At 46.3% G+C, this 210,100-nt stretch overlaps 3 protein-coding genes across 3 annotated transcripts; 2 read left to right on the top strand and 1 right to left on the bottom strand.

The window, feature by feature from the left end:
• Positions 1-234: 234 nt before the first annotated feature.
• Positions 235-93,117, bottom strand: IGHMBP2 (immunoglobulin mu DNA binding protein 2). Its single transcript, XM_045014104.1, has 15 exons — positions 92,919-93,117; positions 86,361-86,530; positions 81,262-81,454; positions 80,209-80,306; positions 67,223-67,386; positions 65,375-65,575; positions 57,539-57,686; positions 51,225-51,399; positions 27,802-27,984; positions 16,795-16,913; positions 12,433-12,527; positions 11,792-11,915; positions 7,909-8,748; positions 6,294-6,478; positions 235-795 (listed from the first exon to the last, which is right to left on the bottom strand). The coding sequence occupies exons 1-15, from the start codon at positions 92,993-92,995 to the stop codon at positions 598-600; spliced, it is 2,970 nt and encodes a 989-aa protein (XP_044870039.1). The 5' UTR covers positions 92,996-93,117; the 3' UTR covers positions 235-597.
• On the top strand, positions 92,994-121,986 carry MRPL21 (mitochondrial ribosomal protein L21). The gene is made up of 7 exons (XM_045014105.1): positions 92,994-93,186; positions 98,579-98,639; positions 108,229-108,314; positions 111,931-112,094; positions 114,294-114,346; positions 120,449-120,552; positions 121,842-121,986. Exons 1-7 carry the CDS (start codon positions 92,994-92,996, stop codon positions 121,904-121,906), a joined length of 726 nt encoding a protein of 241 aa, XP_044870040.1. The 3' UTR covers positions 121,907-121,986.
• Positions 121,987-139,768: 17,782 nt separating this feature from the next.
• On the top strand, positions 139,769-163,363 carry LOC123370217 (ras-related and estrogen-regulated growth inhibitor-like). The gene is made up of 4 exons (XM_045016556.1): positions 139,769-140,060; positions 153,706-153,762; positions 157,067-157,140; positions 158,939-163,363. Exons 1-4 carry the CDS (start codon positions 139,964-139,966, stop codon positions 159,422-159,424), a joined length of 714 nt encoding a protein of 237 aa, XP_044872491.1. The 5' UTR covers positions 139,769-139,963; the 3' UTR covers positions 159,425-163,363.
• The last annotated feature ends 46,737 nt before the right edge of the window (positions 163,364-210,100 follow it).

Here is a 210,100-nt window from a genome sequence, read left to right as displayed (position 1 = left end):
TCATTCTGACTCAAAAATCTTGTTTGTTCTTCAGTACACAAGTGAGATTTCTGGGCTGGAGAAACTGAATTGGTTATATTATTTTTATTCTGTTGTTTCCTTAATGCATAGTCACCTGAGGCTGTTAAGTTGTTCCCACCCCATTGGTTATGAGGTTCTCATTTCATACCCCCTGGACATTTAACTTATTATTATAGTATCACAATGAAATGTCACATTGACAGCTTACTGCTTAAGGTGTTTCATACCATTCTTTATTGTAATTCTGTGCATCCTCTCCGTATACATTACCATGCGCCAAACAAAGCAAATCGCCTCCCCTCCTCCCCTACCCCACCCTTACCAGCAGTGCATTTTAGATTGGTCTTGACTGATCTTTATTTTGTAGCACATCATACAGTCACAGAGCAGCTCTAAGCTTTACACACTTCCAAACTAAAAGGTCCTTTTTCTGTCTTCAGCATAATAAGAACCCAGTTTACAAAGGCCATAGATTTAAGATCTCCATTGGCTTTTCACATCCCTGTGTGTTCAACCTGAATATCAGTCCCCAAAGGGAAACATAATGGGATTCAGACTTTAGTGAGAGCAAATCCCTCATTTTTCTTTGTCTTTCTTTTTGCTCTTTCTCTGGCTGGTCAATTCATTAAGTTTTTTATCCAGGCGCCTCTGGAGATGAGCTCTTTTTGCTGGGTCCAGTGACTTGTCTTTTGATCCACTCCCAGCGTAGAGAATTCCTTCTCTGCTAATTCTCTGCCGAGCTTGTACTTTGGCCTTCTCCCCACACCCATGAATCTGTAGGAGACACAACAATAATTTTGGTGGCAGACCTGAAACTGCTCTGAGATGTTACCCATAAGATGCCTTATGAATGAGTTAGAGCCTGAAGTTCCTCATGCAGAATCCTAAGCTTGAACATACTTCACAGTCCATAAAAATGTCCACCAGTTATTTATAGCTCTTTTAATTCAGAAACAAAATACAAAAATCATTTGCCCGATAGAATACACACAGTAATTAAATCATCCCTTTAGACAGCTTAAGTATTTCGCTCACAAAGTCTAAACATTTTGGGAGATCACTGCTCCATCATCTGAGTCACCAGATTTTTTAAACTTCTCTCATACCATCTGGTGAAATATTAACTCTGTTTTCTAACCTGTGGTGTTAATGTCTGCTATTTCTTTTCTCTTTCACTGAGGGAACATATCTAAAATAGGTCTTATCAAGCAGGTATTGCACTTAAAGTCAGAAAAGTGACTTTGGGAAAAAAAAAAGGCACCTTTTATTCAAATATCTGCCCCTTCTGTGTGTTTGGGCCTATTTATACTGGGAAAATTTTCTAACTGGTTTTAAAATCAGGTCAGCTAAACCAGTTTCAAAACTGGACAGAACTGTAGTGAAGACTCTCTTTAAGGTGGCCTGATTCACTCAACTCGTTTTAAGATCATTACTGGTTCTGTAAGACAGAGTCAGGCCACCTTAAACCATTTAAAACCAGGCTGAAACTAAAGCTGTTACCAGTTTACCCAATCAGTTTAGTTCAACCTATTTTAAAACCAGTTTGACATTTTCCCAGTGTAGACAGATCTTTAGAGTCATATTACCTGATTCTTTTATTGACGTGACAAACATTTTTACTAGTTAGCACTACAGGGCCAGGTGGTAAACTCTTTGGGGGAAGGACTATCTTTTTATTCGGTGTTTGAAGAGTGTCTAGCACAGTGAAGTCATGGTCTATGACTGAGGCACTCCTAGGCACTACAATAATATAAATAATATATGTTAAGAAATAAAGAACTGGATTCTGATCAGCCATATGCAACATAAACATTACTGTCACCTAAATTCTTATTCTGGAGTCTTTGTTACCACTGCTTATGTAGCCAGAGAGAGAGAGAGAGAAAACACTGCTGGGTTTTCAGATCCCAGAGACAGCTTGCAGTGCTGACAGTTAGAAAAATCTTCACACAGATGATGTATATATGATCTAAAGATCAGTGAGGGAGATTAAATATGGAATCCCACAAAGTAATTTTAATAGGAATTTTGGGACTTTGGGGGCCCTATCTGGTACCGTTTGAAATCAGTGGGAGTTTTTTTCACTGACTTTGGCCCTGGTTCAGCCAGGTACTTAAGCATGTACCTAAACTATGAATAATCTCAATCCTATTCAGCAAAATTCTTAAAAATACATGAAATGGGATTTAACAAGGGCTTTGCTGAATAGGAATGGATTTACACGTGTTTACAGATAGGCATACTCTTAAGTGCTTTGTTGAGTTGGGGTCTTTATTAGGAAAAAAAACTGGACCCTTTTATGAAGACTGTTCAGTTCCCACCGGCACATCAATCCCAATAGGAGCTAAGAGGTTTGGTTTGAATGTTAATGGCGAGCCTGACCCCATAGTAGATAAGGCCAAAGTCTGACCTGCTGAACCCAAATAAACAAGCAACAAAAAAAGTAGTGAAGCAGGTTTTATCCTTACAATTAATTCCCATTTAATTCTTCATTACAATTCATCAAGGAAAGGATCCCAATCAGATTCTGAATGAACATAAACACAAATATTCTTTGTCATGGAAATAGATCTTGTTTTTTCAGTAGAATAATCTACACTGATAGTTTACAGAACGAGCGAGGTTTTTAGAAGCATACAGGATACTTTGATGGGTGATGTAACGGCCTGTGTTATGCAGGTCAGACTAGATGATCATAACAGTCCCTTATCCATTCTGGCCTTAAAATCTCTGAATATCTGACAGGGTGGCACAGACAGTTCAGATATACTCGCTTTTCATCTCTGCACAGCTGGGTGCAGATTCTGGGTGTGGCACATGCAAAAATCAATTTGGTGGTCACCTCATATTTCATATAACTGGATCAAGCTGCCATGGAATCTGGCCCAGCAGGAAGTCTGCTCAGGAGAAGTCCAGTCTAGGAATACAGAGACTCGGGTGCATTGGAAGAGTAGCATGGAGGAAGTTTACAGAGAGACTGCTGGGTAACTGGTTCAGCCAAACATGTGGACACAACTTTTGGAATCAGAAATCAAAATCTCCAAACAAGGAGAAGCTTCCTCAGATCTACTTACTGAAAGGGAGGAACTGATGAGGTGTATGAAAACAGGGGAGTTTAGAACCAGTGACCATCAGCTACTTGAGTTTTACTCAATTCAGAAACCTATCTGTGCGGCCTAGGTGTATGGCCCTAGCCTCCAGTTTCAAAGGTCCTGGGTTCAAATCCCAGCTGTGCCCTGTCAGCAATGGGTACATGTGTGGCTGCTTTAATCTATCCCAAATTGTTATAATTAATAACAACAAAAATTCTGAAGGGATATTAAGCCTCATACTTTAGCTTTTAAGCCAATTGTTAGTTATTGGAGACATAATGGGAGGGGGGCAATTATACAACATCTGCCTACTACAGGATTTCTCACGGATGAATTCTAGAAGGGAGGATAATTAGCGAGCAAAGGCCTATAGCTGGGATTTTCAGAGGTGTGGCACCTGACTCCTGGGTGACTTTGAATGGGACTTGGGTGCCTAAATCCCTTCAGACTCTGACAATTCCAATCTGCAACTGTTCTGGAAAAGAATTCAAGAAAGAAGAAGTGGCCATTGCAGCTCCCTGCTCAAAGATCTGAGGTTAAAGAGAACCTGCCTTGGATACAGAAAGAGAAGAGGCTGTCCAAGAACACTCAGCCTGTAAGGGTTGGAAAGGAAAAGGCGAAAGCATCAATAAAAGACGGATGAGCTGATTCTAGCCACCTGCGTAAATGGGAATGAAAAAGGCTTTTTACAAACATACCAGGGAGGAAAAAGTTCCTAGAGAGAAAGCAAGTCCACTGGATAGAGCACTGGACTGGGAGACCTGAGTTCTATTATCGGCTCTGTCACTGGCCTCCTGGATGACCTTGGGTAAATCATGTCTCTGCATGGTGCCTCAGTTTCCCCATCTGTAAAATGGGGAGAATAAAACTACAGTGGAGTGAAAAATTGATTTTTCAGTTCTGAGCTCACACTGAAAAACACAAAACCTAGTTCCGTTCAAACCAAAACACAGTATTTTGGGGTTCTCTCACCAAACCTAAAAACTGGGGGAAAAAAATTAAATGTCAATTAAAATTGCCTTTTTTGAAATGACATTTTCAAAATGAATCATTCTGACATTTCTGATAATTTTGTTTTTGGGGGGGTGGTTTGAGCTGAAACTATTTGCCAAATTCTACCCAAATTCACAAATACGTTCCATGTCTGAATAATATATTTTTCAGCAAATTGCTGGAGAAAAAAAGTCACCCAGCTCTAAATGATACTGACCTCCTTTGTAACGTTACATGAAATCTACTGATGAAATGGGCTATAGAAGACCTAGGTATTATTATTATTTTTATTAATAACTGAGGAGGGAGATGGGATCAACAGTACTGCTCACATGCTTAAAATTAGGCATATACTTAAATACCTTGCTAAATTGGGGGGCCTCATCTTGCACCTATCATGATGGCACATTAGCAGCTACCTGTCCTATGCCTGGCTCTAGCCAGTGCTATTAGCTTAGCATCACATTTACATAAGCATTTTTAAAAAAATCTGTCATCTAAAAAATGAATAAGCTAGAAGTCACTTATGCAACTGCCATGTGATTCATCTCAACATGCTCATCTAGAGAGTTAGTTACATGCACATAAAGCAAACGGTTTTTTTTTTTTTAGATCAGAGCATATTTCAAATAGTGTATTATCCCCTAACACTTCTGATTGGATTTTCCTTGCTGATACTAGGACAAACCGATGGGCCTTATCCTGTACCAAGGACTTTGTGTATGAGATTGTCACAGTGGATATTACTAGAGATAGGGGGTTTTAAGGAGCATTTTCTACATCAAGATGCCATGGAGAGCAAGAACACTGAGGGGGGATTGATGCACAGCAATCGATGCATCGGCGGTTGATTTATCAGGTCTAGTGAAGATGCTCGTCAACATCACATAGTGTGGACCCCACAGTAAATCGGTAAATAGATCTAAGTAGGTTGACTTCAGCTACATTATTTAAGTAGCTGAAGTTGCATAACTCAGATTGATCTCCCCCCACAGTGTAGACAAGGCCGGAGTGTTCACTGTGAGCTGAAGAGGAAAGAAAGGTTTTGAGGTGAGATCTGCAGAGAGGAAGTGACTCAGACTCCGTGGGAGGGAAAGGACTCCAAAGAGCTGCATTATTTCAGCACTAACACATTCCCATGCTTGGAAACAAAAAACATGCTGGACCTGAACCTTGACAGCAAGTAAAACCTTTCTCAAGTCTGTGCTGGAGAAAAAGGTGAAAGGAGTTGTTTTTTTTAACCATCAATAGAAAACAATTCAAATCAGTCCAAACAACTAATGCACAAAACAAAGCCCTGTGTAAAAAACCAACAGGAGCAAATGCTCCATTTTTCCATCTCTGGGGGCTAACCATCACCTCTAGACTTGATTCTATTTCTCACTCACATTCTAGCAGGGTGCGTGTTGGTTTCATTATAGTTATTATCTGTACAATATTGCAGTAGTGGTTAGGCTCCGCAGCGGAGATCGGGGCTCCAGTGTATTAGATACTGTACTACTTACACAGTGCCAAGGATAGGAGACAGAAGTGCTATTATCTCCATATTATCCCCATTTCAGATGAGGATCTGAAGCAGAGAGAATTTAAGGGCTGATCCTGCAAGGTGCTGAGCACTCTGGTCCCAATCCAGCAAAGCACTTAAGCACATGCCTAAATGCTTTCCTTTACTGGGGCCAGAGTGCTCAGCAGCTCTGCAGGATCAAGCCCTAATTGACTTAGGAATTAAAACCACCTTTTCAGATCACCAATACTGTGCCAAGATCATCCTTTCTTCTTTTCTATTTTCTAGAAATGTAAATGTCAGAGATCAGTAACAGAGAGAAGCAGCTATCACCAGGAGGACTTTGTAGCCTGTGTACTGCTAACAAAACCTGTATGCTCTTTGCATTCACTTTTTACAAATGCTCCTGATTTAGAGGGTTTCCTCCAGAACAAAATGGTGCTCAGATTCAGGAGCAGAGCCTTCATTTTAAACTTTGCTGAGAAGCCAAGAGCAATGCTAAGGAAATCAGCCTCAGAACATTCAGTAGGAAAAGTCAATTTCACAATCCCAGGTTATAAAAATTCAGCTTGTGTCAAGCTTGGTCAAGAGAATAAACAGATGGCAAACTCCCGGCAATGCTCAGCCCCCTGCACTCAAACAGCTCCTCAGGGCTGTCTGAGGTGGACACACACAGCTCATACCTCTGGGATGTGATGGCTAAGGCAGTAGCGCTTTTTGCAATGCAGACAGAGCTGTCCCAAGGTCGTAACGCTGGCTTTACACCTGGGGAAACCACATATATTGTCAGCTTGCACTGCTGCAGAAATCAGGGCATCAATATCTTCTTCAGCTTGGCTGTCCGCTCCGGTTTTAACCATAGTCTTTCCTAGAAGTCCAGGGAAAAACCCAACTGTTTAATTGGTTACCTGACCATTATCAAATGAACCCAACAGACAACGGGCTACATTCTTTGCTGGTATTACGGGTGCAGCTCTATAGATTTCAGAGAGCTTCGCCCATTTATGCCAGCAGAGGATTTGGCCTCAAAACACCACCAACCAGCCATGATCAGCAAGAACAGTTGCTGAGAGCCAGATACTACAGTGAGATGTACCAAATGGCATATGCCACTGACACACATGCATGGCAGTGGATATGTAACAGTACATAGCACACATCTCAGATTGTAACCTCTTCTAATTGTTCCTATAATCAGTTTTTCTTCACCACCCTGGTGTTTATCTGCCTTCCACTGACTGGGCAGTGTTAGGACACTCACTGGTAATGCTGAAACAGATTGGTGCAGGCTACTTATGCTACAAGAGCTTGGCCATTGGGTTAAAGACTCATGTGGCCTTAAGCCTCAAACAGTTCTAGCTCCTTCTCGTCATCCCCGGCACGCCAATGTTTGCCCCACGTGTCTCTCATGAACCCCGACACGCCATAGTTTGCCCCATGTGTCTCTCGTCATCCCCGACATGCCAATGTTTGCCCCATGTGTCAATAAGCCTAATTCTAAGCATGTGAGTGCAGCTTCCAATCCATTCTACACAACAAACAGATCCAGGCCCCAGCCATCTCCTGTGATCATCTAGGAGCTATTTCTTTGGAGATGAGCATCAGTGACGTTTCTGAAAGTCAAGTCAGGTGCTCTGTGGACACATACAAAGCTCATCCCCTGAGGGGAAACGTAGGGAATTAATGAGAGCCCGGCATGGCCTCGATTTAAGCATGGTCAATAATTCTGTTGAATCCCTCATCTCATGGAAACTGTCAAAGACTACGTCTCGCTGGCGGGTCAGCTGACTTGGGCTTGCCGGGCTCAGGCTTTGGGGCTGAAAAACTGCTGCGTAATGTTCAATGTCTACACAGCAATTTTTTGCCCCACAGCCCAAGCCCCTTGAGCCAGTGGACCCAGGCCAACCCCAGCCATGCCACGGTGCTTTTCTCCTCATGCAGGCCTTCCCAAAGGGGGCACTATTCAGAAAGGGCCTGTTCTATCCATGGCAGAGGCAGAGAAACAGGCTGTAGCTGGGAGTACATTACTAAAGCAGTGCAGTGTTCAGAGGTCTGACATAGCTACAGCCTTAGGCTGGGATTTTCAAAGCAGCCTAAGGGAGTTAGGCACCCACTGAATTTCAGCAGGAGCTGGGCACCTTAATTTTCTTAGGCTCTTCTCAGAAGAGCCCAGGGAACAGTGACAATGAGAAGCCTGCAGTGTGACTGGCTTTTGCTATGGAAATAGCGAATCTTCCTAAAGGCGGGGAAAGTGTTAAAGAGGAAAAGCCCTGGAAATCCCTGGAAGGAGGGGCCTACCTTTGGCTTCATTTTTGTGTTTCTTTCCAGCTATTTCCTGCAAATTGATGCTCAGCTCCTGATTCTTTCTGACCCTCTCTTCCTGTTTGGCTTTTTCCCGTTGCATTCTCTCCAGGTGCAGCGTTTTCAGATCCACTTTCCCTGAGCTCATGCTGCTTCCTCCCTTCTTGACAGGCGCTAGCGCCTCTTTTGCAGGGCTTTGAGATTCGGCAGGCGGGATTTGCTCACTGCCACCCGTATTCACTGGAGAGGAGCTTACGGTGGTGGTTCTCTTGCTGATGCTGATGTACCTCTCTCGCCCCTCCCCGGTGCTTACATGCTGCAACCCATATTCTTCGGCCATTTGGTGCACCAGCATCCTGTCGTGAGAGTTTAAGGAGGAAGGGAAATCCAACTGCATCTCACTGCTCTCCAGAAACTCTACCATCATGGCTCTGAACTTGCCTGAATTGTCATTCATCTCTGGTCTTTCCACCCTGGCCTCGTTCACACTCTGCAAGGGACCTGCTGCTGGCTTGCGTGTGGATGGTTTCGTTGAATTTGGTTTGGATTTCCGGCCTTCAGGCGGAGGTTTCGGAGCAGAGGTTGTGCTGGTTTTAGGCCCTGCCCCTTGCTCGCTATGACCTTGGGAGTTCTGGGGAGAGTAGTTTTCTGGCACGATGTCGTCGAGGTACTCGAAGGCCGTCCGCACTTCCCCATGCTCACTCAGATAATCCACCAGCCGTTTCAGAAAGGCCTGGCTGCTGACGGTCCGCGAGTCACAGATGACTGCCACATGGCGTCGTGCCCGAGTCACAGCCACGTTTATCCTCCGGTCTTCAGCGAGAAAACCCACCTCACCTATAAAACACAAACCCCCTCGGGCCATCAGAAAGTACAGCCTGGTGGTTGGCCACGCAAACAGCAATGTTTCCATAGTAAAGGCCAGATCCTCAGCTGGTGTAAATCAGCATTGGAACTACAGGGGTTTACTCCAGCTGCGGATTTGGCCCAAGTTGCAGATATTGTATTGGGCCAAATACATTGTATTTGGCCAAGTTGCAGGATATTGTATTGGCCAAGTTGCAGGATATTGTATTGGCTGCAGAGTGAGATAGCAGGGAGCACAGGATCTAGTGGCCTGAACACTGGGAGGCAACAACTCCTGAGTTCCAGTCCTGGCTCTATAGCTGATTCCCTCTATGGTCTTGGACAAGTCATTCAACCTCTGCCTCAGTTTCACCATCTGCTAAATGGAACTAACAATACGTATATAGCTCACAGGTGACAGAATGGATAAATGCATAAAGGATTTGAAGATGAAGTGCATTATACAAGGGCTACTGTCTGGATGGATTATAATGAGGGCTCGGGAAGGCAACAGCAGGGAATGCCTGAAATAGAAGGGGAAGCTACATATTAGGATTACAACACACTGGCAGAAATCAGCCTTCCCGGCACCTGCCCACCCATAGTCTGTCTCCAGCTATCGATACCAGTATCACTTTCACAAGCAGAGAAATATACCAATCCCAAGCTCCCCCCCCCCCCGACCCATACCCACACAGATGAAGGGTTAAAAATAACAAACATGTAGGAGATTATACCAAGTCTATTTCTGATCTCTGGCTATTTTCTCAAGGAGCCGTAATAACAGATAGCAAATGCCAGAATGACTCAGCTCGGCTCAGCTAGCGAGAAGGCCAGTGTGGGTGGCTCCTGAGTCTCTTGCTTCTATGGATAAATGGGAGACAACTGGAAAAATAAACATTACGCAGATCTAGGCGACAAGCTTCATTCTGAGCACCTGAGCAGAACGAATCAAGCCACATTGGATTTTAATAGCTAATTGTGTGTGACCACGTCTCTGTGCTCCATGACCTGGCGTTAATTGCCAGATATCACTGTCAGCTTGCAGAAGCAGTAACGTGCTGGAATACGCTTCTCCAATCCCTCCTAAGTACCTGACTGCTGGGAAAGTTCTGCTTGTTAAAATCCACAGCAATACAAGGGGGCTTCACTGTTGGATTCTGCAAGTGTATTTAGCAGTCATGAAAATGTGAGGCCAGGCCAGGACCGGCACTGGTCAGAGCCATTCATGCCCCTGCTGTTTTGGTTGCTGGTCTTCACTGGGCAGAGGCTGTCAGCAGTGCCAAAGTGTGGCGTTTCTGTGATGTTCATCTTGGGAAATAGGATAGATTTGGGCTCCTGTCCTTAGTGAAGTACTGTCACCTACTGTGACGCCTCTGCTAGATGCCACTAGATGAGAACAGGGGCAGACTGTGATGGGGAGTTTGGGGATGTAGCCACCTATACTGAATTCATTCTGGGTAAGTCACTGACAGCTGTCAGATGGCAGTGAGCCCTGATTACTAATGGCTTTCAGTCATCACCACCGACGCCCCCTCTTCTCCGTCAATCTCTTCTCAAATCCCACTTCTTCCATGAATCCTTCTCAATTCTTTCTCTCACTCTTAAAACCCTGCACCCCTCCCTTTCCTGAACCACTGCTCAGTGTCTCGTCTGTAGCTATCTTAGACCGTAAGTCCTTTGGGTCTCGCCCTGAAAGGTGTGATGCACACAGGGGTGAAAGGAACTTAAAGGACTTATGGGGACGCAGGGCCAGGGTCCTGAGGGATAGGGGAGGTGGCTCAACCGGAATGGGCAGGGCCTCAGGCAGAAGGGGCGGGGCCTTTAAATCCCCAGGCCCTTTAAATCACGGCAGGAACCTCATGATAGCAGTAGCGGCGGCCAGGAGCCCCAGAGCTCTGGCGGTGATTAAAGGGCCAGGGGCTCCAGCCACTGCTGGAAGCCCCTGGATCTTTAAATCGCTGCCTGAGCCCTGGGGCTCCCGGCCGCCGCTACTCCAGGGTTCCAGCAGTGGGGCTCTGGCAGCAATTTAAAGGGCCAGGGGCTCTGGCCGCTGCCAGGAACCCAGGGCCCTTTTAAATTGCCAGCCTGGGGAAGCTGTCCTCTGCCGGCACGGTCAGTTGTGTACCGGCTCTTGCCAGTATGCCGGACCGGCTTACTTCCACCTCTGGATGCACATTTATGGTGCTATAGAAATGATTCTGAATGATAATCCTTATGGTTCAGAGAGCGCAAGATGTGTTGCAATGGGCCCCAATTACAAGGTTCATCAGACTGAGTCTCAGAAGAATTACGGGGTTAGAAGGAACTGCCAGGGTCGTCTAGTCTAACCCCTGCCACGTTGCAGGATTTGTTGTGTCTAAACCATCCAAGACAGATGGCTGTCCAGGCCCCTTTTGAAAACCTCCAGTGAATAAGACTTCCGGCTTCAGGCAACTAACCTCATTCCAGCTATTATCTTCCCCTGCATTCACTGATAGGAAAGAACCCAGTTTTCTGCCCTAGATTTTACTCTGAAAACAAACAGCGTTATGCATTATTTACAATAGCCGCTTCGGGTTGCTCTTTCTCGAAGGGAGGAAGCATGCAAAAAACAGGCTTCCCCAGGAATTCCGCGTTCTGGGGGGAATGTCTGGGCCTTGCATCCAGGTAGGAAGCCAGTGATGTGACTGCAGGACTGCCAACCCAAAGGGTTGAAAAAGCCATTCTCATTATTTTTTGAGGACGTATGGATCATGAGATTTTAAAAATAATTCACGTTGAGTTCTTATTTACTTTCTGCTGTGTGAGCCCTTGGGGGTCATAGTTTCAAGCTTTTCTCTGCAATCATGAGGGCTACAAGCTGTGATTCTCAGGTAATCACGTGGCTCCAAAAGCTGGGGCCTTCGGAAAAAACACACCAGCTCTCAAGAGGCTCGCAATAAAAATCACAAGAACTGGCAATGCAGAATTTTGCAGTGTTAAATTATTCCTATTTCCTTATGTGACCAAGCTTCCTCTTCCCCCAAAACACTGTCCAGCGCGGAACACGTACCCTTCCGATTGGATCTCACAAAGGAGAGCACGACAGCCTCCTTCTCCCGTCCCTGGAAGCCATCTACTGATTTAATTTCCAGCTCTGGATATCGGTGACAAAGATGCTCCCTTAGCATGTCCACCTGAAAAGCAAGGACATGCACATATTAAGGACAAGGTAAACGCAAGATAAGAAGGATGAAAACAATATCGCCCCCCTCCTGGAAGGTGCCTGCCTTCCTCCATATTCATGCATGCCTGAACTTGCATATCCTAAGGAGGAGGACTATTACCCAAGGGACTGGTCATGGGACTGTTAGTGAAGAACCTCCTTAGTGCCAATCCCATCTCTGACACTGATTCCCTCTGTGGCCTTGGAATAGTCACTTAATCCTGCTGGGCCAGATCCTTAGCTGGTAACAATTGGTTCGGCTCCCCTGAAGTGAGACTCATTTACACCAGCAGAGGGCTGGCCCTCTGTTTCAGCATCCTCACCTGCAATATAAGGCTACTAGGGAGCATTAGGGAGGATTAGTTTTCGGGCTCAGAACCTTTAACATACTAAGTACTATTTTAAAATACCAGCGAATCTGGATTTGTTCTAGTGTATTCCTTCTACACTCAGCTTGAAAAGCTGTGGAGGGGGTGCTGTGCACTTACCTGGAGGTTGTAAGGAGCAATGACAGCGATGTCTCTTGCTTTAACACCAGCTTTCACCAAAGCCAGGACGTGCAGGCCGACAAGACGCACTTCCCCTAGGGCAAAACCAAACCCAGCAGTAAATCAAGAGGAGGCGATTTCATTCCAGGGGACACTGACAGGTAAAGCCAAAAGGTGATGGCCACTCGACTGCTCACTTCTGCTGCAGTGATTAAGAAAAGCTACATTTTCCAAACTAATTCAACTGCGTCATTAAAGGCACCCTCTGGAATTGGAACATTTTCCATAAAGTCAGATTTATATATCATGGCACCAACGTGGACAGAAAGCCCCAGGGTTCAGTGAAAATGTCAGAGATAGGACAGGGTTTGTTATAGTAACCCCTGCACCAGTGCTTAAAAAAGCACTGGAGAACAGAGGACCAGTGAAAGTCTTAATGGGTTCCATCCCACAATCTCCTTGGATGGAGCTTATTGCTATATACCGCTGGAAAGCTAGGACTCCCCGGTCTCCCATCCATTTATTTCTAGCTCTCCCAGATCATAAGATATCTAGCCATTTAAACATTTGATCACAGCATTCCGATCATCACCAAGCTTCTTCCCATCCTCCCATTTCAATTCAGACATGATTTCAGTTGTCAGTACTTTATATTGTCTAGAAGCATGGCCCTGTGTATCATCCAAGTGTAAGAGATGCAATGTTATTTTCCCAAGTCTGCAGAGAACCTGACTCAGTAGCTCTGAGAAGAAAAAAAATCACCTCATTCAGCTCAATGAGCTGTTAACTCTGAATCCTGAAGATAGTTAATAATGTTCACATTTACATCACCATTTCCCCATTGATCATTTTAACAATGGCCAGCTAATGTGCTTATCCCACAATATTTCCCACCCCTTCCCCAGTGCTAAAATTTACAAACCTAACAAATCGAGGGTCATGCTCAACTGCCAAAACTTCCAGCTTTCTCCCAACACACACACCCCACCAAACCCCTGGCAACTTCTACAATTCAATTACTCTTTGTCAATACCAACATTAGTTGCCTGTTGAAAACTATAAATATGGGGACAGCAGAAAATAAATGGAATTTAACATGAAAAGAAATACCCCAGGGGCTGCTGGACTGACTGTTACCTACGGTTGTATTTAATACTTTTTAAAAATCAATTTTTGTGCTTAACGGTAACTGCCATTGAATTTCCAGTCCGCCACACCAGAACATGGCAGAGTCCAGGGATCTTTTTGCAGAATTTAGGTCCAGTTTGTCACAGAGTACCCAGGGTTCTGTCTAGGAGCTTGGAATCTTGGCTTTCAATGCTCCAAAGCACTGGTCTAGCTTTAGAAGTTCACGGGATATGGTATTAATACCTGATCTTTCAAACACTTATTACACCCATGCTTAACTGTTTGCAAGTGAGAAGGCAAGTGGGTAAGTTTGCAGAATCAGAGCTTTAGTTGATAAAACTAGGTTCTTTGAGGTGAAGGGTGGCTCAGTGGTTAGGGCAACAAGCTTGGGACTTAGGAGGACTAGGTTTCATTCCTTCTTCTGCCACAGACTTCCTGCACGACCTTGGGCAAGTCACTTAGCCTCTTAGTGCCTTGGTTCTCCATCTGTAAAATAGGGAGAATAGCACTGCCTACCTCACAGATTGTGAGGCACTCGGATACTGTGGTAACGGGGGTCACATAAGTACCTCATCTAGACAGATAGGTTTCAATTGAAAGAAGGTTAAAAAGGCTGATTAGGTAAAGACTGTGATGTTCTCTTAAGGTTTGACTTGCAGAGAAGCACTCAGACCCAGGAAACTAGAGCATGACACTTGGAACATTCAATGTCATGCACATTCCAAGCACGGGATTTGGGCTAGTGAGCAGAGAGAAAAAAATAATCCCTGAGGCGGGCAGCTTAGTTATCAAGCAGGCTGCATTGCCATGTGGCAGACAGATACTTGGTGAGAAAGGAAAAAAATCCAGGCTACTATAGAGGTGACGGCGTGTGGGGCAGGGAGTCCACAGCATCGCTGGCCCAGGGAGATGCCGAAAGTTTTGGATACACTTGGTTATTATTATTTGGGAACCTCAGTCAAGGATCAGGGATCTGTTGTGCCAGACACTATATAGCACTGCACAGACAACTAACAAACAGGACAGTCCCTGCCCCAGAGGGCTTAAAATCTAGGCAAGGACATGCTATCGTACTAGCAGCCAGCATATAGGGATTGGGGCAGAGGGCTTTTACTTTTGGTCTCAGATGATTACAGTGTTCAGGCATCACCATGATACACTGTGTAAATGGCTGGTATGAGGAAGTCAGAGCGGCTTGCTTTTCTACTCTCCTTCCTAACATTTATCTATGGTGTACGCTAATCGAAATAAGCCAATCTTCTGAACACATAGGACGAAGTGGGCCCTATCAGATACAGGAAAGACTGGAAATTCACTGCTTTATGTAATGCCAAGGGATAAAATTTCATCGTTATTGCCCAACTAATTTGCCAACATAAAACACTGTCCCTAGTGCTCTGGCCTTTCTCTCTGTTTGGAGTCTCGTTATATGACTATGGTGAAGCCGCTACCGTCCCATTTAACTGTACAGGTTTATGTACCTAATGTGTTATGATAAAGATCTGACAAAGTGATACTCCAAGGCACTTAAAGCAACAACCCCGTAGACTACTGTACAACACAAACCAAATGGGAGTTCAGCATTGAGGGCGACACTCCGTGCTGAAAACTCACAGCTCTGCCCACCATTTCCTGGCTGGTGTGACAATCTGTGTGGTATTTAAACCCCCCTTATCTGATCTGAGGCGATTCAGTCTGTTTTCTTCCAGCCTGCTCCAGCTCTAACGAGCAGCAGCTGGTGCGGCTATGGTCCCAGTCCATTGTGTTGCCACCCAGAAACCCCAACGCATGCAGCACAAGCCAGGTGTCATGCTCCAGGCCAGCAGAGCCTGTTTATGCAATGCAGGGGGCTGTGCTCATTCTTCCTGTTTCCAAATTCCTGGCTGACTGATCCATGGAGCTAAACTGGCACTGGCGCCTGCAAGAGACATTGATTTGTCCCTTCTGAGAGGAGGGCAGGAGCTGCACTTACAGAAGTGGCTCCAGCAGGAGAGGAGAAGTGGCTCCAAATTATAGTTATACTTTGGCTGTAAGCTCTCTGGGGCAGGGACTGGCTATTCATCGTGGATATGTACAGCACCTAGCAGGATGGGGCCCCGATTCCTGGCTGGGTCTGGACTAAAGCAGAGGAGAGAAGAAACGGATTCAGAGGACTCAGATCTCACTCTGGGTGCGTGGTTGGGTCTGGGGTAAAGCGATGAAGAGGAAGGGGAGAGACGGTCACAGAAGGGAAAAGAGGTATCAGAAAGCACTGGAAAGGAATGGATGCAGGCCTTAACTCCAAGGGACAAGGGCTGTACACAACCGATTCGCCTAGGAAACAGTCACTGCCAAGCACTTAAGGAAATGAATCTCACAATGATGGGAAGAGCAGGTAATAAACGGTGTGACCCATTTGATTAGGCTCCACTCCCTGAACTGGTAACCAAGTAAGAAAGAGGTTTGTCACTGTCTATGAAAGCCCTTGCAGATATCACAGTGCAGCAGCCCTGAAAGGGGGCGAGGGAGGCACTGTTCCTGCTGCCCTCTCTCCATGGCAGGGTGCCACCCCGCTGGCATTTTATGTCCAAAAGGGAGAGGGAGCTGACAGGAGGCATTAATCCTTTTAAAGTACGGCGGTTAATGGCATGAAGGTGGCTGCTGCTTTCAGACCTAGCACACGGGGCAGCCCAAGAATGTCAACTTCCACCACACTCTGCAGCCCAAATCCTGACCCCAGTACAGCAAAACTCTTGGGTGGGGAGGATGCAGGAGCTCATGGGGAGGGGGCAATTATCTCTGTGCACAACTGAGCCCAACTCTGTAGGGGTCCTCAGGTAGCTCTTTGGGATGTGGCAGGGCTGGTTGATCAGCCACTATGAATATCCTTCAGCAGCCCCCGGCGTTCCTTCCATCTAACGTACATCATCTTATTGCTTTGTTCTTGCCAGAGTTTTAAGGAAACAGGGCTAACCCCATCCACAGGAGACACCACCGCATAGTTACTGGCAGTCCTTGCCAGCTGACCGGTCCTCTGTATCCCTGTAAGAGCCAGTATATCATTTTTCAATATCATCCACCCAATAACCCTCCAACTTCCTCTGACAGAGAGTTATCCAGTGTCATCTGAACCCTCCTCCGGGCTGTGCTATGACTTAGCTGGTGAATGAACAGCATGGCTGCAAGCTAGAGGGCTGGGAATCTGGGTCAATCTACTCCTATCAGCGAATCTTACGTCCTGTGAAGCAACAGTACCTTGATTCCCTTTAGACTGTTCATCTTCCACTTCAAGCTCAAATAAGCCACAGCCAGCTGTGTCTATAAGCAGCAACGGAATCCTAGTCTCGTCTGTAGAAGCAACTCCCGGCAGGTCCCTAACGGGTTATGTGGAAAAGAGTGAATTAGCAACACTCAAGTAACACTGGAGCATCAGACAGCAGATCAAACATTCTGCCTCCCCGCTCCGCCCCTACACAGAGAATAGAGAGACTAGTTTCAAGGGTAAGACAGAGAAACCGTTATATAGCACCCACTACAGGCAAGGTTATAGACCAACAGAGGCATCCACTCTGGAGGGGGGAGTTCAAACAGGTCTGTATGTCACATGGTGCACAAGAACGGTGACAGGACTGGGAGCCAGGAGTGCCTGCATTCTAATCTCAGCTCGGCTGTGTGACCTTGCACAAGTCCCTTCACCTCTCTACTTCATTTTCCCCACCTATGTTATAAAATGCCTCCTTGATCCCCTTCTCCTCTCCTCAATGTTCTGGGCATGCTGCACTGGTAATGACATGGCTCTAATTGTCATGCATTGCATCACTTTAAGAGTGCAGCAAATGCTGCAGCTCCAGGATCACCCTGTGTAACCCACTGGGTGTGTTACATGTCCCAGACAGCGCCTGTTTCACGGAGGATGTGGGTCTGCTCTAGCTTTCAGCTTGAGAGCCTGTCTCTTCAGCTAGTGAAAAGGCTCATGCCTTTAGCTCTTGGGTCCCCATGCTCAGCCCCTGGTATTGACCAAGATGACGGTCACTGCAGTGCACTGCAAGACAGACTCGTGACCATGCCATATACCAATTTCCAAGATGGTGGCAGTTCAGCAGTGGCAGAACTGTGTGTCTGAAAAATGGAGCTGAACACTGGTCATAGGGACTATGTTGTAACTTTCCCGTAAACCCCTCTCCCCAGCAGCCCAGTGGTAGGGGTGATGAGCACCACCGGGCAGTTGCTTCTTCTCAAAGCCTGGGCTAGCCAGCCAGCCCTGAAAACTTTGTGATTATGTAAAAACCACACACCACTTTTTTATGAACTGCAATTGTTTCTAATACTAGCCAAAGTAGAAAGCATGGGAGTTAGTATTTCACTCCACTAGCGTCAGACAGTAAAGCTACAGAAATAGGTTTATGCTGCAGCAGCTTTTAGCACCGTAAGGAAGGAAGAGTCCTTAAAAGTGTTCTAAGACATAGCAATTTGACAGCTGTGATAGAACACACCAGCCAGGTAACTAGCCAGGGATTCTGGTTTCATATCATTTCTATATCTGAAGAAGCTACGTCAAAAAGTTACATTTTAACACCGAAGAGAGTTGTTCCTTGAATTCACAGTCTGTGAATGGACCAAGAGATGGAAGGGCTGCATTAGGAAACCAGCAGAATGCTGGACAGCTCCAAGGCAAGTACACTGCAAATCCAAAGGCTCTGACCCTACAGTACAATCCTATCATCACTGAGATGCCACAGGAACAAAACCAAAAGTTGCTATTATTACAGCAGCACTGAGAGGCCCCAGTCCAGATTGGCAGCACACTGTGCTAAGAGGGGTACATGCACATAGCAGGAGACAGTCCCTGCCCCAAACAGCTTACAGGCCAAAGAGACAAGAGCGACAAAAGGTGGGAGAAAGGAAGGGTTATCTCCATTTTACAGATAGGGAACTAGGACGGAGGATGAAATCCTGGCCCCACTGCAGTCTGTGGGCCAGGATTTCACCTAGAGAAATGAAGTGGCTTTCTAAGGTAACCAGGGAAACCCATGGAAGAACCAGGAACTGATCCCAAGCTTCCTGAGTTGCAAGACAGGGCCTTAACCACAGTCCCAAACCCTTGAATGGTTTTCCAGCTCAGTAAGTTTGCACTTGCATTCCACTGGTTTGCTTTGCTTTCAATGGACATTACTCGCTTCATCAGCAACAAAAGAACTCTCCTCTCTGGACTGAAACTCATTCATTTTCTAGCTAGAGACGTTCCCAGATTAGCACATGCACATGAGCATACATGAATGAACACTGACATAACAGACTCTGTACATCCCTATGAAAATTCCAGTCAACTTTTCGACTTGGAGTCAAACTCAAGAAGCAGCACGAAGTAAAACTGCAGCGTAAGGGACCATCATGCAAAGCTCAGTGCTGCCCCTCACAGGACTGGTCTAGTGCCCACTTAAAGGGAGCAGGGGACAGGATCTGGTGCCTGGTGCAGTTTGGCTGCACCCTTGTGTGGCACAGAGCTATGCTATGCAGATGCTCACTGCTCACTAGGACGTAGGGTGTTCAGGGGCACTGGGACAGGGCCGAGCTGGATTTACCAGCCACAGCACGCTTCACCCTGCTAAGACACTCCATTGCTGCTTTCAGACTTAGAGGAAGATTTCTTTCCCTCAGCCCTGGAGGTTCCCTTCCAAAGGCTTCATGCTGCAGTCCAGCATTTGAATTTTAATAAATATGTGACTCATCCCCCATATTTACAGTTAATTCCTGCAATTACCATCTATGTTTTCTACAGATCCAGTTCTGAGCAGCAGCAAAACAGTTTCTCACCGAAGTACTTCTTCCCCTTTGGTCTGCAGGACAGATTTATCCCTCTTTCCTTGATGCAACCCTAAGCAGCTTCCCATCCCTTTAACATCTGTCCTACTATTCCTCATGCTGGTAGCCTGCTTACATACACACTGAAGGATCTGTCCAGCACCCAAACATGGTTAGTCTCTTCCATATAGACAATCCTATTAACATGATTTTTTGACAACTCCTAGCGGCCAAAGAACGTACTTGCAGCATGTCTCAGTGGGGGTTGGACTAGATGACCTCCTGAGGTCCCTTCCAACCCTGAGATTCTATGATTCTATGATTACAAGGAACAATCTTAATCTGGAAACTTCATTTCAGAGGAATAATTAGCTGCATAAATCTTTTTGGGGGAGAGAAACAACATGCTCCTTTGGGAGAGGAAAGCATTCAGCAGAACAGGGTGTTACCCTGGAAAAATTTCTGGTGCTTATTTAAACGCTAACCCCTTAGACACAAGGGGGAAGGTTAGCCCACTGGCTGTTGCGAAGCAACCTGAACTGCGGCAATGTGTTACTGTTTTAGGGAGAGAATCCTGCTGTCAGTATCACAGTCGGGACAGTCACTGCAGCCAAACACTGGATGGAATCCCAGTTCTGATGCAATATATATACAATGCCTTACTGCCTCCTGCACTTCCTTTGAAAGAAACATTTCTCAACTTCTTGTTTGTTTACTGACTAGTTAGCTGAACACAGTAACCCCAGGGGTCAAGCGCCTCTCAGGCACAGCCAGTGTGGCCAACTCTTGTGATTTTGTCACGGGGACTCACAATATTTGGTGTTCCACTTAAAATGCCCGGCCCTTGGATTCTTGTGATTAGGGGAGAATCTCACCTTTCACTTTAAAAAAAAGTTTCTAAGCCCTCATGGTTGCAGAGAAAATCTTGAAAACATGATTAAAGTGCACCCTAAAGGCTCAGAAACCAGGCAGCTAATAAAAGGAACCCAAGAGGTAGGTCTTGTTTAAATCTCATTATTTTTAAGCCAATCTCATGATTTCTTAGGGACTGACTCATGAATTCTTGAATGCTGAGGGTTGGCGATACTCACAGATTTAACAGTAGATTCATGGGGTTTCTTATAGCCCGTGCTCCAGCTTCATAAGTGTACTGTCACCTGCTGGTAGTGTCTGAAGGGAAGTTTGGAAAGAAGGGTTTGGACCTTAAGAAATACTAGGACTATGAAGAGATGCTGAAGGCAAAGTGTTTCCTTTTGATAAAGCACAACCCCGGTTTACTGAAAACCCCCGTTAACTGAAATCTGGCTTGGTGTCTCATGGGGCTGGGCTGTGATTATTCATTTTCATTATTTCTATGACAGTAGCATCTACCAACCCCAAGCAGGGTTCAGGCCCCCATCCCCATGATAGACACTCTACAGAAAAGTAACACAAAGAGCTGTCCCAGACCGCTCACGAACTAGGATTCTGACAGGTGACTAGACAACATGGAAGGGGAGAACAAGGTGGGTTTGCGTAAGTTAGTACCCCTGCATAAGATGCCAATCAGCGTCAGAATCAAAGCCAACTTTAAAGGGGCTGCACATCACCTAGCAGGGTCCCTTTAAATAATCTGGCATTGTTTTTACTGGAGCCCATGGTCCAGAAATCAGAGCCTGGACCTACCAAGCTCCCGCTTTGATCTGAGACCCTACTTATCCAAAGGCTTTAGGTGCCTCCACCAAGACCTTCTCACAGAGAGGACTGCATTGGGCACTGCTTCTCCCAGGACAGCATCCTTTCCACTTCTTCAACGACCCAAGTGGTTGAAGTTTCAATCTAGCCCAGAAGGCTACTTCTATTTACTATCCTCTGAGTAAGAACGACTTCCTGCAATCTGCTTGGAATGTTCTTTTCTGTAGCTTTCACACATGGCCGCTGGCCCTACCATTTATGCTGTGCTTGAAGAAGTAAGTGATAATTAATTATCGCAGCATAAATGTTGCAGGATTCCTTCTGCTTTCCTGTTTTGCTGCAATGCCTCTGACTCACAGCAGCAGGCCAAGCAGTGGGCTCTCCTCAGATTCACGCAGGCTAGCCAAGAAACAGTCACAGCTGGAGTCTGTTAGCCTTATCTGTTATCTGCTGCCTAATGTACATGGTTTATATGCTCACAATCACTTTATCAATGCAAAATTGGACTCAGACAGATCAGTGCCAGGATGCAAAACAGAGGAGCTTGTGTCTGACTCCTAGGCGGGGAGGCAATGGGGCTCTGCGCGCTGCCCCTGCCGCAAACACCGACTCTGCACTCCCATAGCTGGCGGGGCAGTGCCTGCGGCCGAGAGCCAGCTGCTTGCGTCCCTCCGCCTAGGAGCCAGACCTGCTGCTGGCTGCTTCCAGGGTGCAGCGCGGTTCGCGGTGCCAGGACAGGCAGGAAGCCTGCCTCTGCACCCCAGCTGCGCTGCTGACCAGGAGCCGCCAGAGTTAAGCCCGCGCCACAACACCGTGCCTCAATATCCTGCCTCAGCCCAGAGCCCTTCCTGCACCCCAAACCCTCATCCCCAGCCCCACCCCAGAGCCTGCATCCCCAGCCCAGAGCCTTAACCCCCTCATGCACTCCAAACCCCTGCCCCAGCCCTGAGTCCCCCCCCAAACTTAGAGCCCCTTCCTGCACCCCAAACCCCTCATCCCTGGCCCCACCCCATAGCCTGCACTTCCAGCCCAGAGCCCTGACCCCCTCTCACACCCCTCATCCCCAGCTCCGTTGGGTCGTGGGCATCAACAATTTTCTTCAACTGGGTCACCAGAAAAAAAGTTTGAAAACCACTGTCCTACAGAATGTCAGCACAGGGCAGATTTTCAAAAGCACTCAGCCTTGGACTAACTCAGCTCCCATTGAAACCAAATCTCACCCTACAGATCTATCTCAAGCATCATTTTATCATAGGAGTTGGCATTTAAACACCAGATACCTTGGTGGTAGGGTCAGGAACCTTGGCAGCCAGGAACATCTTAGATCCTGTACACTTTGGTGTTTCATATATGGCTGCAGACGTCTTAAACCCCTTGTAGCAGCTCCTTTTGAAGTCAGTGGGTGCTGCTATGGGTATAAGAGTTTTTAAAATCGGGATACTTATTTAGGTGCCTAAATACTGACTTCAGAGCCTAATTTTAGTTACCCATTTTTAAAATCTTGGCCAGTGTTTCTAGCTTAAAGGTGTTTTTGACAATATGCTGAGCAACCCCCTCCCTCCAAGTCAACTCAAGATGTTTCAAGACGGGGACACACTTCTCCTTGAGCCTCCATATCTCGCAAACATCCCAGAAATGTCTACCCTTGCACAGAATAACATCTATGAAATAGCAGGTAGGGTGGTGCGAATTTGACAAAGCTGGGTGAGTGGACAATGAGGCCAAGATCAGAGTTTTGAGGGTTAGGTTGCTCCAGCCTCACCTATATAGGTTCTAGCATCTCACCAGGATATGCCCAACCAGTCTGTAAAACGGGTTCCAGTATCCCTCTCACCCCACACCTGTCAGGACTTAATTAATCTGATCCTCATTTACTAGCACCAGTAAAATGAAAAGGCCGCAAACTAGAGTCAGAATACATGAGAATGCTGTAGACATGATTAAAGCGTCCTACAGTGTTACTTTCAAATATCAATAGGCAGAAACTTCCAAAAGTCCCTTCCTGGGGATGCAGTCTTCAGTATCAGGACTAAAATACACCTACTTGTCCACTAGAAGTAGAACGAGACAAATCATTTGGCATAGGCCACCAATAGCCATCAGATAGTCACAGATTTCATAAACAGAGCTGGATTTCCACCAGCAACCTAAGATCTTGTCATAGGCGCCAACTTCTGCTGGTGCCAGTGGGTGCTCAACCCGCCTCTGCCCCCGGCCCTGCCCCAAGTCCACCCCTACCCCTGCCACGCCCCCTCCTACCCGTGCCCCACTCCCATTCCAACCCCTTCCCCAAAATCCCTGCCCCAACTCCACCCCCTCCCTGCCCCTATTCCAACCCCTTCCCCAAATCCCCACCGCAGCCCCGCCTCCTCCCCTGAGCAAGCCACATTCCTGCTTCTCCCCATTCCCTCCCGGAGCTTATTATGCTGCAAAACAGCTGTTTCACGGCAGCAAGGACTGGGAGCTAGGGGGCGAAGCTTGGCTGCCGGTGGGTGCACAGCACCCACCAATTTTTCCCACGGCGTCGGCACCTATGGATCTTGCGTTACGTGAAGGAGTAAACACTTCCCTATTCACCTTCTCCACATCATTCATGATTTCACAGACCTCTATTATATCCCCACTTAGTCATCTCTTTTCTAAGATGAACAGCCCCAGCCTCTCCTCACATGGAATCTGCTCTTTACCCCTAATCATTTTTGTTGCCCTCTCTACCTTTTCCAATTCTAATATATCTTTCCTGAGATGGGGCAACCAGAACTGCACGCAGTATTCAAGGTGTGGGCATACCATTGATTAATATGGTGGCATTGGGATATTTTCTTATTATTTAGCCCTTATTATTTATCCCCCAATGGTTTCTAGCATTGTTACCTTTTTTTGAGTACTGCTGCATATTGAGCAGATGTTTTCAGAGAACTATCCACAGTGACTCCAAGATCTCTTTCTTGAGTAGTAACAGCTAATTTATACCCCATCATTTTGTATGTATAGTTGGGATTATTTTTTCCAATGTGAATTACTTCGCATTTATCAGCATTGAATTGCATTTGCCATTTTGTTATCCAGTCACCCAGTTTTGTGAGATTCCTTTGTAACTCTTCACAGTCAGCTTTTGACTTAACTATCTTGAGTAATTTTGTATCATCCGTGAACTTTGCCACCTCACTGTTCATCCCCTTTTCCAGATCATTTATGAATACATTGAACAGAACTGGTCCCAGTATAGATCCTTGTGGGACCTCACTATTTACCTCTCTTCACTTTGAAAACTGACCATTTATTCCTACCTTTTGTTTCCTATCTTTTAGCCAGTTACTGAACCATGAGAGGAACTTCCTTCTTGTCCCATGACTACCTATTTTGCTTAAGAGCCTTGGTGAGGGACTCTGACAAAGGCTTTCTGAAAGTCCAAGTACACTATATCAATTGGATCGCCCTTGTCCACACGTTTGCTGACACTCTTCAAGAATTCTAACAGAGCGGTGAGGCAGGATTTCCCTTTACAAAAGCCGCGTTGACTCTTCCCCAATATATCGTGTTTATCTATGTGTCTCATAATAATGTTCTTTACTATAGTTTCAACCAATATGTGTGGTACTGAAGTTAGGCTACCCAACAGTCATCTGGTACATAGGTGGATTTAAGCCACAGATTACATACCACAGTTAATAGTTCAGGAGTTTCATATTTGAGTTCTTCAGAACTCTGAGGTGAATACACTGCCTGGCCTGGTGACTTATTACGGTTTAGTTTATCAATTTGTTCCAAAACCTCCTCTACTGACACCTCAATCTGGGACAGTTCCTCAGAAATGTCACCTAAAAGAATGGCTCAGGCTTGGGGATCTCCCTCACATCCTCTGCAATGAAGACCAATGCAAAGAAATGATTTCGCTTCTCTGCAAAGGCCTTGTCTTCTTTGAGTGCTCCTTGATCGTCCAGTGCCTTTATTTGGCAGGCATCCTGCTTCTGATGTACTTAAAGAAATTTTTGCTGTTAGTTTTTGTGTCTTTTGCTAGTTGCTCTTCAAATTCTTTTCTTGCCCGGCCTAATTATACTTTTACTTACACTTTCACTTGTGTGCGTCTTACAGTAGAATGAAAAAGAACAGTTGCTGTTTAAGAGCCTGATCCAGAGTCCACTGAAGTGAGTGGGAATCTTTCCACTGACTGCACTGGATGCTGGCTCAAGCCATCAACGCACTGCTTATCTCCTCCTAGATTCGCAGTAATAACTCATTTTTATTGAGAAAAGTTTCATCCATCATGCTGTGTTTATACAATTCTCTGACAATATTTCATTGAAACTAACATGAGTTTTATGTAGTGAGATAATCTCTCAAGTAACTCATATCCAAAATGTGATCTATCATAAAACTGTTTTAATCTGGTGGAAATGTTCTCTGAATTTTAAATATCCACCTAAAAAAAAAAAAAGACACTAAAAATTTAAGGCACGAAATGTGTAGGCCCTACAGTGTTTTGTGCTTCTGCATCCCGACGAGAGGGAACGCAAGTTACCCAGTCACCCTGACCCCTGTAGCTGTGCTGACTGCAATTTTAAAGGGTACCAGTTAGTGCCAACAGCGGTGGATTTTAGCGGATACTTGTCTGTAATGCAAATGAAACGGTAGTCACTTCTAAACTGCACAGAAACACAGGAAATCATTACAACTGTTAAAGGAGGTCTTAAATATACAAGCAATAATTAACCATCAAATATGGGTATCATCTTGACAGTCTGACAATGTAGCCTAGGACACAGGACATTTAGTTCACTGTTGGAATGAATGGGAAATCAGAGATTTTCAAAGCTGTTGTTAGGTAGGTTGTATCACATAGAAGAAAGGAAAAAGAAAAAAGAAAAATAACTTATCTAACCACTTTGATCTCCCATCCATTCCAATGATGAGCTCCCAGAAAAACTCCAGTCTAATTAGACTGTCTTCACTACACACCAATATCGGCGGCATTTACTGTATGTGTAGCTACACAGTGAAAAGTACACCGTGTCCCCGCTGCAGTGTGTAGCTACACAGTGAAAAGTATCCACGCTGCAGTGTGTGTAGCTACACATGTCAGGGAGGCTCTGCCAGAGGAGAGGCAGGGGGAAAGGCTTCAGCAGCTCCCTGCAGCCAAAGCCTTTCACTGGCGCGAGGAAAGGATCCGGCATGGGGGAGACAGGAGAAATAGGCTCAGCCTTTCCCCACCACCTCTCCGCTGCCAGAACCTTTCCCTGCTGCCCAGAGTCTTTCCCTGCAGTGGGTGAAGGGCTGTAGCAGTGGGGAGCTGGCAGAGCCTTTTCCCGCTGCTGGAATCTTCCACTTTGGTGGGGAAGGACTCCAGCAGCGGGAGACAGCAGAACACTACATGGCTAAAAAACAGCAGCATAGACAGGTGCACGGCTTGGGCAAGTAAAGAGCCATGTAGGGTACGCACTCAGGTACATACCCACACCATTCAGGCATGTCTTTACTCGCCTAAGCTGTGCCTCACAGCCAGCCCCTATTCCCACAGAAACCCCCTCCACAAAACTTGGTCACTCAGACTTTGCACACAGATGAGAATTTGATCCATGAAATTTGATTGTGAAACCCACTACCTGGGTACGCACACTATCCGCTGCCAAAAGAAGTGTGCAGTGTGGACGTAGCCTCGGATAGTAAGACCTGTGAAGCAGCGATTGTCTCTTTTCTACAGTTGTACAGCTCCCAACACAATGGATCACGATTTGGACTGGGGACTTTGGACGCTACCATAACATAGACATTGAGAACTACTTTTGCTGATTAAATATTGAGAAAATATTAGTGCATCTTGAAAGAGACGCAACCACCATATTCACTAAGAGAAACAATGGGCCTGTGGTTAAGGACTGGACTGATATTTAAGAGTTCTGAGTTAAATTCTCCACTCTGCATTACCGACTTCCTGTGTGACCTTGGGCAATTCATTTAACCTTTTTCTGCCTTAGTTCCCCATCTATAAATGGGAGCAATGGTACTTCCTTGTTCTCCCACCCGTTGTCTGTCTTGTCTATGTAAGTTGTAGGCTCTTCAGAGCGGGACAGTCTTTTATCGTCGTCATTATTATTAAATTATAATTATTTATGGTATTATGTAGGAGTCCCAGTCACAGGCCAGGACCCCACTGTGTTCGGTGCGGTAAAATCAGAACAAAAAGAGGGCCCCTCCCCCAAAGAGTTTAGAATGTATGTCCAATGCCTAATGCCATAAGGCCCCAATCTTGGTCAGGGCCTAAACATGCTGTCAAGCAAACCACCAGTAATAATTCCATAACGAACTTAACTTGCTCTCACTGAAATCTATCACAAAAACCTCCATTGACTTCAGTGGGAGCAGGAGCAGGCCCCAAATGGAGACACTGAGAAAGTAACAGGCATGTTTAAAAAAAAAAAAAATCCTGTTTTGAAAACCCACTTATAGATTTGTCTCAACAGATACAGTGCTAAAGATGTTACAGCTAGTCAATATTTAACGCTCTGTTCTGGGGAGTTCTTCTTGGAGAGGCTGCAGATCAGGCCTTCCTGTATAACAAGCCATAGGAGGATTTTTTAAAAACCAAAACAGAGTGTAACCCTGTGGGTTTCTATTCTGTAAGCTGCACAAGGGAAAACAAAATCAATGTTTGCTAAATGAAATGAGAAAGAAATAGCAAAAGGATATCAGACAGATGGAAAATTGTTAACTGTTGATAAGTATTAACTGACAATGTCCATTCCTCACTAAAACCTGGTTTAAAAAAAAAAAAGCCAAGTCACTTACTTCAGTAAATGATGCGCCACGGAAGGGTGAGCGGAGAGTCGGCCACAGTACATTTCCGTGGAGGCCCACTGCATTATGGCCTGGTGCATTCGGTATTGCACAGTCAGCATCTTCACTATTCTCTCGCCATATTTCTGAATCAGACGCTCCATTAAGGTGAGAGAAAGACCCTTTGCTGCAGCCCTGCACCAGGAGAACAATTAACAAGACAAACTGAACAGGCGAGGAGAACAAGTCCATTAAGGAGATTGTTTAAAGACTGTTAAAGGGGTGCCATCGACTTAGTCTTCACATTTCTGTCTGACTTTCAAAAATTATTATTAGATTAGCAGCCATGATCTCCATTAGAGCCTCTAGAACCCAGAGACCCAGTCCCGAACACTAACCATCTCTGTATATCCTTGTTTTATAACCAGCCACGGCTTCCACTATGCGGATTGTTTTTTCTAACTGCTCATTTTAAATTCTCTTACACAAAGCGTAACTCTACAGGGTTCAACAACTACAATCTGGGTCTGCCTCTCTGCTGCAATGCATTCTGACCTTGCACCACTCTGTCGGAAAAGATCTAGAGCCACCATACTTAGACTGCAAACTCTTGGGCGCAGGGACTTTTTACCCTGTGCTTGTACAGTGCCTAGCACAATGGGGTTCTGGCCCATGACAGAGTCTTCCAGATGCTACAATAACACTATGAAATAAATAAATTAATTAACAATGACGACAGTGGATAACTCAGTAAAGCCACTCCTCCAGCTTTTTAAACACACAAGGAGCGTGCAATTAACAAAGGGACCGAAGATTATTCATTAATATTTCATTAAATAATGCATGCCCTCTTTTGTAGTACTGCCTGGTCACCTCACGTTAGAAACACAGCAAGATTTACATAAAATGAGAGATTGCAGATTAATTACAACTGCAGAAGAGAAGACTCAGGAGAGACTTCCTTGATGAGGAAAAGGTCTACAGTGAAGTATGACTAGACTCTCCTTCTTACCCTGGCACATATTACAGTATCAGGAGAAGCCCCTTGAAATTAAAAGGGCCATATATTTGGAGCAAGATGAAACTACTTCTTGATATCATCAATGGTTAACATGTGGAACTCACTGCCACGGGAGGGCAGAGAAAAATACAGTGGCTGGATTTTAAAAAGGACTCACTAATTTTATGACCATAATCAACATTTGCAGCCATAGACGCAAAGGGAAAGTTTGGCGGGGGAAAGAGAGGAAGAAATGTTACATTATATGGCATACTCTGATTGCTGCCAGGATCTAGGAGACTATTCCACCTCACACTACAGTATCATGCAATTGCCACTTCCTTGCCACAGCTGACAGAGAGCTCAGACATGCATTGCCTTGCAATTCCACCACTGGGTCTTCCAGAGTTTGTAGGATTAAACCCACAACACAGCTCAGCTCCCTCCAACAGTAGAGACAACCTTCTCGGTCTCCTTCAATGGGATGGCTTCAGGGCTTGCCTGCTCCTTCTGACACACGTATCAACTACAGAAGTCTTTTTCATTGCTCTGAACTCCATAAACCAGAATGCTGTGATGGAGAGTAAAGGTGGATATGGAAGTCACTCACTTCACCCATCTAAGGTGAATGGTGAGTGAACACACACCAAGACAGACCCTTCTGGTCAGGTAGTAATTTTATTACCAAAGCTGTGTAAATAACCAGCAAAGAAAAAGCAAAAGTTTTGGTACTTAGTATAAGTAAAGTCAAAACCTTGGCATGAACAATGCACTGGGGCTCTGTGGTCAGGTGCTGATTTAGGACAGGGGTGGGCAAACTATGGCCTGCAGGCCTGATCCGGCCACGAGCTGTTTGAAGCCAGCCTGGGTGCTCTCGCTAGGGAGTGGGGTCTGGGGCTTGCCCCATTATGGGCGGGGTGCTGGGTCAGGGCCCACACCACACAGCGTGGCCCTGCTCCGGCGGGGGGCTGCACCACGCAGCGCAGCACTTCTCCGGCCGGGGCCCTGGGTCAGAGGCCGTACCACACGGCTCCCGGAAGCCACAGCATAGCCCCACTCCGGCTCCAGTGGGAGCTGCAGGGGTGGTGCCTGTGGACGGGGCAGCATGCAGAGCCGCCTGGATGTGCCTCTGGGTAGGAGCTGGAAAAGGGACATGCCTCTGCTTCCGGGAGCCACTTGAGGTAAGCGCCGCTTGGAGCCTGTACCCCAGAACCTCTCCCCACGCCCCAACCCCCTGCTCCAGCCCTAATCCCTCCTCCCGCCCTCCAAACTCCTCGGTTCCAGCCCAGAGCACCCTCCTACACCCCAAACACCTCATCCCCAGCCCCACCCCAGAGCCTGCACCCCCACCCCATTTGTGAGCATTCATGGCCCACCATACAATTTTCCCGATGTGGCCCTCAGGCTAAAAAGTTTGCCCACCCCTTATTTAGGAACAAACAGAACGACTAGACCAGAATGGTCTTCCCTTCTGGGAGCAGAAATCAATGGGGAAGTAACTCACAGCTTGATCCCTCATCTTCCCCTCTGCCCTGCTGCGGTCCTGAAAATTGTTAGCTCAGCCCTGAGGCAAGCAGGAAGAGAAGCAGCGATGACTGAACAATAAACAACAAAGAAAACCTGTGGCGAGTGACGTATGGAAAGTAGAATCAAGCTGGATAGACTCTGCTCTGGGTAGACTCCATTATTGATAGCTTTGGGCCTAGCAATAGTAGGGCCAATTAACTCTTAGCGAGAAGTAAAAGGCATAATTATCACCTGGGAGAATTGAGATAATCCCCTCCGGCCACATGCAGGGGTCATTTGAATCAAGTCGTTTGTCTACAGAGTGTTGGGTTTAATTTTGATATATGTTAGAGCTTGGCTACACGTGGACATTTACTGAAATAGCTATTGCAGGATAATTATTTCAGCATAAGCCCCCATGTGGATACTCTTATTTTGGAATGAGAGTGTCCAGAATAATTGTTCTGTAATAAGAACAGGAGTACTTGTGGCTCTTCTCTGGATATCTATATCTATACACACACACACTTTTCTTATATGTTCCATTCTATGCATCCGATGAAGTGGGCTGTAGCCCACGAAAGCTTATGCTCAAATAAATGTGTTAGTCTCTAAGATGCTACAAGTACTCCTGTTCTTTTTACAAATGCAACTAACACGGCTGCTACTCTGAAACCTGTTCTGTAATAATTATTCCAGAACAGCTAATTTGGTAAATTTCCAACTGCAGACAATCCCTTACACACAGTGATTTTAGTGCTGATGAAAGGGGCTGGCTTTAGATCCCAGGAGTCTGAAGGGCCTGATTCTGATTGATATGAAGGCCCCTTTGCCTTGCTCTGGCAGGGTAAAGGAGTTGTAGGCCTGGTCTACACTAAGCGTTTAAACCGAATTTAGCAGCGTTAAACCGATTTAACCCTGCACCCGTCCACACAACAAGGCCCTTTATATCGATATAAAGGGCTCTTTAAACCGATTTCTGTACTCCTCCCCGACGAGAGGAGTAGTGCTGAAATCGGTATTGCCATGTCGGATTAGGGTTAGTGTGGCCGCAAATCGACAGTATTGGCCTCCGGGCGATATCCCACAGTGCATCATTGTGACCGCTTTGGAAAGCAATCTGAACTCAGATGCACTGGCCAGGTTGACAGGAAAAGCCCCGCGAACTTTTGAATTTCATTTCCTGTTTGCCCAGCGTGGAGCTCTGATCAGCACGGGTGGCGATGCAGTCTCAAATCCAAAAAGAGCTCCAGCATGGACCGTACGGGAGATACTGGATCTGATCGCTGTATGAGGAGACAAATCTGTTCTATCAGAGCTCCGTTACAGAAGACGAAATGCCAAAGCATTTGAAAAAATCTCCAGGCTATGATACAGAGTCCACAGCACAGTGCTGTGTGACAAGCATAACGGAAAGCCAAAGAATCAAATGAATGCTCATGGAGGGAGGGAGGGGGTACTGAGGACTCCACCTATCCCACAGTCCCCGCAGTCTCCGAAAAGCATTTGCATTCTTGGCTGAGCTCCCAATGCCTGAAGGGTCAAAAACATTTTCCTGGGTGTTTCAGGGTGTATGTCATCAATTTACACCCTTCCCTCTCCCCCGAAAGAAAAGGGAAAAAAAAGTCTCGCTTTTTTTCAATGTCACCCTATGTCTACTGCATGCTGCTGGTAGACGGGGTGCTGCAGCGCTGAACACCAGCATCCCCTTCCCGGTGGCAGACAGTGCAAAATGACTGGTAGCCTTCTTCATCATCAGCCCATGAGTGCTCCTGGCTGGCCTCGGTGAGGTCGGCCGGGGGCGCCTGGGTAGAAATGGGAATGACTCCCGGTCATTCCCAGCAGATGGTACAGAACAGCTGGTAACCGTCTTCATCATAGCAGCTGGAGACTGAGCTCCATCAGCCCCACCTTTCATGTCTAAAGAAAAGATTCTGTACTGCCTGGACTATCATAGCAGCGGCAGGCTGGGCTCCTCTCCCCGCCACCACCCTTTAATGTCCTGTCTGGACTATCATAGCAGCTGGAGGCTGCCTCCCCCTCATTTTATCTCACTAAAAAGTCAGTGTTTCTTATTCCTGCATTCTTTATTACTTCATCACACAAATGGGGGGACATTGCCACGGTAGCCCAGAAGGGTTGGGGGAGGAGGGAAGCAACGGGTGGGGTTGTTGCAGGGGCACCCCCTAGAATGGCATGCAGCTCATCATTTCTGTGGGATCTCTGGGGCTCTGACATGGAGCGGCTGTGCTCTCTGGTTCTCTAGTACACTTGCCCCATATTCTAGGCAGGACTTTCTCTATTTTTAGACAAAACATAAAGAAGGGAATGACCCAGGGAGTCATTCCCATTTTTGTCCATGCGCCCCTGGCCGACCTCAGCGAGGCCAGCCAGGAGCACCCATGACAGCAGCAGATGGTACAGAACGACTGATAACCGTCATCTCATCGCCAATTTACAATGGCATGGCAGACGGTGCAATAGGGATGGTAACCGTCTCTGCTACCTTGCAAAGGCAAATGAATGCTGCTGTGTAGCACTGCAGTACCGCGTCTGTCAGCAGCATCCAGTACACATACGGTGACAGTGACAAAAGGCAAAACGGGCTCCATGGTTGCCATGCTATGGCGTCTGCCAGGGCAATCCACGGAAAAAGGGCACGAAATGATTGTCTGCCATTGCTTTCACGGAGGAAGGATTGAGTGACGACATTTACCCAGAATCACCCAAGACACTGTTTCTGCATTGGGATCTCAACCGAGAATTCCAATGGGCGGGGGAGACTGCGGGAACTATGGGATAGCTACGGGATAGCTACCCACAGTGCAACGCTCCGGAAATCGACGCTAGCCTCGGTACATGGATGCACACCGCCAAATTAATGTGCTTAGTGTGGCCACATGCACTCAACTTTATACAATCTGTTTTACAAAACCGGTTTATGTAAAAATCGGAATAATGCCGTAGTGTAGACATACCCGTAGTGTGAATCAGAAAAAGGCCCTGGAGTCTGCTGTCTATCCACATAACAAGCCTGGCATTAGGAAACTAAGCTTTTCTACTCTGCTGAGCCAATCTACGCCAACCTTACCAGGCAGGGCCACCTCCAGGAGTGAGAGGCTGCTGTGTTCCATTCACATTCAGTCCTTGCAGTTTCTCATGGCACTATCAACAAAGGCAGACATCAGTGCTAACTGTGAAGTGGATACCTGTTCACTAGAAACTGGATTGAGACCAACTTGCTTCATGCAGGCCACCAGAGAGCCATCAGCTGGGAGTAAATTTTGCTTACTTAGTATCTGGACTCTCATTACCAACCTCCTGGGCCTCCCAGCCCTCTGAATATCTGCCATTGCTAATGAAAAACAAGCCACTTATTGAGACATGGACTCCAGGTCTATATTAGGGAAGCAGCTGGCTTCATTAGCCAGGTCAGGCAAATCAAGAGTGAGTCGCACTGGTTCAGGAGATTTGCCACTCGGCTCCAGACGAGCAATGTAAAAATACCTCTTGGTACATCACTGACAGCTTCACCTGGATGTAACAACAGATTAGAGTCTTTCCAAACAAAGAGGATCTTTTCCCCTCACTCAGTTGACAAATTCTTTACAAATCTAATAAGCAAACCAAGGATCATGTTTAAAGATGACCCATGAAGTAGTTGCAATAAAACTTCTCTTTTTAATACCGGCAAGAAATGTTCTAAGGCGTTTATTTTAATGGCATCTCACAAAACACAGGCGAAGTAACAGAACATGCCCTATCCTCTGAAATACAACCCCATACAGATATTCACAGCACTGTTTCCAAGGTCCTATAGATCCACTGGGGGGGAGAACTGGGCTGCAGGGTGGGTTGGAGAATTTCAAGCTCGTGAAAATGAGTCTGTAGACCTGGGGTGTAGTTGTAGCCAACAGAGCTGGTCTGTGTGCATCCGGAGTGTGTATGTTGTGTGTCTGTGTCGGGGGAGGTGGAGGGGGGGTGTATGAATAATGAGGACATAAAGACACTTAAAAATCATTCACCTGTTAAGAAAATTTGCTATTATTTCACCATATAATTAGTTTCTGCAGTTGTTGATTCCCACTCCAGAAAAGTCATGATACATGGTGCGATGAGGCAGCAGAACCCACACTGGCCATGAGAGGGTTAAAAAGAGCCCACAGCAAATGCCAGGACTGGAGTGGGGAGTTAAAAGGAGGAGACCTAGCCAAGCTCAAGGCTGACCAGGAAGGAGAGCAGAGCTCTGCTTCTGATGAGAGAGAAGCCACTCAGAGACTGAGCTAGCTTACCGGCTGGGCAAGCCTCCTGCTAGACGAGACAACCAGTCCCTCGGGAATTGGTGGAAACAAGGACTGTTTAAAGACAAGCCCTGAATAGAAGGGCAGGGTCCTACCAAAGGTTCATCGGACCACCCTGTTCCGAGCTGTGGTATTTTGTTCTTGGCTTCCTTTGAACCTTAACACGCTGAAAGGGGCTGGATTGAAGTGTGCTTTGGCCACGGGGCGAAAGCATCGCTGCCTTGGACCTCGAAGAGCCAGCGACCTACACGCAGAGACCTGTGGCTGCATGAGTCATGCTCTGATGGGCCGTGCAGGGAGGCTGCAGAGGCAAATCCAGGCATACATGGAGTTAAGGCTGTAGGTCTCAGTTACTTAAGACAAAAAGTCTTTGGTGCAAAAATGTAGTTCTCTCAAAACACACATAGGGAGTCAAAGTTAAGGTCATACTTAAAAACTAGGAAGTCAAGAAATGCACAGCTAAAGTCACCCAACCCAGCTGAACTCATCGAGTACCCTGTCAAATTGCACTCATCATACCTTGCATATAAAGAGAGACATTACGATGCAAGACTTTAAGATTCCACTTGCAGAATTTCCCTGCCGAATCAAGGTTGGGATTAAAACGTGCTGAGCACCTGTTCTATGAAAATTGGGCCCCACTTTATTATCTTGGTCTCGGTCTTTTGACTTCTCAGTGGATCATATTTAATGTGGAAGTCCCTGAGAACATGGATGTTCTATGAGGAATAGCTTCATACACTGTCCATAACACAGTCACTTTACTGAAGACATGCTGGAACTCTGGAACTTTTTTTAGGAGTCAAACAGGTGCCTTGTGGTTCTTTAGGTACTTCCAGTGCTTGTGTTCTGGCACATCTCAAGGGCTGCATTCACCTCCTGATCCTCAGCTGTGTGTGCTTTGAAAACTGCAGGCAGGGGAGCATATGGTTGCAAATCCCAGTCTTTTACTAAGGGACTGTTCCTAGTAAGTATCAGAGAGGTAGCCGTGTTAGTCTGGTTCTGTAGAAGCAGCAAAGAATCCTGTGGCACCTTATAGACTAACAGACGTTTTGCAGCATGAGCTTTCGTGGGTGAATACCCACTTCGTCGGATGCAAGAGTGGAAATTTCCAGGGGCAGGTAAATATAAGCAAGCAAGAAGCAAGCTAGAGATAACGAGGTTAGATCAATCAGGGAGGATGAGGCCCTGTTCTAGCAGTTGAGGTGTGAAAACCAAGGGAGGAGAAACTGGTTCTGTAGTTGGCAAGCCATTCACAGCCATTCCAATACCAAATTTTACAGGCTACTTCCCTCAGATCCCACTGAGGAATACACTAAGAAACTGCACCATCTACTCAGGACACTCCCTACACTAACACCAGAACAAATCAACATACCCTTAGAGCCCCGACCAGGGTTATTCTATCTACTACCCAAGATCCACAAACCCGGAAATCCTGGACGCCCCATCATCTCGGGCATTGGAACTCTCACTGAAGGACTGTCTGGATATGTAGACTCTCTACTCAGACCCTATGTTACCAGCACTCCCAGCTATCTCCGTGACACCACTGATTTCCTGAGGAAACTACAATGCATTGGTGACCTTCCAGAAAACACCATCCTAGCCACCATGGATGTAGAGGCTCTCTACACAAACATCCCACACACTGATGGAATACAAGCTGTCAGGAACAGTATCCCTGATGATGCCACAGCACAACTGGTTGCTGAGCTCTGTGCCTTTATCCTCAGACACAACTATTTCAAATTTGATGACAATATATATCTCCAGATCAGTGGCACCGCTATGGGCACCCGCATGGCCCCACAAGATGCCAATATTTTTATGGCCGACCTGGAACAACGCTTCCTCAGCTCCCGTCCACTCACACCCCTTCTCTATCTACGCTACATTGATGACATCTTCATCATCTGGACCCATGGGAAGGAGACTCTGGAAAAATTCCACCACGATTTCAACAGCTTCCACCCCTCCATCAACCTCAGCCTGGACCAATCTACACGGGAGGTCCACTTCCTAGACACCATGGTGCTAATAAGTGATGGTCACATTAACACCACCCTATACCGAAAACATACCGACTGCTATGCCTACCTTCATGCCTCCAGCTTCCATCCCGGACACACCACAAGATCCATTGTCTACACCCAAGCACTGAGGTACAACCGTATCTGCTCTAACCCCGCAGACAGAGACCAACACCTAGAAAATCTCCACCAAGCATTCTCAAAACTACAGTACCCGCACGAGGAAATAAGGAAACAGATCAACAGAGCCAGACGTGTACCCAGAAACCTCCTACTGCAAGACAAACCCAAGAAAGAAACCAACAGGACTCCACTGGCCATCACATACAGTCCCCAGCTAAAGCCCCTCCAACGCATCATCAGGGATCTACAACCCATCCTGGACAATGATCCCTCACTTTCACAGGCCTTGGGTGGCAGGCCAGTCCTTGCCCACAGACAACCTGCCAACCTGAAGCATATTCTCACCAGTAACTGCACACCGCACCATAGTAACTCTAGCTCAGGAACCAATCCATGCAACAAACCTCGATGCCAACTCTGCCCACATATCTACACCAGTGACACCATCACAGGACCTAACCAGATCAGCCACACCATCACCGGTTCATTCACCTGCACATCCACCAATGTAATATACGCCATCATATGCCAGCAATGCCCTTCTGCTATGTACATCGGCCAAACTGGACAGTCTCTAAGGAAAAGGATAAATGGACACAAATCAGATATTAGGAATGGCAATATAGAAAAACCTGTAGGAGAACACTTCAACCTCCCTGGCCACACAATAGCAGATCTTAAGGTGGCCATCCTCCAGCAAAAAAACTTTAGGACCAGACTTCTAAGAGAAACGGCTGAGCTTCAGTTCATTTGCAAATTTGACACCATCAGTTTAGGATTAAACAAAGACTGTGAATGGCTTGCCAACTACAGAACCAGTTTCTCCTCCCTTGGTTTTCACACCTCAACTGCTAGAACAGGGCCTCATCCTCCCTGATTGATCTAACCTCGTTATCTCTAGCTTGCTTCTTGCTTGCTTATATTTACCTGCCCCTGGAAATTTCCACTCTTGCATCCGACGAAATGGGTATTCACCCACGAAAGCTCATGCTGCAAAACGTCTGTTAGTCTATAAGGTGTCACAGGATTCTTTGCTGCTTCTACAGAACCAGACTAACACGGCTACCTCTCTGATACTTACTAGGAACAGTCCCTTAGTAAAAGACTGGGATTTGCAACCATATGCTCCCCTGCCTGCAGTTTTCAAAGCACACACAGCTGAGGATCAGGAGGTGAATGCAGCCCTTGAGATGTGCCAGAACACAAGCACTGGAAGTACCTAAAGAACCACAAGGCACCTGTTTGACTCCTAAAAAAAGTTCCAGAGTTCCAGCATGTCTCCAGCGCCGGTTAGTGAGGACACTTCCTCCAACCCAGTTTCCCCACGGCGAAGCTGGAGTAAAACACAGCAAAGCTGCAGTCTGGATAGTGACCCAGATAGTCCAGTCACCATCCATAGCAGATTGGTTGGAAGATTGTTTAGAAAAGTAACATCGTCCTGCTGTTAGAACGTTATTTGGGGAGGAAAGTGATACAACATGCAAGCCAAGTGGCCTAGAGGATGACAGGCACATGCTCTGTTATTTCCAGTTTTTGAAAGATACATAAAAACTGTGTTCCCACCACCCTTGCCCAGGCATTTTTATTTACTTTTATTTTCCTTGTTCTATTAAATGTCACTTTTTATCATCACTTGATTTTTAAATTGATTTTTAAGACTATCCGTGCCTTGAATTGCACTTGGAAGCCAATCAGGAGCCAGGGAAGTCTTTGGAGCACACGTGACTAACTCAAGTAAGCACTGTCGGGGCAGCTTTTGCTTTGCCTCCAAAGGTACCCCATGGAGAGGACATCACAGCAATTGAATTGGGAGGGCACAAAAGCAGGGAGACCTTCAGCAAGATCAGAGAGAAATGGTGATATTGCTGCGTTGCAAGAAACACTGATGAGGGGGGGAAAGAGCTTCTGCTGATCTAGTCCTTAGCTGCTGGAGGTGCCATAGTGAGGTTAAGACACAGAAGTAAGAACCCCAACTGCTTATACTATTCTTGTAACTGAAGAGCCAACAATACTATTTAGAGGAGGAAGGCTACTGAGCCAAATTTCAGTTCTGAAGCCCTGATGCTTATAGTCTGGCCCTATTCAATTGTCCCCTGCTAGTTCAGTTGTTTAAATTATCCTTCATTTCCTGCCCTGACTTGCTGGGTGATTTTTCTGGCACTGCTCAATGTGTACCCTCTATCCCATCCCAGAAGCGGGTGATGGGATATAGCCTGTACAATCCTTAGGTGTCCTGTTCTTCTGGACGACGACGTTTTGTGAATGGTAGGGACCAATGAGAATGGTCCATGTCAGAAGCTCCAAAGAGGCCACCGCTGCCTGCTGCTGTTCTTTTGCAGGCAAGCCCTCGTCAGTCAGCACTTGAAAGAAGTTCTTTGAACGAACTATTAGTGTCTTTCATAGCCAAAGAGGGCTGCCGTGGCCTACTCAAAGGTGTGACTCCACCCCCGGGTGCCCAGCCACATTCTGGGCGGGTCATGAAAGGGATCATTAGTACTTCCAGGATTAAATAAGGTTATTGAATTAAATTTACATTTAAAAAAGCGACACTACTTTGGGTCTCATGAAAGGATGGAACTATGGCTTCCTCTCTTCATTCTTGTACTACTATTGTAAAACCAAAAAGCTTTTAGCCAACGCGTTTTCATTCTCCGGCTATTTTTGTAAAGATGGTCTTGTCACTAAGGCACAGCACAGGGAGTCAAGAGATCTGGGTTTGATTCCTAGTTCAGAACTTGACTCTCACTGTGCAAGCCTGAGCTTGTCACTTAACCTCTCTGGGCCCTGGCTTCCCCATCTGTAACAGCACTTGCATACATAAAGAGGGCTTAACTCACTGATGTCTGTAAAATGCTTTGGCATACTTTGCACATCTACAGCAATATCCATGCAACAGGATTAGATCTTTCATGGGATCACCAGTTTCATGCATTTGGCATTTTGTTTTATATTATACTGTATCATTAAGATATTACTGAAACTGCTATGAAGATAGGCCTGCTATTTAATGTACTGTAATGATTCCCTCCCCCACAGTCATTTTCCTTTTAAATCACTGCAGGAATAAGCTATACAACTGCAATAAAACACGTGGTGCAGCTTATTGTTTGGATCTGTAGTGGCTAGCCACAGAAAGTTAACGCCCAATATTTGGTATCTAGTGATTAAATGAAAGTAAATTTGTTTGGATGCCACATGCAAATACATCATATACCTGAGCACGAAGACTGCTGCTGTACCACTATGATGATTTCAAGGCAGCTCAGTGGCAGACAGATGCAGATTGATTTATGACAAATGATTAGAAGAGCTATATATGTCTAAGTTTATCTGAGCAACACCAGGAGGAAGGGATACGATAATTATCTGCAAATATTTGAAGAGCGTAATGAGGAGCAATGGACTGGTATGAAACGACAAAAGCACATGTTTAGGATAAATATCAGGAAGCATCCTGACAACGAGGTGCATTATGGCACGCATCCAAAGTCCACTGAGGTCAATGGGACTCTTTTTACATTGACTTCAGCGGGCTTTGGAGCGGGCCCTAAATTGGGAACAGACTCATAGGAAGTTGTAGGAATCGCAGTGTTTCAGACGCTTAGGATTAGACAGTTTCTCAAGGACATAGCCCTTCAGAGACAGTGCACGGTTGTGTAAACCCAGAAGCAGCATAGAGAGGGAACAGTGGCTTTGGGAGTCATATTCCCCCTCCATGCTCCCCCAGGGTAATAATTTGCTGGGCTACCCCTGCAGCAAATTACTACCTATCTCTAAGCCAACTAGGCTCTACTGTCTGGCATGTTGTGGGGGGGTAGAGGAAAGACTCTACCTATTTCCCACCCACTTGCTCCTCTGCACCCAGAGCCAAGGTCCTGGTAGCCCATGCCATAGTATAAGAAAGGAGTCTGACTTCCCACACTTTTGTGCAGCCAGAGTCAAAAATCTAGCCCTTAAATTTCAACTGGAGAAAGCACTAGAATATGTACTGTATGGTCTGGCAGGGCGAGGACGTAGATGACAATAGCTGCAATATCATCTATTGCCCCTGTGTGCTAGATAGTGTTCCAGAGAGGAAATGGTTCCTGATAAGCAATGGAGACATAGCCAGAACACAAGCTGTGTGGAAGCCTGTTTGTTCGTGTCTGCAGCTCTAGAGGGTTTCATTTAATAAAGGCTTCCTGCTTAAGCAGGGCTGATTCCATACATCATGATAAGTCTTTTATATATCCAATGTCCTTCTGTAGGTACTGTGGAGCTCTTAGGTGTGAAAACCATACAATCAATACTCCCAGTACTGAGGCTTATTTGTACTGCAAAAAGGGGTAGTATTGCAAGGCACACCCTGGGTCATGATGCTTACATATTGTATTAAGCCTACATTTCTGCTCACATATGAAAATTAAAACCTATACTTTGTATATCTGATCCTACTGGTAACCCCACTTGCAAGGTGCTGTACTGCTGTAATGTTCTTCCTGTGGCTAGAACTAATGGGCCATTCCGGCCAAGGCAAAGTCCACCATTCCACCATCTTGAGAATCAGCGTTCCGCTCAAAACTTGGCATTGTTTGCAAAGCAGTTGAATCTACAGGCTGCTAGACACCATTTCAATTTGCTAAAATGAGATGTAGAAGTGATGCAAAGAATCTTGTATTAACAAAAATACTAAACTAGTGTTGTCTGTTTTTACTGGAGATATAATTGTGTAATGCTGAATAGTTCTTTTAAATGCCTTCTAAATCTTTTCAAATGTTCTACCATTACAGATTTAAACAAACAACAACAAAACCCACCGTTGTCAGCATTTGTTTGTAAAGGATAAAGATGTGAGTTGAGTCCAGTAGCTATATTGGATTAGCTGACAGAGATTGGATTGATAACCCTCCTAGTTAAATGCAACAGCTAATACATTTGGAGCACAATTATATTATTCTGAAGCCTGATGAAAGGAAGCTATTTAAAACGTCTGATTTATTTTTCAAAGAATCTACTAGAAAAAATTAGTTCTTTCCCTTTGTAAATCTGATCCTCCAAGTGGCTGAAGTCAGTGTGACTCCTTGCACCAGTAGCTGTACTCCTGGGTGCCGGCTCAAGCTCCCAATTTGTATCCTGTCTAACAGGCTAGGAGGTTACTGATCTACAGAGTACTGCTGATGCCTTGAACAATGGCTTTGTTTAATACAGTAAGCTCCTTGGAGCACAATTTACTGGTAACTTGAGAGATGTAAATCTGTTAACAATATTGATTTAGAGACACATTCTCTCTGCTCTGTTTTATTCCAAATCTATTAAACCTAAAGAGAGACATTGGATTCCACGTATCAGAGGGGTAGCCGTGTTAGTCTGGATCTGTAAAAGCAGCAAAGAATCCTGTGGCACCTTATAGACTAACAGACGTTTTGGAGCATGAGCTTTCGTGGGGGAATACCCACTTCGTCGGATGCAAGTAGTGGAAATTTCCAGGGGCAGGTATATATATGCAAGCAAGAAGCAAGCTAGAGATAACGAGGTTAGTTCAATCAGAGAGGATGAGGCCCTAGAAGTTGAGGTGTGAAAACCAAGGGAGGAGAAACTGGTTCTGTAGTTGGCAAGCCATTCACAGTCTTTGTTTAATCCTGAGCTGATGGTGTCAAATTTGCAGATGAACTGGAGCTCAGCAGTTTCTCTTTGAAGTCTGGTCCTAAAGTTTTTTTGCTGCAGGACGGCCACCTTAAGATCTGCTATTGTGTGGCCAGGGAGGTTGAAGTGTTCTCCTACAGGTTTTTCTATATTGCCATTCCTAATATCTGATTTGTGTCCATTTATCCTTTTCCGTAGAGACTGTCCAGTTTGGCCGATGTACATAGCAGAGGGGCATTGCTGGCATATGATGGCGTATATTACATTGGTGAACGTGCAGGTGAATGAACCGGTGATGATGTGGCTGATCTGGTTAGGTCCTGTGATGGTGTTGCTGGTGTAGATATGTGGGCAGAGTTGGCATCGAGGTTTGTTGCATGGATTGGTTCCTGAGCTAGAGTTACTATGGTGTGGTGTGCAGTTACTGGTGAGAATATGCTTCAGGTTGGCAGGTTGTCTGTAGGCGAGGACTGGCCTGCCACCCATCCTAGTGCTAAAGCTTCTAATTCCAAAGACTTGGATATCTGTCCACAAGAAGCTGATATAACAACAGATTTTACTGCAGAGTTGTTTACAAGGATGCCATTAAGGTTGAAAACCAGATATTTGGCTTCCACCCATCCCTTCCCCTTTCTTATTCTCACAGAGTCCAATTATTTGTAGTGTAAGAGCTTTAAAAATGCATGAAGATGCTACAAAACTTAAAATAAAAGTCAACAGCTTGGCACTTATAGACTTCGCAACAACAAATTAGCAAAATAGCACAACTGAGGGAGTGAGAAAAAATTAAACATCATAACATGGAAACATAGGGTCAGGAAGGAGAAAATGGTGAAAATTATGAGGGATTCATTGCAAAGTTAAACAAAAACTCAAAGCAGAGGGAGAGATGCATTAAGACATCCAGGCAAGGGAGCAAATACAATATTCCAAGAGCATCTGCAAATAGATGGAGTCTTGATGAAGTGGAAAGATGTCTCCTGTCAGATAACCAGAGCTAGAGAAGGCTCTTGGCACTGGCAATCATGAGACTGTGTAAAGGGAACAGAGAGGAGGTCAGTATTACTGCAGCTCAGGGATCAGAGAAAGGCAGCTGAGAGATGCAAGGCCCAAGGGACAGGTGGGAGCAAAGTGAACAGCACAGATACAAAATTTGGGGAATACACCCAAACATATGCACCCCTCACATGAAAGGCAGTTCAGCTTTATCTTGTTGCCTTCAATTAGCCTTATTACTTTTTCATGTAACCCAGCCACAGGGAAGGTGCAAGACAGGGAGTAGGAGGTTGAATCTATGAGAGGATCCTCACCTTCAGTGATCTGCAATATGAAAACTTTGGAGAATCACTCATCCATTGGGTGAGGCAGTGTTGCCGAGTGGCTAGGGCACTGGGCTGGAGACTTGGGTTCTAATCTTGGTTCTGCCTGCTGTATTGGTACTGAAACCAGTGCATGAGAAATGGTGCAGTTATATATAGCAGGGTACCTGCATGCTATGGGTGCAGGGTGAAATGTGAAGCTGAAGCACCTGTAAACAGCCCAAACTGGCTAAGTATCTTTGTTAAAATTTCACGTCTTGAAAGAGGTCAGTAGTTTTCAAGATTTTCAGCTGGTGTAAATGAGCACAGTTCCACTGAAGTCAAAGGAGCTAAATAAATAAAAATAAAAATAAAGCTATGGCAACATACACCAGCTGAGGACCTGACCCATTCATTCAGAGCACAATGTGCTTGGTAATGTCTTCTTTGTATGCTGATAATTTGGCCCAAATTATTTGAACAAGTACAGACAGTATTTGAAAATTTCCTAATGGTACAGCTGTGGCCAGTAAAACAACCTCCACTATTCAGGATGCTTTGTAGTCTGATCTGAATTCTGATGTCGATAAAAAGTGCTTCATACAACTAAACCCAAGATATTTACATGCGTTGACGTTTTTTCAGACAGGTTTTAATACTAATGCATGGCACTTATGCAGCACTTCAAAATTTAACAGAAAACTGGAAGACCCAGATTGCAAACCCCTTGTTCTCACTGGTAAGCACTTGCAAACACAAGCAGTACCCCTGAAGTCAGTGGGACTGCTCAGTCATGTAACTGCTCGTGGCTGAGAGTGAGGAGCTCATTATCTGGCCCTAAATAATTAATCCTTCTAAGACTCCTCTGATGTACTTATGCATCCTTATCCTCATTTTACAGATGGGAAAACTGAGGCACAGAGGCATGAAAAGACTTGGCCAACAAGCTCACAAAGCAAGACAACAGCAAAAGCTGAGACTAGACTTCAAAGGTTCCAGCCAGGCTTCCCAGTTACTCAATATCTCCTTTTGCCAATAGCTGATTACCAGGCTAGTGCTGGGAGATCTGCTAGTATTTGTCTGAGATTTGGATGTGCTGCATAACAGCCTCTCAAGATTTATGTTCAAATCAGAACCTATTGCTCCAAGATGATGTGTTGCTTTAATCTTATTTATAATGATCTCTTAGCAGCTTGCGTTGAGTTGTTCTATCCTCTGGACGTATATAATAGGAGGTTTTCGCTATTCTGAAAAAAAGTCAAGTTGGGTTATAGATATGTATTTTGCTTCTTTTGGCTACCATGTTATGAAATTAGTTCCCTTACTCAGGTTGTGGCGCAGCAAGTGCCTAGTCCTTTCATGTTTTTAAAAAGGTGCAATGACTCAAGACACTTTTTTTAAATTACAGGGATAGATGCTCAGCAGGTGTAAACTGTCATAACTCGCTGGAAGCCATGGCAATTTACACCAGCTGCGGATCTCCCCTGCAATGTAATCGTTCTTAAAGCACGTGCTGTATGTATTGTAATTTTATAATTGTGGCTGTGTGCATGATAACTGGCATTGCTTCCTCTTAGTAGGCCTACTACTGCATTAATATTTTAAATAAATAAGCGTGGAACCACAGTGACAGAATTTAATAAGGAAAAAGAACGCATGAATTAATGAGAGAGTGTCTAAATCCATCACACAAAGCCAGATGCTCTAATCAGCAGTATGGAGGAGGTAGGCTATGTAAACTCTGCCAGGGTCAATAAAAATCATGATTTATAAAAAAAATAAAAATATTTTATTTACATTATGATTATTTTCAAAAATTAAATTAATTTTTCATTTAAATCAAACTTTTTATTTATATGTTGTTAGTTCTCTATTTTCATACCTTTTTATAGTCTTAAATTTCTGAAGTGTTTGAGGGTTTTTTTGTACTTGCTTCTTTGTTTCCCAACTGTTAGCAGAATTTCGAATTTTACATAGGGATTTTTTTTTTTCTGCTAAGAAGTTTCACACTGAAAATGCTCATCAGTACTAGACAAATCCAGGTCCTCATTAACTTCCTGACTGTGAGAATACCACCAATGCACAATTGATAAGCAAAGAGCCTGAAGTATATTTGTAACCAACTCCTCTTTCCAATACACTAAAAGTTTCACAAGTCACAATAGCTGAAATGCTTCAACCAAGCTATGCCCCTCCTTCAGGTTTTGGGGGTTGAAATCAGTGGGACTTGTACTCCTAGCTGCTTTTGAAAATCCAACCTTCGGTGCCGAAATATGAACTGAGAAACCAAACATTATGTTCCTATTCTTGAAAACGTTGGCCTGTTTGTATCAAGACATTCACAATATCTTTGTTAAATGTATCAAAAGTCTAAATAACTTTGCTTTGTTAACACTGTTGTTTTGAAGTGACAAAGATTTATGCCACTAATAAGATTTTAATAAAAATACAGTGATAAACATGTACATAAATGTTTGCCTAACTTAATTTAAGCATGAGTCCCTGGAAGCCTTCATTTTCAATCTTTTGTTCTTTACCTACAGTAGTTTCGTAAAATTCAAACATACCCTACCAGGTAGTGGCACTGAAAAAAACCCACCATTGTTTATCATTTAATTCATTATAAATCGAAATACAAATTTGCTATCGCATAAATTGATGGCTGAGGGAGTTAGGCGCCTAACCAGCTTGGTGCTTTAGTAAACCCCACTAAGCACCTGACTCCATTCTTAAGTACCTAAATACTTTTGAAAAACCTGGTCCTTAATCTCTCGGTTCCCCATCTGTAAAATAGGGGTAATAATTCCTCTCTCCCACCCTCTAGTCTTTTTTGTCTATTTAGAGCAGAGGTGGGAAAACTATGGCCCACAGGACTGTCCTGCCTGGCCCTTGAGCTTCCGGCCGGGGAGGCTAGCCCCTGGCCCCTCCCCTGCTGCCCCCCGTCCCGCAGCCTCAGCTCGCCGTGCCACCAGTGCTCTGGGCGGTGGGGCTGTGGGCTCCTGCCGGGCAGTACGCTGTGAGAGCCGTCGGCCTGCCCCGGTGCTCTAGACTGCGCGGCGGTGTGGCTGGCTTCGGCTGGGCGGTGTGGCTGCCAGTCCTGGTGCTCTGAGCAGCATGGTAAAGGGACAGGGAGTGGGGGAGGGCTGGATAGGGGACAGAGGGTCCTGGGGGGGCTGGATAGGGGAAAGAGAGCAGGGGGGGGTTGGACAGAGAGTGGGGCAGGACCGCCCAGAGGATTCAGGGGGCCTGGGGCAAAGCAGGGGAGCTGTGGCGCTTGTACTCACCCGGCGGCAGTCCGGGTCTTCGGCAGTATTTTGGCGGTGGGGGGCCCTTCAGTCGCTCTGCATCTTCAGCAGCACTGAAGGGCCCCCCGCCGCCGAAATGCCGCCAAAGACCCAGAGTGACTGAAAGGCCCCCGCCGCCGAAATGCTGCCGAAGACCCGGACCGCCGCTGGACCAGCGCTCGTGGGGCCCCTGTGGGGCCAGGGGCAAATTGCCCCACTTGCCCCCACCCTCTGGGCAGCCCTGGAGTGGGGTCCCGGCGGGTAGTTAGGGGCAGGGGGGTCCGGGAGGGGGTGGTCAGGGGACAAGGAGCTGGGGGGTTGGATGGGTCAGGGGTTCTGAGGGGGGCAGTCAGGGGACAGGAAGTGGGAGGGGGCCGATAAGGGGCAGGGGCCAGGCTGTTTGGGGAGGCACAGCCTTCCCTACCCGGCCCTCCATACAGTTTTGGAACCCTGATGTGGCCCTCAGGCCAAAAAGTGTGCCCACCCCTGCTTTAGAGTGTAAGCTCTATGAGTCAGAGATTGTCTAGGTATATGTACAGAACCTAGTACTGGGGTCCTGATTTTAGATGGGTTCTCTAGATGCTACTCTAATATAAATAATTAACGTTAAAAGTGTACGTATTTCTGGATATAAAATTAGCTCCATTGCGCACATTTCTGTATATGGTAGGCCATTCATGCATCTAGCCGGTAATATATAGTGAAAAGATCCATAGCTATCGCTTGCATAAAACCAAATTAAGATTCACATGTTAAGATCAGCAAACATAACAATACACAATCTAGGAAGCATTATGCAGGAAATCAATATTGGGAAAGGATATTAAAAAACCAACTGCTGCTTGTGATTTATGGCTCTCAGGGAAGAGTTCCACAAATTAGACCTAATTTTTAATAAACCAGCAGTAATTTATAACAAATATTCAACCCAACTAAAAAAGCCAAGCAATAAATTAAATCCTTTGGAACCTAAACTTTGATTGATGGAAAGATGCAGGCAAGTATCCATTACAGACAGTGGAAAGAAAAAGTTTGATTCTCTGATGGAGTAGGATGGGGGACAAATCTGAAGAACTGTCACAGATTGAAGTGTCACTAGAGGAGGTTTTGGAATTAATTGATGAACTCAACATTAACAAATCACCGGGACCAGATGGCATTCACCCAAGAGTTCTGAAAGAACTCAAATGTGAAGTTGCGGAACTATTAACTAAGGTTTGTAACCTGTCCTTTAAATCGGCTTCGGTACCCAATGACTGGAAGTTAGCTAATGTAACGCCAATATTTAAAAAGGGCTCTAGAGGTGATCCCGGCAATTACAGACTGGTAAGTCTAACGTCGGTTCCGGGCAAATTAGTCGAAACAATAGTTAAGAATAAAATTGTCAGACACATAGAAAAACAAACTCTTGAGCAATAGTCAACATGGTTTCTGTAAAGGGAAATCGTGTCTTACTAATCTATTAGAGTTCTGTGAAGGGGTCAACAAACATGTGGACAAGAGGGATCCGGTGGACATAGTGTACTTAGATTTCCAGAAAGCCTTTGACAAGGTCCCTCACCAAAGGCTCTTACGTAAATTAAGCTGTCATGGGATAAAAGGGAAGGTCCTTTCATGGATTGAGAACTGGTTAAAAGACACGGAACAAAGGGTAGGAATTAATGGTAAATTCTCAGAATGGAGAGGGGTAACTAGTGGTGTTCCCCAAGGGTCAGTCCTAGGACCAATCCTATTCAATTTATTCATAAATGATCTGGAGAAAGGGGTAAACAGTGAGGTGGCAAAGTTTGCAGATGATACTAAACTACTCAAGATAGTTAAGACCAAAGCAGATTGTGAAGAACTTCAAAAAGATCTCACAAAACTAAGTGATTGGGCAACAAAATGGCAAATGAAATTTAATGTGGATAAATGTAAAGTAATGCACATTGGAAAAAATAACCCCAACTATACATACAATATGATGGGGGCTAATTTAGCTACAACGAGTCAGGAAAAAGATCTTGGAGTCATCGTGGATAGTTCTCTGAAGATGTCCACGCAGTGTGCAGAGGCGGTCAAAAAAGCAAACAGGATGTTAGGAATCATTAAAAAGGGGATAGAGAATAAGACTGAGAGTATATTATTGCCCTTATATAAATCCATGGTACGCCCACATCTCGAATACTGTGTACAGATGTGGTTCCTCACCTCAAAAAAGATATTCTAGCACTAGAAAAGGTTCAGAAAAGGGCAACTAAAATGATTAGGGGTTTGGAGAGGGTCCCATACGAGGAAAGATTAAAGAGGCTGGGACTCTTCAGCTTGGAAAAGAGAAGACTAAGGGGGGATATGATAGAGGTATATAAAATCATGAGTAATGTTGAGAAAGTGGATAAGGAAAAGTTATTTACTTATTCCCATAATACAAGAACTAGGGGTCACCAAATGAAATTAATAGGCAGCAGGTTTAAAACAAATAAAAAGAAGTTCTTCTTCACGCAGCGCACAGTCAACTTGTGGAACTCCTTACCTGAGGAGGTTGTGAAGGCTAGGACTATAACAATGTTTAAAAGGGAATGGATAAATTCATGGTGGCTAAGTCCATAAATGGCTATTAGCTAGGATGGGTAAGAATGGTGTCCCTAGCCTCTGTTTGTCAGAGGATGGAGATGGATGGCAGGAGAGAGATCACTTGACCATTGCCTGTTAGGTTCACTCCCTCTGGGACACCTGGCATTGGCCTCTGTCGGTAGACAGATACTGGGCTAGATGGACCTTTGGTCTGACCTGGTACGGCCGTTCTTATGTTCTTATGGACAGCATCAACTTATCTCACATTGTATTCCCATGATTTCTCTCATTACTACCTGACCCTAATCCAAAACCCATGGAAGTCAACTGAAAGACTCCAATTGACAATATATGGTATTAGATCAATCCCATTCAACTGCTGATTAAGGCCCCATTCCCTCAAATCACTTAAGCAGATGCTTAATTTTAAGCATAATGGGACTATTCATATGCTAACAGTGAGGCATGTACTTGAGTGCTTTGCTGAATAGACACAGACTTAAGCAGGTGCATAACTTTATGCAGGAGTGTTTTGCATACTTGGGGCCTTAATGCACATGAATATAGGGGCATGCCATCATTATAAACCCAAGAAAGCCACATCCATCTTCTGTTCCTTTCATTCTCCTAATCACATCTTCTACTAAAATGTATCTAGCTGCTGTCGGTGATTCTCTTTCCCCTAAAAGGCCACCAGTTCTTCCTCTATTGCTCGCTATGCCAGCTCCACATTTCAGTTAGCTTATTTGTAACAATGCTCTACACAGATCCTCCTCTTCCTTCCGCTATCTCTTTCTAGTTCCTGTATCAGACTGATTTGCTCTTCATTCTTTCTTTTGCTTCCAAGATCTCAAACGCCTGTATGTATTATATTAAACCCCAGGTATGTGTAATGAATGGACACATTATTGTCACATAAATGTCTGGAAATTCAAAGTTAAAGCTGCCAAAGCAACCATAACTCTTCCCCTTTGCATGTACCACATGCATTAAAATGGGGTCCTCGGAGCATATGTTCCACCCGGCTCCAAATGAAGTCTATACATACCACATGAAGTCAAATTTATCTGATTCCTGGGATTTGCATTTACTGGTAACTCAAACAATAATCCCCACAAACTTTTCCTTACAAGCCTGGCTTTCTAGTTTCCTGCAGGATCTCCATGTCACTGGCCCTAGTTCTGACCAGAGAGTCATGCCTACATCTTAGTGGAATTAGCAAACTGCCACAATGAATCAACAGAATTTACTCAGCAGCTTAATGCATCGTTCAAACACTTTCCAAGAGGTTAATTCAACAGACCACTAAATTCTTAAGCAAGGTCACAGATCCTGCCACCATCTTACAAGTCCTTTATTACTTGGTTCTACAGTATTCACACATCTCCACAAGATGCTCCATAAACGTGCATCTAAGATAATACAAAAGGTGCAATGCCTTTGTATTACATTATTTGGTCACCAGCATATAAAATTACATGTAACAAAAGAGCCTGCTCAATGTATACACATTAATACACATTAATCTTTAACAAGGGACCATAGTTAAAGTTGCTGTTATGTAACTATGAATGTGTATTATGTTCAGCCAGTGTAATATACACACCAAACAGATCATTCTAATGAAGTGTTGCCCACAAAGAATCTTTGGGACCTTTATCAATGTCTGCCTGAATAATTAATGGAAGATTCTAAAGCTGTGAAATGCTGCTTACTTGTCAGATATGATTGTGGGAGGCAGCTGTTTGTGATCACCAGCCAGGATACACTTTCTGGCTTTCAGCAGAGGGATCCAGCAGCTTGCTTCTAGGGCCTGAGCACATTCATCTATCACTACCAGATCAAAGTGATTTTCAGGAAGTAACTTCAGTGGACCATCAGAGGAAGCACCTAATCAAAGGAGAAATCAAAAGAGAGTTAACACATCTTGGTAGGAGAGAATAAGAGCACAAACAAGCCTATTAAAAAAATCCCTTACAAATGAATTGCTGTTAAAAGCAGGTAACAAAGATGCTGGTTCTCTGCATAGATTCACAATTTCAAATCTGCAGTCCATGCGGAAAAATAAAGGGACTTGTTATTTGCCAGCATCTGACAACAACTACAGTTTTTGCTTTGGCATTCACAACCATGCCCTCTTGAGCATCTTAAAAACAAAAATAAAAGCAGATAATTAAAACCACAGAACAATATGCTCTACTATCTCACCAAAGCAGAGCAAAAGCACTCACTTCCCTTCTGCCCTCTACATCAAACAACCAAAGCTAGAAGGGAAATAGATTTGAGATTTGCCTTTAATAATGTACTATGGGAAAGAATTTCTGACCTTAAACTGAACAGGCTTTGTCTAACCTACCTGTCATCTCAAGAATATATTGTGGCATGGTTAGGAAAACCAATTCTACCAACAACGCTGCACAAACACTCCTTAGAACATTTGTGGTGTAACAGAGCAGATAAAATTATTTGGGGCAGGGATTGTCTTTTCATTAAGTGTGTAAAGTGACTAGCACAATGGGGCCCCAACCCTTAAAAATCAGGGTCTCTAGATAAAATATTAAATTAAATTGACATGTCTATTGCTCAGAGCTCTATATTTGAGAGGCACTGAAAACGCTGGTGAAATAATTCATGAAAGTGGGTGAAAAGGGGGTGAGGAGGAGAGATAAAATGTAGGAACCTGTTGTATGTTTATTATTCAGAGCAATGTCATAAAGGGAAAGATTGGTTTAAAAAACATCTTGTACCATTCTAGGGCTGAGGAATGCAGCTCGGGTTAGGGATGATTTAGTTCTTTTATAAACCACAGTCTGTCTGTACAGTTTTGGATCAGATTGGATGCACCTGACGCAAGCTACAGTTTGTCAGCCTAAGTGCGATTTCTTTTTATTAGGCAAAACTTTTTCAGAATATACTTACCCAATATAGTTACATGGGATATATAATTTGCATAATTATGAGTGTGCCATGCAGCAAGCCCCCTCCAAAAAAAGATATATGTAATGAAAGACTTTACAATTGTGCAGGTAGAGAGGGGCTATACCAGGGGTCGGCAACCTTTCAGAAGTGGTGTGCCAAGTCTTCATTTATTCACTCTAATTTAAGGTTTTGTGTGCCAATAATACGTTTTAAGGTTTTCAGAAGGTCTCTTTCTATAAGTCAATAGTTTAGTTATATATTATAGATGTATGTAAAGTAAATAAGGTTTTTAAAATGCTCAAGAAGCTTCATTTAAAATTAAATTAAAATGCAGAGCCCCCCGGACCTGTGGCCAGGACCCAGGCAGTGTGAGTGCCACTGAAAATCAGCTCAAGTGCCGCCTTCGGCACGCGTGCCATAGGTTGCCTACCCCTGGGCTATATCATTCTAGCCATATAGCATCACTCTAAATTTATTGATCTCCACTTAACTAAAGGTCACGTATGTCTCACAGGGTTGCAGTAATTAAGCTCTCCTCCTGCTGAGCTTAGCAGCAGAGAGATGCAAAGAGATCTGGCTCATGTGAATAAATCCGGCTAACTGGATGGTTCAGAGTAAGCCAGCAGGCTTTCTATAACTGGGGAAACCATAATTATCTGAATCTCCAGTTTTACCAATGCTGTGACTATCCCAGCTTTGTAAAATCAAGGCTGCATTGGGTTGTTGGTTTGGTTTTTTTATGTAATGTATTGATTTGTTTTGTAAAGGACTTTTGACAAAGCCAAGTTATTTAGACATCAAAACTAGCTAGCAAGCCAGCAGGGGTGCATGAGTTTGCAAGGAGAACCCCAGCTGAGATGGCAGAGGTCAAGCCTCACTTCTTTCACACAGTTACAGCTAGAACTGAGGGACTACTTCCCTACAAATAATTTATTTCAAGGATTTCATAGGGCGTTTTCCTATTAGTGAATTGTCCATGGCCATCCTGTGAAACTCTTGAATATATTTGTTATTTGAGATTATTCACACTTTTCTTCAAATAGTTATTGATCAAATAATTGCAGGTTGCATTTCTTGATGCTTGGGCCCTGATCCAACAAAGCACTTGAGTATGAAGTCAATGGAACTGCTTATGTGCTTAAAGATAAGCATATGCATAAATGGTTGGCATGATCAGTACCTAGGTTACTTCCTTAAGCCATATGGTATCGTTTCTGTTCCCTAATTGGGTGATTAAACAAACACTGCATATATTGTGTACAAATGAATATTCCTGTGACGTTGCACCCCATAATGTTTTATAGAAATATGCTTATGAGTGTAAATATGACATAACTGGAATATGTTTTATGCTAGATATGTAACATATCTTTGCAAAGGTTATGTTCTACTGCATGTATTCGTCCTATTCGTATGCACATATCATTTTTATATCTCAAGTTATAAGCATTAGCTCTATGCTTGTATTTAAAGTGTTTGCTGTAGGAAGCACATAAGCCAGATTTGGTCAACATGGTGTGAAGGGGTGAGTAATTGGGAGTACTCAGCTAACAGTGGACCTTGATAGAGGCCAATCCACATCTGAGCTTTCCTGGGAACGGTCGGGCTAACATGTGGGCAATGGCATCGGCCTGTAGAGAACTGAGTCATGCATGGACATGTGACTTGCCCATGTGATTCCAAAACTCCACCTTGTAGCTGTGATTCTACATGGTGGAGAGAGGGGTTTCCACCCACGAGAGAGACTATATAAGCCCCTGGAACCCCTCCATTTTGTCTTCAGCTGGCTCAAGAGATAGCATCTCCACCCCAAAGAGATGCCTGAAAGAAACTGGAACAAAGAACAGTAACTACAGGGGTGTGAGGGATTGCTGGACCCAGACTAGGAGGAAGTCTAAGCTTCTTTTACAGACTATTGGAACATCTCTGAGGGGGAGATTTACCTGCATTTAGTTAGGCTTAGACTTGAGTGTTTTATTTTCTTTTGCTTGGTAATTCATTTTGTTCTGTCTGTTATTACTTGGAACCACTTAAATCCTACTTTTTATATTTAAATAAAATCACTTTTTACTTATTAATTAATCCAGAGCAAGCAATTAATTCCTGGGGGAGCAAATAGCTGTGCATCTCTCTCTATCAGTGTTATAGAGGGTGAACAATTTGTGAGTTTACCCTGTATAAGCTTTATACAGAGTAAAACAGATTTATTTGGGGTTTGGATCCCATTGGGAACTGAGTATCTGGGTGTTGGAGACAGGAACGCTTCTTAAGCTGTTTTCAGTTAGGCCTGCAGCTTTTGGGGACGTGGTTCAAACCTGGTCTGTGTTTGTAGCAGGCTAGCGTGTCTGGCACAACCAGGCAGGGCACTGAAGTCCCAAGCTTCCGGGGAAAACGGGCTCCAAGGTAGTCCCAGCACATCGGGTGGCAGTCCCAAGGGGGTTTCTGTGACCCAACCCATCACAATTCCATTCAAATTTCTCACTGTGTGGGTCAATTACCTAAAACATCCCATCAGGAATCAGAAACATGTGACCTACAGACCTGACTAGGACAGTGTAAAATTTCCAACAACAAGTTTTACTCACTGAAAATAGAATTCATAGTTCATACTGCGTTGGCTGTTTAACCACCATGTGAAGTGCAAATTTTACAAGCAAAAGCAGTCTGAAAGTCATTTTTGGTGATCATTCAAGTAAAAAATTCACTATTCAGGTGTATTAAGAGTACTGAAGTTGGAATGTTTGTGGAAAGTGAACACAAAAGGGTCACAAATAGAAGTGAAAACAGATTTGGATTTAACAAAATAATTATATGTGAATCTTCCCAGCCCTGCACCACTACTTGCTCAGCTCTGCTTTCAATACTGATTCCCCTTTCAATGCTGTCTCTTTCTGTTTCTGCCTCTGACCTACCACTGTTACCAAGCTCATTCCAGTCCATGGTAAGCCTCTCAGAGCAGGGTCCTTTGTTGTTTATAGCTCTGTAAAGTGCCCTGTATGCTTACAACACTATATAAACAATACATTTTGCAAGCAGTTGGTGAGTTAGGCCATTTCACAGGGTTTTTGTTGTTGTGGTTTATAAACTTTTTTTTTTTTTTTTTTTTTTTAAAGATGGAGGTATTCATGTTTGCAACCAGGTCATGAAACATCTGCAAATGTTACTTTTCACAGAATGTTTTATTACCTTCACATGGCAGCGTTAACTGTTTTGTTACATAAAACTGTGATCACAATGGGCAAACATTATTATTTATTCTATGTACTGCTGTAGCACTGAGACCCCAAATGAGATCAGGCCTCTATTGTGCTAGGCCCTATACAAACAGGTAGTAAAGGACAGTCCTTGCCCCAAAGAGTTTACATGCTAAATAATAAATATAGTCGTGTGTGTGTGTGTGTGTGTGTGTGTGTGTGTGTGTGTGTGTGTGTGTGTGTGTGTGTGTGTGTGTGTTCAGTGCTAGTCTGTTTTATGAACATTAAATAGAACACAAAGGAAGATAATACCAAGAAATTAGATCAGAATTCTCAACCTCCGGGTCACAATCCCAACAGGTGTTAGGGAATCACAACCACCCCGTCGTTCTTATATTGCTCAGTGGTAAGCAGGTAATGGACAGAAGGGAGGAGGGTCTCCATAGGGGAAAAAGGCTGAGAACCAGTGAAACAGATTAAAATTGAAAAGGCAGAGAAAAGGAGTTCTAAGACTCCTATCCATCCCGGGTACACATGGGCATTACAGACCATACGGTCCCACCACACTGAGTGATATTAAATTACATATAGTTTGGCTATCTAAGTCAGGGGTGGGCAAACTTTTTGGCCCAAGGACCACATCTGGGTATGGAAACTGTATGGCGGGCCATAAATGCTCACAAAATTGGGATTGGGATGCGGGAGGGGGTGAGGGGTTTGGGGTGCAGGGGGTGCTCCAGGCTGGGATTTAGGGGGTTGGACAGCGGGATGGGGATCAGGACTGGGGTAGGGGGTTGGGGTGTGGGGAGAGGCTCAGGGGTGCAGGCTCCGAGCAGCGCTTACCTCAAGCGGCTCCCGGAAGCATGTCCCTTCTCCAGGCTCCTACACAAAGGCGCAGCCAGGCGGCTCTGTACGCTGTCCCATCCGCAGGCACCACCCCGGTAGCTCCCCAGCCAGAGCTGCCGCGGTGAGGCACCTCTGACCTGGCCCCAAGCTGCTGTGGCGAGAGAGGGCTGGGGGAGTCCTCTCTCCCTGCCACAGCCCCAGGGCAGCCTGCACCCCAAACCCCTCATCCCCGGCCCCACCCCAGAGCCCTCATCCCCAGCAGGAGCCCTCATCCCCCCCACATCTCAACCCTCTGCCCCAGCCCTGAGCCCCCTCCCACACTCTGAAACTGTCGGCCCCACCCCTGCCACACATCACCTCCATACTGGTGCACATAGGAACATTCATTCTGCACATGGACTTAAAAAATTAGAGGGAACACTGCAATCAGCATTACCCAAAAGAGCCAGAGTAGTGTGAATTCATTGTTTCATTTACTATTTTCACGACGATGACTGGCCAAATATTCTACAGTTGGTAAATAACATAGTAAAAGCATCCTGACTGGTTAATAATTAAATCACACAGTGTTTTAATATCAGGTGCTACAAAGAGCTGCAGGAGACACATTAAAGAGCCACTTGTGGCTTCTGGAGCCTCAGTCTGAGTATCGCTGCTCTAGCTAGTACAAATACCAATAGCAGTGAAGTCAGAGAGGCATGGGCTTCAGCATGGGTTTGTACAAGCCCACACGGGGCCTTGGATACTTACTCAGGTGGCTAGCCCATGCTGAAGTCCATGCTGCCGTGGCTTCACTGCTATTAGTACTTGCACTGGTTGTATTAAAGCTAGTTTGGGCGTGTCTACACACAATCACACCTCGGACTACAGTGTAGATATGCCCTCAGTAATTCTAACAGCAAAGTAGGTGACTAGACAGAAGTATTTTGTGTACTGCTTTTACTATTACAGACTATCTGGAAGAATCACTTTGAGCTACTTGGAGCCTCTAATGAAGCTATGAAGCTGTGTTGAACAACCTAATTTGACCTAACATTTCTAAAGGCAAAAGAGGAAACAGTATGTCTAACCTGTATTTGTTGCAAGAACAACATTAGCCCGGGTAAGGATTTCAGTCACAGCAGTTTCTTCTCGCTCCTTCAGCTCCTTTCTCAGTGCCTTAATCTCATTTCGGAAATGGCTTCTCTCCCCCTTGTCCTGGGTCTTTTTGTTTTTTATCTGCAGAATGGAAATCAAAACCGGATGAAAAAGACAGCCTATAGTCCAATGGACTACCAGAGGAAATTTGTAGTAGCCCATTTAAGAATGAAAGCAGCAGAATCTCTGGTATAAGCACAATTTACTGAATTTCATTCAACAGCACTTCATTAAAAAAATAAATAAAAGATTGCTCTATAGGCTTATGACTCCAACCTTCAAACCCTTATTCCCATGATTATGTTGCAGGACAGACTCTAGAACCTTAAGACATGATCCACAGCCTAATCTTGATCTGCTCCAATCTTGGTTACTCATTTCTGCAACCATTACTCCTTTCCCAGCACAAGGAGGCGGCAGGGGAGGAACTGAGAGACCATCAGAGTAACACTCTGTTCTCTGCTCTACTCACGGGACGCTGTAGCTATCATTTTCCTCCTTACTCAGGACAGATTGGAAAGTTCCAATGTATCCTTCACACAGTAAGGCTAAATGAATTGTTTGCACTCGTCTAGCCTAAGCAGCAGCTTTACATTTTTTAACAATTGCATTTACACTTTTATAAATGATTTAGAATATAGATTTTTAACAGAGAGGGAGTTTTTTTAGATGCACCTATTTAAAAAACAAACCAGAAGTGCCTGTAAGATCCATGGTTGATCTTTGGTGGTTGTGGTGCACTGGCAAAGCCACCTGCTATTGCAATTCATCTTGGAAGGACACCAAGCAATGATGTGCTCCCAAATGGAAAACAACTTTGGAATGGTTTTATCTCCCTGGTGGTCAAAACTTATTAGAAAGCTGGAAAGGCTACAAAAACTCCGCTCACTCAAACTGCTGCAGTAAGTTGTTTGCTGTGGAAGGGAGTGGGTGAAAAGCAAACTTGGCTTTGACTATAGATACTTTGCTGACTGGTGCCATAGATGGCTAAGACAGACAGATACCAATTATGTCTCTTGCAGAACAGCAGGAAGCAGAGGGGAAATGGGAAAATATATGGCATCGGTAGATCGATGTTTACAGCTTGCTCTGCAGAAGGATCCTGTATGACTAAAACTGTTAGTAAAAGGTATAAGTGGAGTAACTGTATCCTGAAATCTGCTGCTGCCATTAGGACGTGGAGAGCAGATTGGATCTGAGCACAGAAAGCAGTCAGGGGAGCCAGCTGCAGTGTGACGGGCCAAGGCAATGGAGTAAGTGTGGTAGAAGGGCCCTGAGGAACCCTTTGGAGTACACAGCATACAGTAATAGAGTTCTGTTTGCTGGGCTTGGCTATTATCTTTGTCTTCATCTCCTGTACATAAAATCAGTGCAGCTATGTGTCTCCTTCAAAAAGTTATTTATTGCCGAGAGATCAGGGCCCCATTGTGCCAGGCATGGTACAAAGGGAGGTACAGACAGTCCCATCCCCACGAGCTTGCAGTCTAAAGAGACAAGGCAGAGAAATGGACAGAACATACCAACAGAGTGATGATTTGCAAATGGATTAATTCTATGAGGTTTTTTGGAGGGACGGGGGTTTTATTGGAAGGGGATTAGCTAAATGGAGAGACGAAGGTTGAAGGGGACAAGACAAGGGAGAGAAGAGTTAGGGGTGGAAGTAAAAGGATAAGAAGGGCAGGTGGAGTGAGGCTGAGGTGAAAAGACTGGCGGGGGAGGGAGGCAAGAAAGCATCTGGAATATCACCGACGCAGCCTCAATATGGTATCCTGCATTTTCAACAAACACCCCTGTTTGGCCACTCTCAGTATCTTCCCTTCAGATTTCCTCTTAAGAGGCCAAGACTAACCAGCTGTGACATCTGGGGAGGGACAAGGCATCTACCTCAGCTTCCAAGTCAGCTCCAAAGTAGAGCGATTTGAACGCTGCCCAATATCATGCTGCTCTTGGCACGATGACTCAACTGGGGGCGGGAGGGAGGAGAACGTAAATCTGGAGCATCCTTCTTCAGGGAGAGAAACTCTGGGGAACTTCAAGTATGGATGGTTTCATTGCCAGGGGATCCAATCAGCGGCCCTTAAAAAAAATATTCTTGCTAATTCTGCATTTTGAGGATTAAGCATATGCCCAGTGCTTAATTGCCAGGGCTGAGCCCCAGCCCCTGTAGCAGTTTGTAGCCCCAGCACTCTGGGCTTGCCACGTCAGTTATGAAAGTAAAAAAAACTGCTTGAGCCCCGGCACCTCTTTCATTACAAATAAAGCACTGCATACACCCCTTTAAGGGCCTCCCTACGGCAGCCATTTTGGAACACAGTTCATCAGCCACATCCATTCTCACAAGAGGAAGCAGAAAGGGAAACCCTAGTACCCATTTCCCCCCTAGTTTTCATTCTGCTATAGGGAATCAGGAGAGTCAAAGGGCTTGTCAGGCAACATTTCCCATTTCCTCCACATACCTCCAAGGAAGCAAAGCTGAGGGGAAAAATTACCTGCAAATTGGAAAGGTATGAAATGACTTAAAACATAATGAAAACCTACAGCTTACAGATGTGAAAACAACCTAACTGTCTGTTAAAGCAGATGCTAAGGGAAGCACTGTAGCTACTGGAAACCCATTCATTTTACAGGACAGATCCCTGGTTGTGGACACTTATCCATCTATCCATGGAACAAAGTCCTTTCCTGCCCCAATGTCAACCTGCAGGATCCTGAAAGAAAAAGCTGCCAGGAGACCTGCCTACCAAGTGAGGTTCCTTTCTAGCGCTCAGCTGCTTCTACTGCAAATATGCTCAAAGGCAGCAACAGAAATACAAGATGATGAATAGCCTCAATTGAAAAACTTAAGTAAGCTGCTGCCGTAGCAATGGCTGCAGATGAATGATTATGGATCCAGGAGCCACAGTCAATCTGCACCATCTATATAGTAAAAATGTGTTGCCTTGTCTCCAGCCTTGCAAAGAAAGTCTGAAGAGTCTTCTGCTTTGGAGCAAAACCTTCCAGCCTTGCTGGCAAAAGTCAGCATTTTATTGGGGAGAGGGAGGAAGGAAAGCAGTGGTATAAAAAATGGCCTTGGATGCTTTCACTTCACGGCTGCACATTTTAGCTGCTACTGGAGATGTTAAAAGGAGTCATGAGCTTAGGGAATGCAGAGAACAAAGAGGAAGGGAAGGACTGATTAGTCATGGGGGAACTAGATAACAGATTTAGGCAGACATGACACGATTTATGTTGTGCTGGGATATGAGGATACCTCAAGTGTTTCGCTGTGTGAGAAGGGAATATCTTCCAGCACAGTGTGTTATTGATATTGTAAAGTCATCCTGTGCCATGTCATCGTTGGGGGGAAACATTAATCTGAATGTTTTATGCCGATTAAAAGTGCCGCATTCTAAATTAAGTTAAAAATAATTACATTAAAATCATAATGGGAGGATTTATCAGGGCAACCAGAACGATCATTCTGAAGTTATTTAATGATGTGACTGTGTCTCTGCCTTTTCAGTGTAAACGGTCGTACTGGAGAAAGGTGCCAGACCGACTGTCTGGGAGGCTGCAGTGGCTAGCCACAGAGCACAGGCAATACAGCACACTCTTCTCTGCCGTGCCCTGCCAATATGTCTCAATCATCACCCGGATGGACCAGCTCTAGCCATAAAGGCCCACTCCAGTCAATGGAGCAGCTCTCACTGACTCTGAATCAGGTTCTAATGCAGGTATTCAGTCTTCTCCACCTCCACTCAATCATGGCCTTTCTGCTGATTCTGTCAACAAGGCTAATGACTGTGCCGATGTGATCACATGTCCAATAGGAACTGTGCTGAACCCACCTAGCCCTTTCGCAGAGAACACACTAACCAGCACTAAACGCACTGCTGGCACTTCACAAATATAAACGGAATGGAAGCAATTGGCCATGAGTTCTAGTCTTGGATTGTATCTGAACCGCCGACCTAGATATGAACAACTAAATATTCCATTACCAGCCCTCTGAACTATTCAGACTGTTAATTATGTCTTCTCTCTTTTCGGAAGTACCCAAATGATAAAATGGCATGAAATAACTCAGTTCTGAGAGCAGGCTGTAGCTTTTAAAAGTGCATAATGTGCAACTAAACATACTGCAGTGGTGACGTGCCAGGAGACTACCACAATCGCTGACAATTTGCAGAAGGGAGGGTTTGCTAGCCATTTTATGAGGAGCTTGCTTTTGTGTGTTTCACTTGTTAGTGGGACAAAGATCTCATCAACACAAGGACACTCCATACCCACATGGGCTTAGTCCATGATTGGATACCATTACAATATGCTGCCATATGAGAATCCCATTCACTCACTCCTTGGGCTCACAGGGCTTAGAAGTGGCATGCTGAGACTAGGGAAGTATGCTGCGCAGGTCCCCTGTGGTCAGTATGCTGATCTGTGTCGATGAGCCATAACTGGAGCCTCAACCAGCCCTCCATGGCCAGGAAGGAGGAGGACACTGTGCCACTGAGTGGGAATCGGGCAAAAGTGGGGAAATCCTGAAAGGCTTCCTGCTCACCAAAAAGTAATAAGAATAATTCTCTCTTCCACAGAGCTTAGATCTCACACCTCTTTGAGGAATGGGTGTCCTTAGCCCCCCTTTCCAAATGTGGAAACACACTCAGGAGAGGGGAAATGACATTCCCAACGTCACACAGCACAGTCAAGGATAGAACCCCGGGCTCTCAGACCACTGCCCTGTCCCCTGAACCCCACTGTCTACTTATTCCCACAGGAGGGAAGAAATCAGGCTCTAATCATGAATATATTCTCGCATGAGAAATCTAAGGAACACTGTGAAAACAGCTCATGTCAGGGTCTCAGTGTCTGAAAGGTGGAAATGGATTCATTAATACTAAGTGTTCTTTTGGCATACAAAGCACAGCAGTCATAAGGGACAGCGCTATGGAAAGGGCAGCTAAAGATTTTTTCTTTTAGATCTGTAGTAAACAGATTACACAGAGAGTTTTCCACAGTGCATTACTTTTAACCCTTCACTGCCTCGGAATGATCTGCAACTGCTGAGCAAAGGGAAACCTCCAGCCTCTCTGAATCCTATACATTCCACTTGAATGACCCTCAGCATAAATCCAAAGTCATCCCAGGTCTCACTTTTATGGACATAGGATACTTACAGCTGAAATGCAGGATTAGAAGCAAGAGGAAAACGAAGGACAGGGTGAGCCCGTTACTCAATGGGGGGGGGGGGGGAACAATAGCAGAAAATGTGGCAACGGCAGAAGTGTTAAATAACATTTTTTGGTTCAGTTTTCACCAGAAAGGTTAGTAGCGATTGGACATCAAACATAGTGAATGTCAGTGAAAATGAGGTAGGATCAGAGGCTCAAATACAGAAAGAACATGTTAAAAATTACTTAGACAAGTTAGATGTCTTCAAGTCACCAGGACCTGATGAAATATATCCTAGAATACTCAAGGAGCTGACTGAAGAGATATCTGAGCCATTAGCAGCTATCTTCAAAAAGTCATGGAAGATAGGAGAGATTCCAGAGGACTGGAAAAGAACAAATATAGTGCCCATCTATAAAAAGAGAAATAAGGACAACCCAGGGAATTACAGACCAGTCAACTTAATCTCAGTACTGGGAAAGATAATGGAGCAAATAATTAAACAATCAATTTGCAAACTTCTAGAAGATAATAAGGTGATAAGTAACAGTCAGCACGGATGTGTTAAGAACAAATCGCGTCAAAACAACCTAATAGCTTTCTTTGACGGGGGATGGGAGGGAAGCAGTAGATGTGGTATATCTTGACTTTAATAAGGTTTTTGATACTGTCTCACATGACCTTCTCAAACAATCTAGGGAAATACAATCTAGAAGGAACTACTAAAAAGTGACTGCATAACTGGTTGGAAAAATGTTCCCAGAGAGTAGTTATTAGTGGTCCACAGTCAAGCTGGAAGGGCATATCAAGTGGGGTCAGTTCTGGGTCCAGTTCTCTTCAATATCATCATCAATGATTTAGAAAATGGCATACAGACTACACTTACAAATTTGCAGATGACATCAATCTGGGAAGGGTTGCAAGTGCTTTGGAGGATAGGATTAAAATTCGGACAAACTGGAGAAATGGTCTGAAGTACAGAGGACGAAATTCAATAACAACAAATGCCAAGTACTCCAATTCGGAAGCAACAATCAGTTGCACACATACAAAATGGGAAATGACTGCCTAGGGAGGAGTACTTCAGAAAGGGGTCTGGGAATCATAGTTGATCACAAGCTAAACATGAGTCAACAGAGTAAAACTGTTGCAAAAAAAGCAAACAGCATTCTGGGATGTATTAGCAGGAATGCTGGAAGCAAGACACAAGAAGAAATTCTTCCGCTATACTCTGCGCTGATTAGACCTCAGCTGGAGTATTGTCTCCAGTTCTGGGTGCCACATTTCAGAAAAAATGTGGACAAATTGGAGAAGGTGCAGAGAAGAGCAACAAAAATGATTAAAGGTCTAGAAAACATGACCTATGAGGGAAGATTGAAAAAAGTGGGTTTGTTTAGTCTGGAGAAGAGAAGACTGAGAGGGGACATGATAACAATTTTCAAGTACATAAAAGGTTGTTACAAGGGGGAGGGGGAAATATCGTTCTCCTTAACATCTGAGGATAGCACAAGAAGCAATGGTTTAAACTGCAGCAAGGGCAGTTTAGGTTGGATATTAGGAAAATCTGTCAGGATGGATACACACTGGAATAACTTGCCCAAGGAGGCTGTGGAATCTCCATCTTTGAAGATTTTTAAGAGCAGGTTAGACAAACATCTGCCAGGGATGGTCTAGATAATACTTAGTCCTTTCAGGAGTGCAGGGGACTGGACTATATGAACTCTTGAGGTCCCTTCCAGTCCTATGATTCTATGATTCTTCAAAGTATCATTTTAAGATTCCTGCACTGCAATTTATTTATAATAAATTTTGGATTTGTTTCCTACATTTGATGTCAACAAAATGAGGGGTCTGATGCTATATTATAGGTTATAGCTGCCCATAGTGAATGCATTGAAAGTAGAAAGAAGTCATATGGTATAAAGGTACAAAGGTATAAAGGCTTGCTGTAATTGTTTACCAGTTGAGAGACCTGTCCGGGACTGGGGCGACCCTGTGTCCTATGGCACTCTCTCTCCCCATTGGAATTGTCGGAGAAAAACTCAGTTCTCGCTTTTTCTTTTGGGTGCAGCAAAATCAAATACTTTATTATTTCTCCAGTAATTACAATGGAGGGAGAGAGTGCCATAGGACACAGGGTCGCCCCAGTCCCGGACAGGTCTCTCAACTGGTACACAATTACAGCAAGCCTTTATACCTTTGTTACAGACAATTTCTAGCAATAATACAGACGGTAAAAAGCAACAAATACATTTTGTTTATACATAAGCCTTTCTGCTATCTTATTTGTCTCACTCCTAAAAAGACGCCAGCCTGCATATTTGGTTATCAAGTTGCAAGGTCGTAATAACTTTTTACACAGTTCTTGTCCTCTGCCTCACACTATCCTGCTTCTATAAATCTCACGTCATTAGGGTCACAGCTAGCCTAACTCTTGCTAACTGACTGACATGCATTAAAATCCCCTTCAAATCCTTATTAATTCTTTCCCTGCTTCCACACATAACAGCGCTGTAAGAGTGACATTTTGGTGCATATTCACATCAACCCAGAACATTGTCTGCAATATAAATATGATCTAGAGAGTAAGTCTGTTGACAGTGGAATGGGACACATACGAATGCCTGGTCAATATCCTTCCTGATATCTGCCACTATCTGGGCATTATCGCCCCGTGCCAAGACCGCATCCAGGGAATGATGCTGGATGGTCTCCAGCAGACGAGCAGGGTGACCAAGACGCAGTATCTTCTCCTTGTAGCCAGCCAGTCTTTCCACCAGATTATCCACCGCAATGTTTGAGGGAGCACAACACAGGACCTTGGAGACAAAACAAAGTGCTAATTAACTGCAAACACTGAACTGCTGAGGATTGCAAAGCCTCTGATTAAGAGCATTTAAAGTAGCGATAGTCTCACCAGTGCACAGAAGAGGGAAGAGGTGATTTTCTGAATGCAGCTAAGAGGAAAGGCAACGGTTTAAATCTCTGTAGCTTCAAACTACTGCTGGAAATACGCATGTACACAACACAAAACAATGCAAGATTTTAACCAATTACCTACAGTCCATGTCTTCAGACTTCATTTAGGCCCTGTGTACACTTGGGATCTGCCCCAGTTCCAGCCATCCACATAGCTGTATAATTGCAACCGACAGTATAGGCAGATGAAGCTGCTACTTGCACCAGAAGAAGAACTTATCCTAGTTTCAGCCAATGGCTAGAATTGGGGGAAATCTCTGGAATCAAGGGCTTTGTCGACACCAAAGTACAGACACCCTGTATGCTCAAACAATGCAAATGACAACATGTAAATGCACATGCTATAGCTACAGCACTAGCATTAGAATCATGGACTGGTTGGCTCAAGCAGATAGGGCCCTTTTCTCTCAGGTGTCAAACCTGGGCTCTCTGAAGACAATTAGTGCCTGCTCAATATGCTGCTCCCCCTTTCCCCCCTCCCTGGGTGCCATGCAAGTGACTTAACATTCTCAAGAGAACCCCATAGTAGGATGACAGCTGGCTTCCTGGCCCCTAACAAATGTGTATTGTTGCCAAAAAACACCTTTTCATAAGGATTCAGAACTAGAATGTTTTATAAAACTTACAGCAGTGAACATTTAGTGAGCAAATATGGAAAGCCGCTCCCATTTCACACAGCCCTCAAATGTGACATTTCACCAGCTGGAGGGGAAGGGTGGTCCTGTGGTTAGACACTGAACTGGGAATCAAAAGATGTGGGGTCAATTCCCACCTCTGCCACCGATTTCCTGTGCGACATTGGGGAAGTCTCTTAATTGCATTGTACCTCACGTCTCCATGTGCAGAATGAGGAAAATAACACTTCCCTACTTCATATGGCTGGGCAAGAATAAACCACGCTGACTGCAGTCACTGGGGCAGAGACTTTCTTAGACTACGTGCACGTACAGCACCAAGCACAATGGGGCCCCAGTCTTAGCTGGGAACTCTGGGTACAATTGCAAGATAAAGAATACAAATCCAGTCACTGCTAGAGTGCCCATCATCGTAGTGTCCAGGTAACTTGAGCCACTGCTTCCAAGTGGACCTGGTACATGGGGTAAGACGTGTCAGGTGCTGCCCAATGCATCAGACACGTCACTCAAAGGCACTGGAGCATAGGTGCTGGAACTAGGGGTGCTGCCACACCTCCTGGCTTGAAGTGGTTTCCATTATATACAAGGTTTACAGTTTGGTTCAATGGCTCTCAGCACCCTCCCTATAAAAATTGTTCTAGCACCCCTGCACGGGTGCGCGCACACACACACACACACTTTTTTCTTTTTAATATCAACTCCCCCGACTAATGCCACTGGTATGTGAGTCAACATGGAAGCTGCAGTGGAATGCAGCAGGGATGGGCAGCAATAAAGAATTCCACAGCTCAATGTGTCTGATTAGTTAGCAGAATAAGCATATCCCTAGCGACTCTGGCATCTCTCACTCACTTTCAGGCCTTGCTGCACAGCTTGAAGTATTAGCTCGACCACGGTAGTGGTTTTGCCAGTGCCTGGTGGTCCATGGATGATGGCAAGTTCTTTCTGTGCCAGCGAGAAGGAAACAGCCTCCCTCTGGGAGATATCCAGTGATTCATTATAGAATTTTAAAGGCTCTGTGGAAACAACAAGAGGATCATTCAGATGTCATCTACACATTGGGCATTTGCAAAAGAGTGAATACACAAGTACAAATAAAAGATGTTCTTGGTAGCTGGCGTGAATCAGGCTGACAATGAGAATAACATTTCTTGCGAGCGAGGCAAGCTGTTTAACACCCTGGGGACTAACACTTGAAACTTGGATTTCTTTCAAAAATGATAGGTTACATGCATTTTCCTGATCATCCTTGCTTTGTTATCTTGGGCATGCTTCAGAGGGAATGTGTATTATTTTTCCAGATAGCTTGTTATCAAAACACTTCTGCACTGGATAGCATTTAAAGGAGCAGTCTACTTACAGGAAAACCAAAGGGTTTTTGTTGTTGTTAAAGGGACCAGGAATGTTTGGATAACTAAAAATTCAGTGAGAGAAAATTCACTATTTTGTTCGTAATTTAATCATTCCTCTGTTGGTTATTGAATCCACACACAAAAGCATTGTGTTCGCAACCAGGAGAAGCAGAAAAATTACGCTGGCTGTAAACAAAAGTAAAACAGACCAGTCTAGTTTCACTGCACAACTCCAAGCAAACAGCATAAATGGTGAAAAAGAAAATTAGATTTTCAAATCTCTTTCAGTTCCAATTATCTAAGATGCTACTAGCAACACAGGAAAAGGAAAACTAATATACGACTTTCGTCTTGACTATGCTCTTAATTTCAAAATATGGGATTCTTCTCTTATTTCTACAAGCAGTTTATTTCTCTTTATATCTCTCAGATTTCTCTGAGTTGGAACCAAATTTATTCTCATCCCACATAATCCTGCTGCTAGTCTCCCTTGTTATTACTGCAAATTAATTACCACAGAAAAGCTAACTCATGAGACTGAAATTTACACACACAAAAATGATGGGTGAAAACCCACATAAGGCAGGTTCTTTTGCCTGGTATCATTCATTAATTTCACTTAGGCCTGATCCAAAGCCCAGTGAAATCAGTGAGAGACTTTCTATTGAAAGTGACTTTCCATCTTCAATGAACTTTAGATCAGGCCCTGGCATATTGGCAGGTTGGATGATGGTCTTCCCTTTGGTACACGCTTTGCCACCTCACAGTTCCCATCTAGGGTGCCCACCTTTAAAACTCCTGAGCACAGGTTAATAACAGAGGGGGCTCAAAAGACTTTAAGGGGGAGGGGAAAGAAAATGGTTTATTTTCCATGGGTCTTATTCTGCTTTTTTTGAGGGTAGAGCCTGTTACAGTAACTAGCAGAAGAACATCAGGTCTCTGTGGGATAGGGAAAAATCAGCTCCCAAATGAGAGGCATTTCCCACAGAGGAACAGTTGGTAAGTAGGAGTCATTGCTTTTTTTTTTTTTTTTTTAGTTTGGCAAACAGAAACAGGCATTTTCAATTGCATGCTGGCAAAAGATGCACTGCGGAGCAGGCACATCAGAAGGAGAGACAGTGCCAGCTTCTTCCCCCCCCGCCAGTGTGCTTACTTAGAGGGACCATCGCTCACAAGGGCAAGGTGGTCCAGTCCCCAAGCTCATTCAGTTCTCAGCCTCACTCTACGACCACTAAAAAGGAGTAAATGTTGAGAATATTTTGTGTACATTGAGACCACCAGTTGATTTCACTATGGCCACCAAGCAGCCATCAGTCACTGGCATGGAGTGGAGGAACCGCACATTAAGCCAGGGGAAAAAGGGGTTCCATGGTCTCGGCTGCAGACACAGCTTGAGGTCTGGGCCACTTCAAAACACCTGCCAGAAGTGTCAAGCCTAGAGGGGAGCATTCTCCAGCTGGACAGAAGATCCAGGAGGGCCAAGAAGAGAGACCAGAGGAAGCTGAGGGAGGAGCCCTTTTGTAGCTCCAGAAGGAACTTGTTCCCAAAGGCCAGAAAACTACAGGCTGCCCAGAAGACAGAGGGGCAGAACAGTGGTGGACCTACCCTGAGTGGCAGGGAGTTCAGGCTACAGACTGCTCATCCATCTGGCGAGTGGAAGAAGGCGGCCTGTGGAGCAGGTGTCCCGTGCGAGTCAAGTTTGGAAACCTCTCCAGGTCTCTCTGAGGTTAACCAGTCTGGGAAATGGAATGGAGGAGGTGGTGGGTTTTGTCTCTCTAGAACAGACCCCAGTTCATTCCCAGTGTAGGCCTGGACTTTTTGTTGATTCTTCAGATTGTTAGTTTGATTAAAGAATTTTTCATCCCTAGCCCCACTTGGAAGGAAGATCTTCCTTTCTAGTTCCTGCCATGGCCAGCTGGCCTTCTCCTGTGCTGACCAAGTTGCTGCTTTCCGGCTGCTGCTATGGCCTCTTTGTTTGTCTTATTTCTCTTCCCCATAAATCGTTTAGGCTCAGAATATCTGCAGTGAAATGCACAGAGCTCAGCTGATCTGCTTCAATCTATGAGCAGACTGTTGTTCTTAAGAGCTGCTCAGAATTATTTTTTTAATTAAGAATTTCCAGGTATAACCTGAAATCAGACCTGGCAGCATACTTAGGCCCTCATGTGCATAGGGGAAATGAATACATATATGTCAGGCCTCTCTTCCAATCAGTGCTCTGCTTGCAAATTTTAATCCTAACAAATAGACAGAGTGTGCAAGGGCCTGTTCACACACCCAACATCCCAGGGCTTGGTGGCTGTGAGTCACACAGATGAGAAGCTGGAATCTTATCGCCATTGCAGCCCTGGTTTGGGACAAGCCAAAACCCTTTTCAGTGTCAGAGCAATGAGGAAGCAGTTTGTAGGGAGAGTTATACAAGGAGCCTATGAAGTGGGATGGTATCCCTCTAGCATGTGATTACCCAGATCCCTTCGAACTCTAAGGGCCAGGTTGCAAACCCCTTACAGTGATGAAGTCATCCCACTGTAGTCAATGGAAGTACTCCTGTACCTGCTCACCAATGTAAGGAATTCAATTTTCAACATGTGGAGGCCTCTCAAACCTGAGGGGTTCATTGACATATATTCATAGCTGTAGTGACATTAAAGAGACTCACACACACGTACTGGTAGAAGAACAGATCCCATTCAGCTTCTCCATTATAACCTGAGAGCACCTAAATGACTTTAAAAAGGGGGTCATGGGGGGCTTAACCCAGAACAAGATGCTCTCCTCTCTGTTCCTAATGAGTGCTTAGATGGGGCATGTCACAACTGGACACATAAAAAGATGGGAGGGTTTCTTGCATGGGGCAGCTGCTTCCTACTCCAAAGTGTGCTTTGCAATCCTCCCTGACGCCTTCACAGACACTACACATTAGCAGTGCAGTGATATGTAAATCCAGTGTGCACTAGAAAGAGAGATGGCATATTTGGGGTTCATCAAGTGAAAGATTGCAACAACAATCTGGTGTAAATGGAGAATCAGGGCCGCCCGGGGTGGGAGGGCAAGTGGGGCAATTTGCCCCAGGCCCCGCAGGGGCCCCCATGAGAATATAGTATTCTATAGTATTGCAACTTTTTTTTTAATGGAAGGGGCCCCCAAAATTGCTTTGCCCCAGGCCCCCTGAATCCTCTGGGCAGCCCTGTGGAGAATTACCCCACAAGAACATTAGAAAAAGTTCTGCAGTAAATCTTCAGCGGTTCTGTCACACTTCTGCTGATGGCTCAGCTTCTGCCCTTAATCACTGCTGCCTTTTTAAATAAGTTCTTTAAACCGTGTACTCTTTGAGCAATAAAACTCAATTGGGATTTCAGCAGCACCTTTTCTTGCTCGAGATATCCACAAGCTCTTCCCAAAGTAATGAATGTGGGTAGCAAAACAACCGCACAACCAAATGCAGCAGCCACTCTGTCCTCAGCACTGGCTCACCATCAGACCAAGTCAGCAAAACAGATTCTTTTGTGACATGCCTTTGATCAAGCCAGCATCAGGATCCTGGGTGACCCACCTACTCTTCCCACTTTCTCCTGGACAGCCTCAAGAGAAAAGCTACAGATTCTGCTACCCTCTGCTGTGCAACTGCATAGTTAGGCCTGTAACATCACAAAAGAAGTTTGAGTGATTCAAGGATGTGAATCCCTATTCTAGTGCCCTAGCTGCATTCAACTAATAGCACAATGCTGACCCCTGGTGGATAATAGCATAATTTATCGCCTTGCACATTAAAGAACTCCAAAACCCTGTTAGTTTCAGCATATACACACAGGATGGAATCACTCCAAACACACTGAAACGCAGCCACCTCTAGGGTGTAATTGAGCAGCTGGAATTAAGTGTGGGATATATTTAGAAAGCTCTAAACAGTTTGGGCCACAGCTGCATAAGGGATGGCACACAGCAGTTGTAATCAAGCTGTTTTAAAAGGGAGAGAGATCCTGGCAGGGCAGTCTCCATGAGGAGACTCTGGAGCTTGCTGCCTGTATGGTTTGACAAGACCAGGACTTCTTAGAGTTCAGAGCCTGCCATTAGGAATATCTATTCTCACAGGCTTCCCTGGAAGCAGCAGAATTAGGTATTTGCTGTAACTGTTCTGAGGAAGGGTTAGTCTTTGCAATAGACTTATTTCATCTGGGCATATTATGTCCAAAAGCTGCTTGTTATATTACCCTAGATTACTGCATGAAGCATTATATTTGTAGCTTCTCTGAAAGATCTTGTGTTTGTGTTAAAGATATTTATTCTTGGTTGCAGTTTCAATCATTTTACAGTGCTGTAGGCTTGGACAGGCGCTATTAGAAGTGTAAATAACTAAAAATTAAATCAATAAATAACACTCAGTAGTTTAGGATGGGAAGTGGATATTGCTGTATCCAGCTGTAATTGCAGTTTGTTTTAGAGATGAATGTAACTAGTCACACTGGGATTTGCCATAGACATAGGGTCTATCATGCCTAGGGCCCTACTAAATTCATGGTCCATTTTGGTTACTATCACAGTTATAGGATTTGAAAAAAATCTTAAAATGTCATGATTTTAGCTATTTAAATCTGAAATTTCATGGTGTAATTGTAAGGGCCCTGACCCAAAAAGAAGTTGTGGGGGGGAGGGGTCGCAAGGTTATTGTAGTGGGGGGGTTACAGTACTGCTACCCTTACTTCTGTGCAGCTGCTGGCAGCGGCGCTGTCTCCAGAGCTAGGCAGCTGGAGAGCAGCGGCTGCTGGCCAGGTGCTGAGCTCTGAAGGCAGAGTGGGCCGGGAGCTGGGCCCTCAGTCAGCAGCTGCTACTCTCTGGCTGCCCAGCTCTGAAAGCAGCAGTGCAGAAGTAAGGGTGGCAATATCATACCATGCCATCCTTACTTCTGTGCGGCTGCTGGCGGGGCACTGCTTTCAGAACTGGGCAGCTGGAGAGCGGTGGCTGCTGGCCGGGAGCCCAGCTCTGAAGGCAGAGCTGCTGCAAGCAGCAGTGCAGAAGTCAGGGTGGCATGGTAGGGTATTGCGACCCTGACTTCTGCGTTGCTGCTGACGAGGTGCTGCCTTCAGAGCTGGGCGCCTGGCCAACAGCCGCCATTATCTGGCCACCCAGCTCTGAAGGGAGCACAGAAGTAAGGGTGGCAATACTGTGACCCCTCTAAAATAAAGGAATTGCAGGGGAGTCCTAAGGTTGTGTCAGGCCCCCCAGTTTGAGAAACACTCGTCTCCCCTGTGAATCTGTACAGTATAGGGCAAAAGCGCGCGCGCGCACACACACACACACACACACACAAAAGATTTCACAGCAAGAGACCAGATTTCACGCTCTGTGATGCGTTTTTCATGGCAATGAATTTGGTAGGGTCCTGTGACAGGGTGCTGGGCAAGGACTGCTTAATCACCCCCTGCCACGCCCACTCCAGTTAAGGGGAGTAGATTGAAGTTGGTTGAATAGGCCTGTGCCTGCCTGGCAACTAACAACAGCTGCCAGCCTAATTAGCCAGGCGAAAAAAGGGCTGGGAAGGGAGGGGGAAGAGTGGCTCTGGTCTGCTGCTTGTAAAAGCCTGGCTGAAACAAACCTGTATATAGATAGTAATGTGGTGATGGGAAAGAGCTATAAATACAGTGCACTGGTGATTGCATCGGCCTGACAGACAGGGCCGGCTCCAGAGCCCAGCGGGGCAAGCACCCGCCTGGGGCGGCCCTTTCCCGGGGGGGCGGCAGGCTGGGCCGGCGGACCTGCCGCAGTCATGCCTGCGGGAGGTCCACCGGAGCCCCGGGAGCAGCGGACCTGCCGCAGGCATGACTGCGGAGGGGACGCTCGGCCGCCAGCTCCAGTGGACCTCCCGCAGGCATGACTGCGGACGGTTCGCTGGTCCCGCGGCTCGGCTGGACCTCCCGCAGGCATGCCTGCGGCAGCTCAAGTGGAGCCGCCGGACCAGCGAACCGCCCGCAGCTGCGGGAGGTCCAGCCGAGCCGCGCGACCAGCGGACCCTCCGCAGTCATCCCCGCGGGAGGTCCGCTGCTCCCGCGGCTCGGGGGCGCCTCCCGGGCATGACTGCTTGGGGCGGCCGAATTTGTAGAGCCACCCCTGCTGACAGACCCTGACTGGTTTGCGAGGGCAGCAGGGGCAGAAGCAAGAGGGGCCTAGCTGCGCCTCGCTAAGGCCCTAATCATGCCTATGCTTCAGAAAAGTGCCATGGGATCTTAAAACAACCTCAAATCGTCAGAATTTCAGCTTTTCCATCTTTTGAGGGAGGCAACACCTCCTATGGCCCAGTGTTTCTTAATACCTTGCTGGTGCATGCAAAGAAGCACCTTCTGAATCACCAACATCACTTCCTTCAGCACAGAATTGCTCCTCAGAGCCCTCCCCTCCCAATATTGACTGGGTCTGGCCCTGCTCAGCTTGTGCGCTCTAAAAAGATCACAGCCAGAAGTGGTAGAAATGCCTGCCCAGCATCGAACAGCAATAGCAGTAAGACAGCAGAGGTAGAAATGCAAGTTATACGACCGCTGATGCAAGCCTAGTGTGTCTAAAGTTCAAGGGAGAGGCCCAAAGAAACTCAAAAATGAAAGGAAGTTAGAACTAGGCCTCAGTAGCTGGAATTCTGGTGGGAGACATCCCTGTGCCTTGTTGCTACTGAACTGGAGTTCATTCCACTACTGGTGGCTAGGATTTTCTAGCAACACAGGGACTGAGAGAAGGGCAGCGCACAGATTACTGTCAGCAACTCTGTACATCACTATGAGTCTGGGTGGAATTGCTTAAAATTGCTATTACTGTATTATAACCATTTTGTGCCAAGTGATTGTTTCTTTATGCGGTGCAACATCACAAACTGTGGCTGGATGCTGACTGTTAATTACTTTAAGGCCATGTCTACACTAGCTTCTTCTTCTTTGGCTATCCCTCAATACAAGGAGGATGTATGCCAAGGGGGTTCATTGGTGAGTTTTTAAGTGGCTGAGGAGCCCAATTCTTGCCATGCAGATTTTCCCACAGATGTGAAAGGTGTAATATTCAAGAAGGAGACAAATTGTTGTGCAGGAACTACAGAGGTTTTGCTCTCCTCTCCATCGCAGGGAAGATTCTTGCCCAGATCCTACTAAACCACCTCCTCACCCTTGCCAAGGAGCTCCTCCTTGAATAACAGTGTGGCCATCCCGAGGCACAACCGACATGATCTTCATGGCAGGGCAGATTCAGGAGAAGTGCAGAGAGCAAAACCAGGAACTGTTCATGGCATTCATCAACCTAACCAAGGCCCTTGACTCTATCAATTGTGATACCCTATGGAAGGTGCTGTGTAGGTCTGGCTGTCCACAGAAATTCATTTCCATCATCAGACTACTCCATGATGGGATGACTGCCACCATTTTGTGCAACGGCTCAGAGACCGAACCATTCACCATTCACACTGATGTCAAGCAGGGATGTGTCATTGCTTCAACACTCTTCTCCATTTAACTTGCCGTGATTCTGATTCTCATTCGTGACCACCTTCCTGATGGAATCGGGATTGAGTATCATACGGATGGCCAACTCCTCAATCTTCGATGTCTCCAAACAAAATCTAAGATCATGAGAATTGGCATTACTGTGTATGCAGATGACTGTGTCATTCTTGCACACACAGATGCTGACCTGCAAAGCACTCTAAATCTTTTTGCAGATGCCTATCACAGCCTAGGTCTCTCTTTCAACATCAGGAAAACCAAGGTACTCTACCAGCCCTCACTTGCACAAACTACTCTTCGTACTCCACAAATCACCATCACCAGAGAACCCCTAGAAAATGTGGACCATTTTCCGTACCTCGGCAGCCACCTCTCCCAACAGCCAGCACTGACACAGAAATTGAATACAGGATCCACTGTGCCAGCACATCTTTTGGAAGACTTCTCAAATGAGTCTTCAATGATAGGGATCTACAAACAGGTATCAAGATCTTGGTTTACAAGGCAATTGACATCCCCACCTTCTCTATGGGTGTGAGACCTGGGTAACCTACAGACAACATCTCAAGCGGCTGGAGTGTTTCCAGCAGCGCTACCTCAGGAGGATTCTCAGGATCAGCTGGGAAGACTGACGCACTAACATCAGCGGTCTCTCTGCAGCCAACATCAGCAGTATAGAAATGCAGGTCATGAAATACCAACTCTGCTGGGCTGGCCACTGGGTATGTATGCCTAACACTCGCCTCCCGAAGCAAGTACTCTTCTCTCAGTTAAGTCAGGGAAGAAAGGCTCGCGGAGGGAAATGGAAACATTTCAAAGACGTAATGAAAGTACATCTTAAAAAGGGAGGCATCAACCCAACAAACTGGGAGGACATGGCGTGGAACAGAACACAGTGGCACCCCACCATACACCAAGCCACAGCTCACTCTGAGAACAGATGTGCTCATGAGACACAGATGTGACAAAGGAGGAAAGAAAGGGCACAACACTCCAGCCAACAACTATGTCTCCTCCAAGATTACACCTGTCTTTACTAGCCCTTATATCAGCAAAACTTTTGTCACTCAGGGATGTGAAAAACACACACCCCTGAGAGACATAAGTTTTGCTGGCATAAGTGCTTGTATGCACAGCGCTACATCAGCGGGAGGCGCTTGTTGAGCTGGTTTTATTATGTCAACTGGAGAACTCTCTCCTATTGGCATAACACGGCTACACGAGTGCTCTTACAACGGCCCAGCTATATTGGTACAGCTGTGCCACTGTAAGCTTGTAGGTGTGGACATTGCCCGGGCTACGATTCGCTTTGTTGGATTCACTGTCCATCTAATCAGCTGGGAAATGAATTAACCAGGCCTAGCCTGTGTGTGACATATGCAGCCACTTATATAGATCCTTAAGCCACAGTATTTGGCAGTTTACACATTGGTTCTCAAAATAACAAAAGCTGTTAAGACCACATTGTAAATCACAGTACATTTCATTAGAAGATAACTTAAACCCATTGACCAGTTTGAGTAGCACAAAAGAGTGTCTAAGCTATTACAATTCTATTTCTTTGTGCTCTGGTAGAATTTCCAAAGAAAACCAGCCTCACTAATCTTTCGCAAAATGAAAGATTTCTTCTCCAGGCCAAGAGGCTATATGCCAGGAATCAGTCCAGTAAAGAAATCTACAAGGAAAGCACACAATAGCTTGAGGACTCTGCCTAGCTGCTAACGTACCTACAGCAACAAGAAATTACTGTCCCCCCATCTGACTCTGTCTCTTAATATTGCTAGTGAACATCATTTGACATTCACACTGAGCTGCTGCAACATGTGTATCTTTAGGGTATGATATAGCTTAGACTTTATACCTCCCATCCCCACTTACAGCTCTATCACTAATGAAACCCTGCTCCATGTGTTTGTTATTTATCATCTTGGTCCTTAGGATTTCCTGTTCTCTGACCTCCTTGCAGCTCAATTCTTCCCCATTCTGTCTACTCAAAGTTCGGTGTTCAAAAATCATGTTCCTCTCCTGCCATTCTGACCACATCTCCTCTATTCTTGAATCCCTTCCTTGGATTCCATTCTTCATCCTCAATATTAAGTACAAGTTATTCTTCCCATTTGCAGAACTCTCCCCTGCCTACATTTTTTCTACACCTCTCTCGCTCCCTATGGTCCACCCACACTTCTGTCATGCACTTGACATCTACTCCCGAGTTAGACCAAAATTTCAGCCTCAGCATTAGCACATGAAGCATCTTTGATGCGTCTATCCCGGCAGATAATTGCATCTTCTGATTCACAAAAGATGTACTCTTGGTCCTTAAAGGAGATGCTCTGCTATGTCAGAAAAGGGGCATGAAATGATTTAACATTTTTCCAGTCATGTGTCAGAAAGCACAATTGTGAGACACAGAATTCTCTCTATATACATTTCCTTGCTGTTTGTAGAATCTTATCCCCGTCTAAGATAAAAAGCATCACTTGGAAACTGCATGGGGCCTTGATGATCTAGTGATCAGAGAAGACAGGACAGGAGTTTGGTCAGTGTTTATATTTAAGTTCTGAACCTTCTTTCCCCATGAAAAAGAGAGAGAATTCTAAGTCTTGCATACTGCACTTTACCTTCCAGCCTCGCTTTCTCTTTGGGCCTGATTCAGAGCCTACTGAAATTGATGAGAGTCTTTCTGGTGATTGCAGTGAGCTTTGGATCAGACCACTTATTTGTTCATTTCCGCCTCACTGCCTCCTGTCATGCTCATTTCCTCCTCCATGCTGATTTAAGTCTAGATGGCATGTTATCAAGCTCAGCCTCAATTATGAGTGTCATTTGCATAATCAGCCTTGCTCTGCGCTTCTCCTACCCCTCTGTAAGGATGATGTCTAGTCTCCTTCCACAGATACTGACAAACAAGATTGGAAAAGATTTGTGTTTTTCCTGCTTAGGCCAAAACAAATGTTTTAAGACGTATATTTGGCATCGATCGCAGAGCTCCACAGATCTAGCCGGTGAGGGTAACCCACAAAATAAAGACAGTGGCCGTGCAGCCCCATGGGGAGTCACTGCACAGGCTTCGGGCTCTCAATATAAGGAAGTAGGATCTGGGATTCAGTAGGTGGCGCTCTTCACCAAGTTGCTCCTGAACCAATGCATCAAAACAGTGTTAGAAGACACGGCTGCTGAAGTCCCCTTCTTTAAGGTCATGTTAGAGTGGCCAAACTTTTTGATCCAAGGGCCACATCTGGGCGGGGAAATTGTATGCACAGCCATGAATGCAGGGCTGGGGCAGGGGGTTGGGTGCAAGAGGGAGTGTTGGGTGTGGAAGGGTGTGCGGTGTGCAGGAAGGGGCTCAGGGCAAGGGGTTGGGGTGCAAGAGGGGTGCAGCAGGGGGCTCAGGGCAGGGGATTGGGGTGCAGGAGGGGTTGGGGGGGGTGTAGGCTCCAGCCCGGCACCACTTACCTCGAGCAGCTGTGGGGTGGCAGCGACATGCAGCGGGGCTAAGGCAGGCTCCCTGCCTACCCTGGCCCCGCACTGCTCCTGGAAGTAGCCAGCATGTCCAACAGTGGCTCCTGGGGGGGGGGAAGCAGGCGGCTCTGCCACATGCTGCCCTCACCTGCGGGTACCATCCCCGAAGCTCCCATTGGCTGCGGCTCCCTGTAACCGGCCAATGGGAGTTGTGGGGGCGGTGCCTGCAGGCAAGGGCAGCACATGGAGCCCTCTGACCCTCCTCCGCCAGGGGCCACAAGGACATGCTTCCAGGAGCGGCGCAGGGCCAGGGCAGGCAGGGACCCTGCCTTAGCCCCGTTGCACCACGGGGCTGGCAATCCTGTGGGCCAGATTGAAAGCCCTGTCGGGCTGGATCTGGCCCACGGACCACAGTTTGCCCTCCCCTGTGCTAGAGAGCCTAATGATTATGGGGCTGACCCAGCCAGGTGCTGGGCACCCTCAACTCATGGAGTCAATGGGAGCGAAGGATGCACTGCGCCTTCCAGGCATTATATAAAGTAAGATCATTATTATTCAAAGCCAGGTCAGTGCAGCATCTCCCTCTTTAAGCAGAAAGCGTGTATACTGGAGATATAAATGGAAGACATGCTTTGCCCGTGACTGTGGTTTGGTGTTTTAGGGTGATATGCCACAGCTGTCATATTACAATTCTGCTGATTAATGCAGCTAAATTTGCATATTAATCAATATACTCAATGACTGGGAGTAAAAAAAAAAATCTGCACAGTCTCTACAACACATCTGGGCAATTCATAGATTATTATTATTTTTTTTTTTTTAATCAAATGAGGTCGTTCTGCCAACATGCAGGAAATGCAAAGTTAATGACTAGGGCCCTACCAAATTCACGGCCATGAAAAGCACGGACCGTGAAATCTGGTTTCCCCCTGTGAGATCTGGCCTTTTGTGAGTTTTTTACCCTATGTTGTATAGATTGCACAGGAAAGACCAGTGTTTCTCAAATTGAGGGTCCTGACCCAAAAGGTAGTTGCAGGGGGGTTGCAAGGGTTTTTTTGGGGGTGGGGGGGGGTCGTGGTATTGTCACCCTAACTTCTGCGCTGCCTTCAGAGCTGGGAATGAGAGTCTGTGTGAAAGGGGGAAATGTGAGCTCATGCGTGATGCTCATGTACAAAGAAGCTAAGTAATCAAGATGAAAGAAAACATAGCTGCAGGCACAGAGCACAAGGAAGTTGTGGCATGAAGGACAACAAACAGGACCTCCACCAATGTGTAGAAGGAGAGGCAATAGGGATAGCATAATTCTCAATCAATGAGCTAGGGCAGGGATTGATTGGGCACTGTATAATGGGTCATGAACGATGAGCTAGTGAATAGGATCCTGGACTGGGACTAAGGAGAAATTGATTCTATCCCTGGCTCAGCCCCAGACTTCGGGCAAGTTCTTAATGTGATCTGTGGGCAGAGGACTTCAATCTCCAGAACTATCAACCCAACACCTTCCACCAACATTGCATCCATTTTCAGAAAGAGAAATAAGAGTTCTTACTTGTTTCACCGGGAGCACTTGGATCAGAGGAAAAGAAGAGGACATCAATAAGATTGAATGCTGGACCAGAGTGATACTGATTTAGTGTGTTTAAAGCTCTGCCAAAGAAGAGAATATAAAAGTTGCAAATGTAAAGGGGATTCCTTCAGAAGCTCCTTATCATCCAGAAATCCTGGTGAGCAACAGTAACATTCCCTCCCTCACAAGAGACCCTTAGTGTCTAACCATCTAGACATGGATCCAAGCCACAATGTTCAAATCTGAAGTGGGACTTTCCCAAGGGTGTTCAGGCCTGAGGGCTTAGTCTGGGCCTCTCTCCACTAGCAATTGGTTCCTTGGTTTGGTTGTTAAGCTAGAAGCTATCCTTCTGGGCCTTTGCGCCTCCCCCTAGCCACACACAGACCTGGCATGTGAATAAACTTTGCATTCTAAAAAGGGCAACTGTCATGGATTATAGTGCAGGCAGGTGTCAGAGCACCTAGGCCTGTACTAAGATTAACATGGTACAGCTTCAGTGGCTGGAGTATTACACATCCCATGAACGGGGACTGTGCAACTACAGTAATACCTCAGTGGTACTCGCTGAAGCGGTACCTCACGAGGTATAGCCCAGTGTTATTTTGCACCGTGTCTCTCATAGAAACTGCATCTGAAAATGCTTTATACAGATAAATAATCTAATCACAGAGTTACACAACGACAGACAGAGAAAAATTATAAGGTACAGTGAGAAGGAAAGGACAGGTTTTCAGAGATCTAAAAACAAGATGGAGAGATAATGAGGTGGAAGGAGGCAGGGGGGGAAGTTCCTGGCAGCAAAAGCTGCAGCAGAGAAACTCTCCCATCAGTAGAGGCAAAAGTGTACAGAAGGACAGAGAGGGAATGTGGTAGTGGGAGGAGAGAGAGGAATCAGATCAGTGAGGTAAACTAAGGCAAGTCCCTGGGGGGTTTCCTAAAAAAGAAAAGCAGTTTTGAACAGGATCCTGAACTGAATGAGCAGCCAGGGATGTTGTCTGAGAGTGTGAGTGATATGGAAGGTAGGCAGCAGCTTACTTTTTCAGCCTCTTGTAGGTGACATCATTGGCTAGCTTCAGCAGGCGGTAGGAATTCTCTTGGCTCAAGCTCAACAGGCCATCTCGAGACTCCTCAAAGGCGACGGTAACTGATTTGGGGGTTATGCGGGTCACAATTCCTGTGGAAAGTGGATCACCCTGACCAGCAGATTCATAAAGACCCACAATGTCACCTGCAAAAACAAGCCACAGCAGAGAACAAAACTCAGTGCACAACAGGCCAAATGCTGTTCACTAGCCAACACAGATGAGGTCTCAAGAGGAGCCTCTCTGAGGAGACAGTGAGCCAGTCCTCCAGCTGCTGTAAATCAGCATAGCCCGTTGAAATCAGTGGACTCCTGCCAATGTAAACCCACGAGGATCTTGCACTTTTGTTCACCACCAGGTTAACGCTTGTATCAAACTCCTAAGGAAAGGACTTATTCTCTTAGATGACAGAGAGCCACTCCTTAAAGCAGGGGTGGGCACACTTTTTGACCCGAGGGCCACATCTGAGTGGTGAAATTGTATGTAGAGCCATGAATGTAGGGCTGGGGCAGGGGGTTGGGGTACGGGAAGGAGTGGAGGGAGTATGGTGTGCAGGAAGGGGCTCAGGGAAAGGGGTTGGGGTGCAGGAGGGGGCTCAGGACAGGGGGTAGAGGTGCAGGAGGGGTGCAGAGTGTGGGAGGGGGCTCAGGGAAGGAAGTAGAGGTGCAGCAGGGGGCTCAAGGCAGGCGGTTAAGGGGGTTCAGGGTAGGGGGTTGTGATGTGGAGTGCAGGAGGGGTTTGGGATGCGGGCTCCGGCCCGGCGCCACTTACCTCGAGCGGCTCTGGGGTGGCAGCGGCGCGCAACAGGGCTAAGGCAGGCTCCCTGCCTGCCCTGTCCCCGTGCTGCTCCTGGAAGCGGACAGCATGTCCAGCAGTGGCTCCTTGGGGTGGGGGGGGCAGCTCCACCACGCACTGCCCTCGCCTGTGGGTCGTCCCCCCCCCGAAGCTCCCATTGGCCGCGGTTCCCCGTTCCCGGCCAATTGGAGTTACGAGGGGCGGTGCCTGCAGGCGAGGGCAGCACATGGAGCCCTCTACCCCCCTCTCCTCCAGGGGCCACAGGAACGTGGTGCCGGCCGCTTCCAGGAGCAGTCCAGGGCAGGCAGAGAGCCTGCCTTAGCCCCGCTGCCCCACGGGGCTGGCAATCCCGCAGGCCAGACTGAAAGCCCTGACGGGCCAGATGGGGCCCGGGGGCCATAGTTTACCTATCCCTGCCTTAAAGCAACAACCCAGATACATACCCCTTCCCTTTCGCCTCCTCTTTCATTCCCCCTCCTAAAATATTGATTCATTCTGGGATACATTCTGCCCTGCACAATGAGAAGTGTTCAGACACTAGTAATCCCCAAACCAACTGCACTGGACTTCATCTCATGCCGGCTTCTGTGCCAGGGACCAGCAACAAAGTGCTCTTCCAGAGCCAGCACTCAGGGAAATGATGTGCATTTACCAGGCTCGGGGGGGAAGGGGGGGGGCTTTTCTGAAAGCTCTTGTTTCTCTGAACTTCAGAAAATTTATTGCAGACAGCTTTTTTCTTTACAATGACTGAGAGGACATGACATTGTGCTCCTTCCAAATTACTGCTCTGCTGTATGTCAGCTGTTAGGGCTAAGAAACGAATGAGCGAGACCTGACATTCAGATGGAATCACAGTTCATTTTAGCTTAGAGATAGGCCTCTGCTGATGAAGCTACTTGGTTTAATTATGAAATGGTGGTTTAACGAGATGGATGTCTGCCAAGAAAGCAACTTAGCTGTAACCACTAGGTTGAGTCCATCTAAAATTATATTTTTGAATCATGAGCTACAAGAAGTTCTAGTTAATAAGACCTATTAAATCTTACTTTAAAATGATTCCATACTTATAATTTACCTCTGCAACAGTGTTATTCCTCTTTGAATAGTATTGATATATGCCATTTTTTGCCCCCGTGGCAAGACACAGATTTATGCCAAGTCGTTTTAATTTCAAAGGTTCCTCTGTGGGTTGGAGTCAGGCTGAAGAGAAACATTTTTAATTAAACCCTAAAGTCTGTCTAATACTAAAAAAGCAGGGTTGTAATCAGAAAAAGGTCTGTGCTCCCATGGCACCTGTTTAGTCAATAGATCTGCTGCCTCTGGAGTAGACTATGCCATGGAGGTACAGCCCTGCAATGAGGACAGTGCAGTCACACCCTCCCATGGGGACCACAGGGAGGACACCTCCCTGAACTCTCCAGCATGCAGGGGGAGCATGCTTAATAGTACCTTTATGTGGTAAAGACTATATTATACTTAATACCCCTTTATGAGGTGCAGCCTGCTCCTCTCACGTGCTGGTTCTGCGCTGTGGGTCAGTACAGTGGACGTGAAAGGCCAGGACCCACTGTCTCTCCATCCCCAGAGGAGAAGGGAGGAAACAGTCCCTGTGCGCAAGGACAGCAATTCTGCAAGAGGAGGGGAGAAGGTGCCTTGCGCGCTACATCCTCCTCAGATGTACACGGGGCACCCAGGCACAATCTGGTTATTCAGATTCATAGATTGCAAGGCCAGAAGGGACAGCTGCGATCATCTAATCTGACCTCTTTTATAACACAGGCCATAGGACTTCCCCTTAATAATTCCTAAAACATCTCTTTTAGAAAATCATCCAATATCACTGGCAATTTTTAAATCAAGAGAGACTCCACCACAACCCTTGGTAATTGTTCCAATGGCTGATAACTCTCACTGTTAAAAATTTACGCCTTATTTCTAGTCTGAATTTGTCTAGCTTCAGCCTCCAGCCATCTGGGTGTTCAAGTCACCTCTAATTATTTCACAAACAAATCCCAGTTTTTACAGATGTTAGCATGCAAAGCCAATTATGGGAGAGCAAACTGGATTCTAGCCTTCCTCATGCAGCATCAACAAAATCACCAGCTACAATCTGACTGCCCTTGTAGCTTCTTTTGTACTGACAGTGATGTACATTGAGAGATGGATAGAAAGAAAGAACAGAGTCAGATTTGCTGATCCCAGGCTGAGCTGGGAGGGTAAACAATTTCATCTTTTGAATTGCAAGATGAGCAAGTTTGATCTAGAAGACAATGGGGCTAACTATTTCATATTTCTAAAGCACCTTTTATTCCAAAGGAGATCAAAGTGTTCCACAAACTTAAATTAACAACTGATACACTTCTCCCACCTTTGAAAAGCAGCCTCCACAGGGGAAAAATTAAGCAACCTTATACAATAATTCTGGACAAGAAGAGAGCAATCCACGTTCCAGTTAGAACTAAGGGACAGTTTTAGTAAGTAGAATGTAATTACCTGAACTGGGCGTTTGGCCCGAATAACTGTGGCAACCCTGCTTTTTTGAAGGACGCTGTGAGATTTTTTAATGAAAGAGATCAGGGCCACTTTTTCATATTTTATCTAATCCTCTCAACCCTATACGGGGGCACTGATTCAAGAGATGGGTCTCTTCCTTCTGATTCACCAACACCACTTCCTGCTGCACCTTAAGTGTTCCTATAAGGTCTCCCATCCAAGCACTGAACTGGCTCAACCCTGCTTAGAATGAGTGATCTGATGAGCAGAAGGTGGCATGACTGCAGGCAGAGAATAAATGTGGAACCCCACAGTGTCATTCAGAGTGTCACTTTTCGGACAATAAATCCACCTTTTGTAACTGGAGACATAACTCTCAGTTACAGATAGGGTTGCCAATCCTCTCAGATTGTCCTGGAGTCTCCAGGAATGAAAAGATTAATCTTTAATTAAAGATTGTGTCATGTGATGAAACCTCCAGGAATATGTCCAACCAAACTTGCCAACCCTAGTTTACAGACAGCACTGGGCATTTATTTTACACCATTGAGTAATGCAGCCCAGGCAAACCTCTACCAGCTGGTGATTACATACCAAGGGTGGCCTTTCATAGACAGAATAATTTCATATTACAACTGAGGCCCATAATATTATATCCATCCATATGGCACTGCCTGTATGAGTGACACTTAAAATCTCCCAGTGATCATATGACTTTCTCAGCTTAGGCATAAAGGGACCGATTTGCAAAGGCATTTAGGCACTTAAGATATAGACAGATTCTTAGTGAGATTTTACAGGAGTGCCTAAATAAGTTAGGTGTCTAACTCACTTGGGCACTTCTCACTGAGAACCTAGCTGCATCTTTAGGTGCCTAAATACCTTTACAAATTTGATTCAAAGAGGATGAGTTCAAGAGAATTTTTGCAATGGGACACATTTTAAAATGAGAGCATCTCCCAGCCCAGCACTGTCTATGCTCTTACGGACAAGATGTATGTTTTTATAAAAGTGGTTTCTCCTGCTGCTTTATCCTGCGATGATGTCATAATCCTGGGGTGACATGACAGATCCTTTGCACCAGAAAACACTTTGTGTCAACAATTCAGCAAAATGACACAAGAGATAGGGAAGTGTAATTACCATTGTACAAGGCACTGGTGAGACCTCATCTAGAATACTGTGTGCAAGTCTGGTCTCCCATGTCACTTGCTGGTTTGAACTAGAGTAACTGGTGGATTCTCTGTAACTTGGGCTTCAGTAACTCTGCCAAAGGTTATGAGAATATTGCAGGAGTGAATGGGAGAGGTTCTGTGTGGCTGCAATGTGCAAGAGGTCAGCCTATATGATCATGATGGTCCCTTCTGGCCTTGTAGTCTAGGAGTCTATAATGGATTGGGAAGAAGCAAGGCCCTTTCTCTATAGATTCAACATACACCTCGACCCCGATATAACGCTGTCCTCGGGAGCCAAAAAATCTTACCGTGTTATAGGTGAAACGTGCGTTATATTGAACTTGCTTTGATCTGCCGGAGTGCACAGCCCTGCCCCCCCAGAGCACTGCTTTACCGCGTTATATCTGAATTTGTGTTATATCGGGTTGTGTTCTACCGGGGCAGAGGTGTATAATGAGTAAGCGTTTCCCCTCTTTTAGCCTCAATTGTTCAGCCTTTTCAAAAATATTAATAATACAAAGGATATTACAAAAATACATGATTAACCTTTCACCTTACATCCTTTATCAGCAATAGAAATGTTGCATACCAGGCCCAAAGCTGTTACAGGGCAGCTCTGCCTCTGGATCGTATTTTCTAGGCTGAAACGTTACAAGTAGCCGTCCGTACAGCCCCGTTCTTTGACTGGCTACTTGCAGTTTGAGCAAGCAGACCCCTCTGCGCTGGAGTTCTTTCAGGAAGATGCTTTCCCGCCATGCCCTGGAAAACACACACACAGGCACTGCAATGCTTTGCAAGTAGATAGTACCAGTCCACACTTTCAAATACTAAAAGAGCAGACCAGGAGGGAGACGGGTGGAGAAAGAGACCTCAGCAAAAAAATACAGTAAAGGGTTAGTCTAGACCAGGGGTCGGCAACCTTTCAGAAGTGGTGTGCCAAGTCTTCATTTATTCATTCTAATTTAAGGTTTGGCATGCCAGTAATACATTTTAACATTTTTAGAAGGTCTTTCTATAAGGCTATAATATATAACTAAACTATTTGTTGTATGTAAAGTAAATATGGTTTTAAAAATATTTAAGAAGCTTCATTTAAAATTAAATTAAAATGCAGAGTCCCCCGGACCACTGGCCAGGACCCGGGCAGTGTGAGTGCACTGAAAAACGTGCCATAGGTTGCCTACCCCTGGTCTAGACACAGTTTTTGTACCAATTTAACTATACTGGTTTAATGGGTATATTTCCAGAAGCAAGATATACCAGCACATGCACCTTTATACCAGAATTACAGCCTCGACACTAGGGGGTATGGGACACTAGGGACAATTTGACTATGTCAGTACAAATCAGTACAGAAACCTGCGTGTAGCCCAACCTTTGGAATCAGCTGTGTGGGATTGAGGGGGAGGACTGGCAAGCAAGCTTTAGAAGACTCACAAAACGGAAGTTAAGGTTGTACAGAATAAAGGCTAAATTGTGTCTTTAAGCATGGGGGTGTTGTATAAACTGCACTGCCTCAGGAGTTACCCTAGAGGGCAATGAGCCTCAGGCCTTGTCTACATTAGAAAGAATTTGCCAGTACAGTATAGCTATGCATGTGAAGTGCATCTGCACCACCATAGGGCTTAAGTGTAGACACCCCCTATGCTGACAGAAGGGGTTCTCCTGTCAGCATAGGAAATCCACGACTCCTAGAAGCTATAGCTAGGCCAACAGAAAAATTTTTTTGTTGATGTAGTGCTGGATTTCTCACACCCCTGTGCAACGTAGTTAAGCCTACCTGATCTTCTAGTTTAGATCAGCTTAAGGGTATGTCTCCCATTAAAATGCTACAGTGGCACAGCTGTGGATTTTCACACCTAACGTAGACCAGCCCTAGGGCTTTTGCCAGCACAGCTATGTCAGTTAAGCGGTCCTCCCCCTCCTCCCCCCAGACATAGTTATGCGAGCAAAACTGTAGAGACAGGCCTCAGTCACCCTCAGAGGCACATTCCCCTCCTGTCCTGCGAGAGGAGTGCAGTGGGTTAGTATGGGTTTGTATATGCACACAGACTGTACCACTAACTATAGTGGTGTAGTTAAAAAGTGGTACAGTCCTCCTAGTCCAGATGCTTAGAGCAGTATAAAGATGCCTTGGACCAGCACAGTTTATTCCCATAAGAGAAGGAGAATAAGCTACACTGCTATAAGTCACCTTTATACTGATCTAAGTGCATCCATAATCACTGTTGTGATTTAACTATTTCAGGAGGAAAAAATCCACACTTCTAATCAAAATAATTAAACTGGTACAAAAACTGTGTGTAGACCAGGCCTAAGGCTATGTCTACACTACAGCCTACGTCAGCATAACTTATATCGCTCAGGGATGTGAATAAACTATCCCCGAGTGACATAAGTTCATCGACACAAGTGCTCGTATGCCCAGCGCTATGTCGGCAGGAGAGCTTCTCCCATCAACATAGCTCTTCTGCCATTCGCTGAGGCGGTTTTATTCATCCTCACCAGACGCACTGCAGCAACGCAGCTGCATTGGTACAGCTGCGCCGCTGCAATGCTGTACATGTAGACATGCCCCAATTTACTACACCTCTACCCTGATATAACGCGACCTGATATAACATGAATTTGGATATAACGTGGTAAAGCAGTGCTCCAGGGGGCAGGGCTGCGCACTCTGGTGGATCAAAGCAAGTTCGATATAACATGGTTTCACCTATAACGCGGTAAGATTTTTTGGCTCCTGGGGACAGCGTTTTATCAGGGTAGAGGTGTACTTGCCTATACTCACAGCATATGATCATACCCCCTGTGCCAACTCAGGTGTGCAGCACCCATTTATTCCTTCACACCTGGTCTCAACATCTGGTAGCCCACAGACAAACATAAGAGGGGCTCTTTACTCTTCCTTACTTCCCTATGTGAACCCATCATCCAAGACACAATCTACCCTTTAGTGATTATAAAACCTCAAAGCATTTTATTTAAAAACAAGAAGCCTGGATATTTTATATTAAAGGGAAAAATAATTTGAAAGTATTTAAATACAAAGCTAAGTATGCTAAACCACCTTAAGTACTCCCCCATATACCACCAGCCTGTTCTTAATGTAATGAGAGCTTCCAGATATGCTAAAAAACAACAGATGCTATTTTTTTTGGTGGAAAACACATCCTGACTGGTTACTTGTAGAACTCAAATCATCTCGTTGTTTTTGGGCAGCTTAGTTTTATAGTTGTGGACATCTTAAACTCCATATAAGCACACATATCATAGATTCATAGATTCTAGGACTAGAAGGGACCTCGAGAGGTCATCGAGTCCAGTCCCCTGCCCTCATGGCAGGACCAAATACTGTCTAGACCATCCCTGACAGACATTTATCTAACCTACTCTTAAATATTTCCAGAGATGGAGATCCCACAACCTCCCTAGGCAATTTATTCCAGTGTTTAACCACCCTGACAGTTAGGAACTTTTTCCTAATGTCCAACCTAAACCTCCCTTGCTGCAGTTTAAGCCCATTGCTTCTTGTTCTATCCTTAGAGGCTAAGGTGAACAAGTTTTCTCCCTCCTCCTTATGACACCCTTTTAGATACCTGAAAACTGCTATCATGTCCCCTCTCAGTCTTCTCTTTTCCAAACTAAACAAACCCAATTCTTTCAGCCTTCCTTCATAGGGCATGTTCTCAAGACCTTTAATCATTCTTGTTGCTCTTCTCTGGACCCTCTCCAATTTCTCCACATCTTTCTTGAAATGCGGTGCCCAGAACTGGACACAATATTCCAGTTGAGGCCTAACCAGCGCAGAGTAGAGCGGTAGAATGACTTCTTGTGTCTTGCTCACAACACACCTGTTAATGCATCCCAAAATCATGTTTGCTTTTTTTGCAACAGCATCACACTGTTGATTCATTTAGCTTGTGGTCCACTATAACTCCTAGATACCTTTCTGCCGTACTCCTTCCTAGACAGTCTCTTCCCATTTTGTATGTGTGAAACTGATTGTTCCTTCCTAAGTGGAGCACTTTGCATTTGTCTTTGTTAAATTTCATCCTGTTTACCTCAATTTCTCCAATTTGTCTAGATCATTTTGAATTATGACCCTGTCCTCCAAAGCAGTTGCAATCCCTCCCAGTTTGGTATCATCTGCAAACTTAATAAGCGTTCTTTCTATGCCAATATCTAAGTCAGATTAGCCTTTATAGTACAGGGTATGTTACCAAACTATTTTGAGACTGTGGTGGTGTTCATGGACATATCAGCCCCAATCCTGCAAACGCACCCTCAATTTTACTTGCATGAGCAGCCCTATTGAAAAGAATGGGACTACTCACAGTAGTAAACTTAACAAGGAGTCCTTGTGGCACCTTAGAGACTAACAAATTTATTTGGGCATAAGCTTTTGTGGGCTAAAACCCACTTCATCAGATGCAACATACAGACGAACATGGCTACCCCTCTGAAAGTAGTAAACTTGAGTTTGCAGAATTGGGGGCATAATCCATGAGAGACACAGTTCCAGCCTTTCTAATGTTTGCTTGCTTTTTTTAAAGTTCAATTAAAATTCTTTGGATTTTTCCCCCCTCTTAAACAACAGCTATGTCTTTACATCCTCAACTCCACTTTGGGGAGAGGAACCAAGTTATTATGTACCCTTGTCTTATAGTTAGATTGTAATCCCTTTGGGACGGGGACTATTTTTTTGTCCTGTGTTTGTACATCACCTAGCACAATGGCGCCTTGGTCCATGACTGAGGCTCCTAGGCAGTTCCGCAATACAAATAAATAGTAATAACTACCAAATCACGGCTTAGGCCTGCGCCTGCAAATGCTTATGCATGAGTCGTCGCACTGAGTTCAGTGGGATGACACACATAGCTAGACATTCACAGGATCATAGCCCAAAGCAACCATTTCTACTTTACATTTGTAACTCACACATACAGGTCCTGCGGGCGGGCATACATTGGCCCTTTCCGTGTAAAAAGTTTTTAAAAACAAAAAGGTATAAACATTGATTTCAACTAGATGATACACACCCCTACATGTTTACAGGATCATGGCCTAAAACAATAATTTGTACATTTTGCAATTTCATAGAATCATAGAATCTCAGGGTTGGAAGGGACCTCAGGAGGTCATCTAGTCCAACCCCCTGCTGAAAGCAGGACCAAACCCAACTAAATTATCCCAGCCAGGGCTTTGTCAAGCCAGACCTTAAAAACCTCTAAGGAAGAAGATTCCACCACCTCCCTAGGTAACCCATTCCAGTTCTTCACCACCCTACTAGTGAAAAAGTTTTTCCTAATATCCAACCTAAACCTCCCCCTCTGCAACTTGAGACCATTACTCCTTGTTCTGTCATCGGGTACCACTGAGAACAGTCTAGATCCATCCTCTTTGGAACCCCCTTTCAGGTAGTTGAAAGCAGCTATCAAATCCCCCCTCATTCTTCTCTTCTGCAGGCTAAACAATCCCAGTTCCCTCAGCCTCTCCTCATAAGTCATGTGTTCCAGCCCCCTAATCATTTTTGTTGCCCTCCGCTGTATGTATGCAGATTTGCATCCTTTTGTCCTGATTATTATTTGTATTACCATAGTGCCTAGGAGCCTTCCGCATGGCCCAGGACATCATTGTGCTAAATTCTGTACAAACACAGAAGAAAAAGACTGCCCCAAGGCAATAACAAGAAGAATAAGACAAAAGATGGATACAGACAGACAGAGACAGATGTGGGGGTGGGGTAAACAGGAAACAGTGACACAGCACTGGTCACCATGATGGTAGTGGTCTCTGCAGACCAACAGCCTAACCATTGTCAAGATTTTAGCAGACCTCCTGGCAAAAAACAGTCCTGAGGAGGGATTTGAAGGTGGATAGTGAAGTAGCTTTGAGTATGGGAGAAAGCATGAAGGTGCTGGTTTGAAAATTTAAGAAGTGGGCAAAGGAGGCTGACATTATGGGTCAACTGGAGGTGAAAGTCGACACTGCAATAGCAAACGAGAGATGATAAGCAGGGTGGGGATTGACCACAAAGGGCCTTGTAAGTTAAAGCAAGCAGTTTATCTTTGAGGTGATAATGACTGTTATGTTAATATAAAGGCCTTGCTCGTTGCATTGTTTGTTTTTTCATGAAATTGATTAAAATATGTTGCTAAAAATATGTTGCTAAAATAAATAAATTGAAGTTCATTCCTTCCTCTGAGTCTCTCAGCATGTTTTGTTTTTCCTCTGACTGCATGGGAAGTAATTTCTGCATTAGAGAAATGTAGGGAAAAATTAGCATCAGGCTAATTTTCCTTAAATTCCCAGATGTAGACAAGCCCCCAGATTGCTGTCCTTGGACACCTTTATTGTATGTTTACACAGCAAGAAGCCCCTAGTATTTAACACATAAATAATTACATACAAACAACCCACAAGCAAACAAAACTCTACTAAAAGAAAACTATTTAAGTTGCAAAGTCGAACATTCAAACGTTTACAACATAAATAACATTCTTTTAATTTTCTTTTTTCTTAATAAAGTATAAAAATCATATTGTATCATGGAAAGTGTTGGGCAACCTTAATAAAGGGGCTGATACCAGCCACTCACTCATGTCCACACACTTCTGAGTGGCAAGCACAGATTTCTATTATAATATGGCAGTGCTGGGATCCACAAGAGCGTGTGGGCGCTGCAGGGGAGTTGCAGGACCAGATGGTTATGAGACTGGGGGCTGGAGGGAATCTACTGTCCCAAGTAGCTAATTAGGTGGGGTAATGTCGGATTGTGGGGCTATAAGGTTATAAGAGAGGGGGAAGGGGTGCCCAGAGAGGATGGTGGAGTTTCCTGGATCTCACAGGGATGGGGGTCCCCAAAAGGATAAGGTGGGGTTCTTTATATGGGATGAGGGGTCTCCATAGGGGATAGTGGGGCGCCTAGATTTCATTGGGGGGGGGTCACAAGAGGGGATATCGGAGGTCTCCACGAGGGTGGGGTGGGGCTCCTGGATTTCACAGGGGATGGTGGGGGTTGCTAGCGCCCCGCAGGGGTCGTTATAGGGGGCGGTGGGGCTCCTGGATCTCACAGGGGATGGTGGGGGTCCCCGTGGGGCTGGGGGACGCCGTGTCTCTGGCGGGGTCTCCCCCACCCCGGTACCTGGTCTCCTCGATCTCGGCCTCTCTCTCCTCCTGCAGCAGCTCCAGCTGCCGGGACACGAACTCCGGCACCGCCATGGGCGCCGGGGGTGGGCAGGCCCGGGGCCTCCTGCAGCCGCTGCTTGGGCCGGGGCTGCGTTCCCGGCCGGCCCGGTGCGTCCTCGCTCCGGCTCCCCGGGCTTCCGGCTCCGGCGGGATGATGGCGGCGGCGGCGGCGGCCTGCGGGCGGCTCCTGGGGCCCGGGCGGCAGCGGGCGGGCCCCGCGGCAGGTGAGACCCGCCCGAGGGGGACCCGCGGTCGCTGGAAGGGGGCCGCGCTCTGGGGTTTTGCTCCCCACCAGCGCTGCGGTTCCGGGGGGGTCAATACGGGGTCAGCTGCGCCCAGCGCCGGGCCCCTCTGTACGCCTGGTGGGCAAACCCGGCATGAATGTTCCCGCCAGCGGAGCCCCGGTGCTGGGCGTGCTGCAAACCCAGGAGGAAAAGCCCGTCCCTGGGAGGGTGACCAGATGTCCCGATTTTATAGAGACAGTCCCGATATTCGGGGCTTTTTCTTATATGGGCTCCTATTACCCCCTACCTCTGCCCCGATTTTTCATATTTGCTGTCTGGTCACCCTAGTCCCTGCCCCCAGTCTGAGTGCGCGGGTTAGTGGTGTAGGGACGGGCACTCTCGCTGGCGGGCTCTGGCGCTAATGCTCAGGGGCTAGTGGATTGTCTTATGTGGGGCTGGGGTGGAATCTCACCCCCCCCCCCAATTATTTTGGGGATGTTCTAGGGCCTGTGTCACACAGGACAGAGATCAGACTAGATGGTCACAGTGGTCCCTTCCAGCCTTGGCATCAATGAAGGGTCAGATTGGCAGTAACCATTGCCTTTGTTTTTTGCCTTCCTTTGCAGTATGCGGGTGCAGTTAACTTGCCAGGATTATCAGGGCGTATCTCACTTAATCATTTCCCTGCCATTGTGGGGGCCTCAGGGAATGGTGCACCTCAGTCCTCCTGTTCTTTTCCTGTGGCACATAATAGTTTAGTCTCCTGTGGACTGTAATACTTTGGTCTAATCAGTTGGGTTTGGTGTGTGGGTATTGGGTGGTGTTGGTGGCCTGTGATTGGTGGTCCCTTCTGGCCTTTAACTGTATGACAGCTGGCAGGGCTTCAAACATGTTAGGACTTGTCTACATTGGAAAGTTGTAAGATGTTAACCATTCCAGTATAGTTAAAACTCTCTTAGGGTGAATGCAGTTGTATCCCTATAATGGTGCTTTATAGCAGCATAGCTATTCCCATACAGGAAGGGGAATGAACTATATCAATAAAATCCCTATATGCTAGTTTGTGTCCAAACTAGGGAGTGTACTTGCATAACTTTAATTTTAAAAAAATCCCTAACTGAAATAATTGCACCAGTACAAAAACTTGATAGCTTGATAAAGGAAATGGTGTTGATGTAATAGACCCCCATAAGGTATTTGACTTTGTACCACATGACATTAAGAAACCAGAATGTTACAAAATCAACACAGTACATGTTAAATGGATTAAAAACTGGCTAATTTACATGTAATTGTAAACAGGGAATCATCAGGTGAGTAGTTTCTTGTGGGGTCGTGGAGGGATGAGTTCTTATCCCTACACTATTTAACATTTTTACCTGTGACCCGGGGGAAAAAACCACCATAAGATCATCACTGATAAAATTTGCAGATGACACAAGATATTAGGGAGGTGGTTAATAATGAAGATATGGGTCACACTAATTCAAAGCAATCCGAATCACTTGGTAAGCTGGGCTCACACGATGTGCATTTTAATACAGGCATATGTAAAGTCATCCATCTAGGAACGAAGAATGAAAGCCATACTTACACGATGGGGAATCTGTCCTGGGAAGCCATGACTCTGAAAAGCACTTGAGGGTCACAATGGGTAATCAGCTGAACAGGTGCATATATTATTTGTCATACCCTGGTGAAATCTGCAGACTAGCTAGATATTGGCACCATTTCCTGATTCTTAAATCTGCTGCCTAACGCAGTCACATATTGCCCATACAGGTCACTCATAGGTGGACCACATAGCAGTTGGGTCCTGCCATAGGCAATTGTGCATGACAGGCACAGCATCTCTGCCAGAATCACTCTAGTACTCAGGGCTTGAAAAAGTGAGTGGCAAGCTTGGGTGGGTGAAAGAGGAGATCTATACCATCAATTTCTACAAAACTTATGATTTCATCTAAAATAAAAAGTGTCCGGCCCTAATTACCTTCCAAATATAGGCCAGTGCCAGTTGTCTTCCTGAGTCTGCAGGCAGACAGCTTGAGTGCCCTTTGATGCTTAGCCTTGGCTAACAGCAGCAGAGTAAAATTAACAAATATTCTGGTTGGGTTTTTTATTTGCTATTCAGAACCCTGTAGTCCTCAGTGAAATTGTCAAGAATTATGCTGCTGCTGCTCCAAAAAACTATGAAGTGCAGCAGAGGCAAGCACCAGAGATTTTCGTAGGGGAACAAGACATAAAGAGAGGCTGATAAGGAGTAAAGTAGCAGTGACCATCCTCACAGCAGCCAACAGGAGGTGGCACTTCACATTTTTGAGAGACCTACTAGTTAGATTTCAGAGGGGTAGCCATGTTAGTCTGTATCAGCATAAACAATGAGGAGTCCTTGTGGCACCTTAGAGACTAACAAATTTATTTGGGCATAAGCTTTCGTGGTCTAAAACCCACTTCATCAGATGCATGGAGTGTATTTTTCACTCCATGCATCTGATGAAGTGGGTTTTAGCCCACAAAAGCTTATGCCCAAATAAATTTGTTAGTCTCTAAGGTGCCACAAGGACTCCTCGTTGTTTCTACTACTAGCTAGAGTTTGTCATAAAATATGGAGCCCTTAAGCAAAGTTCAGGGACAGCAGTCTGGTAGCAATCCCATCAAATGGGAGAGGTTGAGCTACAAACCAGGACATTCATAATGTGAATGACTGAACTTGTAGGTGTGGCCAGTACCAGGGTGCTTGTGAAAGCACTTTAAGATCTGCTAATGAAAAACACTATATTAAAAGCTAAGTGCGATTATCTGAATAAGCTGGCTGCCTCACGAACTTTAAATCCAGACCTACATTTGGTTTGTGCTACCAGTTGGTTATAATAATGTGGAAGCCAGGAAATAATTAATAAGGATTTGAAGGGGATTTTAACGCATGTCAGTCAGTTAGCATGAGTTAGGCTAGCTGTGACCCTAATGACGTGAGACTTGTAGAAGCAAGGATAGTGCGAGGCGAGAGGACAAGAACTGTGTACAAAGTTATTACGACCTTGCAACAGTCTAACCAAATATGCAGGCTTGCTTTTCTTAGTAGTGAGACAAATAAGATAGCAGAAAGGCTTATGTATAAACAAATGCAATTGTTTTTTCTTTACTGTCTCCATGATTGCTAGCTATTGTCTGTAACAAAGGTATAAATGCTTGTAGTAATTGTTTACCAGTTGAGAGACCTGTCCGGGACTGGGGTGACCCTGTGTCCTATGGCACTCTCTCCCTCCATTGTAATTACTGGAGAAATAATAAAGTATTTGATTTTGCTGCACCCAAACAAAAAGCGAGAACTGAGTTTTTCTCCGACAATAATAATCAAAAGCAGAGCTCACAGTCTAGAATCGTTATGTTTATTTGGTTGTAAAGGGCCCTTTCCAGACATTTGTATTCATTGCACTCTGGAGGGTGAAGGAAGGAGGCAACGCAACTTCCAACATTCCTGCAAAGCAGCTGCTTAAAGGAGCTGTGCAAACACTTTATTTTAGTTAAGCAAACAATTTCAGAGACAGCTTCTTTTTCTCCTAATAAAGTTCAATTGCTGTCTTTCTTATTTGCTAGCCCAGTTTTCCAAGGCGAGGCCCTCCCTGTTAATTAGCAATTGTGCAGGTCTAGTTCCTTTCCAAAGAAAATCTCTCCAATGCTGTGGCTGCAAAAAGGCAATTAAAATGATAATTGCCCATCAGAAAGCAACCCTTCCGTTAGGGGATTTTCATTAATCTCTCTGGATATTTGGTCACATTAATGATAATCCTCCATTCCACTCTTCCTTTGCCATTTCAGTTGCTCATTGTCTAGAGAGTTAGACGTAAATGGAGAGCCCTGATTTAGCCATTTAAAACAATCTTCATGTTCAAATTTTCTGTTGTTTTTTAATCTCTTCAATTGATGCTGTTCTACAGCCCGCTTGTCTGAGAGAAGAGAGACGGTACTTGGAGTCAGGGAAAGCCAAAGCGTATGCATTGAAAAACCGAGGTCCCCTGCTCTAGAAAGGTTTCAGAGCCGTGTTAGTCTGTATCAGCAAAAACAACGAGGAGTCCTTGTGGCATCTTAGGCCTGGTCTACACTAAGGGGGGGGGGGTCGAACTAAGGTACGTGACTTCAGCTACGCGAATAGCGTAGCTGAAGTCGAAGTACCTTAGTTCGGGCTACTCACCTGTCCAGACACCACGGGAACGAAGTCCGCGGCTCCCCCGTCAACTCCGCCACCGCTGTTCGTGGTGGTGGAGTTCCGGAGTCGACGGGAGCGCGTTCGGAGTTTGAACTATCGCGTCTAGATTAGACGCGATAGTTCGAACTCCGAGAAGTCGAACGCCGCCCGTCGACCCGGCAGGTAAGTGTAGACTACCCTTAGAGACTAACAAATTTATTTGGGCATAAGCTTTCATGGGCTATAAACCACTTCATCAGCTATTCACCCCTTCTTGTCAACTGTTGGGAATAGGTCACATCCACTTTGATTGAATTGGCCTCGTTAGCACTGACCCCCCACTTGGTAAGGCAAGTCCCATCTTTTCATGTGCTGTATATTTATACTTGCCTACTGTATTTTCACTCCATGCATCTGATGAAGTGGGTTATAGCCCACAAAAGCTTATGCCCAAATAAATGTGTTAGTCTCTAAGGTGCCACAAGGACTCCTCATTGTTTTCACTCTAGAAAGGTTTCTTTAAGCCCTCTACACTTACGCTCGTTTCGTATGTTTCACTTCGCACTGAAGTGACTGCTTGGAGAAAGAATAGACAGGGAGTTACTGGAGTTATCTGCAGTTCTCTCTCTCTCTCTCTCTCTTCTCCTTTGCATGCATGGAAATGCAGGTGTGGGGAAGCTGGGTGAGGCTTAATGAAAGTTGCAAAGAGCCACCTTGTTTTGTCCTACAAATATTATATAACTTGTCACAGCCTTAAAAGGGTGAGAGTCTTCTAGGCAGGGAAGAATACACCTAACTGTATCCATTAAAGTAATAGTTCAGCACTGGAAGGATGCAACAAAACTTGTATACACCCCTGGAACATTCCCCTGTCTTGGTGACAAAACCGATGTTATGCACAAATACAACAATATTAAATTGTTGCAATCCACGTTTGGAATCTTATAGCTGACACTCTCACTTACCGTACGTATTCCGTGTATGCTGCATAAGAGTGATCCTCTCTCTGTTCTGCTCCTTTGGGATATTGTGCAGTAAGGAGGAGTTCTTGATTTATTACCTACTGTGTCTTGTTTCTGTCTCCTGCATTGTGGTGCTTTTCCCAGCACTGCTGAAATTGACATGGCTCATACTTACTCATTAAATTACCAGAGACTGATAAATGTTACTGCTTATTTTTAATTCTCTCTCCTCTTTTCTTATTAGCCTCTCTGTTGTGGTCTACAGTTCGAAGCGAGAGATCTCAAAGCACTTCACTACAGCAAGGGTAATGTCAACATGTTGCTCTGCTTCCCTCTGAAATACTGACCCCTCCCTTCCCCTCCTCCCCATTATTGTCTCCCCCTCCCTTTCAGTGACCCAGTATAGCAAGAGCTACAGTAACTCCTCACTTGAAGTCGTCCTGGTTAACGTTGTTTCGTTGTTACATTGCTGATCAATTAGGGAACATGCTCGTTTAAAGTTGTGCAATGCTCCCTTCTAACGTCGTTTGGCAGCCGCCTGCTTTGACCACTGCTTGCAGAAAGAGCAGCCCATTGCAAGTAGCTGGTGGGGGGTTGGAACCAGGGTGGACCGGCAGCCCCCCATCGGCTCCCTGCTCCCCTAAGTTCCCTGTGCGGCAGCCACCCAGCAGGCTACCAATTGCCAGCAGTTCAGCTGTCCCTTCCCACACTGCCATGTGCTGCTCCTACCCTCTGTCTTGGAGCTGCTCCTGGGAGCCTCCTGCTTGTTATGCAGGAATGGGGATGAGGGGTGCTAAAGTCTGGGTGTCTCCCTTCAGCCCCCCCTCGCTCCTGTACCCCCATCTCCTGTACCTTATCTCCACAGGGGGGGACACTACAGGGTTCAGGACTGAGGGAGCTTGCTGGCAGCAGCTGCTGTCTCAACTTGCTAATCTACGTAAAAAGGCAATGTACTTAGAGTGGGGTCAGCCTACTTAAAGGGGCAATGCCCGTCTCTCTCTCTCACACAGAGTGTGTATCTCTGTCTCTCTCTGCAATCTTGTCTCCCCTCCCTCCATTCATGCTACCTTGTAGCATGTGAGGCTACATTAACAACAATGTGTTAACCCTTGAGGGCTCAGCCGAGTGCTAGTTCATCATTTAGCAGTAAGGCATTCCCTGGGAAATATCCCACCCTCTGACTTCACCACCTCAACCAAGCTATACAAATATCATTGCTGTGCACAGTATTAAATTGTTTGTTTAAAACTTATACTCTGTGCGTGTGTGTGTGTAGAATATAGTCTTTTGTCTGGCGAAAAAAAATTCCCTGAAACCTAACCCCCACATTTATATTAATTCGTATGGGAAAATTGGATTCGCTTAACATCGTTTTACTTAAAGTAGAATTTTCAGGAACATAACTACAACGTCAAGCGAGGAGTTACTGTACCTGTAACTGTCTGAGCAAGTCAGGGTACAGCTTCAGTCAGTGCCACTCCTTGCTTTAGCCAGAAGGGGTCACTAAAGAAATAGAACATTACTCTGTTCTGGGTCCTGGAATATATGACCTAGTAATTATTTTCTGTCTCTGATTTCTGCAGTTCTAAAGAGCAAGATGAGGCACTCCCTTCCCTTTGTCTTGAGTGCTTGAGAGAGAGGGTTTTTACTCTGTCCTTGCATCACAGAATATGGCACTGCCATTAGGCCATGGAGCCAGCCCAAAAAGGCATGGTTCTTGAGAATTTTTTTATAACATTTGGTTTGTGTTTCTGTTAAATATAGGCACTTTAAAGAGCACTAATGGACATTGCCAAGTAGATTGAACATAACTCCCATACTATTCATTTTACTCTGATTTACTAGTGTCTAGCATTTCCCTTGAATTTGAAAATGCTTGTTTTAATTTTCACATCACTTGCTAACTATGGAAATTACTGCAGGGAAGTACTGACCAGAGTTCTCAGGAAATTCTTTGCTCCCTTTTTATGTCAGGGACAATTTCATAGTAATCATACAATGCCTTTCTGGTCATCCCATCAGAGAGACATTAACTGTTCAGAAGAGAAGATGATACTGAATCAAAGACTATTTTCTGCAAATGTCTTTGCAGTGTCATTGGTTCTTACTTAATAAGGAATAAATATTTTATTAAGTAAGGGGCATTTTAACTGTGTCTCTCTTTGAATTAAAGCATCCTGCAGCTGTTAGGATACCCTTAGACACTGGAATATGCAGAGTCGTTCTTGATGGCAACTATTACTTAGTGTTAGAGTATTTGCAGGAGAAGGTAAGCTTTCTGCTCCACGATGGGGCTTGCGTAGCAAAACACAAAGCTGCTGTGAGGAGTGGCACTTAGGTTCTGTTCCCACTGCCACTGACTCAATATGATTTTGTGTAGTTCACATAATCTCTCTATACCAGTTTTCCCTTCTGCAAAGTGGGTATACATCAGTGCTTACCTTCTTTGGTAAAGTGCTTTGAGATCTCTGGGTGAAAAGCATTGTATGTGAGCAAAGTATTGCCCTTTAGAATGATCATGCTTTTACCTCCATTGTTCTATGGAACAAATGAAAAGCTTTCATAGAAAGTCATGAAGCAGAGGTGTTAGCCGTTGCCGCAACTCTTCCAATATGTCACAACTTGTATGAGAGATCATAGGAGGTTCCTATCTCCAGCAAAGGTTACTCAGATAATTTTTCCACCTAAGATCACACTTCTTAGATTATAAAGCCAGAAAGGATCATTGTGATCATTTAGTCTGATTTCCGTTTTATAGCATATAGGCATTTTCTATGCACTTTTTCATCTTTTAATTAAAACCATTGAAATATTTCAGCAGAGTTTTAATTGCTGCTCATCTCTGAAGTTTATAGCAAACAAGTATTTTCACTAGTGATGTCCTAGTTCCTTGGCTGTCATCCCTTCTTTGGCCAAGCAAACCAGCCAATGTAGTTGACATGAATCATAAAATCATAGAATCTCAGGGTTGGAAGGGACCTCAGGAGGTCATCTAGTCCAACCCCCTGCTCAAAGCAGGACCAAACCCAACTAAATCATCCCAGCCAGGGCTTTGTCAAGCCTGACCTTAAAAACCTCTAAGGAAGGAGATTCCACTACCTCCCTAGGTAACCCATTCCAGTTCTTCACCACCCTACTAGTGAAAAAGTTTTTCCTAATATCCAGCCTAAACCTCCCCCTCTGCAACTTGAGACCATTACTCCTTGTTCTGTCATCTTCTACCACTGAGAACAGTCTAGATCCATCCTCTTTGGAACCCCCTTTCAGGTAGTTGAAAGCAGCTATCAAATCCCCCCTCATTCTTCTCTTCTGCAGACTAAACAATCCCAGTTCCGTCAGCCTCTCCTCATAAGTCATGTGCTCCAGCCCCCTAATCATTTTTGTTGCCCTCCGCTGGACTCTCTCCAATTTATCCACATCCTTCTTGTAGTGTGGGGCCCAAAACTGGACACAGTACTCCAAATGAGGCCTCACCAGTGCTGAGTAGAGGGGAATGATCACATCCCTCGATCTGCTGGAAATGCCCCTACTTATACAACCCAAAATGCCATTAGCCTTCTTGGCAACAAGGGCACACTGTTGACTCATATTCAGCTTTTCGTCCACTGTAACCCCTAGGTCCTTTTCTGCAGAACTGCTGCCCAGCCATTCGGTCCCTAGTCTGTAGCAGTGCATGGGATTCTTCCGTCCTAAGTGCAGGACTCTGCACTTGTCCTTGTTGAACCTCATCATATTTCTTTTGGCCCAATCCTCTAATTTGTCTAGGTCCCTCTGTATGCTAGCCCTACCCTCCAGCGTATCAACCACTCCTCCCAGTTTAATGTCATCTGCAAACTTGCTAAGGGTGCAGTCCACACCATCCTCCAGATCGTTAATGAAGATATTGAATAAAACCGGCCCCAGCACCGACCCTTGGGGCACTCCACTTGATACCGGCTGCCAACTAGACATGGAACCATTGATCACTACCCGTTGAGCCCGACCATCTAGCCAGTTTTCTATCCACCTTACCGTCCATTCATCCAGCCCATACTTCTTTAACTTGCTGGCAAGAATACTGTGGGAGACTGTATCAAAAGCTTTGCTAAAGTCCAGAAATAGCACATCCACTGCTTTCCCCTCATCCACAGAGCCGGTTATCTCGTCATAGAAGGCAATTAGGTTAGTCAGGCATGACTTGCCCTTGGTGAATCCATGCTGACTGTTCCTGATCACTTTCCCCTCCTTTAAGTGGTTCAGGATTGATTCCTTGAGGACCTGTTCCATGATTTTTCCAGGGACTGAGGTGAGACTGACTGGCCTGTAGTTCCCTGGATCTTCCTTCTTCCCTTTTTTAAAGATGGGCACTACATTAGCTTTTTTCCAGTCATCCGGGACCTCCCCCGATCGCCATGATTTTTCAAAGATAATGGCCAATGGCTCTGCAATCTCATCAGCCAACTCCTTTAGCACCCTCGGATGCAGCGCATCCGGCCCCATGGACTTGTGCTCGTCCAGCTTTCCTAAATAGCCCCGAACTACTTTTTTCTCCACAGAGAGCTGGTCACCTCCTCCCCATACCGTGCTGCAGAGTGCAGCTGTCTGGGAGCTGACCTTGTCTGTGAAGACAGAGGCAAAAAAAGCATTGAGTACACTAGCTTTCTCCACATCCTCCGTCACTAGGTTCCCTCCCTCATTCAGCAATGGGCCCACACTTTCCTTGACTTTCTTCCTGTTGCTAACATACCTAAAGAAACCCTTCTTGTTACTCCTAACATCTCCGGCTAGCTGCAACTCCAAGTGTGATTTGGCCTTCCTGATTTCACACCTGCATGCCTGAACAATACTTTTATACTCCTCCCTGGTTATTTGTCCAATCTTCCACTTCTTGTAAGCTGTTCTTTTGTGTTTAAGACGAGCAAGGATTTCACTGTTAAGCCAAGCTGGTCACCTGCCATATTTACTTTTCTTCCTACACATCGGGATGGTTTGTTCCTGCAACCTCAATAAGGTTTCTTTGAAATACAGCCAGCTTTCCTCGACTCCTTTCCCCGTCATGTTATTCTCCCAGGGGACCTTGCCCATCAGTTCTCTGAGGGAGTCGAAGTCTGCTTTTCTGAAGTCCAGGGTCTCTGTTCTACTGCTCTCCTTTCTTCCTTGTGTCAGGATCCTGAACTCGACCATCTCATGGTCACTGCCTCCCAGGTTCCCATCCACTATTGCTTCCTCTACTATTTCTTCCCTGTTTGTGAGCAGCAGGTCAAGAAGAGCTTTTCCCCTAGTTGAACATGCTATTAGTTGAACAGGGCTTTTCAGGTAACAAGGGATTCTTTTCAATGTTGGGGCAAAGAATCCCCCACAGTGACAGTCCTGAGTGAAGCAGAGAGAATCTACTCCGATTGCTGACAGGAAAACACTGATGGATGCTGGCTTAAATATCCCTGCTAGCTTCCATTCATCAGTGTTGTGGCAGCTGCAGAGGATTTGCTGCCACTCATTGCATCCCCAGGATACTCCCTTAATTAGAGCTGTCTTTGTGTTAGCAATTTTGACATTTCCAGTAGGTAAGGTAGCAACACCTAAGAGTAGAAAGTAAATCAGCCTCCTGGGAAAGCCTATTCAGCACAGAAATTGTCAGCCAAGTGCTTGGGCAGTTTGAGCTCTGATGACAGTTCCTTTGAATTGTGGATGTCAGTGCTGAGTGCCCTTAGGGAAAGTCAATCGATGGTACCCAGTGTCATCCAAGTATCATGCTCTGTTCTTCCTGTTAGCTGGATTCTCAAGGAGATTCCTCAGGAAAGAATGTCTAGCACAGGGAAGGGCGAACTATGGCCTGTGGGCCGGATCTGGCCCATCAGGGCTTTCATTCCAGCCCGTGGGATTACCATCTCCGTGGCGCAGCAGGGCAAAGGCAGGCTTCCTGCCTGCCCTGGCCCCGCGCCACTCCCAGAGGCAGCCAGCACCATGTCCCTGTGGCCCCTGGGTGGGGGGGAGCAGAGGGCACCATGCACTGCCCTCGCCTGCAGGCACCGCCCCCCACAGCTCCCATTGACCAGGAATGAGAAACCACACCCAATGGGAGCTTTGGGGGTGGTACCCACAGGCGAGGGCAGCATGCGGCAGAGTCTCCTGCTCCTCCCCACACACACACACCGCACCCCCAGGAGTCACTGCTGGACATGCCGGCCATTTCTGGGAGCGGCGCAGGGCCAGGGCAGGCAGGAAGCCAGCCTTAGCCCTGCTGCGCGCTGCTGCCACCCCAGAGCTGCTCGAGGTAAATGACACCAGCTGGAGTCCACACCCCAAACCTCTTCTGCACCCCAACCCCCTGCCCTGAGTCCCCAGCCGCACTGCATACCCGCTCCTGCATCCCAACCCCCTGCCCTGAGTCCCCAGCCGCACCCCTCCTGCACCCCAACCTGTTGCCCTGAGCCCCTTCCTGCACACTGCACCCTCTCCCTCACCCCGCACTCCCTCCCGCACCCCAGCCTCCCTGCCCCAGCCCCCCATTCATGGCCCTGCATACAATTTCCCCACCCAGATGTGGCCCTCGGTCCAAAAAGTTTGCCCACCCCGGTCTAGCATGCAGAAACCCTTCTCTTGGTGCAGTCAGGAGGTACGTCAAGAAGTAAAGGAATTTGGATCACAGCTATAAGGGGCACAGAAAAAATGCTAAGGTTATAAGTTGGAACATTTAACAAAATTTGCTGGACCTCATTCCATAGACCAAGTCTGTATAAAGCACAGAACTAACAACAAACCACAGCCACGTGGCTGCGTATATGAAGCACTGCTGTGCCAGCTGGCACTAAGAACTCCCAACCCCTTTGCATCCCCCAAAAATGGTAACCATGGTCTGTGAGCTGGATCTGTTAGCCAGTTAGATCCAGTTACTCAGAGAACACACATTATGTCTACACAGCAAAGGCTTGCAGGGCCCAGGCTGCCGGGCCGTTTCATTGCTGTGTAGACTTCCAGGCTCAGGCTGGAGTCTGAACTCTGGGACCCTCCCAGCCCATGGGGTCCAGAGTCTACACAGCAATGAAACTACCCCACAGTCTGAGCCCATGTCAAGTAGTAAAGGCGAGCCACGGGTGTCTAGTTGCTGTGTAGACAGACCCACAAATCAGTTTACCCCCAAACCCAAAGCAAATTGGAAAGTAACAAACAAGCTCAGTGGTACTTACTCAAGATAGTTAAGTCCCAGCCAGACTGCAAAGAGTTACAAAAGGATCTCACACAACTGGGTGACCGGGCAACAACATGGCTGATGAAATTCAGTGTTGATAAATGCAAAGTAATGCACATTGGAAAACTTAATCCCAAACATACATACAAAATGATGGGGTCTAAATTAGCTGTTACCACTCAAGTCAGATCTTGGAGTCATTGTGAATAGGTCTCTGAAAACATCCACTTAATGTGCAGCAGCAATCAAAAAAGCTAACAATGTTAGGACCCATTAGGAAAGGGATAGATAATAAGGCAGAAAATATCATAAAGCCACTATATAAATCCATGGTACACCCACACCTTGAATACTGTGTGCAGTTCTGGTCACCTTATCTCATAAAAGATACATTAGAATTGGAAAAGGTACAGAGAACGTCAACAAAAATGATTAAGGATATGGAACAGCTTCCACATGAGGAGAGATTTAAAAGACTAGGACTTTTCAGCTTGGATATGCAAGGGGTCTATAACATCCTGGAGAAAGTAAATAAGGACGTGTTATTTACTCCTTCATATAACACAAGAACCAGAGGTCGCCCAATGAAATTATTAGGCAGCAGGTTTAAAACAAACAAAAGGAAGTATTTCTTCAAACAACACACAGTCAGCCTGTGGACCTCGTTGTCAGGAGATGTTGTGAAGCCCATAACTGTAACAGGGTTCAAAAAATAATTAGATCAGTTCTTGGAGAATAGGTCCATCCTATTAGTCAAGGTGGTCAGAGATGCAACCCAATACTCTGGGTGTCCCTTAGCTTCTGATCGCCAGAAGCTGGGAATGGACGACAGGATGGATCACTCAGTGATTGCCTGCTCTGTTCATTCTCTCTGAAACACGTGACATTGGCCATTGTCGGAAGACAGAATACCGAGCTAGATGGACCATTGGTCTGACCCAGTAAGGTTATTCTTATGTTCACAGAGGGGCTTTCGGATTAAATAAAGTCTCTCGGCTCAAACGTTGTATTAAAGCAGAAATTTCCAAGAGGGATGTTAGCAGCTATCGGTATCTTCATTCAAGATGTGGAGCTGGAAGCTTAAAAAAAGCACCTTCCATAATCTTGTATAGGGAGCCCAGCTGTGGTTCTCAAGGCCCTCACTGAATTACCAATTTAGCAGAGAAGAGCTTTTAAAAATAGTCCTCCTAGAGAGGGACAAGTAACGTGCATGAGTGATTAATCTCCAGTCCCCTGAGGCTGATTTGGGGACATTATCTTAGACCTTCTTTTCCTTCTAAGGCTGCATCTGTGCTGGGTTGTTTTCTGAAATACTCCCCACCATTGTTAACACCAGTGCAGCAACGGGGAGAGTAGACAATGTAGTATAAGGGCGGCAGGCACATCCCTCAGCCCGCGCCGCTTCCTGCAGCCCCCATTGGCCTGGGACAGTGAACCGCGGCCAGTGGGAGCCGCGATCGGCTGAACCTGCGGATGCGGCAGGTAAACAAACCGTCCCGGACTGCCAGGGGCTTTCCCTGAATAAGCGGCTTTGAGAAGCACTGGTGTAGACAGTGCTTCAGGCAGCCACCAGCATTTAAGCAGTCTAGGCCTGCTCCTGCTCCCACTAAAGTCAGTGGCAGTGGGGCGGGATCATGCCTCATGTCATCTACACAACATGGTGGTACAAGCCGCTGGTGCCCCTGGAGCTTTATGTGCACCAGCATTCCCAACTGTAGCTGCAATGGTGTCAACAACGGTGCTAAGTTAAAGCCTGATGTAACAAAGGCCGAAGGAGATTTTAAGCTATTAAGCGACTCTCCAGCTCAGCTTCAAACTGCTTATTCTTAAAGGTCATTTTTGCATATTTTGGCTTGTTGCATTATAAAATTGAAGAAAAAAACTTGTCCTCAACTTGTACTGTTTATAAGGGAGGAGCGGGGGAGGACGACGACGACTAATGAGCTATTCATCTCCTTTCTAGCAAAGCTCTCCGGAGTCCTGTGAACTTTGTTGTGTAGCCAAACGGCATTGAGCATTGGGGGTAGCAGCTGTTTCTGTTTGAGTACAGTGCCTTTTTTTAATTTGCAAGACTAGCTCTGAAGCAAGACAAAGCTTTTTCAGCGTGTGGTTAAACAATCTCTTCAAACAGGCTGCAATTTCAACACCTTTGAAAAGTGCCTAGTGGTTCCTAATCGTCAGAATGCCTCAATGTATTTCATTACTGGGCCTGCTTTTAATATGGTCTTTCTTGAGGCAGCTGCTCAGTTGCAGTGATGGGAGCTGAACGAAGAGTATGGGGTGATAGGAATGGGAATTTTGCTCCATCAAAAGCCCTCTTACTGTAGCAAGTTTTATCCTGACTCTTATGGGAAGAGGCTGTTTTTCTTGCTTCATCTAGTGAGACATCCCCTGACCATCGTACATAACACTGGAGTGGGGAGAATCAGTAACCAAAACTTCTGTAACGCGCTCAGGGGCTGGGGCTGCTCCAAAGCCCATTGGCTGGAAAGTTTCTGATTGACTTCAGTGGCCCTGAGCACTGATAAGTGAGCTGTGTCAGGAAGAGAGCCGGAACGCCTGAGCTTTTGCCTCCACTCCGCAGATGGCAGAGCAGCCCTGCTTGTCACTCTCCCTCCATGTAGGAATTTTATGTGCCTGTGCTATTGACTCTCATCTTTGTGAATGTTTTGGGTCTCATGGTAATAAGTATTTGTAATAGCTGACTCTCACCTTATTTTTGACAGAATTATTGCCAAAACATCATTGTCCTCACCCCCATGGCCCGAAGTTAAACTGCCAGATCCACTAGAAGAGGCAAAGTACCATGCAGGTAAAGGTCTCCAGCTGCAGAGCCCGGCATCACTACTTCCATCCTATTATTGGCAGTCTGAAAGATTGTAAGGCAGCACATCTTTGATCTTTTGAGCGGGGTTTTGTTCTTCTCAGACTTCTTCAGGTTTGTGTCTCATTCCACCGAGCATATTGTGGAGAAGGGAGCTGTTGCGCTGTTTACTGAGGCCAGTTAACTTAATGGGATGCTGCATTTAATGTATGTTCACTCAGCAGTGGAGGGATAAAATATCAATAAATAACTGCATGGATAATCAGCTACTTGAAAAAGGGCCTTCAGCTCCAGTCCTCCTTTTCTGGATTGTTTTCATTCTGCTCACTGCGCCACTCACTATTGCTCAGGTGACAAATTAATGTAATGAAGAAAAGTGTTTGTCCCGCAAGTACTATTTGTTGATACAGTGAATCATAAATTTTTAATATCCACACTGGGGGAAATAAGTATTGAACTGTTCGGTAAAATGTGTCAAATCTTCCATTGGGTCTGATTTGCACAGGGCTCTGCCTTTGAGCCACTGTAATTTCCAGGCTTCATCACCTCATAGATATTCATGGTTTTGTGTCATTCCATACAACGTGTCCAGGAGGCCTCTTCCCAAAGCAACTGGCTTGCTCATCCAGAGCAAGCTCAGAATGTTACAGCTCTGACTTCAACTCACATCTATCAGAGCATTTGAGTTCTACCTGCCAATTTTTCCCTCTGTTGTGCCTGGAAATGGTCACAGATATTTTTATGTAAGATCACTCCCTGTACTGCAAACATGCAGATGACTATTAACGATAAAATGGCAGCATTGGTTGATGTGAATTTCCTTTTTTAAGGATCCGATCATGAAACTGCAGTCGTTTCAGCTCAGATAAGATTATAGGCCAAAATTTTCAAATATAAAGGTCTGAAGTTAGGCTTCTGAATATAAGTAGCACGTACAAATCCCACTGACTTCAATGGGAGATGCTAGTACTGTGTGTGACGGGGTGCCACTTGGAACTGGGGTATCACTGAGCCCTCTGACTCACCAACCTGGGCTCCCTCTCACACCTTGGTGCTGTGACAAGCTTTAGACCGTTCTGAGTCCTACGCTCCCGCCAGCATTCTCACAGGCAGGGTCACACCCAGCTGCAGTTGCTTTGGCCAGCCACTGCATGAACCAACAGTAGGGAGGCTGCAGCCAAAATAACCCCCACCTCCCCAGCCTAAGACCCCAGAACTGTACAGTCCTGCTGTGGTCAAAACCCTGGCCAGTATGAACTTATTACTCAGTTCACCTCTCCCTCAGTGTGGAGAGGAATATGCACACTTGTGGTAACCAAGCTGGGATTTTCCCCAGACACTTCAGTCAAAGGCACACTGGTTTAGATTAAAACAGAGAACAAGTTTATTAACTACAAAAAGATAGATTATAAGTGATAGCACACAGATCAAAGCAGATTACCTAGTAAATAAACAAAACTGCAAACCAAGCCTAAGATACTAGAGAGATTGGATATGAATCAGCAATTTCTCACCCTGACTGATGATACAAGCAGGCTTGCAGCTTCTCAAGGCACAAGCTGCACTTGCTTTGTAGCTTGGGCTCCCCACCCCCATTCCAAGTCCTTTTCTTTCAGAGATTCTCTCAGGTGTTGAGTTATGGGGGAGTAAAGAACAATAGATGATGTCACTGCCTGCCTTATATAGCCTTCCATAGGGCAGGAACCCTTTGTTTCAAACTTGGTTGCCAGACCAGTTTGTGGAAAAATACAGGAACCCAAAATGGAGTCCAGAGTCATGGGGTCTAGTCACATGCCCTGGCAGCCGTTAATTACAGGCTGTCTGGCGCGTTCTCAGGAAAGCTCACCAGGTGGGGGATGAGCTTCTCCTAAGGCCTATTGTTTTTTCTAACGGCTCATTACCCTGAATAAGCCCTTCACAACCAGCTACCTAGGCTGGAAGCATTTTGCCTAGTGGATGTCACTCAGGTGTAACCACATTTGAAATACAGATACATAGTCAATATTTATAACTTCAAATACAAAAATGCACACAAAAATGCACACAAATAGGATAATCATATCCGGCAAATCATAACTTTTCCAATGACACCTTACACGACCCATCTTGTATAAAATGCAGCATAATTATGCCAAAATCATATCATCATAATATTACTATGACAAAGATGGGGTGTAGTGTCACATTGTGCGTTACTGTAAATCAGCCTACTTTTATTTAGGAGCCTAAGTAGGGATTTAGGAGCCTAACTTAAGGCACATAGGTTTGAAAATTTTGGCCACAAGGATATTTGACCATAATGGAATAAGCTGTTCATGATCTTGAGGCACGACACTTTTTTTCCCAACAATATCACAAAGTGCAGTTGAGGTCATAATGAAAAGGAGATGGGGATCACACTTCCGTCTCTGAAGCATCCAGCATTAATAACTGTGAATCAAAGGATACTAGACCACATGGACAGTTGGTTTGTTCCTATGTGCAATGCATTCTGACCATAACATAAGCTCCTACCTTAATTGTAGTGGGAGTGGCACTGACTTCTGTGATTAAGGTTGCATAATAGTTTCCATCTCGCTTCCCGTTTTCAGTTGCTCATAACTTTTGTGTGTGTGTCTTTTGGGGTAAAACATTCCATGCTTCATTTCTTTCTGAAATGGGATTTTTGTTTAAATTCTGAGTAAAATTATGTCAGTTATTTTTGAGCACAAGGCGGGGGAGAATATACTTTTCCTTTATTATAAAAAATACTCATTTTCTGAGCAGCTTGAGAGCTGAAAGGCCTGAGGGTAGAAAGTTGAAATTTGACAGGGAAATAACCCTCATTAGGAAGTGCCTTTGAGTGTTCCCATAAAGACAGAGTTTGATTTGACTGAGTTATGACTTTAAAAAATGGTGTGCTTTGCTTGTGTGGAACATTTTGCATAGCTAAGGAAGGCTGCAGTGCACATGCATGCATGGATAACTTCTCTGGGAAGTGTACAGTAAGGAACTGAGGAAGGGTCCCTGTTTGCTTTGTGAAATACACAAGATCTGAAGCTTGGGCTTTGCAAGTACAGTGGAGCCCCAATTCCTGCTCAATTTGCAGAGCTCTTTGTACCTTACAAAGTACACTGGAGCCCTCCTTCAGCCCTCGTGAATTTTGTAAGGTTTTCAGGATCTAAGGGATGGCTCCTGTACCCTGCGGGATGCACTGAAGGCAGAGTGAGGCACTCTCTTATGGAACACTTTGGATCTGCGAGATAGGGCATTCCAGTAGTGTCTAAACAAATGTTTCAGACTTCAGCAGTCCGATATAAGCTGCACCAGTGTAAATCCGGTCTACATTAGGAGGTTGTATGGGTTCAGCCAGTCCAGCAGCTAAAATCCAAATGTAGACGAGACTTCAGTCTTTCAAGAAGGGAGATATGGTGCACGCTTATGAAACATCATCACTGTTCAGCCAATCCCTGCAACCCTAAGTAAGACCACTACTGAGATAATGGTGTCTGTGGGAAGGTGGCAGGGACAAAATGTGTTGGTGTTGAACAACTAGCCTTTTCTGCTGGTTTTTCTCACTGTGGCCTATCCCTGATTTACTCATTAACTCACCATTTGTTAACAGAGGTCGTGCAAAAGGTGAATGAGATGATTGCCACTGGGCAGTACGGAAGGCTCTTTGCTGTGGTTCACTTTGCCAGTAAGCAATGGAAGGTAACCAGTGAAGATTTGATTTTAATGGAAAACGTGCTGCCAGCTGAATGTGGAGACCAAATCCGACTGGAGAAGGTAAAACCCTCCTGATGTTCAGGATTATATACATTAACTCAAGAACTCCCAGCCCGCCTTATGTCAGCTATTGTTTGTGACGGACGTGAGACTTTATTCCCCACCCACGCAGCCCACTGTGGCTTTGGTTCTTTCTCCGGGCTGCCTCAGCTAATGCAATTGAGGGGAAAGTACCGGTATATCTATTTCATCCTTGGGGAAAAGCTGTTGACCTCTATTCATTTATTGAAGCAAGAGGTCACTGACCAAATGATCCGAGCCACCTACTTACTGTTCACTGTGCCAGCTTCATTGTTTCATAAAACCCTAGGGGTCCCCCTTCCTGACCAACAAGTCAAGAAAACTTCACTCACCCGTATGGAAGGCAATAAAACTGACTCAGCGGGGTTGGTGAATGTGGTGGTATTTAAGATTGCGCTGAGGGCTGGAAGAGGGAGCTGGCTGTTTATAAAAATAAATAAACAACGGATTATGGGAAACTGGTGTCCCTTTGCTCTCCCCTGCCACAGTAGCCCTCTGTAAGGTTTCATATCATGGATGTGTTTCCCTAGAAAATGTTTATTCTGCTCAGCCCCACCAGTTCTGTGCTAACCACAAGGATGTGTTGTTATTCTTTGAGCTCATTAGCAGAAACGCCATGGATAGAGGCCAGCTTTCCCAGCGTGGCATCATAAATGGGAAAAAGTTCCCTGAGAACTCAGAAATCAATTTCAGAGAAGTCCTGAATATTCCCCTTCGATCTGCAGAAGCTCCAGTTCTAACTGTAGCCACTTGCAAGGCCTTCGTGTTGCTGTGATTTTAATTACCCTCATATTGAGAATGTTAGCATGATTTACACCAAAGAGAGAGAGACTGAATTGCTCTGTGTGGGAAGACAGGCAGTTTGCTTTACCCATTCGGTCCAAAGTCATAAATATCTCTCTGTTGGATGTTGTCATTCTCAGACATGCTGCCCAAGAAAAATGTGTTGTTTTGGGATTGTTTTGGGACTAATCAGCTGATGCAGCAATCTGCCCAAAAGAGACTGTATGTCCGAAAGTGACATAAGAGTAGATTCCTCTCCCAAGCTTCCATGATATTCATTGTATCTGTGGATGAGGAGGGCATGGAGGGGATAATTGTGAGCTCCTGGTTAGATATTTCCAACATAATCCACTTCTAACATTTAAATGACCCCACAGAGAGTCGTTAATCCAAACCTTGGATGAAATACCATGAAATGAGGCTACACTGGATTAATCTTTATTCATCATAGCCAAGCATTTATTTGCAATGTAATAGGGTATGGAAGAGGCCACTTGTCTACAAGTTTGTTGCTTTAAAGCCCAATATCGAGATACCTTTTCTGGCAGCTGCCTGTTGAATCCTTGTGTGAGATAGACAATTGCAAGCAGCCTGCTGAGAGTGCAAAGATCTGGGTCAGGGTGAAGAAAGTCAGGCATTTATGTTTAATCTTCCAGTAAATCCAGACCATAATCCTGTCAGGTTTTTGCTAACAAATGTCTGTCTGAACCAAAAATCAAAAGCCCCAATTATATGTGCATCGCTTTTAACTGCTGCAGTACAGTTAGTGGGGAAAAGAAATAGGCTGTAAAAACCCTATGTGTTTTAAATACTTCCCAGTCTGTCCAAGTCTTGACTGCAGATGCTGCCTGTTCTCTTACTTAAGCAGGCAATTTAAATTCCCCTGAACCAAAGGACTAGTACATGGCATGAGTCTACCCTGGATATCTATTTGTTTATTACCCATCTGAGAGTATAGAGAGAAGAAGAATGAAAATGTTGCTATTTCCCTAAGAAGTGCATAGCAACTGCTATAAAACTCCAGTGATCGTAGCAGCTATGGTCATAGGCCTTGGCATGAAGATCTTGGAAATTTTTTCTCTGCCTTTTTCTTCCACTGTCTTACAAATGCAGATGGAATCAAAGGGTTAAGGGGCTCTGATTAGTGTATAGAATGTTCGTAAAACACGCTCTGGTAGAATAAATCTAGCCCTGGCCTGGGAGAGAGTGTATTGAATGGGTCTGTTTCTTGGCAGGTCTCTCTTTTTCAGCAGCAGATTGAGGCTTGAAGCTCATAAAAATGCAAATTTTCCAGCACCCCAGCCTCTAGGATACTTGTAAAGTTTCGATAATACTGTTTCCAATTACATTGCGACCACTGACAAGTGACCCAAGTGCATAATTTAATCTCTCCAGGTTTTGCTTGTTGGTGCTGATGACTTCACGCTTATTGGAAAGCCACTTCTAGGGTAAGAAAGACACACTTTATAATAACCTATCTCCAAATCAGTTGACCGCCGAGTGAAATGTTTTCAAGATTCAGCCCTGCCAGGGCTGGGGACATACAAGAAATCTGTGCAGCGTATTGCAAGCAGTGCTGAGGGGGTTGTGCATGTGTAACCTCTCTTAGAATGTGTAGGGAGTTAGGTGCACACATCAAAGGGATTAGGCCCCTAAATCTGTGACTCTCATTTTAATCCTAGAACTAAATCTGCTCTTCTAGTAACACAGAACAAAATAGTTAAGGGTGGAACAAAGCTGTAACGTATTAATAGATTGAGGAAGTGAATCCCACTCTGTCCAGAGCCTGCTGCTGGGGGCAACGTGGAGGCATCTTACTCTTAAATACACTTAAAGACTGTACACTCCTCTCAGAGAGAGGAAGGGTGGTCTTGTGACGAATACTTCCTATTCCTGGCTCTGTCTATCTCCTAGGCCACTTCTCAAGACGAAATTCATCAGTGTTTCTAATGTGCTTTGAGATCTTCAGATGGTAGAATTGTAAAGCATTATTATTGTTACTCATACTAAAAATAGGAAACAGACTGATGATTACAGCAATATTTTTTCGCTTCAAATGTTTTAATATAAAATATGCCTGTGGGGCTTCTCAGGGCAGAATATGTTAAGCAGGAGAGGCAAATTCATTCCGTGGACCGGGCCAAATCACATTTTTAATTATGGCCCAGAGTATGTACGTTCCTCAGCCCATAGCAGAACTCTCCCTGATGTCACATGTTGATATGCACAAAGATCAAGGGTTGAAAGATTGGGTGCTGTATGTAGTAACCGCACTTTTTGTTATTATTTAAGTGCCTTATTGTCATATTCAACATCACGTGTTGGGTAAATACACTTCCCTTTAGAGTTAAACTTCCTTCCTTCCTCATCCTCCTTCCTCTCCTGTCCTTGGCGAGGTCTAGGCAAGAGTGATTTGCTGGTATAGCTTTTCAGGCATATTATACCAGCAAAGCACTCCTAGTGTGTATGCAGCTTATACTGGCAAAACTGCACTTGTGCTGGGATAGCTTATTCCAGTCCCCCTGGTGAAATAAAATATACCGGCAAAAGCATGGTTTTCCTAGTATAAACTGTGTCCATACTTGGGGCTTTTGCTGGCACAGCTATGTGGGGTTGCAAATCACACCACTGACTAACACAACTGTGCTGGCAAAAGCGTGTAGCATAGACCTGACCTTTGAGTGTCTCCTCTTTTCTACTCTGTCTACTTCCTCCCTGCAGCGTCCCTCAGTTTCTATGGCTCCCCATCAGCTTTGTTCCCACTCCCTTCCACGTCTCATCTGCTGCAGTGAACAGCAGTGAAATAGTTAATGTTGATGTGTTGCATGACAATGTTAGGCTTTAGCATTAACACCCCAGTGATATGAACTGAGAGAAGAGGGAGCTCACACTTCTCAGAGCCTTTATTGCAGGCTGTGTTCATGCATAATCAGGAAGGCAACGCTGCATTGATTCACATTCTGTTCTTGGCTGGACAGTTTTCTTTGCAACCATATCCTCATCTACCCAAGGGATTATTTGTAAAACATTTGCACAGTCACTATCGTCCGTTCAGCTGAAGAAGTGCTAGCAGCATTGGGAGCCCTAGAGTAGACAGGGCTTCTGTGGCTGCCAGCATTTTAGACCTGAAACACTGGGGACAACGGGAGCCTTGTGTACTCTGGGCTCCCGACAGTGCTACCACCAGAGGAATTGAACCAGCATTCACATTTGGGGGAAATTTTTTGCAAAAAAAACCAGTAGGGCTAGAAACTTAATATCTTGCGATGAAAGCTCAGATTTTGCAGACTCTGAGTAAGTTGTGAGTCACCTCGAGCAGGCCATGTTTTTGGCACCACTTAAAGGAATGTTCCTCTAGTAATGCAGATCTTTCTGTGCAGTGCCCTCAACTCTGCTAATTAATTGCCAGCATGACAGTACCCTGGCAAAGCTATAATTGTGCACTAGCCTTTGGGCACACACTGAAACACAGGGCTTCCACTGAGATTTTAGGGAAGAGAAGGAGCCATCATTTGGTCTCTGTATGTGCCTCAAAAGTGGGGAGTGTTTGGCAGTGTAACCGACTGCCACCCAAACTGTTGCATTTCAGTGTTAGGTTACAGTGCGTTAAAGGTAGTGGAGGAGAGGAAATGCGTGTGAAATAGAAGTGTGGTGTGGTGTCCCATCCTCTCTTTTAGGGCTCTGGGGAAACTGACATACATACAAGCTGCCCACTACTGTGGTATGAGACAAAGGAAAACAGAACACTGCCTCTTAGAGATGGTGTGGGCTGTAATATTTGTGCATAGTTCCCTGCTCTCCCTAAGCCACAAGTGTTTTGGAGGATAGATAACAGCTTGGATTAATACAAAGACTTTTTGTTTTCCATTGGCTTAAAAATCAACACATAAGTGAATGTCTGAGCCAGTGTCGGCGTAGTGCAGTCCATTTCAACTGCGTTCCCTGATCAGACTCGGAGGCGGGTAGGAACTTGTTCTATTTTAGACAGATGGTCATTTTAATTTTCTGTAGAAATCAGATACCTCCCAACATGACACTCCTTTAACATCTTCAAACAAAACAAAATGTCTCTCTCCTCCCACTCCCAGTAGCCTATGCCAAACGCCAAGTCTGTGGTCTGCCTTGTTCTTTGCAACCACTTATTGTCCAGCATTTCTATGCAAAAGCAATATTAAGTGGTATGCAGTTGTCATTTCCTTAGCTTAATAACTTGTACAGTATTGTACACCCCCAAAGCTGCAACGGGAAAAGATTGTGACCCAGAAATCACAGCAGTGTTTTCACTGCTTTCCGGTGAGGTGTTTACGCTCCGAACCATCGCAAAACACCCTAAGGTAATTTAACCCTAAGTAAAGGGGACACGGCGTCCTTGGTGGTTCATGTGTTAGGCAAAGAGCTCAGCTTACTCTGACCGTAGGTGCTGTTGATCAGATTTCTTTCCATTAACATAGCCAGCTATTTTACACAAGGATTCCTCTTGTCTGCTTGCCCAGGTTGGCCAAGGCCACAGACCCCGGGTTGCCAGATGGCACTGTGCCACACTGCCTCTTTCCCCCAAAAAAGCCATATTGACGTTCACCTGCCTCCTGTCAGGAGAGAGACTCCTGGGCGTGATATAAAGATTGTCATCAGTAAGCATCTTGATACTTCTGGGACGTCCCCTGCATGGATTATATTCATTATTTAGTAACAAGCACTTTCACTCCAACTTGGATATAGGAAGTTATTGTATGAATTCCTCTTCCTTATTAGAAAAACCTAATCTGGAAATTCTGGCCCCACTGAAGTCAGTGGGAGTTTATCATTCAATTCAGGGGCACCAGGAGTTCACCTCTGTGATTGCATAATGCTAACAGCTGAGAAGTTTAATAAGCCATTACTATTTATTATTTATATTGCTGTAGCGCCAAGAGGCCTTGATCCAAGATTTGGGCCTCATTCTGCGCCACACTGTATAGATGCCTATTGAGAGCGAGAGTCCCTTCCCTGAAGAGCTCAGACATTCAGCACTAATGACTGATTCAACACAGGGCAAAATTCACACTGTAGTAAGACACACAGCTTGGGTCAGATAGCTTTGAAACTTGACTTGCAGACAGAAGTTGCTTCTTGGCACCTGGGCGTGCTCAAGAATAGCATTTTGGAAGGTCTGCTTGTATGTGTGTCACAGTTGCTCAGTACACATGCCTGTAGGACAGAATGTATCCAGCACCTAGAGAAGAGAGTTCTCTACATAGGTCTGTATAGATATTTCCCTAGTGTAACACCTCTGGCTGAACACAAGTAAGGCCCACCATACTTCTGGTAGCCAATTACTGCACTACTTAAAATCATGACGACTATTTGCTTAAAACGGCCCACAGATTTTAGTGTTTGAATCGCTCTGTCCTCACTGATCTTGCCTTCTGAGGGTCAATTATTTCATTCCACAGCACAGCTGCTAGGGTTAGTGCTAGTGGACTTGCTTACGTGCACGGACTTGCTAATCCTGCAGTAGTGAGGCAAGCGGGAGTCTAGCTTTCCTGTTGGCTTCAATGGGTGCAGGATCAGGCAGAATAGCTCCCTAATAGGAAGCCATTTTCATAAAATACCCCTGTACCCTGCTTTTCTTTGCCTTTGCTGGTTTCTTTTCTAGCATTGCTGTTACGTGCACCTAGAGACTAACTGTGATTGGGATACCATCGTGCAAGCTGTGGAGTACACCCTTTCGCTGGGTCACACTCTGTTCTCTAGCTCATTCAGGTGTGGCCAGTAGCCATGTATATTAAACTGTATTTGTTCCCTGTGGCTGGCTGCTGAATACGCAGATAGGCTGATTGTGTGTGTGTGTATGTGTGCCTCTAAGAATTGAATCTCTTATAAATATTGTATTCCCAAAGGGTATATGTTAATACTGATGGCAAATGTTTCAAAGCCTTTGGCCCTTTCAGTATCTTATTGGAGGGTTGTTTTTTTCCTTACGTGCAGACGGAATCATTTGTCAGGGAAATGTTCTTTAAGTGTCCTCCGGCAGTGAAAGGAGCACAATAATGAGCTTTTAATGCTGTTTTGGAGCAAAGCGTTGTGAAAAGGTGCATCTTCCACCACTACCATTCATTGCAACCAGAACTTCCCAAAGCACTGGCCTGGGTTTCTGGCCCTAAAATGAGGCTGATTTGTTATGAGAGAGAGGGACAGTTGCTCAGGCAGGTAGCTCATTCTTCGGTGTGGACCTTAAATTGCCATCCTTTCTGTCTGCCTCTCTAGATGGCAGTTAAAGATTCCAGGGCGCTCTTCCAAAAGGGGATGCATACCTCAGTGGTCTTGATCAATAGTTGTCCTCTCAGTAGCTTCCAGAGTCCAAGGATGTGTGTGAGAGCTGTTGCTGAGTGCTGAATTCCATGTGTGTTTGCTCGCTGACTCACTGCCATTTCGAGAGAGAATGCCTTGCATGCCAGCTCATGTGAGACAGGAGCTTTTGGAACCATGCTGCACTGAATATCTGTCACGGAGAAGGGAAGATGGGAAAGATTTTATCATTGAGTGATGCTAACTGTGGCAATAGGTTACAGAATCAAGACATTTAAGGCCATATTCTTCCCTTAATAATCTCTTGGCAAGCCTCCCACAGGTGTCTGTGAGAGATCCATTCTGGATCTAGGAGAGCATGAAGTCCTGAATTTATATCTGGACTTCTCCTCTAAATGTGACTGAAATCCCAGGAGTAAATAGACAAGGCAGACAAAGGGTGGGAGGAGAAAGAGAGATGAAATGACTCATGCAAGCTCACACAACCAGTCAGAGAGCGGTGGTTTATTAGCCACATTATTGGACACAGAGGATCAAGTCCTGCTCCTCTTATCAGGTGAACAATCCATTGTCTTCTCTAGGAATAGAATCATAGAAGATTAGGGTTGGAAGAGACCTTATGAGGTCATCTAGTCCAACTCCCTGCTCAAAGCAGAACCAACTCAATACTCCGGTACGTCATGCTAGAATAATTTATCCTCCAGTCTGTAAATCAATATGCCAGCGATTGCTGTCTCTGCTGCTTTGTGGAAGGGGGAACAGCTTTGGTCTTGACGAAGGAAGAGCCCTGTAGAAGAGTTGTCAACTAGTCTGAGGCCAGTATTGAAGGTTTACTATACTTTAAGGAAAGCGGAAAATACAAGATTTTTTAAAAGCACCATGTGCATCACCCTTCCTTGCAGGCATTCACAGCTTGCCAGCTCCGAGTGTCATTGCAGACTTCCACTGTTACTCTACCAGCATCAGACATTTCTAATTCCCTCCCAGTGAGGCAGAGAAGTACTGCCCTACAGACTAGTGTGGCACTTACCTGATAAGACTTGCAGAGTCAATCCTGTGTTTCTTCAGTGCAGAGCCTGCGAGTGGGCACTGCTGAGATGGATTTACCTACTCAGCAGCTGGGGACCTTGCAGTTCCCACAGGACAGGGTTTTGTCAGAAAGATGCATTACTTTGTGATAGTCTTCCAGGAAGCCTGCCCACTGATTAGAGGAGGACATCATTAGTTACGCTGTGTTTCTTTTTTTTTAAATTATTTTTAAGGAAAGATCTTGTCCGTGTGGAAGCCACAGTTATCGAGAAAACAGAATCTTGGCCAAGAATTAACATGAGATTTTGGAAAAGGCACAATTATCAAAGGAAGAAAAGTAAGATGAAAAGAATATAGCACCGTCACTTCTCACTGCCTTCATGGCCTAGGGCCACAGGATCGGTACGGAATGCCCTCGCGGCTCAGAGCCCAGTGACATAGGCATAGCACACTATGTCTTTGCAGCTCAGAGTACGGACAAGGGCCTGGTATGCACTGCCCACAGGAGTGCCCTGATGGCACAGGGATATGGGCTCAGTACCCAGTGCTCTCCTGGCTCAGTGCACAGGGACATGATCCCACTACACAATGTCCTTGGACCTCAGAGCATGGACACGGGCCTGGTACGCAATGCCCACAGGAATGCTCTGCTGACACACAGCACAGGGCTATGGGATCCATACACAATGCCCTCGTATCTCACAGCACAGGGACACAGTGCCCAGAGGAGTGCCCTGATGGCTCACAACACAGCAACATGGGCAAGGTACACAAGTCCTGACCGTTCTGAGCAAAGTGATCTTATTTCTTTCCTCCACTTTCTGACACTGATTGCCAAAAAGACCGTTTAAAATACTGCTTTCAACACAAGGAAGTGTTGCTGTTCTTGGTCAACAGGCTCTAATCTTGCATATTTATCCACAGATATTAACAAGTCTAAACAGCATCTTGAACCAGGCCTTGATTCCCATGTAAATGAGGCACTTGTAGAATTTCTTCCTGAATTATCAACAGGAAAAAACAGTGAGGTAGAAATATTGGGCAGAAGTAAAACCTGACACTCTCTCACAGGAGCTCACCATTCATGCTTGTACCTTCGCTCAGGCCCTGTCTACATGAGAAGGCTTTGCCAGTATAGTTATCCCTATGTGTAACTGCACTTTTGCTGGTGTAGTCCACTCCAGCTCTCTCAAGTGACACAAGCTGTGCTGATAAAAGCACAGTTGTTTCAGTATAACTGTGTCTACATGTAGGACTTTTGCCAGCACCGCTGTGTGGGTCATGGATCGCACATTATCCCACCCCGCATCAACATAACTATGTCAGCAAAAGCCTGCTAGTGTAGACATGGCCTTAGGTCCAGATTTTTAAAGGTATTTAGGCATTGCTGTGCTCAGCATCACAAAGCCTAACTGATTTAGGTGCCTAATTCTCATGTTTGATTGTTGAGGAAATTTAGATACCTGAATGCCCAAATCTCTTTTGAAAATGATATTTAGGCTCCTAAATCAGTTAGGCATTGCAGCACTGAGAACAGCAGCGTCTAAATACCTTTATAAATCCGGGCCTTAGTGTATAAGATACTTTAATACATGATCTTACTTTTCTTCTTTCATTCTTTTTCAGTTATTGTGCAGCCACAGACGGTCCTCCGGATAAACACCATAGAAATTGCTCCCTGCTTGTCATGATCGATTGTTGGTCTAGTAGGGCTGGGTTTATTTTTACTGCTTTAGGAAGTATGGAAATAAAGAACTCTTGTCATTGGAAAGTCTTGGGCTTTTTATTATTGTCTATAATGGAAACCTATTTTTACTTTTTTAACAAGGAAACATTTTTTGTTGAAATACTATTTCAGCTTTAGTGTTGTTTATTTGTAACCAATTCCTTCTGAAATTCAGGATCCAAGGATCATTGACAAGATGTTTAATTCCACTCCAGTCTGTCTTTGCCTGAGCTCCAGCACTCTCACAAGCAGAAGACAGGCATCACGGAAAAAATGAAAGCAAGTGCTCAGCTCAGCTTTTAAAATGGATGGCGATCTAGTGGTGTAAAAGAGAAAAGCCATGTAACTTCACAGGCTTGCAGCTTAGGCCCTGATCCAGCAAAGCATTTAAGCATGTTAATAACCCCATTAACTTCAATGGGACTGCTCCTGTGCATAGTTATTCACATGCTTCAGTGCTTTGCTGGATGAGGTCTAGTGCATGAATATAAATGAACCCTACAGTCAGGTCAGTAGACATTGTGTGTAGCATGTGAGTCCTCCCTCTCCTCGTGACAAATCACTGCTGTTCCATTCTTTGGGGAGCTCAAAACCAGAGTAGTATGATATGATCCCTGCAGTTCTATAGCTCCAGAGAATAATGTGGTATGGTGTGGTACATAACAAACATGGGGGCGACGGGAGAGATGAACCCAGTGGCTGCAGGACTTGGAATGCGCTTCATGATGGGTCCAATCAGTGCAACTCCGTGTTAATGATTAGCAAGAGAGGATGCAGCTGAGGAGTTAATCCTCTTAAAGGTGAATCTGATTATTTCTAAAAAGCTGTTCAGAGTGCCAACCCATTAGCAGAAGTCATATACCGTATATACTCGTTCATAAGCCGAATATTTTTGGTAAAAAAGTGACGCATCGAAGAGCGGGGGTCAGCTTATAAACGGGTCTACACCAAAATTTGATGATTTTAAACTCTATGGAATCATTGAATTGAATATCTAATACAGTGTTGTTTTGTTTACCTGGAGCGTCTGCAGGCATGGAACCCCTCAGCTCCCTGTGGTAACGGTTCGCTGCTACCATTGGCTGGGAATGGCAAACCGCAGACACTGGGGGCTGAGGGGCTCCATGCCTGTGAACGCTCCAGGTAAACAAAACGTCCAGGCCCGCTAGTGGCTTACCCTAACAGGCCAGGAGCCAAAGTTTGCCAACCCCTGAAATATAGGGTCGGCTTATGAAGTTTTTGCTATTTTTACCTAACCATCTTGGGGGGTCGGCTTATAAACGAACGGGCTAATGAACAATGGTAAATAGCCTTAGAAATGACAGATCTCTGCAGCATTTGAAAATGTTCTTTTGGCTGAGTTCAGGGTCCCTTAACAGCTGGTGACACTAACATTTAAAGCAGAGAAGAGGGGCCTATAAGCTCTTTGGGATGGAACCTCTCCTTTTGCTCTTTATATGTACAGTACAGTGGGGCCCCAGTCCCCTGGTTCATGATTTGGGACTCCTAGGCACTACTTCAGTACCAATAGTAATGTAAGGAAGTGTTGGCAGATGGCCTTCTGGCTAAGGCACTGAATGGACTCCAGAGATCTGGATTCAATTCCCAATTCTGCCACAGACTTACTGTGTGACCTTGGGCCAGGTATTTAATCTTTCTGTGCCTCAATCCTCATCGGTGTCGGGATAGTATTTCCTTTTCCCCACCCATTGTCTGTGTAGATTGTAAAACCTTTGGGGTGGGGACTGACTTTGATTATACTGTGTATGTACAGCGCCTGACACAGGCGAAACCTAATCTCAGCTGGGATCTCTGGGCGGTTCTGGAATATAAACAACAGGATAGAACTTTTTTTTTACCCTTCCTCATTTGAGATGTTTTCGGATTGTAAATTGAGGGGTTTTGATGTCTGTGTGGTTCTGCTGGTTCCCATCACTGTCTGGAAATCCACAGATCTTGTGTTATTTACATAAACGCTTGCAAGCTGACATAGCTTGCTTAGAAATCACAGGCTGTCCCCACTGTCTGTGCACTTCCTTTTAGCCTCTGTGCCATGTTTTCCTGCTGATTGTAGGACTCCTCTCTTGATCAGACATGCACACTCCAGCAATTGGAACTCAGCTGCAAACAGTTTGCCTGAACAATTCTAAGGCACTCAGACATAAGGAGCCGCACTCAGGGTGATGAGAGAGAGAACTGCTTTTCTTAGATCTGTCAGCACATTGTCAGAGTAGCTGTCAGATTCCCTGCAGCTACTCTGTAAAGTAAAAAATGGCCCTTGCTCAGCACTTCCTAGGAGGTGTAATAATCCTTTCAAAGTGGCAGAGACTAAGCCCAAAGAAAGGATGCTGAAGAGGGCCCAATATCTCATTTACAAATCCACCTAGTTCTCTACCACCCTGTGCCATAATAACATTCATTATAAATATGCTTGGGTACTTGTGCTGTGAGCCTGTGAGAGCCAAGCAGGGTTGGGTCAAGGGAGTACTTGAATAGGAGCCTCCAAAGGATCACTAGGTGGTGCAGGAAACAGAATTAGGATATCTCCACACTACAACGGCTGTACCAGTGTAGCTATGCCAGCATAGCCTCATTGTGTAGATGCAGCCAACACCAATAGAAGGGGTTTTTCTGGTGGTGTAGGAACGCCACTTCCCTAAACAATGGTAGCTACATTTGTCCATTGACATAGCTGCATCTACACTGTGGGTTAGGTTGGCATAGCTGCATCAATCCCAGCAATTTTTGGTGTCCTTAAACCTCCAGCTGCCAGAACCAAAGGAGACTGGATGAGACTCTTTTCATTTTTAAAAAAACTAAACTCCTAGCTCTCTTGGTTGTAGAAAAAATCTTGATAATGTGACATTTAAGGCTGAGAAACCAGAAGGCAAATAAAAAGAACCCACCTTTTATAATTTTTTAAAAAAACCTCATACTTTTTAAGCCATTCTAGAGCTGGTCAGAAAACTTCCAATTGGCAAGTTTTCTACTGGAAAACACATTTCTGTCAAGAGCAAAACGCTTTGCAAAATTTGCAATTTTCCAAAATTTCATTTTAGAGGGGAAAAAAGAAAAAAAGTTCCAACAATGTAAAAATGTCTCGTTTTGACATTCTCAGAATGAAACCTTTCAATTTTTCATTTCTACATGACTTTTTATTTCTAATTTTTTTATTTTGTATTATAAGATTAAAAAAATCAAGACGAAACATTTAGCTTTTGTCAAAATGAAATGTTTAGACTGAGCCAAAATGAATTTATTTTTACAGCAACTTTCAAAATTTTCAGGTTTGGGTCAAATAGGAACAAAAGACAAGTTTCAAAAATGTTAAAATCCTCCACGAAATGGGATTTCCATCCTCCACCCGGCTCTACTAATATGATTTGGAGTGGGGGGAGAGGCTCATTCATGATTTATGAATGCTTGAAGTTGGCAATTCTGCAGGTGGCTTGCCAAAAGCTTGTCTATTAAATGTACAGGGAGACAAATGCTCCTTCTCCATCTTTGCTAATACAATTAGAGAGACCCATGCGGTTTCTGAATTTGTTAGCGATTGTATGCAATGGGCTAGATTAATGACTGTGCAGGCCTTCATTTCCTGACTCAAACTGAAGACTTGAACAAATCCCCCACCCCACCTTTTCAGTCACCAATCTGGAGAACTAAAGGGAAACCACTTCATCAGGCAGTAATTAAGTGTTAGCTCTGCTGGGGAGCAGCTTGCATTTTTGTGCAAGAGATCAATAAATTGTTGGCCTGATTAAACATCAGTGTTATGATGAATTCATCAATCACCTTCAAGAGCAATGAACCATGGCACTTGAATTTGTTTGTGTGGGTTTTTTAGCCAGATACGAATGATTTGGGGATTTTTATTTTGAACAATGTTTTATTCAGTAGAAGGGCTAATATTGTTCCCTTTATTTTCCAAATGTCACCCACTGGTAATATTTGCTTGTCTGTTAAGTGTGCCATTTGGTGATGCTTGTCCCCTAAACAACAACAGATTCATTAAAATGAAGGATGGAAAAAGGCTCATCAAATTTGTCCCCAAGGTGCCCAGTGCAGAATTGCTCCCTGCAGCATAATCTACAGTGCTCTGTCCTGTGAAATTTTTATCTGTTCCCTTGGCAAATTAATCCGCACTCTAGAATAAGCCTTACTGCTAAGAAATTTCTCTTGATGCTCAGCCTACACCATGAGGATTCATTAGTGTGGTGCAGTGTAATGAAGCACTATGTACTCGCTAAGTGATATCATCATATCCTGCCCCACTTTTATAGAGACTGGCATAGGATTGTATGAAATCAAGTTGTGTGAAACTATCTATTCAGACCCACTGGCAACAGACAGGGGCAGCATCTAGTTACAATCATTGGAATTAATACTTGAACTCCCAGACACGTCCCATACTGCAGCATGTTTCCAGCTAAATGAAAATGCAGTTTGAAAGGTTCATAGAGCTTTGAGGCTGGAGAGGTGCTAAAGAAATGCTATTGTTCTTCCCTTTCGCTTTTTTTCCCCTTTCTTTCTTATTCTGTCAGCTTTGTAAGGCATCTTTGAACTCTTTCTATACCCAGATTTATTTTCTCAGCGTGATACAGACACATTCTGGCTGCAAATACAAAATATGTTGTAGTGGTTAGAATTCAGAACCAAGAAGACTGTCATACCAGGGAATTGTGTTGGCTAGATTTCTCTGTATATTGGAGCTTTTCTTTGTGACCAAGGAAATAAGCTTTTTAATAACCGGTGGGGAATATTTTGTCAATAGGTGTGTGCAGTTATAACTGTTTTGCAGAAGTCTTGCATCAATGAGCAATCTAGGACATGATCAGACATTGAGGCCAGTAATCTTTCACACATGTTCTTATCTCCTATTTATAGAATATGGAAAACAGTGACTGTGGCCTGTGTCGCTATCCTATCAGCAACTGCTCAAATTTTAAGTTCATTAAGTTTTATTTTAAGTTAATTTCAGTGGGAGCAGAAGCAGGTCCACAGACTTGCTAAGAAAAATGGCAGGTCCAGTTCCCCCTGAAGTTAATGGGAGCACTTGTTAATTTCTACAGCAACAAAATAAAAAACAAAAAACCCATGCTAGGTGTTTATTGGCAAGGTGACATTACTTTCCCTACAGGAAGAAGGCTGAGTCCCCCAGAGTGAATTTTCTGAATGTATTACTAGATTAACTATAGAGATGTATGGTGATACCAATGTTTGTGACATAGTATGTCACAATAGGATGACAGTATTTGTAAGATCACTAATGCGACGGTAAATTTTTCAAAAGCACCCGAGTTAGGCGCCTAAGTCCAATTTTCAAAAGCGATTTGAGCACTTAGGAGCCTGAGTTCCATTAAAAGTCAATAAGACTTCGGCTCCAAAGCCCCTAAACCGCTTTTGAAAATGGCTCCAAAGTCACTTGGTCCCTTTAGAAAATTTCCCAAGATTTATGATTACATCCCCCCTCTTTCAGTTCATTGAATTGTGAGGGGAGGGCCTGACTCATAAAAGAAATAGCCAGTTATTTTCTCTCAGTCCCAGCAAAGTTCAAATCCATTTTGGTCTCGAAATAGCCAGTGACCCATGCTAAGATATAGCTTGGATCATGCGGTGGGAATCCCGTGCTCCAAGACAGTAGCCTGGGGTAATTTCTGGCTTCATCTGCTTTAAGACAACTGTTGCTTTTTATCTGCCTGCTGAGAGGATTTTATTTGTAATGATGGAATTCACTTTGAATCTGGCCTATTTCCAAATGCAAACTCTGCATATATCTTCACTCTGCTTCAGAGGTAGCAAAACACAATATGGAATATCCTGAGCGTAGCTATTTCGGTAGCACAAAACACATTCAGAAAGTACAGACCTTCAACCGGCTCCACTGCACATTGCTAGTGCTCTGGTTAACCTGGATGCTGGTTTACATAACTGCCAATCATGCCTAATTTCCTATCTATAGTACAATGGAGCCTAAAGGCCCCAACCCGAATTGAGACCCCATAGTTCTCTGTAAGGTGCCCACATATAGTAAGAATCAGTCCTTGCCCTAAAAAGCTGCCACTGTGCCGCCATGGGTCACAGCTGAGGATGCCAGATTCAGGACAAACTGAGAAATAGGGCAGACTCACCCCAAACTGGTGGTTATTTCATTATTAACGGTACCAAGCCAGAAACAAAAGTAAACTTCTCTCTCACCACACTGGTTAACAAGAAGTCCAAAATGCACTTTCCTTAGGCATCCCAGCCCTGGTTTCCCCACCCAGACACCAGACTTTATGATGAGAGGTTATTGAAAACCAGTGTCATCAATTAAAGGGTTCTTCTGATCTCAAAAGAGCTGCCATTTTCTCAGGTCAGTATATAACCCGGATCTTACCCAATAATCATGCTGTTGCCAGTCCTTCAGTATCTAATATCTAAATGTTTATTTATGAGAGAAAAGAAAGGGTTAAAAAGGCTAAGGAAATCAGATATATACAATCATTGCAAAGTTACTGTATCAGGTTTCTAGCTGTGATGGAATAAATTGCTAGTTTGCAAAAAGTCTCTCTGGAAATTACCCAAACAGCTTCAGGGTCATCAGTCCTTGTTTAGAGCTTCCTTGTTAGAAATCCAGTCCAGAGAAATAAAGCAGGAAATTAAGACAAAATGGAGATTTTCCAGCCAGGATCCTTTTTATCCTCTCCCATGTGGATGGAATTTTACTGTCCCAAACAAAACTCACAGTCTTTGTTTGTGGAAAATTACAGGCACAAGATGGAGTCCAGGGTCACATGAACAAGTCACATGCCCATACATGCTTTGATGACTCACAAGCACAGCCATTACCCATATTCTGGCTGGGGCGTCCACAGGAAGGCTTGCTGGGGTGGATGAATTTCTGCTATGGGCCGTTGTGAGAGTCTTGCTTCAATGTAGATTTTACCTGAGGGGTGTTGCTCAGGAATACAGCATATACATAGGATGCCAGAACATAGTCAATGTTCATAACTTCAGATACAAAAGTGATACATGTATATAAACAGGATAATCATACTCAGCAGATTATAACTTTTCCACGGACACCTTACATCAGTGGTCCCCAACCCTTTTCTGGGTGCCGGGCACCAGACAACGAGCCACCGAGGACTGTGGCTGGCGGAAAAGAATCTGCCAAAATGCTGCCGAAAAGCAGTGTCATCAAGAGGCATCACCACCGAAAAGCCACCGAAAATCAGCGGCATTTCGGCGGCGACGTCTCTTGGTGATGCCGCTTTTCGGCAGCAACGCCTCTTGATGACGCTGCTTTTCGGCAGCATTTCGGCGGATGCTTGTCTGCCCACCAGTACGCAGGTGCACATAGATGCCCCAGCGGGTGCCATGGTGCCCGCATGCACCACGTTGGGGACCACTGCCTTACATGATATACTTTGTACAAGTTTTATTGCAGTTGTCCAACAGTGGCAATATTAATGATACACATGACCCTATCTCAATCATACAAGAGCTTAAAATCTAAATATACAAGACAGACAAAGGGTAGGAGGAAAAACGGAGCATAGAAAGAGAAAGCAACTTGCCCAACGCCATACAGTAGGTCAGTGGCAGAGCCATGACTAGTAGAAACCCATGTCTCCTGAGACCATGTCATATTGCCTTTAGGGTGAAATTCACCCTAGTGCAACGTGCATCAGTTAAGCCTTATTTTAAGGGCATTGGTTGTGTTTATAACCTTGTATGGGCCCTCTACACCAGAGTGAATTTCACCGTCAGTTAGTATTAACTGACAACACTTATACTGTCTGTTACTTCCTTTACACTCCGTTATATACAGCAGGTGCCTACCTAGGCAAGTAGGTATGTAGCATGCAGCACGTTTGCTGCTTCTGGATATAGCATATGCAGCTGTTACCTGCACACATTAGGGCACTCCACATTTTCCCAGTCCGTAGGGCTCCAGACGAAAAGCACCTGCCCTTACCCAATTCGTAGGGCTCAGGGTGTGACTAACCTGGTCAATTTAAGTACCCACACCCTTTCCCAATAGGTAGGGCTCTGGGTGTATATTACTGCTGCAGGTGTGCAGGACCTTTTACCAGTGAAAGAGCCTTACACAGTAATATCCATAACCTCTATTTATTAACAATTACCAAGCAGAATACACATTAAGCCTACAATGCCATGCTCACCAATCCTGATCACGCAGGCAGACTTTCCCCATTGGCCAGGCAAGGTTGGTCTCGTCTGGGTCCTAGTTGCTGCACGTCACGGTCATGCACGGGATTCTTAACAGCTCTGATCTTAGGCTGAGTCTTGGGGATGAGTTCTTCTTCTTCCAGGTCTTTCCTTCTGCTTATTCTTCTCTTCCCACCTGGTCTCCTTCTTGGACCCCCAGGTTATATAGTGAAACATGAGTCCTGCTTAGCTGTACCTTAATCAATCATTTTACTGAAATCTATCTAACCAATCCTAACATAGTGTAACAGAATTCTCTAACCAAGTATATCCCACTACCCTAATTAACTTACACCTAGCAAAATTAATTATACAGCAGACAGAAACAATTAAAGAACCAGCCAGAGACCGTACAGATAAACAATAGGGAAGTGGGACCATAATGAAAGAAATGAGGATTTCTCAACCACAACTATTGATAAGTGATTTCTTGACAGATAGGATGCTGTTAAACTAAGTTTTCTTTAACCATCTTAAGTTCTGTTTCTTTATCTGGTAATGGTGGGTGCCATTAGGATGGAGTCTCCTTTTTAACAGCCTGATATTACATTGTTTTATGTCATTTAGATGGAATATGAGGCTGTGACTTCCTGCTTCTCAGCTAATGGCTGCTGCTCGGCTGCTCTTTTAATCGGGCTGCAGACGAAGGCCTTAGGCTTTAGGCCTTCCAATATGGCTGCAGACAAAGGCCTTATCCTTACACAGCCACCTCTAGGCATCACGTGCAGCAGGTGGGCTGGAGCCCAGCTGAGAAAGGAGAGCCATGTATGGTGGTTTGTAAGTGTTATTTCTGAATGGGTTGTCAGGGATATAAACCCTTCTACTTCGGGGCATACGCCAACCTCTGCATGGGGTGTGCGTGGTCAGACGGAAACTTCTTCCGTGTGCATCTTATTCCATAGTTGGCCACATCTGAGTTTCTTGCACCTTGCACTGAAGCAGCAGTGCTGGCCACCCTCGGAGACAGGATACTGGACTGGGTGGCCCAGTGCTCTGCTCTGGCCTGGCAATTCCTGTGTAAATGGAACAGTGCAGCCTTCTCCTCTTGGGTGCATTCTGGGCCATGTCTGGGCAGAAGGCTCTGGAGTGACATATATTAATCCTATGACTCCCAGGGCCAGTGCTTAATTGGGTTGAAGCTGAGTATGAGTATAATGGAGCATGATCAAATGCTCTCCCAGGCCTATTGACTTTCCTCAAGGAAGAAGAAAACAAATGTGTACAAGTCTGAGCCAAGCTTTTATTTGAAGTAGGTGAAATAAGGCAGGATGTGAAGGCAGAGGAGTCGGGAGCCTGCAGGAGGGACAGCAACTACCATGGAGCTCAGCTTCCCATCTCTCCTCCTTTCTGACAAAGCTGACTCTCCGCACCTGGGTTAGAGACACTACAGTTCTGTGCCTTGCAGTGAAAAGCAATTAGTGCTCATAATTAGCTCTTCTGGGGGCTGATCCAAAGCCCACTGCAATCAATGGGAGTCTTAGAGTGCGTCCATGGAACACTTTTATTACACAGCAAGTATATTACCCACATTCAGTACGCCAGGATCTTCCTTCTCCCTCCCAGCAGAAAGGTTGCCTCTCACTTTTTCAGTTGGAGCAGGGGCAAGAGAACTGGGGTTTCTATTTGTTTTTTATGCGCTGAAAGCTTTACAAAGTGGTGGCTTAAATATGGACAGCACAGGTACTGTGTGTGTATCGCCTGTAGGTTCCGCCCTTAGGTTCATAGCAGTCATTCTCCTGCATCCTTGACCTGTGTTTTAGTGAGAGGGGCAGGTTGACCAGGCTGTCTTGATTGGCTACGGACTGATTGTCCCATGAAATTCTGCCAATGTATAAATGCCAGAGGTGCAGAAAAGTCCCCTCATCACACCAACATTGTTTTTCTTTCCCCCCAGTTCTTCACACAAATACCTCGGGACATCAAAAAGAAGCAAGGCCACCCTGTCCCCAGCCCCTTATGGCAAGGGGGACAATCTATGTGGATGAGCTGCTGAGAGGATGCTTAGCAGCTCTGGGGACATAATACATTTTCTGCTACAGCCTCTTGTACTGTCCCTCTGAGTTTCAGCCTAAGGTCAAGGCACCATTTATGCCCTCAGCCTATGAGATTTAAGAGCACCTTGGTCTTGTGCAGCAGCCACTTCGCCTATAGAACAGGTGACATGAAATCTGTGGGAGAAAAGTTCCATTAAATCCCATCACCACATAGAGGCCTCACTGGCAAATTTGCAGTCACCCCAGCAGGCTGCTCTGATGGCTGACAAGACCAACAGATGAGGACCTAGGATGGACTCTCTTTATTTTCCTGATGTTTGCAAAACTCCTTCCCTAGCCAACTGTCGTGTGCTCATGTTCTCCTTCCCCTAGCACATTGCCAGCCAAAGCCAGACTCCCCATGGAGAATGGGGAAGGACCTGCTCTGTCCTCCCACACTGTGATTATGCACAGAAGGCCTGAAGCCAACATGCCCCTAGTCACTACAAGCAAAAGCTGGGGAAAGGCCATGCAGAAGCAAGGGTCACAGTAGAGTATGGACAGTGCCAGGTTAAGTTGGTTCAAAACCCCTCCATCCCTCTCAAACCAAAGTAACATACTAAGTACTTTTAAATGAGTTCCTCTTTCGATAACAGGCATGTTATAAAGTGGCCTGCAGCCATGACTACTCGAGCTAGGATTTTATTATCTCCTAGGCAAAGAAGGGCTGGGCTGATTAGATTTTCCTCGGGGTGGGGGAGGGTCTCTGTGACAGACTGTACCATTAAATTCACCATTTTTACAAATGTAACCCCTTTGGGGTCTAGAGAGCATAGCCCCTTTAAATCTTTTTCCCAAGGGGGAGGGGGAGAGTAAGAAAAAGGAGGGAAACTCCAGGGGGCAGGGCTGGAGCTGGAGAGAGAGAGGAGAAGCAGCATGGCTGGCCCTGGAGAAGGAAGCAGAGAGAGCCTGCTGGAGGCCTGAGGAGGACAAGCCCGATCGGGGACAGCCCAGGACAGGAGCCAGGAGAAGTCCTGTGCCAGGGGGAATTGCCCGAGAAGGACAGGCCGGAGCTGGACCCAGTATCACGGCTGCCCGGAGCTGCCTGGGGCTGTGAGTACTGGGGCTTGTGACTCTGCACTGGGAACAAGGAGGGAGGCTGTTAGATAGTTAAGTGGAGAGGTGGTCGCTCTGTGTGGCTTTGCAGAGAGCGGCAGAAGAGGCACCGGAGGGGTTTGCTGGGGAGAGTTCACTGGCGCCGAAGACGACCAGGAGCACCCAAGACTCACCACCGGACTGGAACTTTGCTCAGGCCTCCTGAACTCTGTGCACAAACACATTGCTCAGTGTCTGTCCTGTCAGACTGTGCTACCACTGGGTCTGTGGGGCCTTGGTTTGAATGCAGCCCTGTTTTACTGCTCCCCCTATATTTCCCCTTGTTGTTTTTCTCCTCCCAGCCCTCTGTAAATAAATATCTCCCTTTGTTATATCCATTGTACTTTTCCTGTGGGTGTGTGTGTTCACTCTGGGGGGTTTGGAACAGGTGCCCCTGGGGTGGAAGGGATTTCTCCTGCTGCGTTCCTGCGCGCGCTGTCTCTTGGCCAGAGCTGCCTGCAGAGCAGACTCCATCTTGGCCACAAGGGCGCTATAGTTACACAAAGCTACGATAAATTTTGTACAAAGTATGCCTTGTGAGGTATCATATGAAAACTTGAGATTCACTGGTCATTATTGTCCTGGTAAAATATGTGTGGCAACATTGCATGTAAAGTTATAAGATTCTACTGCATGATGTTACTAAAACATATCGCAAATCTGGGGAAGCAGCCCAAACAAGTTCCTCAGAGATAAAGGCAAACTGATGCGTCAGCCAGGTGTCAGCAAAATCAGATGGACTATGGCCTCCTTAAGTGGTCATTCTTTGACAGGAAGAAGGGGGTGAGCGAGAAATTTACATTTTAGCTGGAGGTTCCCATGTAAACAGACTGGCTGTCACTTGAACCCCAGCTGGAGATGATTCTCAAAGAGGAAGAAAAGATATAAAAATGAGGAACAGAGGACACAAATCACCTAATCACCTCTCTCCCCTCATCTCTGTTCATGGCATCAACAACATTTGAAAGGCAAAAGAAGCATCACTGAACTGGGGGAGAGGTCTTGTCTGAAAAATCCAGCCAGACTTCTGTGAGCATGTGGTGAGAGAAACCTTTTTGCTTCAAGTTCACTTAACTTGTTAAGGTAGGTGTTAGTTTGCATGTTACCTTTTATTTCTTTGTAACCAATCCTGACTTCTATGCCTCATTACTGTAATCACTTAAAATCTATCTTTCTGTAGTTAATAAACTTGTTTTATTGTTTTATCTAAATCCATGTGTGTTTGGATTGACTTGTTTGCAAACCTCCATTTGAGATACCAGGATTTGTGCATATCATTGTCTATTAATGAAATGACAAAGCCCTGGCTGGGATGATTTAGTTAGTGTTGGTCCTGCTTTGAGCAGGGGATTGGCCTAGATGACCTCCTGAGATCTCTTCCAACCCTAATATTCTATGATTCTATGACAGACTTTCTATGAGCTTGTAGTGCACAGCAAGGAAGAGGTGGGCTCTGCACTGTCAAACAGCTGCTAAGACTTACCCCAGAGGTGGTTGTTTTTCAGCAGTGGGGAAAACTGATTTCAATATTGGTAAAGTTTGTTGCACCACTTTTAGGATGCAAATTGCTACCTTTCAATGTAAGGCACAGTTGTTTATTAAGAACACGAATAATGATAGACTGTTAATCCACTGAAGAAATGCACACATCTGACATAATACAATGGACTTCTTAGCACGTATATAACACCTTCCACCCAAGGAACTTGGCAAGGTATGGAACTATTAATTAAGCCATTTAACAGATGGGGAAACTGGAGCACACAGTGTTTATGGGACTTGCCCAAAGTCACATTAATTCAGGACTCCTGACTTCCAGTCATCCACTTTAACCTCTAGGCCATACAGCCTCCCACAAATTATACAGACTTTTAATGTCACAAATGAAAACATCTCTCCAAATGCTAATCCAGCGCTGAACATTGTTTTGTCAATGTGTGTGCGCACAGCACGTTTCCTGATGTCGGGGTTGAAGATGTATTTCACTAAACATTGGCTTTCTGTTCCTCATTCCGGTTTGCAGGGTTAAGCAAAATGTGTACAGTTATTAAATACTTTCTGGCGTATTTGCAAAGGAGGAAGAAAGGGCAGAATTGAGAGAGAATTTACAGTCAATGTACCAAGTTTGATAAGGGAAAAATAAAGCAGCCTGTCCTCTGTAAACATAATCCATGAAGCTGTGCTTCATAACCTTACATGGCAAAACAAAGATCATATTTAAAAAAAAGATCATGGTGTAGAATTATGAAATCTTGTTAGCTTCATTTGTAAACATCATGCTGTCATGGTCTCTCTGCCTGGTATGCTCATTCTCTCCCTGTTCCTCCGTCTACATTATTATTTGTATTGGAGTTGCACCTAGTTGGTCCCAACTGAGATCAGGGTCATATTGTGCTAGGCATGGTACATACATGAAGTGAGAGACAGGCCCTGCCTTGAAGATCTTACGGTCTAAATAGATGAGACAAAGGAAGTAGAATTATCTCAGTTTTACAGATGGAAAACTGAAGCAGAGAGAGATTAAGTGACTTGCTAAAAGTCACAAAAGAATTCTGTGGCACAGCCAGGAACAGAATACAGATCACCTGTCTCTCAATCCAGTGCCTTAACCATAATGCCATTCTTCACAGATCAGTCTTCCTGTACACGGAGATACAGCCATCCACTTACTTCTGAAGAGTCAGTAGATTTACAGATATTGGGGGCTAGAAGGGATCTTTTGGATTGGCTGGCCCAACTTCCAGCATCAAACAAAAAGGGTTCTAGGCTAACCTCCCCATAAACCTCGATCTAGTGTGTCATATTACAGTACCACAGGAGGCACACATTGCCTCACCTCAATCCATTTCCCTCTTCGGCTGCACCCTCCTTTGTGTACTCTCACTGTGAAAAATTCACCTTGTGAAGAGCTGTGATCATGGTGCCTATAGAAGATGAGCTGGAAATTGAAGATCTGCATTTGTAACTAGGGTAGGCAAGAGGAGAGGTGGTTTTGTCTAGTAGGCAAGGAACTAGACTGTGGTTCAGAAGACCTGGCTTCTAGTCCCAGCTTTGCCACTGAGCTGCTGTGTGTCCTTGGGCAAGTCACTTTACCTCCCACCCTCTGTCTTGACTATTTAGACTATAAGCTCTTGCAAGCAGGGACTCTCTCTCTCTCTCTCTGTTTATACCCTTGTGACCCTTGATCTTGGCTGGAGCATCTAGGCACTACTGTGATACAACTGATCGAGACAGTTGAATAAACAAATGTTCTGTATGGTGTCACCTTAATGAGCTCAGTCTTATACTGGATGGTGTTACCCGGTGTAGGGGACACAAGTGACATCTCCATGTTCATGCTTCTTAAATTGTGGGGCCTCCTTTGAGCAGTGATGGGCATTTGCAACAAATAATGCCTCATACTGGGGGAGGGATAGCTCAGTGGCTTGAGCATTGACCTGCTAAACCCAGGGTTGTGAGTTCAATCCTTGAGGGGGCTACTTAGGGATCTGGGGCAAAATCAATACTTGATCCTGCTAGTGAAGGCAGGGGGCTGAACTCAATGACCCTTTGGGGTCCCTTCCAGCCCTAGGGGATAGGTATATCTCCATTAGATGAAGCAGAGTATTGCCTAACAGAAACAGCTGAGGTTAGCAACCCAGAACACCAACCTGGATTCAAACCAAGGTTCCAGCAGTACAAGTCAGAATATGCACACCCACCCACCCAACTGAGGTCATGTAAGCTAACAGGCTTCCTGGTGCGAACCTGAATGCAGGCTTATTGCTAGTTCCAACACCCATGTTCTATTGATGTTGGGAATGTGGAAATTACTGCCATAGGTCCCATTAGCCCAGTATCCTTTCTGATAGCAACAAATACTATATGCTGCAGAGCAGGAATTCAAAATATAAAAAGATGATGTACTTCATTGTGCAATGGAGACTTTTTTTTTCCTGACCCCATTTGGTAACCAGCTTTGTCCTGATGCATGAGGCTTGAGTGTGCCCTAGGCTAGGAGGGGAGTCTCATCAGCCCGGGTCCTTTGTGGGAATGGGAGAGGGAGACAGGCAACTACACCAGAGACAAGGAAAAGGCAGCGAGCCTGCAATGAGGAGAGGGGAGATCCCAGACCCCTGGGAATTGGAGAGCGGCTGGGGATAGGGGAGATCCTGGGGACTGGGGAGAGGCAAGATCCTGGCAACCGGGGATTGGGGAGCAGCTGGGGAGGGGGAGATCCTAGCCCCTGGGGATTGGGGAATGGCTTGGGAGAGGGGAGATCCCAGCCCCATGGGGATTGGGGAGTGGTTGGCGAGAGGGGAGATCCTGGCCCCCTGGGGATTGGGGAGCAGCTGAGGAGAGGGGTGTGACATTGCACTCCATATGTTTTATGGAAATATGCTAATGAGTGTGAATATAATGTAACTGGAATATGCTTCATGCAAAAGGTCTCTTGTAAGGTATCATTACAAAGTTTATAATCTACTGAGTGGGTCATCCTATTTGTATGAATGTATCATTCTTGTATCTGAAACTAGGAATATAGTTCTGAGGTTCTGCTATAGTTATGCAAATTGTGGGCCATTAACGGTGGTTTAGACCAGGGGTCTCAAACTCAAATGACCATGAGGGCCAAATGAGGACTAGTACATTGGCCTAAGGCAGCATTACTGACACCTCCCTCCTACCCCCACTCCACCCCTTCCATGAGGCCCCGCCCCACCCCACTCTGCCTCTTCCCACCTCTTCATTGCCCCCATTCCAACCCCTTCACCAAAATCCCCACCCCAACTCTGCCCCCTCCCTGCTCCAAGGGGGTGCAGGAGGGGTGTGGGGTGTGGCAGAGGCTCAGGGCAGGGAGTTGGGGTGTGGAGTGCAGGAGAGATGAGGGGTGTGGCAGGGGGTCAGGGCAGGGGATCAGGGTGCAGGAGGGGTGTGGCAGGGGGCTCAGGGCAGGGAGTTGGGGTGTGGGGTGCAGGAGGGTTGTGGCAGGGGGTTCAGGGTAGCGGGTTGGGTGCAGGGTGTGGCAGGCAACTCAGGACAGTGGGTTGGGTGCAGGAGGGGTGTGGCAGGGGGTCTGGATGCAGGGTGCGGCAAGGGGCTCAGGGCAGGGGGTTGAACTGCAGGAGGGGTTTGGGTGGAGGACTCTGGCCCAGGGTGCACCGGGAGCAGGACAGGCTCCCTGCCTGCCCTCGCACCACTACAGGAAGTGGCTGGAACATGGGGTAGCAGGGGCACAGGGGTGTGTGTTGCTGTTGCTTCAGGCACCGCCCCCAGCATCTCCTATTGGCAGGGAACAGGGAACCACGGCCAATGGGAGCTGCTGGGGGTGGTGCCTGAAGCAATATCAACACACACCCTTGCATCTTGCCTCTCCTCCCCCACATTCTTTCTGCTTCCTGGAGTGCATGCCAGGCCAGAGCCGCTCTAGGTAAATGCTGGAGGGGCCTGCAAGGAGCTCACGGGCCACAGAAAATAACCTTGTGGGCCATGTGTTTGAGAGCCCTGGTTTAGAATCTTGATGGCTCCCATCAACTAGGACAATTGACTGTAGATGGCTGTTTACTTGCAAGCCTTCCTGTGAGTCAAGCCAGGAAGAATGAAGGCTTAGGGTCTCACAGGACATGTGATCATGTCACCTGGTACTGGAAGCCATCTTTAACCTGGTGCTTTTCCATTTAGAAGGGCGGGGGGGACTCTGAGAGACAAAAGCTTCCCCTCTTGTGCCAAAGCCATATATGGGGGTGAAACAGAATAAGGAGGCTGCAGTCATGAGAAATCCCCTAGCTACCACCTGAGCTAGGACTGTACTGGGGAAAGGATTGGGCCCAGACTAGAAAGGAGTCTGGTCTGTGAAAGAAGCTTATTGGACCATCTCTGAGTGTGAGGTTTCATCTGTATTCAGTTTCTTACTGTATTAGGCTTAGACTTGTGTGTTTTTGTTTTATTTTGCTTGGTAATTCACTTTGTTCTGTCTGTTATTACTTGGAACCACTTAAGTCTTACTTTTTATACTTAATAAAATCACTTTTTGCTTATTAATTAACCCAGAGCAAGTAATTAATGCCTGGGGGAGCAAACAGCTGTGCATCTCTATCAGTGTTACAGAGGGTGAACAATTTGAGTTTACCCCGTATAAACTTTATACAGAGTAAAATGGATTTATTTGGGGTTTGGATCCCATTGGGAACTGGGTGTCTGGATGCTAGAGACAGGGACACTTCTTAAACTGTTTTCAGTTAATTTTGAAGCTTTGGGGCATGTGGGTCAGACCCTGGGTCTGTGTTGGAGCAGACTGGTGTCTGGCTCAACAAGGCTGGGCTCTGAAGGCCCAAGCTGCCCGGTGAAACAGGCTCAGAGGTAGTTTCAGCACCTCAGGCAGCAGTCGGGGGGGGGGGGGTGTCTCTGTGACCCAAACCTGTCACAAAGGGAGATCCGGGCCCCCTGGGGCTAGGGGAGATCCCGGCCCCCCTGGGGATTGGGGAGCGGCACTAGCTCTGCTCCGGCACTGACGGGCTAGGATCCCGGGAGGAGTCGGGGGCGCTGGCGGCCAGCCCGTCCCTCCTGGGCGGAGCTCTGTTCTCCCCCGCTGCAGACGGTGGGCGCCCGGGAACCAGAGTGGAGCGAGCCGGAGCCGGAGCGCGGCGGCCGCGGAGCATGGAGCGGGCAGCGCCCTGAGCCCCTTCCCCGGCGGCAGCATGAGCTTCTCGCGGCCCCTGCGGCGCTCCGTGAGCCTGAGCCAAGCCCGGACCCTGCGGCTGGTGGTGCTGGGACAGGGCGCCGTGGGGAAAACAGGTAGGGACCCTGCCCGCCGTGCGCCCGGGGGCCTCTGACCCCCCGCCCTCCAGGCAGCCCCAGCCGCCTGCCAGGCAACTTCCCCACTTCCTCCCGGCTTTGCCGGACGGCGGAAGCGAGAAGCAGGCGGGGGAAAGGCTCAGGCTGCTCGAGTCCAGCCCGGGCTGCCTGCGCCCAGCCGGGAGCTCCCCGCTTGCGAGGCTGCACGGACCGAGATGCCGGCCACGGGCTTTAGATCAGCGCCCCCGGGGGCCCTGGGCACTCCGGCTCCCCCTGGCGCCGCAGCAGGAATTTCCCCAGCCCTGGGGCTGTCAGGTTTGCCATGTGGGTGCACTTTGTAAGCTCACCCTTCTCGCCAAAGCCCCAGCCCAGCAGGTGTGTTATGGGCTTCCCCTGCAGACACGTGCGCTGGGGGCGAGAATAGATCACTTCCCCCACGCCTGAAATGTTACCGATCAGATGCTTCCCACTGCCGTTCGAAACAGGAAAAGAAACGGGCTCTGTAAGGGGGGCAGGCAGGCAGGCAGGCAGTCCCGGCTTCTAAAATCCGCCTTTGCAAAGGACAGTGGACTGGAGATTGCGGGACTGGAGGCAATAAACACAAGAGTTCTCATAGGTGGAGGTGCTGAGCTTCCACTGACTCCAGTTGGAGTTGTGGGGGGCTCAGTGCTTCTGGGAATCGCACCCAAACGATTTTTGGCTCATGTCACCACCCGCCTGTGGAAATGCCCCTTGTAGATCAGCTGGGCTTAGACTTTTCGGTCAGAGTCCTACATCTTCTAGCCATATGAAAGATAGTATTTTGGGAAAAACAATGTAAATGCCAGGTTTAAACTCCATCAGTTACTGTGAATTTCCTGCCTGTATTTAGTAAATTCAAGCAAGCAAGCCATTAACATCCTTTAGTTATAAGCTTGGAGGGGGTTACAAGTTGAATGATTTGCACTGCACCTTTAAAGGCCCTTTTTAAAGCTGAAGTTTGGGTAGGGTTGTGAACTGAAAGGCTGTGTGGTCTAGTAGATAGAGCACTGATCTGGGAGTCAGGGACCTGGGTTCTTCTAGTCCTTGTTCTATCGCTGAACTGCCGTGACTTTAAACAAGTCACTTGCTTTCCCCCACCCCCATCTGTCCATCTTGTCTGTTTAGATTGTAAACGATTTTTTGGAGGAGGGGCATCTTCTACTATGTGTTTGTACAGCACCTAGCACAATGGGCTGAGAGCCTGTAGAGCAGGGGTAGGCAAACTTTTTGGCTCAAGGGCCACACTGGGGAATAGAAATTGTATGTCGGGCCATGAATGCTCACAAAATTAGGGTTGGGGTACGGGAGGGGATGCGAGCTCTGGGGTGGGGCTGGGGATGAGAGGTTTGGGGGTGCAGGAGGGTGCTCTGGACTACAGTCGAGGGGTCTGGAGAGAAGAAGGGGGATCAGGGCTGGGGCAGGGGGTTGGGGCATGGAAGGGGCTCAGGAGTACAGCCTCCGGGCGGCACTTACCTCAAGCAGCTCCCGGAAGCAGCGTCATGTCCCCTTTCTCGCTCCTATGCTGAGGCCCAGACAGGCGACTCTGCATGCTGTCCCATCTGCAGGGACTGCCCCTGCAGCTCCCATTGGAGCGCTGGAGGGGGCCATTGAAGCACTTGGGAGCTGGAGCAGGGCCGTGCTGTGGCTTTCAGGAGCCGTGTGGTGCAGCCCTTGACCCGGCGCCCTGGCTGGAGCACTGGAGTGGGGCCAAGCTGCTGGTGCGGCCCGCGACCCAGCACCCCGGCCAGAGCAAGGCTACCTGCATGGTCTGGCCCCCGACCCAGTGCCCCAGCCAGAGCAGGGCTGAGCTGCGTGGTGCGGCTCCTGGGCCAGCTTAAAACGGCTCGTGGGTTGGATCTGGCCCATGGGCTGGAGTTTGCCCACCTCTGCTGTAGGAGCTTCTGTAATACTACTAATAATGGGAGATATAAGTTTACTCTGTTACAGTCACACTATCTCTGTTTCTAGGGGTCAGTGGTGTTGGCAGTTGAAATGCAAATTTCCACAGTAAACTCCGGAAAAGTATTGTGGTAATTTTGGGGTGGCGGAGATAGATGGCAGGTTTTAAAGACCTCTTCCCCCCATTTATTTGCCCACTCCAGATATGGTATCCCTGTCTGGTTCACAACACAGACTTTGCTTTGGCTGCAGATGTTCTGTTAGTTGTGCATTTCCACTGAATGTATTTCTTTGTAAACTGGTGAATTCCTTCCTTTCATGTCAATGAAAAATCACACTTTTTTGTTGTTTAAAAGGAAGTGAAATAAACCCTTGGAGTTAACATTTTAACTTAGGTTTATGATTTTTTTTTAATTTGGCATATAAACATGAAAAGATCACCAAGCCCAGGCTCTAGGGGCTATGGAAAGAGAATTAAAAATGCAATCCAACTAAGGCAAGAAACAAAAACCCAACAGGTTTCAGAGTAGCAGCCAGGTTAGTCTGTATCCGCAAAAAGAATAGGAGCACTTGTGGCATCTTAGAGACTAACAAATTTATTTGAGCATAAGCTTTTGTCGGCTACAGCCCACTTCATCGGATGCATGCAGTGGAAAATACAGTAGGAAGATATATACACACACACACACAGAACATGAACCAATGGGTGCTACCATATACTCTTGTTAGTGTGTATGGTAACACCCATTGTTTCATGTTCTGTGTATATATATCTTCCTACTGTTTTCCACTGCATGCATCCGATGAAGTGCTCTGTAGCCCACGAAAGCTTATGCTCAAATAAACTTGTTAGTCTCTAAAAAACCCAACAGTGGTCGCAAAACAACAGCCTTTCTCCACACAGAAAAGAAGGCAAATCACAACACCTCCATTTCAGCTCCTGTAAAATCCTAACCTCTCCCACCAAATAAATACTCACACCCATACACCTTCCTAGATAGACAGACAAATTTTGCAGCAGGTTTCAAAAGTCAACACCATAGGCTATTTTAGACCAGGAAAAGGAATTAATACCAAATTGGAGGGACCCTCTCATAGGAAAACATAATTGGATATCAGGGTTGGAAGGGACCTCAGGAGGTCATCTAGTCCATCCCCCTGCTCAAAGGGGGACTAATCCCCAGACAAATTTTCTCCCCAGATCCCTAAAATGGCCCCCTCAAAGACTGAACTCTCAGCTCTGGGTTTAGCAGGCCAATGCTCAACCCACTGAACTATCCCTCCCCCCTGCAGCAGCAGCAGCAGCATCCTAGTATGGTGTACAGTTGCAACAAAGACAGCACCTGAATGTGGCTCTGACATGAGTGTGTTAAGTGTCAAAAGCCCTGAACTCACAAGTTTCATGAGGGCAGAGCCTGCTGGGACTCCACGTAGGTGCAGGGATCCTCCCACGCCCAGCTGCTTGTAGAATCAGGACCTACATGTGGTATCCTGGCCAGGCTTGAGTAATTGGAAGTGGGAAGAGCAGATGGAACAGTAAATGATACAGTCACAAGAACTGTGTTTCATGCAGAAGAATGCTGGTATGAAAACCCCGCAAACCAACAGCTAGTCAATATCATAACCTCAAAGCTGAACATATATGGTTCTCACATGCATTGTAATAACTCATCAGCCATAACATATGAGAAAAGCATTGCAGAGAGAACACGTTTTGGTTAACCAGATGCCAGGGAATTTCAGGCCACCCCTCATTTACAATTAAGGTGGTGGTTCCCATTTTCATTGATCCTAGACAGAATTATTTCCATCTATAAAATGACTGTGGAGTTTTGTTTTTTGTTTGTTTATTTTAAAAGCTCAAAGTGGACTAATGCACTTGGAAGGTTAATGGCTTTTGGGCTTGTCTGCACTGAGGATTTGCCCTGATTGCAGCCATCACTGGCCAGCCACCTGTCTAGCAGCAGCAGCCGTGCAAACCAAGATTATGTCTACACTGCAGCTGGGAGTGAGCCGCTCAGCCTGAGTACACAGGCTTGAGGCTTGCACAAACGTGGTAAAAATAGCGGTGTGGAGGTTGTGGCATTGGCAGAGGCTTGGGCCAACTAGCTGAGCTTGGACCCACCCTGCCTCTGGGGCCAAGCCCTGGTGACTAGTGCAGGCCTCTGCTGGTGCTGCAGTGTCCACACTGCTTTTTCTAGCATGCTTGCGCAAGGCTCACTAACACAAGCCTGTCTGCCCAGGCGAGGAGACTTGCTCACAGCTGCAGTGTAGACATACCTTTCCAGTGCAGACAGCCGGTGCTGCGCCTATAAACCACGATTTGCAGTGATGCAGCTTAGCTCAGTTTCACGTAGGGAGTGAACTGCATTGGTGCAAACTATGGCTTCTAGTGGCTTTGCATGTTTACATTATGGCTCTGCGTCAGTTCAGCTACACCAGTGGCTGAAATCCCCTGTGAAGTCTAGACTTCACTCCTGATGCTTTTGTCTGTACACTGTGCTACTGCCATAGCATGTTAAAATAAGTCAGTCTCCACAATGACACTAACATCTGGATTACTTTTTAGCTTTAAAATACAGGTCACAAGAGTGAGTAATAAGCTGGGTAGCATCCCTAGAGACTGTAGGCAGGGGGGTGAGGGGAGAAGTGTCTCCCATTGCTTGCCTTTGAATAGTTATTTTGAAACATTGCTTGGACAAAGCCAAATCTTAGAAGGCTGACGGAATTTCATACTTATTGGAAGGTGAATTCTGGTGCTTGATTCATACTTTAGACTATGCCGTTGTTCAACTCTCAGCTTTCACAGTTCTAGTATATTAGCAGAGCTCCACGGTTATATTTATGTCCCAGTGTTCACCAACAAGTAAGATCACCTACTGCCCTGGGTTTGGGGGTTAAGACATGGTGACAGCTCAGGTAGACTATTTTTTTATTATTATTATTATTATTATTAATTTACTTTTGTATTACAGAGGCATTTTGAGGGCCCAGCTGAGATCTAGGCCTCATTGTACTAGGCTCTGTACTGAGAGACTGTCCATGCCGTGAATATTTTATAATCTAAAAATGGGCAAGACAGACAAAAGAAATATTGTCCCCATTTTGCAGTTAAGGAACTGAGGCACAGACTCAGTGACTTGCCCTAGATCACAGAGGAAGTATATAGCAATGCTTGGATTTGAACCCAGGGCTCTGAGTCCCATGCTTTCCTCTCTTGTTTTGATTTAAACGTTCCCCTGGATTGTTTTTAACTTGCACATTGGCGCATTGTGTTAGTACATGAAAACCAGAGTGAGTAGTTTTCATTATCCAAACTGAAAAAGATGTAAAAGCTAAACAGGCACCACAAATGAGAAAAAATGAATTCCAGAGACAAGGTGGGTGAAGCAATATCTTTTATTGCACCAGCTTCTGTTGGTGAACAAGATGACTTTTCAAGCTGCACAGAGCTCCTCATCGGCCCTATATAGCTCAAAAGCTTGTCTCGTTCGCCAACAGAAACTGGTCCAATAAAAGATATGACCTCACCCACCTTGTCTCTCATATCTTGGGATCAACATGGCTACAACGCTGCAAATGAAAAATGAATTTGTTGGTTTTTTTTTTAATCCCCTTGGTTTCAATCATCTGAAGTGCTGCTAGGATCAGCTCTGCTCCACGTCTCCCCTCCTGCAGTCTGATTTGTAACTTGACAGCATTGTCCTGTTAATGATCCTTTTGGAATCAGGCAGTTAAATTAGAGGTCAGGTTTAGAGAGCTATCAGGGACACACTCTGTGAATCCCTTCCACATGCAGTAGCAATTAAAATCTTGAGAGATGGCAAAAGGTACGTTTGCAGAAGGAAAGTGACCCACTCCTTGAAAATAATTTAACTGCCAATCCTTTGATGTGGTTGACTGGAAATCCTCAACAGGTGTCAGTGCTAGCAGCAAAACACTGGGACCAGGACAAAACCATGGTCAAAGCCATTGCAGGAAGGGTGGCAGGGACCAGCTGCATCTGGATCTGACTAGCATCAAAGTTGAGCAGCTTTGGTTCAGGCTTATCTGTAGTTTAGAGATTTGGATATTGAACGACATAAGTCACCTGTAAAAACTTATAAATCCAGAATATCTAAATCCTTTAATGTGTGTTTGCTTCCCCCTCTCCCCCCGCCACGTATCTTCTGCTGTCTAATTTTGACACTAGCCAGTGTAATCACAGTCATATTTCACATGAAGGTTCTGTTTATAAAGGATTCATAAATGATTAAGAGATGTCAGGAGCATGTTGCAGCAGACTTGAGTAACGTGATATAGAGAGCGATATGCACATTGGTAGGTGGCATTATAGATGGTTGTAAAGTGTCATTACAAGCAACCTATTGGTCTCTATAGCAATCAGTTAACGATTTATTAAAACATCTGTGAATAATTTAGTAATCATTTATAAATGGAACCTTAATATAAAGTGTGACCATGCCCACTTTTTAAATCCCCCTCTCTGAAGGGTCACTTATGTACAAGATGAACAAAAAAGGTCTTAACGTTGTCACGCCTCTCTGCCCTCATCCACTTCTGTTGTGCTCTTGTACCCAAGCCAATTTTTAATCAATTTAATTGGTTCTCCATCTTAATAAAGTACCGTGTGTTGCAGCTTTGGGAGACTGCCGAGAGCGTGCTACAGTATCAGGTGCTTCCTAGGAATCAGGTTTGATTTGTTCCGCTGTCTCACCCTTTCTCTGACAAATCAATAATGTCCTTAACGATGAAAATAAATACCCGCTGCAGGATCCAGCTCTTGGCGAGCCCTGTTGGGCAGTTTTATTAAGCTACAGTGTATTTCTGCGTATTGTGTCTCTCGTCAATAATTACAACACAGGGAAAATGAAACTAGAGACCTGTAAGACTCCTTGAATTTTTCCCCTTATTATTTAATAAATAATAGAGAGTCATTGTGGCAGATAACTTTTCTGAGGACTCCATAAACTTGTGTTGTTAAAATTATTAAAAATGTGTATCAAAACACTTACTGCAAAGTAAAGATATACCAGGGACTAACAGGCTGGTTTACAGTTCCCGCTGGCGTAAGGCGACATTGCATCTTATCCACCATCTGGTTTGCAGTCACTATTGATTTCGTGATGTGATAGACTCCCAGTATAGAAACAAGCATTGCACGGATAGGTGGTGAGATTTGAGTTGTAGACTTGGCAGATTGTATCTGTCGTATAAATAAAATTAATTGAAGATATGCAGCAAATAGGATTGCCACCTGTCCAGGCTTTCCTGGAATCATCCCTCGTTTGAGGTAGTTTTCCCAGGAAATCTATAAGTTGTGTTGTCACCTGTCCCAGTTTTTCCAGGATTGTTCCTCATTTGAGGTAACTGTCCTGGATGAAATGGTTTGGCTGTCCCGCTTTTTTGTGGAAGGTGGAAACCCTAGTAATAAAAGAGAAATGATCTTGCAAATTCTGCCAAGAAAATGCATCTTATCAATAAATGGAAGACAGAAATTATGAAAATTAATTTACCTACCAATTATTTTATCTGCTTGGAAAACTGTTAAGAAATGTACTTATCTGGGTAGCCTCATACACAATACTGGTGATTGTGTTTGATGTAAAGTCCAGAACAGGTAAAGCAAGTACTATATTTCAAAAATTCCCTGTAGTATGGAAGTCCAGCGTGACTTGCAAAAATACTTAACTAAGATCTTTAGAAGCAACTTCCTAAGTGTCCTGATATATGGACTAGAGCCCTGGAAAAATAATAGGTCCATCCAATGCAAACTGAACAACTTTTTAATGCAGGTGTATGCATATGATATTCAAAGTAAAATGGACTGATAGAATCATAGAACATCAGGGTTGGAAGGGACCTCAGGAGATCATCTAGTCCAACCCCCTGCTCAGAGCAGGGCCAATCCCCAAATGGCCTCCTCAAGGATTGCGCTCACAACCCTGGGTTTAGTAGGCCAATGCCCAAACCACTGAGCTATGACACAAGCTTGTCTAAAGGAGCACGTGATTCATGGCAACCTGGGCTGCAAATCAATGTTGCGCTAACTGGCTGTGCACTGTGTCCATGTGGACCCTGCTGCTGCACACTAAAAATTCCCTACTGCAGTGGTCTCAGCAAAAGGTTGCGAACCACTGCTCTGGTGCACTTTATTGTTTCAGAGCAGGAGTCCATTTCTCATCCCTGGACAAAGTGAAACCCTTTTCCCTCCCAAGAGCTCCAGCATGGCTCTTTCCTTATCAGCTGGAATGTTGTTGATGTTCTGAGCACGGTATGATGTGTGTCCAACGCTCCTGTTCCATTGAAACCAATGGGAGTGGCGCCATTTAATAGTATGGGAGCAGGAGCAGACCCTTATTTCTCTCTGAGTCCAGACAAGGTAGAATCAGGGCCCTTTAAAAATCCTTTTTGTGTTTGCTCAGTCACTTCCCAGCCGCATTGTTCTTTCTGGTTCAGTGACCACGATTCCTGTGGCTCTTTCACAGCGGGAAATCTGTCTAACTGTATTCCCTAATGCAGTGGTCCCCAACCTTTTCGTCTGGCGGGCGCCAGACGAAGGACCGGGGCGGCGGTGGAGCATCCGCGGAAATGCCGCCGAATTTCAGCGGTGTTTCGGCGGCGGCGCCTCTCGATGAGGTCACTTGCCGCCGCCAAGTGACGTCATCAAGAGGCGTCGCTGCCGAAACGCTGCAGAAATTCGGCGGCATTTCGGTGGATGCTCCACCGCCGGCCAGGACGTGGGCGCATTTAGATGCCCCTGCGGGCGCCATGGCACCCGCGGGCACCGCGTTGGGGACCCCTGCTCTAATGGCTGGAGCACACAGTTTCTGCTCCATCCATGCTTTAACCGCCGCCTTCATTCACCAACAAGACCCCACCCACCTCCTCTGCATGGCTGCCTGTGTCCACTACACCACCTACATTCTTGACCGTAGTGCCCTGGTAATTATCCTTTCCCAGACAGAGCGAGTCTCTAGTGTCCCACTTAACTTTCTATACCTTCTGCCTCTGGCTGTCTGTGTTTCTCTGCTGAACTCTCTGTATTTGTATGGCTAGTAGTAAGTCAATACTTCTTGAACCTCCACTTTGTGCGTCCCCCCCTCATTACCCATAAAGCATACAACCACGATCATTTCTTCCACTTCGGTATGTGCTTTGCTAAGTTCTTGTGTGTAACGTGGCATGTAGATTCCTCCTCCCCTGCCCTCTCAGTGGTTTCCAGCTCCTGACAGAAGGGAAGCCCTCCACCCTGCATCACATCGTCTCTCCACCCTGATGATGATCAGGTTTCTATTCTATCTGCTCTTCTGTTCCCTGCTAAACAATGAACCAGTGAACCTCGCCTTTCTGTTCTTGGCCTCCTCTGTGGAGTGTTCAACTGATTTCTTTAACCTTACCCACCACCAGCAGCTTTCCCCTATCAGCGTGAACCCTGACCTCATCTTGTTGCATCCTTAGTAAGGCATTTCTGGGACTCCACTAATTACCAACTGTCTGTGTCTCTGAAATACCTCCTTCCCAGCACTTTGAACTTGTCCTCAACCTCTCCATTGCCATGGATAAGCTGTCAAAGCAGGATCTCCTCTGTATTCCAGAACAGGACTCCAGAGCAGCTGAAATAGAGCCAGCCCAGAGTCCAGCCCCAGTGCATGCTAGGACAGGGCCATATGGGACTTTGATGCTTTTGTGTAGACTTTCAGCCAAGCTGGAGATGTTCAGTAAACTGCTAGTTCTTTATCTTGATACTCAGCCTTGATGTATTAACTTTTAATGTTTCTGGTAAAATGGCACACAGCCATTAGTTTGACTATAATCTGTGATTAGCTCACACCTTGTCTTCCCTCATCAGAGCTTTGCTCCCGGTGATGTGATGTCCTGCACCTGGAAAACTCTTGCATTTGAATTCATGACAACACACCCCTTCCCTCCCATCTGCAGTCCAATCCCTAAGAACCTCCTCTCCTGTTCTCTGAGATTTCTGGGGAGCCGTTTGTGAACGTGGGCTTGTTCCTCTTTATTCGTCACTGCATTTATCAGGCACCCTGGAACTAGTAAAATAGAGATTCAGTGTAAAAGCTGTCTAGCTAGAGCTCCCTTGGAGTCACTGGGAACAATGCTGAGTGCTTCTGAAAATCCCACCCTAAATGGGCATTTTTTCTACTATACCCTTAATGACCCCTAGTCTAGCTGCCCACTGTACCCCCTTTTTCACTCTAGGCCTAGATGCTCACCTTCCCATCACATGGAAGAGTGATTGCCATCTGCTGGCTGTTTGATGCACTCAGTCAAGTTCCTAGTAGCCAGGAATCAACATTGCAGTAGAAACACTGAGACGACAGACATCTCTTGAGTGTCCATGTCCAGTCAGCCTTTGGACTCTATAGTAAACTGCGCTCTCACAGCTTATCCTTCCAGGTCAGGGAAGAGGAACATTGGTAGGATGGGGTGGAGAAGCTTGCTCAGCTGCTGCCCCGGCCCCAGTTCTATGGCGAAAGGCAGAGTTTGACACTTCAGCACTGCAATCGCTCACTTTTTACAAAGAGCCTTTCCTCCTTCCCGAATGCTCCTGGGCTGTAGTCAACTGAGCCTCCACGCTCCGTGTAAGCAAGTGAGCAAGAGTCTGGTTCTCCCCACCGCGGGAGAGGGCATTTCTCCAGGGATCGCCAAAGGACATCTGCCTCACCCGGAGACTAGCCTTGTCACCTAGGAACCCATTGCAGCCAACTCTGAAGAGGTATTTATTTAGTTCCCAGCCTGCTATACTTCACCTTTACAAGCCTGTCATTTCACTTGGGTGGCCTCCCTCGTGGATTGTTCCTTTCTTGAGGCTGCTTTGGGGTTAGTCTGGCTTGCTCAGAGCGAATGTGGAAGATACGACACAAGCCAGTACTTTTCCATGGCAGGGGAAGGGAGAAAGGGGCATATACAATGCTTAATTTGTGCCAGGGCTTGTCAAGGCTGAACCCTGGCACGTCTGGGCTTGGCAGTTCATAGCCAGGCACCTCCGGGCTTGCTGCGTCAGTTATGAATATAAAAAAATTGCTTGAGCCCTGGCACCTCTTTCATTACAAATTAAGCACTAGGCAGATGCAGTGTTGGGATGGAACTACTGGCCCAGCGCTCCAGCATTAGGCTTTGTCCTGGTTCAATTGAGCATTACATTGGACACAAAGGTTTGGGGCCTCTTGCCCCCCTGTTGCAGGGAGATTGGATGCTTGGAAAGAATGGTTTAATTGTGTACATTCCTCTTCTGTGGCTGTTCCCACCCAACGCCCTTAACTGAACGATTTGATCTGTTACTGCTTCCGGGCCTGCCTGATTGGGAAATACAAAAGGGAAAAAAGACATTTGCACAGCCACCATCCAGTTATTTGTGAAGGGCTAAAGCAAACTCCCCTGGGGGCCCTGGCCCAGGTATGCCTACAGCAAGCCTCCCAGCCTGGGTCCACAGGCTCGGGCTGGCGGGGCTGGGGTTAGTGCTCTAAAGAAAACTGTGCAGATAGTGCTTTGATGTTGCAGCTCGCGCCGGAGCTTGGCTTCCAAAGCCCAGGTAGGGAGGGGTCGAGCTAAAGCAACATCCCTTCCCTGTGCCGGGGATAGACATTCCCAGGCATAAATGCAGCATACGTGTGGCATGTGAGGGGTAAGTGACAGCAAACAAGAGTGAGGAGAAAGGGTCTGGGCTACATTTCAAGCTATTCCTTGTATTGGCCCTTCTGTCCGGCTCTTCCCCACTCTCCACTACGTTCTCAAACGTAAATATTCTTTAATAGTCATTTTGTTGTACGTCTCATTTTAAAAGGATATTGCCGAGTATGGGTAGAACCTAGCTTTGAACTATCTTCCCTCCCTTTGTTTGCCAAGCTCCTCTAATTTATTATATAAAATACAAATGTGGTGGTGCTGTCTCATTTTACAACTGTTGTGGTGCTAAGCCCTTGACCTATTGAATGTGAATATAGAAGCTGATACAATTTGCGTTTGATATATTTAACTTGAGAATAAAACATTCAATAAACAGTATTGGAAATTCATCAGATTGCTCCAGGAAGGGCGGGATATCTGCACAGTTATGTCATCTAGGCTGATTTGATACATCAAGATCCCTCTGTCCTGCCAAAGCATGCGCACATTCTGAACTTCATGTGCAGTAAATAGCCCCACTGAAGTCACTTGGGCTACTCACTGTGCATAAAGTTATGCACATGCAGGATCGGGGCCACAAAGCACTGTTTGCAAGTATCACACATACAGAAAAGCATATTGGATTATGATGACCTGTATTTTAGAGTGCTCACCAGAATAGTCTGACTGCTTCTACATTATATGCCCTTGTTCAGTTGCAAAGTATAAGATTCAGGGCAGGAGTTTTTGTGTGAAATTCTGTGTTATGCAAGAGATCAACTAGATTGCTCGTAATAGTCTGTTCTGGTCTTAAAAATCTGTGGGTGAAAACCTCTCTCCATTGAAATCAATGTGACTCCTCAGGATTAGTTATGAAATGTTATTTTAAAATGTGACATGCACTGTTGGACAGGGTGTTGAAATAGGAAGCATGTGAAAAAGCTCTGGGTCTCCATGATCTCTCTGCTCTTAGGGAACTTGTCAAATGCCACTGTACTGCTGTATATTGACTCAGGTTCATTTTCTGTTGATATTGCATCTGGGTGTGAGGGAAATATTTGTGCACAAATGCAAGGGTTAAGAGAAGCACCCCTAAAAATACATTTCTGACTGAAAGGATTGCCCAGGGTGTAAATTAGTCCAGAGTTTAGTCCATCTGTGTCACTGTGTGGTTAGATACTTTCAATAGATTTTAAGGCCAGAAAAGACCGTTATGATAATCCAGTCTGACTTTCTGAATTGCACGAGCTATGGAATTCTACCCACGGACTCCTGCATTCAGCCCAGCAATCTGCGATTGAACTAGAGCATATCCTTTAGAAAGACATCTGACCTCTGCTCTGGGGATCTGTGTTTGTAAAGCGGCTCCTGTATAAAAACAACTTTGGGCAATGCCGACTCAGTTCTCATCCACCACGCGGGAGAACAGACTGTTAGCTACATTGTGAACTTCTCTGTTGGAAGCAGCTAGGCTACCACTTAGTTCTAGTTAGTTCCTCTGGTAACCAGGGTGCAGAGAGGCCCAGTCAGGCTGTCTCTGCTCTTCTGTTCACACACTGGCAAGTCCTGATTTTGGATTTGGGCAGAGAACTGCTTGCTGGTCAATGTAAAGTTACCCTCCGATCCTTTCTAGTCTATCTACTGTAAGTCTTGCAGTTTTCAGCCTTCAAACTCCCAGCGTACTGGAAATAGGTCTTGGCCAATCTGCCATTTTAATATGCTCTCCCCTGCCCCATAGCTTTTCAGGTGGCAGCGTTGCCAGGTGTGGGAGAGAGACTTTTTCTATTTGTTTGTTACACAATGTTTATTGATGCTCGTGGTTACGCTTTGGAGTAGCTTCTTCAGAGATCCTGACTGGCTCACAACCTAGGTACTAGTATACCTGGTTGGGATCAAAAACCTCCTCCCACTGCCTATGCTGAGCCCAGCAGGGCATGCCGCCATCAGCCTGTGCTCAGGATTGGAGGATGTCCTCGCTCCAGAGAGGAGCAAACTCATCAGAGCCCTCCTGTCTCAGTTAATCAGTGTTTTACTGAGTTTGCTTTGTTGATCACAACTGACTTTTGATGGGGGGTTGTTTTGTTTTTCTCCAATGTAGCTCTAACTGTGCGATTCATCACCAAGAGATTCATTGGGGACTATGACCCTACTCTAGGTAAGCAAGTATTTAATATTATTATTATTAACGTTATTATTTGTGTTACGGTGGGGCTGAGGGACTCCATCGCGCTAGGTGCTGTACAAAGAATAGTAACTGCTCTATTAAATATAGGCTTAGTAATCCGGAAGCAGTTTGGCCTCGGGGTTGTTTTTTGGGGAGAGAGGCTTTCAGCTCACAGAGCCAAAAGCGCTGAGTGATTTCCAGTGCCCTCGTATTTGGGTGTGTTCAATCTGAGCACCCTCCTTCTGAAAATCAGGCCCACTGAATGGTATGTAAGGTTGGGCATCCAAAAACCACTAATCACTCTAAATATAAGTCATTATGTTGAGTACGTGTTATTCACTGGACAGTGTTTTCATGTGCAAGCGCAGGGGTTTTGGTGGGCGGGAGGTGTCCTGGGAATTTCTCAGCCTTGTTGCATTTCATTAAAGAAATGGGTGATCCCTAGTGGAAAACTCAGATCAAACAACCCTGCTAATTCCCTATCCATCCTGTACTTTCTTGAGTTCGCTTCCCACGTTTGTTAGGACTAGACATGCTTAGTACAAAAGTAAATTTGTTTTCCTTTGGGAGTTCCTCTCTGCCTGCTGCTTATTCCCTCACTTGGAGTTGGTCTCTGTAACGCTACCAGATATTTAAACAGTGCCATAAATGTACCTGGTGCTGCGGAGAGCGTGGCTGGTTCCCTGCCCCAAAGAGCTTACAGTCCAAATGAGACAGGAGAAACAGGGCAGGAGAGGGTCAGTGTGCCTGAAAGTCTGAGACTTAGAGAAAGGAACAGGGGAGAAAGGGAAATGAGGAGGACTGGGAAGAACACAGGAACCTAGGGGGATTGAGAGCAGAAGTGTAAGTGGGGGTGAGATTTAACAGCTTAAAGGTGAGGGTGAAGTGGAGTTTTGTGCGGAACCAATGGAGGGATTCAGGGACAGGAGCAGGTGGGCTGGGAGGGAAGATGGCTTTAGCAGCTGTGTGAACAGACTTGGGCAGCCAGAGGAAAAGGTTACAGTCACTGGGGCAGGGTCAAAGACTCAACAGCTGCGATGTCACAAACCAGAAAATGACACCAACAAATGGGAAATAATGCACAGCCTTGTTAGCACTTGACAGACATTAATTAACGTCCACAACACCCTGTCACAAGGTACAGAGGCAAGTATTATCCCAATGATCAATGGCAGAAGCAGGAATAGCATTCAAAGCCAAGGTTTTCAAAACTTGGTGCCTAAAAGTAGACCCCTAACTCTGTAGTCTCCTAAATAAAAGCCGGGTTTTCAAAAGTCCCAAATATCCAGCAGCTCCCATGACACTTGTGTTCCTGAGTCCACCCTGTGATCCATCCACTGGACCATGCTGTCTCTTGGAATCAGAAGCAAGAAGATATAGACTCTGGAGGAGCAAAGATCCTGTTTTCATATACACATTTCTATTAATAAAGAATGGGGAAGAGAAATCCTGGAGAGCGCGCGCTCTCTGCAGAGTTGTTGCTAAGCAGGATGTTGTGGGATTTATTTCCTGGAGATGTTAGTGAGGCTTTAAACATTTCACTCCATATTTTATGTCGAAAAACCAGTAGAGATACAAGCATCAGTGCAACTTTTATCTCTTGTTTAGAAAAGCAAGATCTCCTCCTATCCTATTTGTGTGTAATATGAGCCGGAATGTAGGCAAGCTAGAGAGTGTGGATTAGCAGCGCCAGTGGGGCTGAACAGCAGTATTAAAATAAATTATTTTTAAATATAGCTTGAAAGGACTCATAGCATTTAAGTCCCTCTTTGTTGGCAATGAAATCACCCTCATTCTCTTCCTATCCTTTTTGTTCCTAGCAGTCTGCAGCCACTGATCGCTGCTCTCTCTCCCACCCTTGCACTGTCAACAGCACAAAGGCTGCTGGTGTGGCTTGGATTTTTTTGTTTTTTTTTCTTTACTTCCTTGTCTGTCTCCCTGGCTCAATGGCCATGCATATGAGGCCAGGGCCACGTGTGAGGCTAGTTTGGGGCAGATAGGATCCATCTCCAGAGGACTTAGAAGCACCACAGGAATCTCACGTGGATAGTTCAACTTTCCATTTGCTGAAAATGGAAGAAACTTCAGTGCAGATAGCTCTCCCACTGCCATCCCAAGCTGCACTGGTCCTTGCACAAAAATTACCCAGAATGCAGCACACCAGGGAGCAGTGCCGGGAACTCTGGGACCCATACCCAGAAGGTGGCCTATTACAACCAATACAAAACAGTGCCACTGTGGATGTAAGGCAAAACCGTCCAAGTGTTTCGTTTACAATGTAGACAAACGCAATAGGAGTTAGATCAATTGGATTATAGACACACATTGATATTACTCTCTAATGTAGTCAGGGCTTTTGGAGGGAAGGGCATTGACAGGTGGACATAAAGGAATGAGATTTGAATGAGATGCTTCTGTGCTCCCATGGCTGTTACTGAAGATACCTGTGTTTGTTGAATAAGGGCTTTTCTCCCTTAAGCGCCAGGGCTGCTTGATCCCGGAGTGACATCACTGTTCTGTTTGTGTGGCACTATAGTTGGTTGTCACGGAATTAGCTGTGACAACAGAAATCTAGCCTTTTGACTTCCCCGCAGGACGGGGCAAAGGGTTGGGGGCAAAGGTGGGTTGCAAGAGAGAAAATAGTCTTTAAAACACAGATTTCTTTGACAAATAGGAAAAGGAGCTAGGAAAGTGTTGCCAAAACACATGCAACACAAACAGATTTATGTATAAAAAGATTGTACAGGATATGCAAGTCCCTTCCTCTGACCCAAAACGCTCTGTTATCACCTTCTAGATCTCAGACAACAGAGGGATGCCCTTGGGCGAAGATGAACTAATAAGACTTGTCAGAACCTGCTTATGCTAAACTCAGGGGAGGTTTGGGCGTTTGATATGAGAACAATGTGTGGAAGGAAAGATGACAGCTTTTTGCACTGCTCACTGTGAACTTCTGTGTGTCATGTTTTCTGTAGATGAGAAGGTTGCGCTCTGACAGTGTCTCCTTTAAGAGAGGTCCTGACCCTGTACCCTTTTGAAGTCACCGGCAAAGTCCCCATTAGCTTTGGGGGCACCGAGAGTGGGCTCAGAGTCTGCCTGTTCAGTTTGGTGCATCAGGCAGTTACTGTGTCATGGGCAGGCTGGTGACTCTTTTCAGTGAGCAGAGAATTTCTGAGTCCCCCTTTTGTGTCATCTGTGCCTTCTCATTTAGCTCTTCACCTGACTGTGTGGAGTGAAATCCACCCGTGCTCTGTGCAGGGATCAGGGAGTTCTCACGCATCTTTGTTTCCTACAGAAATGATTTACAGACACACGGCTGTCATCGATGGGGAGATGGTGCACTTTGAGATTCTCGACACAGCAGGACAGGTACGGTCACAGTCACTGCTTAATGGGCAATCAATGTCAGAAAATACTAACCAGAAATGGTCCCAAGGGTGGAACATTGTCTTTCAGTCTGTGATGTTGTTGTTGGCCCCATGCGTGCATTAGGACAGATGGATCGCAGCTGGGAATGTGCTGCAGCTGCCCTGAGAGGTAATCGGTGCACATCTCTGTGTTACGAGGCTTAACCAGTTAGTGTTGGCACTTGCTGGATGGTCACTTGAGCGGTCCCAGCAAAGGCCATCTGACAGCAGCGGACCAGGGTGGCAGGGAGAGGCACTGGCCGGAACAGTGTAGGAAGCCAGCGCCAATGGAAGAAGAGATTTGAAAGCAGCACTTATGCCAGACAGAGATCCCGGACTCTCCCCCATGTGTGAAATATTGAATGGTGAGACTGTGACTCCATCTTGGGGCACGGGGGAGGGATGCGCTGGGGAACTCCAGCTTTGCTTTTTGCTTTTTGACCTCACCAGGACCCCTTGATGGGATTTCAGCCACATAATTCGTAGTTGCCCATTGACTCTCTCTCTCTCTCTTCCTTTGCTGTGTACAACACAGCTCCATTTTATCTGCAGTGTTTGGGAATATCCAGTACCCACAGATGAAGAGAAGAGTGATCCCCTCTGCTGAGGGACACATAACCCCACTTTGGGTAGCCAGAGGCAGGCTACCTAAGACCAGCCTATCTACATTTACCCAGATATACTTACACAGGTTAAATTCAAGCCAAGGGAGCCACTTTAACCCAACCTCCTGACCCCTGTTTTTAACAGCACGCTGTAAATGTACATTGCACTTTACAGGACATACGAGTAGCCCCCGTCCCTGCCAGGCAACAGCTCAGCAGCAGCAGAGGTGGCGATGAAAGGACAGAGAGGGGGCCTTATGGCTGGCCAGTGGCAGAAGGCTGCTCTGAATACAGAGCAAAGGAAGGGGGGAAGCCAGAGGGTGGGCAAAGGAGACCAAGGAGGCAGCAACACTAAGTGATTTTGAGCAGTGCAGAGAGGAAGAGGAAATAGCAGTGGAGCTGTGAGTGGGAGTGAGATTATGCAGGGCCTTGAAGGGGAGGACAAGGACCTTGAACTCAATGTGGTAAAAGGCAGGAAGTCAGTGCCGGGGCTGGGGAGGAGGAAGGCGACGTGGTCAGAGCAGTGGGTGAGGAAGGTGGTTTGGAGCCTGACCCAGACTCCCCAGACATGAAAGGGAGTCTTTCCAGTGATGTCAGTGGGCTTGGCTCAAGCCCTATAGCAGCAGTATTGTGGCTAGACTAGGGAGGATGAAAACACAAGCCACGCATAGAGCTTGTGGGACCATGTGGCTATGGGGCTAGAGTAAACGCAGCCACCGAGAACACACAAAGACTCTTTGATTTGCTAGCAGCAGCGGAGAGTTGTTTGTGAGAGGCATGTTGCATTGTGATCATGTTTAGTTATTTCTTGTTAAGATGCCCAGAGGCTTTCTGGCGTGGCTGCCTGTAAATTAATTATTACTGCACAATGGCCTGCTGCCAATCAGATGTCACAAGCTAAGCTGGGTCACACTGGGTCAGTGCTTAGATGGTCAACCTCCAATAACCACTCTGCAAGAGATGGTGTTGGTGGCCTCTTGGCCTCGAATCAGTATTGATACCCCAGAATGGTATTACAGGGCGCTGAGTTTTACCATTGACCCTAGTGGGAGCGAAAGCAGGAGGTGGTCCAGTGTTGGTAAAACATTTTGAGCTCATTGCATTAAAAAGCTGCCTCGTGAGGTGATGCTATGATTTCTGTTCTCCCCACCCTAGGAGGAAGACTCCTTGCAGATCGAGGAGAAGATCAAGTGGGGTGACGGCTTTGCCGTGGTATACTCTGTGACCGACCGGTGCAGCTTCGACGAGGTCATGAGGCTGTGCTTCCTCATCAACCACATCCACTCGAGCCCCAAGCGGAGCAGTGGGAGTGACCAGCCGCCCGTGGTGATTGTTGGCAACAAGAAGGACCTGCAGTTTGATCGGATGGTGTCTTATGAGGATGGTGAGAACCTCTCCAAAGCCCTGAAGCATCCTTTCTATGAGATCTCCACCAGGGACAGCTATGAAGAGACCGTGGTGGTGTTCAATACCCTGTATAATGAGCTGATGAGACAGGGGCACTTCTCCCCGGGCTCCTTCAAGAGGAGGGCCGTGTCTAAGCTGATGGAAAAGATTCCAAAGATGCATGCCAACTCCACCCTGAACTCAGGTGGCCGGAGCCTCAGCTTCAACTCCTTCAGGGACTACATACCGGAGTGAGCCCCCACATGGGCAGGGTGTGGGAGAGAACAGTGCCCCGGAGCAGCCTGGATTGGCAATGAACAGGCTGCAGGCTGCTCACCTTCCCAGTCTAGAGAGCACTGTATGTCGCAAGGGTGGGTCCTTTCAGGCATCTGTATTCCAGGAAGGTCACAATGCAGATCTGTGCTGGCTTCCTACAGGGAATTAGCAAGAGGTGTGTGGCTCAGTGGGGTTGGTGCATCAGCCATTCACCTGTAAAGCCCAGGGGTTTACTTCCTTGCTTAGATTCAGCAGTGAAAACTCATTTGGGGGGGGGGGGTCTCCCTCCTCCTCCTCATCTCCATTCTGTGCACATCACAAACTGCCACCGAATTTAACACAATTGGCAGGCTCCGCTCAGGAGAGGCTTGAGGGCACTGCAGGCTAGGACTGAGGTGCAGACCTGTGTGGGTGCCCAGGCCATGGTGACCAAGGTCTGCTGTAGGGCAAAATTGAGATGCATTGGTAGAATTGGCAGGAAGCTTGCATAGCACATGCTGTCATTCTGCCTGGCTGTTGATCTCTCCATTCCATGAACACAACATCCACAAGTTAGGCCAAATAACATACATTGGATTTGTCAAAGCAGGTCAGACCAAGGGTCCGGCCAGCCGTGTCTGCTATCTCCACCGGTGGCCAACACTAGATGCTTGGGTTACATACAGTTGTTGGTGTATGGATGCCACTAGCCAGGAAAGTAGCCAGATCCCGCTTCGGCAAACTTCTTCAAAGTGTTTCCAGCATTCCCTGCCCCCACCCCATTTCCCACACTCACTTAGGACCCAATTCTGCACCCATCAAAATCAGTGGCAAAGTTCTCATTGACTGCAGTGGTGCAGAATGAAGCCCTTAGTGCCTCGGAGGTCACACCACTGTGACCCCACCAGCTCAGTTTGACTCTCAAAGACTTGCACACAAACACTCAGCATTGAATGTTTCACTCCACCTGCAGCCTGCTCAGATCCTCTGAGTGACTACTTTGGTGAGCATGGAGAGCCTACTGACCCATAGATCATGTGGCCGTATTGAGGAAAGAGCCTTATTTCTGACCGTTACATATGTTTTAGATGTATGTCTCTAGCTCAGATGATGGAGAAACTATCAAAGGACCGTGTTTTCCCTCTTACAGCTCTCTAGACTTTTTATTCACTTTTTTACCCTGAGGAAAATAAATCCAAGTGAGAAAAGAAGAACAAAGTCTGTGTGAAAGGTGCCAGCCCCTAAATGGATTCAAAATTTAAAGGGGTGCCATCAATTTGAAATTGAGTTTATTTCAAAATAGAAATTAAAAGCAGTTTGGCGCCCTACCCCTGCCTACCTGTCAATCTGTGTGGTTTTTCATTACTATTTCTCTGTTAGTGTTTGCAATTTTTGTCTTTCTCATGGCTGTCTGAAAGCTTCACAGAAACCAGGGAAACTGACTAGCAGCTATACAGGAAACCAGTGAAATGGACTATGCACAAAGTAAAATAAACTGAGAAGACCAACACTTTCCTAGAATCTCTTTAACATGGAGTGTTCTTAGGTGCCACTTGTAACAACAAAAAGGGACAACTGTGAGACAGAAATGGGATTTTCAAGTTGGCAATATCCCTGTGAGAGGTGCATGATGGGAATCCAGCCGTCACTCTCCATAGGGCTGGGGGCAAGGCATTCTAATAGTAAGGTGTGTGTGGTACAAAGACACAGGGCTGGCTCCAGGCACCAGCTTAGCAAGCAGGTGCTTGGGGCAGCCAATTCAAAGGGGCGGCACGTCCGGGTCTGCGGCGGAAATTCGGCGGTGGGTCCCTCATTCCCTCTTTTCCTCTTTGAGCTGCTGCCGAATTGCCACCAAAGAGGAAGAGAAGGAGGACCCGCTGCCAAACTGCCGCAGAAGGAGCGGTGCGGTTGAGCTGCCACCGAAGTGCCGCCGCTCATCTTTTTTTTGTTGTTGTTGTTGCTTGGGGTGGCAGAAAAGCTGGAGCCGGCCCTGCAGAGACAAAACGAGACTTAATGCCTCAGGGGATTGGAGCCCTTCTAGGATGTTGGTGTGACCTTCCCCTACCTGCCCCCAAGCTGTGATGGGTAGTAACCAAAAGTTTCCGTTTGATTATGAGAGGAAGGATGGTCTAGTGGTTAGGGTGCTCGCCTAGGAGACCTAGGTTCAATGCTCTGCTCTGCTTCAGACGACTGTGACTTTAAGCAAAAAGCTTAATCTCTCTGTGCCTCAGTTCCCACCTGTGAAATGGGAATAATAGCACTTCCCTATCTCGCAGGGACGATAGGATGTTAAAGATGGTGAGATGCTCCTATGCCCCAGTAATGGGGGCCATATAAGTAGACAGATTTGATACATAAAATAGATTTGCTGGCTGTTCAGTGGCCTGTTTGAGCTGTTGAAATCCCAACGTTACCGACTAATTACTAGTGACACCTCAACTATAGAAAGCGAATGTTCTCTCTGCTTTATTTTTCTGCATTTAAACTATAGCCATCTCCCTTCCTGTCTGTCAGACACTAACCGTGCGTCTTGTACTACAGAGAAATGTTTAAATGTAAAAGAGAAAACCGCTTACAGTGGCATTGTATTAAAAATATGCCTATTAATCCCAGGTTTTGTGAAACCGTTTTTGGTTTAAGCTACTTGAGAGAGTGTCCTTTAATAGCACAGTAAATAACATCTTAGGCCAGGAAAGGCAAAGATTTCAGATTTTGCTGTCCCACTTCAGCCTAAAAGAACCAGGCACATTTTAATGTCGGTTGGGTGATGTTGTTTTTGTTGTTGTTGTGGTTGCTGCACTCTTTGCTGAATCTATGCATCTTGTGTTCTTTGTCTCACTTTGGGTCCTCCATCTCCTAGGGGAGGGACATACAGGCTTCTTGCACATTCCTAATGAATCTAGCATTTGATTTAAATTTCCATATTGCTTCTGATGAACAGAATATTTTTACAGGATCTGTAGCTAATGTCTACAGACCTAGGCCCGTTAAGGGACTCTGTCAATCCAAGAGGATTTTTCATTTTAAGCACCATCTGTTCCCTGCTGAATTTTCTTAGAAGCCAGTATGTGTACACTCTCCTCTACTGCCAGTGTCTGTAGAATGCATTTGAGTTACTGCGCATCGCAAATCAAGGAGACTGCATTTCCAGTGAGACACCCCCCCTACTGAAACCTGTGCTAACAATCATCTGGTAACCACACTCATCCATCCTAGGAGCCAGTGAAATATTAATCTCTGTGGGGATTGCTCCATCTTAACGGCATTGCTTTATAGCGTGGTTGAATAGTGAACAGAACACTAGATGTCTAATGGAAGAGGTTTCAGTGTATATGAGGAAGACCAAACATCTGGGCTGGTAATTCTAAATGTGGATTAAATGGAGCAGAGAGAGGAATCTGGTGAGGCACAGAAGAACTGATTCTTTGTCTAGTTATTAAATGTCCCATCTTTGTAAAAGGTACCAGTTCAGACATGCTCACCAGGGAGTGAAATCTGCTGTTGCAGGCTGGGTGGAGAGATCGCTGTGGTCTCTGCCATGATGTATAGAATTTTTGTATCCTACTGACAAAACTGTTGTCTTCATGAACAAATGCCTCACTAGGGAGCAGCCAGCCATCGACACATGCTCGACTTCCAGCTAGCAATATCTCTTCCAGTGCCTTCACACATGAGGGCTTTGCAAAACATATTCTTGGCTTTCTAAAAAAATCATAGAAATTAGAGACAGAAACTTCCTTTTGAGTCCCCTTCTCTCTATCCCCCCTGTGAGTATAGGACTGTTCCTTCCAGAATATAGCTTTGCTACGTGTGATGGATTTGCTAAAGATCTGTGATGTAAATAACATGACTTGCGTTTCTCTCGAAGAAATAACCCTAGTCGACTGTTGAACTGTACACTAGCTGCATTCCGTTATAATAAAACTCAACTTGAACAACCGTGTCTGGTTTGCTGGGTAAAGCTTTGGCCATGGACAGCCTGGGTTCTATCCTCTGCAAGGGAAGGGCTTTACTTTGTCTCAGCAGCAGGCATGCAATGTTCTTTGCTGTCCCTATCCAGGGATAGCATGGTGGTGGTTGCTCTCTAAATGTATATAATAATATCACAGCTCGTTTATTATAGAGCCGGAGCAGATGTCTCTTTGTTCTCGCTCCTCTAACCCAGAAATGGGCAGGTGTGAAATTCACCAGTGCCAACCCCACACCCAGGAAATCAATTATTTTGGGATAACGTCTACTGGTTTTAATGTGTGATCCTGTTTCAGTTCTTCAGCAGAAGGTGAAAATTGCCCCAGTGTCTCTGGAGTGGACCATTCGGCAGTGCAGACAAAAGAAGTCTTAATTTCTGCTGCTTTTACTTGTATGGGTTTTCAGCAGCCCAGATGACCCAGTTTGGTAATTCACACCGGGCTCTGTTCTTCTGTCATGATGTTTGTAATTCTTGCTGCCTTCAGTGTGAGTTTTTGCTGCAATATGGGGTGGGAGGAAAGACCTTTGGGCCTGTGTCTTTCTAAAACTTTGTGAGCTGGATGCACGTAGCAAAATGGTGAGAAATGGGTACATTCACCTAGACGCAGCAGCCTGCAGAATTAGACACATCTGTCCTAGATCAGACCATTGACTACCTAATCCAAGGGCGATACCAAATTAGATTAAGAACCTGATATAGTACAGCAAATTCTCGGTTCCACCTGACAGGGAGAGCTACAGCAATTCCCCCACACTTCTAACTGCAATTATTGCAAGGCAAATAGGTATACAGTGAGATTTTGGGCAACTTCTATTACACTTGAACACAGTCAGGGTGTGAAAGGATCCACGGAGTCATTCTTGATATGCGTACATTTGAAGTGGGAAAACCTCTCTCCACTCATTTCACTGCTGTTATGGCTCTAGGGCTTTGGATTAGAAGGCCCTTCCTCAAGCTCCATCAGGAGGTGAGATGCTGCAGAGGACAGACACAAGAGAGTCATTCCTGCCTGCACCTTGCAAAGGAACAAGCCTCTAGTTAAACACACAGTGAAGAGACCGTATGTCATTCCTGGGACACCCCTACTGTTAAATCAGTGCACAGGAATGCAGGCAAAGGACACACTCACCTTCCACCATCCCACTCAGGGAGCTGTGCCTTCCACCACGCCAAGCAGTCAGCATGTGAGAGACACTAGCTTGGCAACATTGATCCTTAGCACACTGAAGCAGATCTCCAGAACTCTGAGCCCTGAGCGGCCGGGCTCCTCCACTTCTCTCTCCTGCCACGAAAATGATCTCCCACAACAAAACAACCCCCACCCACAAAGCGCCTGAAGATGTACTTCCACCTGTCACTCAAGGCTCAGGCCTCCTACCTGCTGCTCACACCCAGTAGTCCTACCTCCTGACAGGTGAGGATGCTTATATATGCCCCCTATATATGCCCTCTTAATGTGACCCATCTCCTCCCTGCAGGGAAGTGGTAGCTGGTGAAGATGAGTCATGTTGTGGGTTTGGGCTAACAGAGACCGGGGGCGGGGATTCTGGAATTCTTTCTCCCCCAAGAGCCTTTTCTGGGCTCCACCTCCCAGCAGGCAGAAATCTTCCCAGCCTCAAGCCCTGGAAGCCAGCCAATTCTCAGCTGACAGCTGAAAAGCTGCTCAGTGCTTTAAAGTGCATCAGTGGGGAGGGAGGGGGAATCCAGGACAGAAGCTGGGCAAAGGTCAACTTTTCCTAAAGCCGCACAAGAGCATCATTCCAGGAAGGTGCCGGTGACACAGACTGCCTACTACCACCCCCAAGGTCTGGTCATCTCGCCCTGTCCAGTCCCCTGGGCACCAGCCACTTTGTTCTGCTTGTTCCTGTGTGAGACAATCCTGGCAGCGTGGAGGGAAGAGGGGATTAGTTGATGTTTGATGACAAGCCTCAGTCTCTGGTTGTGTCAGTAGCTCTGGCTGCTACCTCACCTCCCGCTGCACTGTGGCTGCTCCTGGGAACAACCCCTGCAAGCCGACCACTTGCTAGGCCAGCCTCGCAGCAGCTCTCATTAGTCTTTCAGCAGTTAATCTTTCAGAAGTCACCTTCGGGGCTGAGTTGGATGGCGCTGAGATTTTCCATCGCTCCCCCGCAGCAGCTTGGGTGGGGTTTTATGGACAGGCTGCTCCAGAAAGAATGACCCTGCTTTTCCAGCCTCTCAGGGACAGGAACGTTAATGTCCCTCTAGCCCCTTCCCTCACCTTGTGAAAGAGTCTCTTGCAAGCCTAGCCTCCCGCTGGGCACCTTCTGGGACCCAGCTCCCCCTGGATCTCTGCCCATCAGAGCACTGGCCATGGGAACCCAGAGAGAGAGAGAGTCTGAGCTTAGCTCACCCCTGCATCACATGGGGCAGCAGGACCTTAAGGGGATTCCAGTTTGCACTGCCCACCTCTCTGGGCTTCCAGCGGGATGGGGCAGCTTGAGGTTGCATCTGCAGTGTGCTGAGTCAGCAGCTCCCCCCCCCCCCCAACTGTGCTTGTTGCATCTACTTTCTTAGCCCACCCGAGGGTCCCCCAGCAGAGGAGAGGATGTGGCCCCTTCCCCAGTTTTCTTCCAGCTGATGCCCTGGGTGCTAGTGAATGGTCTCCGTGTTAGGCCTCGGTTTTACTGCTGCTGCGCACTGTCAAGCCGCGTCCATTGAGTGAAGGGGATTAAACGGCCACTCTAGACATCATGCCCCTTTGGAAATTCACTGTGTATAAAGAGGCTGCCCCTTGGCTGGCAGAGAAGGGGTTAAAACGGGCCATTCAGCCCCCCCACCCCCCCACCCCTGCTCCCCATCCGGGTAACGAAGCCAAGGACTAGAAGAAGCTGTCCATGGATTTCAGCCCTAGAGATGAGCCATCCGGCTCAGGGTTGAGACTGATAACAAGGCGGCCTGGGGGAAGCTTATACTGGTGCTGCCCTTGCTGTACCTATTTGGTGAGCAAACAGATGTGAGTCTCCAGCAGGTCTGTTAATCTGGCCCCTCTCCCCAGCACTCAATCCCCGAGAACCCTTGTGAAGCCAAGGAAAATGCAAACCCCTGGGAGAGGAGCAGCAGCTGCTGTCCTGGCTTCACGGCTGGGCCTGCCAAGGAACCCAGCCACGAGGGAGAAGAGTGGGTGTGAATGTGATGGCTTAGCTGCGCTCAATGACCTCACTGTGTAGAACCCCAGATTATACGTGAGAGGATGTGCGGAGGTGGCTTTGCATGGAGTTTGACAAGTGCAAAGCCCAGCCTCTCCCTCAGCCCAGGGAAAGGGTGTATTTTGTACCACTCCTAATGGTTTGAACGCTGTGAGACGGGCGCTGCATTTTGTGGTCTGGCAGCCAAACCAGATGATTATTCCCCTATTGCGTAGGGCTCCTGCGTCATGCAGGCTGCCTGGAAAATAGCCACTTGTACCTCTGACGTTGCCATACTGGTCACTTCATTGTCATGGCTTCTGTCCCCCTCTCTCACGGGTGCCCCCTGTCAGGCTGGTGCAAACTGGCCTTCAGTCTGTGCTAAGGGATGGGAGCATCCTCAAAGCCCTGGGTGCAAGTTGCCAGAAGAGAGACATGCAGCTAAAACACGCAGCGACTGGACGGCAAAAGCCGATCATTAAGCAGCTTTGTTCTGTATCGAAAGCCCCATGAAAAAGATACATTGGCCATGGCCAGCTCAAAAAACTCAGGGGGCAGGAACAAAAGTTCAAGAGCCCCAGGCATTCCATTCCCCTACTCTGAGTGCTTTTGTGGCTTTCTGCTGTAATGAGAATCATCATCATCTAAATGGGCTTGACCACAGTCTAGACTCTCCTAGCTTCCTCTCCTCCCTTCCCCACACCCGTTAGACCTACTTTCTCCCCACTCCTGCCAGTCCCGCTGGGTGGTAATTTCCCCACTCACGCCCCCCCGGCTGCCCCAGCGTTCCATACTCCCAGAAAACTTTGGCAAGCACTTCCCGGCTAATGTCGTTCAAACATTTCACGCCGCTCTGCCCAGTTTAAAATAACAATGTGGTATTTAGGCGCTGGAGGAAATGGAGGCCTCGGCCTTGTGGTCTGACGCACAAGATGATTTCCCTGCATTGAGCCAGGATGTCAGGGCACGACCAAAGGAGAGTTCAGCATGTCTCTTACGCTTCCTTCTTTACAGGAGCGGGAACGTGGTGGGGAAAAGGAGGATGTAGGTGCTGCTGCTGAACTTCTACTGTACTTCAGCACTGAGGTGAGTCCTTCAAAGCAACACCAGCCCCCCACCCCAACCCCCCCAGACACAGCTCCTTCGCCAGCGTTCACCAGGGCAGCGAGGGGTTAATGCCCAGCACGGCCAGGGAAGGGGGGATGGTTCCATTCCTGGCCTGTGCTCTCTCTCTCACTGTCTGCCTGGGAAGAGCTGGGGGGGCTCCAAATGAGGCAGCTTGCCTAGCTCTGAAAGCGGGGAAGCACCTCACATTGCGCAGCGGCGGCTCCTTGTGGCCCATTCAAGCCGCAAGATTTAACCGCTTTGAAGATAACCCTGCCCGGTCCCATTCACCCGAAAGGTTGGTAGCTTTAAAGGTGGCAAAGGACAGTTTTGTGGTGAGGCCACTAGCTTGGTACTCGAGATCTTGGTGCAATTCCCAGCACTGCCGGTGTGTCCTTTGGCAAGTCACTTAATACCTGTGCCTCGGCTCGCTGTCTGTCAAAAGGAGATAATATGTCCTTTGGTCTATTTAGACCAGGGACGGGCAAACTTTTTGGCCTGAGGGCCACATCAGGTTTCCAAAATTGTATGAAGGGCCAGTAAGAGGAGGCTGTGCCTCCCCAAACAGCCAGGCATGGCCTGGCCAACGCCCCCTATCTGACCCACCCCGCTTCTCGTCCCCTGACACTGCCCCCAGGACTCCTGCCCCATCCACACACGCTCCCCGCTGCCTCTCCCCTGACCACCCCTGGACCCCCCACCCCTGACCGCCCCCTGCCGCCCCATCCAACCTCCCCTCTCCTTCCTGACTGTCCCCCCCCCCGGGCCCTCTGCCTCATCCAACCACCCCTTCTCCCTGACCACCCCCGGAACCCCTGTCACCTGACTGCCCCCTGCTGCCCCATCCAACCCCCCTCCTTCCTGACTCCCCCCAGGGACCCCTGCCCCTGTGTTCCCCACCCTCTGACCTCATCCAACCACCCCTTCTCCCTGACCGCCCCCGGAATCCCGTCCCCTGAGTGCCCCCTGCCGCCCCATCCAACCCCCCCCTCTCCTTTCTGACTACACCCCTGGGACCCCTGCCCCCATGTTCACCGCCTTCTGACTGCCCCGACCCCTATCCACACCCCTGCCCCCTGCCCACCACCCTGAACTCTCCTGCCCTCTATCCAACCCCTTCTGCTCCCTGCCCTCTAACCGCGCTGCCTGGAGCACCGGTGGCTGGTGGCACTACAGCTGCGCTGCTCAGAGCGCCAGGACACGCAGCTGGGCCGCCTGGCTGGAGCCAGCCACACACCGCGCAGCACAGAGCACCGGGTCAGGCTGTGGCTCTGCAGCTGCGCTGTCCCAGGAGCTCACAGCCCCCCTGCCCAGAGCATTGCGCCGGTGGTGCAGTGAGCTGAGGCTGCGGGGGAGGAGGAACAGCAGGGGAGGGGCATGGGGCTAGTCTGCCGGGTCCTGGGGCAAGAGCTCAGGGTCTGGGCAGGAGGGTCTTACAGGCCGGATGTGGCCCGCAGGCCGTAGTTTGCCCACCTCTGATTTAGACTCTGAGGTCTTTCAGGGAAGGACTGTCTCTCACTCTGTGTATGTACAGCACCTAGCACAACGGAGGCCCTAGCTGAGCCTGGAGCCCCAGCTGCCACACTGTGATGAATGAATAAAACTAATGACTAAGAGGTGGTCAGTCTGGAAGCAGAGAGCTAGGCAGAGGACAGGCTCCTGAGGCAACAAGTGCAAAGGTTCTCAATCCTTCTTTCCCACCGGGCAGAAAACAGCCCTCAGTCCTGGAGGGGCTTTGTCCTGAACTGACCCCCACATTTTTTTTTATCTTGTAAGGAATTCAGAAATGGTTTTTAGCCAGAAGCCTAGTGTATCCGCTGCCCTTATTTAAATTTCTAGCCACTTCCCAAAGGTCGGCGGGCTGTTTGTCTTGCTCATGTGCTATAATTAGAAAGAAACTGTATTTCTGTCAAACTCAAATGATTGCAGAGTTTCCTAGTGGGGGTTCATTTGGCTTGCTAACAGCTGGGCTGCAGGGACTTGATCAAAAGCTTGGGGTGGGGCTGAGGGTCCTGTTTAGCATCCCTTAAAAAAAAAAAAAAAGCCAAGTAGTCTGCAGTAATGGTCCCCAGCCCTGCATTTTACAGTGATGTGACTGCAGTGATCTGGATCCTTACAGCTGATATTTTCATTAGTGACGTGTTCTGAGTTTCTCTTTGACATTGTAAAACAGGGGTGGGCAAACTACAGCCCCGGGGCCGCATCCGGCCCTTCAGATGTTTTAATCCGGCCCTTGAGCACCTACTGGAGAGCAGGGGCTTGCTCTGTGCGGCTCCCAGAAGCAGTGGCATGTCCTCCCTCCAGCTCCTATGTGTGGGAGCAGCCAGGGGGCTCTGCTCTGCATGCTGCCCCCCATGGCAAGCACCGCCTCTGCATCTCCCATTGGCCAGGAACCATGGCCAATGGAAGATGCAGGGGCGGTGCCTGTGGACAGGGCAGCGTGCAGAGCCGCCTGGCCATGCCTCCTTTTAGGAGCGAGAGAAGGGATATGCCACTGCTTCTGGGAGCTGCTTGAGGTAAGCGCCGCCTGGAGCCTGCACTCCTGACCCCCCTCCAATGACCTAACCCCTTGCCCCAGCACTGATCTCCCTCCTGCCCTCTGAACCCCTCAGTCCCACCCTCCTGTACCCCAAAGCCCACAGCCAGAGCCTTCCCCCACCCCCATACCCCTGCCCCAAGCCTGGAGCCCCCTCCCACACCCTGAACGCCTCATTTCTGGCCCCACCCCAGAGCCCACACCCCCAGCCAGAGCCCCCCCCCACATCCTAACCCCCAATTTTGTGAGCATCCATGGCCCACCCTACAATGTCTATACCCAGATGTGGCCCTCAGGCCAAAAAGTTTGCCCACCCCTGTTTTAAAACATATTAGGCCCAGCATCTGCTACAATACAGAGTTCTAGCCCACAAGCAGAGGGGATGGTGCTCTTTGGTCACAAACTCCCAGCTTCCATCTGCTTTGTGCTGTCTCTGTGCACCCATGTGCAAGGGTCAGTATGTGGATGAAATTAAATAATCAGCCCACTCTGTTTTGGGGTTTAAAATAGGAGAGCACACACAGTGGCTGAGCCAAAGCCCACTGAAGTCAATGGGTGTCTTTTTAATGATGCCAGTGGATCATGCCCTAAGGGCTCATGAAAGACCAAACAACATGGCCCGTACCAATGGCTTAAGACAGGCATCCTGCAGGCAGGAAATATAGGTACGCTTCTTCCACAGCCCTGCCAGGGCACGTCACTCCTGATCTGCAGCACCCCTGCTATTGTAGCGCTGAACCCCCTTCTCCAGCTCTGCCTGTGCACCTTAATCCTTACCTGTGGTTCCCCTGCTATTCCAATCCCCACAGACACCACATGTGCAGAAGAATTTGCATAACATTGCTCATTTCCGGCCCTCCCACCCTCTCCCACCACTGCTTTGCCGAGTGGTCATGCTGAGTCTATAAAATGTGGGTATTTGTCAATTCCTGCCCTAAACTATTATGTTGTTCTGTTGTGTACTGTTCACTATTTGCCTCCTGTCACCCCAGAGGTGGCTGCATTTCCCCATTAGTGAGGGAAGGGATCCCAATAGAGTTTGTCAGTTAGGATGCATAGTGTGCAAGCCAGCCAAGATCCTCCTGAAAGAAAGGTGCTGTCTAAAGGTAAGTCACCATTAGTCTCATTCTGCATGTCACATCAGCCAGCCGACATTTCGTTCCACAAAAGCTGATTGAGCCCAGTGAGCATTCCTTTATAATGAGGTTGTTTGGGGGATTTTACCTCCAGGTGTGGTAGATCAGCTGCAGCTTGACATCTAGAAATAGCTCAGAATCTCTTCTGCTGCTTGCTTGGAAACACACGACTCCTGGGGACAAGTGCTTCTTAGTTTTATGCAAAGTTCATTTGAGCCAAGAGAACTCTGTGTTCCTTCCAAAGTAACCTGCTGAGTAGACAGAGCATCCTGTCAGCAAACTCCGTCTCTCCCTTGCAGGAACATGCCAATACTTGTTAGAAATCCTGTACGTCTTGGCAAGTTTTTGAAAGTAAAACCCCAGGATGCTGCAGGTACTGATAACTCTACAGTTGGCAAATCCCTGGCACCCAGCTGCGGCTTTGCGGCTAATGTTGCTGGCTGAAGGTAATTGTATGCAGATTGCTGATGGAAGAGTAAATACTTTTTCTTCATACTGCTACGGAATGTCAGATATTAAAAAAAAAAATTCAAACAACCCTCAATCCAAAACTATAGTTTAATAATTTGGGTCGTGGGTTCAAAGTCCCCCTCCTATCCAGGGACGAGGGCCAAAGTGCCAGCTGGAAAGCTTTGCAATATATTTTCTTTGGAGACACCTTTGTCTATGCATAGCATATTCCGAGTTCCATCTCCCTGTTCTTAGTGCTGGTGATGTCTCCATGAGACTGACATCTGCGTTCCTTCAGGGTCCCTCTGCTACAGCTGCACCATCCCCATATAGCATTACAAGCTCCCTGATGTTGCAGCAGGCTGTGAGGGGATGTCTGTAAGGTCAGAGCAGAACAATCAGGGGTGGCAAGCCGCGGGGAGCAGCCTGCCAGTTGCCGTGAGGGCGGCAGTCAGGCAGCCTTTGGCGGCATGCCTGCGAGAGGTCCGCCGGTCCCGCGGCTTCGGCAGCAATTCAGCGGCGGGTACGCCGAAAGCGCGGGGCCGGCGGATCTCCCCCAGGCATGCTGCCAAATCCTTGTTACCAGCGGACCTCTTGCAGGCAAGCCACCGAAAGCCGCCTGACTGCCATGCTTGGGGCGGCAAAATACATAGAGCCACCTCTGAGAACAATGGCCTGGAGACTCACTATGCCAAACACCTCCAGCTCCTGTTGGGCTTTGGTTTTGGTTTGTCCTGCCTGTTGCTTATGCTGCTGTGCGATAACCCAGGCAGAAATAGCCCCGGGGAATAACTCCAGGATAGGGGGTTCTGTGGCTGGTGTGGAGTTGCCCCAATGGGGGTACATAGGCCTGTCTACTCTTTGCCCCTGGAAGGATGGAGGGTGGCTCATAAGAAGGTATTGCTGTCACACTGAGGGCAAGGAAGTTCCCAGGCAGGAAGCCTGCAAATACCAGAGGTGCAGAAGTGGCTGAATCTGCCTGCAGGTGGGAAGAGTCAGCCAGAGCTGGGGGGCTGCTAAGAGACAAATGATCCTACAAACAAAATAACAGAAGTAAAACCTACCATGATGTAGAAGCAGAATGGTTCAGTGAGAGCCAATCTAGCTCAGGGAGGGGCTTTGCAGGAGGGGAATTCATTTAGGTTTGCTTGTCACAGTGTTTATAATTAAACCTTTCTGTAGCTCAAAGGCTAACTGACAATTATCATAATGTCTGCTCTGGAGATTATTCATCAAGATAAAAAAATAGCAGCCAATTAAAATAAAAGCTCCCCTTCATTCACATGGCTCCTTTGAGTCTCCTGTACTAAAGAGCATGGGCAGGCACTCAGGGTTGTGGTGTGATGGAGCACTTGAGCATTCATAGGTTGTTCTTGTCCATTTGACTGTCATCTATTTAGCTGAAACTTTAACGAGACAAGGTTGGTGAGAGAGACAAGCTTTTGAGTTTACACAGAGCTCTTCAGGTCTGGGAAAGGTACTCAGTGTCACAGCTAAATACATGGTGGAACAGATTGTTTAGTGTAAGTAGTTTAACACCCACTCAGGGTGAAGTGGCCCATTAACATCCCTTCAGTCATAGAGAGGGAAAGAAGGGGGAGTGGGGAAAATCAGCTGGGGGGAGGGAGGCTTTTTTGTGGGTTATAGATTGTTGTAATAGGCCGTAAATCCAGTGTCTCTATTCAGTCCACAATTTTTAGTGTCTAGCACAGTTATGAATTTAAGCTCCCAGGCTCGTCTTTTGAAAGTGTTGGGCAAGTTTTCTTTTCTTTTTCTTTTTTCCCACAAAGCAATCACTCTCGGTCTGACCTATCAGTTCTCATCCTCAAAGAAAACCTGAACAACACTTTCAAAATACAAGCTCACGAGCTTAAATTCATAACTTTGCTGGACACTAAAAACCATGGTCTTCGTAGTAAAGATACTGGATTTCTGGCTTATTACAACAATCTGTAACCCACTAACGGCCCTTTTTTGTCCTATGACTTCAGGGGTGCTAATGGTATGCAGTGTAGTTGTAGCCGTGTCAGTCCCAAGACATTAGAGGGACAAAGTGGGTGAAGTAATATCTTTATTGGACCAACTTGTGTTAACTACTTATGCTAAACAATCAGTTCTTCCTTGTATTTAGGTTTGAGTACCTTTTCCAGACCTGAAGTAGCTTGAAAGTTTCTCTTTCACCATGTTCCAATAAAAGATACTACCTCACCCACCTTGTCTCTCTGCTGTAGTGAAATACATGATTGGGCTCAATTCAGGGGTAATGGGGAGAAATTCTATGGCATGTGTTAGACAGAAAGTCAGACTAGGTGATCATACTGGCCTTAAAGTCCATGGTGGCCCAAGGCCCCCATCCTCCTCCTCATTTACAGGCGGAACTAGAAGGGTGAGGAGGAACCTCTCCACTTACTTCTTTTTTTAAAAAAAGGAGTAAATTCCTAGCACTTTTCCGTGTAAAGAGTCTTAAAACTTCAGAGCTGCAAACCAGCTTCTAAGGTAGAAAGCGCCATGCAAGTGGGCTTCAATTCTGCAGCAACAGCATGGTGGGGTGCTGATGATCTCTGACTCACTCCTGTAAAGTGAGTCAGTTAAGTGTGAGGGGTGTATCGTTAACCTTCTCTGCCCCCCACCCAGTGCATCGTGATTTGATAATGATGGACAGGAATTTGGTTAGAATTGAGGTGAGAAGTAGGGTGACTATATTTCCCAAAGGGAAAAACGGGACACAGTGCAGGGCTGGCCCAAGAAGCACCTCCCCCTCAGGGCTGGCCTGAGCTGCTCACCCAAGCCCTACCCCCCCTCACCGCTGGGACAGGGGATAAAAAAGGGACTGTCCCGGCCAAAATGGGACACATGGTCACCCTAGTGAGAACTTGGTGTTTAAAAATATTACAGAGTCCCACCCCAAATTTCTAAGGCCAGCCCTGGATTTGGGCACTCACAAATGTAGGTGCATATACAGCTTTTTACATTCCCTCAGCACAGCCATGGTCCCTGAGATACACCCACCCGCCAAAAGGAAGGATGTAAAGGTTGCTTTTGGGCTCTTTCAAAGCCACACCAATGAAAACGAGCGAGGTATGAAAAAATTAGGCCTGTAATTTTAAATGTCTCTCTGAAACACTTTGCAAACCCCTTAATCAAAAGAGCCAGAGGCTTTTTAAGCTGCCTTCCAATTAATCCCTAATGAGTGAGACTTGGCAGAATCTCTTCCATTATTAGTGTTCTGAGCCTTAATGGTACTGGCTCTTCTGCTTAAATGTTCAAAGCAGTTTGGCTTAAGGTCACAGAACTGGTTTAAACTATCTTTAGGGGCTGGAACCCAAATCTGGAAAATCTTAGTGTGGATCCCTGTTCACAGAAATAACTGCATACGCACGCACACTGACAGGTGGCCCTGTATGTAGCTGAGGATCAAAAGCAGGATGTTAAAAACCTTGTTTTCTCTTTTTATTCTTTTATCCCACTGAGACTTAGTGATATTTTGCACATTCGTTTTTTTTCTTTAATATCTTCCATCTGGCAGCATGTGGCACACAGCACAATCTCCCCCTTGCTGTGTGATGAAGGCAGAAGTTTTCCAATAAGGAGACTGTACTCTTTTGTTCTCTGTGGAGATGAAAGACCTTAACCTCCGAGGGTTACACACAGCCACATAACCTGGCACTCTCTGTTCTTCAAGCTAAATGCTTACTCCTGCAGTGCTGGATTAGCTGTAGAGACACAATCAAAATGTCCTTGCTTTAAACAAGACCAAGCGAGGACTGATTATGCAGGGGCAGGGAGAAGGGATCCAGAGGCAGCAGGGAGTTATATGCAAGTGGAAATAGTGTGCAAGGAATGAGCAAAACAGGCCCATATCAAGTCAAACCCAATGGCCATTGGGTAAAGCAGGACATAGGACTCCCTGCTGCACAAGCGCACACCTGCATAACTGGAGCTAAACAAACATTTCTATAAGGTGCTAGGGCTTAGATCCTAGCCCGTGTCAGATAATTGCTGGAGAATTTGTCTAACATATTCCAGCCAACAGGGGGCAGCTGAGCACACACACACACTAGAAAATGTTAAATATTGTGTGTTATTAAAGTTGAGCTGGGGACACTGATTCTCCAGGGCCACATACTGACTGGCTGATTGGGTCTTTGATGATGCAGCTGTGTGCTGACTTCCATCCCAGCTACCTGAATCTGGTATCTCATCAGTGGAAACTCACAGAAAAGCCCTACACCTGTTATGCTGAATGGAGCGAGGCAGTAACAGGGCACTTAACATTTAAGAGTGGAAAGAAAACAGCTTTATGAAATAAGTGGAAAATAATCTTACTGTCAAGTTACATTGTGACACCTGTCGAGTCCATCCAGTTATTCATCACATTGCCATCTTTTGCAGCCTTTACCATTTCGCAGAGTCAGTGGGAGCTACCACATAGCTGCAGCGTGAAAGGCCCAACCAGCCAATCAGAATGTGGCTTTGGAAAAGGCACAGACCGCCCCGTTCCATAAATTGTGGGGCTGCACTAAACAAGGGGCTACTTGCTTTGTCTTTTGATTTGATCCTGTGCTTTGCTGTGGATGGCTGAATGTTCTCTGATCACTTGACAACTCAGCACAGGCCTTGTGTATGGTAGGAGTTTTCCCTGTTGACAAATTCAGCATCAGTACCTTATGCAGTCTACCAAAGGGTGAGGTGGGGAAAGCATATTTTTTCCTACTTGCCCTAAAGCAGGCCAAGGTTACAGAAAGGGTCAATCCACCATTGCTCAGGGCTCAGCAGGCACCCATCTCTAACCATGGTCTAACACAGGATGGTCTACCCCTTTAAGGGGGAGGTGGGGTAAGAGGCTGGAGCCTGCCAGCCCTGATGCATTATCAGACCCAGCTGGGATGGGTCAGGTCTGATGCCTGTAAAGATGTGCAAAACTACAGTGGAAAGGAGCTCTGGGAGTGAGAGCTGTGCAGAGCAAAAAGCTGCTGTAGCCTGTGGTGGTCAGGGAAATAGCTTTGTTTCACATTAGAGTTCTGAGTTAATATATTGTTGCCTGAGGGAAGGGCCTGAAAGAGAATTGGGGGCAGCATTAGGCCTTCCTGGGCTGGGGAAGCAGGCCTCCAAAGGAATGATCAAAGGAAAAGCAAAGAGCACTGCCCCTGCACTGGGGGGGAGGGTTCAAAATGTTGTCCCTGTGATCCACTGACTGCTATTGTGTGTACCCATCACCAGTGGAGTGAGAGAGAAATCTAATAGTCACACTCCATTCACTTCCTTGAAGCAACGCTAGCAATGAACTTGGCTGGCAGAGTGGAAGATAGAAGGTGTCTTACAGAGATCCTCAGAATTGAGCATCAGACAAAAATGGTGTGATAAGCCATGATCCAAGGGTTTAAAACTTTACAAAATGTCTGTGAGTTTCAAATTGAAAAACTCCTTTTAGTTTGTTAAACCCTTTATAAAAATTTTTTTTTACAAGATCAGGTTATGTTTCCCCAATGATGGGGAGGGGCGAAGAGGTATCCCTGTCCAACTACTGTGTCTATGTGATTATAATCCTCATGGGAAGTCTCATTTAGAAAAGAGCTTGGAGAAATGTCTAACTACTGTGATCCAGTAGGTGGTGGTGTTAACCCAGGAGGTTAGGCCACAGGCAGATTCTGGCACAGCCTTGCATTGAAAATAGCCTCCAGCTTTTCTGCCTGGGAGGGGAGCTGCTGCATACAAATAGATATAAAAGTGAGAGCTTTTGAAGGAACATCTCATTCTCCCTCTCCTATTAATTTCCTGCTTCTCTGATTCCCGCATTAGTCTGCTACCTGCACAGGGCCAGGGTTACTGTGGGGTCTTATGATAGGAACTTGCTTTATCACTAAAACAGGAGGAAGGAGTAATGATAACAATACTTAGCATTTCTCCAGCACTTTCCATCTGGAGACCTCAAAGCACGTTTACAAAAGAAGGTAAGTGTTAACAAGGCTGTGACCTTTATTGTAGCCTCACAGTCTTTCCTGTCTGCTACCGGAGAATAAACCTGTGCAGAAGGCTCAGGAAGATAAGAAAGTGGAAACCTTTGGTTGCTTACTTCCCTTGTTCTGCGAAGAGGAGGAAAAAACCCCAGTGAGGTTTCCCAGCAGTGGATCAAGGGTTTTTCAATGAGGGAAACAAATAGGATGCAACTGAATGCTGTGCAAACTAGCTGGATCTTTAAGAAAGACAATGAAATGCATGATGCTTTAAACAAGCAGTCATCCAGGGACTTTTTGCCATGTGCTCAGTTGTATTTTCTACCAGTTTATTAGCGTCTAGGGGCAACTCCCAGTGAAAATCATAGGAGCCAGTCTACTCAAATGGTCGTTTGTCATGGGCATGTGTTGATATATTTTTGGTGGGGTAGGAAAAGAGTGGGATAAGACTGTTCCCAAGCGGTCACAGGCAAAGTGACAAACTCCCCTATCAATATACAGATTTTAATGTAAAAAAATACCAGGCCACATGGAGCTAGAGTTTTGATAATGGCATTGGGTGTGACTTCCTTTCACTGCCATTTCCCCCATTGCTTAGTACTTAATGGAGACCTGGGGTGAAATCCTGCCCTTCCTGAAGTCTGTGGGACCAGGATTTCACCCCGAGGTTTATCAGCAAGTGAATATGGCAGGTAATCCCTAACTGGAGGTTCACTGTAAACATATTTGCTGGAACTCCCGTGGAAAGAAAAAGCAATGAAATTGGGGGCGATTTTACTGGAAGTTCCAAAGCTGTCATTTAGGTGCACCAGTGAAGCATCCATAAATAGAAGGAATAGTGTATGTTTATGATGTTACCCTACAAGGCCTAATGGTACAGCCTGCTTGTGGTGGTGTTGTTGCTTGATAATACAGGGCATTGAAAATTCTAGTCTGGCATCACTTCCCATTCGTCTTGCTTTTGCAAAGCATTTGTCAAATTAATCCTCATTTTAAAGTCAGCCCTGGACACTTTTTCACCATGTTATAAAGGCTGTTGGCCACAAGCAACTTACTTGCTGTGCCCTGCAGTCCAGCGGGGGCTTTATTTTCCTTGTGCAAAGTGGCTACAGAATGCTGAGTGATATGGGAAGATCTGTAGTCTGTAAAGCAGGCAGAATGTTTGCATCTCCTGGCACGTTCCAACCTTGTGAATCCTGCAGAGTGTCTAAAATATATCGACAACATTGGTGGAAGCAAATGTCAGCATCATGTCAATCAGTCACTGAGTATCGTCTGATGGATAACCCCTTGGCGCTCACGCTTCACTCTAACTGCAGGTGCCTTTGCAGCCCCATTGAAGAAGACCTGTAGGGATAGTGCTGCTTTTCATTCCACCTCTGGCTAGGCTTCAGGATCACAGTCGCGGGCTCAGATTCACTGTTGGTATAAAGGGGTGCAGCTCTATTGCCCCCGTGGACTTTTGCCCATTTATGCTAGCAGTGACTGTGGCCCACTGAAAGCAAATCACCCAGGGCATGCTGTCCAGAGTACCCGGTTCATCTGGATAGCTATAAATCCCCACTAGTATCAGCAGGACTGAAATGGCAGCAGAAGAGCTGATTTGGCTAAATGACAGTAAGGTGACTAATGTGGCCGGGTGCTGATTGGATCGTCCTGGTGACGATGCACCCCCCTCAACCCACCCAGCCTCAGTGTGCAACCCTGACCCTGACGCTCTCCCAGTGACAGGCATGATACCATAAAGCTGAGGAAGGAGCTGATTCCTTCATGAGCTCCAATCGGTAGGCCTCAGTTTTGGGAAGCTAGCGTTTGCCAGTAATGACTTATGGATAGTGTGGCGCTGTGGGAGGCAGGTAACTCTGAGGTCTGATGTGAGTGATGTACCTTGTAATGAGGGGTAATTGAGAAGCATGTTTTGCTATGAGCTGCATGAAAAACTTCCAAATGTGATGCACCAGAATGGTGTGTGGCATCTGTGCATGCACCACTGCCCTCTATGGGATGGAACTCAGACCAGCCTTGTTCAATCACTTCTATTAACACATCTAACATGCTACCCTCCTATCCTGGCAGCTGCAGCTGTGGGATCCATTCCTGATGCTGCATGTATAGCTAGTGTATGTCACCATCCTGGAACATAACCAAAATGCCTGCTCCCTTTCAGGAGAAATAAGATCTGTTCCATCACTAGCTTTGCTGATGGACCATTCGATTCATCCATCTCCTGCATGGGATACAATCTCCCCTCTGAGGGACCCAGGAACTTTTAGAAGATGAAAGTTACAATTCAGAGCCCTGGATCCATAGTACTGCTGCCCCTGCAGCTCCTATAAACAGTTGTCTGGATATTGCATTACACCAAAGGGCCCCTCTGGCTGCTGTCACCTGATGGCCCTGGATTAGTAGTTAGTATCTGCTCTCAGCTGTTCCTGCAGAGTTCCGGCCATTAAGGGGGTTCTCTGATTATTCCTACTCAAGTGATCCCGGCTTCAATTTTATAGCTCATTTGAATGTAAAAGATATAGATACAGGCACATTTGAATGATAGACTTCAGTGATATAATGTCTCCAGCTGCCCATTTGGAAATCTCCAGCTAATGTTGCCTATCAAAGATCTCTCGTGTGCCTGGATTTTTTTACCTAACCTTTGACACCCACAAGGCTACATCATTGGGGGAGGCTAGCTGGATAGATTGATCAGCCTGCAAAGGCCTTTGAGGGTAGGGATGCAGTGTGTATGGAGATAGAAATGGGATACCCATAACTTGGGAAGAAAAAAAGCCAACTTTCAATATATTAAAAACAAAGTTGTCCATACAATACTGCTTTTATTGGGAGAAATATGGATTTACTAAACTAGCTGAAGCCTATGTCTGGTTCTTGGGGTTGGGGGTGGGGAAAACCATATGCCATTTTAGCAGGAACAACTCAGAATAGATAGTGCTGACAAAATTAAAGAGGCTAATTAAAGAGCACTAATTTATTGGAGCAGTCTTGGCTTTGTCAGGGCAGAAGGGCCTTTCATGAGCATCTCTATCATTCACATAGTAACACACAGTCAAGATATAGATGTTGACTGGAAAGCTCTGCAGATGATCACAGGACCCTGAACAGAACAGACCTGTTGTTCCACGGTAACCGCATGTATTGACCAATTACTGTTTTAGTACAATAAGGGGACAGTTCCTCAACTGGTGCAAATGGGCATAGCTCTGACTTCAGTGGGGCTCCACTGATTTACACCCACTGAGTTAAACCCACCTAGTTCCTGCCTCTATTGAGATTCATACCTGCTAAACCACAACCTCCATCTGCTTTGCTGTTGGGTAAATTGGGGCCACTTGGTCTCTGCTTGATTTGTCCGCCTTATGCGGCCTGCCCCGTGCTTGGCTTCCACAAGCAGCACAGTTAATGATCAGTGTCGGGTTATGAGCCATGAGGGTCAACAAGAGGTAATGGAGGACCCGACTGACAAACACGAAATCCCTTTTTGTTTGTGCGGCTAGTATTACATTGCAGTAGGCAGGGTGTTAAAACTGCTGATAACAATAAAACTTCTAGTGTTTTATAACAGGATTTTATAAATAGCATAGGAAGGAAAGCCGGAAGGCTCCTGCACTTGTGTCCTGGCTGGAATTGTGGCCATTGTGAAAGGTAATAGGCAATTTGTTTCAATCACATAAAGTCAGGCACTCTCCTTTTAAAAATAAACTGGGTTCAATTTCTATCATAGGGGTGGGCAAACTTTTTGGCCTGAGGGCCCTCTCTGATTATGGAAATTGTAGGGCAGGCTATGAACGCTCACAAAATTAACAATGGAAAATTAACACTACTAGAACATCAGAGTAACCTAAGCCAACACGTAGCAGGCACATGGGTTTGCATGTTCCGGGTTCTGATGGCGCGTGAGGCGGAGCCGAAGTAACATGGGGGCCCTTACACCCATCATGCAGGTCCTGAACGTGTGGGAGCACGGGGTGGGTGGAGTGGGGCGGGGCAAGCCTCTGACCTCGCTCCCTAGCTGGAGTGCTGGAGTGGGGCAATGGAGCTCGAGGGCCAGATTAAAAGGTCTGATGGGCTGGACGCACCCACCCCTGTTCTATCAGCATCTAAGCGATAACAAAACTCATGATAAAAAGAGTCTAGACTTGCGTGTGTTATTGTAGAGTTGGTGAGCAGGTCTCGTGTACTCCGCTGGCCAGCTTTCCTGGGAATACGTTGGCATGACCAAAGGTTTTCGACTGAGTATTTCTTACATGATGGGCTGTTAGCGAAGGGACAATGTAGTAAACATTGTGAAGGAAAGGGCTAGTCTAGGTCTACTATCCAAAATGGCCACTCTCTGGTTCTATATGCAGTGAACTTCCTGGGGCACTCTTCCTCCCAGGCTATCGTGCAGTGGTTCTCAACTCACGGGCCACTTGCGGCCCAATCAGCACAGAGCTGTGGCCCATGTGACATCCCCAAGGCCATACTGATAGTATAGATATTGTTTGGAAGTGGCCAGTGTAATGCACAGAGTGCTACATATGCCATTCACAATGGCAAATAGGTTGAGAATCAGTGCTATCGTGTGTGTGTGTGAGAATGCAGTGTGAGTAGAATTTGCCTGCATGACAAACCACACCAATTGGTCCCCCCCCTTACTGGGAACCTCAGCAGAGAGGCCAAAACTTAAATTGCCCTGTGACATTGCCCTCTATATGATTTTATGAAAGTATGCTGATGAGCATGAACATAATGTAACTAAAATATGCTTCATGCAAAAGGTCTTTTGTAAGGTATCATTACAAAGCTTATAATCTACTGAGTGTGGGCATCCTATTTGTATGGATGTATCATTCTTGTATCTGAAACTAGAAATATGAAATATAACTCTGAGGGCCTATTGTAATTATGCAAAGTGTGGGCCATTAATGGTGGTTTGGAATCTTGATGGCTCCCATTAACCAGGACAATTGACTGCGGATGGGTCTGTTTTACTTGTAAGTCTTCCTGTATATGTGTGTGTGCTGGCAAGTGGGTAATGAAGTCTTACGGTGACATGTGGTCATGTCACCTGAACTGGAATCCATCTATAACCTGGTGCTTTTCCATTGAGAAGGGAGGGGTGGGAACCTAGAGGGACAAAGGATTCCCGCCTTATGCAAAAGATACATAAATGGGTAGAAGAGAGCAAAGGGGGCAGCCATCATGGAGAGTCCCCTAGCTACCAGCTGAGCTGGAACAAGGACTGTACCCAGTGATGAGCTGCCAAAATCTTAACAACGGGTTCCCTATAAAAAGTTCTGATTTAACAACGGGTTCCCTATAAAAAGTTCTGATTTAAGGGATGTGCGACAGCATGTATTTTTTGTACCAATAGGGTTACCATACGTCCATATTTTCCCAGGAGGTGATTAAGAACCGAAAAGCCTGCCATGACCAGGAAAATACAGATGTATTTTAACCCTACCTAAAGTTCTTTTTTAAAAAGATGGGGCTGAACTAGAAATGAGCTCCGTTTCACATGTGTGGGTGGTGATCAGGGACAGTCTCAATTTTTGGGTCTTTTTCTTATATAGGCTCCTATTACCCCTCACCCCCGTCCCGATTTTTCACACTTGCTGTCTGGTCACTCTAGGGTGTGCACATGTGTGGGTCCCAGCTGCTCCCTGCCCCCCCCCCATTAAAGCAGGTGTGCAGGGTTACCAGTGGATGTGGGGCTGGCTGCAGATAGGGGCGTGGGGCAGGGCTAGCTGGAGGCAGGGAGTGACACGGGCTGGCTGTGGGCAGGTGATGCAGACGGGCGGGCTGCGGGCGGCTGCAGGCAGGGGCTGGCTGCAGGCAGGGGCTGCGGGCAGAGGGTGGCTGCGGGCGGCTGGGGGCAGGGGGCGGCTGGGGGCAGGGGATGGGGCAGGGGGCGGCTGGGGGCAGGGGATGGGGCAGGGGGCGGCTGGGGGCAGGGGATGGGGCAGGGGCTGGCTGGGGCTGGCTGGGGGCAGGGGCTGGCTGGGGCTGGCTGGGGGCAGGGGCTGGCTGGGGCTGGCTGGGGGCTGGGGCTGGGGGGGGCTGGCTGTGGGCGGCTGGGGCTGGCTGTGGGCAGGGGCTGGCTGTGGGCAGGGGGTGGGGCACGGGGTGGCTGTGGCTGGCTGGGGGCAGGGGGGTGGCTGCGGGTGGCTGGGGGCAGGGGCTGGGGCAGGGGCTGGCTGGGGGCAGGGGGTGGGGCAGGGGGGGGCTGTGGGCAGGGGCTGGGGGCAGGGGGTGGCTGGGGGCAGGGGGTGGGGCAGGGGGCAGGGGCTGGCTGGGGGCAGGGGATGGCTGGGGGTGGCTGGGGGCAGGGGCTGGCTGGGGGCAGGGGGTGGGGGCTGGGGGTGGCTGGGGGCAGGGCCTGGCTGGGGGAGGGGGCTGAGGGCGGCTGGGGGCTGGGGCTGGCTGTGGGCAGGGGCTGGGGGCTGGGGGCAGGGGCTGGCTGGGGGAGGCTAGGGGGGGCTGGGGCAGGGGGCTGGCTGGGGGCTGAGGGCGGCTGGGGGCAGGGGCTGGCAGGGGGCTGGCTGTGGGCAGGGAAGGCGGGGGAGGGGCGCAGACACTCACACGGGGTGGGGGGGCTGGGAGCAGCAGGACGCAGCCAGGCACCCACCAGGCAGCAGCAGGAGCCCCAGGGCCAGAGGTCCAAAGAGCAGGAGCAGCAACAGGGCCAGGAGGCAGCTCACATGGCTCTCGCAGCACAGCGCAGCGCCCCCCGGTGGCCGGGAGGAGGAATTACAGGCTTCCCAGCCAGAGCTCATCAAAGCTTCCCTCGCAGGGAAGCTAGTTAACAAGCGGTTCTAAAACCGCTTCTAAATTTAACAACGGGTTCGTGCGAACTGGTGCGAACCGGCTCCAGCTCACCCCTGACTGTACCAGGGGAAAGGATTGGGCCCAGACTAGGAAGGCATCCAGTCTGTGAAAGAAACATATTGAAACATCTCTGAGGATGAGATTTTATCTGTATTCAGTTTTATTACTATACTAGGCTTAGATTTGCATGTTTTATTTTATTTTGCTTGGTAATTCACTTTGTTCTGTCTGTTACTACTTGGAACCACTTAAATCCTACTTTCTGTATTTAATGAAATCACTTTTTACTTATTATTTATCCCAGAGTATGTATTAATACCTGGGGAGGGGGTGGGGGGGGGGTGGAAAACAGCTGTGCATCTCTCTCTATCAGTGTTATAGAGGGTGAACAATTTATGAGTTTACCCTGTATAAGCTTTATACAGGGTAAAACAGATTTATTTGGGGTTTGGACCCCAGTGGGAGTTGGGCATCTGAGTGTTAAAGACAGGAACACTTCTTAAGCTGCTTTCAGTTAAGTCTGCAGCTTTGGGGCATGTGGTTCAGACCCTGGGTCTGTGTTGGATCAGATGGGAGTGTCTGGCTCAACAAGACAGCGTGCTGGAGTACCAAGCAGGCAGAGCAGGAAAGTAGGAGCAGAAGTAGTTTGGGCACATCTGCTGGCAGTTCCCAAGGGGGTTTCTGTGATCCAACCCGTCACATGGCCTATCGACTGAAATACCCCACTTCATCCCCCTAGATGTACCTACGCTTTGGCTATATGGGGGAAAAAAAGAAAAGCTTGCATTGCTTTTGGAGGACAGAGAGGCTGTTCCCTGCTCCCTATTCTCCAGTGATGTGCCTCTGGAGCATGAGCAGGGGTGGCTCTAGACATTTCACCGCCCCAAGCACAGCATCATGCCGCAGGGGGCGCTCTGCCGCTCGCCGGTCCCGCGGCTCCGGTGGACCTCCCGCAGGCATGCCTGCGGAGGGTTCGCTGGTCCCGCGGCTTTGGGAGGTCCACCGGAGCCGCGGGACCAGAGGACCCTCCACAGGCATGCTGCCGAAGGGTCCCTGCCTGCTGCCCTCCCGGCGACCGGCAGAGCGCCCCCCGCGGCATGCCGCCCCAAGCATGCACTTGGCGTGCTGGGGCCTGGAGCCGCCCCTGCCTGGGGTTGGTTGCTGGAGCCACCAGCAGGGGTTAGGCCCTGCCTGCCTCTGGGGCACAACACTGAAGGAGCAGGGAGCCAGTGAGTTCCCCACTTTCCCAGGGGTGGTGGGGCTCAGGCTTTAGGTTGCAGCTCTGGGGTAATAGGGTGGCAGACTCTGGCAGTGGGGCTTTGGGTTCCAGCACCAGGTTCCAGCTATTAGGCTGGGCCCTAGGCTCCAGCCATGTGGCTTCAGACTCCGTCCTTGGGCCCCAACCCCCTGCCAGGGGGCACCAGGCTCTGGCCATCTGCTGCCTCCCCCAACACCCCATCCAGTGCTTAATTTGTCCCCAGGTTTTCTGGGGCTGAGTAAGTCTGCTGTAAAAAGTGATACTTGTACGTTTATTAATATCACTTTTCACAACAGACTTACTAGCTAGCAATAAATAAATGGACGTGTACATGTGCATATTTATTTGTTTTTCCTAAAGCTAATAAGTATTTTAGGGAAGTGTGTGAGAGCAGCCACTAGCAAGAGTTGGTGGCCGCACTCTGAGGCCACCAAATAATTTGTCCTGAGAACCCCTGATCTACCAGGTGCAGTGGGTTTGCTAGCATGGCGCTTATATTTGGGGGAGAAAATTAGGGGCATGCTTTTAAACTCCCACTGATAGTTTAGTAACTAACAAGCCTACAGTACTTGCAATGAATACTATTGCATAGCACTAGCAGCAACGGCGAGACACCCATAGGGGATGCAGGAAACTTTTGCAATAGAGAGAAAAAAATCGGGATAAGTAGTTGCGTTTAAAAAAGATTCATTTGCAGGGGTGGCTCTAGGAATTCCGCCACCTCAAGCATGGCGTCACGCCGCGGGGAGCGCGCTGGTGGTCGCCGGTCCCGCGGCTCCGGGGGATCTCTTGCAGACGTGCCTGCGGAGGGTCTGCTGATCCCGCGGCTCCGGTGGACCTCCTGCAGACGTGCCTGCGGGAGGTCCACCGGAGCCGCCTGCCGCCCTCCCGGCAAAATGCCGCCCCTAGCTTGGCGCGCTGGGGTCTGGAGCCAGCCCTGAGCATGAGCTCTCTGAAGTGGCATCAGGCTGTGCTGATGTTGTGAGATGTTAGTGTAACAATGGTCCTGGTTAATTGTGAGGACTGAAGTAGAAAGTGTCTCTCTAGCTACATCTTCACTGGTGACTAGATGTGGATCCACATGTTTGTACCAGAGTTCCCCTGCAATCCACATCTAAACCCCAGAAGCATGGGTTTCAAGGAGTGCACAGGGCAACAGTGCTAGCTCACCTCAGGGGTGTGGGTTTGAACATCTCTTGGGCTGTGGCACAGCCTCGTACCTAAGCCACTTTGTACTGTGGATGGGACTGAGTGGGTTCAGTAGTCCTCAGCCCCATTCCCACAATGCACTGACCCTTTCCTGCCTGATTGTTACCCAGATCTACAAAGATCCTGTTCCCCCCCCAATTCTCACCAGTAGCAGGGAGCTGTGCTGATGACTTCCAGTTTTCCACTGCACTCGCTGACCAGTACATGGAACCTGCTCTGAGAGCTGCCTCCTGATCAGCCAGGTACATCCGGGTGCTGATCAATGTGCGGTCAGAGATCGCCGTCCTCTACGGCTTCTCCCGCAGCACCTGGAACATCCATCTGTACCAAGATGTTTTGGAGAGGCTGGCACAGGAAGGCATTCACTGGACTCCAGCCCTGGGCTATGAACCCCTCAGACTCTTCTGGTTCCAGAAGGTAAAAGACTCCAGCAGTCGCCCTGCAATGTGCCTCTTCTTCAAGGAGCTGGACCAGGTGCTCTCCAGGCTCCCAGGACCGAGCCTGAGGTGACTCACCACCCACTGGCCCCATCACCCAACAGGATGCTGAGGAGGCAGTGGAGATGCTGGAGGAGGAGGCCCTGGAAGACCCAGAGGAAGAGGAGCATGTTATCCTGCACCTCTACCTGGAGGAACCAGCTCTGCAAGCCCCTTCTGAGGAGCCAGAGGAGGCCCCTGAGGCTTAGCAGAAACTGGAACCCAAAGCTGGTAAATTAAAATCCCCCCCTCCCTCTTTCTCCAGGGTGGCATGCAAAACAGGAAGCCCCTCCCTCCCCCCAGTGCTCCCTGACCAAGACACAACTGTCAGTTGAAAATTTGATTGAATTACTGCTAACCACTATAAAGGTTTTAGCAGAAGCTATAGCACAGGTTATCAGCGAACTCTGAGATTGCCCCTAGGTCTGTGAGGTTTGTCAGCCAACTGGCTGACAGTGAGAGAGGGGATGGGAAAAGCCCAGTTAGGGGATGGGGGGAACTTTTTTGGTTCTCCAAAGTTACAGCTGTTTTCAGCTCCTTTCAAACTTTCACTACAGTAACCTCCTTCCCCTGCCCTTTACAAACAGGAGCCAAGTAGTAGGGGTATGTACAGGAAGGAGAAGGGGAGCCTTTGCTGCTCCGAGGAACGTGACAGTGGTCCTCTATCACAGTACAAATGTTTTCAAGGATTCCTGGTCCCTGGGGTCTCACAAGCTGGTAGAAAGGCAGGGGGTGGGGGGGGTGTCTGCTCCAGGTGTCTGCACAGACACACTGCAATATCCCTTTGCAGTAGGGAGGTGAGTGGCTTGTGGTCTTGATCAGAAAGTTCAAGGACCACAGTACAGTTGCTGTGATTCTTTCTTTCCTTGTTCCTTTCTCTGCTCTTCGCTGGATGAAGGAGCCAGATTCCCTGAAGCTGCAGGAGCTGGCCTGGGGATGGTAGGGGGGGCATTTGATATGGTTTGCTTCTCCTCATTCATGCAGGCTCCCCTCTGGTAGCTTAGAACAGTGAGTGAATAATAACACTTTCAGCTGAGGTACTCACTCAGTCCTTTCAGTGGACAAAGTACTGGGATTGTGGGTGCCACCAATGGCCCCCGTGCAGTTCAAAAACCCTATTCTCTGGAACCCAACTATTCTTATTGGAACGTTGGTGATGGCAACCAACTCATGGGCAGCTGAGTGTTGATAACTTTGCAAACCTGCATCCCAATAGTGGACTTCCCCACCCTGAAGTGGTTTGTGACTGACTGGTAGCAATCTGGAGTTGCCAGGTTCCAGAGGGCAATAGACCAAGACTGGCATAGAAGCGGGTGGCCATAGAACAGATTGTTCTGCCATTTTAGGTTTGGGGTCAGCTCCCCACAGACCTCCAGAAACCTCTGTTTCTTCATTCTGAAGTTCTGCAGCCACAGGTCATCATCCCAAATTTCCAAGATGATGTGATCCAACCATCCTGTGCTGATTCTCCTGGTCCAGAAGTGACGGTCCACCCATAAACATACAGTTGCAACAAAGGCACTCTCCTGTCTCTCTGTATCATGGGGCAACAGTGGATCAGTCACTGTTCTCATCACCCATCTTCAGCTTGTGAGAAAGAGCTGAGTCTCATTTGTGCAAGATTGTCACTGGTCGCATGCTGCAATGCATGCACATTTGTCCTACATGAAGGAGCAGAAACACATCATCTGTCACTTGCTCCATGTCTTCAACCAAGTTGGGCAGTAGAGTGGAAACTGCCATCCTCAAATAGGTGAAGGCGACAGACAGTACCAACAACATACTGCAAGGAGGTTCCTAGAGTGTCTTGTGTGATGCGCAGAACCCACCACCCCTGAAATGCTAATACCAAATGCACATTCCAACAACAGCAGTGGGCACGCATGTATACAGCTTGTACTCATGTCCAGCACAGCATATATGAACATCCTTAGAGGTTTATAAGGCCTAACTTGACAAAGCCCTGGCTGGGATGATTTAGTTGGTGTTGGTCCTGTTTTGAACAGGGGGTTGGACTACATGACCTCCTGAGGTCTCTTCTAACCCTAATCTTCTATGATTCTATGAACACTAAGTGCAGGGATGGGATACATGCACAAGCATAAACATGGGTAAGTGTGTCTCTTAGTATAGATGTAGCTTCTATCTCACAATGTCATGTTGTCTGCACAATTGCTTCTCCCTGGGTTAAGACTGTGCTTTGTACTTCAAGGAACTACCAGAGTTGCATGGATACCAACCCAAGGAGAGGCCAGTGTCAGCATAACAATTCCCATGCTCCTACAGCCATTCCACACTGCAGCCTTGTCAGGCTTAAATTCTCATAACTGGGATATTTATTGTCATTTATTTAAATAAGGTTATACATATTAATTAATATGCAAATTATGCTTCATTTGCACAAAATCTCCAGACTGCTAGAGCTTCAGACTTAACATGTGTGTAGAGATGCCCATTGAGCTTTGTAGCAAGAATCCAATAGTTTTTTAGTGGCAGGCGTAAGTGGGAGGTAATTACTTTGCAACTAACGTAACTCTCTCTTCTGCAGTTGATGAGCCAATGGGCTTCTAATATCCCTTTGGTAGTCAATGTACACCTATGTCTACATTTAAAAACTCCAAGTAAATAATTATTTCAGATGCTTATGTGGAAAATGTGGTTAAAAAATCTTCTTGGATCACAGAGGGGAATGGCCACTGCAGGAGTGCAGCAATTTTATTCTCTGGTTTGTGAGATCCTTCACTAAGTAGCAAAATGTGAAGATTTCAAATACAGTTTGTGACACTGGTAAAGCAAGTGCCAGCTCTGGCCAAGGCTGTAGGCGTTAGCTAAGAAATGATAAACTCGTAGCTGGAAACCAGACCAGTTCACCTATATGTTAGTTTTGTTCAAAATAGGTATTAGTCTTATAAGAATGTATTTAGTGTTTTGACTGTATTAAATGCTTGTAAATTGCTGCATGTATTAATCTCACTTGTAATGTCTGTTTTCCATGCTACTAGGACATATGTAAGTTTTGCTTTATAACTTTGAAAATGTTTGCTCTGAACGTGTGAACACAGGTCTGGGAATCTTCCCCACCACCCATCCAGGAGGCCTATCAAAATTTAAGTGGGCCATCATAAGGCAAAAGCTTTGTAAATTGCCCCATCTACCCATGGAGAAGTACGTGCAGAAGGCCCTGTCCCATTGGTTGGAATGCTAGAAGAGGGAAATAAAAATACTTGTCAGGAAGATTTTTCATCTCTTTGCTGTTTGAACTCTCATAGGGACAGAGACTCTAAACTGAGGCAGAGCTCGCCAGGGATTACCCCAGGGTCTGCCCTGAAAGACCTCTTGAATTCACAGATTATCACATCTCTGTCATCTTCAGGAATCATAGATGGCAACTCATTTGTGTGCATATGTTTGCTTGCTTTAACCTCTAAATAACTCCTATTAACTAGGAAAAAGAAATAAACCTTTAGTTAATTACATAATTGGTGTGGTCTTTGGTCTGACAGCTCAAATACAAATTGACCTGGGGTAAGTGACTGGTCTCTTGGGACTGGGAGCAACCTGAATATTGTGTGATTTTTGGTGTAAGTGACCATTTATCACTAAGTCCAGCTTACCTGGGTGGCAAGATAGACTGGAGAACCCAAGGGGACTGTCTGTGACTCCATGGTAAGACTGTTATAGTGATCCAGGAGTTCACATTTGTTACTGGCTTGGGGAAATCTAATTATAGGACACACACCAGTTTGGGATGTCTGCCTTGTTTTTGACAGTCTGCCCTGAGGCCTGGTCTACACTGGCGGGGGGGGGGGGGAGAGGGATCAACCTAAGATATGCAACCTAAGATACGAGAATAACGTAGCTGAAGTCGACGTATCTTAGTTCGACTTACCTTGTGTCCTCACAGCGCAGGGTCGATTGCCGCAGCTCCCCCGTTGACTTTGCTTCCACCTCTTGTTGAGCTGGAGTTCAACAGTCGACGGGCAAGAGATTGGGGATTGATTTATCACGCCTACAATACACGCGATAAATCAGTCCCCGATAGATCGATCGCTACCCACCAATCCAGCAGGTAGTGTAGACATACCCTAAGGTGTCAGAGGGGTAGCCGTATTAATCTGGATCTGTAAAAAGCGACAAAGAGTCCTGTGGCACCTTATAGACTAACAGATGTATTCGAGCATAAGCGTTCGTGGGTGAATACCCACTTCGTCAGATGTATGTAATGGAAATTTCCAGAGGCAGGTATAAATATGCAGGCCAGAATCAGTCTGGAGATAACGAAGTTAGTTCAGTCAGGGGGGCTGAGGCCCTCCTCTAGCAGTTGAGGTGTGAACACCAAAGGAGGAGAATCTGCTTTTGTAGTTGGCTAGCCATTCACAGTCTTTGTTTAATCCTGAGCTGATGGTGTCAAATTTGCAAATGAACTGAAGCTCAGCAGTTTCTCTTTGAAGTCTGGTCCTGAAGTTTTTTTGCTGTAGGATGGCTACCTTAAAATCTGCTATTGTGTGTCCAGGGAGGTTGAAGTGTTCTCCTACAGGTTTTTGTATATTGCCATTCCTAATATCTGACTTGTGTCCATTTATCCTGTTACGTAGGGACTGTCCAGTTTGGCCAATGTACATAGCAGAGGGGCATAGCTGGCACATGATGGTGTATATAACATTGGTGGAAATGCAGGTGAATGAACCGATGATGTTGTAGCTGATCTGGTTAGGTCCTGTGATGGTGTTGCTGGTAGGCACTCAGTCCTGACAGCATGACACAGTTGTCAGGGGAACATTTATTTATTAAGTACTCTAATCTCTCCTTGACCCTCTCCATCCCTTGCTTTTTCTAAGAAGGAAAAGAAAAGATCAGCTGTGTATCAGAGCTCAGTTTTTGTATCCATCCCTTGTATCCTTCATATCTCTGACTTTGTCCTAGGCTCAGATGCTATCTATTAGAGCTAGACACATATTTTAGAAAATGTTCTGTGGATAATTATTCTAAATGTGTAAATGAATTACATTCAGATGTGATGCACCCCTTTGGTATTTGCTTTCTTGCAGATATTGTAGCGAACAAGTTTATTGGAAGGAATATTTCTGGGGAGAGCAATTTTTAGCAAATATTGGAGAACATATGGAAAAAGTAAATTTTGCAAAAGATGCAAATCTATAGTACCGAACACTAGCTGGTTTGGTTATCTCCAGGATAGCTTTCTCTTCTCCGCTGGGAATAGTAGACAAGGTAAGTCCAAAAAAAAGCTGTTTTCTCCTATTATTTCCTGTTTTCCACTGACCCTCCCCATTTGAAGGGCTGTTATGACATGCCCATGGGTAGTGTTAGAAGTTATGTCTTGCATATCAGTAGCTTTGGAGCATCTATTTATAGCACTCTGTAGTGGGGTGGTCACCCCGCTCCAGTCAGAAAGGGGTTAAAACCAGCTCTGGGAAAGGGCTGCCCTGAGGAGCCAATCAGGGGAAGACAGGTAGCAGCCAATCCGGGCCTGGGAGGGCTGGTATAAAAAGGGCTGTGAGCTAGGAGACAGGCAGTCTGACTCCAGCCTTGGGGTGGGAAGGACCTGGTTGCCTGCCTGGGAGCACAGGGTACCTTCAACAGAGCAGTGCTGGGGAAGGGGCAGGCTAAGCTGGGGAGCTCATGCCTGGCGACCTCCCAGGCTGAGGCCTGACAGGAAAGCCTAAGGAGGTACTGGGACTGTAGGGAAAGGAAGCAGGTCCAACCCCCAGCCAATGATGAGTGGCCACTTCAGACTGCAGTTTGCCCCTGAGGGATGGGGCTAGATGAAGACTGGCAATGGGTCACTGAGGCAAGGTGGGCTCAGGGGAGTGGGGTTCCCTGTGTGAGGGGCAGCACCACAAGGTAAGGGGCACCATGGTCCGGGAGGGATGTAGGGCCTATTCATGGTGGACATAAAGGAACTGCAGAAGGATAGGTAACAGAAGGCAAGACACTGGCCCATAGAGGGCGCTCCAGGGCTGAGAGAGCTAATTCCCGGATGACCAGCAGGAGGCGCTGTGTCAGTGAGTCAGCAATCTGTTACACACTCCCATGGATAGCTTGGGGAGACAGTTATGTCATGTCTGTTTTAGCCTTGAGTTGTTTCAGTATGCCACAATCTCATGTCTTTTGGTCTCAAAGATTTTTTTGAATAAAGCAAACAATGCTGATTTAAGTTCCAGAAGACTGGAAGAACGCTAATGTTGTGCCAGTTTTTGAAAAGGGTAAATGTGGTGACCTGGGTAATTATAGGCCTGTCAGTCTGACATCAATCCCAAGCAAGGTAATGGAGTAGCTGGTACAGGACTTAATTAATAAAGAACTAAAGGGAGGTAATGTAATTGCTGCAAATCAACATGGCTTTAGGGGAAATAGATCCTGTCAAACTAACTTGATATTAGGGTTGTCGATTAATTGCAGTTAACTCATGCGATTAACTCAAAAATTAGCTGCGATTAAAAAATTAATTGCGGTTAATCGTACTGTTAAGCAATAGAATACCAATTGAAATGTATTAAATATTTTTGGAGATTTTCTACATTTTCAAATATATTAATTTCAATTACAACACAATACAAAGTGTACAGTGCTCACTTTAGATTATTTTTATTACAAATATTTGCAATGTAAAAATGATAAACAGAAGAAATAGTATTTTTCAATTCACCTCATACAAGTACTGTAGTGCAATCTCTTTATTGAGAAAGTGTAACTTACAAATGTAGATTTTTTTGTTACATAACTGCACTCAAAAACAAAACAATGTAAAACGTCAGAGCCTACAAGTCCACTAAGTCCTACTTCTTGTTCAGCTAATTGCTAAGATAAACAAGTTTGTTTACATTTACAGGAGATACTGCTGACTGCTACTTATTTACAATGTCACCTGAAAGTGAAAATAGGTGTTCTCATGGCACTTTTGTAGCCAGCATTACAAGGTATTTACATGCTAGATATGCTAAACATTAGTATGCCCCTTCATGCTTCGGCCACCATTCCAGAGGACATGCTTCCATGCTGATGATGCTCGTTAAAAAATGTGTTAATTAAATTTGTGACTGAACTCCTTGGGGGAGAATCGTATGTCTCCTGTTCTGTTTTACCTGCATTCTGCCATATATTTCAAGTTATAGCAGTCTCGGATGATGACCCAGCACATGTTCATTTTAAGAACACTTTCACAGCAGATTGGTACCTTCTTTGTGTTTTGTCAAATGTGAGATTTCTAAGGATAGATACAGCACTCAACCCAAATTTTAAGAATCTGAAGTGCTTTCCAAAATCTGAGAGTGACGAAGTGTGGAGCATTCATTCAGAAGTCTTAAAAGAGCAAAACTCCAGTGTGGAAACTACAGAACCTGAACCACCAAAAGAGAAAATCAACTTTCTGCTGGTGGCATCTGATTCAGATGATGAAAATGAATGCATCTGCTTTAGATCGTTATCAAGGAGAACCTGTCATCAGCATGGATGCATGTCTTCTGGAATGGTGGTTGAAGCATGAAGAGATATATGAATCTTTAGTGCATCTTGCACATAAAAATCTTGCGATGCCAGCTACAACAGTGCCATGCGAATGTCTGTTCTCCCTTTCAGGTGACATTGTAAACAAGACGTGGGCAACATTATCTCCTGCAAATTGTAACCAAACCTGACGGGCCGTGTGCCAAAGGTTGCTGATCCCTGATTTATATGATCATTAAATTTTACTGCAAATCCTGCTGTTTGTTTCATAGTTATTATAAATAATTGCTAAGCTACCATGGTGTCTTCTGAAGTTCCCTAAAGTCAAGGGTCACCTTCCAACTATGAAATGGGGTGTCTGGTAGTTATAATATAATAATAATTATAATTATATAGTATATGTGATCCAGCACTGAGAGGTAATACTCAGCAATGCTGTGGCCAGCTTTTTATGCCAGGCTTCCTAGTACCTTTAATTGCACAGCTTTTTATGTCTCCGCATAGAAACTCTCAAAAGTTAGAGATAGAAAAGCTGTGTTCCATCATCTCGTTTCATCCTGCTCCCTACAATATCTTCTGCAGTGATTTGCCCATAGAAGATTTGTGTCCCTTTCCCCCTCACCCTTACTAAAAGATGAGGATGGGGCAGACTTTCCTAGCCCTTCTGCAGAGACCACAAAGTTCAGCCTTCAGAAGGGTCCCCTTCACCTCAGAAGGGGAGGGATAGCTCAGTGGTTTGAGCATTGGCCTGCTAAACCCAGGGTTGTGAGTTCAATCCTTGAGGGGGCCATTTAGGGAACTGGGGTAAAAATCTGTCTGGGGATTGGTCCTGCTTTGAGAAGGGGGTTGGACTAGATGACCTCCTGAGGTCCCTTCCAACCTTGATATAGTCTATGATCCTAAAATACCCAGGGGATTTTTCAAGAGCAGGGTAACTTCATTTTGGTTGCTTTGGACAGAAGAGGAGCCCTCTCCCAAACATTGCTGGAAGCCAGTTGTGCAGTACTGTACCATGGAGGAGAGAAGATGGCTTCCTGATTTCAACTTGTGATCGGGTGATGCCCTGCAGCAGGCGTGACAGCCCTTGTAACTTTATCCTGGCAAGTGCAACCGAAGGTTCTACTTTTATTCCTTTTGTACAGTACGCACCTAATCCTTAGATTGAATTTTACAATGAGAAACACTAAGACCCTGGTGCTTGATTCCCATTTATTTATTTCTAGGAGAAATTGATGAAGCGCAGGGACATCTTGTTCTTTTTTGCTTTATTCCAAGTGAGTCACCAGGCAGGAGGAATTTAAAGCAGCTGAAATCCAACAAATCCACAAGCTCCCTCCCTCAGAAAGGAGCGGGACGTTAGTATAAATTAAGTTATTCCTACTATCCTTCTGATTCATCCTTACTAGGCTTCATTCCAGGGCACCTGTGAACTCCCGCCTCCTTTCTCCTCCCATTGCAGCCTGGCTGCTACATCTTGAGCTGAGGCATTGGTGCCGAGAACACTAACATGGCAAGTTGGAGACAACAAAGAGGCAGCCCTCCAACTTGGAAATGATCATCTAGTACCCACAAGTCTCAAGTGACCTTTAAAAACCAACAGGGATCTACCTCCATGGCATATGCAGTGGTAGTTTTTATGAGCCAGCAGCTCCAAGCTATTTAAAGTGGCCCTATCTAACAGTCACACATGTGCTGCTGTATACTTATGTCACACTAGCTTCAAGCATTACTAAGGGAGAACTGGCCTCTTTTGCTCAGCCCAGCAGTTTGAAAGATCACAGGCATGGGGGCAAGAGGGATGCTAATAAGTGGTGAATATATTGGGAAATAAAGGGTTTTTTTATTATACTTTGGCTTTTTGGAGCTTCTGCTGATACCAGCTTGCTAAGGAAGACATCACATATGACACCACTACCAGCAGCATGGGAGATTAATGACAGCAACTGTAAGCTTGCTTCAAACATGCTAGACTCTAGTACAGTTATCCAGAACTTCACCATCAAATTAAACATACAGGATCCTCAGCTGGTATAAATCAATGGTGTTCTACTAACTTCAGTGGAGCACCACTGATGTACACAAGGTGAGGAACTGGCCTTAAGGGTTTTTGGTTTGTAAATGAAAGCAGGATAGAGACTTTTCCTGAACAATCTAATATATGGTGATATACCTATCTCATAGAACTGGAAGGGACCTTGAAAGGTCATTGAGTCCAGTCCCCTGCCTTCACTAGCAGGCCTAAGTACTGTTCCTGACAGTTTTTTGTGCCCCAGCTCCTTAAATGGCCCCCTCAAGGATTGAGCTTATAACGCTGGGTTTAGCAGGCCAATGCTCAAACCCCTGAGCTATCCCTCCCTCCTCTTGTGCTAGTTCCCATAATGTTAGCATGACAAACTATGTCCCTCATTAGCAATGGCTATCATCTCCAAAATGCTCAATTGTAATTAAATGTGAAATTTTAAATATGCGGCATGGCTGATTCCTGAGGTGGTGCTCTCTCCCTGTGAGTGTTTTGATGGCAGGGTGGCTGTTTCCCTGCAGAAAGAACAACCCTATATGTTAAACAAGTTAGATTAAGGAAGGCAACAGCAGCAAGAAAAAACAAAAGTAATGTCTCAATTAGAAAGCATCAAGTGTATGTCTCCTCTATAATGGGCTTCAGCAACTCCTCATGTTAAGAACAAAATGGCTGCAGTCAGTGGAGAGAGGAAGAGTTCTGAGAAACTTAAAGTCAAGGACACTGAACACAAAAGGCATGATGGAGTCAAGATGCATACATCAAGGTGTACCTTCCAAAATGGTGGCATTTGGGGAAAGCCGGTCATGTGGTAAGAATATAGGATTAGGTAGCAGTACCCCCAACTTCTAACCCGCTACGGTGCTTGCCTCTGGCTGTCTTTATGGGTATGTATAAAATGAATGTGTGGTGGTTAGGAATAACATATGTATATTGTTGTTGTGGGCTCACAGCAGAATTCTTTATATTTATGTTTAAAGCAGGTTTTGTGTCAGGTAGAGGTGCCAGACTCACTGACAGCACCTGTCACCAGAGAGGAGTGCAGCAGAAATGCAAGCAGCCATCAGATACCTCCACCAAGGCACACTCTGACCTAAATGGAACACTTATAAGGGTAAGAGGGGAGTTCAGTCCCTACAGATCGATCAATCCCTGACTTGTCCCTGAAGCCTGTCAGATGTGGTGGGTTCCCCTTCATGAATGCTCATGCCAAGGGGAAAATTTACAGTTGCAGTAATGTAGACCCTCTACATATATTGCTGCCTACCTTGTGGTACAAGGTAATTTTCCAATGGTTTGATCATACAATTGTGTGACCCCAATACATTGTATAAGGGTGGTGGCTTTGTGCTGTGGACATCTGTTGTCCTATTAAGACTGGGGCCACAGGCTAATTTAAGAGGAATAAGCCACTGAACAGCTGTCACTAAAATCTGGGAGTTGTTTTAAACTAACAACCTAGAATAAAAAGGTTCCCTATGCCCTTACCCACCCCCTGAGCCATCCAGTATTAAAATACTCACAGGGGTATTAAAATCCAGTATTAAAATACTCACGGGAGTATTTTAATTGCCCTATAATAATCTGAGGCTCTGTATGGTGTCAGGGTCAGATCCTTTGCTGATATCAATGGACCCAACTCCACTGAAGTCAATGAAATGAGGCCAACTTACACCTGCTGAGAATGTCTCCCATTGTGACTTAAATTCGTCAATGAATTGAATAGCTAAAGAAGTTAAGGCTGCATTGGCTGACCCTGAAACCTCAGAAAGCTGAAGGGAAACTAAGCCCAGCCTCAATCTGTTAACATTAAAAAGGAGATTTAGGAATCAGACACAAAAGAAAATGAAGAAAACCAGGAAAATAAAAGTACCAGCAACTGCTTGTCAGTTTCCCTGTTGTTTCTTGTCCTGGTTTTCCTAGCACTTTCCACTTGCTGGAAAATGAAAGCTATTCAGGGCAGGACTAGAGTTAGCGTATCTGGGTGGGAGGAGGGAGAAGCAAAAGCCAAAGCCCCATAATAAACCAGCTAGAGAAACAGCCTGGGGTTAGGAGAAGAATGATAGGGACCCAGCAGCATAAACCCCCTGGGGGCTGAGGAGATTCACTATGTAACACAGAAAGGGCTACGGGAGAGGCTGAGAGAATCTGCTGGGCAAACATGGGGAAAGCAAGGAGTGCAAGGAAGAGAATTCTTAGCATCCGTTGGGAAGGATTTCCTGCCAGTGTGCCAGCCCATTCCCAGCAGTGAGAGACCAGGGAAGGTGACAGCTGTTGCGGAGATAGGAGAGCAAAGTGAGCACTCACATACTGCAGCAATTCTGGCACCCACAAATGTGACAATAGCCCAGCACTGGGTACTGGTGCCCAAGAAGGGAAAAATACTTTCCCAAAACTATGGGATAGGAATAGATTATAAACCCACCCGTAAGTTATTGGTATTTCTATGGAGACACTTATTGATTTATCTAATAGATTACACATACCAATATAATAAAGAGAATGAGGGGAATCGCAATGCTCAGTAGGGTCACAGACTTAAGGTTGAAGGGGAACATTATGGTATATCTCTTGGAGAAAGAAACAGATGACTCTAGCTAAACCAGAATCTTGAGACGAGGACGGTGGGAATTGTATTACAGACAAGGAAGCAGAAGATATGTCACAATCTTTACAATACAGTGCAAAGGAAAGCCAGGCTAAAAGGATGGTTTCACTACTAATGCCCAAAACCAGACTAAGTTCATTAACAAGGACTCCAAACTTTCTAAAAAGTCTTTATTGAATATGTGGTGATTTCCCCCATTGACAAGCATTAATGTCTTTAATCCATTCTATTAGCGATGGAATCAGATCCTTTCTCCAGTGTCATGTGAGACGCTTTGTATGGGAGTATCCAAAGTGCCATGATGACTTAGGCACACAAATCCCATTGAAAGTCAATGGGACTTGTGCTAAGTCACTCAAGCACTGTTGAAAATCCTACCCTTCATTGCTATTGGCTAGGCTACACTGCTGGACACAGCTCAGGGGGTCTATTGTTAGATAGAGCACAGATTAGACAGATTACACAGGAGCTTTATCTGTAAAATGTTGAAACTGAGGACCAACTTTCTTGGACCACCGTCCAGTTCTGTGATTTGTCCATTTCCACCTTGCTCTGCTCAGGCACGCATGCCTCTCTTTTATTTTTGTCAGTTTGGTGCATTTCTTCTGTTGTGAAACATGTTGTTACTAGGTTTTTTTTTTTTAGAAATTGTGCCTAGATCTTCAAGAATGTGAAGGCCATACCACCAATTGTTCTGTAGACCTATTCTATGTATTAGCTGATCACATATTTCTAAACATTACTCACCAGTTGGCCAAATGCTTTCATTATAGTCAATCACAAAACTCCCATTGGCTCCAAAGGGAGCTGGATCAGGACCCAAGGTAGGAACCACATGGCTCGTGATATTCTAGATCTCATTCTCCACTGCCCTACACCCTGTACAGTCATTGACACCAGTGCAACATGGGTGTAAAATGCTACCATGTAATAATGGTAGTGTTTTTTACACCCATATTGCCCTGGTGTAAACAAATAACACAAGGTGCAGTGTAGTGGAGGACCAGGCCTATTGCATTTAAGTAGCACCTTCCAGCCAAAAGTGCTTTGTAAATCAACATGCAAGTTATATCTGGGGATCATGTAACTTAATCCACAGCTGAACTGCATCACATGGTGAAACAAGGCTCCTATGGCACCTACAGAAATATCAAAAGGTCTAGTAGTTTGTGCTAGACATGTTAGGCCAGTGAGTAATCCTTGAAAGAGAGGACAGACAATGGAAGAGTTGGGATTTTCAACATGCACTGTTTTGCACCTGAACCTACTTACTATGGGCTTAAACCAATATCCACAGAAGTCAATGGGAGTCTTTTTCCATTGATTTGACTGGGCAGGGGGTCATGCCCTAGGCTGAGGGTACGTTGATGTTGTGATGCATCATGGCTTCCAAAATGTGGGCATCGAGTCTATGCATGTTTATCCAATGAGCCGTAGGGCATGGATGCCTAGAGAACATCCAGACAGCTGGTCGAAAAGTATGTGTGCAGAAGGCTAAAAGCCACAAGCAGACTAACGGCCTGAAGCATGGGATAACGTTAAGGAAATAGACAAAGTGGGATATAGTAGACTGTGAAAGAGATGTGTTAATCTTTTATAGAAACCTTGTTCTGGCTGGTTGGCTGTGGGCTAGAGGCAAAAGCCTTTCAAACACGAGCAAAGTAAGAAAAACATCCCATCGCAGAGAGGAGGAGGTTGATTTTTTCCAAGATAAACATGAGACGAAGAGATGGAAGAAAAGGTCGGCCTTGTTTTGAAAAATAGGAGAAGTGCACCAATGTTTTCCCTTCAGTCAGGTCAACGAAAAGCCATTTTTCTTGGCTGTGGAAGGTAAACACTCAAGATCATTTGAGGAAGACTAAACAAGGTGAACTGCAGTTTTGAGCTGCTAGTTCCAAGAAATTGGATCACACTGTGATTTATGACCAGCAAAAAAACTTGTTAAAACCATGCTCAGAGGAAAGACAATTCACAAGAGGGCAGGGTCAAGTTTCCACCCAGTTTAAGTCAGACAGAAGGTTCAAACTGCTTCCCCAAAGATTGTTAATTTGGGAGCACAGATTGAGTTTTTCAAAGCCTGCTAAGGGATTTAGATGCACAATGCATTAAAATTAATAGGGGTGGTACATCTAAATCTCCTATCTGGCTTTGAAAAATCTCAGCTACTGTCTTGACGAGAGGCGAGTACATTGAGACCACCTTGAGAATAACAGATGCAGCAACCCTATTTTCTGCAGAGAATGGGGAATCTTCCCACTTGGATTCAGAGTCAGGCAATATGGAAATGAAACGAGAGACGAAAGAAACTTTCTGTGCAGGCCAGGCCTTGATGTACAGAATAACCATTAAAAGCAGTAATATGAGAGCCTTCTAGGCTAGATAAATATTGAACTGCCCTCAAGATAGTACGTCTCTCTCTGCCTGATTTTTGAAGGACGGCTCGAATTGGGCCAGCCCCCATTCTCACATCCCACTTACTGGTGACCAAAGGCTATTGTGCTTCTAAAGTCCATCTTTCATCCATGAGGAATTGCTTCCTGGAACCCCATCCCTCTTGTATATACGGGCCCACACCCCAAATGCCATAGCAGTCCATCTCCTTGCCACTGCAGGATTCCTCCTTATTGGACACTGAATATCATTTTGTCCACATTAGTTTTAAATATCCCATAGAGAACAAGAGGCTCTACGGGGAGCCTATTCCACAGCCTTCGCTGTTTCACAGTCTTCCCCTGATATTCTGCCTAAATTTCACCCCATTACTCAGGGGCGGCTCTATGTTTTTTGCCACCCCAAGCATGGCAGTTAGGCAGCCTTTGGCGGTGTGCCTGCGGGAGGTCTGCTGGTCACGCGGATTCGGCAGCAGTTCTGCGGGTGATCTGCCGGTCCCGCGCCTTTTCGTCGTACCCACCGCCGAATTGCTGCCGAATCCACAGGACTGGCAGACCTCCTGCAGAAAAGCCGCTGAAGGCTGCCTGACTGCCGCCCTCACGGTGACCGACCCTGCCATTACACCTAGTTATGCCCCAAGTGTATCATGCTAAATAGCTCCTCTCCCTCCTTGCTGTTTACACCCTTTACATACTTCATTGTTTAGCCAATCTTTTTAATCTTATCTCTTAACTCAGTCCCTCCAGTATTCTCCTTGTTTCTGTTCTCTGAACCTCTACACATTTCTCATGTTCTTTCTCATAAGGAATCTATGCAGTATTTGAGCTGAGGGAATGATAATCTATCAGATGTCTCCCACAAGATTCCCTCATTTTAACCAGACCTGAAATAGCATAAAAACTGTGTGTGTGTGTGTGTGTGTGTGTGTAGCATTTTGGAGCTTTCAAATCTGGATCAAGCCCAAACCAAGAAGCACAGAGGTGTGTGGAAACAACAGGGGGGAAAATTAACCAAACTTGTGAACATGAAATATGGCTCAGTTTGAATTTGGGGTGTGGAACCAAGTTGCTCCTTATTTTACCCTGACAATCTTTGGGCTTTGCCATTTCCTACTGATAAACAGAGCGGGGATTTAAAGCTTCTCCAGAGTACACAGACATATACAGGTAGTTGAGGTGTCTTTCTTGTATGAACATTGAACTCATAGATCTTACCATCTTGGGTCATTATTGCTCCTGGGAGCTCCAGCCTTGCTGACAGTCTGATCCAGTTCCCACTGATATCGCTGGAAAACTTGCTACTAGTGAGAGTGGGAGATGAGTAGGGCTCTGAATGTCTGATCCAAAACCAATTGAAGTCAATAGAACGGCTCCCACTGGCTCCAGTGTTACTCTGTATGCGATTCTGAATGCAGTATTTCCTGGGGTATTGCATTGCAGCTTGTAATACTGATTGGCCAGTAGCACTGTGACATCATTGGTACTTGAAATATTATAAAACTAAGACCCTGACGTTCACCTGCTTGGTTCTCCCAAGATGCAGTATGTCAGAAAGACATTGGCATGTCATTTGCATCCTCCTCAATATAATTTAGAGCTTGTGTTAATCCTATTCAGATTAAGGACCATTAATGGAGATTTAAAAAAAATCTTTAACAAAGTATTACAAATATTTTTAGTAATGTATTTGTATATTTTAGCTGAATGAAACTTCTGTTACTCTGAAAAGTGATTTTCTAATAATGGCATTGTGGCTGTGCCACTGTGTCTCAATGTTTTTCAAATCAAATTTTCACAATTTAAAAGTAAAAGGGTTTGCCCTCCTCCCTCCCCCAAAACCAGCCTTACAAGCTCAAAACAGGGGATCTGAAAGTCAAGCTGGGTTTTTTATCTTCTTATAGATTTTAGGCCATTATGATCATCTAGTCCAGGGATTGGCAACCAATGGCATGTGTGCCAAAGACAGCACGCGAGCTGATTTTTAATGGCATGCTGCTGCCTGCCGGGGTCCCGCTCAGCCCGCTGCCAAACCTTGGCAGGCAGCAGCGTGCCATTAAAAATGCTGCCCGATGCAGCCCGCTCTTCTCCATCCCCCGCCTACCGCTCTTTCTGGAGGGGGCAGGGGGCAGAATCAAGCTTGGTCCTGCCGGCTGCTGCTGTAGGGCGGGCTCCGCCGGCAGCCAAGCTTCCCCCTCCTGCACCTCTTCCCCCAGCATGCTGCGTTGAGCCCCACTTCCTCTCCCTCCCTGCCACCGATGGCCCTTGCGAGGGAGGGGAGAAGAGCAGCCCCAACACCCTCGCTGCTCAGACCGGTAAGGAGGAGGGGAAGGGAGGCAGGAGCAGGGTCTTTGGGAAGCGGGGTAGGAGTGGGGCATATCCCTCCAGCCCCCTGCCATGAGCCGCTCAGGGCAGGGGGCTGGGAGCATCCCTCTGATCCCAGCCCACTCACCCCCCAACCCTCTGCCCTGACCCCTGCACCCCCCTTGTACCCCAGTCCCCTGCATCCCCCTCACAACCCCATCCCTGACTCCTATACCCTCCACACATACCCAGCCCCCCCACACCCCATGCACCTCTCACATGCCCCCAGCCCTCTGCCCTGACTCCTGCACCCTCCACACATACCCAGCCCCCCTACACCACCTGCCCTGACTCTTGCACCCCCCCACATCCCCACTCCCCACCCTGAGCACCAAATGGGAGCTGCCCAGGTAAGCGCTCCACACCCAAACCTCCTGCCCCAATCCTGAGCCCCCTTCCTCATTCTAGCTCCTGGCCAGACCCTGCACCCCAACCCCCAGACTGCTCCTTCACCCCCAGCCCTGTGCTCAGTGTATCCCCACCCTCAGCTCAGTGCAGAGAGAGAGAGGAAGAGAATGGGCCAGAACCAGGGAGAAGATACCCACTGTATGTGGGCAGGGCCGGACCCCAGGTTGGCCGCAGGCTGAGCAAGGCCGGCAGCCAGGACCCTGGCTGGCAGGAGCCAGCGGATGGAACCCCAGACTGGCAGTGGGCTGAGCTGCGGGTTTGGGGTACCAGGCCCGCTCAGCCCGCTACCAGTCTGGGGTTCTGGCTGCCGGCCCCTTGCCAGCTGGGGTCTCAGCTGCCGGCCCGTCTCAGCCCGCTGCCAACCTGGGGTTCTGGCCACAGGCCCCGCTCAGCCCGCTGCCAGCCTAGGTGAACAGAACCCTGGCTGGGAGCAGGCTGAGCAGGCTGGCAGCTTAAGATCAGCATTTTAATTTAATTTTAAATGAAGCTTCTTAAACATTTTGAAAACCTTGTTTACTTTACCTACAACAGTAGTTTAGTTATATTATATATAGACTTATGGAGAGAAACCTAAAAAAACGTTAAAATGTTTTACCGGCACGCAAAACCTTAAATTAAAGAGAATAAATGAAGACTCAGCACACCACTTCTGAAAGGTTGCTGACCCCTGATCTAGACTGACCTCTTGCTTAGCCCAGCCTGTAGCGTTTCACCCAGAGATTCCTACATCAAGCTCACAACTGCTGGTTGAGCTATAGCATATCTCTTAGAAAGACATCTAGTCTTTTGAAAAGCAGCAAGCAATGGAGAATCCCTAGGTAAGTGATTCTAGTAGTTAAAAAAAACTGCATCTTGTTTTCAATTTGAAGTTGCTAGTAGTTGGAACTTCTAGTAGTTGGATTTTGTTATGCATGTGTTTGCTAGATTAAAAAGCTCTCTTCTATCAGAGATTGTCTTCCTGTGTAGGTATATCCTTATCACTGAAATAAAGATTCTGCAGACCAAAGTGGGCCTTCAATGACACCTGTGAAGCGTCATTGTCTTCAGATGAGGCCCTCAATTACCTCTATTGCCTTGAGTGGAAATGCACAGATGTAACTGGTATTAAGACAATGGGGTTCCACAGGTGGCCCTGCAAATAGAATTTGGTTAATATGCAAGACAAAAAATCCTAGTTCACTCAGGATAGGTTCTTTCAGGATAACAAGAGAGAATGGTAATAAAATCTTACTTGTCACCAAAATCAGCAGATAGGGCTCTCTGAACACCCCTGCACACAGAGCAGATCCGCTGAGTGGGAAGAGGACACATGTACATACTTACTTTGTATGGTAGAACTACACTGTACGAACATTATTTATACTGTTTGTTGAAAAGTGTTAATGTACTGAATGATAAGAATACAGGTCTGATGAGGACTGAGGAACAATTTAATTACAAACACATCCAGACCACACCCTTCTACACCAGTGGCTCTCAAACTTTTGTACTAGTGACCCATTTCACATAGCAAACCTCTGAGTGCAACCCCCCTTATAAATTAAAAACACTTTTTTATATATTTAACACCATTATAAAGCTGGAGGCAAAGTGGGGCTTGGGGTGGAGGTTGACAGCTCGTGACCCCCCCCATGTAATAACCTCATGACCCCTTGAGGGGTCCCGACCCCCAGTTTGAGAACCCATGTTCTACACAAATACCCCAAACAAAATCACTTCCTTCATCCCTGACTATCATACCAACTTCTGCACAGCACCTGTGCACACTGCAGCACACTGCACACACCATTCACCTACACACCCAGGCTCCACCTTCCTATCATCTGTGCAGCACGCACACATTCAACCTTCATGTGCTTATCTTTATTCCATGCACATCAGAAAACAATCCTCTGGCTCTCAAGGGAGCCAAATAATTTGGGATGTCCTGATTAGAGCTGGTCAAAAAAAAAAGGAATAACAGGGTTTTTTTGGAGGGGGGAGGGAATGGAAATGTCTAAGTATTATTTGTTCTGAAGCAGAACTATTTCTTGGATTTTTGAAAATTGTCCATTTTTTTTAAAAGATGTTGAGAATTTTGCTTTTTTCCCCTTTCGTCATGCTTCGCCCCCCTCCCCCCCACCAATGGAATAGAATGAAGGATTTCCAGCAGGATTCCTTTTTCTTTTTCTCATTTTAAAAAAGCTCAACTTTTTAAAAAGTTAGAGCAGCGGAAGAAAAGTGAAAACAGAGAGAGACATTTGAAAAGGGGTTGTCACAGGGTGGTGGGCTCCTGTGAATGAAGTAGGTCCAGTGCCCCTTATGCCAGGACAGGGGATCCTAGTTTGGCTAATTAAGAGGGCCGGAGCAGCATGTGGAACTATAAAGGATCAGGGAACCTGGGTGCTGAAGAGGAGAGTAGGATGAGGGAGAGAGACTGTGACCAACCGATCAATCAACCTCGTGAGTGAGGGCTGCCAGAATCAGTCGGAAAAGGCAGATGAGAGTTGCTAGAGCCAGAAAGTGTTTCTGGGGGTGAAGGCTGAAGGCAAGGAGAGCAGCAAGGTGGGTTTGTGGCTGACCTCCCTATGCTAGGGCTGGAGAGAGCTGCAGGCAGCAGGAGGAGGAGGAGGAGGAGCAGCTGCTGCCTGCTAGCTCTAAGCTGGGGAGCTGAAGCCAGGGGAGCAATGCAAGGGCTTACCCATTGATGTCTCCACAATGGAGCTATGGGGAACAGTGCACGGGCCCGGAGAGTGAGGGGTGCTCTCCTGTTGAGGAGGTTCTCCTGGCAGAGACGCTGGGGGGTTCCTGCTGGGAAGAGCAGGGCTGCACTCCAGCTAGAAGGATTGGGGTGGCAGTCCTGGCAGAGCAACAAAAGAGGACCAACAAGGAGCTTAGGTGTGGCAGACATGGTATGGAAGGACTACGAGCAGAGAGGCTGGTTGGAGTGCTCGGTGGGATGAGTTGTAAACCCTATATACACTGGGTGTGGGAAATGACTCTGTTTGGGGCTCTTTTTTAAGGGCTGATTTGCATTATGGTTTGTACCCAAGGAAGGGTATTATTGAAGCAAGAAAGCCAGGCATAAAATCCTTGAGTTACTTGAGAAGCAAAACTGAGGCCAGCATGCCTGTCATGCCACGACCTGCCATGGGAGAGTGTTCCAAGCAGAGTCACCCTGGTACAGAGGGTCGAAACTAGCAAACCTCAGCATCAGTCTTTCTGCTGCATTTGGTGGCAGAAGGAGGGGAAACAAATCACTGAAATGTTGAAATTTCTAGTGAACTTTCAAGGAAAAACTAGAAAATATATTTAAAATAAAAAAGGAAGCCTTTTGCAAGAGTGTCCAGTTTAGAGAAAAAGCCTTTGTTCTTGTGCTTGTTGTGCTTTCTGGTTCTTTTGTTTGTTTGACAAAAAGTTTTGCATGAAAAGTATTTCAACCAGCTCTACTCCTGACCATTGCCCTGGAGCCTGAATGTGTCAGGATTTCAGCTTCTACCTGTTGCCAAATCCTTGGCTATTAGGGATACAGGTCCGTCAAGGCCTTGATAGATGAGCAGTGGAGTCTGGGGTTGATCAAACCCAGTCATATTTTTTATACAGACCATCTGAACCCATCTCCTCTCATTCACCTGCTGTGCTCCCAGTGCAGAATGTTGTTTCCCTTGCAAAAGTTGCTAATATCACATGAACCTGAGGCCCTGATCCTGCAAATATATATGCAGATGCCTCCCTTTACTGTCATGAGCAGCTCTACTGTCATCGCCTGCATAATGAGGGCCTAAGACAGGGCCTAGAAATGTTCTACTTTAAGTGTCAGCAGCCATTTCTGGGGAAATAGAGAACCCTAAACTTGGATCTTGGCAGGTAAGTAAAGGAGAAACTGCTAGGAATGAAACTTATTTGTGTGTGTGTGCTACTCTCCACAACCGAACTCAAAGCACAGCCTGCTCTCTAGGAAAGATGTGAAATGGCAGTGACCAGGGGAAGAGAAAGTCTGGAATAGCTTTAGTGCATGTGATAGGTTTAATTCGCAGTCACGTGGTCAGATCAAATGAGAATTTCCCACTGTGGTTGGGTCATAGCTGCTGATGCTTGAGGCTGGATAACTAGGACCTTCTCCTGTGCAGGTATGATAAAGTTGCACTAAGAATGGTCAGCTGAAGAGTAAAAAGGATGCAGAAGGTAGCACAGGAGTAGCCTCTTAATGTGAGTCAGGCCTCTGCTAGGGTCCCTCTGGATTAAGTGATGAGCCTCATTTATCATGACTTAAATATAAAACTAGGTAACTTTATGCCTTTGATTAACCATTTTACCTCCTGTTTTCCTTTCTGCTGACTGGATTCTCTTGCATCAGGTCTGATTGCAACTGCAGGCCATTTCAAATGGATGCTACTGGCTGTATTCTGAGGGAAATAGTGTTCCCTCTCCATGGCTAGCACAGCAATCCCCTCTGAGCTAAAACAGCCAAATGTCTGGCCCCCTACAAGATTGGAGCATTCTACTGGTAGGCACCAAGCAACAATAGCAGCTACCATCCTCAAAATCAGTGCCCTGTCTGGATAGGCAGTGAGCAGCTGGTAGCCTAGTGCTGGCTGAACAAGGGTGAGTCTGGAGGATCTTGCTTGTTCTGGGCCTTGTCTATCTGCAGTTGGGGTTTTTCCCAGACCGACTAGTCATATCTGGCTGGAAGATCAGTCTAGCAGCTCAGGTTTTGTCAATGGCCAAAAATGGCACTTAATTATCTTGAAACTATTTGCAAATTTGTATCCTTTTCTCTAAGGGTGTGTCTACACAGGGGATTTAATCTGAAGCCATTTGATGTGCGTCAGGTAACAGCCGGTGTGGAGTCACACCAATAGCGTGCACGCGGAACGCCTGTTCCGTTTTCAGTTCGCATCATGTGAGCACATGGCGGGATTCTCTGAGGGCGTAGCATTCTCTGGGGGTATCCTGTGGTCCTTTGCATCACTGCTGAACAGCATGCATCCTGGGATTGTTTTCACTATGAATTATGGGAAGCCAGGTGAGTTCCATTGTTTAATTTTAAAATCCCATGTTTTTGCTGTCTCTGCCCCATACTTCCTTTCTGGGCTGGCTCACGCCATTTTTGAATTGCTGTCAGCCAGCATGGACGCAACAATGCTCCACACCATTATGTGGCACCCTCCTTTTCTCACGGACCCTCCTGCAGTAGATCTGTAGCTACATGACTTTTATGCTGGATGGCTGTAAGGTATTTCATTTAAGGACTGTCATTGAAAACCACTCCCGGCTCTTGTAGAGCCCAGCAGCATGATTGTTCAAGGGCATCCACCCACAAGCATCGCTGACACATTGGCTCTGACAGCTGCAGTAGCTGCTTGTTGCTCAGCAAGTGCATTTCAA

Source organism: Mauremys mutica, chromosome 4 (genome assembly GCF_020497125.1).
Source record: "Mauremys mutica isolate MM-2020 ecotype Southern chromosome 4, ASM2049712v1, whole genome shotgun sequence".
Taxonomy (NCBI): Eukaryota; Metazoa; Chordata; order Testudines; family Geoemydidae; genus Mauremys; species Mauremys mutica.
The sequence above is the reverse complement of the archived record's forward strand: the minus strand, read 5'-3'. Positions and strand labels throughout refer to the sequence as shown.

Coding starts and splice junctions, on each gene's coding strand:
- MRPL21 (XM_045014105.1), top strand. CDS start 92,994: ATGGGCGCCGGGGGTGGGCAGGCCCGGGGCCTCCTGCAGCCGCTGCTT. Junction 114,347..120,448: donor ATTGGAAAGCCACTTCTAGG/GTAAGAAAGACA, acceptor ATTATTTTTAAG/GAAAGATCTTGTCCGTGTGG. Junction 120,553..121,841: donor CAATTATCAAAGGAAGAAAA/GTAAGATGAAAA, acceptor ATTCTTTTTCAG/TTATTGTGCAGCCACAGACG.
- IGHMBP2 (XM_045014104.1), bottom strand. CDS start 92,995: ATGGCGGTGCCGGAGTTCGTGTCCCGGCAGCTGGAGCTGCTGCAGGAG. Junction 65,576..67,222: donor CTGTGCAGCAAGGCCTGAAA/GTGAGTGAGAGA, acceptor TTTGTCTCCAAG/GTCCTGTGTTGTGCTCCCTC. Junction 16,914..27,801: donor GTGGCGCATCATTTACTGAA/GTAAGTGACTTG, acceptor ATAACCCGTTAG/GGACCTGCCGGGAGTTGCTT.
- LOC123370217 (XM_045016556.1), top strand. CDS start 139,964: ATGAGCTTCTCGCGGCCCCTGCGGCGCTCCGTGAGCCTGAGCCAAGCC. Junction 153,763..157,066: donor GGACTATGACCCTACTCTAG/GTAAGCAAGTAT, acceptor TGTTTCCTACAG/AAATGATTTACAGACACACG. Junction 157,141..158,938: donor TTCTCGACACAGCAGGACAG/GTACGGTCACAG, acceptor TCCCCACCCTAG/GAGGAAGACTCCTTGCAGAT.